Source organism: Colossoma macropomum, unplaced genomic scaffold (genome assembly GCF_904425465.1).
Source record: "Colossoma macropomum unplaced genomic scaffold, Colossoma_macropomum, whole genome shotgun sequence".
NCBI classification, from domain to species: Eukaryota; Metazoa; Chordata; class Actinopteri; order Characiformes; family Serrasalmidae; genus Colossoma; species Colossoma macropomum.
In genome coordinates this window covers 6,198,921-6,487,278 of record NW_023494803.1, presented here as the reverse complement: position 1 = coordinate 6,487,278, position 288,358 = coordinate 6,198,921, and the positions used below count along the sequence as shown (strand labels likewise).

Below are 288,358 nucleotides of genomic sequence, written 5' to 3'. Positions count from 1 at the left end.
TCTAAAACCGTAAACTATATCTCCTTTTGTACAGACTTCTTTGCTGAATAAAGAGCAAAAGCGTTTTTAGCACAGAATTAGCAAACACACAACATGTGGTTAACTACCATCCACATGAACAGGATGAGGACATTAAGGATATTCCACTGATTTACTAAACACTCTGTAATTTAAGTACCAGTGCTGAACTCCCCACAATATCTCTGAAAATAACTGAAAAAGAACGAGAACTTCTTCTTCAGGAAATTCAGATGCAAATTCCTGTTAAGTGCCTCATTAGCAAGGATGTTTCAAGCACAAGATGTTAAATGAATTCACATATTAAGAAGATTTTTTAATTTATTTCATGTTACAGTGGGCTGTCTTCTAAGTGCTGTATAGGTTTCATTAATTTTCAAAGTTATTTATTTTAGGCATGGTTGTTTGACACTGCACCTATGTTTAATATGTATTTACATTCACATACAATCATATGCAAAAGTTTGGGTGCCCTGGTCGAATTCCACATTTTTGTTGATTTTGTGAAAATAGCTTAACTACTATATGCTCTACAGAGAACACACTTCTGCACACTTTAGTGTTTATTTGCTGAATTTAACATGAAATAATCAAATATAACGTGGTCTAAAAGCAAGGCGCTTTTATATTGTATGTTTTATTTATTGCCCAATGTGTTATGCTCAGCTAATAAGTAGAAACTGTGTGCTAAAAATTGTAGAGGATCTGTTAACTCATTTTCCCTTAGAAAACACATGCAACATGTGACATGCATACGACTGTATTTGTAAATGTAATATCAGTGGGACCCCCTTTTGTGGATCTTCAGTTAAATTAACTCAAAATTACAAACGACTTTTTTTACAGTGCACACACATGCACCGCACACACATGCTCAAATACACCCACTCACACACAAAGACCATCTTCCTGCAACGCATACAACAGTTCTTGTCTGCAAAAAGGAACAAGTGCAACCAAAGCGAGCCACCACCACAGCACAGCGCCAAGTCTAAGCCTACCGCACTGACGCTCAGCATAGCAGCCTGGCCACGTTTAGGCCCAAAGTGTGGAAACGAGAAATGACTTTTTTTTAAACATTTCAGAAGCACTGTACTTAAGTTAAAAGCCTTCACAAACTTTGTTTAAGACGGTACAGTCATGTCAATACAGTGCAGTTTTTTCTTATTTACAGGCTCTTATGTAACACCTGATTCAGTTCATCTAGACTGTTGATTTTTTTTTGTTGATTGTCTAAGTGAAAATATCCAACACACTTCTGCACATTGTAATTCACAGTTACTGTTCTTGCCAAATTAAACACATTGGAGGGAAAAACCATAAAACCTAAAATGAGGCTTGTGCAAATAATATGGCACATTTTCAATTTGATGCTATATATTTTTACCAATATGTTAAACTAAGCTAATAAATGCAAATTGTGCACTACAAATTGCTGAAAAATGCCATACAGTCTTAAAAAGTCTTCAAGCATTCTTTAGTACTAGAAATGTTTTTGTATAGAACGATGTCATGCCCAACCCTTAAATGGCCAAGACCCACCAGCGGGCCTTTAGTTTCATCACACACTTTTATAATCTAAGAATAGCTCAACCAGTTTGCACTGAAGTCCCTGTGGTTACTGAATAATAAGCTTAGTATGTAATAAGCCTGAGATTTTTAAGGGGTTAAATTGTTCTCTGCATGGTGAAATGGTTCTTCAGATTGATGGAGAAGGTGCTGTATATGGTTCTATATTTAAACTTGGTTCTCTATAACAAAGGGTTTGTTTATTAATACAAGCTTGGCACCATAACAACAGAAGAATGCTTTTTAGTGATATTTTGAACCATTTTCAAAAAGGTTCTATATGGATCCATATACAATGCATTCCCTACCCATCTGGAGAACCATGCAAAGGATAATTTAAGCATTAAATGGTTCAAAATAGAGCTCAAAGCTGTGTATAGAACCATTCCCTTCACTAAAAACCATCTTTTTAAGACTGTATTTAAGTTGCCTGTAGAGGACGTGTTGACTTATTTTCACTTAGAAAATCAACAAAATATGTAATTTGATGAGGGGCATTCAAACCTTTACATATGATTGTATTTAATGCATGCCTTCAGTGTATGGTGGTAGAATGAGGGAAGACTGAGGGAGAGGACTCTGAGAACTTGGGCTGGAGTTCTGGAGTTTGAAGGCTGGACCCCCACTTTTTAACTGCCATAGTATTCATAGAGGATTGAGGAATGGAGGAAATGAGGTGGCGGTGGGAACTGTGAAAAATTTGTCACAGGAAACATGAGGTAGGGATGGGAATTCACAGGGTGTTAGACTGAAAGGGGGAGGGGTTTCAGACACGGTCCTCCCCCTGTTTTCAATTCCATAACTCTATATTTTATGATGTTACTGGATTCCTGTAGCCGCTGCTGTAAAATCTGCCCTCCTTTTTGAGGGACGTCTTGCAGTTTTTTTCACTAGAAATTCAAATGTAAACATACAAGTATGTTGGAAGTCAATAACCGGATCTGAGTCATATGAATCTGGCATGCTTCGGAAAGGATTGCTTCATATAAATGCTCTTTAAAATCCATTTTAAATCCTTGGCAAGGCAGCACAATAGATGTCTTAATCAAAGCTAATGCTCCTCCATGCAAGAAACTTTAGGGAAAAAACATTCTGGGTGGTTTGATATCGAAAACTTTCTAGTCAGAAAGCAGTTGTGAGGGAGGCCATGCCTGAAGATCCTCCCAATTTCCCACCCAATAAATTTCTCATCAAGGTTTCACAACCCACTACCACCACCACCACATCGCCTCCCTGTTCCTCAGTTCATTCATAGCATTATGTTTGAAGGAATTTTCATGAAATATGCTTCAAACCAGAAAAGAACCAGTAGTGCCACAATAATACTATCAAAGACTGTCAGTACAATGAATTTTATGTATGTTTCACACACTGCGGTGCACTAAATCCAATTAAACAGGCCTCTTTGTAGTGAATCACACAGTGTGCTCAGAAATGCACATTGTGGCTTATTGTGATGTAAATTAACATGATATAATAAAATATTGTCATATTACTCAACTCAAAGTCCAACCTTTTAGCTTAAAACAAACGTTCTCAAGTTCACAGAGTTCTCTGGCCTCCTCATATACTGAGGAGGTCTCACATAATCTCTTAGTTCTGTGACCATATTTCGAAGGCATGGTCCAAACTAGCAAAAAGACCCTTTCTAAACCCTTTCAAATGGCCTGCCGACAGCCCTACGTCAGCCCTAGAGAAGGACAAGAATGTGGGGGTGAGTCATGGCCCCCCTCACAAGGAGAACTGTGAAATACCCTGGTAAAACCTCGGGGGAATCTCTATAGCCGTGGGCTTCTCGAGGCCTCCCTCACTGATAGTGGAAAGACTGGTACCCCAGTGATGGAAAAAGTGTGACGTAAATGTACGCTCAATCAAACAAAGGCACAGAGCTCCTCGCTGAATCTGAGAGCACTTATCACTTTGAACTCTTTTCAGCAACGAAGGTGATCACTGCGGTGATGGAACAAGTGACACACTTCTATTCTTCTTTTCACTTTTTAAGTGGCTTTTTATTGGTAGTTTTCACAATGGAAACGCAAGCACAAAAAGTGCTTGGCCCCCTATATTGTATTAGCCAAATACAGTCAAATGGAATGGAAACAAAGAATGAATGAAGAGAAGTTTCTGCAGCACATAGATGTTAACTACACTTTTAAGGTCAGTTTTGAAGAAGGAGAGGGCCTCTAAATATGAAAGTATGACAAAGTTGCAAAGACAAAAATGTATTTACCAATATATCATTTTTACTAGTTTAGGAGAATTAAATGCCTTACCAGAAGAGATGTAGATGCCAACTACGAGGGTAGGTCCAAGTTCTAGAGTTATTAGTTAAAAGTCTGTCATCTTAGGCCCTATTCAACATTTGTTTTACCTTAGGAGGCGTTATAACCTGAGTTACCTCAGCCACAGGTAGCTTTCAGCCTTCAGCTAGCTTATTTTCATTCATGAATGGGGGGGGGGAAATCCAACATTCATAACAAGTAAAATAACAGAACCAACAGTATCAACAGTTCACAACTGTGGTACATACTAGAATAAGTGTATTAATAACATTAACGGGACATGAGGAGGAGAAAAATCCACAGACGCAAGAACTGCTCAGGGGTTTTCCGCTGAGCGCTGTATCACGGTAGTGTTGAACTATGCATTTCGGCAGCTGTGCCTACACCTAAACCCAACCCTGCTGTTAACCTCAGTAACCGAAGGAAATCATTTGGTTCTTTGTTTCACGACCAGCACAATGGCAGAATTTTCGTTTTCTATCATTGTTGGGAAAGTTGTTTTTTTTTTGCTTTTTTTTGTCCAAACAATAAGATTAATTCAAGAACACACACCCACATGTCTGGCATCATGGGTGTTTAAACGGTACACTCTTAAAAAAACCTTTAAATGTTCTTTATTGAAGGCAGTGGCTCTGTTTAGAACCATGACTTCTATATATAACCACTTAATGGTGAAATGGCTCTTCAGATTGATGGACAATGAGTTGTGTTTGGTTCTGGCATCAAAAAGGTTTCCCTATTGTTACACACTTGATTTCATAACAGTAGCAGAACCCACTTTGGTGCTGTATAGAACCATTTTCAAAAAGGTTCTCCAACAATCTGAAGAACTAGATTGCCAAGCAAAGAACCAATTAAGTAGCAAATGGTTCTATGTCGGGCTCATGGTTCTAAATAGAATGACTTTTATTTTTTATTTAACCTTTATTTAACCAGGAAGTTAAAGATTAAAATCCCTTTTTCGAGGGAGATCTGGCCAAGATAGCACACAGTTTACAGTTACAGGAAACTGAGCATATCAACATAACAATCCTTTACTAAAGAACCCTTAAAGAACCGACTTTTTTAGGAGTTAAACTATGCATAGGACATCAAGTATGAAAAGCATAGCAGTTGCAGAATCAGCGACAGCACACACACATGCAGTGTCAGCATGTTAATGAAAGTGATGTGGTTTTATGTTCCAGCTGGTTCTTTAAGAACCTCTCCAGAAACGACGCCATGAGGCACCTGTTGGCTCCAGGAAACTTGCAAGGCTCCTACCTGATCCGAGAGAGTGAGACCACACCAGGTAAGAGGGACACAAACACACCACTGAGATCATACTGTCTACTTTCTGAGCCACAATTCCAATCAGGAATCAGGTAAGACACAAATGGGTCATATAGGCTTTAGAGACTGGTACCATTCATGTGAATGTTCACTAAAGCCGTGTTGAGCACTCAACACGCCATCGCAACAAATGACACATTGATCTAAGGCGTAGTTCTGCTGTTCCACAGGTAGTTTCTCTCTGTCCGTGCGCGATTTGGACCACACGCAGGGTGACGTCATCAAGCACTACAGAATCCGCAACCTGGACGCCGGCGGCTTCTACATCACCGGCAAAATCTCCTTCAGCTCACTGTCCGAGCTGGTCAGACATTACTCCCGTACGTGGCAAGCAGCACCAAACACTCAAAGCACTGACACAAAAGCAGACTGAAGCAATCTAGACTGAAGTAGCAGGTATACTGTGACTGAGCCGAGCTCAAGATTCAGTCCTGGGCTTTTTTATATATCCCTTCTAAGAGGAAAGGGGAATTCCACCGAATTTTCAAAATTTCAGCATAATTCTGTCATTGAAATGTAAAAAAAAAATAATTTAGAGTAGTTTGGTGTGAAATGCTTCATTGTAGAGTAACTTACTGACTTCTTTACAGTGGTGGTGATAGGAACCAATATACCTAATATACCTAATATATATCTAATGTAGTATTATAGCAAATACAGCTATTTTAGTCTCTATCCAAAATTATGATTACACAGGCTACAAAATGTTTTCCTTGGAGATCTCTCCCTGCATGTACATCGCCACAATGAACATGTTTAAAATATATATGTTTTAGGACAAAACCTTTTCTCAATATGACTGTACAACAATGTCTTAGACATCATGCAACATATTCATAACCATTTCATGTAATAGCTTTCAGTGAGAAAGATTTTGGAGGCAGAAGATGTCTGGTTCCTATCACCACCACTCTGAGTGCAGTATAATAATGTTTTAATGGATAAATTATTTTTAAAATGGTAAAACCTTGAATAAAATCGTTGTAGGATTATTATTATTATTATTATTATTATTATTATTATGCCTTTTGTTTACATGTCTGTTTGTCTGTTCAAATCTTAGAAAAACTAACATTGTGATGTATATAATGTATCATGAAAATGTCTATGTGATACAATATTTTTGCCATATCATCCATCTCTACTCTAGAATGGTGCATTTCACATTAATACCAGTCTGAATGAGTTTGTTTACATCTTAGCAGTTTAACAATGCAGAAATGTTTCAAAAAATGATGGAATTAATTAATTATTTTCTTTTTTGTGCCAAAATTTCACATACAGTGGTAGTATTGGTCAAATACATCACTTTCATATATATATCATTGTGCGCTTTTCAGTGGGTTCACATGAATCATAATGGATATGCATACGCAAACTACACCTCTGCATTGAGCTACAGTCATAAAAGAAGCGAAACTTCTGTCAGTTTCCCGTCAGCTGAACCTTAAACCTGTTCATATGCTGAAAATGTCCTGGATGTGTGATGCCTCCTTTGCCACCAAAACTCTTTTTTCCATAACTCTGTTTTCTCTTATCTCTGTTTCCTCCCCCTCTCTCTCTCTCCCACTCTGAAGGAGATGCTGATGGCCTGTGCACGCGGCTGATAAAGCCGTGTCAGACGCGAATGCCGCAGAAGCCGTGGTGGCAAGATGAGTGGGAGGTGCCACGAGAGTCTCTGAAGCTGGAGAGGAGGTTGGGCCAGGGCCAGTTCGGAGAGGTGTGGATGGGTGAGTACAGTTCGCTTCGAAATGTGTTGCACCACTAAACTTGGATGATAATGCAAATTCATACAAACGACTATCATATGCAGAACTATCGCAATAAACAATAACAATTATGGACTACCTTGTCCCTGATGGCAGTATAATTACTAGCTGGGCTCGCTTCTAATAATACTCAATCATTTATATTATATTCTGCAAGGACACTGTTATATTCTACCAATTTTTTCCAAATTTCTGCATAATTCAACTGGTGAGATGCTAATGAAGTCAATCAGAGGAGTCTGATGTGAAATGGTGCATCGTCGAGAAACTTATCAACTTCAATAATATTTACCATTGTAATGGTATAATAATAGGAACCAGGGGTAAACAAGACAGGAACCAGAAGTCTGAAGAGTTTAACGCCTCTAAAAGCTCAAACACAGGAAGTTATTACATGAAATGCTTTTTAATACCCTGAACATTTATTTAGATCATTTAAATTAATGGCAGAGAGGTACTTGAAGGGTTTGGTGCTACAAAATAGACCACTTATTTTTTTAGATTTATGGATATTTTGCCATCATCAGCATTACATATGTAAACTCAGAAGACGTGTAGGTTCACTGGTGGTTTTGGATAGTAAATTATATGGCTATATTTGTTTTGTAGACATTGTGACCCCTGGTTCCCATCACCACCACTGTAAAGAAATCAGTAGCTTTCTCTACAATAAAGGATTTACATCAAACCACTCTGAATGACTTCACAGCTCAACCACTGAATTATGCAGAAATTTAGAAAAATTCCCCTTTGAGTAATAGATTCACTCCTATGGACAACAATGGGCAAAAGCACTGATGAAACTCATGCTTTAGGAAGGATGCTGCAGTGGTATGTCTGGTTAGGGTGGCACTGGCCTCCTCAGAAATTTGATTGGCCAGTATGAGCGCCCCCCACTGAAGCCGGGAGCTGATTGGTTGCTAGTTTGTCAATCCTGGATAGGGTTGAGTATCGTTCCTTGTTTTTGTTTTATGAAAGTGATTACTCATTTTGATTCTTTGTATGCATTCAATCCCAAACTGCATGACTTTTAACTACCAGAAGCGGCGCCACATGGCCTACAAAGCAGAAAGTTCCTGCAGTGCTGTGTTTTTGCTCAATAAAGTGCTCTGCGGGTGTTTTGTGCGTCTTTCTACTGGCATGATGCTCAAGACGAGATTCCTGTCACAAAAAAAAATGTTATATTTTTGTCCTTAAGTGCTATAAAGTCATTTTGTGCTCTATAACATCAACTCTTTAGTCACAAAGTCATATTATCAACTGGTCAGGCCTAACCGTCGTGGAAACCCAGCAGCACAAATGCACAACCTGCTCCTTCGTTCAAGCCTGGGCCGCATTCAGCCCAAACCTGATGACTGAATAGTCATGTATACAATAGAACAGATGTCCAATTCAAAACGAAATTTTTTCACCTAATCTGGCCCCTGGCAGACAGCCTGTCTATGTGTTCATATGAAGAACGCTGCCTCAATTGTGCATTCGTCCAAACGCCTCCGCTGCATTTGTCTGGTAGTGAATTGACTGTATGGATGTCAGCTGCGGAAGCCGGAACTGAATGAATCAGCCACAGTGGTGGAGAAACATGTCTTAGCCTGAACTTCCTCTTTTACCACAAAGCCACAGTCAACACTCGCCACACCTGGGAAGTCAGGAGGGTACTTCTGAAAAGAGGGATTTCACAGAAAGCCAGATACCTTAATCTCAAAAGTCAAAGATTATCCCTTATTCTGTGAATGTGTCTTATCTAGCAATTCAGCAGTTCATCCTTGACCTTTGGCTCACGTTGGCTGGATAAGCAGCAGATTTACTAAGGCTGCATTCAGACTGCAGGTAAAAATGGCCCAGATTTGATTCATCCAGATCCGATTTTGTTGTTTGTCGACATTATCTCTATCTGACATCAGGCTGAAGAGCACTGGTCCACCATCCTTTCACACTATGTCAAACTTTAATGAGTGCGAAATAAAATTGGAGGATAAATAGCAACAAAACTGGACAAAGTTCAGAGAAAAAGAGTCAAATCTTTAAGTTTCGGTGCTTGTTTTACTTGATAAAGCTGACCAAGCAGAGAAAGGAAGGTCAGTTTCTTTCGTTCACTTGTCGTGAAGAAGAATGCTAGTAAAAAGTGCACAACTCAGTGGCAAAACACCAATATAAACTGGAACTTGTCCTGTGTGAAGCTCTGGTAACTTCTTAATTTCTCTTAACTTTATGTCCTTGTTAATTTGATTTCTGTAGTTAGGAAGCTCAGTGTTTATTTGTTTCTGAAACATGTAACCATAGTAACATGAGTTTGGATGTTGCAAGGGTCCCGCCCACTAAAATTATGATGAAGATTGAGTTGGATTGACATAAAAGTCACATAAATTCCAATATGACGCTGCACATTGGCTACATATTGGATTTCAGTACCAAGTCAAGTCAAAGTTCTTTTATGTAGCGCTTTTTACAACAGGTGTTGTCATAAAGCAGCTTTACAGAAAAATCCGGGTCTGAGCCCCCATGAGTGTTGCCAGTGGCGACAGTGGCAAGGAAAACTCCCTAAGAGGAAGACGAAGAAACCTTGGGAGGAACCAAGACTCCAAAGGGGAACCCATCCTCCTCTGGTTGACACCGGATAGCAAACAAACCAAAGTGGTCCAAATTGAAGTTGAAAACAGCAAATTAACTGTTTTTGCTGTTCACACTGTCACACAAAATGGATAGAAAGCTTGGGCCTCCTTTACCTGCAGTGTGAATGAGAGGTGTTCGGTCTACCCACACTTTGCGCTGGTGTGGGTGGCTGAGTTAGTGAGTTATCTTCTAAGAACCTCCATGCAAATGAACGCAGCCGCAAATGTGCAGCAACAGAGCAACATGTTTGGCACATTTTCTGCCAAGCAGGAGAAAAAAGTCTTCTTATCTGTCTGTTTCAGGTTCAAACACTAACTCTTTAGACCAAAATGATGACAAGTTGGAAAGTGTGGTTCTGTGTAGCACCAAAAAGGGTTCTGCTATTGTTACAACGTCAAGGTTGTAACGAAAGGAGACCCCTTTTTGGCGCTATACAGAACCATTTTCAAAAAGGTTCTATATAGAACAATATACAGCACATTCCCCATCAATCTGAAGAACAATTTCACCACACAAAGAACCATTTAAGCATGAAATGGGTCTATATAGGTCTCATGGCTTTAAATAGAACCAATGCCTTTTATTTATTTAATCAGGAAGTCCCTTGAGATTAAAATCTCTTTTTCAAGGGAGATCTGACCAAAACGGCACACAGTTTCCAGTTACAAGAATTCTAAAATCAAGCGTAACAAAACAGACGTGGGACAATTTAAATAGAGCAACAGATACACAGTACAAAACACATAATTCAAGGAATAGCAATCACACTCTATACGGTTTTTATCAAAGCTTTAAACTCCCTCGTGGAGTTTAGTTATTAAGATGTGGTATTTTCTGAAAGTTATTTCATGACTAAGATGCAAAATAGGAGAAAGATCTAATCTTGGGCCTTTTTAGATGCATTAGAATCATAGCAGCTGTTACATAATAAAAAAATTGCACAGATAAGAAAGAAGTTCACCCAGCAAGGCTTCACAAATGAAAATACACCAGTGCTGCTGTCTCCATAAGCATAATAAAGGCCAAGAAACCAGATCATAAAGTATACAGTGATGTTTACGGGACAATGACTTGGATATGAAACGTGAGACTATAAGCAGTGAAGTACGGAGGAGTCGGCATGCATGTAAATAATATCCCCATAGTCTAAAAAACTTAAAAACATAGCTTATGCAAGTGTTTTCCGAGCTGCTAAATACAGGCAGGTCCTATTACAATAATAAAACCTTAGCCTGACCTTCAGTTTCTTCACTAGGTTCTTATTATACACTCTAAAAGAGAGCCTATCATCCATCCAGAAGCCTAAGCACTTGTAGGACGACACTCTTTCAATTTTGTCCCTCCTAAGGTATGAATTCCAGCAGAATCTGACAATGAGCTCTGGAAAAGATCATGAATTTGGCTTTCTTGGTGTTAGGAGACTATCCTTTAGATCATACAATGAGGCCTGTCGCTATTGAAAGGCAATCTGTAGCTCGTCAGTATGCTGGCTCAGAGAAGAGGTCACTGAGTAGACTGATGTATCATCTGTTGTATCTCTTTACACGTCCTTTTCAATGCTGTTTATAAAAATGGAAAATTACACAGGGGCTAACATTGAGCCTTGGGGGACTCCCTTGGAAATACTTGATTCACATCTATCTGTATACACACGCTGGGTTCTAACTGCTAGGTAATTCCAAAACCATTCCACAGCTTTATCACCTAAATTGATATCACTGAATCTACCTAACAGTAGATCACTGATAGTGATGTAGTCCCCTGTTGCGATTCCACAGCAGAATTTTTCGGTAAAAATAAAACAATGTTCATTTTCAGTAAAATAAAGCTCTGCTGGTTGTTCTAACACAGTTTCAACAATAAATCTTCTTAGACACTGGAGTTAATTTAGCCTATATCTGCTAATTCGCTAACCTTTAACCCTGAATGCAATGCAGACAACAGTATCTCCTAGCTAGTAGCTAACGAAAAGGCAATAACAAAGATTTAAGATGAACATTGATAATTTGGAGACAAATTGACTTATTTGAATTTATAAGCTCTCAGCTGGTTTTCTGATATGTTTAATCTGCAACGAGAAACTGTCAAACACTACAAAGTCACAAAACTGAAGTCAACTTCTCATTCGACAGTTTCTTATTCGAATTTTCCCATTCCACCTTAAATGGTGCAGCAGTTACATTCTGACACCTCAGGCACCATTTAAGGTGGAACAGGGAAATTCTAACAAGAAGCTGGCGCATGGGAAGCTGACTTCAGCCTCATAAAAAATCTAATGTTGAGAAACATTTAACAAGAAACTATTCCACTTTTGCGTAACAGTTTCCTGCCAGAGATGCGAGAAAAGCAGCTATAGCTCAGCTAAGGCTTAAAGCAGAGCAAAGTAAGTCTGCGTTTTTATTTATATTGTATTTTTTAGCCTATACTAGCACATTAGCACATACTGAGACATATTTACAGCCAAGACATAAAATGTTGTGACTAGCAAGGTGGTTGAATTTTTGTTGAAAGAACAAAATGGCTCTTTTTCACTCAATTGGGTTGCCGACCTCTGCTATAGTTGATGAAGCAATGAAATGGTTCTTTTTAAAGCATGTGCTTAGTTGATCACAGCCACTTTTTAACGGCAAAATTTAGTCTGCGATGGTGCAAGACATTAGTAAACCTGCTCCTAAGTGAAGTCTAGAATAATCAAATACACATAACCTTTGGTGTAAATGCAGCTATGCTACAAGACTGCACTCGCTAAATGTAACTGATTCAGCAACTTCCGGCTGTGGTCTTTATGAAAATGATTTAGGTTTAGATTAGAGCAGTGTAGTCTACATTCATCTCTGCAATCACCAAACAGTTTAACCGAAGCATACATGTGCTAACCTAAGCTAAAAGATAACTTACTTTGAATCAAGATTTGGTCTCACGTACTGAGACTTTACTCCTAGATCTTCGTTCAGTATGATCTTTGTTGATGTTTATGGCATTTATGGATTGTCAGAGGGGTGTAACATGACCCTGACCATGGTCAGTAGTAGATGGGTCATTTTGTTCTTTTATTAGCCCTCTCGTGTTATGCAGTGCTAGACAGGAAGCTTCAGTGTTGTGATAATGTCTATACAGATTCTATCACTAACCTACATAAGCATTTCTGTGTGGATGGGACTTTTCTCCTATTGTCTCTGACCAGTCCCATGGACAGCACAGACAATAGAGCAGGGAAATTAGCCTCATGTGGCGTCTGAGCTAAATATAGCTGGACATGTCATTTTAAACGCCGCAAATCATAGAAAGCCTAATTTTGTATTGTTTTTTCTTGTAGTTAGAGTTTCAAAACATTGTTAAAGCCCATACATGGAAACTAAACCTGTCTGTTTTGAATACATTGCATTAGTGATGTCATAAAACCCACAACATTTGCATGATCATTCCACCTCCATCAGTTTAGCCCCGCCCATTCACCCCAAAGTTATAAGGAGTGTTTCAGCCTGGACTACTATTTGAATGAGGCACAATACAGAGCAGCCAATCAGAACAGAGCTCGTTTACATATATCAGTCTTAAAGGCATGGTAACAAAAACAGCCTGTTTGATTCTAAAGGTGGAAACTGTATTAGGAATGTTGTTGGTGCACCAGTATGAAAAGTGAGCCTGAGGGGAACAAATACAGTTCAGGTAAAATGTAGTTTGTAGACCCTTCAATGGCTAGCAGGCTAGTGTTAACCACATCCTTGTTATGGCTGCTGCAGCAACTGATTTGGCATTTTTCAATACTTTGGCACATGAAGGCACCCTCATCATAGCAAAGCTAGCATTCCTTCCACTTTCAATGAGCATTGGTCCTCAGGCAGCCGAACAGACCTATTATGTTAACTTAGTGTTTATACTAACATGTTCACTGATCTATGGATAGATAACACTCTGGTAAATAGTGAAAAATAACAAAACTCAATACACTACAATATGCATTACAGATCCACTATAAACAGGAGTTTCTGAAACTTTTCAGAAACTTTTGTTTTTGTTATTTAATATGCACTAACTAGCAACTTCATTAAGTATACTTACTTGTATTTACACTCATTGTAAATTTTATCAGCTATACCGACCATATAGGAGCACTTTGTAGATCTACAATTACAGACTGTAGTCCATCTGTTTCTCTGTACACTTTGTTAGCCCACTTCTACTTTGTTCTTCAATGGTCAGGAGCCCCTACAGGACCACCACAGAGCAAGTATTACACTGTAAACACTTACTGTCCTCTTTATTAAACACTCCTACCTTGTTGATCCACCTTGTAGATGTAAAGTCAGAGACAGTAGCTCATCTGTTGCTGCACAGTTTGTGCTGGTCAACTTTTAGTCCTTCATGAGTGGTCACAGGATGCCGTTGGCTGGATATTTTTGGTTGGTGGACCATTCTCAGTCCAGCAGTGATGCTGAGGTGTTTAAAGACTCTGGCAGCACCGCTGTGTCTGATCCACTCAGACCAGTGCAACACACACTAACACACGACCACCATGTCAGTGTCACTGCAGTGCTGAGAATGATCCACCACCCAAATAATACCTGCTCTGTGGTGGTCCTGTGGGGGGTCCTGGCCATTGAAGAAGGTGAAAGGGTGGGCTACGGTCTGTAATGCATTGATGACTTTAGGAACTTTAGGAAGCTTCTTCACCTCTTCCATGACTGCAACTTGTTGCGTGAAATCTTCCCAACCAATGGCAGCATCTGTTATAATAACACCAGAGGCAGCCAAGTGGACTTGTGGTATAATCTAAAAGACATTACACGAATATTTTTTCTCAACACTCTCTTGAGACGAATCAATTGCTCCATAAGAGAATGGCCGAACATGTAAAGATCAAGGGTCAGTTCTTCTGATGACAACTACAAACATATCACATACATGGAACAACCACTGCGGAATGGGAAGGGGTCCAGGCCATGGCCTATCGCCACTTACGCTGCTGTGAGATCTTTCCTCAGCAGTATGGCAGCACTGCACTGTTGTGATGTTAGCAAGTTTCATGACATCATTTATGTGAATGAACCACAGAGGCTAAAATACCACAACTCCACTTTGAACTACAAGTCCAGTCACTTCAACCTACCCCTCCTAGAGTACACATTAACCTCACTGACCGATGACCTTCTTAGCGGCAGACTGAATGTAGTCATATTAGGCCCAGTAGAGTCAACAACAGTCACCATAAAAGACAATGAATATTGCATAAAATGACAAGGCCTCTTTCATTGTCATATAAAAGGAAGCTTTGCCTTCTGTTCAATAGTATAATTTTTAAAAGATGCTGTATTATGATTTTTGGAAAGAAAAGTTTATAAAAATGTTCTATATCTAACAGGGGTGTAAATCTTTGACTTCACAACTATTTGCTGCAATTACAATTATTCTCCAAAAACACAAAAGTGCTTAAAATTGTTTACACAGTAGTGGAAACTAAAGGCTTGACAAAGCCAGTTAATAACACTTCAAAATCAGCTGCAGAGCTCTGCTGATTGTAACTGGGTTTATACACCGATCAGGCATAACATTATGACCACCTTCTTGTTTCTACACTCATTGTCCATTTTATCAGCTCCACTTACTATATAGGTGCACTTTGTAGTTCTACAGTTACAGACTGTAGTCCATCTGTTTCTCTGCATACTTTGTTAGCCCCCTTTTACCCTGTTCTTCAGTGGTCAGGACCCCCATGGACCCTCACAGAGCAGGTACTATTTGGGTGGCGGATCACTCTCAGCACTGCAGTAACACTGACGTGGTGGTGGTGTGTTAGTGTGTGTTGTGCTGGTATGAGTGGATCAGACACAGCAGTGCTGCTGGAGTTTTTAAACACCTCAGTGTCACTGCTGGACTGAGAATAGTCCACCAACCAAAAATATCCAGCCAACAGCGTCCTGTGGGCAGCGTCCTGTGACTACAGTCTGTAACTGTAGAACTACAAAGTGCACCTATATAGTAAGTGGAGCTGATAAAATGGACAGTGAGTGTAGAAACAAGGAGGTGGTCATAACGTTATGCCTGATCGGTGTATAGTAATTCCAGGTAGTTGTTATGGTGTTGCTACAAGCTTGCTATGGTATTCCATTTGCTTGGTGGATGTTAGGCAGTTGCTAAAGTGTTGCTAGGCTGTTATTATAGTATCCTTAGTGGCTGTTAAGGTGTTTCAAGGCCATTGCTAGGCCAGGTTGCTGCTAAGGTGTTGCAAGGCCACTGCTGTGCTGTCCCAGGTGGTTGCTGAGACGTTGCTAGTCCATTGCTATGAGATCCCAGGTGGTTGCTAAGTTGTTGCCAGGCCATTGCTGTGTTATTCCAGGTAGTTGCTAAAGTGTTGCTAGGCCACTGCTGTGCTGTCCCAGGTGGTTGCTGAGGTGTTGCTAGGCCATTGCTATGGTATCCCAGATGGTTGTGAAGGTGTTTCTAGGCGTCTGCTAATGGTATTCCACGTTGTTGTTAGGGTGTTGCAAGGCCGTTGCTATGCTTTGCCAAGTGATTGCTGACGTGTCACTAGGCTGTTTCTGCGGTATCCCAGGTGGTTGCTAGGATATTGCTAGGCAGTTGCTATGCTATGCCAAGTGATTGCTGACATGTCATTAGGCCTTTGCTTTGGTATTACAAGTGGTTGCTAAGGTGTTGCTAGGCGGTTGTATGGCGCTGTCATAAGAGGAGTGTCCAAAAACATTTGGCTACAGAGTGTCTACTGACTATGAATAAGAGAGTAGCGGTAGCAGTAAAAGCGTTTTAGATTTGAATGACTGATAGAATGATTTGTGAAGATGTTGAGCATTTCCCCAAAGGAAAAAAAATATGTTTCAACCAAGAACAGTATGTTTGCGTTTTATCTACATTTAAAAACATTCCCAGAATTTTTTTTTTTCCAAAAAACGTGTGTGAATCCTTCATTGAATTTTTCTATAATCAATCATAATCGGTTCAGACATTTAGCAATGTGTTTTTACACCTCTAATATGGGATAAACAGTCCCATGAAGTCTCACTGACATTTATCTCTGTTAAACTGCATCTGGGCTCTGGAATAATACCCACTCCCTGTCTTCTTTCCGTGCAGGCATGTACAATAATAACCGGAGGGTGGCCATTAAGAGCCTGAAGCCAGGCACCATGTCCATCGGGGCCTTCCTGGCTGAAGCCAACCTGATGAAGACTCTCCAGCACCCGCGCCTTGTCCGCCTGTTTGCTGTGGTGACACAGGAGCCCATCTACATCATCACTGAGTACATGGAGAAAGGTGAGAGATTAAAAGAGACACATTAAATGAGAATGAGGTTTAAGTGCTCCATATACTGTTAACAGTGTTAGTGTACGAGTAAAAGACTAGCAGTGAACTAGTCGAGGACAGTGCCTGCTTTTAATTTTGACAGGATAGGGCCATTTGACTGACACACAAGATGACCAATCACAGACCGTTTAGTGCACATGTATCAGGCTACAGTCCTCGCAGGCCAAAAACTGCAGATTTCAGCACCCTTCATGAACCGAATTCAGAGTGTTAGATGAGACACTGATCTCCGCAGCACTTTGGCCTGGAAGATCCCCAGTTTGACATGCCTAGTTTAGTGTGAAAACAAAGTGTGGTGTACCAGCCATCAAGGATACTCCATTTACTTGCTACTAATGGCTTGAAACTAAATTCTTAATTCAATTAAGTAACTTATCTTAGTCTAAACTGTATCTCACATTGAAAGGCTAATGGCAGAGATGAAAATTTCTTACTACTAGCATTTAGCTTGGCTGACAATCATTTGTTTCCTTCCATACTGGTTAAACCTATACATAGAAAAGCAGATAGTCGTGAGAGGCGAGATCCTGAAAGCTGTCGTGATTTTAGTTTTGGACAAATATTGTATTTAGCTTTTAGCGTCAAGCTTGTATTTTTCAGTCCTTTCTGTTTCAGTGTGCAGTGTATATCAGACAGTGTGTGCAAATGTGAGCAGAGTGTCTGAGGCTGAAACTTAGTAAAACACAGCAAAAACTCTTCTGTAGTGCATTTCACGCCTCAAAACTCATCAGCCGCTAGCCACTAGCAGCAAATGGTAAAGGTAAAAGTGCAGACTCGTGAAAGCAAGCTGAACTGTTACTGAGAGTTTCGGTATATTTCATGCTATACTGTATTTACATATATATTATTTCAAATAAAAACATTTTGGATGCTTAAGTAAAACTTTTTTGTAGATTAATAATGGTGTATTTTTCTGAATGTCCCTTCATTTTTACCAAGACCCATTTGTAACATCTGAAGTAAATCTAAACTGTTTTTATTGGATGAAATAGTAAAAACAGAAATGAATGATATACAGACAGATGTCAATACTGCTTTCCAGGCCTAACGAGATAAAGGCGAGTGTATGTAAAACCCACAACGGGCAGCAAAAACGATGCTGAATGTTGTTTAACATGCAAAAGTCGTTTGTCTCGTGCGTCTCTCGCACTCAAACTGTAATCTCAGATGCTGCTGGTATTTAATAAAGATTAGAAGCCTTTCACACTATGAGTTTTAACTGGCAAGCTGCGGGGCCTTGTAGGCAGAGACCGCGGCATTGCCTGAAGCTGCTGGCTGAGCGAGGAGCATCATAGGCAGTGCACACGGAAAGCCATCTAGTTTTTAATTCTAGGCTAAAGACTAACAGCTAAGCCCAAGAGACTGGCTTTTCTTTCCACTCTCTTTTCCCTAGTTTCCTCATTAACTCATTTCAGTCTTGTGTCTGCTCCTCTGACAAAAAAACTGGACTAAGTGACCTCAGGCTGCAGATCACTACACAAGACACAAGCAGTGAGGGAATCAGCGTGGTACTGTTTGTATGTCGTATTATCTGCATTTGCCTGTGTACTGGTTTAACAGTAGTGACCATACTAATAGCTTAGTCAACCGGTATACAAGATGAACCAGTATATCACCCACTTCTAACCTGAACTGACATGTGATCAGTGGCCGGTCCCAACCCCATATGTAATGTAAAGGGGGGGCAGAAAGGCAACTTCACTATAAAAGATTTGATAAACTCAATACAGTTATACATTCATTGCTCATATTCATTGTGTTTGAATAATTGTGTATGAATGTGCCCACATGTGTGCATATTTTCATTCCCTGATCTCTGAAAATACCCTGATAGAATGAGCGAGAATCCAAATATACTTACTGGCTAAAAGCTAAATGTGGGTTTAGCTGCTGGTTATCTAAAGCTGCTGTGGCTGACAGAGCAGTCCCTTATGCCATGTCAGTGACTCATTTAGAAACACTTAGAAATGCATGTGCAGCACTATCATACAACACACACACACACGCACACACACACACACGCGCACACACACACACACACACATACGCTCATGCGAAAGTGCACATGCACATAGACACAAACACATGCACAGATTCTTTGTGACATTTATTCAGTTTATCTTATCGATTTTCAAATACATATTAATAACATTTTTTGCCACCAGAATAAATTATAAAAGCCTCTGTTCTCCTCTGTTCTGTACATAACTAGTACTAGTATATACCACTATCTACTACCACAGTTACTACATCACTGTAGGGCAGGGCTGCCCAAAGCGCGGGCCGCGGGCCAATGCTGGACCACAAGCACGTCTGATTTGGCGTGTCAGAAAGTTACCTACCTCCCCCACCACACACACACACACGCTCAGCCAATAACATAACGTGTGTTTTTATATTTTCTGATGACTTTCACTTCTTTATGATTTTAACTTCTTATGTTTCATCTTTTTATTTTTCTTTCAAAAGAAAATTATCAACAAACACGAAAGAAACAACATTACTTACCACTGTCCTCTGAAGCTGATATCAACAAGTATCAAATAAACAAACGTTACTCGCTGCCGCCCTCTAAAGGTATTATTAACATCAAATAAACAAACGTTACTCACTGCCACTGTTTAAATGTGTTATTAACGTCAAATAAACAAACGTTACTCACTGCCACTGTTTAAATGTGTTATTAACGTCAAATAAACAAATGTTACTTGCTGCTGCCCTCTAGAGGTGTTATTAACGTCAAATAAACAAACGTTACTCACTGCCACTGTTTAAATGTGTTATTAACGTCAAATAAACAAACGTTACTCGCTGCCGCCCTCTAAAGGTGTTATTAACATCAAATAAACAAACGTTACTCACTGCCACTGTTTAAATGTGTTATTAATGTCAAATAAACAAACGTTACTCGCTGCCGCCCTCTAAAGGTATTATTAACATCAAATAAACAAATGTTATTCGCTGCCGCCCTCTAAAGGTGTTATTAACGTCAAATAAACAAACGTTACTTGCTGCCGCCCTCTAAAGGTGTTATTAACGTCTAATAAACAAATGTTACTCACTGCCACTGTTTAAATGTGTTATTAACGTCAAATAAACAAACGTTACTCACTGCCACTGTTTAAATGTGTTATTAACATCAAATAAACAAACATTACTTGCTGCCACCACATAAAGCTGTTATTAACATCAAATAAATAACTGTTACTTAACATCAAATAAACAAACGTTACTCGCTGCCTTTCTCTAAAGGTGTTATTAACAAACATCACTCACCGCCACCCTTTAAAGGTGCTATAGCACCAGACATAATAAGTTAATAAGAAGCATAACACGTCTCAATAAATTCATTTTCTGCTTTTCTTTATGTACCTGTATTTGCCTCAACCCAAATGTACCCAATTCACGTTCAGTTTGTTGTCGCCTACCATGACTGTAAAATTTAACAACTGTGGGAAACAACAGCAGCCAGCTAAAAAAATTATGATCAGCTAAAATACTTGCGATCAGGCAATTATATAATAATTATGACAGGCCAGTGCCTACTGTTCATCTATCACTGTCAGGGCCGTTTTCAGACTCTTCTATACAGTTTCACTATCACAGCTTTTCTCAAGCTTTGCACTAAAATTGGAGGGGCATTGCCTATTAATGTTAGTTTTGGGTGGGCACATGACCCGATGCACAACCCCCGCACCACATCCAAGCCCCCCCCCACCCAGTAGGCGCCTTTGCACACACAGATTTATATACATGATAGCTTCTAAAGGAAAGGACATCAGACAACAATAAGCTATTTAGTATTATCTTAATCACTAGGTCATGTCTAGACTGGACATATTTAGACTGAAGAGTGGGAAATTTCCACTAGGGAGGCCAATATCAGGTAGTCCAGATCAAACTTGTCTGACACTTAACAGAGAGGGTGATGGTGCACATCTGTTTACGCTTCATTTCCTCTGTGTGTGTGTGTGTGTGTGTCTTCTACTCAACCTCTACATACACACAGGCGTGCTCCCCACCACTACCTTCCTTTTGAAAACGAAAACACTTCATACGCACGAGCCCTTTGATTCTGTTGTTCAGGTCTGGACGTGGCTCACTCTGCTTTTTTGGCCTAAAGAAAAAAAAACATCAAAGCCAAAATGACCTGAAATGGATCAGTCTTTTCTGAAAATAGTTACACTACGACCACAACATGACATAAGACCCTTTTCCTTAGAGAACTTTAACTCTCATTGAGGTATATGACCTCCCTCTGGCTCTCTTTATCTCTCTTCTCTCATTTTGTGGGCGGGTAACTGGGGGCATCCTCATGTGATAATCATCTGTTATGCACTAAAGACCTTTAGACTGTTCTTTGTTGGCTGAAAAATGAATGAACAGTTTTCCCCTTATTCCAGATGTGGTTGATCACCCAGGATAAGTTTGGTCAAGGTGAAGTTGGTTGCTTTAGTTATGCACAGCTAAGAGGCTAATGTAGCGAAGAAGTAATGGAAGCTTATATACCATCAATTAACACTGTGCAAACTCAATGCTTATAGTATATGTAGCATATTGTAGGGTCAGTGCAGCAGAAGATGTGGACAGCATTGTGAGTACAGGCAAACGCTCTTTTATTCTGAACAGGCACTTTAACAATAGAAGCAAAAATGCCAAGCCCAGCGCTACCCCAACATGAAGCCAGGGAGGGGGTAATGTCACACACGGAGGGTGGACAACTTAACAACCCTAATGGAACACATTAACACACACAACAACAACTACTACGATGAAGGTTATTCTTCTGGAGCGTGGCACCTCCCTGAGCTCCCTATGGCCCTAATATCATCACTGTCAAGAAAAAAAGTATCTCCATTTATGATTTTCATTTTTCTACATCATCTGAGCACACCAGCTGCTATTTACATTTTGTGAAAATCTCACCAGCAGAAATGCTCCAAAATTGCTTGGAATAAATTCTCTTTACTTTAGCTTACATTGAAAGTTAACCTTTTCAACTCCTTGAGACCACCGGTGGTTCCAAAACGCACTTCGTCATATTCTTCATAACTTTCATATTTCATCAGCTACATTCAAAAGGTGGGGGTCGTATGAGAGCTGTAACTGTCTTATCTCCAGTCAAATAGATGGATGATGTAATTTTAAACCCTTATAATAAAAGAAGCTGAACTCACAATTTTTTTTCTACTAAAAGTCGACCCATTTTTCCACAAATCTGGGCTATAAACTATAAACAGATGGCGTCTCTTCAGTGATCTGCTCTGTAAAAATGATTTTTATTAAATGATACAAAGTGCATCTAAGATTTTTGGCTTTCAGCAGTTATTTGTAAGCATATAGCAATGTGTGTATGATCATAAAACACATTTACTGTTAATTTGAGGGGAACTTTCATAAAATAAAATAAAAATGTACATATATTTCATGCAGTTACTGAATAATTAGCCTTACGATTTGGGCATGTAAATGCAGATGGAAAAAACAAAATATACCCAGGGGAATAAGATTAAGTACGTTTTTGACTTCTCCAGTGAAGCTGCCACTTTGGAGATACTTGTTTTTCTGTGGAAAGCGATGATATGTGGTTTCAGATACTGCGTGACAGACTTTAAGATGGCTCCCACTAATGTCTTTAGCTATGCAGCATCCTTTAATCCGGTTGATTTTTTGCCAAACCGTTCCTTAAGACCTGTTCATGCTGGGGCTTTATAACTGTGCTAAAGGTTCATGACCCTTCTGACTCTGTCACGTTATAAAAATGTGGTTATAGAACACGTCCAGAACAGGTCATTTTGACCATGCTTAAAGCCCACAGTACTAAAAGATTAATTATGACTTTAATGTCCTGTTATCATTTTTGTAACAAGACTCTGCTTCATTAACTCATTTTAGGTGAAAATACTCCAGTGTCTCTCTTGGTAAACCAGTCTTTTAATAGAGTCATTAATTAGTGACGCTGATGTCTATTAAAATTATCATAAGCACAAAACACTGAAGGCAAACAGTTTCCATCAGGTAGAACTGAGTGGCTCTGAAATAACTTTTTACAAACAAGCAAAGTTTCAGTTTAAGATTTATTTGCAGCTTAGTTACAAGTTTAAGTTTAATAAAAACTTTAAACTCAGATTCACAAATGAGTTTTCCTTTACTAAACTGCATCTGTAGGTCTCTGTTCATAAACATAAACTAGCCAAAACAAATTTACTATAAAATGAAATAGTGTTTGTATAAATTCAGAATAAAGACACGTCAGTCACAACTGCATATGTGTACATATTTCTATATTGTGGTCTATTTACACAAAGTTAGGTTAGTTCATCATTTATGTTGAATAGACACTCCCAAAATTTTACGCTGCTGCACTGATGTTGAACCGTGTGCTGCACTGGGTCGGTATGACCAACAGGTCAAAACAAGCTCAAAACAAAGTGCGCTGTGCCCTGATTGGTGTTTTTGCTTTATGCTTCTTTCGTTTTGACACGTTATGTTTTTATACACACAGAAACCAAAAGGAACAACAGATTTCTCATAATGTAGTGGAGTAAAAAGTGAGATATTTGATTTGAAATGTAGTGGAGTGAAAGTAAAAAGTTGCCCAAAATGGAAATACTTCAGGAAAGTACAGATACACAAAAAACTACTGAAGTACAGTAACGAATTACATTTACTTAGTTACTGTCGACCACTGCTAGCCAGCTAGCATAGTTGCTACACAAATGACTGATTAACAACCACACTGGACTGTTTACTCTTGTACTGTGCAATGATCACAGCCTGTTATGAGCTATTTTTCTTACTTTCTTACTTCACTCACATGATACAACTTGTGAACATCCCTGAGTTTCGCTGCTCTGATTTCTGTTTTTTTAAGTGATTTTTGGACAAATGGCTACTCCTCTATTTCAACAGAACTATGGGATTGTAGTCTTAACTTTATTAAAACCTTAACCCACTAAATATGCCTCATTTTGAACTCCCAGCACAGTTATTAAAACCAGTTTTTGAACAGTTGCTTAAACATATCGCTGCTGCCGGAACAAAACCTTGTATCTCCATTTTTGCCGCTTTTCAGTTTTTACATAATTTGAAAATGCCTGTTGCTCTTTACACTGTATGTAAATTTCATGACAAATGGACCAAAAGAAATGGCCCAGAAAAAAGTCTGGTTCCACTGACTTACATTAAAAGTAGAGTATGTTTTTTCCTTCTCCTGTAAAGTTATCATTTTGGAGATACGAGGTTTTGTTCCAACAACAGCGATATGTTGGTTATATTGAACAGCCCATTGTTAGCACTGACTAAAAGTGGTGCATTTAGGTGACTGCATTTGAAAACTTGTCACCACTCATCAGAGGGCTGTCATCAAAGCTAAACTGACAAAAACCCTTGGATGAGTGACAAATTCAATGTTACAGTCTTGTCACATTAATCCTTTAAGTGGCCACCAGCAGGCCCCAAGGTTTATCACACACTTCTATAACCTAAGAATAGCTCAGCCAGTTTGCTTTGAAGTCCCTGTAGTTACTGATTAATAAGGCTTAGGTTTGTAGCATGGATAGTAGTATGTAGGCTTCATAGTAGTATGGATTTCCAGGGGTTAACTTACTTCTTCTAGACAACTCAGTGATTTCGTTCACTGGAAACCTTCACAGCCTCAATCTTAAAACCTATTTGGGCTGGATTAGGTCTGGTAATGTAATCTGTGTGTGAATCGACTGGCTGATTTGTATGCGATAAAAGATCTGTGTAATTTCCCCAAATTACCTCAAAACGCCTGCGTTCTCAGTAAAAAGGCAACTGTGGCACCAAAAAACACCCCAAAACACGACTGGAGGAGGAACACATCTCATTTCAGTGTAAGGCAACACACATTTTCATGAACTCGAGGATTAAGGGGCCCTTATTTTACATTGTTCTTGCATGTTATCGGCTTTTTGTACCAAAGGCAGTCAAAATTATTTTTTACACAATCGTTTTCCAACCTCTCTTTACCCTTAGAACTAAACAGGCCGTTTTTGATACCGCACCTCACTGACATATGTAAATAACTTCTATTCTGATTGGGAGCCCTATATTATGCCACATTCAAAAAGCTGTCTGGGCTGAAACACTCCTTATAACTTCAGCATGAATGGGCTGGGCTAAACTGCTATAGGCTGAATAGGCAGGTATATATAAATGAGTTGTTGTCCATGGCGTCACAGAAACAGTAAATTCAAAGCGAGCTGTTTTCCCAACTTAGTTTATATATATGGGCTGTACCAAGTGTGGAGTGATCAGTACTTTTTGAAACTTTAACAGTGTTCATATTTCATCAAAATGGATATGGGCTCTGTGTTTTTCCAGGATATGGGCCCCTTTAATTGCACTTTGACTGAAAAAAAAGAGAGAGAGAGATATTCAGTCAGGAAGGCTCCTGCTTCTCTTTGTTTGACCTTTAACACGTAACACTGTCCTCCACCTAGCCATCACTGATTAGATAACTGAGAGAGGAGAGGGCATTTTTCTTTGTTATTCACGATTCAGCTCCTGTGTTTAAGCAACCACCATGAGGACGACTCATAAATGGTCACCATGGATGCAGGTGTGTTTCCAAAACTCATAATAGTAACTTTCCTCCACCAGAACAATGCCTCGAAATCCCTCCAGTCGAAGCTGACAACAACAAAAGCTCCTTCAGAGCAGTGCCGTGACGGGTGTTAGCACGGAGTGGCCGTAAAGGGGCCGGCTTTGTGCTGGCCTCTTAAGAGGAGCTTGTGCGGCACTGGCTCGCTGCCACACATCTCATGATCTTGTTGTACAGCCACCACGTGTTTGAAAGCACAATCAGCTGTGCTGTTATTAGTCTCTGCCCTTTGCCAATCCCCCCTGTCCCTCTTTATATCTAGACCCATGGACCCAATTTTTGGTGGGGCCCTGTCTGGAACTGTTTTTTTGTTTTGGTTTTTTTTTGCCAGCATATTAATCACTGGGTTGATTTTATGTAAATGTATTTCTCGCCATCCCCCTCTCCATACTTCCCTCACACAACTTGAAGCTCTGTGTGTGTCTATGGATTTTAATTATATTATTGTCTAATTCAGTTAGCTTACTCTTGTAAATAGTTCTTAAAACATGCCTCTTGAATTAAATATTTCTAATGTAGCTTAAAGTAAAGTAACATTATTCAGAATTTATTCATTGCCTACTAAAAAAAACATTTAAGCTGTGATAAACTGTACTAATTGATAAATAAAAACATAAAAAAACAGGTTATTAGGTAAAATCGTCTCATCCATTTCATCCAGAAAGGACTGTGGCATTCCCTGTTGGCATAAAGACAATAACAGTTTCCAAACTCACTGTGTCGGATGCAGAGATGTAACGAGAAAGAACACCACCTCAAAAAGCCAACCATCGAGTATTCCAGGCTAAAGCGTACTGCCACAGCAAGCATGAAATATGTTTATGCACAGGTTCTATGTTACCTTTCATGACTTTTGATGATGATCATGCCTGGATCATCCTATGGGTTTTATAGGCAGGTGCCCAGGGGGGCCCTGCAAACAGCTGATAAAATCTAAACAGCTGTTTTGTCTTGTGGTGGGAGCTTTACTAGCGGCACAGCAAAAACTGAACAGGTTTCAACCTTTGTCATTGTGTTATGGCCAATCATAATCTGGACTCTCTCAACATCTTTCTGAAATGTCCACTTCTTTTCCTCCTCCAATCACTGCTTAGTAACCGTTCAACTATCCGGCATTGTGGGTAAGCTTTCAGGTTTTTAGCAGTCAGCTAACATTCCTTTAAATGAACTTTAAATTTGAAGTTCCATGTGTTTAATAGACGGGTCTGGGGGATCCGTAGAAGCAAGATCAGAAACCATTTAGAGCAAGATAGAGGACGACCATTTTCTACGCCAAATATAAAACGTCAGCCACCCGAATTAAAGAAAAAGCTTGCATCATCCTTGTTGGTAGTGATCTGTAAACTGTTTACCCCCACATATAAAGTCATCAGAGGTTAGATATAACATTAAATGAAGAAATTAGATATTTTTCACATGCCTTGGCATAGGATGCCTGACGGTTTGGACATGTAAGTTTTTTTAAGTTTTTTTGCTGCATTAGTTGAACGTTTTATTAAACTGTGTTCTTGTTAATTTGTGCATAGTCTAGTCTTGACTGGAAAAAAAATACACTCTTAGCAGTGACATGGCCAACACCACAGTTAGTATGTGGTGTGGTGGTGCAGCCTACACCTCATGTAACATGCTGTGATATCATAAAAAATCCCCAACCAAGCATAAAAGGGCATCAGGTTGGGTCCCATCAAACATTTGCACCCAGGGCCTTTAATTTGGTGATCAAGGCCTGATGACTATGTGCAGAAGAAGACAGTTTGTAGACCTCCACTGCTTACAACAACAACACAACTCTGACCTTTTTTGTGTTTTTTCTGACTTCAAACTACATTCACAGGGAAATTTGGCTTGCTGCTAAAAATGTTAAGCTAAAATGTTGGCTGGGGTAATGGCAGATGGCAGATAGTGGATCCAAGCAGTGATGGGAAGAGAAAATGAAGCAGACATTCAGAAGTTATGTGGCGAGGGTCGGGATTTTCAGTGTGACATAAGGTAGAAATTAGTTAATTTTTCCACAGTGCTGCTAAAGTTGCCACTGAAAGTCAAGATAGCCATTTCAGTTTTGTCAGGATTACTCAAGAGGGCCCCCTAGTGGCACAGGTCCCCGGGCATGCTCCCAGAAAATCCCTGCGATCATCCAGGCCTGTTCATATCAGCTCAGACAAATTAGAAACAGAGACACTCGCTAAACTTAACCCTGCAACCTTGACTCCCATATCCTTACGTCCAGACTGGCGCGGCAGTTCCCTTGAGCGCTAGTTCCTGACAGCGCGATGCGTCCTCAAGGAAGTGCAGAGGCACAACAAAGGCCTGTGGGCATTGGCTCTTTTTTCCAACACAAAAAATGTCCCCCTGTGCACAAGGCCATACATCACAGCCACTAATCTTCACTGACCCAGCGGATTTCCTGAGAATGTTTTGTTCTTGTCTTTAGAATCTATTCTAAGACCTTATATGAGGTCAGACAACACCTCTGTGAAGCACACAGTCATTCACCAACCTGCTGTCTCCCTTGGCTTGGACTCAATATAGCAAAGCACCAAGCCCAATCATGACTCGGTGACTATCAGTTTACTGTTACTTCAAGAAGACATTAAAATAGCCTAGCAGAAACAATGTAATTCACTTGACTTGCCACACTTTTTACATGTTGATGAAGCGATTCCTTGCACCATCTTCAAAAACAGTCACCCTGGAGTCACCCTGACTACCACAAGACCATTAAATGACCTGAATGGCTGGAGTTTCACAGTTGGTGTTTAACCTAGTGAACAAAGAGCGCCCTTATATGCCCAAAATATGCCCTGTTTAAAAATAGACAGCCTCTCAGTGATGTTGTGAATGGACTTCCCAAACTTATTATAAACATTTGTTTCATTGGTGACCTATAAGGAGTGCCCACGGCCAACAAAAACCTGTTTTCAAGATGCATTTTTCTTTCCCCCCTGTAGCTCATAATCACATATACCTCTAATAATGCTACTAATAACATTAACGATAATGACAGTATCACTAGTACCACTACTAGCACTGCTACTACTACAAACGAGTGTGCATGACCTTTTTGACCTTTATGGCCTGGCCAGAATAGCACATCTCAATGGCACACAATGCAAAAAAGAATGATTCTAAGCTGGGGAGACTCCAATTATCCCTGGTTCGCCCTGTTATTGCAAGAAGCCATAACAAATAGCCTTGATTAAACAGTTTATCGTGGATCTGCTGGTACCCTAAAAGTATGACCTAACTTACTAACATAACTGTAACATACTGAAGAAGCAGCTCCCAAATGGTCATCACACCAAGTTCCTAAATAGGTTTTGGTTGTATTTACAAGCCAAACCATTCTTAGCACTGTCCAGAAGTAGTAAGTCAAGACAACTGCATTTCGGTGTTTTTAATGGGATGTCACTGAGTTTACTGTTTATGCTTCAATTTCAGGCAGTCTGGTGGATTTTCTGAAGACTCCGGAAGGATCGAATTTGCAAATCAACACCCTGATCGATATGGCTTCTCAGGCAAGTCCACTTTTCCACTGAAAACTAGTCAGGCCAGCAGGTCACTTAAGGCCATAGGGGTCTTAAAGGGGAACCTCACCAATTTTTCTACATTTTTGCATAATTAAATAGTTAATGTGTCAACAAATGCATTCAGAGTGGTTTGGTGTAAAATGCTTAGTTCTAGAGAAACTTACTGAGTCAGAATTATTCAAAGTGGTGGTGATAGGAACCAGACGTCTGAAGAGATTAATGCCTCTAAAAGCTCCCTCACAGAAGGTTCTAACATGAAATGGTTATGAATACACCACCTGATGCCTGAGACACTGATTCATGGTAGTTTTGCGATAAAGGTTTTGGTCTAAAACCTATTTTAATATATTTTTTTTAATCAATTAATGCTGGAAAGATACAAGAAGGGTGCTGTAAGACAAAACAGGCACAAAAGAAAACTTATTTTCTCAGACTGACCACTATTTTACCATCATCAGCATCACATATAAAAACTCAGAAGATACGTGTGGGTTCACTGGTGGTTTTGGATAGTAAATAAAATGGATATATTCGCATTGTAGATATTGGGACCCCTGGTTCCTATCACCACCACTGTAAAGACATCTGAGTTGGGAAGTTTTTCTTTAAGTGAACCATTTAACACCAAACCACTCTCAGTGACTTGAGCTCAACCACTGAATTATGCAGAAATTTAGAAAAATGACTGCAGGCTTTTATGCTTATAAAATTACAGTGTTTCTTTAATAAGGGCAGACTTTTGCGTTACCATAGCAAAGTGTATCTTAACCAAATGTGCCACAGTTGCATTTTCTGATTTATGACGGTCAGCCCAGTTTCAGTTTCAACCAGCTACCCCCCATGAAAACCTTGTCTGCTCCACATTTTGAACCAGCCGTCTCACACACAGTCTGCTCTCTCTCCTAACTAAGATTTCCCCACAATAGCATGTTAAGCAGCTCTGCTCTTAGCGTCCCTAATCTTACACTAACAACAGCAAGTTCTGCACTCAAAAGTTTGGACCGCCTCACTGAATGTGCTTCTCATCTGAAGGCTTATGCTTAAAATCCCTGAAATGAGTTAAGATAAACATAAATAGTGAAGTTGAGCCTATGTATGAATTAATTAAAAAAAAAGTATATATATGTACACACACACATATATATATATATATATATATATATATATATATATATATATATATATATATATATATATATATATATGAACACATTTCTTTCTTCAACATGGTAAAAAGCTTACATCTGTGCACTACCGAATATGGTCTCCTAATGTCATCACTAATGCCTGTTGGTCACACTCATCGCCACCTGAGAACATCAAATTTAACCAGTAGACATTACAATTTCACCAAAAATCTGATGAAATGTCTCCAGTGTAGTTCTCAAAAGTGCAAAGTATCAATTAAAATAAAAAAGATTATTTTATCACAGTGCACAATATTTTATTACTGGAAAAAAAGACTATTTTCAAGGAAAATGATTATATTATAAAAATGCTTATTCTCTTTAGGTGAGGGGTGGGGTTGGGGTAACTTTCTGATGGGGCACATGAGAGGTCCTCGTGGGCCAATTTTGCCCCAAGGGCCACATTTAGACAGCCCTGATTTAGTATTTAGTAACAGGTTCTAGACTTTAGACTCCTAAATGAGTACATGGTATCAGTGCTTCACTTCAGGGCCACATAAATCTACCAAAAAATAATCAGAGGGTTAAAAAAGGACAATGGTTAAAAACAGAGACAAAATAAGTAGTTAAATAGCTACAAATCGATTAAACAAGACTAAACATCATAACGCTAACACAGAATTAGCTAAATAAAAGCCTGCAAAACATAAAATGATCTTAAATTTTTAAAATTAAAATATTTAAAAAATGTTTAAAAAATATTGAAAATATTGAAAATTTATGATATATCTACTGTTTCTTATACTGACATTATTGGAAGCTTATTCTAAGATTATTTAACTTATTTCTCGACATTTTACTTGTTTTAAGTGATGTTAGTCACATGATCTCACTATACTGGCAGATAATTTGGCTTGTTTTTTTAGCATATTTTAATTTTATATATATATATATATATATATATATATATATATATATATATATATATATACAATGTTAAGCAAAATTATCTGCAAATATAGTGAAAACAAGTAAAACAATGTCTTGAAATAAGCATTAGCACTGTAGTCATTCCATCATTATAAGGCACAGTATATCATCTAAACCTTTCGAAACAGAAAGGTCTGTACAGGACTTTGCTCACTCGCTAATAAAATCTGGTGTGCAGGGTGCTGCTAAGTGGCACAAGTATTTATGACCACATTGGTGCATCGCTCAGACACATATAAAATTAGGGGTGCATTGGGCTGCTGAGCAGTGCAAGCATTTAACACTGCAGTGTAGCATTGCTCCTGTGGTTGGTGTAGTGAGTAACACCTCTGCCTTCAACACTGTAGACTGGGGTTCAATCCTGGCCTGAGCAAACACCCTACACTATAAGAGTCCTTGGGCAAGACTCCTAAAACTACCTTCGCCTACTCGTGTGAAATGATCAAATTGTAATGGTGCTCTGGATAAGAACGTCTGCCAAATGCTGTAAGTGTAAGCAGTTGCACAATGCATCATGCCTTTGGTGCGTCAGATTTTGGGGATGCGAAGCATTGAAAATTTAAGCAGAGCTGAACTTTAAGTAAATGAATCCAGCAAATTGCTATGCGTTTACCCAATCAATAACTGAAGCCTAATGTATGAAACATTCATTTCACTGGTTTACCTTTGAAAATTTCAAACTGTAGGAGAACAACCAGTTGGATGAAACGACAAGTGAACATTCTTGGAAATATTAGTTTAATGATGCATACTATGTTGATTGAATGATTATTTTAAAAAAGAGCTAGATTTTGCAGCCAAATGAAGAGGTAGGATGCGTTCACGTTCGTTGACACACCAGAGCAATGTGAATGCACCATAAGCATTTGTTCTATTAGCCAACGGGCACCTTTTAGCTGACATAACAGATTTAGGAGCTAGTGTTCTCCTCCAAGCGCGTTGAACTGTCCAATCACGTTGCGTTAGCGGCAGTTTGAAAAGATGTGGGGGCTCTTCACACATCTCTGAGGAGCAATGTGCTAGCCTTCACCCTCCCAGCTTGGTAGCATCACGCCCAGCTAGCGGGAGGATCTATCCACAAGTAAATTGGGGCGATGTGCAGATGTTCCACTTGCTGCATTGTTCAGGTATCTATGGTGGATCTCAGGTCATGAATTCTGGTTTCAGGTTGGTTTAGGGTAAACGAGGGAGAGAGGTGCCTTCAGGAATTTGAAAGCATTGTACGCTTTAAGGATTAAACAGGTGAGCTTTACTAAAACGCCTTGCAGATACCGGCCTTCAGACTGAGCATTCATGTGTGTTTAAGCAGTGGGTGAAATTACAAACTCTCCTACATGCGCACACACCTTGCGGCACCCTGCCTCTACACTCCATGCACACACATTTCTCTCTGTTCCTGTACTCTGACTTCACACCTACATGTTAGATTTTTGCTCGTCAGCTTCAATTCCTCCTTCGCACATACCAAGAAGGTGTAGCATTTCCTTGAACAAGACAAAATCACATACATACACGCCAACACACCCCAGAAAGTCTGCTACCTGCTGCCAGATATGCATATCTCTCGTGTTTTGTCCTTTATCACTTACCTACTATGCAATTATAAACACAAAGTGTTGACAAGTGTATGCACATACACACCTACTGTAAGGGCCTGGCCTTTGTTATATGCTCATACCAACCCTTTCAAACTTACCTGTACCTCTGAAGTCATGCCATCATTCTGTAGTCAACATCATGCCCATATTAGGAACTAATATCTCTGTGAGAAACATGAATGACGTTTTCGAAAACCACGCACTGTGGTGAACAAAAATGCCGTACGTTTTGCCGTGCGGACGTTTTCTTCTCCGAGCACTGCCATATCCTCCAAATTATCAGGTGTTCAAGAAGCCACAATATAATGATCGCTACATGCGAGCTAGCGCTGATGTGCACTGAATTGACTGGCAACTTCAACAAAATACCCACACAAACCAGCAAAATACATCATATGTGTTAATTAAGCTGGCTGCTTTTGGAGGAGCTCATGTTGATATATAACAGGTGTTTAACATTTAATACTAGACTTACTTCCATGAAATCACATTTCAGTTCACAGGAATGCTAGTTTCCTTCTGTATTTATGCATCACTATTCATATTTTTCAAAAATGCCATTCATTATTCTCAGAGAAACCTGCTTAGACACGGATTTTCCTTATATGGGCAAAATGGCAACCACAAAATTACGCAGAATAACAGAATGGAAACTTCTGTTGGAGACAGTTCATTGGTGTTCCTAGTGCATCATTTAAGTATTCCTTCTGATGCATCATAAATTCATCATAAAATGGAAAAAAATTATATGTTGAATGATGTACATTCGCTTAACTCCCTCGGCAGTCAGCTGATTTCACTTAGATAGCGATGTTGTACAGATTACGGTGAAGAATGAGGTGGGAAGTGCCGCAGTGAACCCACACAAATGAGTGCAGGCTGTACTGAACCTGAACTCGGAAAACATAACAGCAGGCCTTAGGGCTGCAAGGCCTTCTGTGGCCAGATCATTTTAATCAGCAAACATTTTGATGCCTTTAATGCGTTTTAATGTTGCTTAAGGATGCTTGAATCACCAAAAATCAAATCATTGAATCAAGTCATTATTAATTTGCCAAACTATGTCTGGATCAACAAAGAATCGAATAGATTCACATTTAGCTCAAATAGTCACCCCCTTACTGCCTATAATCATCACCTGATAGGCCCAGGCAACAATGACCTGATCCAGGATGCCAAGAAAGCAGGGCTGTGCTTTGCACTCCTTAAAACAAGAAATGATTTTGCACATCCTGTTCTCTCAGACAGGAAAAGCTAAATCTTTTAAAAGGGCCTTGTAAGCTAGGTCTTGAAAGCTACTGACCTGAGCATGGCCGAAATTCCAAACAAGCCTCAGGTCAGTCGGTGGACTAGAGGTAGAGCATGAAACTGAAATGGAGGGTAATAAAAGCAGAAGAGTCGAGGAGCAGGCTGCAGGTGGTAGAGCAGGAAATTAACCATCAGGGAGAAAGAGAGAGAGAATGAAAAGCCTGTGTTAACTGGGTGGAGGCGAATGGTACATGTTAAAGGTCAGACGAGGGGAAGCAGGAGCCTCCCTAACTCAGGAACTCTGTCCATCTCCCTTTGTCACACACACCTCTCAATCCACATAATTTCATAGCAGCGAGTGAGGAGTCCGGTTTCAGTGCATTACTGCTCCGATAAAGCAATAAGTCAGCACAGTGCGCTCAGATTAAAGCTCACAAAAGAAATGTGAATGTGTTAATTTTAGAAGTACAGGATGACTCATATGATAAGGTGGAATTCTATCCGTTTTTCAAATAGAATGGGTTTAATTAAATCAGAGTGATGTAAATAGAGTCACTCAGAGTGGTTTGATGTGAAGAGGTTCATTGTGGAGACACTTACTGATTCAGATTTCTCTACAGTGGTGGTGATGGGAACCAGGGGTCAGCATGTATACAACACAAATATAACCATTTTATTTACCATCCAAAATGACTGGTGAACCTGCACAATTTTGATGATGGTGAACTGAAAGAAAAAAACCTTTTGCCTTAGTAAGACCTGCATGAACCTCTCCACCATGCACATATTTAAAAAAGGTATGGTTTAGGCCCCAAGCATCTGAAAACTATCATATCTCAGGCATCAGGCAGCATATTTATAACCATTTCATTTGATAAATAAAAGAAATGTTAGATGTGTACAGATGATTCTATAATGACTGAGAAATAAAATGAATATCCATAATGATTTCACAGGTGGTGATGAGTTGACAAAAAGTATTGTCAATTATAATCACCATATACCATCAAGCATTTAATAACTTCCCAAAATGCACGCAATACTGAATAGAACATAAAATACTGTTTTTTAGCCTATTTAACCTGTATATCGCTGTTGTCGGAAGAAAACCTAGTATTTCCATTTTTGTCGTTTTCCAGTTTTTGACATAATTTGAAAATGCCTGTTGTCCTTTACATTTTGTGTAAATTTCATGAAAAAACGGCCCAAATGACTTGGAAAAAAGTCTGGTTCCATTGATTTTCATTGTAAATAAAGTAGGTTTTTTCCTTCTCCTGTAAAGTTACCATTTTGGAGATACGAGGTTTTCTTCCGACCACAGTGAAATATGGGTTATCATTAACTGTAACTAATAGTTATAACTGTATACACTGTTAGAAATAAAGGTACTGTACATGTACATTTTTTGTTCATCAAGGTACAAACAATGTAAATGTGCCCTCAAAGGTACAACAGTGGTTTTAAGGTCTGATTATGAACCTTAAATAAGTTTTTCCAGGTGAAAAGTTCGTATTTGGACCATTTCATAACCGAATGTTTTAAAACAGAACAATAAAATAAAAGCCTGGAGACGAGACGGGGTGTGTGGAGTCAGTACAACTTAGAAAATATAATTTCAATGGATTATGGTACAGTTATGTTCTCTGACTAAAGGTACAGAGATGAACCCTTGAGGGTACCACCCCAGTGACAAGAGGGGCACTGCTCCAGTGACAGTTTAGTACCTTATTTTTTCTGAGAGTGCATTGTTAAAATGATTCCAAACTATTGAACACTATTGTATGCATTCCTAAGCACTGTGCTTTATAACTGAAGAAGTGCTGCCCTCTCCAGGTGGCAGAAGGAATGGCCTACATTGAGCAAAAGAACTACATCCACCGGGACCTGAGGGCGGCTAACATTCTGGTGTCTGAGGAACTCATCTGCAAGATCGCTGACTTCGGCCTGGCCCGCCTCATCGAGAACAATGAATACACAGCCAGGGAAGGTAAGAGGACACGGCAAAATGCTCTTACGAATGATAAAAGTGACTCATGCACTATTAGAATTATAATACATCCGCCATTCATGTACTACAATCAATGGCATCGATGTACTACTACATCTACACTGGCCACTTTATCAGACAACCCTAATTTTACCGCCCCACCCCACAATTAGTGTTAACAATCTTGTAGCCTTTCATCAACAGTCACTTTCTAACCCTAGAGCTGCTCTTGGCTGGATATTCTCAGGAGTGGTCCACCACCCAAATAATATCTGGTCAACAGCAGTCCTGTGGTCAGAAAATCACCAGTGGTGAATGGGGTAGAGGGAGGCTGATACACTGTGCAGCAACACATGGGATACAGTCTGCAATTGTACACTTGTATAGTGGAGCTCAGTGAGTTACAGTACAAGTTAGTGTACTCAAAATGTACAAGGGGTATGCTGAGGAGCTTAACAGCTACGTCTACATGTGCAGGGGAGCATATAGATAATCTTGTATCTCCAAAAATAAAAATTAAAAAGACACAAGGTTTTGTACAGTGACAATATGTTATATAAAATAAACATACACCGATCAGGTATAACATTATCAGCTCCACTTACTATATAGGTGCACTTTGTAGTTCTACAATTACAGACTGTAGTCCATCTGTTTCTCTGCATACTTTGTTAGCCCCCTTTTACCCTGTTCTTCAGTGGTCAGGACCCCCATGGACCCTCACAAAGCAGGCACTATTTGGGTGCGGTTATTGAATACTATACTATACTGAATGTACTATACTGAATGTGCGGTTTGTGTGTTGTTACCCCAAAGGTGCCAAGTTTCCCATCAAATGGACGGCTCCTGAGGCCATAAACTACGGCACCTTCTCCATCAAATCAGACGTGTGGTCATTCGGAATCCTGCTGACTGAGATTGTGACTTACGGGAGAATCCCTTACCCAGGTACACACCATCAGTGCTGTTCATCAACTCAAATATGAATCCGTTGTTTCTGCTGTCAGTAAAGTGGAATAAGCCAATAAACCAATCAGCTGTTGAAGAATCTTAAACACTGGACTGTGCTGTGGCTCTCCAGTGTCCAAAAGTCTGTGAAAACATCCAGGAGGGGTCGCATTACTTTTTTTTTTTACCACATTGTATTTTTTCAAACAAGATCACGTCTTTATTCTCGAATATAAGTAAAACAAGACTAGACAAGCCTAGTTTTGGTGGACTGCTCTTCGCTGCATGGCATACGTGCCACACTGCAGGATACACCTTTACATTAGGGCTGCTCAGTTATGGCAAAAATCATAATCACAATTATTTTGGTCCATCTATGAAGGCAAATTCGTAATTGGAAAATGGCTAAATAATAGTGCCAAAATAGCCCAAACTCAAACATATAGTAGACCCAAGACTTTTTCAGTGAATGTGTTTTAAGCTTCCTTTCATTATTTGAATGTTAGCCCTACAGTATGTAGGTGGCACTGTCGCTTCATTTACTTTTGTGTATACTGGCACCTTCTGTTTGTCTCGTTTGCTCAACAATTTTGACAAGAGGTGCCAGTCAGGGACAGATCGGTCAGCAAGATAGGCTGGCCTATCATTTAATTTCCAAATGTGTCCACCTCAATCCATACCCCCTGAGCCAGTCAGGTGTTGGTCATTAAATGCATGTATAACAACACATTAGCCATTATATACTAAACATAGTCAGTATAAAGTTACACAGGGTAATTATAAAGTCTACATACAAACATCTTGAAGTACTTGCAGTGAAAGATGACCATTTTGTGCGACTATTCCTTTTCTTGGCCTCTCTAAGGAATGAGCAATCCAGAAGTGATCCAGAATTTAGAGAACGGATACCGAATGCCCCGCCCAGACAACTGCCCAGAGGACCTCTACGCCATCATGACCAAGTGCTGGACTGAAAACCCAGAGAACCGGCCCACCTTCGAGTACCTGCGCAGCGTGCTGGAGGACTTCTCCACTGCCACAGAGCGGCAGTACCAGGAGCAGCCCTGCTGAGGCCCCTCCACGGCCTTCCACTTCTAGGAACTCTTAGGACACCAGAGGATGCTGAAAGAAACAATGCTATCAATTTTTCCCTTCCTGAAATTCACTTCAATGGGACCATGTGTGCAGTGTATAAACTGGAGAGTGACGGAATGTTCTATAGAACTTGGCAGTGACAGTACGTCTGTGGGTGGGCGATATGGCGAAATGTTGTGATAAATCATGCCACAGTATGCTTTCATTAACAAGTCTCTTCCAACTTGTTAAACCTTAGAAAAACGAAATATCGAGATACTCAGGTATCGCAATATTCCATTTTGCCATATCGTCCCACCCACTAAGTATGTCAAAATTCACAATTACTTTTTAAGATATAAAATAGTTGCTATAATTCTGCACAACCATTATTAGATCCAACTTTTCAAGTAGCTTATACATGCTGAATGAACGCTTTTGTAAATGACATTCAAAGATGCATGTTTGCATTTGAAGTCTGGTTCATGTTTGCCGTGACTGTGCTATGAAACTTCCATCATGGATTTCTTGAGAAGCTTCTTCATAACTGTGTAGCTAAACTGTATGTTATAAAAAGCCTGGAAATCTGTAACGATGTGTGTATGGAACTTTGGGTATTTCCCTTTTCTTTAAAGCATTTTCTAGTCGTTTCTTCCGCAGTATGATTTTTCTAAGCTGTATTAAATTGCCTGACGTGTTAAAGTTTAAACTACAAATTTTCTGTTTGGTTTAGTTCTGTGTGTTTGTGCTGTTTCCATCTTGACCATTGCCAACTGGACCAATCTAAAGACTTGCCTCATTTTCTTAGCTCTCCAGTGACTGTTTAGCAACTGTTGCTAGCTACTATTCCATGTTGCATTATGGGAGCAGTATATCATGAACATAGCTCTTTCTGAATACTTGAATATTTGGAAAAATAAGAAAATGCGATGTGAATCATTTTGAAAAACAAGTCAATAAATGACTAAATACACCATAGTGATCATTAAAGCCAAGACCTCGGATTTAGATGTGGTAAATAAGGCACATCTCATGGGACGTCATAATCGGCTAATAATACAGCTATTAATAATACAGCTGTTGACAGCTAAATGACAGTTTTCATTATACTATTTTATATTAATTTAGCTGTCAACAGTTTCATTTTTATATTTTCTCAGAAGTCACAATCAAGCTTTTACTTTAAAATATAACTTCACTATGCAGTTCAAATCAGGATGAATGTGCGGTTTCAGCTTTTTATGTTCAGATCAGGAGCTTCATCGCTCACTGTATTTGTGCACGTTCCAAAAAACACATGACAAAGCTGGCGATCTATTAAATCATGTAGTCTTTATTAGATAATACAGCAAAATACAGGAAAACAAAATGTTTAACAATCTTCATGTTAACAAAATATTTATGATAATAAAAAATTATTAATAACTTTCTTTGGTCTACACATCAAACCTGTCAGAAGCAGGGTGCCTTACAATGTACTTTTTTGAATAAAACTGATTTGAACAGACAAACAACAAGAAGTAGTAACATAATGTAAGTGTAAAACAAATGTCCAATAAAAATTAAAATTAGTAAGAGATCACAGACAAATTAGGCAGAAAATAATCTCTTCATACCAAGAGAACATCAAGTTAAAACTACTGTAACTTTTTCTCCAATCTGTCTTTCCCCAAATATAGTGAAATATCTGTATCACTAAGATTCCCGTTCCACAGTGCTGATGCTCAGTGTCGTGCGCCAGTGAGTATGTTTACACATACAAATCAATCTGATAACTGGAAAATCACTAGGTTTACAAGAACATAAGAATGCTAATAATGGGAAAACTCACAGCCTGCATTAAAGGCGCAGTATGGAATTTTAATCCAATACACTTTGTCAAATTCGGCCAATGTCTCCTCGCGCTCCACTGGCTCTCTGTTCTGCGTGAGCACTGGAAAAAAATCTGGTGTTCATATACAGCCCTGGCTCTGTAAATGGAAAATAATCCGAGTGTCTCGGTCCGAGCCACACACCACAATTCCAGCCAGGGGGGAAGGGGAGGGTCTACGTGCTGAACTCTATGCATCGTGAAAAAGAGAAGATGGCCGAGAAACAGCCAAAGAGGAGAAGATCTGAAGTACAAAGATTGAGAAAGGAGTTTCTTGGATCAGGCAAGGGTGTTTCAGCAGTGGAAAGACCTCAGACAGTGGATGCATTTTCCAGTTCCACCTTAAATTCCATGTAACTGCTGCACCAATTAAGGTTGAACAGGAAAAAAAAAAAATCGAAAAAGAAGTTGAGGCACCTGAATATAGCCTAAGTGCTGCACCATTTAAGGTGGAATGGGAAAATTAGAACAAGAAACTAAGGCACCAGAATGTAAATGGTGCAAGACATAAGGTAGAATGGGAAAATTAGAAGAAGAAGCTGAGGCACCAGAACGTAAATAGTGCAGGAGTTAAGGTGGAATGGGAAAGTTCGAACAAGAAGCTGACTTCAGCTTCACTGAGAGTTTAAAGGCATGAAAAGGGACGAGGAGGCTGCTCTGTTTCTGCTTGACAGGTGGGTAACATTAACTCATTTTTGCTGTTTCACAGAACCAACAGGTCATTGCTGTTTTATCCTGTTTGTGATAGTAGTTTGTGATTAGCCTCGCAGCAGCAATTGTAGTGACAGTTTGCTAACCCACAACCAAGCTAACATTAGTTACATTACTTGCTGTGTGGTTGTTTGCTCTAACGTTATATCATGGTATTTGTCCATACGTTTGCCACAAAGGTCTAAAATAAACACGTTTGCCAGCCAAGTGTGTGCGTGTGAAATGGAGCTTCTGAAGAAGCACTGAAGGGAGGGGTGTATTTGTTTTGCTGTTGAGCTCAATATCAATAATCATTTTCCAGAATCGTACACTGTGCCTTTAATCACTAAATAATACGATTCCAGCATGCACCTTTTGAAACATGAAAAAATGTAAATTATCTGCCACTGCTGAATATGCTGAATAACTCAATTACTGGGTGAAAATAAAGGTGTCCTTATTGGATTTCATAAGGGTTTTAACCTGATCATGCTGTTTTCATGACCACTTTTGAATAACTGCTGAAATAGGATATGACTGTAATATTGTTGTGCATGTAAACATACCCAGTAACACTGTTACTGAATACCACTTTTATTAGTAAAAGCTGAAGCTTTTGGCTTCTGTATCCTTTTCAGTTTACACTCATTCATTGAATTTATTAGAGACTTCTACCCTGTAGCTCCAATACACAGGTGTACAATATAGATCTACTAGTTATAATGCAGGTGGTGGTCTATTCTCAGCACAGCAGTGACACTAACATGGCAGTGTGTGAGATGCTGGTACAAATGTATCAGACACAGCAGTGTCGCTGAGATGTCACTGCTAGGAGGAGAGTGATGTAGCAATAGTAATAGCTAACATTTAAAAAAAACAACAAAATAATACTATATAAAAAAAATTAATCAGTTGTCCAATCACTTGTCCATTTTAACAACTTTAAAGTAATGCTTTTGAACAACATTCGTAACCTTTTAAGACATGAAAATTTCCATAATGAGCTGTTCTCCTGCTGTGCGGTGCTAATGGAGCAAGATATCAACCTTTGTTTGTGTAATTCTATAGTTTCATTTCTTTCCACAGAACATTACATTCAGTCTTACATGTTTTGTTGTTTGAAAATATGTTAGCACATCCTTTACAGGGACTTTTTATTTTTCTACAAATTTTGGTACATAACTATTTGTGAGCTAAACATATTGGAAACAAATAAAATGTGCCATAACTTTTGCACAGGCCACTTTTTTTGGTAGGAGTTTGTTTTTTTGTAGAGCATGTGAACTTATTTTCAATTCAATCAACAAAATGTATCAACCAGGGGTTTTTCAAATTTTTGCACAAGACTATATAATATACATACCATTTTTTTCGGAGTAAATTTAAAACTCTCCTCTCCAATTTGCTGTTTTATTTTCCACGCATCCATTTTTCACAAGCTTGGGTGTCATGGAATACAGTGCTAAATTCTGTCAACAACATGAGCGGAAGACTCCATGCCAGATTTAAACCATTTTAAGGTAATAAATGTAGAGAGGAAAAATAAAATAAAGCGAAAAACTACAGCAGGGGGGGAAGCTGGGTAGTGGAATTGGGCTGTGAGAACCTTAACGTGAACGGTGAACCCGACCAGACCCCACAGTGAACAGCTGCGACCCATCAGGTTCAGAAACACATTTCCAGCTCCACCAAGAGCTGCTATGTAGTCAGAAACTGACCATTATTGAAGGGCTGGAAGACAAACTGTGCATCAGCAGATGAGCTACAGCCTCTAACTGTACACCAGCAAGGTGGAGCTACAAGCTAGAAGTTGCTAATCAAGAGGATGGTGAGCATGAATATACAAGTGGTCTGAGCCATTCTTATGATCAAGGATAATTTACTAATTATATATAATCTATTTATATATCGGGGACAACAGACATTAAATCAACCCATGTTGGCTGACTAGTCTAACACTGACTGGCTGCTAAGTGACTTACTCTTGGGAAAGTTTTCATGTTTTCAAATACACTATGGTATTTTTTAAAGTTTTTCTGAATTATCCTAGGCATAGTTACAGCTGCTAAGCTATGAAGGACATCTTGGAGAACCAATGTGCTACAGTGCCACCCTGAGGCAGACCAGTGCTGCATCACTAGTTATTTAAAAATATTAAAGACAGAAGCTCACTGTTTCAAGAGTGAAGCAGGTTAAACAATGACTTTTCCCTGAATTTGTATTTGAATGTCTATTTTTCCCTAACGGACAACATAACATCATAAGTTTATTTTCAGGGACCCCTAGAATTTTGATTTTGAACATTCAGGGGGTCCAGGGTGTTAATTAGGGACCTCCCCAGAATCCCCTGTATTTTGCACCTTGCTCACAGCCAATCACTGGTCTCCTCAGGGGATGTTGCTGCATGTAGAAGATCATGTTGCTCCGATGGCTCCCCCTCTTCTGGTCCATCGATGTGCGACACTGTTATGGGCGACGTTGGTACAGGCTCTGGTGTACGAAAGCGCACCTAAGATTATCAAATTCATGTTACAAAGGGCAAAGAACAGATTTAAAAACAAACACCACACATTTACAGCCACTGTAATAACAGCTTAAGGCTTCCAGAACATACAAGAGATCCTCATGTTGGTGAAAAATATGAACACAATTAAAAAATAGGATATACTGGGCCACATAGTATTTTCCCTGTTTAAATTGCAAGATTTACTCCATTATGGGGTCATTATTTTGGGAACTTTGTTAACCAAAGTAGTTCTATGTGTGGGCCCTATTACTGGGAGATCGCAAGCTCGGTACCCACTGATGCTACAGCCATCAGTGGTCCATAAGCCCATAAAAGCACAATTAGCCTTGCTCTCTGTGTGGGTAAGATGGCCCTTCCTTTCCTAATCACTAGGTAGCCAATGAGAGTGGCTGTCCACTGATGTATCAGAATTAGCAGTTTGTGTTCTCCTCCAGGCGTGTTGCTGTCCAATGATGCTGCATTCTGTTGGTGTTTTGTACTTTGTGCATAGTTTATTAGCTCCAGTGTTAATGAATTTCAGGGACTTGAACTTAAACTGTGCTTTCTAGTTCTTATGATTTTCTTATCAACAGCATTTTGGTGGCAAAAATTGTTCTGTGTATACAATTTTATTATTATGCAGAGACGCAAAGACATAACGACTAAAGACGGAAGTGATGTTTTACCCTGGAAGCGTTAACAGCTCTCTTTCTCCAGGGGCATCGCAGCCTCAGGAAGGCTGTGCAGGCCACAAAACAACGTCCAGAAAACACCACCTCCACCAAAGACATCACGATCAACAGCACCCACAGGATCAAAGTAGTCCCCTACAGGAAGAGATGAGAGGCAGCCCAGTCAGAGTGTATGATTTAAAAAAACAGAAAATAGTTAATGCATAAACACAAGCACCATGCTAACGAGCAGAAGCAGATTTTGTCTATTATCTTATTATTTTTATTAACTTTCTTTGTTTGACCTTTTGCACCATGTGTAGCAGTGCAGGCTGAAGCCCAGCTGCAGCATACTGTTTATGATAAGGCAGAATCAACAAGCAGCAAACTAACAAAAGCAACAGCAAAGTTCCCCTCAAGAGTCTCCACTGTAACAAGAATCTATGAGCTGTGCTGTGTGAACAAGAATTACACACACATACACACACACACACACACACACACACACACATATATATATATATATATATATATATGGAAATTGTGATTTTCATATTTGGGTTCATGTGAACCTAATGTGTCATATTTAAGTTTATAATAACATTATTTTAATGTCAAAAACAATGTTAATTGATTACTGTAAGTAATATATACATCCCTCACACAGCTATAACAAAACACACTGCTTTTTATATAAAGGAAGAAAAAAAATACTTTTTTTAAAGTCAAATTTGAGCAGATAGTGTAGGTAATGGTGATTAACCACATTATTTCGGCTAGTTAATCACAATTATTTATTTTATTTATTATAGCCAAGAAGCAATATAATCACAATATGCTACTTGGTACCTAACGTTCAGCCCTAGAGAGTATTAATGGAATACATTTACACAGAGTTATGCTGTATGTTGAAGTACTGCTTAATTGAATTCAAGTGCTAGAGTGATAATTAGTTCCAACTTCTTTTAAATGTTGTAAATGTGACTTTTTCCCCCCAAAGTGATGCTCAGTTCTAGCTATTAGTGATTAATGAGCCATACTGAAATTATGCTTGATAGTCTATTGATAGTCCAAGCTACACGTATGTAGGTCATATTCTCTCGTTACATTAAAACAAAGCATACCAGGAAAACCTCAAAACATAGGTGGCAATTTTTCATGAAAACAAAGACTGAACACATTGACAGTGTCACTGCAGGGAGAGCAGGCCTTCACTCACGTAGATGCGTGTGGGGTCAAACGGGCACTCGTTGGTGACGCGGTAGGTATTGTAGGCGCTGATGTTGCCTGGCAGGTTGCACTGTGTCAGCAGACTCATCCCACTGTTACTGATGGCTGTTACCATGGAGACAGTGACACTCACAGCAGAGGCGGAGCCAAAGAAGAATGCCAGGATGCTCATCACCAGTAACGACCACTTCTGAAGGGGGGGGGGACAACAAATGATGTGAGGAGATACATGAACAGCGTAACAGCACAGTCATCAACAATGACAACAACTTTATTACGTGGCATTTGGAGACTGACTCATGTCCCATCTTATCATTAAAGCAGCATCTTTAAACTGGAGAATCTAACTCTAAAAACTACTTCAGTATCTCTGTAGTATGTGAATAAGCATGTTTACCACAGATGTAGTGACGATTAAATTTTTAATTTTGGCCAGAGTGCCCATTTAAATCCAGTGTTTTGTGAAACATACCAATACTAGTACCAGTAAAAAAAGTGGATGCACTTGATTGTATGTTTTAAGATATTTTGATCTTAAGGTTTTAGCTTAAATGCTTAAAATAGAAATTTACAACAATTTTTAATGCACCCCCTTATTTATTTATTAATTTATTTACGAATGAACTTTAGGGAATTTTAGTGTTTGAAACTCAACTTTTATATTATGCTAATTATTACATATGCCAAGGTAAAAGCTAATTAGTGGGATGTCTGTCCTCGTTAATGTGTTTTTCTCTCTTTTCTGAAATACAATCAGTTCATATAGCATGTAAACACTGATAACAGTCATATATGAAAGCTAAACTGCAAAAATATCCTGTTTTAAATTCTTTGTTTTTGGTGTGTCACAAAAAGCAACACATTTACATCTCTGCCTATTCAGTCTACACCAGTTTAGCCCCTCTCATTCACACTGAACTATAAAGAGTGTTTCAGGCTGGCTGCTTTTTGAATGAGGTACAATACAGGGCAGCCAATCAGAACAGAGGTCACTATTCTTAAAGGCACAGTCTGTTTATTTCTAAGGGATAAAGAGAGGCTGGACGATAGTTAAGCAAAAAATGAATTATTTTTGTTAAAAAAAAATAATAATAATAAACAAATGCTGTAAGTGGACCTTGTGGAAAAAAATCTCCAAGAAAAATGTAGGATATTGATCCTAGAATAAATGGCTCTCCCAGTCAGAGGTCATGAGTATGAATAGCTTTCTCATGTCAAGTCAATGCAAGCCCAGGCACAATGCTGAATAATGCTGTGCACACACAAACATATCTACCAATGTGGCAAAATGAAAGACAGGAGAGACTTGTGATTAGAACAAACTGTACTCCTTTCTACAAAGAGAGAAAGAGACAGAGAGACAGAGATAGAGAGGGAGAGAGACTGAGAAAGTGACTATAAGTGACTATGAAGGGAACCCTTTTAAGTGACAGTACAAATGGTTTATGTGTACACTATGTGCCTCTGTGTGTTCCACTCACCAAGGGCTGGTTTTTCATGTTTTTAGAAAGTACAATGGCTGATATTCCACCAATAATTGCCTGCAGGTCCAAGCATGATGACCAAGAGCGAGGGAGATCACATGAGGAAATAAAACAAAGATTTGATGATTAGGAATATAATTTGATACATGAACAAACCTGTATGATATAGCATACGTTTACTACGGAAGGGTCCCCAGCCCTGAGAATTTCACACACTCTTCTAATCTGACTCATATAAACCAGCTAGTCAAGCTCCTTAGGATCCTTACTAGGTGAGTAAGATTAGGGTTGGTGCTAAACTCTGCAGATGGAGTAGTTGGGCTGATCTCTCTTAGAACAAACTCTGAACTCTTACTGACTATGGATTTTCATGGTCAACAAAAAAGCCTTATTTTAGTCGCTAAATAGTGCATTATTAAAAATACATTTTGGGTTACTAAATATCTATTTGTTAGTTACTTCAGATAATCAAATGTACAAATTAGTCAGAATGCACTTCCCTAGTCAAAGATTTTGCATTGGAGTCAAAAATTTTGCATTTAGGCATATGTAAATGCCTAAACACCCCCCATCAACTGACAATTTGTTGATTTTCTAGGTGATAAAAACATAAAACATTGACTACAAGGGACAAATTTACACCATTTCTATTTGCTGAGTTTTAAGCTGTACTATGTACGATTTTAAGATGCAGGCAACATGCAGAAGAACATTTTTTAATATTGGTTGTGCTCTGGATCCCTTACCTGAGAGGATGAATTTCTGTGAGTGAGTTGAAAGAGAATCCAAAGAGATTTCAGTCAAATTTTGAATTTTTCACCTCTTCTGACGATGTGAGTGAATTATCTACTATTGTCATCATATCTTTATGAGTATAATGTTGATTTGGATTTAAGACCTAAATATGAAGCCTTTTGAGCCTGTCTGTGTGAGGCTAATATTTAAAGATGTACCACATGGCCTGAAAAACTCCAGCAGAACCTAACCAAACACCTCTGATATTTCGATTATTAATTTCAGGCTTTATAGGGTGACTCGCAGCAATTTTGCTCTCTCCTGTGCCGAAAATGCCACTCTTATGAATTTTAACACTTACATAGTGCTGATTTAATATACTGCTAACTACATTACCTTTATAGCTCCAATGCAAAATCTTTGACTAGGGAAGTGCATTCTGACTAATTTCTACATTTGATTATCTGAAGACACTAACAAATAGATATTTAGTAACCCAAAATTTCTTTTCAATGTATTTTAAATGTTCAATTCTGAGGTCAATGCTCAATTCAATTTTTGATATTTTACGCTTTAATATGTCTTGACTCTACTAAAGCTTCGGTGACATAAACTTCCGTTACTTGTTATCTACATTTGCCTTGAAGCTCCAGTGCAAAATGAAAGATGTAAACTTCAGACACCAAACATGTCTTGGCTGATTGACTACATTTGGGGTAAGGGGGGAACTGTGTAAATCTGATTTTTCACTGAATTTTCCCTGTAAATGGAGCTTAGCTGAAAGCACACAGTTCTACGGGTACAATCGCCGGAGTGTGACTGGCCATAATGACATTTGTTACTATAGAGAGAGAGGATATTGGTCCATACCGTCAGTCCTGCCACTAGAGCGATGATGTTGGAGATGGCGTACTCTATAGTGGCAAACTGCGAGCTCACTTTCACATCTCTTAGCACAGCCCCTTGCATGAGTGCCCCCAGCAAGAAGTTCAAATGTCCTGCCAGCACCAGGCCCAAGCCCATCTTCATAAGGATCTTCTCATCCTTGAGACTTCTACAACACAGCCCTAAAGACAAAAAGGAAAATCATCTTACTGAGGCTGTCAGACCACTCTGAGTCGAGCACAGGGACCATTTAAGGTTTGAAAGCACCTGGGGTTCTTATTAAACACACACTAATGCAGGAGAAACAGATGCACTGATAAGTAATGACAAAGTCATCATTTATCATCAAATTTCATCCAGTGCAACACTGAGTAACAGCCCATCCTGCTAAAGTTCAGTAGTAGTTCCACAGACACAAACAGGACATGAAGCATTACAGCAGCAGATAAAGCTCAGACCTCCGAGCATTAAAACAAACTAAGAGCAACCATGAACTCTGATGTGAAAGAAAGTTTTGCCTATACATTTTCACAAAAACAACACTATTTAAACAAGGCAGCTTTTCTACTGTGTGAAAATTTAATGATGAATGAACTATGAGAAACTTACATTAGCTCTTCAAATTAAATTACATTAAAAGCTAAGAAAGTAGCTTTCTTGGAGATTAATGTTTTTTGGACAACTGATATTTCACATACCTTTTGTTTTAATTCTTGAAAATATCAATTTTTTTTTATCTTTTTTTTTTTTTAAACATAACTATTTTATTTACTATTCAAAACAACCAGCAAACTTACGTGTCTTCTGAGATTTTATATGTAATGTTAATAAAAAGTGAAACAGTGGTAAATAAACTATTTGTGTACTATTTTGCCTGTATGCACCTCTCTATCACGAAAGAATTTTAAAATTATGTAAAACTACTGTAAAACTATGTCTCAGGCATCAGGCAATGTATTGATCACCATGTAAAAAACCTTCTGTGAGGGAGGTTTCTGGTGCACTAAACGCTTTGGACGTCTGGTTCCTATCACCACCACTGTGGCCAATTCTGATTCAATAAGTTTCTCCAGAAAAGAATAATTTCACAAATGCATCAAACAACTATGAATAAATGAAAACTTTGTAAAGAACATTTAATAGACAAAACCCGACAATACGAGTATTCCTCTGAGAATCGGATCATTAAGCTCAACACCCTGAGGTGCTGCAGCAGGTAAAGGCAAGAGCACAATCAAGCACATAATTGCAGTGTCAACAAGGTAAAGATTATCCATGTGAACCCAAACAGCGGCTAAAATCTCTCACAGCGGGGACAGGAAAGAAAAGGGAAGAAAAACTAATATGGAAATCAGTGACTAGTCATTTCGGCTTTGCATGAAATATGTTGCTGTGCCACAAACAAATGAGTTTAATGTTTTACAACTGGTGTATGATATGATAAATGGAGCATACAATACAGTCTTCAATACAGTTTGTCCAAATCTACATATTTACTCCTTAAGGAGGTAACAAGTGTCAATGCAACCAAACCCAGATGTTATGTGCACAAAAATGAACACGTTTCTTAATTGATTTATGAAATATAACCAGAATTATGTCAGGGGCTAAATGTCCTACCTAGCATATTTGCAAAATTTAATAATATAGCCATGCAACAGGGAAATAGGCAACACAGAGGAGCCCTTAAAAACATAATACAAACTTCAGATTGGTCCAAAACAAACAGTCCAGATTTTTGTGTGTGGAGTTTGAATGTCTACATAATCTGAATCTTTTTTTTGCAAATGTTTGCCAAACCACATAGAAGAAACAACAACTCTGATTGTTGTAATCAAAGACGTTCAAGGGGGATTCCACCAATTTTTCAAAACTTTATGCATAATTTATTCATTGAGATGCAAAGAAAGAGTGGATTAATGTAAAATGATTAATTGCAGAGAAACAACTCTTTACAGTGGTGGTGACAGGAACAATGGGCCTCATTCACAAACCGTTCTTAAGAAGGAATTTCTTCTTATAACACACTTATGCAGTTTTCACAAAGGTTCTGACATTCACCAGTCTTTTCTTATTTGGGATTTGTTCTTAGGTAAGAACAGAATCTACACACTTAAGAGCACGAAGGTGCAAACAGTTCTGTGCTTTAACAACACATCGTGAATCTGACGTAGAGTTGTTCCTAGGATCTTTCTCAAGAACAAATTTAAGAAAAAAATTAGGAAGACATTGGTGAATGAAGCCCAATGTCTACAATACAAATATATGCATTTCATTTACTATTCAAAACGTACACGTGTCTTCTGAGTTTTTATATGCAATGCTGATGCTAGAACATTGTAAAATCTGGAACAAGTCTTCTTTGTGGATTATTTTCCCTTACAGCACCCTGCATGTACCTTTCTCCCATAAACGGATTTTAGAAAGCATATATTAAGCCAAAACCTTCTCAAAAAGATTATTAAAACACTTTCAGAAATCTGTATTCATCACCATTTCATGTGAGGGAGCCTTGAGAGGTATTAAACTCTTCAGACGTCTGGTTCCGATCACCACCACTGTAAACAGTTCCGACTCTGAACAGAGCATTTCACATCAAACCACTCCGAATGACTTTTGTTTACATTTTAACCTTTTTATTTTGCAGACTTTTTTAAAAAAATTGGTAGGATTCCCCTTTAAGGGAATAGCCTTACAGTGCTGACTGGGTGAGTTGGATGAGAACAGTGACTCTGTGTTATGAGGACGAGAAAAGCTGACAATCAGGTTCCAAGAGCCGTGACATCAAAACAGAGCAAGGAATGCTGGGATAGAGCGGTTGGAAAATGGAGCCATGAAGGGAAAAAACACCCAAGGACAAACGGAAACGGCGAACAAATAAAGGCCAGATTATCCTAATCATATGTATTTATCCATAAATGCCGCCTCAAACTGGGAACTCTTTTTGTGGAGTTTAATTAAATGCCCCAAAGACTGATAATCATATTTGTTTTAAGGGCATATGTTTTTGTTGTCCCATTCACGAAACGGGGACAAATGTGACAGACAAAAGCAGAGAAATAAAAAAAAACTACCCACAGGCAACACAAAGAGTCCTTTTTGGCTAATTTGGCTTGAAACACTCTCACTGAGTTTTTGACATTCGAGATAACTAAAATAAGCAATCCAATCTGTTAGACTGCTCTTCAAAAGCAACCAGCCAAAGCAGACTAAACTTTTTCCATTCAAAACCAACACCTGATAAATAAATAGTAGGATGAAGTGTCTGAGGTGCCCTCAAGTGATTTAAGGTCATTCAATATCTTTCCAAATCTGCCCATACAGAAATCTGACATATGGCAATATAAGGATTTCAAATACATGACATATATTAACACATTTACAGTGTCTTCTGTAAAGGCGTTGGTTCCATTTAGATCCATGACTTCTTTATGGAACCATTTCACGCTTAAATGGTTCTCTGCATGGTGAAATAGTTCTTCAGATTGATGGAGAATGTGTTGTATATGATTCTGTACAGTACCAAAAAGGGTTCAGCTATTTTTGCCAAGCTTATACCAATAGAAGAACCCTATCTGGTGGTACACAGAACCATTTTCAAAAAGGTTACATAAACATAGACCCATATAAAACACATTCTCAATCAATATGAAGAACCATTTCACCATGAAATGGTTCAATATAGAGCTCGTGGTTCTAAGCAGAGCCCTTTTTAAGAGTGTGGCTAACTACTATCACCATCTCACTGAAGTAACTGTGCTTTTACCTGAGGCTGGTTTGGGCTACTCTCCCCACCTCTGAACACCAACAAGGCTACTCCTCGTCTCAGTCGATATTTAGGTAGATTAGAGCCAGCCACTGTACTGAACAATCGTCTCATATTTTCTATATTTTCTCGACCGAGTTTAAGACTCAAGTCGCGCTTATTAAGCATTAGCCTACCACGCCTAAGCTGCCTGTTAGCACCGTTTCCACCTCCTGTATTTTTAACATGAAAAACTCGTTTCAGTACAAGTGAACTCACCCATTTTCACCACCTCCAAACGTTTACTCGAGTCACTTCTCAAGTCATTTTTAATCCTGGGAAGTCGGTCTAGGCTGTATTCGCGCTGTTGTGCCGCATAAAGCTCTACATTCCTCTTCCTTTCCGCCTACCTGAGTCTAGGGAGGATTGGAGGGCGCATCAGGTTGCAGCCACGCCTCCCGCCACTCATACCTGCACGCGCTTCCAGCCAGTTGTATGCATTACTATGGCCCAGTCCCATTTCTTCTTTTTACCCCTACCCCTTGTTTTCGAGTGTCACCCTAACCCCTTTGAACTGAGTTACAAGGGGTAGTGGTTGAAATCACGCCCTACGAAATGGGACCCTCAAATAAAAAAAAATAAATAAAACATTGCTTCATTAACAGCTACTTGCGCTGCTCTGCAGGCGACCCAGCCCGTCTCTAGTGACAGCAGAGGAGGGTAAAGTTCAGCTCCTCACCGCTGGGCTGTAGTTACATTTAGGGAAGCATGTGCTTTCAAAGGGGTGCAATTATTTACTATCACCCACCACTAATTCTTTGGTGATATGAAGCTGAAGTCAGATATTCGCCAGCTTCTTGTTCGAATTTTCCTGTTCCACCTTAAATGGTGCAGCAGTTACATTCTGGTGCTTCAGGCGTCAACAATGCTAGACTATTTAAGGTGGAATGGGAAGTTAGCTAGATAGCTACCGAAACAGCGGAACATGATGCTTGTCATGAAGAAAACTCCAATAATACATTGAAACGACATTAAACTAAGATAATACGATAGTTATTGTAATTTTTTAACGGAGAAAATTCTCACATTTGTGAGTTTCTTTGGTCGCTCGCGCAGCCATCTTGTTTTCTTGTCATCTTTTTTTCTGATAACACTCTGTTTGGAGTGTGCCTCTGAAAAATCTCCGTTTGGAGGGCCATGTAACCCTAACACTTCGCCCTACCCCTCCATCTCAACAAAAATCGGGACACCCTACCCCTAGACATGAACACGCAAAACAGAGGGCTAAGGGCTAAGTGGTAGGGGCGAGGGGTGAAATGGGACTGGGCCTAAATAGGACAGATGCTAACGTTATGACAGAACAACAGTTCTTAAACCTTTATTGCACTCAAGGGCAACAAATGCATTTTCCTCACTTTACCGTAACATTTAGCATATTTAAAAATAGCAATAGGGTTAACAATAAAGGGGGGAGTTTGAGTAGGTCAATAAAAAGCAAGTACTTGACCATACTATATCTTAGCGGGCGCATTTAGACCTCTTTTTAACATTCAGTATCAATTAATTTGTTATTAGACTTTTTAGAAAAAAAAAAATATTTGTTGCCTAGAAGCAACACTGTGCGACAGTGGAATGGATGTAGCCAGTCACACGCCAGGTCTCACCACTCCTACACACATTTTAAGGATAATTTTATTCAAGAAAAGCACCTTAGTTTTGTTAAACCTTTTTTTACCTCAGTAACGGTAGCTAACTTAGCTAGCTGTCTGGCTTACTAGCTAACTTGATTCATTCGATTACGTGTTTACGTTTCAGCTGTGCACTTATGGTCGGCTGCTAGGTAACAGGCACGACAGTTGATTGTCGACTTCAATCGAGTAGTTTGAGATTTCCTAACTTAAAAGTGGGAAAAAATACATACATAAGTTACATACATAATCTAAACCGCTTATCCTCCTGGGTCACAGTGGGGTGCTGGAGCCTATCCCAGCTGTCATTGGGCGGAAGGCAGGATACACCCTGGACAGGTCGCCAGTCCATCGCAGGGCAGGCAGACAGACAAACAGACAGACATACACATTCACACACACACACACACACAATTCAGCATGTCCAATAGGCCTGACTGCATGTTTTTGGACTGTGGGAGGAAACCAGAGTACCGGAGGAAACCCACGCAGACACGGGGAGAACAGGCAAACTCCACACAGAAATTACCCTGGTCGCATGGCCGGGAATCAAACCCATGCCCTTCTTGCTGTGAGGCGACAGCGCTACCCACTGCGCCACTGCGCCACCGTGCCGCCCTGGGAAAAAATACGAAAAACTAAATTATGTTTGGGAACTATTTAGCTTTACAACACCCTGCATATAACACTCAGCCATTCGTGGAACAAATTAAATGTATTAAAATTCATTTTAAGTCAAAATGGTATAATAAAACAATATGTCAGACGTCAGAGGGCATATAGATGCATTAAGCTCTTCAGACGTCTGGTTCCTATCGCCACCACTTCGAACAATTCTGTCTCTGTAAATTTCTTTAGAATGGAGTATTTCACACCAAACCACTCTGATTAACTTTGTTTACTTCTTAGCCAAGTCTGTAGAATTTTTTCCTTCAAGATAAGACAAGATGCTGTAAGATAAGATTTCTAAATTAAGACAAGATTTTCTTCTGTGATACAAAATTGTAAAACCAACTTATCTTGATCTGTCAGATCTTAAGACAAAAAGATAGGATGTTTCTGTAATGTGGCCCCTGGTTATCAGTTGATCCTCAAGAGTGTTAGGATTAAGGTTAGGCCCAGGATTAGAGTTAAGATGAAGGTGACTGCATCATTCTGGCCAGCTAATTAATTAGCCTTATGTGAAGTAATTCAGTGTGTTGAAGGAATGACAGAAATGACTGGGTTCTTCAGGCACGTGTAAACTAGGCCCGAACTCATATAAGCACAGAAATGCAGTGCAGGTGGGCTGAAGCCATTTTACTTCTACTAATTGAGTTAATGTGAACGGCTGCATGTCTGATCACATGATCATGCCTAGATGCTAATCATGTGACCACACTCTTATTTAAATAGGCAAAAAGCAAACTGTGCAGCACTTTGGTGGTACTTTTTGCTTTGAGTCAGATGAAGTTATCTTTCTAAAGATGGGAACGGCAGCATTTTGTGTGTCTTTCATATTAACTGCCTTAGCCTCGTCTGTCCACTCTGCATTGAATGATGTAGATGGACGCTCTGGCTTTTATTCGAATGCAGTTGTTCAGAATGTTTGGCCAGGCTTTACTATGCTCACTGGTGGCCATGGTGGGTTTTATGACAATAGCCAGTCTCCTAGCTTAAATGAGCTTGAATCTAGTTTTCCATTGCCTTTACCAGTCTGGGACTTCATGAACACAGGACCTAGCTTTGCTATCAAGGTCATGAACTGTAAGTATCTAAGCTAGCTTTTGTTAGCCTGAAACAAAACATGACTAATCTAAGTTAACTAGTATCTAGTACCTCATTCTGTATCTTTCTACCCTTAACTTTTGCTAGCATCTTGGAATGGTCTTGCTAAGGCTAATGTCTACCAAAGAGGAGAGCCAATTTACCTGAAAGTAACTTCAAGTGTACCTGGTCAAGAGCTTTATATTCATTCCTGCTATGTTGCCCCATCTCCAAACCCTGCTGATAAATCCAGATATGCCCTCATCTTGAACAAAGGGTGGGTAAAGCTCAATTATATGTACATTTTTATCTCTGATTGGCCTATTTAACTTGGTTGGTTTGTGTATCTGGCAGATGTGTGTCCTCCAAACAGTCTGTGTTAAAGTTCATCTCCAGACAGAGTGATGCAGTTAACTTAATTTTGGACACTTCCAATTTGAAGTTCTCAAAGGTGAGTTCTGTTGGGTTTTCTTAGTATTGTACAAATGGGGTGGTCAGCGAAGCTCTTGCCTTCAAAAGTTTTCCTAAAGCCTTAATCTGAGGTACCTGCCTCTAATGATCAAGTGCACCTGAAGACTTGTGTCCCAGTTATATACTGCACTAATATATTTGAAGAGCCAACAGCTGTTAGCTTTAACAACTATGTTTACATTACCTCAGTGTGAATTGGGTATAGGATCCTCCTTTTGGGTCAATTTATTGTTCAAATTGGTTCATGTTCCAGTGTGGCCTATAAAGCAAGATCACTTTAATACAAAACATCCATGCAGTGCTTTGTTGAACATACCAAACATACCTTACATTAGGATAGGTACATCATATCTTACAGCTGGGGTTCCTGGTCATGGGTTCTATACATTGTGCTGTTTCTCATCTAGCATACTTGCTTCATCTTATAAACGAAGCTCATGTACTGGGTTAGGTGTTGGAGTAGGATGGAAAAACCCATTAGCAAGGACTTCCCAGGACTGGGATTGGAAACCACTGGTTTAGTGTACAATTGGAAACCAGCATTTGACTGGTTTTCTTGTAATGTAGGAAACCAAACATCAGGAGGGTAACAAGAGATTTGCTGAGTTTTTGTGAGGTGACCACATGAGCGTATTTTTCAAAGCGGTTCAGATTTGTTACCATTCAGACTATTGGTAAGACCTGTGCACATGCAGTCCACATTTAAGTCTAACATCTGACATGGTGCTCAAATCTTTAGGTGATGCATGGTCATCTTTAGCAGGCTAAACATTCTCAACAGGGTGCTGTTAGCACTTGAATGCCTTTGGGGGTTTCATACGTGGAGCTCTATCAGGGAGTGTCCTCATTAATGATTACTTGTACCTTTTTTTTTTTTTAGGTTTATGTGCACTGTAGTGTGGTCCTCTCCAGTTTTGGGCTGACTTCAGACACCAAGTCTTGCAACTACATTAAGAGCAAATCCAGGTAAATGGTCACTTGAAATGAGTTTGTCCTCTGATGTTATAAAAAAAAAGGTGCCTTTACCTCACTTTCTTAAATATGGTACTGTGTTCCTAACCAACACATTCTGAGGGCTCCCAAGTGGTGCAACAATCTGTTGGCCCTATCTGGAGGTCGTGAATTTGATCCTTGGTGACGATGCAGCTGTCCATTGTTGGGAGTCCAAAAGGGAACAATTACCCTTGCTCTCTGGATGGGTAGGCTGGCCTCATCACTCGGTGTGAAGTTAGCCAGCATAGGGGTCTGTTGGCTGGTGTAACAGAACTGGCGGTTGGCACTTTACTCCTTGTGTTTAGCTGTTCAGTGATGTTATATTAGTGGCAGTTGAAAGATGCAGTGAGTGGCTCCACAGGTCTTGGAGGAAGCATACTAGCTATCACTCCTAGCGCTGGTAGTATTGTGATTGGGGGAGTCCTACCTAGTGGGTGGAATTGAATGACTGTTTTGGGGGTGGGGAAGAATCAAATGTTCTGTTGCTTTAGCTGCCTTAAGTCATGGCATGTAATCTGCACATTTGCCTTTCAGATGGATTGATCTGGGTGGCCAGACAGATGTATGTGACTGCTGTGCCACAAAATGCAGAGGAACTCCTTACTATGAGGGTCTGTTCAATGGTCAGTAGCAGTTAGTGGTCCACCTTTCTTCTAGAGATCTTCCTACAAAGTTTAGTTCCAACTGTAACTCTTAGCACCTGCCTCAACTAATTGTTTTAGGGGGCCTTTACATGCTGTATGACATGTTGGATTTGAGGCTAAACCTGAACAAAAGGTAGATCTCTAGAAGGGGGACTGGTGACCAAACCTGTGTATCCATGGTCACTTTAAATTAAAATGACTTCTTGCTTTTTCAGAGTTTAAAGCAATGGTAAGCACTGGTCCATTGACCATCAAGGAACAGGAACATGAGAAGCAGCTGTCTGTGTCAAACAGTACCTCAATCACTGCCCCCCAGATTGCAGCCTCAGCCACTTCTGCTAGAAAAGACTGGATCATGTCTGGAGCATCACCTTTTACTGGAAAAGGATGGATTGTATCTGGAGCTTCTGTGTCTGGCAGCTCTGTGCTCAAACACCCTCCCTTGAAGACCCAACCTCTAACTGGGGATTTGATCATAAGTCTAGAACTAGGTACTCCATCTTGGCTTCCAGGGCTTGTAGATGTTCAACCAAACCCAGTACTGGAGATGGGAATTGGTTATCCTAAGCAGAAGGGTAGAGCCAAAATTACTATGCTCAGTCAAAGCAGTGCTCCAGCTGAATCTTTCTGGGGGAAACCAGAAGCTGACTTTGAAGCAACGATGCAGAAAGAAGACCCATCAAAGATTTTTCCAGAGCTTGAATCTAGACATCAGGAACTTGCAAGTGTGGATAATGGTTATGTGGCTGATGCCCCAAGTTTGACAAATGGACACTTTGGAGACATACCTGAGCCAGTTTTGGGAGACTTCCATCAATCTAGTGAGGAACTGAGGGGTGATGTATTTACAAACTTCAGAGAGCCCCAGATGGAGAACATCCCTGAAATGGAGATCAATTCTCTACATGAAGTACCAAAAAGCAAGGTTTCTGAAGAGGTCCAAGACAAGGATGAAGTTCTGGTCCTCACACAGACGGAAATGTTCTTTAAGAAGGTTAAAGGAGATGTAGAAGGCAAGCCAGAATCTGTAAAGCGGTCCAAGCTGACCCTCACCCAGGCTTCAGATGGATCTAGTTTGCTCAGCTTTGAGGAACAGGAGAGGTCACCCACTGCAGGTGAAGAGGCAGTCAGGAAAGCCATGTTAGAGCTGAAACAGAACATGGTGGAAGAAAAGCTTGAAAGGTCAAAGAAACAAGATACAGAGAAGGAACTGGTGTCATCCCTGTTGGATATGTTGAGGTGAGGGAATTGTACTGCAAAGTACCCCTTCATATTTATTTCTTGTCCCAAATACTGTGGCATTTAGTTTATCCAACAACTTTCCAGGTATTCAGTGCTCTGCATAACCTTATTCACATGGTCATTTTGCTTATTTGAGGCCTGCTGTGTGAATGCTGGCCTACAAGAATACCACTGTGTTTTGTTCTCTCTCATGCCTAATTTCTGACATTGACCCTTCTTTCTCTTTAACTGCAGGGGATTGATTAAGATGCCATGACCTGTCCATGAACAAGAACTTCTCTACATCTTTAACCTAATGTGTGCAAATAAAGATGAAGTAAACTGAACATGAATTGATGTCTGAGCATGGTTTGTTTTGTATGATCACATTGAGGCAGTTTAAGGTTTTCCAATGGCTCCTTTTGGCTCATGGAGTGAATTCTGTGTCTTGGGGCTGGATATGTTTAGGGAGACAATCTGATCTTTTAGATATAGCCTCATCCTTGATCTTCACTAAGAAAAGCAAAGCTTAAATGTGGGTTTTCTGCTCAGTGGCTACCTGTGCTAGGCCTAGTGTTTCTTCTCAATCCCTCATCATTCCCATACCATCTTAAACATGGTGACAGGCTAGTAGTCATCTATAGATACTAGTTCATATAAGGTTGTAGTACATGACTAGATATAAATGTACAGGTTTTGTAGTGTGTTCAAATATTTATCAGTAAAACTTGTCTATATTTGACAGTACTATATCTAATGCTCAATGCATAATTTCCTATGTACAATGTTAGACTGCCCTTCATTGTCAATGGTCAACTTAGTGGGGGGGGGTGGCCAAGACATTTAACAAAAAATTACACAAGCTTCAACAAACTAAATGTATCAAATAACAGTACTGTGTCCACCTTTTGGCTTCATGGGCAGCCCTATCCACAGTGCCCAGGGAGCAGTTGGGGGTTAGGTGCCTTGCTCAAGGGCACTTCAGTCACATACTCTCAGCTCAGGGGATTGAACCAGTGACCTTCCAGTCACAAGGCTGGTTCTCTAAGTCTTAACTCGAGTTCAAAAATGCTCAAATATTAGTATTAAAATGTTTTATGCTGTTCTGTGTTGGGAAATGAATGCATTTCTATGTATAAAAGTGGTTAAGCATTTACAAACTATGATTTTGCTCAAGTGCTTTAATCCATTACAAGTACATTAATTCATTTATTTTGGGCTCGCTCGGGAGTGCCCTCTAACAGTAAACAAACCTGGAAGACATCCTACTCAACACACCTGGACCTGCTCCCTTTGTAGATATGAAGGGCTCATTCTAAGCTAATGGAAGCACAGTGATCAATAGTTATAGGTCATTATACACCAATGAAAACATGGTTTTGTATACTATATTTCATTTCTGCTAATAGATTCCCTTAAATCTTACACACCACACCTTCAGAATGGTTCTATATAGCACCAAAAAAGAGAGTTCTACTGTGGTTACAAATCATAGAACCCTTTTTGCTAAGAGTGCATATTGCCTTATACCCAGTTTTCATAGGGGCAAACTTTTCATTGGGTGAAAATCGGCAAGCGGTTTTTGCCTAAAATGACACCAGCGATTCAAGTTGCAACTACTAGTAAAAACTCAAATTTGAGAGCTCTGTAAAGCAGTTTCGACTAGTAAAAATAATTCCAGGTATCTGCTATGCAACTTTTACTAGTCATAATATAAAGTATACATATCTATAAAGCTACTTTGACTAGTCATATTGCCAGAATGAGATATCCATAATGTCATTTTGATTAGTCACGTCATCATTGATTTACATAGAATTTCATTCTGTCTTATCAAGGAGTGATGTCATAATGGAGATCTGTAATATTTTTTGTTAAAAAAAGATAAAAAGATATCTTTTGATACCTGTTCTTACAATTTGACTAGTAAAATAGTACGGAGCCCTGCTGGTGACATCCTGTATAAATAAAAATAGTACAAAATTAAATTACAGATATCTATAATTCTCATTCTTACTAGTCAGAATTGTATTTTGACTAGTTGGAATTGTGTTTTCTTTAATGACTATCGGTGGTGTCATTTTAGGATAAAACGGCTTGCCCTAGCACTAAATGCTGAACTAAATAAATGTGCAGTGCAGAGGAATTCTAGACCAGTGGTGTATTTTTCTGGGAACGTCCTGCTCGTATCTGCCCCCAGGGGGCGCAGTAGGAACCGCAGAGAAGCAGCTGTGAGTGTGCGCAGCTCCCTCTCCCTTTTACAGCACATGGATCAGACGTTTTCCTTTTTTTCCCCCTGTGCAGCGTATGTGTGTGCGCGAGACCCTGCTGGCTGCACTTATAAAGCTCCCATGCGTTTCCCACGCGCTCTCTTTCCCCGGCCACCCAACCGTGAGTGTGAAACTCACTCTTCTTTAGTATCTTAAAAAAAAAGAAAAAAAATTATAAAAACTACAAAATCCAGAAAACATCAATAAAAAAAATAAGCACCTCGCGGAAAAAAGGAAAACAACTTTTTTTTCAAAAACATTTTTTTCCAAACTTTTTTCCAAAGGAAAAAGAAAACAAACCAAAAGCAGGCCTCGGTGTTTGGCGACGAATTTTAATTTTTAATATTTTTAACTAAAAAACAAAAAAAGAAGCACCCAGTCCTCTTTAGCTGAAAGGCTGAATCTTTCTCCGCGTGCCGTTTTTCTTTTTCGCTCGTGCTCATTTATCGGGTTTCTCCGGAGGGAAACTTTTCCACCAGCGCCCCTCGCCGTGTACAGCTAAAGAGGGGAGCCGAGCTAAAGCTCCGCCGGCGCACTCTCTGTCTCTCTCTCTCTCTCTCTCTCTCTCTCGCTCACTCACTCATTCTCGCACAGCCGGGTCCTCTCGCTCCTCCGCCGCTCCGCTTTTCCACCGGACACCGAGGATTAGGAGCCATGAACGCGGCCACTGCGGGGAGCTACCCCATGGCCTCGCTGTATGTGGGCGACCTGCACCCGGACATCACGGAGGCCATGCTGTACGAGAAGTTCAGCCCGGCCGGCCCCGTGCTCTCCATCCGCGTGTGCAGGGACATGATCACGCGCCGCTCGCTCGGCTACGCCTACGTCAACTTCCAGCAGCCGGCGGACGGTATGTAAGCACGCGGGGACCGAGGCTGAAGTCGGCTTCCCATTCGCCAGCATCTTGTTCCAGTTTTCCCGTTCCACCTTAAATGAAGCAGAAGCAGCAGCAGCGGCATTGTTTCTGGAGTGTAGCTGCTGCACCATTTAAGGTGGACCTGGAAAATTGGAACAAGAAGCTGGCGAATTGCTCCGGGGAGCGTATGTATGGTTTGGTGGTTGGGAGCACATGTGTGTGGAGTGTCAGCTGGTTGTGGGTTGAGGAGGGGGGGTTGCTGCGGGCTGGTGTGTGTGCGCGCGCGTGTGCGTGCGTGCTGCTGGACATTTCAGTAGCCAACTGTAGTAGAGCACGTGCGAGTAACAGCATGCATGCATGTATTTATGCCTGTATTGACGTCTAACTAAATATATATGTATGTGTGTGTGTGTGTGTGTGTGTGTGTATAGTAAAGTATCAATATTTTAGTTAATTACAATATATATGTGTATACATTGGACTTAAGATAGTATTATTATTAATATTATTATTTCCAAAAACTTTAATACAGGTGATATCAATGTTATGTTATGATTAATATTTCTTATATAAAGTGATGTACATTATGGGGAAAAAATATAGATGTCATATATATGCATACGGTTATAAATGGAATAAAGTCCTTTTTCTATAAATTGGACAAAATATTTGTTATTGTAATACACAATATTATTTTATATACTATATATATGCTGTATAATATTGTTTGGTTCAATTAGTACTGTACAGTTATTATTGCTTTTTGTAATTATTATGTGCAAAAAAATGTGTAATAACAGCAACAGTAATAATTCTTAGTATTTATTTATTTGTTTTAAATATTTATTTTCTGAAACGAGGCTTTGTAAGTAAGTTATGGGCTCATTAATAGGACAAGCTGACAGCCAGTCCCCCAGGGGGCAATCTGACAGCCTACACATGCTCTGTTTACAAAGCTTTCATACCAAAACAAGTCACCCCCCTGTATGGTGTGGTTAACATGGCTGCAAATATGTGTCAATAGAATAAATTAGGAACTAATGTAATTTACATTTGTAAAGTTTAAACTTAAGTGAAATATGAGGGCCTCAGCTTGGGCAGTTGTTCTGTTAGCACCTCCTTTATGATGGCGTTCTTGACAAGGTTCACACTGCTGAGAGAAACGAGAAGACAGTGCAACAGTCACTCGCGTTTTAACTGATGGCTGTGTTCTCCCCAAAGATTCACTATAGCAGCATTGAGAATACGAATTTAGCCCCTAACCTTGACAAATCTTCAGCACAGTGATAAAGAATTAGATGGGAATTTGAACATGTGGTATTTGACCCACATAGACAAGGTGTCCTAGTTCTACCATATAACCAGAGTATCGGGGCATGTTGGAGTGGATGTTGGGGCTCACTGACACTGTGGCTACTCAGGGTTTAGTATTTAAAACAGATATATGTGCAGAAGCTGCAGTCGAAGGCCATCACGACGGCCCATATTTGGCAACCTGACGTGACCCATTTGCGCTATTTAAAGAGTCATCAAGGGAGAATGCTATCGTCAAATTAATATTTTTCTGCCTTTGCGACATGAAGAGAAGGCGCAAGAAATGAGTTCCGTAATGAATGACGTCTGAATCTGGTGCAGGTTCATTGCAGAGCTGAGAGGATGAAGGTGGCAGTTTGCATGATGGAAAAAGGTGCGACTCGCAGCTTGAAACGTGCCTTACCATGTCTCTCGGGTTAAGAGACACAACCCTTCTCTGAAAGCATCTCTGCTGAAAAAAAATCATAGAAACGGTTGGTTTCTGGTGGTGCCCTGTAGTCACTAAAGGTATTCAGTGTTTTCCTGATGGGTTACTTTCACAATGTAAAGGATTTTAATGGTTTAACAGGTGCTCTTGTGATTTTTAAATGAAGTGCTTGCAAAAATAAAGATTTTAATAAGGAACAGGGAGAAAAATCAAACTGGTAGTCAGCTACTTGTTATAATGCACTTACTATGCACTGGTTGTTGTGTACATGTCTTTTTATGATCTAGAAGTAATGAAAATACCCTTTATTATCACGCAGGAAAGCATGATAGAATGTATAATCAATTTTGTAGCCCACCCCAAGGTCTGTTTACCTCCAGATAACACATTTTCATATCTTAAGATTTTCTGACCTTTGTGTTATGTCACAAAACATGATTCTATGCAAATACTTGAGTTTGTAGGTTTGAAATCTGTCGACAAAGCCAGCCGTTCAAGTCGCACCATCTTTCAGTACAAACTCAAATCCAGTTGGTGCAAATGTTTCGTTACTTGGTTCTGCATAACAACTCCAGCACCAGTAAGATCTGCTGTCTGCTAATGACAGCCGGTCCATGACACACAAAATGGTCATGACCCAGTTTCTTGCAGCATCATGAAGGCTCAAAGCTAGGTCATAGTCATTGACACAGCAGTACATCAAGCAAATAATTAGAATGTAAATATGTATTTATGCTCTGAAGATAAGAAAATGGATTTTATCGTGTTGTATTTTGTTTTTAACCCTTTTTCACAGCAGCCAAAAATGCAATTTCCACCTGTTTTGGAAGTAAATGGATGTATTTCTATGGTAAAAAGTGTGTATGATTTACAAAACTGGAAACAAACTAGATTTTCATCTTCGTGTGTGAGCCATTATTTATATTTTGTGGTTAAATGTTACTTTTATCATGGCTATTGTACATGATTGATATGAAGAAAGCTGCACTTGTCTGTTTTATCTCAGCATGGTCAGTACGAGCTCTCACCCCTCCCCCTTCACCCATCATTGCTCGCTAGCAGCTCAACACAGTCACAACATTTCACAAATAAAGAGACAACAGTGTCTCAGTTCATTTGATAATAGAGTTATGGGGAAGGTGTTTTCGATGATTACATTAACATAGAATGTGTGGCAGTTTCCATTCTGCTAGTGGTCTGGCCACTAGGGGTCCTGCAGTAAGATGTTAGGTGCCCTTCTCATAGTTAATATGAATCTTAAAAAAGTCTTAAAATCCAGTTTATATAATTGTGTATAGAGCTAGCTGACCCAAGGTCAGCCTTCCCTGTGAAGGGCTCATGGTTGTCCTTTGTCTAAAACCTATTATATCTTCTATTATTTTTTCAGTTAGTGATTTATTACAGCCTAAGACTAAAAATAGGGATCGGCAATATGATAATATAATAATTAATTCAATAAATATCATAATTAGTCTTGTTTAACTAGATTTAATGCAGCTCAGTGTGTGAAAGATTGAACACAAATTTGGATACTCATAAGTATTGATAGTATTCATAAAATGTGGAACTTCTTTAGGAAAACAAAATGTCATGATGCATATTTTGTATAGTGAAAGTTTCTTTAGGTGATGTTTTTTCCATATCACCCACCACCTTAATTTGAAGAATTACAGTAACGTCCTCAAATGTATGTCATTTTAATGCCTGTACGCCCTCTAACAATGAAGGCCCATTGGTTTGTAATGGGAGTTGAGTGAACGAGAAAAGACAAGAATTTAGAACCTCATGCTCTCGTGTCATGTGGCACAGTGCATTTAGCCTTTAGCCCTTAGCCTAGCCACATGTAAAATTCCCCAAACCTTTTCCACAATCTTGGAAACACACATCCAGTGTTGCGCTGTAGGCTCCATAACACCACCCGGCCGCTTGCTCCAGTCCCTTCGATTCACGAGTGTCCTATTCAGAGTGCAGGGGTCAAAAGGTCAGAGCTGAACTCCACGGCCCTGGCTGAAAATGTGGAATGTCAGCTTGTTTTTAATTCACGCGTGAGACGGGTTAGCGGCACGGCTGTGTGCGAGAGTTGACTGGGTTTTGGCTGAGGTAAGAGACGTGTAGAGTGACCTTAGAATGTGACATTAACAAACACAGACGTTAACTGAGTTAACGTAAAGCTCTTTTTTGAGCTTCCCTCAATCTTTAAGGGAGGGTGACGCTGGACAGTTAAATTGTAGGTCTTCAAAGACGCGCCCACTCTCTTTCCTTCTGTCTCTCTGAAGATAAAGCTACGTCTCCGTGCCCTTCCCCCCTCCACGAAAAGGCCAGAAACTGTTGGCATTCCTGCTAAGTTTGAAGGCGTCGTCCTTAGCGCTAACCAGCTGTGTGCGTACGCAGTTGTCAGAGCCTCAAAACACATTTTTGTCCGAGGCGTCTGAGCTCCATCAATGGGCAGGGATCTCTCGGCTGGCCCTGGCTGCCAGCGCATAGCTCACAGGACCCCACCGGGCTAAATATAGACCTGCTCAGCTCTCTGGCTGCCTGTCCGCTAACTGAGCTAGTGCAGGACTCGAATAAAACAAATGAAAGCAAGGCGACCAGCTGGACACAATCACTGTCTGGCTGTGACATTATTATTGAAGTCTTTTAGGGCCATAATGTTTTTGTTTTTCCTCAGAAAAGTTCAAATCTGTTTGTACTTTAGCCTCTGGATTGGACTAGTGGATTAGCAATGGAAGCTAGGCCTTTCTTTGGCTATTTCAGGAGTTGAATTCAGTCCAGAAGCCAAAATCTGATTGGATAACTTTAAAAAGATGTCAGATTCTTGTGGACTGTGCTGAAAATAGGGCAAGTTCAGGATATATTTTTGAAAAGCACATATTTTTGAGTTAGCGCAAAGCTAGTAATGCAGTTTGGGGTTGGTTAAGCACAAATGCTAGTTGTTGTTGGTTTTGTAGAAAGCTGAAGATGCTTTGCTCTAGACTAAAGCCAGTGAGGGCAGATGGGAATGTTCCAGTTTGCCCCCCCCACTTCTCTCTCTCTCTCTCGCTCTCTCTTTTTCTCTCTCTCTCTCTCTTTTTCTCTCTCTCTCCCTCTCTCGCTGATCCCTCTTCGCCCCTGAGCTCCATGTTAAACACAATCACACTGCAAACTGCTGATGCCAGCAGAGCCAAGGCTGCTCCGTGTTGTTTATCAGACATTTCAAACTGTGTATGTGTGTGTGTGTGTATGTAGTAGTGGAGTGACTGGAACAAAAGTGACGCTGGCACGTGTGGTCAAATAGACATGAGAGTGTACACCACAGACCACAGAGAGCGAGCTGCTGACCATATCATGTGCAGGGCCTTTTGATTAGACTGGAGAGGCAGCTAAAAAAGCTCTTGGTAAACTAAATAAATCCTCTCTATATGTGATGTGGTCATAAATCTGCCACTGTGTGAAGAGCTCATCACTCTAAAAAGCAGCATAGTGTGTGTGTGTGTGTGTGTGTGTGTGTGGTGGGGGGTGTCAGTGTTGAGAAAGCTCATAGTAGAGAGCAGAATGAGGTGTGTGCAGTATGATTCAGTCGCACAATGGAGTAGAAAACCATGTTAGCATGCTGTGCTAAACTCAATAGAGTTTGGTTTGGATCTGAGTTTGGATCTGTTCCAGCGCTACAGCAGTTCAAACTTTTATAAGGTGAATTCAGATACAATTATGGTTGTAGCAAGGATACTGTATACTTATGCTAAGACCACAACAAGTAGTAGTTCAACAAAAAATGAAATTAATACAGTTTTGTAGTGTTGCACCGATGCTAATACCATATCGCCGCCGATACTGACACTTAAATGCAGTATCGGTATTGCTGATATGGATGCCGATATTTGTGACCGATACCACAAAGAAGTTTCTGACACATGCATGTGTGCCAGTAGACAGAATGTAACAACTTGTCGGCATTGTGGGCTAATAAACAGCAGTAAAAATGCTCATGGCAATATCTGTTATGCCAGTATTTCATAGAAAGGCAGCAGTAGTGGGTGATGTACAAGTTGGTGTTCTTCCTAAGCCATTGGTTTCACCGATTTGTCACAAATATACAACATACAAACAGTGTAAAACACCCAAACGGGAACCCCTTGCCTCAGCATCTGAGTCAGGCAGCTTTCAGTAATCTCTCATCTCTCACTGTGTGGTCAGTCACAGTCTGAGTTAATGTTAGTAAAGATTTTTATTGTGGGTGTGAACATTAAGGAGACATATGGAAGGAACCACTGGTCTGTTGAGGTAATGAAAGCCTATACCTTTGGTTTAGCCTTTAGCATAGCAGCCCACTAGTGAGTGTGAGTCCACTTGCGCTGCTTGTGGTGCATCGGTCAGCTGCATCACACAGCGGCGAGGTCTTATGGCCTTTTGCTTAAACAAAGCCGAAAACTAGGCGGATCAACCGCTGCTATTGACAGCGTGAACGATTGTCGTATTTTCTAAACTCCAGCACAGTGGGATGTTCGGAGATGTAGCGTGAGTGAACAGGACGCACATTTGAGAAATTCAGACATGAAGAGCATTCAGCATTGTTTTTGCCGAGCCAGAGAAGCTGCTGTGTGCCTACATGTATAGACCACAAGCTTATCTATGTATTGTTCAGTTCTGTTCTTAACTGTTTTGCACAATCAAATACATACATACATCTTCTAAACCACTTATCCTTCTGGGTCACGGTGGGGTGCTGGAGCCTATCCCAGCTGTCATTGGGCGGAAGGCAGGATACACCCTAGACAGGTCGCCAGTCCATCGCAGGGCAGACAGAAAGACAGACATATACAATCACACACACATTCACACCTAGGGGCAATTCAGCATGTCCTATTGGCCTGACTGCATGTCTTTGGACCGTGGGAGGAAACCGGAGAACCCGGAGGAAACCCACGCAGACACAGGGAGAACATGCACACTCCACACAGAAACGACCCTGGTCGCCCGGCCGGGAATCGAACCCAGGCCCTTCTTGCTGTGAGGCGACAGCGCTACCCACTGCGCCACCGTGCCGCCCTACAATCAAATATTTTATGTTTATTTCATTTGTTAAATATGGTTCTTATTACTAATTATATGATAATAAACACTAAATACAAATTTATACATTCCAAGTAAATGCCATTCTTTTAAGCTTGATGTTTAATCAGTGACACAGAACACTCTTCTACCAAAATAAAATATTTAAAAAGTGGGACCGTATAAATATCAGGATAAGTTAGTTTGTATCGGTATCGGTACTTGGTATCGGCCGATGCTCAAGGACCAGGTATTGGTATTGAAATGGAAAAAGTGGTATCGGTGCATCTTCACACTTTCGCCATACCTCAAATGTAGTTGGTCAGTCACAGCATGTTTACTGTCTGAAGTTTGTTTCTTTAGTTTTGCACTGGAGCCACAAGGCTAACACAGCTAACAAGTAATGGATATTTATAGCTACCTATTAGCATCATGCCACCTGCATGCCTAAAATGTCACTCTTGCCTCAAACTGTGTTGAGTTGTTATGTAATCTCAAATAGATTTGCTCAAGTGGAAGCAAGTGTGAAAGCACAGTCTTATTTGAGTATGTTTTGGCTTGCAGCGGAGAGAGCTCTGGACACCATGAACTTCGATGTGGTGAAGGGGAAGCCGATCAGGATCATGTGGTCACAGAGAGACCCCTCACTCCGGAAATCAGGAGTCGGAAACGTCTTCATCAAGAACCTGGACAAGTCCATCGACAACAAGGCCCTGTACGACACCTTCTCAGCATTCGGAAACATCCTGTCCTGCAAGGTAAGGGGCCAGCAGCGGATAAGCAGTGAAAAAGTCGCCCGCATTAAACTCTTTGTGTTTGTTTGAGGCACATTAGACAAGCGATTTATAATAACTGTTCACGTCATGTATCAGGAGGGGGTCAGGCGCTCAAGAACTTCTCTACTACAGGTTTGATGCCCTCAGCATGCCGGCACTATCTGTAACAACAATTTTTAAAATGAAAAAACACAACAGTGTCAAAGTGCAAAGTATAACTAAAACAATGGAGTCCATAGTCTTAGATGGAAAACTGCTCTGTGTTGTTGAGTATGTTGGATTTTGTGGCACATACTGCAGCTTATATACTTTAATAATTTTAGTAAGTTTATGAACTGCTTTTTTTTTTGGTGGCTTTTGTTTCGAGTTTTGGCCTGATATGTCCTGAATTTCATTTTCGGCCAAGTATTTTGAATTTGCATCACTAGGTACTGTATCAGGGTGGTTCATACATTTTTTGAGCAGGTAGCACTGGTGCTAGGAAAGAGGGGAGATCTGAATAGAAAAATGTTTTGGGCTGACTGATGTTTTTTCATTTTCCAACACATAGCTGGCTTTACACACGACATTTCAGCCCCAAACTAAACATTTTGCATGACTGTTTGACGTGCACACACCATGAAGCGAGAACCGTTCAAGTACACAACTGACTACAATTACCATGAGCACTAGGACATGAAAATACATTTTAATGTATATATTTACACTACACATAAAGTTCTTTGGCTCGCTGCAATTGAGATCTGTTTAGAATTTGATTAGATTAATTTTTCCTAGTGTAACAGTATTGTCTGTATAGTATTACTGACCTCGGGAAGGCTGCTGGACACTGAACTGACCACTCTCCTCTCTGCAGGTGGTGTGTGATGAGAATGGATCGAAAGGCTACGCATTCGTCCACTTTGAGACACAGGACGCTGCTGACCGGGCCATCGAGAAGATGAATGGCATGCTTCTGAACGACCGCAAGGTGTGAGTGTCCAGACAGGGTGATAAAGGGAGGGGAGCGGGATTTAACACCCACCTATGTGTACAACTCTTTAAAAGCGAGAAAAAAGAGGGTTTGCAAGCATTTTGCATCATCACAAACCCTATTTTGCTGTTAAAAGTGATGGAGCAATGGCCGGTTAGCAGTCATTCATTCAGAACAGGCTTTGCCTAAATAATAATTTAACCGTTTTCTTTTCCAGAAGCTCATATTGGAATTTTTTTAGCTGTGCAATTTCTCCATTATAAAAGCTACTCTTTACTTAGTTTTTTGTACACGCTGTGGCTTCTGTAGCAGTAACGTCACAGGCTTTGTTAGTTTTGGACTTAATATTAAGCATATAGACATTATATTTCATTATTTTTCTCTGGAACAGCAAAATATGTACACTGTACATATTTGTCCTCTGTCCTCAAGTGGGCAATACCCAGCTTCAAAAATCTGTGTCAAAGGAATAGTTTGGTAAAGAAAAAAACATTCACACACTTATGTCTACATTTTGTTTAGATCTAGTATTCTACAGCACAGCATTGTATCCCTGCACCTCAACAGATTGACAGAATTTACACTTTTGTATTATTTTCATGTTTTCGTTCAGTGTTTTCACATGACAGTACCCAGCATGCATTTCACAAATACATTCTGATGCCATTGGGAATCCTGTGGATGCAGACTGCTAGCCTAGTCACTGATCTAGAGGCTAATGAATACAGTTGCGGTGTTAGCTAGAATTAGAGATATAGGACAAACCTCAATAGATTGTCGAACAGACTAATTTGTTTACTTTTCATAGGAATAATTCAGCTGATCCCAAAGCTCTTGTAGCCCTTCCACCTTCAAGCTACATCATCAGCAGGGGCTTTTCTTTAAACCAGAAAATCTTGCTTTAGAAACTACTGCGGTACTGCTGCAAGAGGCGAGTAGCCATGTTTACAACAGATGTAGCAAAAGTTAATTTTTTTTTATTTTGCCAGAGTGTCTATCATGGTGGGAAAGATAAAGAGGCATGTGCAAGTCTTAGTTTTTATTAAAATCCTTGACACAAAGATATCCACCAAATCTGACAAAACAAAGACTGAATACTACTGAACTGATACTGAAACATGAAGAAAACAAAAAAAATCATCAAAACAGGGCCTGAGAGAACAAAACACCCAGCAAACACAAAGCACACAAGCAGGGGTATAAATACTCATAGAACAGACCATAAACACCTGGGACTAATGAGAGGGTGAGGCTACAGACAACAGACAGGTGAGACAGATAACAAGAAGGCAGAATCAGGGAGGAGACAGTGACTGAAACAACAAAAAAAAACACATGGAACATGAAAACAAAGGCTGACACAGAGAAAGACAAAGACAGGATGTTACAGTGTTCCTTTAAATAATCACAAATAAACTTGATCATGTACTGTATGACTGTTTTTTCTGTTAGAAATGGACAAAAGTACTTCACAAAACAGCACTAATCGCTACCAAGAGTCCTGAATTTTATCTGTACTTCATTTTTTGTACTTTTTTTGTCCAGTTTCATTACTCTTTAGCTGCATTAGCCTCGTAGCTCCAAATTAATGAAGGAAACTCCTTGACTGATGGGAATTTTGTGTAAATAAATCACCAAACTTCCTTGAAAAATAGTCTTTGTAATGAATCAGAAACTAGACACTCTCTGAGTCTTGGACGTCAGCAGTGCGTCAATCATGTCTTCAGTTCAGCCAGGCTGAGGAGTTTGATATTGCCAACAGCTTGATACAATCTAGATATAATAATATAATGTAAGACATATTGAGATGCTTATGTAAACTATGAGATTTCATAGCAGCTTTATTTTCCCCAATGCACACATTTGCACAGTACGTTTCAGCGATGTATCTGCAAGTCCTGCAGGTTTGTTTGTCCAGGTCTGTTTGTGTGTGTGCGTGTGCGTGTAACCATGCTTGTGTGTTGTAGTGATGGCGAATATGCACCAATGCAAAGCAAGAAAGCTCAGCATGGGAGTGTCCTGCACTGCCAGGTACAGTTTAATCTCAGGAAGCTGATGTAATTAGTCTTCTCTCCTCTTCAGCCTCTCACATCCTCCAGTTTCCTTTCTCAGCTCACAGCCATCTCTACAGACTCTCAATGGTGCATTCAAGTAAAACCACAAACACATTCACCATGCAGTACACGCGTTATCAACACCCGTCGGCCACTTTATTAGAAACCCCTGCCTTGTAGCTCCACCATGCTGGTGTACAGTTAGAGACTGTTGCATTGATGCATTATTTGTTAGCCATCCTCTCTCCTTTCAGTTTCTGACCACAGAGCTGCTCTTGACTGGATTTTGGGGTTGTAGCCTGTCCGTTGCACAATTTGCCATCCAGCTCACGGAATCTGGTCAAAAATGAGTTCATTTATTATATTAATTTTTGATGTCACATTTTATGGGGCTCTCAAACTGCCAAGGGCCTTGTCCATATGTTTCCAGATATTTTTAAAAATGATTTCTAAAATTTGCAAACAATACAGACTGCACAGCAAAGCTGAAGCAGAGAATTTCTAACAAAATGAAGGTAGTGTGTTACAAACACAGCACTGCTGACTTGCAGGCTTGCAGCCCGTAATTCAGTATTTCACACAGATTCAAAGTCTGATTTCTGCCAGAAAATAAAAGCTCAAAGGCCGTTTAATGCTGAACTCGGCGAAAAAAGAAGGGCACGAAAATGTGAAATATTTGTATCTGATTTTTTTTCACATCAGAACTATACAAACTGGATTTTTCTTTTAATTTTGCCAAATTTTTTGCTCCACAAAAAAAAATCTATATGACTAGAATATCTACCAAAAGGTTGTTGGCTTCTCACAAAATGGGCAAACTGTGACATTGTGCAGAATGCTTTCCATTTTGGAAATGGAGAGCGGAGAATTCGTCCACCTTATTTCATGAGTTAAAACTTAATGATATCTTTAATTTGCAACTCGGATCTCCATACTTTGGTTTGAGCTGAGCAGAATGTCTTCAAGAACAAGTAAGCTCTCCTTTACTCCTGACAGAACGGACGAGTGGTGACACTGAGTTGCTGTCCATTTTGGAAAAGTGAAAATAGCATGAAGAGCTTTGTCAGTTTATTCAGAAGCTTAAACATTGAGTGCTTCCACATAGGCTATAATTTGGATGTTTGTAGCCGGGTTTCAGCTCCATTTGAGCTGCTTTTTGAGATTCTGATCTTTTCAGCACATGTGAAAATATACTGTGGTGTAGTGTAGGTAACCTCTGTTTTTTGTTGCAAAGGGTTCAATTAACAATAAGTCCTTTTCCCACCACATGAGGACAACATTATGTCCACTGGAAAATGATCATGTGCTGCTCTAGCCCTCCGACAAAGGGCTACAGTCTGTAATTGTACACATACAGTGGCTCTATAAGGTAGATGGAGCTTATAAAATGGCCAGTGAGTGGAGGTACAAAGTAGATGTTTCTGATTGATGGCGATTTGTCAGTTAACAGCCAGGATCAACTGAAAATCAGTGACTCTGTGAACGTTACTTGAATGCACTCCATCTCCTGTGTCTGTTAGTGTGTTGAATGTTGTATGTCTGGTAGTCGTAGTTTAATCTCCCACCCGTGACCTGGAAGTGACCATTCTCAACATCTCTTTGCCACTTTTTTTCCCTCACGCTACCTGGTGACTCCTAATACAGTCTCGTCATGTTCACAACTCTACCAAAAAGGAAGTCCTCGCTCTTCAGGGTTTATCCAATGCTAGAGCCGCTGGGAAGCAGAGATTCTCTGTTAGGCCAGTCAGATTTCCACATGAGCCGCTTTCACACGAGCCTTGTCTCTACTTTGTCCCCAGGTTTGTGGGGAGGTTCAAGTCCAGGAAGGAAAGAGAGGCAGAGCTGGGTGCCAAAGCCAAAGAATTCACCAACGTCTATATCAAGAACTTTGGGGAGGATATGGACGATGACAGGCTGAAAGATATCTTCGATAAATATGGTAAAAACATACAGTTTTCCCTTTTACCCCAAATGTAGTGTTATGCCAAGACAGTGTCTTAAGTTTGCTTCTTTAGTTTTGCACTGGAGCTACGATGTGGCTAGGAAGTAATGGAAGCTTATGTACTCCAATTAGCATCATGCAAACTGCATGTCTAAATCATTTTGCCTCATCTCATATCAGGTTGTTAAGTTAGGTAGTCAGTCGGCTAAGATGTGTGTGATGTTTGGCTTGTGGTTTCTGACACTGTATGATAGACCATTATCTATAAAAATAGAAAAAAGTACATTTCATAGCGAAAAACTATATTAAATGCCTTCATAATTCAATCATTGATGCAAATTAAGTCCTTCAAAGAGGTTTGATGTGGGGCTCCCGAGTGGCGCAACCGTCTAAGCGTTGGCCCCATCATCAGGAGATCGCGAGTTCGATCCCTGGTGATGCTACAGCCATCCGTAGCCGGGAGTCCTAGAGAGCACATTTGGCCTCGCTCTCTCTGGGTGGGTAGGATGGCCCCACCTTCTCCCCTGTCACTCAACACGATGCTAGTCAGTGCAGGCATCTGTTAGCTGACGTAACAGATCTGGTGGTTGGCGCTTTCCTCCGAGCGCGTTCAGCTGTGAGTGCAGTTCGAAAAGATGCAGCTGCTGGCTTCACAGGTCTCGGAGGAAGCCTGTGTTAGCCTTCGCCCCCCTGGCATTGATAGTATCGTGTGATTGGGGGAGTCCTAACTAGTGGGTGGAATTGGAGACGACTAAATTGGGGAGAAAATTGGGTAGTTTGATGCAAAATGGTTCATTGTAGAGAAACAAAAACCGATTTCTTCGCAGTGGGGGTCATAGGGGTACAACGATTATTCGACTTAGTTGACTAAAATCTCCGACTAAATTAGTTGGCACCTAATTCAAATAGTTGATTAGTTGGTGATGTCATCATGCAAGTTTTTCACACTTACTAGGAATGTTTTGACAGTACCGCTTACTGGAGAGTTTACAAAAGCTTGATGGCAGCCTCAAAAACAAAATCCTCAAAAAGTGAGGAAGTATTTCACGCTAAACTCTGAAAAAGAGGCTGTCAGTTGTGTTATTTGTAAAGCCGACCACAGCTGGCTATGGGAGCACATCCTCCATGTTGAAGCATTTGAAGAGGAAACATGTCGGCTCACTGAATGAAGAAGGTTCATCTCAGTAAGACAGTTGTGCTAGCTATCTAGTTAGCTAATGTTAATGTTAAAATTTTAATTTAGATTGATTATTTAATTGACTTAAAGGAACACTGATTTAGTTTTGTTATATTCTATTGCTTCTACTTTGCACATCCTTGGTTTTAAACTTTGATAGTAAAAAAATTGTTTTATTTATCTTTAGTTTTTGCAGGAAATTTCATAAAAACAGTGAATTTTTGAATAAGTTATTTATCTTTATTGTCTTCATTGTCAATGCGTAAAACAACCTCAAGCTAAATATCCAAGCTGCATAGCTACAGAAGAGTTCTTTGGTAATTGAGCAATTAATAATCCGAATAATCGATTATTCGTTTCAATTAGCTATAGATTATTCGACTATGAAATTAGTCGTTTGTTGCAGCCCTAGTCTGTGATGCAAAAAAGCCATTTTATTTACTGTGTAAAGCCACTGAAGCATGTGCCTTCTGAGGTTTTATGTGTAATGTTGATAATAGTGCAATAGTGGTTCATCTGAAAAATGTTTTCTTAGCATTTTCACCTTATAACAGCCGAAGTGTACATTTCCACCATTGACAGATTAAAAAAAAAAAACTTTTAGACCAAAACCTAATGTCTCAGACATGTGGCAGCATATTCCTATCCTTTTTATGCAATAACATCCTATGAGGGAGCTTTTAGAGACATTAAACTCTTCACTTCTGGTTCCTATCACCACACCACTATGAACGATTCTAAGTTGGTTAATATTTGCTTAATAATTGTTTTAAATAATCTTCTCTACACAGTAGTAGTGTGAGGCTGTTATTGTAATTCATTGTTCTCTTTATACATTCTGGGCATTTCATATATGAGGGGGCTATAAATAAAGTCTCTCTTCTGTCCTGAAAAGTTGTTGTTTTGGATCTAAGTGTGTTTCCACATGACAGCGTCAGTACATTTAAATATGCATGACTTTGCTATCAGTGCTGGTTCATTCACTGTAAATGAACCTTTAATCAGTGCCCTGCGGATAAAATGCTGTGGCTGAATGGAATCCTTATTCTCACCTGCAGGGAAAACTCTGAGCGTGAAGGTGATGACGGATCCCACAGGAAAATCACGAGGCTTCGGCTTTGTCAGCTATGAGAAACACGAGGATGCTAACAAGGTGAAACACTGTCAGGGGAAACCCTGTGGAAAAAAGGCAGAAAGGATCGTCTGATTTACAGTATCAGAGAGGAAAGCTGGACTGCCTGTACTTGTCGGGTGCTGAGATGTGATGTTTTATCAGACAGATTTGTTATGTAAAAAATTTAATTGCAATAGCTGTTTACATTCTTTGCCTGTCTGTTAGCTGTGAAAACCTGTAAAATACCTGTGAAAACCTTGCCTACCGGGGTGAAGAATAAATGAAAGGAATGGTGGATGGATTGTTTGAAGTGTGGATGGATGAATTGATTGTAGCAAGGATGAATTATTGTATTGAATAATGGATGGATGGATGGATGGATGGATGAATGGAAGGACGAAATGTTGGGAAGATTGTGGAGTAGATTGAAGCAAGGATGAATAATTGTATTGAATGATGGCTGGATGAATGAGTTGATGGATGGATGGATGGATGGATGGATGGATGGATTGATTGAAGAAAGGATGGGAAGATCGTGGAGTAGACTGAAGGAAGGTTGAATGAGTGAATTGAAGGATTGATGGATGAAGAGTGGACTGATGGATGCAGTGGTTGATTGAAGGATTGTTGTTTGAACAGATATATGGATGGATGGATTGTTTGAAGGGTGGATGGAGGAGTGGATTGAAGGACGGTTGAATGAGTGGATTGAAGGAAGGATGGGTGAATTGGTTGAAACAAGGATGAATTAGTGTATCGAATGATGGATGGATGCATGGAGGAATGAATTGAAGGATCGATGGGAAGATTGGTGGATGACGAGTGAACTGATGGATGCAGTGGTTGATTGAACAGATCAACCGCTGATTGTTGTTTGAACAGATATATGGATGGATGGATTGTTTGAAGGGTGGATGGATGAGTTGGAGGATAGAAGAGTGTATTGAAGGAAGGTTGAATGAGTGGATTGAAGGATTGGTGGATGAAGAGTGGACTGATGGATGGAGTGGTTGATTGAAGGATGGTTGTTTAAACAGATATAAGGATGGATTGAAATATGGATGGATGGATTGCCGGACAGATAAGCTGAGGGAAAGATGAATAGATCGACCGAAGGAAGGATGGGTGTTTGAACAAGTGGATGGGTGGATGAGCAGGATTGCAGAAAGGATGGGATGGATGGATGGAACGGATAGACAGACGGAACAAAAGAGGGATGAATAAATTGATGGATGTTGAACGATTAGGTGGATTAGAGTCATTAGATTCATTCTTCATAGATTTAAAATGGATGGATGCATTGATGAAGGAAGGGTACAGAAGAAAGGATGAATGGTTGGTTGGATGGATTGAGTGAAGAATTGATGGATATATAGATCAGTAGCTGGACTGAAGAATACATGGATGATATATTGAAATATGGAGGGATATATGGATAATAAATGTTGTGTCCTCTCAGGCAGTGGAGGAGATGAACGGCACTGAGCTGAACGGTAAAACAGTGTTCGTCGGTCGCGCTCAGAAGAAGATGGAGAGACAAGCTGAGCTGAAGAGGAAGTTTGAGCAGCTGAAGCAGGAAAGAATCAGCAGATATCAGGTAACTGAGGGGGACCTGCGTGTGGTTTATGTTCATCTGTTACTAATGTTTATTTCTATACTTGGCTGAGTTTGAACAGGTTGAATGGGTTTGTGTCCATTTGCTAATCAGACATATGCCTTTTGAGACAAATATATGCGCATGAGCTCTGTTCTGATTGGCTGCCCTGTATTGTGTGTTATTTCAAAGGCAGTCTGGGCTGAAACACTCGTTATAACTTCAGGGTGAATTGGCGGAGATAAACTGCTTCAACGATCAGGCATAACATTATGTTTCTACGCTCATTGTCCATTTTATCAGCTCCACTTACTATATAGGTGCACTTTGTAGTTCTACAGTTACAGACTGTAGTCCATCTGTTTCTCTGCATACTTTGTTAGCCCCCTTTTACCCTGTTCTTCAGTGGTCAGGACCCCCATGGACCCTCACAGAGCAGGTACTATTTGGGTGGTGGATCATTCTCAGCACTGCAGTAACACTGACGTGGTGGTGGTGTGTTAGTGTGTTGTGCTGGTGCGAGTGAATCAGACACAGCATTGCTGCTGGAGTTTTTAAACACTGTGTCCACTCACTGTCCACTCTATTAGACACTCCTACCTTTGCCCACAGGACGCTGTTGGCTGGATATTTTTGGTTGGTGGACTATTCTCAGTCCAAGGAGTATTCTCAGTACAAGGAGGTGGTCATAATGTTATGTCTGATTGGTGTATACGTTAATATGTTTTCATCACGTCACGAAAACACTGAATTCGGGCTGTATTTTCAGCGGATTTCCTTAGATGTAAAATCTATTTACACAAATAGATTTCAATGACCTAAACACTTTGTGCTAAATAAAAACCTAAGACGGCATAAAAGGTGATCTGTACCTGTTTGCTTGGTTGATTTAGTGATTTCTCTTTGTGTTTTAAGGGCTCATATTATGGGAAAACATCTCTCAATTTTTGACATAAGACTTCTGTGTAGTTTGCACACGTTAAGTTTCAAAACATACCGTTCACTTTCCAGTTCATACAGTCCATCTGTGGAAATTAAGCTGTAAATACAGCCCAAATTCAGTGTTTTTTGTGATGTTATGAAAACCAACATATTAACATAGAGTACATCCACCTATTCAGCCTACAGCAGTTTAGCCCTGCCCATTCACACTGAAGTTATAAGGAGCGTTTCAGCCTACACTGCTTTTAAAATAAGGCACAATACAAGGCAGCCAATCAGAACATATGTGCATATATTTGTCCTAAAGGCACAGTAACAGAGAGAGCCTGTTTAATTCTGATGAATGAAGAAAGGCTGGGAAATCATCATCATCATCATCATCGTTAACCGCTTAGTCCAGATAGGGTCGCGGTGGCTGGGAAATGGTTAAAAATAAATTATGATGGTTTTTATAATGAAAAACACAAACTTTATCAGCAGATCTCAAGGTGGGAATAAAATACAAGAAAAAAGGAGGATATGGACCCTTTAATAAACAACCAGTTGATCAGAAGCTTAACGCTGTACTAATTTGTCATCTTTTTGTTTGAAATATTTACACACACAGCGCTGTTTAGATTTGGCCATCTACACTATCTCTTTTTAAAAATTACAAAACAGTTTTCTTTTTTTCATTTATCTCATGATCTCATGCCTTGTTCAAATATGCAATGAATAATAAATTCTGATACCTGCATATTAGAATAACCACACCCATCTCTAGTGTCCATGAATTTGTATATGGATCCTACACTTCATGCAGTGCTGAGTTTGTGGATGTGTTTTTGCAGGGCGTGAATTTGTACATTAAGAATCTGGATGACACCATTGACGATGAGAAACTGCGTAAGGAATTCTCTCCGTTTGGCTCCATCACCAGCGCTAAGGTCAGTACGAGGTCAAGCGTTAACTGCAGAGTTTTTTTTTTTAACTGAGAGTCTGAAAATTGCGTAACGCTCAGTAAACAACAGCTGTTATTCCTTCATCAGCGCTGTTAAAGTGTGTTGGGATTTGGTCCCTGTACACACTGCAAAACCCGATTAATTAAATCATCAAGATTCTTCCTAAAGTTGTTTTCTCTCTGGGATTTCTAACAGGATGTTCCTTAGGCAATAAAACTAAACAGAGCTCTCTTCTTTCTTGTCTTATTATCTCTGTAGCTTCTATAGCACTGTTTGGTAGGGAGTACATTTACATGGGGTCCTGGGGTAATTTCCTCATAGTGGATTATCTTAAATTGTAGATTTTGTGTGGAATGCTTCTTTAAACTCTACACCTAATACTGATGTTGACAAAAACTTGAAAATTGGGCCCCTAGCGCGTTTATCCATGTCAAACACTTCCCGAATTGTGAAACGAAGGATGCAGTAGTGAGGTCCTGTGAGTTAATTAATGTGATAATTAAATTGCAGCTGAAGGTATAAATCATGACTTTACTTTCACAATATTATCAGTGTTTTAGCTTTCTATAACCATATAACCATGCGTGACACAAACATACGTGTTCGTAAAAAGTACAACCCACTAAAACTCACTCGTCCTGTGGTAAATTTGTTGCCATCCAGACGTAAGGAGACATCTAATTCAGACCTCTTACTGATAAACTAATCCGATCCCAGTAATGCCTTAGTCTCTCTACTCTTTTAGACTCACTAAAGGCCCAATCACACTAGCATTTGCCAGCGAAATTTAATGTGTAAATTAAATTTATTTCAGTTGAATTTACCACAATGAATGATTTTGCATCTCAAACTTCTGGGATGAATACATTTTTTTGTGCAAAATTTCACACTGAGTTCAACTTCGATAAACTTTGACACACAAATTTGCATCTTTAGCCGATAGCACTACTGGCTGTGTTGACCTCTAAAGAGGCAGCTCTTCGTATAGCAGCACTGAACCTCCAAAATGAAGGAAATGCTAATTTTAGCAGTGTTTAAACACAAACCTTTACACCAGAGGTCACTAATAGGTGGACCGCGGTCCGAATCCGGACCCAGACGCTGTCCTCTGCGGACCTGGACCTACAACCGCTAAACCGTGGAGAATTATTTAATTTCGACGGTGTGGTCCTGTTTTAATCGGCGTAGCTTTTCTAGCTTTTACAGTACCGCTTTAACGGCCCGGGAGAGTCACTGACCAATCGCATGCGTTGTAAATTGCATGTGACGCTACTCAGCCAATCAGATCTGTGCATTACAATGAACACCGATACTCGAGTGAGTGATGCACACACGGGGGGGGGACGAGGCGAGAAACAGCAGTCGGAGAAGAAAGTGAGTCAGAGGGAAGTTATTTCACATGACGTGATCTAAAAAGAGAAAACTGTAGCTTTTTGATTTGGCATTCAGTTGTTGACTACATAAGATGTTGATGTACCTTTTAGGCTACTTCAGTAAACAGTATATGGCACTGAATCATGATGCAAGTTAGACATTGATGTTCCGGACCTTTGCTTGAGGATATTTTCTCTAACTGGACCTTACTGAATTTTAATTAAAGACCCCTGCTTTACACATTTCTTCCCCACTGGCTTTAAATAAACATTGAAAGAGAGACTGCATGACATACATTCAGTTAGGAGACTCTATTTTTATCTCTACTTTTGTGGTTTTACTGTTGGTGGTACAAAAGTGTTGTTAACTTGCGATGTTAACTCCTTGGCTAAACACAGCTGCACACAAGTCACCCCCACTGCCACTAACCACACCAGTTATCTACACTTTTCTGCTGCAGATCAGTGTGCTGGATTATACTCTTGGGAATATAGAATTTTGTTCATATCACCAATCTTGCGGTTTAGCAGACACAAAAACGCAAATATTTCATGTCACTGTGGTTTGAGACCGTTTTATCCACGGTTTTCCAGAAGGCTTAGCAAAACTCTAATGTAGAACATCAAAGTGTAAATGTAATATGAGTAAGCATAACATGATTTAGAGTACAATTAATCTGATGTGAACTGTAGGGTAAAGTTAAAGTTTATATCATAAATTCGTGTAGCCACTGTCTCCCAGGACAGAACAAGTACAGATTTGAACCTGTTAATACAGAATGTTGAATGTAAATGTAACTAATAGTTCAATTCATTATGTAATTACAGTTAGACAGTGTCGCAAAAGAACAAAAATAACTGATTTGTAGGGTTTAATTTTCCCTACAGGGAAAAAAACAGTCACCAAATCCCATTTGTTCAATGCTGACTAGCTTTCATTCATTATCCAAAACATCAGTATTTTAGGTAATTACAGTTTCTACCTTTACAGTAAAGTCACGTATAGTCAAATAAAGTCTCACACATTTGCACAAGTGATCAACGTTTTTGTTTGTGAACCTGTTTTTACGCATGATTAATTTTTTCACACGTAAATAAGCATCTTTTCACATGATAATATTTTTAACATGAAGTGTACAAAAACCACATGAAATTCATGTGACTTGTTGTAAGGGTAAACTATTAATACATTTTAAAGATGTGTTCACGCAAAGCAAAATCCCACTTAAACATCACTTTAACTTACCAAATCATGTTAAATTGTAGATTTTGTTTGGATTGCTTATTTAAACTAACACTGATGGTCCATTAGTGGCACGTGTTCTGTCAAACTGCCGAAAAACAAAAAGCTAACACTGACTGTTTTTATTTTTTTCTATTCTAAAATAATTATTTGTGCCATTAAACCATGTTGACATTTTTGTTTTAGTTAGAAAAAGTATTAATAAAATCAGTTCAGCCATTCATTTGATACAATGACTGCCTAGAGCAGGGGTCAGCTCTTTTCCTGCCCTTTTGTGGCTCCACAGCAGAGTTAGATTTTTAGGTAAAAATATTAAAATAAAGCTCTGCTGATCGTTCAACACAGTTTTAACACTAAATGGTCTTAAACGCTGGAAGTAATGTAGAACTGCTAATTCACCTTTTAACCCTGAAGGTTGGTGTGCAGACTGCTGGTCACCAAAGCAACGCAGACAACAATCTCGCCTAGCTAGTATCTAATGAAACAGCAAAGAGAAAGATTTAAGACGGACATCGATAATTTGGGAACTAATGGACTTATTTGCATTCATAATCACTCCAGCTGGTTTCCTGTTATGTTTAATCTGCAACGAGTAACTGTCAAACACTAAAGAATCACAAAGCTGTAGTCAGCTTCTCTTTCAAATTGAAAGGAAAAAATGTCTTTTCTTAACGTTTGGGTTGGCCACCCCTGGCCTAGAGGAATGTAGCTTGATTGATCTTGCAAATACTGATATTATATTTTGTGAATTAAGGCCATTGTGTTTTCTGTAGGTGATGCTTGAGGAAGGCCGCTCCAAGGGTTTCGGCTTCGTGTGCTTCTCCTCCCCGGAGGAGGCCACCAAGGCCGTGACGGAGATGAATGGGCGCATCGTGGGCTCCAAGCCACTCTACGTGGCCCTGGCCCAGCGCAAAGAGGAGCGAAAAGCCCACCTCACCAACCAGTATATGCAGCGCATCGCCGGCATGAGAGCCATGCCCGCCAATGCCATCATCAACCAGTTCCAGCCCACCAGCGGCTACTTCATGCCCGCTGTGCCGCAGGTGAGTGGACAGTGCTAGAGAGTTTCACTTTTCCAGAGTCTTCCTAAAGGAATAGTTCTGCAAAAAATCATACAGCTTTCCTCTTATCAAAATGCCTCTGATTACACAAGACACATTCAGTGCTTCTTTAGTTTCACGCTGGAGCTGTGAGGCTACTGCATGCCTAAAAAAGATCACACACTTGCCTCAAACTGTTAAATAATCTCAAATTGACTGTGGTTTCTGACACTGTATGACATACTGCTCTCTGTAAAAATTGATCAAATTTGAGGAATGTTTGTCATGCATGATAATTTAGGCCTGCATTTTGCACATTGCTAACTGGTGTAGTATAAGCTTCCATTAGTTATTTAACATTGCTTTGCAAAACTAAAGAAGCAAACATGTCTTGGCTAATCGACTATTTTTGGGCTAAGGAGAAAACGGCAAGCTTGATTTTTCGCCAAACTATCCCTGTAACAAATGTGATACAAGAGGATCTAAACCAGAAGTCTTCAAATCCAGACCTATAATCCAGTTTCTGGAATCTGATTTTTTGTTAACTGAACTGTTAATGTAATGTTTGATGAACTTGTGTCATATCTAACAGACAAGGTCTGAATTTGAGGACCACTGGTCTAGACAGTTTTAGTTTGCCATATTGCCATGACAATCCAGTAAACTAAGGCCCAATCCCATTTCACCCCTTGCCCCTGCCACTTATCCCGTACCTTTCCGTTTAGCACGCTTATGCATTGGGGTAGGGTGTCCCAATTTTTGTTGAGATAGAGGGGCGAAGTGTTAGGGCTACATGGCCCTCCAAACAGAGGTTTTTCAGAGACACACTCCGAACAGTGTGTTATGAGAAAAAAAGAAAAACTGCAAGATGGCTGAACAAGAGACCAAAGACACCCACAGATGTGAGAATTTTCTCTGTAAAAAAATATGATACCCACTGTATTATCTTAGTTTAATGTCGTTTAAGGTCCTTTTCTTCATAACAAGCATAGAAAAGTTTGCTGATGCAGTTAGCTAGCTAAATTTAAGGTGGAACGGGAAAATTCGAACAAGAAGCTGGCAAATATCTGACTTCAGCTTCATATCACCGAAGAATCCGGGGTAGTTGATAATAAATAATTGCCCCCCCTCCCTTTGAGAGCATATGATTCCCTAAATGTAACTAGAGCCCAGCAGTGAGGAGCTGAACTTTACCCTCCTCTGCTATCACTGCAGACTGGCAGGGTCGCCTACAGAGCAGCGCTAGTAGCTGTTAATGAAGTAATGTTCTTGTTTATTTGAGGGTCCCATTTCATAGGGGAAGATTTCAACCACTAACTCTTGTAACTCAGCAAGGAGACACTCGAAAACAAGGGGTAGGGGTAAAAATAAGAAAAGGGACTGGGCCTAATTTACATTGTTAGTGAAAGTTTGTAAAATGAACACATTTAACCTTAAAAAACGTTCTCAGCTTTGTCTGAAAGCAAAGAGTTATAATAGTAAGACAAAATACAAACACATTTTACCATACGGTCACATTAGGTGGCAACAAGTCGACTGACTTTGTCTCTCATTGGTGTGTTCAGGACCACTCTTATCACATGTATGCATGTACACTGTTGAACTGTTGATAAGACAATGGAAAAATATATATGAAGGGTTTTGTTGCAGAACTCAGTATTGACAAGTTTTTGTTTTATGTTGGAAGTAATAGGAATGAATTGCCGGTAGGAACAAAACATTGAAGAGGCTGGGGGGGGGTCAGAGGAATTTGTTTGAGCCAGTGATTTTTATTGTCACCACATCATAGTTTGTTTGCATAAAGTTGAGAAATTTTCAACTCAACTTGCCACTTGTTTCACTGCCATTGTGTTGCTCTCTGCTTATTTCTGAATAATGGCTACAAATCGCAATGAAATGAGTGGTCACCTGTTTCTATATCGCCTGCTTATTTGGACAAACAGCTGGAATCAAAGGCAGTTTTACTATAGGTAAAGAAACCATGCAGTGTTTTGTTTTTTAACTGAAACTGAGAAAAAGTCATTCTTCTCTTTTTCTTGTAAGGGTGTAACAATTTCAATACAATATTAAAAAAGCTGAATTTGAAAGTGTGTTGAAATGGAAGCTGTACCAGCGATACGCCCCTTGCACTCTTCTCTCTTTTACCTACTTTCATGGAAACCATCAGTGATCAAAACTGAGCACATGGGTGTATCCTATGAGGATAAAGAGGGCAGGGAAGGGCGGGGTTGATGATATGCACGCACCCACACTTCATTTTTTTATGTTATGCATTATGATTTTCAGGGTTTATTTTGTTAGAGGACTGGCAAAGCAAGGATTGATCTATTTCAGAATTTTTATCTGAGCCATATATACATTGTTGTAAATTAGTGTATACATAGTTATACATTTTATATAATGCAGTGTTTCATAAAGTATTGATAATCGTACCTTGACCTCAGAATTGAAACTCATATTGGTTTAAAATGTGCCTTATCGCTCTTCTCTTGTGAGTTTCTCTGGTTGCTCTTGCTCACTCAGTGTTTTTAGTAGTAAAGAGTGAGAGCTGGTCATCTGTATTCTGACCACAAAAAGTACTTTAACCGTACTTTATCATATGCTGTGTGTCCCACAATCCTGCAGGCCCAGAACAGAACCACGTATTACGCCCCCAACCAGCTGGCCCAAATGAGACCGAACCCCCGCTGGCAGCAGCAGGGGGGTAGAGGTCAGGGAGGTTTCCAGGGCATGCCCAACTCACTGCGCCAGCCTGGCCCGCGCGCCAACATCCGTCACATCGGACCCAGCGGCACGGCACAAGGACCCCGCGGAATACCAACAGGTGCCCAGAGAGTGGGTGAGCAAAGCCCACTGACTGGAACTTGCCAAAATGTTAAGATATTAAGACAAACATGTTTGAAAACTAACATAATCTACATGTTGGCCAGTTTACTCTTCCAGATGAAGACAAAGTGGCCCTGCACTTTTATTTGACCAATAAGAGCAACAGAATGTATATTTAGAATTATTAGTTTGCGAAGAGTTTTACGCTGGTTAAGAAGCTAATGCTGTTAGCACTAAAGCTAGCAGACACAGAATATTTTATTCCCACAAAAAAACTGGTTTAAGCTGTGCAGAAATACATGTTCAGAAACCAACAATATTAACATGTAGGCCAATTTAAAGCAAACAGACAAAACATGGCAGATGAATCCTGTTTCAGTGGATACATTGGATCCAGTCAGTATGGAAGTAGCTAAATTTATGCCACAATTTACAATAAATACAAACGTAAAAGACAAAATATTGGTCATAACAGAAAAAATATGTCGTGTTTGAGTGTGTAATGCCATGTACTCATGTATGTAATGGCAGTAGTTGTTTTTCCTGTGTTAAAAAGCAGGAAGAGCTGCCATGAGTAGCATTAACTCCGCTGAGGGGATTGTCTGTGTTTGCTAAGACTTGGAGCTGAAGCTAATGACAATTTAGTGAATCATTTACTCTTCCAGATGAAGACAAAGTTGCCCAGCACTTTTATACGAGTAATAAGAGCAGCAGAATGTAGAGTATTTTTTAAAATTGAGTTTGCAAAGGGTTCTGTGCTAGTTAAGAAGCTAATGCTGTTAGCATGTATGCTAGCAGACACTGAATGAGTGTTTCTTTGCCCACATTTGACAGAAAAACAGTTAAAGCTTTGTTTGAATCCACACATGGTTGTGTAAATGTAGACGTTTGTGTTGGTGTCTGTGCAGAATAGCGTGATATATAGATAAGTCTGTCATCACAGCGGCCGTTTTGGCCAGATTGGATAAAGCCTTGAGCACATGTTGAATGTACATTGAGGAATCACTACAACTGGCTTGAGTGAGATGTTAATTATTAAAACCTTTCAGCTAAAAATGCTGCCCTACTAAATCATACAGGACATAATTTAATACATTGTACAGTACAATAATGTTCTCCCTGTCCTTCAAGTGAAATTTAAGTGGTAATTCAAACTGTATGCCTGATTCATCACACATTCAAACTGTGTCAGGTTAAGTAATCTCAAACAGATTTATGTGATTTCAGTACGTTTATTGAAGGGCAGCATTTGTAAAGCTACGTAACACCTACATAACCCCTACATATCCCATAACAACTGACACAAACCTGCATAAACTTTTATAACGGCTTATTTCTACAAGTGTCAGTTGTCTTAAAGGCTTCTTTTGTCCATTTTTATTTAAATTCACCTTGGGTGTAAATATTCTTGTTGAAATAAGCCTTGAAAAATGTCTGTCAGTTGTCATGAAAGGCTGTCATGTGTTTCACAGCCTTATGAACACTGTATGACTTTCTGCTATCTGTTCTGCATGTAGGGAGTTTATTGAGTCATTGGTTAAACGTAGGTGCTTTAATGGCATTTCTTACACTCTTTCTCCTTTCTGCTCAACAGCTGGTACCGGCCAGCCAATGGGCCCCCGTCCCACCCTGGGCGTGACCACGCCCCGTGCCATGCCTCCATACAAATATGCCACCACAGTGAGAAACACCCAGCCTCAAGTAGTGCAGCCCATTGCCTTACAGCAGGTAGGTTCCTCTGAGCATATTACCCATCGCTGTTACAGTGCAGATAAAAAATAAACAGCCATTCTGTTTACAAATGGCTGCTGTTGAGCAAATAATTCCCATTATAAGATTCCATTTGAAAAGGCACATATAGGAAATTTTCCTTGGTTTTTTTTTTTTAAGACTTTGGACAATGTAAACGCTCGTACAGTTCGGCCTTCATACATGAAAACAGCTGCAAAAACAGTCTGTTTTGAATTCATCATGGTTGTGATGTCAGAACCACGTGTAAATTAGCATATTGCTGCTGTCCAAAAAACATCGACATCATTTGAGCACAGCAGCTATCGTTTACGTCAAAATTTTATGATTAATTGACCAATAGAAATGATCCAAAAGTACTTTAACTTACATTAATAGTAAAAAAAAATGTTTTGAGCTTTTGACTTCAGCAGCACTGCTGTGTAAAGTTACCATTTAGACGGCAGTGGTATGATTTTTCCATTCAGCCTACAGCAGTTCTGCTCCGCCCATTCCCGTTGAAGTGATATGGAGTGTTGTTCCTGCAGACAGTTATTGGAGAAGATATGGAGGAAACACTGTGATGTTTCTGGCTGTCAGAAAGCAAATGGATCATCACAGCCTTTCAGTGAAAAATTTATTTTTCTAAGCTGCTGTGTGTGTTTTCTTCAGGCTCAGCCTGCAGTCCATGTGCAGGGTCAGGAGCCACTGACTGCCTCCATGCTGGCCGCGGCCCCTCCACAAGAGCAGAAGCAGATGCTGGGTGAGTTTTAAAGGCTTTTTAGTCAAACCCAGATACAAAAAATTGTCATTTTTTTCTACTTTCACTTTTGTAAATGACCACCCATTCGTTCTGCAGCAGTTTAGCCCCGCCCGACCTTGTAATGCAGTAAAGCAATGCAGAGTGTTGTTCATGCAAGCAGGCTGGAGCAGCAGGCAGATGCACAGATAGACCCCAGGAGGGGCTTTTGCCATTAGACTATAAAGTGCCCTCTTGGTCAGTTTGCATAATAGTTGTCTTCAAATGGCCATTCTTCAGGATCTGTTTATACGAGACAAGGCTTAGCCTCAGCCTGGGAATAGAGCTAGTGGGTCAGCTTGAGTTTCATGAGCTTCATCACTATCTGGTGCAGAACTGATCAACACAACCTGCTAATCCAAGTTTTTGTTACTGTAAAAAAACAAGGGTTATGTAAATCTTTTAAACAGAGCTATAACTAAGTGGTTCATAGTATTTAGATAACATAGTGGGTACTGTTACATCCTGTATGCTGGAGATTGGGGTTCAAATCCCAGATAAAGCTAATGTTTTTGGCTGTATTTCTCTGAAACATAACTCATTTTCTCTTAATAAGAGTGTCTGCAGTGAGCTCTGCATTTATATACGTTTAATTTCTTAACAAGCCAGTTTTAGAACACACTTCTATAACCTAAGAATGGCTCCATTAGTTTGCATTGAAGTCCCTGTAGTTACTGAATAATAAGTCTATGTATGAAATAAACCTGGAATGTTAAGGAGGTTAATTCATGTTCACATGACCCTTTTTTCCCTTGAGCCCCCGAAAACATATGTGCATGACCCTGCATAGAAGAGTTATTGGAGTGAAAGATGTGGAAATTATTTAATGTTGTGCTGTTCTTTGCTGTCAGGAAACAAATATATCACATCAGCCTTCCAATAATACTTGTCCATCCATCAGTTTTACAAGAAAAAGCAGCCCTCTAACATCTCACCTTGACTCATTTCTCTACTTCGCTCCCTTTTCCTCACTCCATTTTTTCTCGCTCTCGTCCTTTCCTTCCCTCTCTCTCACAGGTGAGCGTCTCTTCCCGTTGATCCAGGCCATGCACCCCAGCCTTGCGGGAAAGATCACAGGAATGTTGCTGGAGATTGATAACTCAGAGCTGCTGCACATGCTGGAATCCCACGAATCTTTGCGCTCCAAGGTCAGACTCAGACAGGTTCACTTTCACTCACTCTGTTTCTGTCACTAATGCTGAGATAAGAACAAGTCACAGCACTGGCTCTGATGTTGAGAAGGCCATAAGCCACCTGACATTTTAAGACTTTTAGAGGCAAAAAGAAACTAAAATCAATTTTATATGGATGTAAAGAAAATTGTGTCACATTAAAGAGGTATTGTTGAATAACTTTTGGCATATTTTTTATAAAGTAATTTTTTGGAGAAAATTTCATGATGTATGGACTGATAGAAATGATCCCAAATCACTTGGAATAAAATCTTTTTAGATTAAAGCAAGTTAAGAAGTTTTTGCCTTCTGTAAAGTTAGGGATTTTTTTTCAGACAGCGACTTGTGGTCAGTAACCCATCTCGTTCTGTGTTTTTCTAGGTGGAGGAGGCTGTGGCTGTGCTTCAGGCTCACCAGGCTAAGAAAGACGCCACGCAGAAAGTAGGCGTGAGCACTCCCACTGCTGCTACATCCTGACATGTAAAGCCCACTGTCCACATGGTAATGGAGAACAGTTTTTAATTGATTAACAATAACAGATGTACTAGACCAGCATGAGCTCAGGAGACCCATAAGGTATGCAGTACTGTGCAAAAGCTTATAACATTATTTCTGAGCTGATACTCTACGAATGGTTGATGGTTAAATGGTTCTCTGCATGGTGAAATGGGTTTTTAAACAGGAAGTGTTCTGCTATTTCTCTCCTCACGGAAATCCATGCAATGGCGGAGGATAAGCGGAACCAAACCAGCTCACAGCTGAGCAATAACTCCACTGAAAACAAGAAATTCCTGTTTCTGTATTTGTTTATTTGTATTTATTCTAATATTAGATAGATATTAAATGTTAGATATCAGAAGCACAAATGCACATAATGCCCCGACAGATGCTTTTAAACAAGTTGCTGGGGCTAGAACTTTTGCACAGTACTGTATATAATCGGACAAATTATGTTTAAGTGTAGACATTGTTACAATACTGTATTACTTTCTCCAGTGTTTCTACTTATGCCTTTAATAAATATGGCTCATTTCTTTCCTTTCTGTTTTTCTGCAGGCTGCAGCGAAGGCTTGAGAAGAAAACGTTACACTGGCTGGTGCATTTCACAAGCGAATATTAAAAAAATAAAACATTTAAAAAAAAGAGTAAAAATGAAAGAAAATCATACTTGAACATTTAAAATAATTTGTTGCAGGGCTTCTATTTTTAACTCTGTAATAATTTTTAAATAAATATGGATAGCCTATTTAAAATTTATTTAAAAAGAGGATAATTTCTTTTAAGGGGAAAACGCTCCAGAATGTGGCCAGGACTGACCGACCCTTTTTTTCTATGAGGCCATCAGGCTTGGATCATTTTCTTCATTTGAGAGTTGTGTGTTTGCTGGTTTGATTGGTCCTCTTCCATCTTCTGAACCCTGAGTGGTGTGGCCTTCTGAATAAAGGGATGAATATTTCAACTTTGTGGTTGTGTTGCTGTTTCTCATCGTCACTGACTCTTTCTGAATTTTTGGATGATTTGAAAGACAAAATGTAGCTGTAAGAATCATGTTGAAGTGTGGACAATATACTAAACCTTGGGGTGGACAATATGGCAAAAAAATAACATCGCAATACTTCAAGACACACAATATGTATCGCCATAGTTTTTCCTGAGGTTTCATGAGTTGAAACAGACTAAAAAAAAGAACTGAACGGTTTTTCTTTAAAACAGAAAATACCACCAAAAACTCATGTACAATTATTTTTATTTAACATTTCACTGTACTGCACTAAATCCAGCTAAACTGAACTCAGTATGCTTACTTTGTAATGCAGCATGCAGTTGCTCAGTGTTCAGGTACTCATTATCCACAGTATGCTCAGAAAAGTGGATCCTGATGTATTTCATGGAAATTACCATGATTATGGCAAATATCAGATTATTTCTCGCCTCTAGATACATTTAAAGTAGTTATCATAGCATTATTCCTTCATATGCTATTTAAACAATATTTCATGTCTTTAATGATGATTATAATACACTTATTTCTTTCTTCTGTTTCAACACTTTTCCTCTGTAGTTTGTGTCTCTACACACTTTTCTAGTGACCATTTAGGTTAAAAAAGGATTGGCTTAATGTAAAGCTGATGTAATGTTTAGTTTTTACCCCCAGAGTTCGGTTTCCTGCTTTTTTTGAAGCTGTAGTTCTAAAGTGGGACATTTTAACGCAGTTAGCGCAAAGCAGACGTCACCAAAAACTGCAATACCCATGAAGCATTGCGAGAGGTGCTCGCTTTTATGTAGCAACACAAAAGCGAGAGGAGCAAGAATTTAAAGAGTTTTCCATTTTCAGCGTTTATATCCAAGACAGACGTTTCTTTCTCCCTTTTTGCTTTTCTTTCTTTCTTTCTTTCCAACTTTCCAACTTTCCAAGAAGGGAACGGAAAGTTATTAGAGCTCAGCCTTAACTAGTTGATGTAAACCGAGTGATTAAATCGGTCTGTGTTCTACATTTAGAACTGGTGTTTACTCTCTCGACACATGGTTTTAAAAAAGTGAATTTTCTATTTGTATTCACGACCGACTCGCATTCAGCTGAAAAGCAGCTGCCTTAGAGTCCCCCCACACTCTGTTTTCTGTGCACTCCGCGTCAGCAGGGGGCGGAAGGGCTTTAACAGGGGGACTTTTATTTTACAAACAGCCGCCGGAGACTGACGACTACAGGCCAGAGGTTAAAAACAGAAATGGCAGCCGCCAAACGTGTGCTGTATGTCGGTAAGTTCAGTTACTGAACTCAGAAAGACCTCATGAATTAATTAATTTACCGATATTTTATCATTTCACTGTAATTCAGAAAGAATTTGCATTGGTTTTTGATGGAGTCTCACTTGGACGTTTAATGCTGAACTGGGGTTCCTCCACCTCAGTCAACAGCATGTAGAAAACAATGATGTGAGGAGGAAATCAGTGGACAGCGCATTTATTCTCATTTCTCAGGTGGCCTCGCAGAAGAGGTGGACGAGAAGGTTCTGCATGCAGCGTTCATCCCCTTTGGTGACATTACAGACATTCAGATCCCTCTGGATTATGAAACGGGTAAGAATCAGGCTGTGGAGCCAGCACAGTCTTCAGCTATCGCAGTTTGAAGTGAACATAACATTTATTTAAAAAGAGGATAATTTGTTTTAAGGGGAAAACGCCCCAGAATGTGACCTCGACTGACCGATCCTTTTTTCTATGAGGCCATCATAGAAAAAGCTTGGATCATTTTCTTCATTTGAGAGTTGTGTGTTTGCTGGTTTGATTGGTCCTCTTCCATCTTCTGAGCCCTGAGTGGTGTGGCCTTCTGAATAAAGGGATGAATATTTCAGCTTTGTGGTTGTGTTGCTGTTTCTGATCATCACTGACTGTTTCTGAATTTTTGAATGATTTGAAAGACAAAATGTAGCTGTAAGAATCATGTTGAAGTGTAGACAATATACTAAACAATATGGCAAAAAAAATAACACTGCAATACTTCAAGACACACAATATGTATCGCCATAGTTGAAATGTGATGTGAGCGCTATATTTTCTCTGTTCCTTCAGAGAAGCACCGTGGCTTTGCATTCATTGAGTTTGAGCTGGCAGAGGTGAGTGATTTTTATTTTTTTTTTAAACGTGTTACTGACCTGTACATACACCAATCAGTCATGACATTAAGACCTCCTCTTTATTTCTACACTCATTGTCCATTTTATCAGCTCCACAGTGTTTGTAAACACTGTGTCCACTCTCTGTCCACTCTATTAGACACTCCTACCTTGTCAGTCCACCTTGTAGATGTAAAGTCAGAGACGATAGCTCATCTGCTGCTGCACAGTTTGTGTTGTTCATCGTCTAGTCCTTCGTCAGTGGTCACAGGACGTTGTTGGCTGGATATTTTTGGTTGGTGGACTATTCTCAGTCCAGCAGTGACACTGAGGTGTTTAAAAACTCCAGCAGCACTGCTGTGTCTGATCCACTCAGACCAGCGCAACACACACTAACACACCACCACCACATCAGTGTTACTGCAGTGCTGAGAATGATCCACCACCCAAATAGTACCTGGTCTGTGGTGGTCCTGTGGGGGTGCTGACCAACAAGTACACAGAGAAACAGATGGACTACAGTCTGTAACTGTAGAACTACAAAGTGCTCCTATATAGTAAGTGGAGCTGATAAAATGGACAACGAGTGTAGAAACAAGGAGGTGCTTTTAATGTTATGGCTGATTGGTGTTTCTTAATACATGTGTGTGATCGTACAGTTGAATGCAACTGCTTTAAAAATTATGGTAATGCCGCCATCTAGTGTTGAGCTTCTGTACAGCTTCTGTAACTTTGAAATGTATTGAACTGTCTGTGGTAAATATTATGGGTTTACTCCAATTGTAAATCTAATGACTTATTTTGTTCTTTTACAACTACTTTGCCTTCAGGATGCTGCAGCTGCCATTGATAACATGGTAAGCAACATATTGAGACTGTGATGTGTTTCAAGTTACAGTTTAGTTTACAGTTAATCATAACAGCTCTATAAGATTATAGAGACTTACAGAGGCTTATCAGACTCCAGATATTGAATGCTGGTCTACCACACCCGGTCCAGTTTAGTCAGATATACTACTATTCAGAAGTTTTAAATGCTTGGAATCAAGTTTTAAGTCATAAAAAAACAATTTGGTTGCAGCAAAGCATATAAAATGATTCTCAAAGGTTTCAAATAATTAGTAGAAAGCTGTAAATAAAAATGAAGAAATGTTAGACATGTCCAGAATTCATCATGTGTCACAAGTGGAATTCAAATCTCTGAATCTCAAAATTTTTATGTATTAAAATGGATAATTGCAGTATATTATGTTTGTCATTCGATAACATCTTTTTCACAGAAATGTTATAATATGTAATAGAAATAACAATTGGTTAATGTTTTGTAATACTGAAGTCAACAAAAGTTGTATTATTATTGCACAAAGTAAAAAAAAAAAATGAAATAAATTGCATTGAATTAATTTTTTAACATTTAACAAAATTGATTCTAATTAATGTGATTCCAGATTTTAAACACTATTGTAATTCTAAAGCTTTTTAAAGTAAATTTAGCATAGAAGTACTTACATTTGAGAACATAGATTATGGTTTTTCTTTATATACACTTATAAAATTTTTGTATCATTTTACATAAAATGGTAAAGTTTTTTTAGATTTATTTTTATTCAATATTTCAATAATTTTGTGAATAAGCTTTTAATAATAAATAATTAATAAATAATATTCTGTTGTAATCTGTTTATATAGGTTTTTTTTGTCAAAATATTTTGAGGTTTGACTCCACTTTTGGAATATGATGAATTTTGGATGTTAATTTCATCATAACTTCATTCTCAATGTTCTACGCCTTTGTCAGTCATTTTAGAGCATTGTTTGACTCCGTTCACAATTCTGGACACATCTGACAATCCTAACTGTATTTACTTATAGTTTGAAATTTGAATTTTTCACAAGATTTCATACATTTGCAAACAGGTTGTTTTTATATTATTGGAAACACTGACTTCAACATTTTAAACAGCGATTCTCAGCTATTTCATTGTCGCAATATTTTGCAATATTGATATCTCAAAAGGTTGCAGTATGCACAATCACCCTTTAATAAATCACAAAAAATTGCATTATTGGATGTGAGCATTCTCAATAATGTTAGAACATCGGTTTCTGTGGATGTTGTGGTGCATCGAGAAATTTGACCAGTGCAGACCAAAGTAACAGCAGCCTTGTTCATTCTTGGTATTTTGAATGTATTGCTAAGAACAATGTGATCTCAACATGATAGTTTGTTCCTGTAATGCACGTCTACTGTTTACTGATGTTTGTGAAAACCAGAGTCACCTAAAATAGGACACCTGTATCACCATTATTCACACTGCCACTTATCCAGGCCATGAGTGAATGTTTTTGGCCCTGTGTGTTACAGAATGAGTCAGAGCTATTCGGCAGAACCATCAGAGTGAACATTGCCAAACCCATGAGGATAAAAGAAGGCTCTTCTCGACCTGGTCAGTGCGCTTTGTGGACCTAATCCTAAATGAAGCTCTGTAGACTTCCCCTAGATTCTCACTGATGTCATAGACATCTTGAATAGCTTTAAGAAGAGATATTCAGCCCAGTCTCTGAGGCTCTGTAGCTAGTCCATGGTTTTTTTTTGTTTTTTTTTTTTTACCTGTTTTAGCTGGTCAGTGCTCCTAAAAGAGGCTGTGAATTCATGATGGACTAGGTTGCGGTTCTGAGGACTGTGTTGAATTTTCCAGTTTTAAACATCCTGCGAGCTTTGCTTTTATTTTGTCTCTCTTTTTATTATGCTTAGCTGTGGAATGTAGCATTGCTTGAGCTGCATTTACATTTGAATATTCATTACCATTCAAAACTTTGGAATCATGACAATTTTTATTTTATATACTTAAAGTATATAAAATAATAGTATATAGTGACTTATACAATAGATTTATCTATAACACATACAACACTTTATAAACTTCACATCAAAAGATTTTATTAGATGTTTTATTAAGTATTTCAATTATGTTGGCAAGAAGGTGAAATAATACACCGTAATCATGACTATAATGTTATTTATAATCTATTTTTTTTTTTTTTTAAGCAAGTTCAGTGCTTTTTAGATTCGATCACTGCTTTCAACATACAAGTCATTCTGGATATTAGTTTATTATGAGTTTCATTCTTGATATTCTTCAGTTTTCTCAGTCATTTTTGAATCATCTACTTCATTTATTCAGCTTTGTACTAATTATTTGAAACCTGTCGCACTGGATCCTCAGAACCTTTTTATGCATGTATTTGTAAACTACGTTATTGAAAACTTGATTATAAACTTTTGAACTGAAGCATAAGTATGACTTGTCTTGCTCAGTGTGGTCTGATGATGACTGGCTGAAGAAGTTCTCAGGGAAGACCACAGAAGAGGCAGAGGAGGCGGAGTCAGCAGGACAAGAGACCAATTCAGCAACTCAGGAGGTACAAGGCCCTGTTGACGTCCTCAAATACGTAAAACAGAAGCAAACTGTATGAACCATAATTGCTCATTGTATATTTATAATGCATCTGCACCGTCTTACCATTTGTTCTATGTGTGTTCAGGGTGAGCCGCCGGCTAAGAAGGGCAGGGCAAACCCTCAGGTCTACATGGACATCAAAATCGGCAACAAACCCGCAGGCAGACTGCGCTTCCTCCTCCGAGCAGACGTGGTGCCTATGACTGCAGGTCAGAGCAAACACTCATCGCAGGAGCTCAGCGAGTCCTGCTCCTGCTTCACCTGCGCTTACAGATGTTGATGATTATGGAAAACAAACCTTTTTTTGGTATTAATAACGCACATTAGAGATATTCAGTACAATGACTGTCATTCAGTCCCTCAGTCTGGTATTAGCAGCAAGAGTTTGACAATTGCTGCTTCAAGGTGGTGATTTGTGCCTTTTAGTCAGTAGATAGGAAGGACAAAAAGTCTAGCCATTCACTTTTAATTCAACAGACATCGCATGCACTATTTGTAAATACATCTTTTTGAAATGTTTCATATTTTGTAAGAATTATGAAACATATGAGAATTATACTCTCATGCACACTCAAAGTGCTCATGTACTGAACTCTCGCTGGGGTGGTACCCACATGTCGCTGGAATGGTGACCTCAAGGGTGCATTTTTCGAACCTTTATCTTAACGTAATCTGTTAGATTAATGTTTTTTTAAGTTAAATTGACTCCATACACTTTATTCTAACTCCACCTTTCTATTTTGAAAAACAGTTATGAGAAGGGGTAAATACATACCTTTTTTTCTGGGAAAGTGAATGTAGTTGGGTCTTGAAGGGGAATTCCACCCACTTTTCAAAATTTCTATTGCATAGTTTAGTCTTCGAGTTGTAAACGAAGTCATTCAGAGCGGTCTCTTATGAAATGATTTGTAGAGAAACTTACCAGCTTGGAATTTTCTTTACAGTGGTGGTGATGGGAACCAGGTGTCACAATGTCTACAGTGTGAATATAGTTATTTAATATCTAAAACCAGCAGAGAACCTACAGAAGTTTTTATTCGTGATGGATGGATTTTAAAAATGACATTTTAGGCCAAAAATGAACATAAAACAAAGTCCCAGGCATCAGGCAGTGCATTTACAATGATTTCATGTAAGAACTTTCTTTGAGGGAGCTTTTTAGACTTCTGATTCCCATCACCACAACCATCCTGTCTGGGTAGGTTTCTCTAAAATGGAGCATTTCACATCAAACCACTCCATGACTTTGCTTACATTTTAATTATTGAATTGTACAGAAATTTTGAAAAAGCGATGGAATTTCCCTTTTAAGGCCTGTTTTATACTTTTAAGGGTACATTTACATTGTTTCTACTTTGAGAGGCTAAAATGTGTCTGTACCTGTATGTAAATGTATTTTTTTTTCTTACAGTGAATGTAATAATTATTGATAATATTTGTTATTGTGGAAAACTATTTTGTGATTATGGTTTTTGGACAAGTCCCACCCTTTCAGCACCTGCAAAGCTTGATACAGTTTCCTCAAATTACTGTAGATGAATAGCTGGATTAAACACTACGCAAGGCAGTTATAGCAAGATAAGTTATAATTTTAAACACTTGTTTACAAAAGGAAACCACAGCAAGACCCCTGGTGAACTCTTGAACACAGCATCCAAAACAACTGTTTCATACAGAATTTCTCGAATGTTCATGCAGGTATCCGGGAGTAAAGGTTTTGGTTCTTATACGTTCTGAACAGTGTCTGTTTTCACTCTTTAATGACAGAGAACTTCCGTTGCTTGTGCACACATGAGAAGGGCTTTGGGTTTAAAGGCAGCAGCTTCCACAGAATCATCCCCCAGTTCATGTGTCAGGGGGGAGACTTCACCAACCACAACGGCACCGGCGGCAAATCCATCTACGGCCGCAAGTTTGATGATGAGAACTTTGTCCTCAAACACACCGGGCCAGGTGAGTTTCTGACTTAGGACAGCCTGCCCTGTGATCTTTTAAGTGACAGTTCAGTGAAACATCAAATATATACACTTTCTTCTCTACCCCAAATGTAATCGATTAGTGTACGAACTTCAACCATGTCAATGAGATGAAAATAGTGAGAATATGATTTTTCACTGAACTATAGATGGTATTCTGGTGCTCCACAGCCATATTATCAAGGAAAAGTCAATTTTATGTGGAGATGTTAATCCGTACCAAATTGCTAAATTATCTTTGAGTACCAATTATGCGTCATTGCCCGCGATAACATATCTAGTCATCCATAATTACCTTGTAAATACTGCATAAGCTTACATATGGTAGTAGATAGAAGTATACAAACCACTAGAATCATTTATTCCATCTGTGAAAGGCTCAGCAGTATTCTGTCATTCCATCAACTACATCATCAAACGTAGAGGTGGACGATATGGCAAAATTGTAATATTGCGATACTTCAAGAATTGTTCACATTACATGATATGTCATGGTATTTAATTTTTCAGACATCTGATCAGTTGGAACAGAGAAAAAATGACCAGCAGTCCTACATTTTTAAAAATACTGTCAAAAACTGAACACAGTTATTTTTAATCGATATTTGGCCTGCTGTGTTGCCAGTTAACCGGGACTAATTTTGCTCTTTTTATGATAACCTGCATTTGGTTAGTGTTCAACAAGTACGGACGACATGCACAATATGTTCAGAAAGCGTATTGTGTTGTGACGTTATGTCATTACTGTGATTCATTATGTCATATTGCCCAACCCTCATCAAACATTATCATGATTGCGAGTGAGCCCTGCTAACGTTCTGGTGTTAATTGCATTTATAGCTAAAGAAAACTAGATATAGATTTCATAAGTCTCTCGTCGCTCAATGTCAGTTGTCAGTAGTGAACAATTCTCAACACAGAGACAAAACTACAGAATTCATCTTTCACCTGTCTACCTGTGACAAAACGATAAGAGCGGGAGAGCAGACTTTGGTGTGGGACATCCTGAAAGTTTTTTTCTGTTTTTCTCGATATTGAAGATTTTTATTTTGCTCTGCTCTTCAGTCTCTTTCTCCTCATGATGCCAGACAGCCGAGATGATATCAAACCTTACACCGTTTTGTTTTTTGTTGCTGTTGTTGCTACAGCCATGAACCAAGCAATATGCACTGTATGGCCAGAAGTATGTGGACTGGTGCTGATGCTTGACATTGCACAGTGATCTTAGGCTTGTGAGCAGCTGCTCAGCCATGGAAACAGATTTCATGAAGCTCCAGAAACACCTGTGCTGATGTTGCCTCCAGAGGTGGTTTGAAACTCTGTAGTCACTGATGTGACAGTGGAAAGGTGATTTTTGCACACAACTAGCTTCAGCACTCAGCAGCCCTGCTCGGTGAGTTTGCATTGTCTGCCACTTCGAGGCTGAGTTATTGTTGCTCCTAGAACTGAGTCAGATCTAACATGGTAGACATTTCACAAACTGACTTGTGGCAAAGGTGGCACCCAATAATAGTGCCACATTTAAAGTCACTGAGCTCTGTGGAGGTTGCATGGCTGTGTGCTTGATTTTATACAGCTATTAGCAGTGAGTGTAGCTAAAACATCTGAAGTCAATAATTGCAAGGGGTGTCCACATACTTTTGGCCATATTGTGTATTATTGCTATATTTTAGAAGTCAGTATACTTCATTACATCTGCTAGCGTGTCATGTAATCAGCACTTTGACCAGTGGTACATCAACAATGTAGCTGCAGTGACAAGTGTGGCAACAGTTAAATACTAAATCTGTTCTTTTAAACTATTATTCTATAAATGCCTGTTAATGTGAGACGCAAAAAGCTATAAAACACAAATATGATGTCTTTAATGTGTGTTTTTTTTTGTTTGTTTTTTGTTTTTTTTTATGACTGTGCCTGCCACCATATGTATGATGACCCTCTCTGTATTTCTATTGTTTGTTTTGCAGGTCAGCTGTCGATGGCTAACTCTGGGACGAACACTAATGGCTCACAGTTCTTCATCACCTGTGATAAAACTGACTGGCTGGACGGCAAGCATGTGGTGTTTGGAGAATTGATGGAGGGCATGGACGTGTTGCGGGCAATGGAGGTGTGTCTGTGCCCAGTGCCTCAAAATTTTAATAAATTAGCTAGAGTTGTCACTAACTATTGTAATAGTATTTGAGTAATCTGTTGATGATTATTCAAGTAATCGGTTAGGGTGAAATGAAAATTGTGTTTAACTGAATGATAACATACTATGTAGAGAAATTTGAAAGATTCCAAAATATTTTACTATAAAAGATAAAAAATAAAGCCTTTAAAAATACTCACTGTAAAAATGCTGTAGCACATAATGAATGCATAGAAACGTGTCCATCAGGCTTTCTTACTGAGACCAGTAGAGAAATCTCTGATGTACTATCAGGGTTTCTACAGGTGTCAGCAAGTTCAGTTTAATGTTTTTAAGTAAATTTTAATGCCTGTTGTTTGAGAACTCTAGCTGACTGGCAGCTCAGTACCTTTGGTACCTTTGGGCGAAAAGGGTTGTATTATGTACTTCTAATAGTAGTTTAGAGTGCCCAATTCGTTATCTTCACTTGCGCTGTTGTATTTAGTTCAGCATAAATGCTGTAGCAGGCTGGGAACTCTCGAACAGAGGGATGTCAGTCCGTTATACTCAGTAGAATATTGGGCCACATCAAAGCCAGTTCTACGTCTGATCTGCGAATTTAGGCCGCGTTTTGTCTTAAACTTTGCTGGATGTTTAATGTAACACACTTTTAGTATCATTCAAACATTTCAAATATTGTACACTATTTAGGACAGCTGAACAGAGTGAAGTAGGGTTTGGACCATTTGTGGTCATTCAGATTGATTCATAGTGCTCAGTCCTGTGCTTGAATTAACTTAAGATCTGTGTTTTCTCTGCAGGCTCAGGGAACTAAAGATGGCAAACCCAAACAGAAAGTCATTATATCTGACTGCGGGGAGTATGTGTGAGTGGTAAACTCACTAACCACGCCTGGATGTATGTTTGGCTCATCTGTTTTGTAGAGACACTTCTTTTGTAATGCTGATCTGTAAATATCAAATAAACCTTTTATAAAGAACATTGGCTTTTTCAGTAGTGGTGTGGTGTAGCTGGTAAGTGGCCAAGAGGCTAATGGGAAGATACAGGACTAGTCTGCACAATAAATCATATATTTATTAGTACAGTGATATGAGTAGATACCACTGCCCGACTGGCAGAGACCAGTGTAGAGATCTTTGGGAAATAAGGATCCATTACCAGTTACGGATTTAAAGACTCCTGGCGATTTTGTTGTTGTCCAGTCCTTCACTATGTGGATTAAGATGTACCCCTAATTCACTCCTATTGTATTTATTATTGAATCCATCCAATCCTTTCTTTTTTTTTTTTATAAAGAACAAATGTTAGTGAACTGAACGGCTCACCTTGGAGAGCAGCAGTTTTTTAATACATCAAGATATTGCAAATTTTCTCATCCTGATTATTACCTTAATATTTTTTACATTTTTTGAGCATAATGCAGGGGCAGTTTGTCTCAAATTATGGTAAATGTGGAGTACAGATGCTAATAATAGGCAGTAAGTGCCATCATCACTACTGGCCCCCACTACTAGCTGGCAAGCCAACTTAAGTAGCGTACAGCATTGGAATTAAAAGCTGTTGCTGGTGTGCTCTTCATATGCAACATGCACCATGTGACTGTCAGCTGCCATTTGGCAGCTACCGCTGACTGACCATAGCTGCCACTCCTGACTTGCCAATGGCTGACTGACAGCTGCCACTGCAGACTGGTCTGCCAAATCAAATCATAATCAAATCACGTTTATTGTCACATCACATTTACACAGGTGCGAACGTGAGTGAAAATCTTAGGTGGGTACCCCTTTGTAGTAGTTCAATATAAGGAAAAAACAAAAGCTAAACTTTATATATATATACATAATCGCTGTTGTCAGAAGAAAACCCTGTATCTCCAAAGTGGGAACTTTACAGGAGAAGGAAAAAACATACTTTACATTAATGTAACTTTTCTCCAAGTCATTTTGGGCTGTTTCTTTTGGTTGATTAATTATGAAATTTAGACACAATGTAAAGAGCAACAGGCATTTTCAAAATATGTCAAAAACTGAAAGACGACAGCAGCTATACATACATACATACAAAAACACACGCACACACATATATATATATACACACCGATCAGACATAACATTATGACCAACTGTCCTACTATTCTCAGTCCAGCAGTGACACTGAGGTGTTTAAAAACTCCAGCAGCACTGCTGTGTCTGATCCACTCAGACCAGCGCAACACACACTAACACACCACCACCACATCAGTGTTACTGCAGTTTTATTTCAGGAAAGCTGCCTCTGCGTTCTGTTCAGAGAATTTAAAGTATACAGGTATGAACAGGAACTGGCAGCCACTTAGTTGTAGTGAGTGGAAGTACAAAGTAGGGAAGTATAATAAAGTTAATTATGTTAAATATTGTGTGAAATTAATTACAGTATAATAACTACCTGCTAGTGTATAGATAAACAATACTTTACAAAACCTTGGTGATCATATATTTTGCCTATTCTTTAAATTACAGTTGTCCATAAACACTTTATTATCTCACCTTTAATAAATTTGATTACCATGGCAACTAATGATGAAGTACATTGTTACCAGTGAGTGTTCTGGAACTCCGTGTTGACGTGCCTGAAGGACACTAGTGCTGCCAAAATGAACAGGCAGTAATCTTCGGAAAGTTAATACCTTTTACCATAAAACCTTTTGGCTGTGAGGATTCCTGAAGTGATGTACATGCTGAGGAATGTGGTCCCGTTCCGGAGGTTTTCTTCGGTGGAAGAGGAGGCAGGACAATGGGAGCTGCACAGGTCTCCAGTCCCAAAGCCTCCACCGGACGGGGGATGGGGATGGGTCATAGTGTTTTCGTCCTTCATCTACAACGTACTAGTTCTGGGCTTCCACAACTCATTTGGCGTCTACCTGATCAGTCTGATGGAAACTTTTAAAGAGAGCAGCTCCAAAACAGGCAAGTCTGCTGTTCCTGAACAAAGTAAGAAATATTTAAGTAAACAAAACCAAGATCCTGCATTGATCTACAAGAATCAGTCAACCAGATATTTGTCTGATAGACTTTACAGCAATAGTTTGTTGGGACACTCAAATTTCCCCCTTACCCCAAATATAGTCTTTTGTAGTCAAACATATCGTCTACATTAGATGTCAGAATGTAATTTTTTTAATTCTACAGTGAAGCTATGAAGATGGTGTAGCTAACAATTAATGGATGCCTATGTACACCAATTAGAATCTACAAACCGCACACCTGAAGCATTACAAGGGGACAAAAGCACCAGCAAAACTCAGCCTTAAATGAATCTGCTACTGTGGTTTAGTTATGCAGTGTTTCATGTTTATATTTTTATAGGCTGAATCTCAAACGGTGTCTGCTTGCTGTAATAGTTCACCGCAATGCACGAGATATTGGCTTCTGCAACCAAACAGTGCATTAAATATTTAAGGCTGTGTTCAGCCTGGTAAACTGTATCAGACTATATCAGACTGTATCAGACTGGTACCTGCCATTGGTAGCTGCCACTGCTGACTGGAAGCTGCCACTAGCAGGTGCCACCACTGACTTGTAGCTGGCACTGGCAGCTGCCACTGCTGACTGGAAGATGCTCTTGGCAGAATGACAGGCCCCTGCTGGCCAGCATGGCTGCCTTTCAGCTTTCAACAGTACATTAAATATTCAAGGCTGTGTTCAAAATACCCCCTTTTATAAAAATCGTGCACTATATATTATGTCAGCCATGAAGTGTTGTTTAAATTCTTACTAGTAAATCTTTTGGCCATTCTATAGTAGTTCTCTAGCAGGTGCACAATATAGTAAATTCTATTTAGTTAGTTAATGAGTTAATAACTAAATGACTGGCAACTATTAGCTGCCACTGCTGACTGGAAGCTGCCGCTGCTGACTGAAAAAGTGCCACTGCTGATTGGAAGCTGCCACTTGTAACTGCCACTGCTGACTAAAATCTGCCACTGGCAGCTGCCGCTGCTGAGAGGAAGCTGCTCTTGGCTACTGGCATCTGCCACCAATGCCGACTTTCAGCTGCCAGTGGCCGATGGTGAATGAAACAGTGCATCAAAATCCCCTCTTTTATAAAAATAGTGCACTATATAGTGTGCCAGCCATAAATCCAATGATGCTCACCAAAAAAATGTCTTGGTCATTCCATGGTAGTTCTCTAGCAGGTTCACTATATAGTAAATTATATGTAAAGAATAGTTAATGAGTTGATGAGTGAATGACTGGTAACTGTTTGCTGCCAATGCTGACTGGAAGCTGAATAGCAGCCCCCTGCCACCCACCACTGCAGACTTTCAGCTGCCACTGGCTGACTGGTGGAGTAAACAGTGCATTAAATGTCCAAGGTTGTGTTCAAAATCCCCCCTTTATAAAAAATAGTCCACTATATAGTGTGTCAGCCATGAAGTGTTGTTTAAATTCTTGCTAATAAAACTCTTGGTCATTCTATAGTAGTTCTCTAGCAGGTGCACAATATAGTCAATTCTATTTAGGGAACAGTTAATGAGTTAATAAGTGAACGACTGGCAACTATTAGCTGCCACTGCTGACTGAAAAAGTGCCACTGCTGATTGGAAGCTGCCACTGGTCGACTGATGCATTAAATGGTGACTGTGTTCAAAATCTCGCCCTTTTATGAAATAAAGGACTATATAGTGTGTCAGCCATGTAGTGTTTGGTCTTTCCATGTTAGTTCTCCAGCTCACTATGTATTAAATGTTGTGTAGTGAATAGGGAATGAGTTAACGAGTAAACCACAGACACATCCATTTGAGATTCGGCCGTGGGCAGCATGTCCCCTAGTTTACATTTGATTGCAATAACCTTTTATAGTCATAATAACAATTTCCAATGCATCTACATTTATGATTTATAGGGTGTGCTAGACTGGGAAATTCAGCCATAGGTACAGGGTCACACACTGCAAGTCTATTTGAGATTACCAACAACTTCAGTGTGGTGATTTAGATGTTGGTGAGGCTTCCATCAACTGTTGGTTACACTAGCTTCTCAACTCAGAACTAAAGAAGCAAATTTCAGACACCAAACATCAACTATATTTGGGGCAAGAGTAAAAGCTGCATAATATGATTTTTCATCCTTTTAATTTGCCAACTTCTTATTCAAAATTTTTGTTCCACCTTAAATGGCACAGCAGTTATAACGCTGAACATTTAATAGTCAACTGAAAATTCTGCAATTGCTGCACCATTTAAGGTGGAACAGAATATTCAAATGAAAAGCTAACTTCAGCCTCACCCAGCTAGCTAAATGAGAGCTCGCCATCATGGTCTCTGTGGTTGTGGTTTGCAGCTTGGGTGGGTTCCATCAGCTACGGCTTCATCATAATCTTCGGCCCAGTCTCAGGGAAGCTGACGGTGCGTTACGGAGCCAGAGAGATTTCCATCGCGGGCTCCATCATCATCCTCATCTCCATCGTCTGCTCTTCCCTCGCTCCGTCACTAGGGGTGCTCTTCTTCACACACGGCTTCCTGACAGGACTTGGCTCCAGCTTCGCTTTCACTCCGGGTTAGTATACAAGAACAAATTCACACTGAAAAAGCCCAGTTAAACCCACCTTTCAAGCCCACCATTCCCCCTAACAGCCCTGTTTCTGTTCTGGGACTTAATAGGGGGCTTCATCCAAACTGTCAGAATTGTGTTTGTTTTTATATTAATATTTTTTATTATTGTATTTTTAAATATTATATAAGTGTTCATTTCAAAATGCGGTATATCCATTTGTAACAATTTTGGATATAATGAGTTTTTGAAAAGAATAACAGCTGAACTATAAGAGCTCATGTTTTCCATAATAAAGGTAGCATAAAGGTAGTTAAAGGTAGATGTCTGTATATATATATATATATATATATATATAAAAACAATATTCAACAAAACAATTCAACAGTAATATGAATGAAATTGTACTCATCTTGCTTTCAGTCATAGTGTAACATTCAGTTTCTCCGTGTGTACATCAGGTATGATCATGGTGAGTCAGTATTTCACCACTAAGCGTTCTCTGGCCACTGGAATAGTGATGTCCGGCGGTGCTGCAGGCGCTCTGCTGCAGACCCGCCTCCATCAGTACCTTATCGACACGCTGGGCTGGAGACAGAGCCTGAGAGTTTTCTCCTCCTTAATGCTCCTCTGCGTCATCCTCGGCTACACCTACCTTTCTCTCAACCCCAAAGGTCAATCACACACTCACCAGCTGACCCTAAAGACCTGTGTTGAGCTGCTAGTGAGCAATGAGAGGTGAATGGAGGGGGGGGGGTGAGAACCCCCCCGCTGTAAAAAAAATCGAAAATTTTCGAAAATGTCTGTTGGCCTTTATATTGTGTGTAAATTTCATGATGAATGGACCAAAAGAAACAGCCCAAAATTACTTTGATAAAATTCTGGTTCCATTGACTTACATTAAAAGTAAAGTAGGTTTCTTTCCTTCTCCTGTAAAGTTCCCATTTTGGAGATACAAGGTTTTCTTCCGACTGCAGCGATATGAAATTTCAATAAATGTATTCATGAAATGTTCACAGTTTTGATGCTTTGCAGTGGTTTGACCTTCAATGTGTGTTTTTTAACAGGACACAGCAGCAGTGTTGTAGATAACCTGAAGAACTCTCCTCTAAAGAAGTTTGTGATAGACCTCGGCCTGTGGAAGGATTCCGTCTTCCTCCTCTGGGTGCTCGCTAACGGACTCTGCAAATTTGGCTTCTTTATTCCATACGTCCACCTGGTGGGTAATAATTAAAGCAGAGCTTTTTGTTTGGCTGTCTTGATTACCTGATTAAAATCTAAAAGATCATGAATGAAAATGTTGATGAATTGAGAATGATCAGTTGGGAGTTTGCAGTTCTATTTTTTTTTTTTTATTTTCAATTAGGGTGAATTAATTCTCAAATAAACTGATGATAACAACCCTAACTGAGTGTTCACAATGAGTTATTTACCACCTGATAACCGTACATAAGTATTGTTGCTGTGTTGAAGGTGAAGCATGCTGTGCAGCTGGGCATTCCCCGGGTCAGTGCTACCAACATCATGCTAGTGCTGGGCGTAAGCAGCATGGTCAGCCGCATCATCTTCGGCCGAATCTGCGACTCGGACAGGATCAACCGCCTCTACTTCAATCAGGCTTCCGTGTTCTTCGTGGGTGAGCCTCGTCACTTGGCAGCTGCTTATTTTCAGCTGTAGTTTAGTAAAATATTGATTTACACATTTTCCCCATGACCTCAAATAAACACGATCAGCCAAGACATGTTTGTTGTTTGAAGTTTGCTTCTACAAGGCTAATGTAGCTAATGGAATGGAAGCTTATGCCCCACCAGTTGGCACTGTGCAGCTGCATGGCTACATCATGTAGCTTTAAACTCAAACAGGCTTCTATTATTTTATTTATTTATTTATTAATTTAGCATTTTGTTCATTTTTATACTCCACACAGTTTGCGATGCATGTGTGATAATTCAGGTATGCGGTGCGCACAATGCTAACTGGTGAGTGACATTAGCCTTGTAGCAAATTACATTGAGGTAAGGGAGAGAAAATGTTGTAGTAAATGATCCTTTATGGAGAGAAATGAGCTTAACTTTGATGCAACCGAACACCACTGTGCACTATTTAAAGCTGCACTAAGTAAGTAAAAATTGAAAGAAGTAGCATTACTGAGTCAGGAGCAGGAATTTAAAAGTTTAAAATTTTTAAAGTCAGATTAGATTTTGTGGGAGTTCGTTGGACCACATTACACATCTTGACGTATTAGTATGTACGTAACACACAGGCTCAAAAAGAAGGTCTGGCTCGATGTTTAGGCCTTAAATGCAAAATCTTAATACTGACGAAGACATGATGACTATAGTAGTAATTCACTCACGTCCTCAGAAGACACGTCCTTCTCCAAGTTTTGGCTGAGTTCTCTTTGAATTCTCTCTGAACTCGCTCACAATCATCAGATTCATCTCCTCGGGGAAGTGGTCCGAGGCACAACCCATTACAAAATGTACACATTTCCACCAGAGAGGTCTCCAAATCCACATGCATTTGTATTGACAGAGATTTTGAATAAAAGCTCCCTTAATCAGTTATAGATTAGATATTGTAATCAATAACCAAATAGGTAGTATTGCCTAACAGAGAATACTAATTCTCTTAGTCTGTCTGCATAGGAGATTCTAGACACTGGAAAGCCCCTGGGTTCACAGAGAAGCCTGTGTGTACCTACTGACCCAGTGAAGAGAGGGGCAAGTTGACCTTGAAAGGTAGAGCAGGCTGGTAAAAACCGGTTGAAACCATTTTTTCGGAGTGAGCTCATCATGCGATGGCCAAATTGATGGATTAAGAGATGCACCTATTCGAGAATGAGCTATTATCAAAATTTGAGAAGTAAGGTGGGGGGATATCAAACTACCCCAGATAAATGGTATATAAGCTGTTGTCTGGAACACTGTTTGTGCAGTTGGGGTCTCTCGAGACCCTGGGCCACCTGATGCTGAAATAAAGAAGAAGCCTTTTTCCGTCTTCCACAAATTCAGCGTCTGAAGACTCTTTCCTTTTTGACATCTTTTGAGAACTTTGAACGGTTATTAGTGAAAGTGTTTAGCTGGTATTAAAAGATTTCTTTTTCATTCATGATATCATGTTGGAGGCCTGGGGTTGAAGGGGACAGGCTTTGGTCCCAACAGTATCTTAAATATTTAATCAGACCATAATAATAACGCAGCACTGTATGTTTGTGTTAGATGAATTTGCTGCAGTCTAAATTTTATGATGTTTTTCTCTCTGTTTCTTTCTCTCCAGGTCTGTTGTACCTCTTCATTCCTCTGATCTGGTCATACGGTGCCCTGATGGCATTTGGCCTATTCCTTGGAATCGCAGATGCAGGGAACTACATTTTGCTCCCTGTGTTGACATTTGACCTCATGGGGGCCGAACGCATGCCTGTGGCCTGGGGTTTTATGCTGACCGTGAACGCCGTCAGCTGCCTGGGACCACCGTTCGCTGGTAAAGTCTCTCTTATTCCTGTTTATTGGAACTTTGTTCATAAAGGTTATGAAAGCAGCAAAGTTATTAGATAAATACTATTTGCTGGTAAAATCTTAGTCACAGTTTTTATCACCTGTCCAGTCTAACATTTAGGTGTTGATCACCTTTTTCTTAAATAACCGTTGCAGATACAGTCTAAGCATGAATGACCAGTCTACTTACAGAACTCACAAATGTGCTAGAACTGCATGATCCAATCACAGTCGTAACCCTCTTAGGTCTCCTATACTGTTTAACGTCTAAGGGTTTATAACCGTGACCCAACAAACAGAACAGAGAAAAAAAATGCTGCAGTTGTGTTGCTCTGTGATGGTGAGACGTGTCTTACCGTCTGTGCTCCTCTAGGTTGGATGAATGACATCACTGGCAGTTATAACCTGGGCTTCGTGGTGGCGGGAGCCTTGAATGTGGTGGCCTGCTTCGTCTTGGCCTTCATCCCGCTGGCCAGGCGCTTGGCCAGACAGACCCGCAGGAGCATCATCAACGTCACCATTGACAACAACACCCATGAGCTCACAGAGTGGACGAGCGGCCTGCCCTTCACTCAGGTATCGCTTATAGTGGATTCACTACTTTCTTAAAATGCTATGCATAATTACACTGTTAAGAAGTAAAGTCATTCAGAGTGGTTTGATGTGAAATGTTTCGTTTTAAAGAATCGTTCACTGTGGTGATGATAGGAACCAGACGTCTGACGTATTTAATGCATCTGAAAGTAACCTCACAGATAGCTGTTACATTACTATGTAATTACTATGTAATAAAATGGCTGATTTGTGAGACATAGAAAAACTAAGAACACACTTTGTTTTGGATAATAAATGGCTATATTTGTGTTGTAGACATGGTGACCCCTGGTTCCCATCACCACCACTGCAGAGAAAATGAAATCCGCAAGTTTCTCTAGAATGAACCATTTCGAATCAAACCACTCTGAATGACTTCATACACATCTCAGTGCATACAAGCCAGCCTAAGACTGAAGAGTAAATTATGAAGTAATTTTTATTTTGATCTGTGGTATCCCCCTTTAATGTAACCCAAGGCCATGTATGAATACTGGGAAGCCCTAAGGATCCCAACTTGGAATCAACCAATAATTGATTCATTTCGATCAGGAAGTGTTTAATAAATGCTTAGAGACAATAAAACAATAACTATATAGAAGAAATATTAAATATAAACAAACATACAATACGTAAAGTTTATTAATTCTACATACTTGTGGGGCCCTTGGTGCCTTGAGGATGCTAAGCGACTGTTTATACAGTTTATAGCATGAAATGGCTCTAATGTAAGCTATTATAATGGAAGATAACAGCTTATTGTCTGATGTAATTTGCATACCAGTTTAATCATGAGCAAGACCACCTGAAGAGCGAGTTAATGAACAACACTTTGGTAGTACAGAAAAAACATGCAGGCCTGCAGGTCCAGTTTTAGGCATATATATTAAGATTTAGGTAGTTTACACAATGCTAATTGGTGGGGCATAAGCTTCCATTGCTTGTTAGCTACATTAGCCTTGTAGCTCCAGTGCAAAACTAAAGAAGCAAATTTCAGACACCAAACATATCTTGTCTGATCACCTACATTTGGGATGAGGGGAAAACTGTAAATGTGTGTTTTCCGGTAGGAGGAGCCTCCACTGTCGAGATACGCGAGATATTTCTCTGCGACTACATTCCGCAGTCCTGAGCTGCAAGAGGTGGTGCCGTCACAGACGTCAGTGCTGGAATAGGAGATTCAGCTGTAGCAGGAAAGACGTCATCAGGGTGAAGTCATCTTTCTTCAGCCCATGCAATGCATTAAACAAGGTTACTGCCCTTGATATTACCTTCAGATGTAGTTTTTCATTGTATCCCATGCATCGTAGAGCCTGACTGCACTGTATAACTTGCACTTTACAGCACTTGATATAATGAAGTCCTGGTCAAATTTCTTATTCCTGAGTAACTCAGTGTGCTGCTGTATTAAGCATTGTCCAGCAGGTGGCGTGCTGAGCTTGAATTTGAGAAGAGTACTAAAGAAAACAGAATGCGTATTCACAGGCCTTCGTACTTAAAAGGCTCATCCTGATGCTCGATATGATAGAGTGGACTTTCATGTAAGATGTTACAATACATAGTATCATATCACAATATATGCAATATGAACAATGTGTAGAAATCAGGTAATATGTACCTACATTCAACGTTGTTACAGAAAAACCTGGTAAGATTTTCAGATTTTTCTATACATTTTTTTTTTGACATGCTTCTCATCCAGAGAATCCATTTTAAACACAGTATTCTATCCCAAAAATGCTCAGGTTGGTTATAAGCAGCATTTTTTTGTTGTTTCTGCATAATTTAATCTTGAAAATTTAAGTATCTCTGAGAGGTTTGGTGTGAACTGCACCATTCTGGAGAAGGTTATCGAGCCAGAGTTGTTCACAGTGGTTTTGATAGGAACCAGACGTCTGAAGAGTTTGACATCTAAAAGCTCCCTCACAGAAAGCTGTTACATAAAATGGTGCAAATACATCACCTAATACTTGCTACAGTGTTTGACGATAGTTTTGAGAAGGTTTTGGCCTGAAATGTATTTTTCAAAATGTACATGCACAGAGGTGTGGCCACAGGTCGCCAGTGCCACACTAGAATGAAGCATGGTCACCCTTCTGGCCACCCCAGTTAGTGAAACAGTCAGCCATCATCAATAAAACCTCAATTATGCTTTACGGTGAAAATTTGCCACCATTGTACCAATCAGGTATCAGAGTGTGATGATGCTGCATTTAATATCTTGCTGTGATTGGCTAATTTCCTGAGCAAACAGGCAGGTGAATGTGTACAGCAGTGCTGCTCATCATCTATCACAGCCACACTATGAAGTAGGCTATGCGATAGTAAGACAAATGAACAATAGAAACTAGGCAGCTATAATCATTTATCATCATGCTAACTGTCTTTTACAGTTTAATACATGCTTGTGTTGTAGTTTACCTTAGACAGTCCTGTCTGACTAGTTTTATAGTCATGTAAAATGTAGCGAGGGCTGCCTGTATGAGTAACATCTGTGGCCTGTCTATATAAGAGGTGTCAAACTCAACCATGAAAAGGCATATTAAAAATCTCAATAAATCTGGGAGCCAGCTGTGTTTTTATACCATTTTTACTAAATATTTGCGGTGACCCCAACAGGCCTTTGTTTCTTCAAAATATGCAGAAACTGCAACAGCAAAAGAAGCACTCAATACTTGAACTATTCAAAAATAATTTTAAATTAATTTTATATGCAACCCCATTTCCAAAAAGTTGGGACGCTGTGCAAAATGTAAATTAAAAACAAAATTCAATGATTTGCAAATCATTAAACCCTATATTTCACTGAAAATAGTACAAAGACAACAAATCAAAAGATGAAACTGAGAAATTGTATTGTTCTTCTTATGCAACAACATGCTCCAAAAAAGTTGGGACGGGGGCCTGTTTACCACTGTGTTTCATCACCTCTCCTTTTAACAACACTCTGTAAGCGTTTGGGAACTGAGGAGACACTGCTGTAGTTTTGAAAGTGAAATGTTTTCCCATTTTTGCTTAACATATGATTTCAGCTGCTCAACAGTTCGGGGGCTCATTTGTCGTATTTTTTTATTTCATAAAGCGCCAAATGTTTTCGATGGGTGACAGGTCTGGACTGCAGGCAGGCCAGTTTAGCACCCGGACTCTTTTAATATGGAGCAATGCTGTTGTAGAATGTGGTTTGGCATTGTCTTGCTGAAATAATCAAGGCCTTCACTGAAAAAGACGTTGTCTGGATGGCAGCACATGTTGCCAAAACATGTCTGTATCGTTCAGCATTAATGGTTTTTACATTGCATTTTGTCTTTATTTACATTTTTCACAGCGTCTCAACTTTTTTGGAAATAGGGTTGTAAAACTATAGGCTTTATTAGCTACAGATAACTGTTAAACTTCTGTAAATGTACTCAGGAGGTATTTTTTTAAATTGTCTATTTGCTTGAACTACACACCAGGCATCTTTTCTTTTTGTGTAACCGCTGGCCCATAGATTATTGTTGGAGAAAGGGAGTTAGACTGCACATTATGTTGCAGTGCATGCTGGGGACTGTAGTGCAGCTCAGGGTGAAACGGGCTGATAATAATAGAAAATTAAAATCATTTTGCGGGCCAAATAGGGTTGTGCCACGGGCCTGACTTGACCCACGGGCCTTGAGTTTGACACATGGGGTCTATATGAAATGTTTAACGCTGTGCACTGAATAACGTGATTTCATTTAATCTTATCTGTTGAAATACATAGTTCCCTTATGAATGACTAGAATAAATATCAACAGTTTTATCTTCTTTACATTTGGCAATACTTGTTTTATTGTATGTTGTATACAGAGACAAAAACAATGCATCACTTTTTATGTCATTGTAATGCATTTTTTTTCTTAGCTGTGTGCCACCCCGTTCTAAAAGTTATAGCTATGCCCCGTACATACGGGGTAGGGCAAAATAGTCCCCTAAGAAAACTTAGTTCCGATTTGCCACAACTTTACCATTATCAACATTACGTATAAAAAGTCAGAAGACAGGCACAGGTCCACCTGCTGTTTTAGATATGACATAAAACAGCTATATTTGAGAGGCCTTCACAATTCTGTATTGACTAATTTGTAGTTTATTTTTATTTAATACAATCCTTAGACTTGTAATATGTAAAATTCTGCAGGTAGTGCAGTACTAATCTTATTCCATTGGTAAGAAACCTATTTTGAGAGAAATAAATGTCACTCTAAGCCTCCTGGAAGTTCTAGATAGGTCACTGATTGAATACGAGACATAGTCTAACTAGGTTGTCAGTTGTTAAAAGCAGAAAATGGCAGTGGCAGCTCTATGTTAATATGTCTTTTATAAGCTTTAAATGTTCTAAAATATTTGCATTGCTGTCAGCTTAGTGCAAACATACTCTTAGAATCCCATCGAGGTTCTAGCAGAAATGAGCATTACTGTAGTACTGTACTGTTTTTCCTTGTTTTTTGACCGAGTTTGGATATTTATGACCTGAGCCGACGGCCTAGCAGTAAGTCACGGTTCTCCACTGCTATATTTGTGTTGTACACATCGCACCCCTGGCTCATATCAGCGCCACTGTAAAGAGAGTCAATGCATTTCACATCAAACCACTCAAAAACGGTTTACCTCAGAATTATTATTTAGAAATTTTGAAAAATCAGCTTTAAAGCCTGTGTGTCACAATCCCACAGCTGGTGTTCTGGACCCCACTGCCAATACGACTGCCCACACATGAATTATCAGCATTTGAGCAATGTCCACACACTCACTGAAGCATCCAAGACAGAACATCAATACAACAGTGTTCAAATGACCAGCAAACCAAAAAAAGAAATGTTTATTTTGAGCACTGACACATACGTTTGTTAGACTGTTAAACTGAAATGGGCAGTTAGAAAGCTCTGAGCCACAAACCTGCTAAACCCATCAAGCCATTCACTTCAGCAGTGCATCAACATCACATCTGAGCGATACAATGAAGCCAGCCAGCCAACAGCATACCACACTAAACCAGCCTATTCACATCCAAACGGTCAATGTAATCAACATTTGTCCTCTGAGTAGTGACACAATGCCTCGCCAGAAGCATCCAGTCACGTCAAGCACAAATCCAAGCCAATCCAAGTTTTTGAGTCCAAGTCCATTTTGTTGACATAAGAAAAATACATTTGTAATTAAAAAAAAGATTCCAAGTTGCACAACAGGACATATTGGAGGTTTGACATTTGTACTGTGCTTTAAGAAACCATTCAGACTTTGTGCCTTGATAAAGAGCAATCATGATTATTCTGACGATGTTTTCAGTCATAAGGAAAAAGACAGATTTGCTTTTTTCCCCTACAGCTCTACCATAAATGATGCCAGTTGTAGAGAACAGGGTGAGAGTTATAGAGCTTTACCTCATATTGTATTGATCACATCATTTGAATAACAATGCAATGTTATTAACAGATGTAGCCTAAATCAAACTTGCTTATTAAATGAAGGTAATCACTAGGGATGTAACAATACATCGTATCAAACTGTACTGCAGCATAATGTATTGTATTAAATTGTACTGCATCATGACTAGCATGTTATCTTGCTTCTAGAACATTATACATCACGGCTTTTGTTCCAAATATTTAAATAATTTTATAATGTTAAATGAACTGAAAATGCAAACATGTTAATGCAAGGCACATTTTCAGCCACGCCTTACCATATCGGAACAAACGAATCGTTACACCCCTAGTAACTAACCTACATACGACGCAGACTTGGTTCCAGTTTACAGAACGCAGCAGCAGATTGGGACTGAGATTACTTTGCTCATTTATTTGCATGACAGCCGCACACTCACTCCATTCTTCATCTCCCAACGACCCCCAGCATCTTATTGCAAGTTGAGGTTGTACAAATCCAGTAATATTGCAAATACTAGATCCAGTAAAAGCCAGTCATTAGGTAAGGAGACTGCCAAAGTCCAATCGTTCATCACTGCATGAGAACCATTTAACAGGTACCAACACTTTAGTAAATTCGGCCTAAGCCTGGAGTGTTGGGAAACAACTCCTTTTCACAACTGCCAATCTTCATATGAGTCACGATTTTGCCCTTATAGTGGAATCTCAACTCAGCAAAGTTATGAGAAAGTGCTTCAGACAGATTGAAATGTCCACCACCCACCCGGATCTGCCTCAAAGCGGCCTAGACCCACACAATCAGCCTTCTTGTCTTTGGCAATGCTTCAATTATGTTATTATTTGTTCACTACAAGAAATTAATCCCTCCGTGTTGTGCCTGTTTTTCTCCTCATCTGCCCTTCTCCTACTCCTGACCATCTCATCCCGATGGGCATTTGTGCAGCAGGCTATGCTATACGATGAGACGTTTTTGCAATTGAATTTGTGATTAAACTGGATGGCTCAACAGGTCACTGTTTATCCAGCCCTTGTTAGTAGCTAATTCAAAAGTTCTGAAATACCTACATACATTCTAAGTTTCCCCGAGAGTGATGTCTGTATTCTTACTGCATGCTGCCAAAGTCGGAGAACAGTTAAGTGCTTTGTGCTCTTTAACAGCCTACAGACGTTTTGCTCTAGTTAGTCTAACTCCTAACGTTGCCTTGTTCAATGGCTTTGTTTCAAGTGTTTCAAAGGCTTTCGCTCACAGGTCCAGGTTTTTTAAATACTTTAGTTTTCTGCCTTAGTTATTGTGCTATATTTATTAATCATTAAATTATTTCTAGTAGCATTCTGACAAGCTTAATTATGTTTAGTCTACTTTATATTTTACTTGCATAGGATCTGTGGCTAAGCAAAGGGGCAATTATAGCTTTTTCATTGTGCTCTTGGTGGCCATCATATGACACTGGGTATTCTTTGCTGCCAAAAAACTTCAGTTCACCCATCCAAGTACAAAAAAGTGCACAAAACAAATGGAAAAATGCATTGAGTTTGAATACATGTAACGTCGCTATCCCACAATGCTGAAACAGAAGGGCTTGTCCGTTTAAGGCGATCCTATGGACGCGTCCATCCACCATGCAAAGAGAAACATTCCTATTTTGAGCAGTTTAACTGGGCAACTTCACAAGAAATAAAGCTTTTTGTTGTAATCATTCATCATGCTTCTTCACAGTTTCCTGTCTGCTGTTTTCCTTGGTGAGTCACATGAATGAGAAAATATCACACATTTCGGTCACCCCTGTTTGGCAAGCTCAGAACGAAAGGGAACAGAACTCCTTTGGCCTCCATGGGAGCTTTCAGTGGTTCCTCTGCAAATCGGGCACCGTCTTCCTCCACAATGAACTGGAGAGTCTGGGTCTTGTTGACGCAGTAGATGCAGTTGCCAACAACAGCACACCTAAAAGGCAGCGGGCTCCCTTGCTGGTGGGAGGCGCAGTCGTGCCACATCTTGACGATGGTGTTGTATTTGAACACGTTGACGCCTTGCTCGCGGTTGACGTCAAACCTGTAAATGAAGCTTTTCAGCGCCACCATATCTGTAGACTTCTTCCGGCTGTTGTTGTACGGACACTCCTGCCACTCGTCCCTCTTGGGGTCGTATTTCAGGAGACGGTAGAACAGAGAACCTCCTGAGACATACAGCTCTCCGTTGCAAGTGGTTGCCTCATGGGCAACCGCAAAAGCTCCTTTGGGCAGAGGAGCGACGGTGGTCCAACGGTCCATGCGAGGGTCGTACTTCTCCACCGTGAAGAGACATTCCCCACCAATGGCATAGAGGTGTCCGTCCATGGAGACCAGTTTGAGTTGGGACCGCGCTTGGTTCATGGGCCGTATCTCACTCCAACGGTCCGTAACGGGGTTGTAGCAGAAGACCTTGTCCGAAGCCTTCCCTTTCTCCCCGTACCCTCGAATCCCACCTGCCACGAACAGGTAGTTGTACATGCAGCAGATGCCACAGCCCTTGGTGTTGATATCCTCAGGCATGATGGTCAAAGTGCGCCAGTCCTTTGTGCTCTCGTTGTAGTAGTAGATCATGTGGTTGTCCTCAAAAGAAGCGGTGGACAGCGGGCTCTGGGGCCGGCTGTTATTCCTGCTCGGGGGCCTGCTGCCCACGCGGTCAAAAACGTCATTGATCTCTGCCACCATCAGGCAGCTGCGTCCTTCCATGCGATTCCTAAGGACAAGGTCCCTCTCAGAGCCAGTGAGACGGCCATAAACCGCGGGATCTCGCAGGACCTGCAGGAAATTGTCGCTCATGAAACGGTACGCCGTCTCCTTCAGTCCGCTTAACCGCTGCTTTTTGGAGATGGTAAGGATTTCGTAACAGTTCTCCGTTGTGAGCTGCACGGACACGGTGTCAATGGCGGCCTGGACCGCACAGGGGATCTGCAAGATTTTCGCCCCTGTGATGACATCCACAACATTGTCCTTGTTTACATTCATTTTGGAGGAATAAACATAATCTATCAAAACTGATAGCGTCTTATAGCTCATCCCTTTCACCTTCAAAATGTCCCGAGAAAGTCTGGCCTTGAAATAATCACTTTTTTCAGCTAGCACAGACTTGTGTGCTTGGATCTTCTGTCCACCCACTTCAATGACTAAATCGGGCTCCTCTCTGACTGAGAGGGCATTTCTGAGCCCGTTTCCACTATGTGTTACGTCTTGTGCTGGTTCCAGTGGAGACTGTCCAAAGGTTGGCCTATATTGGGTTGCACCAGCTCCCTGTGATGAAGTAAACAAGTGACCCAGTGCTTGTTCCAAAGACCTCGAGTCCGGTGACATAGCGGGGACATGCGAAGGAGCCAGACTACAGGGCACTTCAGCTCTAGCCCCATTCGCCTCTTCCTTTACTCCGTTCTTACTGAAGGTGTCACTCTGCTTAACACTAAGGTCCAATGCTTCTGCCTTAGAGCCACCCAGTGACTGAATGTGATCCTGAAACCCACTGTCACTGGAGCCACCATCTTGCAGGTAGTCTCCCGCCCCTGTGCTCTGCTGTCCCAAACTGCCAGTTTCCGTTAGACTCCCAGATTCCACTGTATCCCAGGATGTCTGCTGGCACAGAGCCTGATGCTCAGAACCAACAGTTTTTCCTGTCCTTGGAATGACGTCATCGTTTCCTTCAGTAATGATGGATTGCTCCGAGGCATCGTGGCTGGCGGCGTGAAATATGACGTCTGCCTTCACGGTGAAGGTGTTTCTATCTCGCAGCGAGCTGTTCATCCTTCCTCAGTCACGGGCTGCCCTCTGAGAGCACAGCGTATTAAACAAAAAAGGAAAACGAACAATCTAATTTGTCAGAGTTTAGCAAAGCTCATCCTTCGCTGACACTCGCTCAGACAAAACTCCCAGTGGGTTTCAAAGCTGATTGATGTCTGTTAATTATCTGAGTCCAGCAGAAAGTCATTCATAGCCAGCCCCGCTTGATGTATCCTAATCGGACCGCCTCAGCATAGCAGTCTGGATCTTTTGATTGCTTTCCAGCCCCATCAGATGGCTTCATTTCTGGCTTGACAAGAAAGTCCTTTGTTTTTCCCTTGCATCACTTTTGCTCCCACTGCCTCTGTGTTCATCCTCTAAGCGCAGAGTGTCTTCCTCTAGGCCTGTATCAAAGAGAAAACAATTATTTTTAGTCTTTCATGTTAAATATCTCAGCTCTATGGGATATAATTATTAAATTAAATTAAAATATCGATCTAAAGTTTCAGCATATCTGACTGTATGTTTTTCATTCAGATCTAAACTGTTTTATTGGTTAAATTAGTTTCTAAGACAAACAGAAATAGTTTGGAAATGTATTTATTTCCAAAACATTTTAAATGATGCTCCCCACAAGTACTTTTCAGCAGCCAACAAGGTTTCAGCAAATGTGTATCTTCTTCAAGCTTACTGGGAGAGTCTGCAAAGCAAGGCTGAAAAGGCTCAAAAGATGGGGCTACTTTGAGGAATTAAAAGGTTTTGCTTTAACAAAATTTTGGGTTTTGTTTTTGTTTAACAAAATTTTTATGGAACTGAATAATTCCATATATCATCGCTATCCAAAGAAAAACATGTATCTCCATCATAGTAACTTTACAATGTACTTCAGTGGATAGAGAATTTATTCCAAGTCATTTTGGGTTCTATTGGTCCAATCATCATAACACTTTTACACATTTTAAACAACAGCTACTGTGTTAAAATGATGCAGAAAAGGTGATAAAATTGGACAGCGACAATGTGCAATTTCAGCTTTAAAATCATTGTTATTCTAAAATATATATAAACAGAATACGTAAGAGCAGAGGTGGGTAATCCAGGTCCAGAAAGTAAAAACCCTCCTCAGGATTTTGTTCCAGCAGCCTGAACACCACTGCTGCTGATCTGAACAAACAAGAGAGGACAAGCAGTTGGAACAAAATCCTGGAGAGGATTTTTTACTTTTTGGACCTTGATTACCCACCTCAACATTAGAGAAACCTTTTCTTAGCGCGTGTCCAAACTTTTGACTGTTGCACTTGACTATGCAAAAAGGGTCTGAGAGGGGGCGCTGTTTCTCACGAAAAGTCTTTAAATCCCAATATTTTTTGAATTATTTATTACATCAGTAGGGGCAGGAGATGATGACCCCATTTCCCCAATATTAATTGTGATTTTCGTACAACTGAGACGTTCTAATGCTAAAAAAAGAACTAGAATCAATCGAAATGTGTGCGAAATTGAAAACGAGGAGCAAAAACATGAAAAAAGAGAATGAGAGAAAATTCCCTCAGACAAATTCCCTTCGACACTTTTCCCTTAAAGTGGAATGTTTCTCACGAAACGTTGTATCGACCTCCTACATCTCACTGAATAACACGAATCCAGCCTGAAGCCATTACTGTCACTACTCGCCAGCTTCTCGTTCCAATGTATCTGCTGCACCATTTAAGGTGGAACGGGAAAATTCGAAGCAGAAGCTGGCGAAAAAGAACCGGATTTCAGGGATATTATCTTTCTACAGCAGGAATACCGTCTAAAAAACGGAGATACTTACGTGTTGACGTGAATTTCCCTCACGAATCGTCTTCTCTGAGGACATTAACGTTCCCGTTAACACAAAGCCCTCTTATGTAAGGCAGACACAGCCTTTCCCTCAAGACAGTCCACACTGCAGGTGATTTTTCAGCGCGAGTGCTTCAAATCCTCCTCACAGAAAATGAGCTCGTCCTCCAGCAACGTCTCAGAAATAGAAATTCAATGGCGGTTTCATACGCCAGAGCCTCTTTTCCCTCCGTGTGGTCCTCAGCAAGCAACAGCATCTGTTTTCAGTCACCGAAGCGTTTGAAATAAGAGATTATCTGACTGCAGCCAGCACAGAGGCTAGTCCACGGAGCGTTTTGGGTCTTTTTCTGGCCAAAAGAGAGGAGACATCATCTTTTAATCTTCAAATTTAACCACGCTAGGTCGCCGGGCTGCGATGCAGGAGCTGATAGTATTTTAGTTCTGCTCTAAACCAGGGGAGTTATGGATGAAGCCACACCCCCTTTTGTGTTAACCCTACACTAAAGCTACTGTAGGCTATGGAAGAGGCATTCCTTCACACAGCTTGGTCTGGGTGGCTGAGGGTGTGCTGGGAAAATGAATGTCTCCAGGGCACTTCATCTCTAAAATCAGGTCTCAGTGAGGAGTGAAGCAGTAGCAATCTTATCTGCATTACATTAGAGTGTCCCCATTCAGCAAACCCCAGACAAGGGTGAGTAAGGATATTCAGCCAAGAGAAAAGGCCATGGTTCTCTTATCAAGATATCTCATAACCTGTACATTTAAAGTGTAATTCCAATGATTTCTCAAAAAAAAAAAAAAAATGAAATGATTGAGATGTAAATATATAGTCATTCAGAGTGGTTTGGTGTGAAATGCTCAATTCTGGAGAAACTTAAAGAGCCAGAATTGTTCACAGCTGTGGTGACAGGATTACGAATCCAAAGTATTGTGGCATCAGCGCACGCCTAGTATCCCACTTCTGACACCAATGTAATGTTGGAGGTTTGCAGAAGAAGTGCAGGCAGCTCGGAGTTCAAACCCATGACACAGCTTTAATAAGATATACAGTACATTTTCAGGCTACGTCACAGCTCTTACTCTTAGCTTGCTCTCGCTCTCTCTAACTCTGCTACAACAAGCACCACCTTGGCAGACCCTAGGCCCTCCAAAATAAAACTCTAATAAATGCTAGGAACAATAACCCAACACTACGATGAGGAAAACCTCTTAGAACTGAATAAAACTAAGCGTGCGGTATTTAAATGTGTCTAAAAGTAAAACAGCCCCTAAAGAAAACTACTATGACTACTATTTTAGCATTGTCAACATTATACATAAAAAAAAAATCACACAATAGTCATTTCGCATTAGAAATAAAATGGATATATTTTAATTGTTTATGTTGCAACCCCGGTTTCTGTCATCACCTCTGTAAAGAAATCAGCATCAGTACTGTTTCACATCAAAACAGCCTGAATGGCCCGTTTACATCCCAACCACTGAATTATGCAGACATTTCTGCCTTTAATTTCCCTTTAACCTTTAATGCTCCAGGTTATTTTTCTGCCTGAATTTGCATGCCCAAATATAAAGAAACAGGGCAGTCATGACGTTCCCAAGGGTGAGGGGATTATTAGTTCTAGAAATGGACAAATCTTTTGACACAGGAATATTGTACAGGACAGCTGCTCTTCCCTCCTTGGTCTCTTGTGCATTCCCGGGGCAAGCACCGTGTTAAAGCAGACAAAATGCCAGGGCTGAGGCGGTCTCTGTGCTTGACAACACATGCGTTGACAGCTCTGTCACCGAGGGGGCCCTGTTAATACAGACATCAGCTGTTCAGACATCAACATTCAACAAGGGTATTTCTGTGCTAGCAAAAAAAAAGAGCTGGTAGTGTTGTGTATTGACCTTGGATTGAATTGTCAGACATATCAGTTGCTCCGCTTGAGCCCAGGAGACTGGAAATTGCGTTAGCTGGTACTAAAGTGCTGCCCTACATTTTCTGCAAAGTGTATCTCACAAAACAAAAGTGAATTTATCAACAGTATAACATTTTATTATCGTATTAAAAGGTGTTCTTCAGGGGTCCATACTTGGTCCTATTTTATTCATGCTATAAATGAGTAGTACTGTACACTGAAGTCATATGTAAGGCATTGTACTTAGTCCAATGATGTGTCTAACCAAAGCTATATGCTAGCAAACTGCCCACCATTGGCAAAAAAGAGCACTTCAAGTATCAAGCGATGTACTTTTAAGACATTTTCCTTGCTTCCATTAAGTTGTAATGCCTGTAAAACACCTGTTTTATCCAAATCACAGATGAGAAATGTAGAACATTCCCTTGATAAGACATAATGTGTCTTATTGACACATCATGGTACAAATCTTATCATAGTAGCACAAAATCATGCTCTTTTCAAATAGACATAAGTCTACAGAGAAAAAGAAGAGCCTGGTGGGAGAGTTCCACATGCTGTAATCATCCAGGCAGCTCCTTACTTCCATTACTTCATGCGCTCCAGGCAACAGCTTGTTCAAACGCGTTATGGGATATTTCAAAATGTGTCATAATATACGGAAAAGGCAAACTTGCTCCAGAGAGTTACGAAAATGACAACGGGATCCCCCAATTGATATAAATATGGGTTTCATTTACTATGAGTGGAATCTTTGCCAGCAAATGGAAGACACTATGACGATGCACACAACTTTGAGAAGCATATACAATAATATTGTCAAAAATTGTGATATTAGGCCTTTTAAGTAGTGATGCATCAATAACATTTTTTCCAGATGAACTATGAGTATGATTAATGTTTTTTAGTACTTGCCAATACCAATACCATAATTAGTAACCTACTTATAATTTAGTAGTTGTTTGTATAAATGAGTGCAATGCATCCTAAAGAGTTAAATCATTTAAATCTAGCTGATTTTAAATGAAGTGCATTAACTAATTATGCTACATTAGTTACCTTGGATTGAATAACGTTGCAGTGGAGAACAGTGGGTTTTGTTACACATCTGAAAAGCACTTCTGTACAGCTGCAAAATAAGTTTCATAGTTTTGATCCCCTGCCCAATTTATATAGTATGTGAAGCGCAGCCCCTACACACAGCTCAGTCTACAGACGTTTATCAATAAAGCTATTTCATTCAAAACAATAAACTGCACATCCGAGTACTGAGTAAAAAACATTGAGAATTTGTGCTATAGCAGCTATGCTACTTGTTCCACACTGTTCAACGAAACTGAAAGCAGATGGTGATAGACAGGGTAGGACAATATGGCCTCTCTACATCCTCTTTTATAAATACAATTTTTAAAGTCATTAAAGAGATCTATTTATTAAAGTTTTTACTTTGCAGTTCTTTTCAGTCACTGCATTAGGCTCAGAGTGTACGCTAACCTTATGGCACGTGGTATCGGATGTTGGTATTGGTGCATTTTTTTTTTACAAACTTGAGTACAAATAAATGAGCATGGTATCAGGCCAATACCCAAAGCAGTATAAGTATTGATGCACCCCTACTTTTAACATTTCATTACTTTTTTGTTAAATCAAACTGAAAGACAATTCTTTTAATGTAGAAAAATAAAAGGCAAACATTGTAATAGTGGCATACTTCAGTTTTTCAGTTTAATAGAACTTCTCATCCCTCTTTTCATCCATGTTTAAGGCCTTAGAGTCACAGAAAGCACCTTCCAGCTAAATCCAAAGGTATTCACTTTTCTTTTTTGACAATTAATTTATGTGCTTGATGCCACATTAAACAACAAATAAGTGTGCAAATAAGAAACAAATTAAAAACAAATGGGTTACATTTTTTGGTAAGAAAAGCATGATTATCACTTGACAGATACACAAGAAAAAGGCTGGAAAAACCTATGTAGACAGTTGTTAAAAGACATGATAGCATACATACTGAATGGCACCATTATCAAGCTTTCTTAATCATATTAAATATTCATACATGACGAAATTAATTTAGGAATATGAAACATCCCACTAGTGTCTAATAGGATTGATATACGTCCACTTTGATTTAGGAGCTATGGGAAATCTGGCCAGCCAGAAATGCCACCAAAGTCTCTCCTTTACAAAATATTAGCTAGATTGTTTTTATTTTTTGGCTTTATAATTTCAGCTAAAACATTAGCTGATGTCTTGGCCTTGGAATAACTGGTGACTCCAATCAACTTGAAACTTTGGACAAAGAAAAATGTGGGAAGACAACAGATGTACTCTCAGTCCCTGGACATTCTGGGAGACCTTTTGTGATATACTGATGAAAATAAAAATTGAAAACTGAATTAAGTGGAGTTAGGAATTACATATCGCCAAAATGTAAGCACGCAGCAGCTAAAGATGCATAGGAATATTTTGCATTAGCAGTGTTACTTCAGTCTAGACACTTCAAAAAACAGTTAGCAGAGTCGTATTGCAGTATTTCCTCCATCCAACTTCCAACTGCCATCAACGATATTTCAAGTAACACAAGGGTCCAAAACCATGCAGAAGTGGTTATACTGACGTCACGTCCGCAGCATTCGAGAAAGAGCTTCGACTGAGACTGTGTAGTCCCTCCTCGTATCTCTGTTTCCCTTTCATTCAGCATTAATCCATTTTTACACCACGATGAATCTGTCGCTCGGAAGAGGAGGAGAATGCTTCGGAAAAGCACAGGGAGGGACACTGCACATCAACCCTGTGCCATGTAATGCCACCAACACCCTGGAGAAAAAAAGAAAGAAACAAAACAAAACAAAACAAAAAAAACATGAGATACAAGAGGAGACATTATTGTGTATTTGTGTACAGGAGCCTTGTTTTTAGCTTATCTGTGTCTTTTTCAATAAAAAATATATCTGTGGTTGGTAACTAAAGACCAGCTCCTTTAAATATTGAATGGCTCAATCATTTACACAGTTTTTATTACATGGAAAAATCTATATACACCAAACTATATTGATGGAAAAAGCTGACGATAGCACGTTTTTTTCCCCCCAAATATCGAACAAATGTGCCATGGAAAACAGCTTCAGAAACCTAAATTCTTATAGGTTTAAAAACCTTTCTTTACAAAAAAGCTGATTAAAATCAATCCTAAATAGCTCTAAATTCCAGCTGCGAACAATTACTGCTAAGCCTTCAGTCCTAGGCCTTAAAAATCAAAGTTTGGTGAAAAACGAGGAACTTCTGCCAGCACCTCTATGGGATTCTAGTGTTATGTTAGTGCTAAGCTAATGTTGATTCACATGAACTTTTTTTTAGTCGTTCTGATTTGAAGTTTGCAAAAGACATTTTATGTTAGAAACTTGTAACAGACATTTATATATATTTTACCTTGTATGTAGCAGTTTCACAGTGATTCTTTCTGTGAAGAGTTCTGACGTAGGGCTGCTGCTGTTCTCCATTTCTAAAACCTGGCTGAAACCTGTTTAGACTATCGTTTGTATTCACAGGGAGTGTCTTATCTGGAACTTCCAGAAAGCCTAGAGGGACGTTTTTCTCATGAAAAAATGTGATTAGTTAATTCTACTGTCAGCTAAATCTGCTGGCAGTTAGTCGGGCATGACGAGCTCCTGAAGGCCTAACAAATGGGACAGGTTGGCTGTATCTACCCAGCAGTACCGTTTGGGCTTGAGCGTCAAGGTCTCAGGTACAGGTGGGACTCAGGCTTCAGCACCCTGTTTCCTCTCACTCACCTTTCTGTACTATATCTGTCTCCATCTCCACGTTCATACGTTGAGGATGGGGATCTGCCATACCATGATGGTGGACACGCTCTCCTCATGCCGTGCATGCTTGGTCTTTCTGTTGACCCGGCGGTGACCCAGCCCACCGGAAACCACCAGGAGTGAGCTCACGTCCATTCGCTGTGCTCGTTTGGCCTTCTGGGAGTGTGCGGGGTCATTCAGAAGGTCATAAATGGCCCCGTCCTCTGGTCCGTGCTCCAGAGAGCTGTGGGACGGTGCCAGTGAGCCGCAGGAGGAGGAGAGTGAGTCCTGGAGGACTGGAGCAGGGACCAGGGCCAGAGCCAGAACCAGGTCCAGGGGAGCTTCTGCTGCTGTCGCACAGCCACACGCCTCTGTCACTGGACGCGGCTGGAGCAGAGCCTGGCCTTTCCTCCTCTAGAGGACCACACTGGCTGGAGAAGCTGGCAGAGACTGGAGCTGCAGCAGCCGACGGCAGGTTACACACCGGCATGGCTGCGGTGAGGAACTTCACAGGGCCGTGATGAGCGTGGAAGGACACCATGCCTCGCCCTGTGGGGGTGGCAGCGTGGAGAGTGAAAATGCAGTGTGGACCGTTAGAAGTCCAGTGCTATTGCTGTTATTTGTTATATATTTGCTGTATAATTACATAATCACATTTACATCCTGTATGAACAGCTTCTGACTTTTTTCCCTGTTTATTTTGATTTCAAAAACATGGAAAGAAATCATAAAGTATCTCTCCTTCTACACAAACACAAATGTGGTATTGACAAAGTTTGGAATCTGCAATTTTGACAAAATTTATTTGCTTGTTTCAATGAGCAGCGAGTCAGAAATAATTAAAGGGAAACTCCGGCCAAGAATGAGAATGAGATCTTCCACTTTAAAGTCTAGGAAAACCTACACTGATGATGTATTTTAAAGGTGAGAGGAACTATAAGCACTCTGGGGTGGATATTTGAAGGTGGGCTGCTTAAATTTTTTTTTTTCCCACTAGCTGGCAAATGCAGAAAGAAGCCAGATAGCTAATGGTATTCCTAGTAAGCTATTAGCCTATATATCAGTGGCTGTGCGAGCAGTCAGGATTTCTTTACCACCTGATACTGGGGGGTTTCCAATGATTGTATGACATATTTCCCTAATGCATGCTGGGTATTATAATGAGAGAAAACAGATGGACAAAAACACAGCGAATTCTGTCGAACTGATGAGACTGAAGGACGCATATTAAAAGCTAGTTTTAGGCTGGAATAGACCTTTAATACCATATTACACACAAGCCCTCATTGTCACCAATTTCTGAGAGTTAAATGTGAGCCAGTCTGCTCTGGGATGCTTTATGCTATAATTACAGAAGCAAACAGTGCCTTCTGCTTTATAATTATACTTGATGTGTGTTCAGCACAATAAACACACCCCTCGGTTGAGGACTTGCACACTGGTTTATGTTTAGACTGTCGTTTAACTGAAATGTTGATTTATAGTGCAGCAGTGGCCTCTAGTCAGTAACTACATTTATCTTTAAACTTCTCCCAAAAACATTGAGAGTTCTAGGGCCACACATTAATCCCCAAAGAGTTAATTACACCCATATAACATGACAGAACTTGGTTCGGACTCTGAAAGCAAGTATATTTGTCTCCTGAGAAACACTATTTACCTCATTAATCTAGATAAACGATCAGGCATCGTTTCAAAGAAAAGAGTGCACATGCACTGCGTTTAATGCTGTACAGTCATCTTGACTCAGACAATAGTGGTTTATCTAAATCTGGGGTGTGCTTGATTTCTGTGTCTGTCCCGGACTGCAGTATCCGGAGGCCCCCAGGTCCTAATTAAAGTCTGATTCATGTGCTGGGAGTGTGAAATTACCCGGTTTCAGCAGAAATCGCTGGGGAGTAGCTAAAGGCCTTCAGCCATCAAACCTATCTAACAGTCTTTAGTACAATTAAGATACAATATCTCTTTGAGAGTGCAAAATAAGCATGCTGGTCTGGGCCGGGCTCTGCTGAATAATTACAGGATCTGCAAATTAACCCCTTCTGCGCTGAAGGTCAAGCACTCCACAAGATGGAAAGCTGTTCAGTAACAATGGATACAAAGCAGCTTTGAAGCAAATTAAAGCATGGTTTATTTCCTATAACCTGCTAATGATAAAGAACTGTGTTCTCCAAAAGGCGAATAGATCAGGGCAAAATCACACAGCCAATTAGGACTGGGCTGAAAATCCTTTGGAGAGTAGGGTTAATCTCAATAATCCTATTTAAAGGAAAGACTCAGTTTGTTCCTGAGGTCTAAACTCACCTGTGACCTTGGGAATCCCCTGTAGTCTGGGCACGGACAGAGCCACTGTCACTCCGAGATTTGTCCCCACTAGTAGCAAACCATGACACACCAGCAGGCTGCTCACAGAGACCCTCTGGTGACCTGGACGAGGAAATAAACAATGAGTTCAAACACTTGTGTTGATAAAGTAAAATGTCTTTGATAAGCACTTGATTACAGCAACACTTCAGTGAAAAATCTAACTTGCATAAGCTTCTCTTTAAACAAAACGCAGTCTATCAGCTGAGACACGTTCGTGTCCAAAGTTTTGTTCTTTTATTTTGCTTTGTGTAAAATGCACATCTCTTACAATCATCACACACCTGTCTCTAGCCTAAAACTAGCATTTAATATAATATTTCATTGTGTTGTGTAGCATTTTGTAGCCCTTCAGCCTCATCAGTTTGAGAAAATTCATGATTCCCATCACTTGGTTTGGACTCTGAAAGCATTTATGCATTACCCACCATGCATAATGCAAATTCGCCATGCATTATGCAAGCATGTCATATAACCATTGGGAACTGCCACATGGCAATAAAGAAATCCTTACTGCTAGAATGGCCTCTGATCTATAGGCTAATAAATATGGAGCAGTAACATTAACTGTCTGGCTTCCTTCTGCTTTAGCCAGCAAATGGAGGAAAGTATATATAATATTTCAAACAGCCCACCCTCAAGCACCTTAAGTGCTTGTAGCTTCAATATACATCATCTAAAAGGGTGTGGGGGGGGGGTCCTCATCTTAAAATGCAAAAATCTCACTCAGTGCTGTAAGAAGAGAGTAGGCATGTTTACAACAGATGTAGCAATGGTTACATTTTTCATTTCATCATAAATGCCCCTTCATGTAATCTCACATAGACTTGCCTGTGTTTCTGACATTGTATGACATTGTTATCTATACATCTCATAGCAAAAACAGTTGAGGCAGACACCTTGATACCTTTTACTTATTCTTTTGTCTTTTAAAATGATAAATAAATAACAATGATGCAGTTTGCATTCATGTGGTATAAGCTTCCATTATTTGTTAGCTACATTAGCCTAGCGTGAGAAACCTCACACACCAAACATGCTTTGACTGATGAGCTACATTTTGGGTAAAGGAAAACTGTGTAAAATAGATTTTCTTGCCGCATTATCTCATTAAGCCCTTTTAGGGATGATTTTCCAAACCTATAAAGTGTAGTACTGGACTCCAGATGATTTTCAGCCAGATGGGGACTTTCATAGCAGGCCAACACTATGCTCAATGTGTGTCCAGACAAGCAAGCCTGAGACATTACTTCTTTATTTTGGAATGCATGTGACATTTGTGAATAGGCGTCAGTGTTGGCTATAGGGTATGAAGTGTTAGCTGTGTAAAATAGCAATGGCCACTCAAAGCAGGCCGTGTAGGAGGAAGCTGGCTCTAGAGCATGTGTGGGTAAGTTACTATGGCAATGGGCGGTTGGTTTCCAGGGAAACCGTACACGATTTGCTGTGCGGAGAGAAAGAGAGGACTCGTCGTTCTCGTCTTCAATGGAAAAAAAGGAAGAGCGCTGCAAGTGCTTTACCCTTTAGGGTTACGCAAACCGCTCCAAACTCTGAATCCGAATGCATTGAGAGGAGTGGATTGAGCCATGTTTTATAAGTTGTTGGCAAGTACTTGCAAAACTACAATACCTGCAATCTATTAAGAAACACTGCACTTGTTTAGATGGAGCAACGTCAGCACAGCTTACAAAACCTTCCGACCTGTGGTCAGCATTAGCATCTCTGAAAATCACAGTGAAAACTATTCTAAACTCAATAGAGATAATTTGACCAAAAGTGACCTGCAGACCCAGGAGTCATGCTTTGCTCTGAGAGTCCACAGCCCCCTCAACGCTTCCTTAACCACAAGTCAGTCACCAAACGACCAGTTTGTTGTGCAAGACAGAGGCGGTTAACGGCATGAATCAGAGGACAAGCGGTTCCACTGTGCTCACTCGCTCATTAGGAGAAAGTTGGATCATATTTTACAGCATCACACATCGTTAGTTTGACCATGGGAACTCTGCTCAAGCAAAGAAAACCAAACAGACAAAGTGAACGTGTTCGCAGACAAGGCATTCTTTATGGACACACAACTTAGCGGCTGTTATGTATTTCCAGTTACACAAGTTTAACAGTGTTACATCTAAATTAAGGACCTTTCAACAAGTGTTCAACTGACCATTCACATGTGACACGGAGACGCTGCATTTAAACACTTAAAGCCACAAGTCAGTCCCTCACTGTCATAACTTACATACTAGTTTCATGGTAGTGAGTACTTAGATACTAAGTAATAAATCTTGCAGCTATTTTTCAACATTCCTGCATAATTCAATCAGCGAGATAGCAGATTTGAAATGGTTCACTGTAGAGAAACGTAGCGACTAGATTTCTTTACAGTGGTGGTGACAGGAACCAGGGGTCACAATGTGTACTATGCAAATATAGCCATTTTTTTTAGCTGTATCAACATGTCCAGTGAACCTGCGTGTAATAATAAACAGCGTATGTAATGTTAATAATGGTAAAATACTGAAAAAATTAGGCCAAAACTTTATCTCAGACCTATCATAAAAATAACAGCATCTGGCAGTGTTTTCGAAACCATTTTGTGTAATAACATTATGTGACGGAGCTTTTAGAGGCATTCAACTCCTTCAGATGTCTGGTTCCTATTAGCACCACACAAGTGTTCAACAGGCATCTGAACAATTCTCACTTAAGTTTCATTAGATTTCGCATCAAACCACATGAATGACCAATGAAAGACTGACTATGCACAAACTTTGAAACATTTGTTCAGGTATTTCATAAAATTTGTGTATACCTGAAGAAGAAATCGTTGGGTTCTAGGGATTAAAGCACCAAAAGAAAGATACGTCATGTAAAGATGCTAGAAAGCCCTTTCATACATTACCCATGAATCGCTATGGCTTGCGCTTATGTTCCACAACAGCAATGGCAGTTATCAATGATTACAATGGCTGAACTTCAACATTAAATGATTCATAAGTGATCATAATCCTATTCTAAGCAAGCTGGATAGCATCACTGAAACAGATCTTGAAGAACTGCTGTATAACACACAATTATTATACACACTGACCAAGAGAGCACTTGTATAGGAAAAGGCACAGGTTCAAGCCCCTCTTGGGGTCTTTCTGTGCATGTGCCTGATCTTCTGCATGGAAAAAAAGAACATCAGGGAAAGGAGAACTGGGTCACCTGGAGAGAATGATGTTCATGTGCCTCTTTGGAAAATACAGCCTCATACAATGACAAGGAAGCCAATTTAGACCACACATGGTGTTTATTTCAACCTTCGTGAGTTATAAACCAAGAAAGAAACAAAAGTGGTCCATGGAGAGGTGGCATTAACCCCCCATTTATACACAAAGGATCAAACGAGTTCAGATATATTTGGATCCCTCAAAGCAGCTTTTGCACTTCCTGAACTCCCTAGCAATTTCAAACTAAGTCTAAGATCCTCAGAACATCAAAAGCCTGAAACAATAATGGAATTGTGCAAATGTGTGTAGTATGAAAAGGTTTTACTGGATCCAAATACAACCCGATATTCATGGGTTGTATTTTCCAGACAGAGGTGTCTAACATCACTGCCCTCCTCTGCATGCTGCTCTGTATCCACAGCAGTGGCCAAAGACATAAAAAGTCGTGACATCCTCAGCAGGCAGGAATAGATTCAGCTGCAATGCGCATCAGCCTTTTGGGTTGTCACAGTAATATGCAGTCTGGTCTTCTGGACGAAAGGACACAGTGCATAAATAACCAGTGGTAGGCAATGTTCTTGCTTTCTTGTATGTTGTCCCTCAAAATAAAGGTCTGCACAAGGTGGGTTCCCCTGCGGATCCCACGTGACCTGCGAAAATAATTTGCGGGTGGGATTAATTTTGAGAAGCCACGGTCATAGCGGGTAAACAGCCAACAAGTTGCGGGCTTGCGTGGGAGGGTATTGTGGTTTGCTGGGTGGGGCAGACTTGGACAATTCTTGGCCGTTTGGGGAAGCAGACAGGCGGGCAGCAAATAAGCTGCAAGTGAGCCGCAGAGAAAAAAAACGGTTAGTAATTTTCACATGATGAAGCTATATACACTGATCAGACATGACATTATGACCACCTCCTTGTTTCTTTGTCCATTTTATCAGCTCCACTTACTATATAGGTGCACTTTGTTGTTCTACAGTTACAGACTGTAGTTCATCTGTTTCTCTGCATACTTTGTTAGCCCCCTTTTACCCTGTTCTTCAATGGTCAGGACCCTCACTGACCACCACAGAGCAGGTACTGTTTGGGTGGTGGATCACTCTCAGCACTGCAGTAACACTAACGTGGTGGTGGTGTGTTAGTGTGTGTTGCGCTGGTCTGAGTGGATCAGACACAGCAGTGCTGCTGGAGTTTTTAAACACCTCAGTGTCACTGCTGGACTGAGAATAGTCCACCGACCAAAAATATCCAGCCAACAGCATCCTGTGGGCAGCGTCCTGTGACCACTGATGAAGGACTAGAGGATGACCAACACAAACTGTGCAGCAGCAGATGAGCTATCGTCTCTGACTTTACATCTGACAAGGTAGGAGTGTCTAATAGAGTGGACACAGTGTTTAAAAACTCCAGCAGCACTGCTGTGTCTGATCCACTCATACCAGCACAACACACACTAACACACCACCAACACGTCAGTGTTATATAGCAAAAGCAAAGTCAGGCTGCTTGGCTGTGCTGATGTCACACAATGTGACGCTGACTGTGCGATTTCTTACGGTTTTTTTCGGCCTAAACATCCACAAATTATTTCTTTCCAGTTTCTAACATTCAAACATTTCTTTTCGTGGTTGAGTTTGTGGAGGTGCGATGGGTCTGGAGGTTGGGCCGCCGTGTTGGCGGGGGTGGGTGTGAGCATGCTCTATGGCTGTGGTGTGGATTCCAGAGGCTAAACATGGGCAGGTGCGGACAATAACCATGGCCCAAAGTAGGCAGGTCTGGGTGGGCATGACTTGTGGTTGAAGCAAGCAGGTGCGGGCAGGTACGGCAAAAGGTTTTGCAGATGGGAGCGAGCAGGAACAAAAGATTTTGTGGACGTAGACAGATGTGATATGCAGTTAAAGCTTTCATAACCCCATGTTGCAAGTTTAGACCATGCCTTCAGCATATGCTTGTAGTATGAGAAGAGATTATAACTGCAGGAGGGGAGAGAACTCTGAAGACTTGGCCTGAAGTTCTGGACAGCTTCTGCTTTTGGCAAGAAGACAAGGCACCCCCCAAAAGAACTCTGAGCTTTCCCGAGGTCATGAATTGTGTCCAGGTGTATGAGTGGTACTCCTGAGAAGACCTGTACATGAGCTAGAAGTGGCCCAGACATCCCTGAGCTGTAGAAGATACTGCCTGATCATTTCATCACGGAAAACCAAAGGCAGAGATGTTAAATATATAGGGTAGATAGGAAGCAGAAGGAGTTTCAGGCATCTCCTCCCCATCGTTAGTTATTATCTGGAAATGGAAGCAGAATCTGGAACTCTTGAATCAGAAATTCAAGCTAAAATCCATTTTTTTTCTACCTGCTAAATATTCTTTGTACACAATGTACTACGACTACATGCAAAGCATTAGCATTACTGGGACACCAGACTTCTCTCAGCATGAAACGTGTGAAGAGCAGCTTAGCTCGGTCAGTGTGGTCCCATAATCCCCTACTAGATGAGTGACATCACAGTTGATCTCTTTGCCACCCCCACCCTATAGACGTCTACACAAACATTCTCTGACAAATCCTCTAGTATATAGAAGTTTTTCGAGGTCTTAAGTGCCTCATCAGTCAAGGTCCATTGACAAAACCAACATATGAAGAGAACAGCCACTGAAGCAAAATTACCAAAGGCCTATTCCTCGGAACACGGCTGGAGAAACAGCTCTGGATATTGCTGACTAAGCAAATGACCTCCAGAACCACACAAAGGATCTCTGTATACTCTCCCATTTCTCTCTCTCCTCAGTAATATTTGGACTTCCCAAGGCACGGCCCAAACCAAAGCAAACCCCAACCAACATCAACATGCCCAGAGTCTTTCTCCAACCCAACAATAAAAGCTTTGATCTCAACACGCTCAGGGCCAAAGCACTGGGTGATGTTCTTGGGAGTAGCGAAATAAAAACAGAGCTACATTCTCTGTTTTTTAAAAAAAAGTCATGAAGGAGATCACATTGGCCGACCTAGGAAATATCTGGGAGTGGAACTCTGAGCTGTCAGGTTAACGTAGTGTGCATTTACAATGACTCCAAATAGTTGAAGGAAGAACACTTCATCCAATTATGCTAACAGTGAGTGCGTATACATGCACTCAATAATCCGATCGTAATCGGATTTCTGCAGTTTTACGATCATTCAAACAGTCATGTAAACACCACACTCCAATCTAGAAATCCGATTAAGAAATCTGATAAAGAGAGCTGGATTTTAGCTCAGTAATCAGTTTTCTCAGTCTGCGCATGCGCGTGATCAGACGGTGGATGTAGCGAGATGGCAGCAAAACACTGTTGGAGCGGCGCTGAAACCAAACACAAAATAAAGGATTTGAATATTCTTCATCTTCTAGGTGATGCAAGTTCATATTTTCAGGTAAAGTGGCACAATATTTTTAAAAAGCTGTGGTACGAAGTTTGAGTTTCACATTATGTTTACGTCACATCTGACTCATGTAAACCCCAGAGTTTCCCATTATCTGATTACACAAGTGCATGTGAACGTGTTGATCGGATTACTGACAAAATCTGATCTTCTGCAGTTATTGGATTATTGAGTGCATGTAAACGCACTCATTGTTAATGGCAAATGAAGGCTACTGCGGGGCCACTTAGCGGTACACAAATACAACCATATTAATGGAGTCTGACCAAATTTATGCTACTTACAGTGAAACACAACACTTGTACATTCATAAACGTGTCAGTTAGGGGAGGGCTAGTTGAGGAAATTCTATGAAAGGCTGGAGAGGATAATGGAGGTGCTAACAGGGAGAGAAATAATACGACCTTCCTTCACTTCTCTCAGGCTAACGAAGGTCCAACAGTGAGGCCCACTATCAAAATGGCCCATGATGCATTTAGGAAAGATACATAAATTTGGCCCAATATTCAGAAAGTAAACAGAAATCGAAATTTATGTTTTGAATGTTGTGTGACTCCACAAAGGAAAACTAAATGGGCCAACCCCCGACTAATTCTGCACACCGTAAGCAAACTTTCTTGAATGGCGACTACAAAGAACAAACAGAGAGCAAATCAAGCATATAATAGAAAAATATGCCAATTTTATGGTGTATTAGGAAGACTATAATATCTTTCATTATATAGCACTGTTCAAGCATACTGCAAATCCTTTAAACCCAACAGCTAAGCTACATGAAAAGGCAACATTCAATTTTTCATGACATACATACTTAAAAATGAATCTTCAAGGGTTCTTTAGTAAAGAAAATGGTTCTATATACAACCATGAACACTCAAAGAACCCTTTGCATGATTAAAGTGTTCTTTACATTGTGAAAGTTTGTTCAGATTGACGGAGAATGTGCTGTAGATGGTTCCATATAGAACCTTTTTGAAAAGGGTATATAGAATAGCACCCATAAGGGTTCTTCAATTGTTACGATGTCAGGCTTGTTACAATAGAAGAACCCTTTTTGGTGCTATATATCAATTTGATTCTCCATCAATCCGAAGAAACTTTCACGATGCAAAGAACCTTTTAATCATGCATCTTAATCTCTGAGTGTCCGTGGTTCTATATAGGTCAATTCAGTCTCCACCTCCTTCTTACCGTTCTATACAGAACCATTTTCTTTACTAAAGAACCCTTGCAGAACCATCATATTTAAGTGCGTACATTGTTGGGATTTCATTTTATTCTCTATATTCTTTTCAGAAACTCATTAAATGCTATATTGTTACAGATGGATATACAACATTTTAAAATGAACCCCTCTCATCTGCTATCCATTAAAAAAACAAAGCAAAAAAAGCTCTGGACATCCCTGTTTGCAGTTTCTTTTTAGTTCGCAAACGACTATTAGCTTTGAAACTTTGAAAATGTGTTCAATAATTGCATAAAAATATACAGAAACTCACTGAAGCAAAAGTACATCCATCCCTAATTATTCTAGTAATCACAGATATATGAAAGGGGAAGAAGTGGGTCGAGATTCAACTGTTTGGACTGGAATTTGGCCAAAAAGAGTTAAGTATAGGGAAGGAAGTGAGGAAGAGAGCAGCGGTAAGGCTATGATTAGGTGTCATCTGCAGGCCGCTATCTGTTTGTGGCATTACTGTGCACATGGCTAAGTATTTGGGTCACAGGAGACAAAGCCGTCTGAGACCATCCCATCTAATGTGTCACACAAATACACACAAGCCTGAGTCACCCAGAGTGTTGTCTGTACACTGGACACAGGCTAAGCTTGGCAAACCTTAAATACAAAAAAACATCACACATTTAATCAGTTATTTTTCTGTGGAATGGTGTCTTCCTCATCTCAGCAGGGGGAAATTAAATTACATGATCATTGACATGTTTATCGAAGCAGCATCCATGTGGGGAAAAGATTCAAAAAGTATCTGAACAAAAAATAAACAAGTAAATTTAATGACCAGTGGTAGGCCGCGAAATATGTGAAATATTCTGACGTGATTTTTTTTTCAGTGGGTCCTGAGGGGTCTGGGACCCCTAATTAACCTCTTGGACCTGCTAAACGTCTCAATCTAAATTTTGGGGTCCCAGAAAATAACATATTATAAAGTTATGCTGCTTGTTCGGGAAAAACAGACGCTCATACATGAATTCAGGGAGAGGTCATTGTTTAGCTGCTTTAAAAAACTGCTCTGATCTCCATAACGTTCGAGCTGATTTTGGAGCTACAGCTCCACTAAACTAGGGGTCGGCAACGGCTCTTTTACTGCCCTGTTGTGGCTCCACAGCGGAATTAGATTTGTAGATAAAAATAAAATAATCCTCCTTTGCAGTAAAATAAAGCTCTGCTGATCGTTCAACACAGTTTAACAATAAATGGTCTTAAACGCTGGAGTTAATGTAGCTATACTCGCTAATTCACTCTTTAACCCTGAAGATTGGCGCGCAGACTGCTGGTCACCATAGCAACGAAGACAACAGTGTCACTTAGCTAGTAGCTAACGAAAAGACAAAGTGACAAACTTAAGACGAACATCCAGAATTTGGAGATGATGGACTTATTTTTGTTTATAATCAAGCCAGCTGGTTTCCTGATGCATTTAATCTGCAAGAAGAAACGGTCAAACACTAAAAAGTCGTAAAGCTGAGGTCAGATTCTCATTCACCCAGCTTCTTGTTTGAATTGTCCTGTTCTACCTTAAATGGTACAGCAGTTACATTCTGGCGCCTCAGGCACCATTTAAGGTGGAACAGAAAAATTCAAACAAGAAGCTGGTGAATGAGAAGCGACTTCAGCCTCGTAAAAAGTCAAAGGTTGAGAGACATTTTACAAGAAACTATTCCACTTTTACTGGTGGATATGAGAGAAATGTGGCTATAGCTGAGCTAACGCTTAAAGAGGAGCAAAATAAGTCTGTGTTTTTGTTTATAATTTTTAGCCCATACTAGCACATTAGCACATACTGAGACATATTTACACACAGTAAAACGCACATAAAATGTTGTGGCTCCCAAACAAACAGGCAGAGTGTCCTTAACAAATAAGATCTACTTTGCACCTCACAGAACAAGCAAAGGTATTATCGTTGTCCGAATAAATCGCAAAGGCTTTTAGCTCTTAGCATTACAACCAATGTACTGTCAGGCTACTGGTTTTGAGGCCCTAGGCCTAAGGAAAGCCTTTTCAGAGCTCAGTGGAGGACGATGTCTTTGTAACCCGTCAGTGAGGTAAACCAAAACGTCTAAAAGCCCTTTAGCCTTCTGGGACAGTGCATCAATACTGCAAGGGTCATAAAAAGAGCAATTAGGGGCTTAAAAAAGGGACATAAATGATAAGCTTAAAGCCACTCACACAGACATTAGGTCTTTTTAATGGACGCCAATGGCGCTGCCCGAGATCGTTTCTGCAAGCACTGGATGAGGCCAGGAGAACTCTTTTGGCCGCTCAGGGTTGAGCATGGAAAAAGCAGGTCCTGTTGGGCTTATGTTTGTATTTCTCCTCCAGGACTAGAAAAAAAGCAAGTAAAATCTGGAAGTATTCTGCAATAAATGACATCACCTCACGTCCGAACCCCCTGCTGAGTGTTTCTGACCGCAAAAACGACAGGCCGAGTTCGGCTTGACCTCAATCATTCTCTATTTGTTCTCCCTCGTGTTATACACTATTCTTTCCCTCTCTCATTCTGCATCTCCCACTCCCTTTCTCTCCTCCCTCTCCCCCACTCTGTCTTTCTATGAAAAAACACTTCTGCTCTTGGCTCTCAGCTCCCCTGCAGAGGAACCCCTGCAAGAAGAGAAACTGTATGCGGCCACAAACTCCCTGATGTGGGTCCCCCACGGACCCCTAGCTGCCAAATACAGTTTCGTAAAAACAAGGCTCATGTGAGTCACACAAACAACCAGAACTGTCCAAGTCCTAGAGGATCAGATCCACTGCATTCCACAAGATGGAAATGATAGGACAACCATGATTGCATCTATCTTCTGAGCTTAAAAACCTCTTAAAACCTGGAGAGCACGCATGGGGGACCACATTTCAGATCCTCAATCTCTAAACAACATAACTGACAGATTAGTTTGATAGTAGTTATTAAGGCTGCAACAATATATCGTTGCAATATTAATACTGCAGAGGGCTGCAATATGCAAATAAGCCTCTAACCAAGCGATGAGGGGCCCAATGTTTTAAACCTTTTGTTCCAGTTTCGGACGCAAATCAGACGCATTCTTCTCGTGTGTTATTTTTGAAACTGGTCCACGAGCCTAAATGCACAGTTTATGGCCCACGTGAATAGAAAAATGCCAAATACGCTTCACTGGTTGCCTTTTCTGCTGGATTTACTAACATTTGGCTGGTTTTGTGTACATTTTTCTCCACCTTGTAAAACCAGACGTAAATTTGTGTTAGGGTCTCGGAGAGATTGAGAGACCTCCTTTAACAATGGCAGCAGACTCAGTGGTTAGACTGAGGCACAAGCATCGAATGCATGCTGAAAGAATGTTCGCCATCAGAATAACACTTTTAAACTCTCCTGAGACGATACAGCACAAAATATGCTGTGATGCAGCAACAATATACGTGTTATAAAGTAAGACCCCTGCAGAATGTTTTGGTGAGAACTTCACCTATCTACACTGTTATCTCTTCATCACTGAACTAGTGGGGGTAACGAAGTGGCCAGTGCCATCCTAGTTTGACATATGGCCACCCTTCTGGCCACCCCTGCTATGTAAAATGAATCAGCTGTCATCCATAAAGCAGTCACCAGAGAAATGTTCTCTTACCGATTCCATGTGAATGTTTATACTTTACTGTGAAAACCCGACATCAGGGGCATTCAGGATAGTGCTGCACACAAATATCAGCTTGTTGTTGCTCTGATAAGCTACTTTACTGAGCAATGAGCGTTTTTACTTAAGTGCTTTAATTTGCTGAGGCAATGCTACTAGAGGACCAGCTAACACTGGACTTCTACATTAGTGAAACACAACTAAAGGCACCTAAATACATTTCTTTATCAATATTGTATTTTTGATTTGTTGTGGATCCAATAACACTATATTCAGCAGTAGAAATGATGCAAGAAACAAATCTAGCAATTTTTTTCATTACACCTTAATAAAAACAGGAATAAAATTAGTTTCTGATGTTTAAGAAATGTAATTAACAACTTAGTATTAAATACCTAAATACACTTCTAATGTAGGCCTAATATAAGCACAAAAGAATTTTATTTACTGTTTCTTTTCATTTTTCTTCCCAAATAGTTCACACCCCCCACTAAAATGACCTGGTCTAACCTGGCCACCCCACTGTAAACATTCTGAACTTTCATTTTCTCTTATGTCTTCAGCTTGTTGACAGCTTTTTTTTTGTCTTCTTTAAACCTTATGCTTCATGAGCGAGCAGTTCTACACACAGTTTGCGAGATGAGCTGAAGTCTTAACAAACACAACAATAGTTTTAGATGCATTGACAGTGCAAACTGAGGTCGCATTAAGGGACGTTTTGAACAGCACCTGTACCCGCACCTGTTTTATTGTGCGCTGTGGCATCCTGACCAATTACAGATGTTCACTGGATGTTTCAATTAATCAAGGTGATCAACATGATCCAACAAGCGTAAATTACTTTTGTAAAAGTCACACAAGTGATTAATTAGTAGAAACAGCATTGATCCGATACCAGGTATCAGGACTGGGCCGATATTAGCACAAAATGCTTGTTCTACTGAGATACTGAGAAAAAAAAATGTCTCCGATCCAGTCTATTCTGAAACAGCACACACTCACACACTGTGTACTGTAAGAAAAGTGCTTCAATTGAAATGAGCTCATTGTAAAGCTTAGTAATTGTTAAAGAAAAACATACTGGATCAGGAGAGATAAGTTTTCAATATCGTTATCAGAAAAGAAAAAAGCCATCTCTATTCACCAACATATCACAAGGAAGTATGAAATACAGTGGGGTCCAAAAGTCTGAGACCATATCTGAGATTTTTCCATTTAAACCTGGAAATAAACAAATGAAAGTTTTACTATTTTAAAAAAATTAAAACAAAGTTGGGACACGTAAAATGAAAATGAAATATTCTACACTACTTCTAAGTTACTATTCAAATTTAAACAAATTAGTGACAATGACAGTGTTATGCTCATCTTTAGACAATTCCCAGATGAATCTGATCTACTTATTAGAAGCTACTGCACTTTCTTGTGGTGCCCATCCCAGCTCGAGTGCACACCGTCCTTAAAGTAGTGGTGTCAAAGTTAAGATGATAAATTATTAACGCTGCTAATTTTTAAATGCCTTTAACACATTTTCTCAGATTGACTATTCAAACCATCTGTAGTTCCAGCCTGAAGCCCAGCTGCTTATGCATTGATATGACTTTGCGACTGTAGTCCTCTCATTCAAACACAGCTTTTAAATGGCAAATTTTATTGATGGCTCTCTTGATAAGCTATTTCCAGCTGCTCTGAACTTGTTTATCACAGAGGTATGTTGAGTCTGAAGTATCATTTACAAGCAAAACACAGTGCTAAAGGCCGTAGTATGAGTAAAACCTGTAACATTAGCAGCAGAAGATGCCTTCGTCATATTATACTGGACAGGGCTTGTGGGAGAACAAGCAGTAAGATGTAACAGTAAATGGGTTACAAACTGTACAATATGGTATTTTTTCCCACATAACACAGCCCTGGATGAATAACTTAAGTCAGTACTGAACAATTAGTCTTGATATTAATAACTAAATTAAGTTTAAGTGGTTAAAACAAGAGCCAAATCGCTTATTTACAAACCTGTCTCACACTATCCACTAATGGTCGATCTATTTGTTTAAAAAATAACTTCAAGTAGTCATCAGGTTAAATATCACCCGGCCATTATACCAGTCTTTGTGACGTAACTCTAGAAATCCCAAAAGAGTTTCTCAGCGTCTGAGGCATGCAGGAACAAGGCCCAGCGGGCAACACACATACCTTACTGTGTTTAATGAACAGTATTTGAGCCTGCCCTGACAAATCACTGCTTTAGAAAAGACGTGGTGAGATCCACCACTTTAAATAAACTGGCGGTAAATGCTCTTTTTCTGTTAGTGGTTGAAACAATGCAAACAGAGAAGACCAAGTATAAATACTTCATGTAAACCGAAGGCTCTCTCTGTGGTCTCGCAGAACCCCCAGTCACCCTCAGACAGGAAGTCTTTACTGAGGCCAGTGATGCCCCACACACCGCATGCATGGCAGTGGAAGGAGGGGCCTGTCAGCGATGTGGGAGTCCCAGACTTTAGCTGACCCCAACTGACATCCTGTTTTCTTTTCTTTTTTAACTTGACCTTCTTAAACACTCCCCACCCAAACTCAATATAGCTGATAGGCATTTTCATATTCCATAGTGAGAAATCTGTGCAGACAGAGCATTTAAAAGAATAGTTTGGCAAAAAATTCAAATGATTGTTCAAAAATTCTGCATAGTTCAAATGCAAATACAAATGGTTCACTGTTAGAAATAAAGGTACATTTTTTTTTATCATCAAGGTACAAACAATGGAAATGTGCCCTCAAAGGTACAACAGTGGTTGCAAGGTCCAATTCTGCACCTTAAATAAGTTTTTTCCAGGTGAAAAGTTCCTTTTCATAACCGAATGTTTTAAAACAGAGCAATAAAATAAAAGCCTGGAGACGAGACGGGGTGTGTGGAGTCAGTACAACTTAAAGCCATAATTTCAATCAATTATGGTACAATTATGTTCCCTGACTAAAGGTGCTGAGATGTACCCTTGAGGGTACCACCCCAGTGACAAGAATGGTCCTGCCCCAGTGACAGTTTAGTACCTTTATTTCTTAGAATGTAGAGAAATTTCCCATGTTCACAATGTCACACACAAGTCCCAAAGACCAGTGAACCTACACGTCTTCTAACTTTTATATGTAATGTAGATAATTCTAAAATAATGGCAAAACTGAAAAACTAAGTTTCCTTTGGGGACAAATTTGTGTTGCAACATCCTCCATGCTAAACGCTTTTTAAAACTATTGTAAAACAATGTCTCAGTCATGAATAAACATATTTATAATCATTTCATAGAATGGTTTTCTGTGAAGCAGATTTTGGAGGCATTAAATGCTTTGGATGCTCCCCCCATCACCACTGTGAACAATTCTGTTGTGACTATACAGACACAAGGTCAGAGGTTGAGAAATGAATGCCAGAAATGAAGGTCCAGCAGCAATGTTTCTAGGCGAAAACTGAAGTGATTTTAGCTTAAAACTCTGGTGTAACTCTGACACTAAAATATAGCGGCATTTGCAGTGGAACTATTTTGTTCATTGAGTTAGACAGCTGTGTAAATACAAGGGCTTTTGACATTTTTGTTTAAAAAATTGTTGCTTGCCATACCAAGGTCAAGCAGCCAGTATGTTCAAAATTGACCACTTCTGTTGAGACCCCATATCTATTATAAATCAAGCCCATTCGGAAAAACTTTGCCCATCATTTGTATTCTACTGGTTCTTGGTGCTTGGACCCCGATGATTGGCACTTAAGATGTTAACAGATGAGACTGTTCACAGAAATGTTCCGCAACAAATTCAGATGAAAACTAATTGGAAGTTGTCTTAGTTGCTAAGCAGTATAAAAAATTTATAATAAATAAATACTAATAATAACGTAGACCTAATATAAGCACAGAAGAATTTTATTAAAATGCTGTTTCTTTTCATTTTTTCCAAACTAGTTTGCAACCCCCACTAAAAATACTTGGTCTAACCTGGCCACCCCATTATAAACCTTCTGAATTTTCATTTTCTCTTTCGTTTTCAGCTTGTTGACAGAAGTGATTAAAAGTCTGGTGTAACTTTGATCACCACAATATAGGAGCAATTGCAGTGAAATTCAAGTTGATGAAACAGTTTAACAGCTATGAGTTTAACAGCTATACAAATACAAAAGTTTTTTGAATGGACCACTTTTTTGAGACCCCATATCTATTATAAATCGAGCCCATTCTAAAAACTTTGCCCATCATTTGTATTCTACTGGCTCATTATGATTGGACCCCGATGATTGCCACTTGGGATATAACAGGCAAGACTGTTCACAGAAATAAACTACATCAATTTCAGATTCAAACTAATTGGAATTTGTCTTAGTTGCTAAGAACGACAATCTACAGGTACACCTTTTATGCCCATCGTTCCAAAGCTGCTGATGAAAGAAATTCGAGAACGTAAAAATTAAACCAACAATGGCTGTCTTTCCTTGAAGACTGAAGGGGCCAGTTACACTAGTACCAGATACTCCTTGTGCAAATGAACCTAAAGAGCATGAAGTGCTCAGAAAAGCTTTAGATAAAGACAGTATGGTGAAGACAGTGCGGCTGGTCTGCGCCAACTGAGTGCTGCCTTAATTATACACTGCGCTGTCATAAACACTTTATCAGCGCACTGTTCTCTCACACAATGTTCCTATCTTCATACAGCCCACGCAAATGAGGAAGAATAAAGATGATCACAGAGGTGCAGACGATGATGAAGATGATGAAGTGCTCTAATTGACACATGCTCACTGCTGCTTTCTCCCCAATCAGTCGTCGCAGCCAGTTTAATCCTCAGACTGATGGCATTAATGAGAGCAGATGAGATTTATGCAGCCAGACAGATATGCAGAGGCAGAGCGAGAGAGAGAGAGAGAGAGAGCGAGAGAGAGAGAGAGAGATAGAGAGAGAGGGGTTCTTGTTTATCACAGAAATCAGTCATGGCGCGCCAAACACAACAGGCTGATTTGCTCTCAGCCAAGATAACTCTAATGGCAGATTTAGGAATGATCTTAACGTCTCTGTCACCTCTTAGCATCACTATTCAAACTCTATTACAGTCACCGAATATGACTGCTGTGTCTGAGCAAACAGCATTTTTCAGCAAACACTTAAAGCAACTGAAGTGAGAGAAGAAAAGCAAAACAAACGCAGAAGGAACAGAGCCAAAGTAAGAGATTTTGCTTTTGTTTTTGTTTTTTGGCCGTTGTCCTGGCCTGCACTGTAGGCGCTGTCATGGCTCAGTGTGAGCTGGGGGTGGTCTTCAGTGTGTCTGACAGTACAGGGCAGGTCGACTCAGCCGTCACACACACAAACGTCCCCTGCAGTCGGCTCAGCGCTAAAACACACACACACACACACCGCACAATCCCACTGTCAGTCACTCTCCGCCATCACTGAGGATATCCAAACACAGCTGCAGAGCTACGCCACCCAACAAACACAGAGCCACTACTTTATGCTGTTTCCACAGTACTTGAAACACTGAATAAGGAAGTTTTCACATTCAGTTCTTTTTTAAATGAACTGAACTCAGTTCTGTTAAAAGTGAAGTTTTAATACGAAAACTACAAGTGTTAGATTTTAAAACAACAGTTTTATAAGTTTAGTGCTATTTACTGACATTTGTTTTTCTGGACCTTTGTAAGCAAGAAATTTGATGTAATTGGACCTCCCCTCATTTTAGTTGAACACCCCTGACCTAAGGTCACCTTATTTCTCACGAAATTGGTCCTGTCCACTGTAAATCAAAATGTGATTGGTTGCGTCCACTGCCAGTTCCTGATGTAAGGCCTTCAGTTCAGCTCCTGAAGTTCTAAACAATGGGAGAGCTCACTCGGCTATATCTACCTAGATACCACAGGGAACAATTTGTCACTGAACAATTTTCCATCCAGTGGTTTATGAATTTAGCCATTTTAACGGTGTTAATACAATAAGGTTCGGGGCTGGTTAACCCCTTAATCTCAAGCTTATTACATATTATTACATAGTAATTACAAGAACTTCAATGCAAACTAAGCTATTCTTACATTACATAAATTTGTAATAAACCTTTGGGGCCGCTGGTGGGCCCTGGGGTTAAAAAATATCTGAGGCTATATTCCCACAAGCCCAGGTCAGGGGGCACCCCTGGAAAACTTCTCAAATGAAAACATCTCAAATGTGACAATCATGACAGTCAATATGCTACAAACTACTGCTAAGTGTGTTATGGTCAGCATTTCTCACTGCCCTCCAGCTCGGATAGGTCCTCATCCTCCTCAAGTAGCTTTTTCATTCTAGTCTTTTCAGTGCCGCCTTGGTTTTTTGCTGCTCTTGCCAAGACTGTCCATCCTTACATGATTCACGTATGAAAATTACTACGTCTCTAATGCAAAGAAAAAAAAAACTGTAGATCTGCCTTTTGTGTCAGCCTGTATAAGATTCACACTGTCATACTGAATTTGATTCGCTAATCTGTGGGGGCTATTTAAGGGGGAATGGGAAATGAGAATGCAAAGCCAACTTCAGCTTCATCAAATCTCTGTAAGACTCAGTTACAATCAGTGAACCGGGGCTGCACTACTTAAGGATGCAACGTTTATAGTTTGTCTGAGCGTTCTTGCTACCAGCCCATCGGGAACTCTCCCAAATCTCCCGATTACCCATCTGCCAATGCTATGCAGTGCTGTAGTTTGCTTACTGGGCCTACTTTCCTACCTGGCGGATACAAGACCACGTCAGTCATGTAAGAGGTGACAATGCGCTGCTCATATGTTAACTATGAAGCTGCTCCTGCATTCATTTGCATGGAAGTTCTTAGTAGATAAACTGCTAAATAAGCCGCCCCCATTAGCGCAAAGTGTTGGCAGACTTTCTGTAATTAGCACCTCTTTTAGTAAACCTAGCCCAAAATCTTGACGGTGGTCAAAAGTCCTTTTGGTCTAAACTCAAACTGAAGCCCATAATAAGCCCATAAAACACTGTACGTGAGTAAGCTTTCATTAACCAACTCCATTATTATTATATACAGGCTCAGACTCACACTGCTGTGTTGAGAAGTCTGCTGGCGCTAGTTCAGTCTGACTCACTGCATGATGGGAAGGGAAGCTTTCAGTGGAATTCAAACAGGCTTGGATTTGGGGAATAGATTATGCAAACACAGATTACAGATTACTGTTCCAGCCCAAAACCCCAGTTCTGCTCTGATCTCGACTGCTTCATCGAACGAGCTGTAAACGCTATTTTGCCATCCGCTGTTATTTTTGGATTTCTGTAGGAATCTTAGCTCTTCTGCAATCATGCCTTTCTAAACACGTACTGAAGGAGTAGTGCGCTGAATTGACTTGATCCAAATGTGCACATCCTTTCTGCATGAATAAAATACAGTATATAAAACAATTATTGCTAAAAGTAAGACACACTTGTGCTGATGTAATATATTTTATACATCTGTAAACAAAGTACACAGCTGAATCATGTAAATCCAATGCACTGCTCTGTACAGGGATGAGAGCAGAAAAAAGGAAGTGAAGAGCAGAACTAGCACTCATTCATCAGACAACATGCACACCAACAACGCTGTAGTCATAGTGATTAGAAAACACCAGGATAATACAGGGTAAAGCCCAATCCTGTGATGTAATACACACATGGTCATGTGGAGACACATGAATGACCCCGTTGATGACAACAAATCCCCTGGGCGGCATCCAAACATCATCAAAATATCACACAGAGGTTTCTTTACGACTCTTGCTCCAAACTAGAGGCTAGTGTCTGCTTGCAGAAAACATCACGGCCTTAGGTTTTCCTTTTGGCCCCTTGGATTAAACTTCATTTCTTCAGTTTTTGAAGTTTTTTTCACAGCTTTAAATTCATACAATCATTTAGTTGAAGGGGAATCCTTCAAAATTTCTACATAATTCTGTGGTTATCAAAGTCATCCAGAGTGGTCTGATGTGAAATGGTTCACTGTAAACGTACAGACTCAGATGTCTTAACAGTGGAGGTGATAGGAACCAGAGGTCACCATGTCTACAACACAAATTATGCCATATTATTTACTATCCAAACCACCAGTTAACCTACACATCCTCTGAATTTTTATATGTAATGTTGAAGATGGTAAAATAGTGGTCAATCTGAAAAAGAACGTTTCCTTTGGGGACTATTTTGCCTTACAGCACTCTTTATATATCCCTCCATCATGAGTACATTAAAATAATTTGATTAAAATACGTTTTAGGCCAAAACATCACCAGAAAACTACCGTTAAACTATGCGTTAGACATCATGCAGCGTATTCATAGTTATTACATTTCATGTAATAACTTTCATTTCATGTAATAACTTTCTTTAGACATCTGGTTTCTGTATCCACCACTATGAACAATTCTGACTGGGTTTCTCTAGAACTAAGTATTTTACACCAAACCACTATGAATGATTTTGAAAAAAATCTGTAGAATTCCCCTCCAAGTAAAATGATTAATGGATTAATTTAAAGCTGTGAAAAAACTTCAGCAGCTGTCAAAAACTGAAGAAATGAAACTTAATCTATGGGTCTAAAAGATCACAGAGAAAAAAGTAAAAAACTATGATGACCTAATTTGATTACATGCTAAGCATTTAACTGTACAGAAATTTTGAAATTTGTTCCCCTTTTAGATAAATACATAACCCTTGTGTGGTGTTGATGTGTTTGTTACTCAGTGGTCTGGTGGACCCACCACATTATTGCTTTTTAAATCAATACAGCCATAACAATTTATGTAAATATACCAGATGTTTAAAATATCACAAGGGGCCAGCGTAGGGTTCTCCTTTAGCAGCTGTAGCCAGTCAGCAGCCTGTCCATGTTGTCCACCCTCACACACATATATACAAACACATACACACACACACACACACACACACTAACAGCAGGCCATGTAGGAGGAGAACAGAGTGAAGGACACAGCACCTCCACACTTTTATTCCCCACAGGTTCACTCAACACCACATGTGTAATATAAATGTGTGGGGGGTGAACAGAGTGAAGGCACTGAAAATGGGTTATTTTATATGTTCTTCACAGAAAATGAGCAAAGACCAAGAATTCTGAGGCTGAAATAATGATAAATAGCATCATTTTTTCTTTTGGTGAACACTGAAAATGGGTCCTACAGACCCCAACACCACACAAAGGTTAAAATACTTTATGCCGGCAGCCACTGTCGTGCAACACTGCTATTAAAAAAGAGACACAGCAAACAAAACTACGTTTTCCTTACTTGTTCACATATAGAGTGGGGTCCAAAACTCTGAGACCACTAGTCAAACTGCCTCTATTTTGCATTCTTTTCTATTCTAATGTAATGCAAAGTTTTCACTACAAACTGCCAATTTCATTAAAACCAGCACTTCATTTTGTAAAAAGTAGCAACCTTTGCCGACTGTTAACCTGTTAGCATCTACTCTTTGCTGTTAATACCATGATGTCTCAATACTGTCTGTGCATTTATTTTGATAACATGATCTAACAAAGCTGAAAATATGCACATATTATATATTTTTGTTTGCGTCACAAAAACTTCTACAAGCAAAACAGTACATGAATAGGAAAATACTACTCACTTCAGTGTTACTCATTACTGTTCTAAATGTGCTGACGCGCTTCCTCTGAAAGTGTATCCAATAAAAGCCAACTTCTTTTACACAGTGATAGAAAACACGGTAGCACAACGAAAACTCTAACGTATCACCTACAAGCCGCTAGTTATCAGAGGGTTAATGAACTGTGTAAGAATGGATGTCTAACACCCCTTTACCGTGATAAAACTCATGTGTGTCTTGCTGGAATAGATTTTTCAGAGAGCTTTGGACAGTGTTGAGCAGTGTTTGGATCCGGGAAGCGTCAGTGGTCTATCATTTCAAGACTGTGGTGTCTCAGTCAGGAGAAAATTAGAGGTTTTTTTGGGGCTCTGTTTGTCCACATGAAAGCCTTGAAGATGATTGCATAACTCAACCAATAAGAAAGCACATACAACAAAGAGACAAAGCCTATGAGGTCACCTGACGCAGGACAAAGCCCTTTATTATAGGTTACACGGAGGGCCTTTGTTTATGAGAAATGCCTGAGTAGAGAAGGCTGTGCTCTATTGAAAATGCTCTTCACAAGCCACACTGTTTGCGATGTGGATTAAACTGTTGACAGGTTTAATGGTGTCTATTTACATGTTTCCTGAGAACGTATATTTACCTGAGTGTAATGTTGACAGTTTTACAGGTTTGTTGAGCTTTATATTTGTCTGAGAGAATGATCTTCCATAGTGTACGCCTATAAAAATGTCAATTAAGCTGTGTGTCTACTGGTTGGTGTGTATTATACAGGTGTAAAGAAGTGTGTTCACCTGCGAAGGTGTGCCTGAAAGGTACACCGGTGTGTAGAGGCAGGGAAGGTTAAAGGTATCTATCAGATAAGCTGTTATTTATGGGTATATAGATATTCAAAGTTATTGGAAAGATGAATCAAACAGACGATGACCCTACAAACCACCTGTAGGAGTACAGGCTGAGGCCCAGTCGCAGCACAATGTATTTTGCTTTGGCAGAATCTGTGACTGTAACTTTCTCATTCAAATGCAGCATTTGAATGACTTTTAAAGCAATACCTTCAGCATCTTCAGCAGCCTATGCTGGATAGTACTTGAGGGAGACCTAAGGATCAACAAGCAGCAAACTAACAAAAACAACAGCCAAGTAGAGCTCCAGATCCAAGATCTTTCAATGTAATAAGAATCTACGTGCTGTACAAATGCTGCATATATGATATATACAGTAATTGGCTGGAACATGCAGCCACTGTTGCTCTCACTGAACGTTGGCGATGAAAACTGGAAACTATATTCACTCTATGGAAATCATACAATTTTCATTGCGAAGTTCATGTGAACCCCATGATCACATGATGAAAATGTTACTGAATTTCTGAAATAAATACGTTCTGATGAAGCTTATTTTGTCCACTCATAGCTATAACAAAATATACTACTTCTTCAACGGAGAATCTCTTTCTTTTGGGTCAAATTTGAGCAAAAAAAACAGATGTGACTAATTATGACTAAATACACACAAACAAAAAAATCACAATGATTAATCTTAAACCTATGACAGCCCTAGTATTTATTCAATCTGTCATGGATAGATGTTCAGAGTAGTCAATAAATGTATATACATTATATATATATATATATGTCTTTAGAAGTTTGTGCATTTACCTAATGCTGCTTCAAATAAATTCTTGAGATGTTTTATGCAAGTGGCCTCTGGAGTTTAGAGGGGGGTATTTCAGAGAGCAGGGTTTTTCAGTTAACTGGATAACTTGAGTCAAAAGTGAGGGCTATCCAACATAAAGTTTTGCCTCTTCTCTTATTTGACAGGCTTGACATCTGGCTTAATTTAACTGGCTTATTGAGAAATCCTGCTTTGTGGAATAACCCTGATGTGTGTATTTACCCAAACCAATACTGTTTCAAGTGTACAGTGTTTAAGACCTGTTAACTGGTGTGCGCTACATGTATTTTGAGGTGTATTTACCTGATAAGATGTTGTTGACGGGCGTGGCGATGTTGATGTCCTGCAGGTGCTCCAGGGTTTCAGTATGGAAGAGCCGGAGGGTGGAACCGGAGCTGAAGGCGATCCAGATGCCCACACCAGCCACCACCATCTGAGACACCACCATACCCTCTTCATGATGAGCCTCCAACTGGTGCTGCACAACACAGGAAGAACATACTATGAACACTCATTGGAAACTTTACTAGAAACACATAACTTGTAGCTCCACTTTGCTTGTGTACAGTAAAGAGCCTGCAGCTCACAACCACCTGAAAGACCTGGTAGACCACCAAAACTGTCCAAATCAGACAAACATCTCAACTCGTCATTGAGAGAGAGGAGAAAATCAAGCTGCTTCAGATCTGAAAACATCCACAGATGTTTCTGTCCATCCTTCCACTGTGAGAAGACTAGAAAATAGACAAATCAAACAAAGAAGCTGCTGGTGTTCTCAGAACAATGGACTGACCACCCCAGAGTCCAGACCTCAACATCACCATATGCGTTTGGGATTATCTGGATCGTGAGAAGCAGAAAATGCTAAACCAACTTCTAAGACTGAATTTGGAGATGTGGAAAAAATTGGTCCCACTTTATATTATGTATCTCTAATAACTGTGTAGTTACATGTGAACAACAAATGCAACAACAATGTAACTATTAATGACTTAGTCACTGTTACATATGGTCTACAGAAGTACATCTTATGTAATTACACATGTGTATCAACTTCAGTTTTGCCTCAAGTAATTACACAAGTGTAATAACATAAATGTAATTACATTTGTAATCAGGCTGGACCAGCAGTTTTTTTCAGAAGTTTTTTTTTCCAGCAGTAAAAGGAAGTATGTAATAACTTACATTAAGACATTACTTACACTGTATCTGCCAGCTTTCCTAACATTTAGCTAGCGTTTATGTTGCTAGTGCTGTGACACTGTAACCAATTTCCACTTTAAACCATTCTGTAATGTGACAGTACAGCAGACGTCCCCTTATCGAAAACTGTCATGACATCAATTAAATATGTTGCATTAACCCCTAAAGCAATGTCTATATTACCAATCCATTATTACATAGTACCTACATAATAACTACACAGGAACTGTCCACTTATTTTAAAGTGTAACTTTAACACTACACTACACAAACGTTCCTGTGTAGAAGATACACTTGTGTAATTAGATGAGGCAAAACTGAAGTTGACACACATGTGTAATTAAATACGCTGTACTTCTGTAATCCATCCGTAACACTGCCTAAATCATCAGTAGTTACGGTGTTGTTGCATATGTTATTCAAGTGTAACTACATAGTAATTAGCGACACAATATAAAGTGGGCCCAAACAATATCCCTGCAGGGAAAGGAAGGTCTCTGACTTTTGCACAGTACTAAAGGTGTTAAAACCTCTACATCAAACACATTTATCTAAGCACACACTATACCGTATCACATTTTCCATGTTCACTCCACCCTTTTGCCCAGATTCCTTTGTTTACCCAGCCAAACACTTACACACCTGCTTCAATTCATCAACCAGCATTCACCAGCAGACTCCCGATTAGCTCAGCCAAGGGCTTCAATGTTTGGTTAAACTGTAACTCTTGAGAAATAGTTTAAGGGAAATCACATCTTTTTTCTAAAGCAGGCTGGTTTTCTGCTTGGCTGCGGAGCTGGAACAGACCAGGTCTGTGTGTCTGATCTTGTCAGCAGCTGAATGAGGTAACCCAAAGAGCTCGGACAGAATAAAGCAAGGCTACAGACAAAGTCCAATTAGTCAGAGACAGAGACTCAAATGGACACAGGAGAGAGCGAATTAGAGAGACAGTATCATTGGAACGCTGTCTCTAACAGTTAAAGTTAACATTTTCAGGCTGTTGGGAAATGAATAAAGCATTTAACAGCCCCAATTCCGCAGGCAGGCTTTAAGCCAGTGTAAGCCAGCGCTCATCGCTTTTCCACAGCCACTTCTAGGCTGCAGTGAGTCTTGCGCAGGGAAAAAGTACGGCACTTGCTTGATTCATTTCCACATGAATAAAACATATTTTAAGGTTTAATCTTTCAGTATACTTACTTTCTGCAACAATTGTGCTGATGTAATATGTTTTATTCATGTGGAAATTACAGTACTGTGCAAAAAATCAGAGACCCTTTATTTATTTAATTTTCAGTCAAAAGGAGACACTTTAAATGTAACTACTGGGTTTAAACTAAGTCGAATAGCTAATGATAGAAATGTAAAAAAAACTGTGGTCTGAAGCTTGAAGAAAAAACTTACGTTTTGTTTTGCTTTAGGGAGCAAGGAGCAGACAGAGAGAAGCATCTCCAGCTCTAATAAATGGAAAAAAAAATGAAATCAAAGTTTCTGGGTCTTTAAAGAACCTTAAAAAACTTCACAGAAGTGGCAAACTTGAAAGGACATGCCTTCGTAGACAGTGTCCTTAGAAGGATGCAGCCCCTGAATTGGGACACAGCCACAGTTTCTCAAAGAAATCTGCAGGGATATTTTTTCCACACCTCCAAAGTTCAGTCTTATAAGTTGGTTTTGCAGTTTCTCATGATCCAAGAAATCCAAAACACATTCGGTGATGTTGAGGTCTGGACTCTGGGGTGGTCAGTCCATTGTTCAGCAGCTTCTTTGTTTGATTTCTTCTTTTTTGCCGATTTTCTTTTCTCAGTGAGAGCTTCTTGACAGCTGCACATCCTTTCAGACCCATAGTGTTGGGGAAGGCTCTGACTGCAGAGCTGCAGATTCACACCTGCAGTTTCACTCCAGTGGAACGTACGCGCAGCAGGGCAGCCGATTGCACCATGTAAACAAAACCGAGCGTCCCATTCATATTTCAACCAGCGTTCGTTCTCATGTATAACGTCTCCGATGTAAACAGTGACTGTGCTGGTTGTACGTGTCGCCATGCATATTACTATTCAGGAAGGGAGACCGTCGCCAAAATACAAATCAACCATTGAACCATAAATCAAAACACATTACAAAACCATCAGAAAAAAAACATTTAACAGTTTCTGTGTTTTTATAGCAGGGATACATTCAACAACCAAAGTTTGTTTTAGCTTAAAGCTTAATATTATGCTCAGTTTAAGCCTGCTTGAGCTACATAACCCATTATGTCTACATAACCCATTAGCTTACACAGGCCACATAAGCTGTAGTTTGTGTAATATTTACCCTGTGAATCTCTTCGTATGTTCACACCAAAGTTTGTTTTAGCCTAAAGTTTTAACAGAACATTAGCACAACGTAAATTCATCACAAATTTACTGGAAACCCACATAAAAGACTGAAATGTTGATTAGACTTCCCATTCATTATGCAATCCCCTCGGAAATATCTCCCGAAAAATGAATAACTTGTAATTTCTGGCTGTTAAAGGGTGGTCTCTGACTTTTGCACAGTACTGTATGTGCACACTGAACATCAAGTAAACTCAATGCATTAGTTATTTCAGTGTGCATCTGCGCTGGGCATATTCTGTGCTAACAGCTCATGCACAACTCCTGGCCTTCACCAAGCCAAAACAGGTCTGGAGGTGTGGATACGATTAATGGGGCAATCATGATTACTTTCCACTGACTCATCACAGAATAAACAGCCAACACGCTGCTCTGCACGGTATTACAGATCACTGCGGGGAGCAGCTCTGTCTCAGTGGGTTGTGTAGAAATGTGCGGAGTGCAGTGACGAGGCTGAAGGCTGTAAGTGAGCATGCATAACTGTCTGACTTCAGCATCCACTGTCCCTGAAAGGACTCTACTGCGAGAGGAGCAGGTGCAGATGGGACAGTAAGGAGCTTAGTGACCAGAGCAGGATTGAGTGTGTGTCTCTGTGTGTGTGTGTGTGACAGAGAGAGAGAGAGAGAGAGAGAGAGAGAGAGAGAGAGAGAGAGAAGAATTTACTATTCTGACACCTATGCTGGTGTCTTAAAAAGAGAGAGAGAGAGAGAGAGAGAGAGAGAGAGAGAATGAGAGAAGACTGAGAGGGGAAGAAAGAAAGAGGGAGCGAGAGTGAGAGCGAGAGACAGTGAGAGAGAGAGAGCGAGTGAGAGAGAGAGTGAAAGAGAAAGAGCAAAAGAGAGAGGGCGAGATATAAATATAAATAAAATAAAAAGTGAGAGAGTGTACAAGGGAGAAGAGGGGGAGAAAGAGAGATTGGGGAGGAAGAAAAAGTGAGAGAGAGAAAATGCAAAAGATGGAGAGACAAGAGAGAGAGAAGGAAAGAGAACGAAAGACAGAGGGGGGAGGGAAAATGAGAGGAAGAGAGAGACAGACAGAGAGGACAGAAAACAGAGCGAGAGGAGAGAGAGGAGAGAAACAAAGAAAGAGAGAGAGGAGAGAGAGACAAGATAAACAGATAGAAAGAGAAGAAGAGAGGAAAGGAGAGAGGGGAGAGAAAGAGAGAGAGAGAAGAGAGGTAGAGAGAGGAGAGAGAGAGAGGAGACAGAGAGACAGAGGAGAGAGACAAGAGAAACAAACAGAAAAAAGAGAAGGAGAGAGGACAGGAGAGAGAGCAAGAGCGAGAGAGAAGAGAGAGAAACAAAGAGGGAGGAGAGAGAGAGACAGAAGAGAGGAGGACTGGGGAAAGGAGAGAGAAAGAGAGAGAGAGAGAGAAGAGAGAAGGAAAAACAGAGAGAGGAGAGAGACAAGAGAAACAAACAGAGAAAGAGAAGGAGAGGAAAGGAGAAAAGAGAGAAATTCAGAGACAGAAAGAGAGGTGAGAGAAATAGAGGCAATAGATAGATAGATAGATAGACAGATAGACAGATAGATAGATAGATAGATAGATAGATAGATAGAAAAAGAGAGAGAGAGAGCGTCTGCAGGCGTCTAAGGGTTAAACACAGCAAACACATCCCTTTTAGATACACACTCGACAACTCTGTTCAAACGTAACTGGCACACAGTGAAATAAAACACTGCAGCACTGAGCTGAATCTCGTTCACGGATGAGAGCTGAGTTTTTCAAAATGTTCCCGTTTCTTCAGTAAACGTATCCGGACGCAGAGGGAAGCGCTCTGGGGAGTATTTAGCTGTGTGAATGCTGGAGCTGCCTGGCTGCTCAGGAGCTGCGTGGGACAGCGGAGCAGGAGAAGTGTGAACTCACGCTGCACACACACCCACCTCTCTCCTGCTGTCTAAAATAACCTCCACACAGCGGCCTGCCGTGAGGAGGAGGAGAGCAAACGCGCTGCTCAAATTCCAGCCCTATTAAACCGGGACAGTATAAAACCACCAGCACCAAACCAAAGTGTTAAGCATCTTTCTGCAAACCAGCTGAAACAGATTAAAACGTGTGCAAATGTCTTGCTAGGGCTGCTGCTGGCTTAAAGCTGTAGCTCAGCAAAAAGCTCATTTACACAATTCCCCCTTAGTCGATTAGACAAGACATGTTTGGTGTGTTTGCTTTTTCAGTTCTGCGCTGGAGCTAAAAAGGCTGGAATAGCTAACAAGGAATGGATGCTTAAAGAGACGTGGTGGGTAAGGGGGGTTAGAGGCGCTGCAGCATCTCCAGACTGCAGGACTGTTTAACTCCATCTACTAAAAAATAATAATTCGAGCCTTTACTTCACTTTAAGGTGGTTTGAATTTTTATTTATACATTTTTATGGGTGGGAAGTAACAAAGTATATGTACTTTGGGTAACACTTTTCTGTAGGCTGCTGTTCATAAGGCTACATGACACCTACATTGCAACAAGGTTGTCATGACAACTGATATAACCCTGCATAACTGTTTATGAACACTTATTACAACAGACGTCATCCGCTATAAATTTACCAGTTTTCATCGGTCAGTTAGAGTAGCCTTTATGACAGATGATGCCTGTGGGAATAAGCATTTATAAAACAGCTACACAGGGTTATGTCAGTTGTCATAACAACCTTATGTAGGTGTCACGTAGCCTCATGAACAGCACCCTGCAGTAGTGTTACCGTACTTTGTTACTAGGGTGAGTAACCTCATTAAAAATTGTAGTTGGTAGTGTAAATGAGTGTAATGTACCTCAGCAGTAATATCATTATGATTAAATGACATTAATTACATTGGCCGATACCAGTATCCCTATTTGTTACTGTACTTCAGTAAATTTTTAGACCTATCTGTACTTTACATGGGTATTTCTATCACTTAATACATTTTCCTATTACTCATTACATTTCAAAAGAAATTTGAATTGTTCCTATTACGTTTTCTCATTTATTTATTTATCTTTTTTGCAGATCGGGAATCAAGTCAAAAGTCAAAAACTTCAGTGGAAAAGCTGCGCTCGTCATATGTCTTTCCACGGAAGGCCGGGCTGAACCGTAGAGCAGTGTTACTCTTATTTGCGAATTTTAAAAACACTCAGCTCAAAAATCAATATTGATTCACTGGCATATGTACCATCCTCGACATTGCCATCAGTTAAGTTTGCTAAAAGACCTCGATAAATAAACACGCAGGCCTCACCACCGTAGCTCGGTGAGTAGCTTATTATAATATAGAAATACCATGTTGTGTCACTTATGTGTTGTGTCACTGTGCCACATATTGCTGGTTGTGCTATTCAAGGCGCTCGCTAACAATGCTAATGTTCATATGGGCTGATTAGGAGGAATTAAAGCTGGTGGACTTTTTCTCCTCCAAAAGTAGCGTAGTAAGTGCTAGTTTCTTTAGTCTTTCCATTTAGAGTGATGTGGTGTTGAAGTTCTCCTCCACAGCACCGGCTATAAAGAACCACTCTGCTCCTTCTCTGCTTTGCAAAATTTGGTAGCTTTAGAACCAAAAGAAAGAAATAGTTGCAAGCCACTGCTAGACAGTTCTAGACAGTGCAAATACATCAAGAAAAAATTCCCACTCCCACGGCCTTAATTACAAGAACTATTTGACCTGGCTGGTTCAAAGAACAATTCTTGGTGATCAAAACTGATATTAAAATGAGTCTTTTATATGATTTTGCAGATCTAATGTAAAGCATTATTTACACTTAATGTCATGGTTGCAGCCCTGTGATGGACTGGCGACCTGTCCAGGGTGTTTCCTGCCTTCCGCCCTGCTGGGTCAGGCTCCAGCTCCCCCCGCGACCCAGAAGGATAAGCGGCTTAGATAATGTGTATATGTGTGTGTGTGTGTGTGTGTGTCATGGCTGTATACATCTAATCAACAATTTTTGAACCCTGTGTCTAACAAATAAACTTAATACTAAATACCTCTATTTTTATTTGAAGTACATCTTGAAGCCAGTACTTTTATACTTTTACTTGAGTAAAAAATGTAAACCATACTTCCACTTTTACAGGAGTATTTTTTTTTACCCAGAGTGTTTGTACTTCTGCCACCTCGGTACATTTTCATGCAGTAGTCATGTACAATTCAAATAAACACTGCATTTTCATTACAGTGAGTCAAACTGCTTCCCTGACCAACTGCTACATGCTTTAAGCGCATGTTGCTGTAAAAGTACGTGCAGAATAGTGGGGCGTAATATTATTTTTTAACTAAATAAAAACCAATTAATGTAACAATTTCTCATGTTTTGAATTTATGTTTTTTCCCTCAGTTATTATATCTCCCTCTCCGTGTACGTCCAAGTGTCTTTGCATGTAGCTTAACTTTGGCTTAAGGCCAGGGTTAGCTTCATTAGCCTCATAGCTCCAGTATTAAACTAAAAAAGCAAACTCCAGACACCAAACATGTCTTGGCTGACTAACTGTAAGTGAGGTAAGAGAAAAATGTTGTCAGTTTTATTTTTCACCAAACTATTGCTTTAACATTCGGAAGTCATAAGTTCCCTCAGAGACCTACGCTGTAGTAGCTGTGCTACTCTTATTCATAACCCTGTGGTTTCAGTACTGAAAGCTGGCCGGTTCCTCTGCTATGTTTCTAACTGGAGCGTGAACAAGCAGGTGGTGGGTGTCCATTTACCTCCACAGTGTGCGTGCGGGTGTTGATGATGAAGACCTGCCCTCCAGACGATGCCCACACATGCTCCCCAACGGCCAGCAGAGCCTTCACCGGCAGCACCCCGAGCTTCAGCAGCCGCACACTGGACGAGTCCCATAGGCCGTCTACAGGGGGAGAGGAGGAGAAAAAACCCTTTGTTTTGCTTGGAAACATTTAAGTACCAAAGGTAAAAGCAAAAACATGCAGGGTGGTGTTTGATTCTATCTCACACCGACCTGTACTTAAAGGACTAAGGGACAGAAAACTGTTTAAGTGGGAGAGCATCAGGAGTTTGTGTGGCATTATACTTCAATTACAGTTTACGACAAGAACTGCTCCTTTGGAACAACAGTTCCCTTCATGGAAAAAATAAAATGCATCTAATCTTAAATGGCCCATTTCCTACATTTGTCTTGTATACTTTTCATCCGCTTATAACATTTGTGTGGTTTTATGCATCAAAAACAGTCCAAATGAATGTGTACATGACTCTCTCTTTACCCTTTAGGACGGGTTTTGTTATTGTGCCTTTAAGACTCATATGTAAATGATCTCAGTTCTGATTGGCTGCCCTGTATTGCACCAATCCAGGCTGAAACACAGCTTATAGCTTCACTATGAGTGGGCAGGGCTAAACTGCCACAGGACAAAGAATTTAACAATGCCCTGGCCCTCCAGGACGAGCTCGCCAGCCTAGATAGACAGAGGCTACACTTGACCAAGCTACAAAAAACTTTCTTAAGTTACAGAGCCTTACAGGATCTCTGTATACATTGGATAAATTCATGAAAAAATGTAATTTATGTAAATATAAAGACATTGAGGCCACGGTGGCGTCAATCAAACCATACCACCACCTATCAAGACTGAATAAGACGCTATAAAATAATTCATTAGCATTTATTAGCTTAGATAATTCGATAGGCACTAAGCAGTTATTAAAAATGAACAACATAAAAAACAAAAAGGGGAAGAGGAGGCGACTGCTGACGGAAACGCAACCATAGAGAGTGCAGCAACATTAGTCATGTCCCCCATCCATCAACCCACTGAATTCACCCACTCCGTGTGTGTAGGCATGGTAAAAGCACTGTCCACAAAAGCTTCGCCGCGCCGCCTACATTATTACAGAAATGTGAATGATAATGATGAGAATCACCTGTAGCCAAAGTCAGATAAGAGTTAAGAGTGTGGGGGTGGCAGGGATTAGGGGGAATGAACAATACATCCTGCAGAAAGTGAATGACTTCATTCTATTCTATTATGTAGGGAGAGAGAAGGTGCTATTGAGTGTGTTCTTCAACACACACAGGCTGCTATTGTGGAGAGAGCAGCACACTGAACACAACTAAACTCAAACACGAAACTGCCTCCACCTCCCAGAGAGGAGAAACACTGGAGGGGTGTGTGTGTGCGTGTATAATGGCTTGCTGTGTGTAGTCCAGTCTCTTAGAGGGGGTACGCTGGAGGAGGCAAATTAAATTATAGGAATTGTTGTCTGAACAAAACCTGGAATCTCCAAAATAATAACTTTACAGGAGAAGGAAAAAAACCTTTTACTTTTAATGTAAGGCAATGGAACCAGACTTTTTTCCAAGTAACTTTTGGCCATTTCTTTTGGTCCATTTCACGAGGCATTTTCAAATTACGTCAAAAACTGACAAAAATGGAGATACAAGGTTTTGTACTGACAGCAGCTATATATATATATATATGTGTGTGTGTGGTGTGTGTGTGTGTGTGTATAAAGTTCCTGTGGAAGCAACATCAGTACATTGTTGGTTGCTTCCTAAAATAGGTTTCCGTGGCTCAGCATCTGCACACAAGCCCATGATCACTATGTGCTATGCCAAGTGACGGCTGGAGTGGTGTAAACCACGCTGCCACTGGACTCTGGATCAGTAGAAACCAGTTTTCAGGTGTTAGGAATCATTCTTCATCATCTAGCAGCCTCGTGCCATATCTGGATTTGGCAGATGCCAGGAGAACACTACCTACTGGAATACCCAGTGCCAACAGTGTCCCGTTTTATATAAATTTTGATTGATTTTCAAGTATTATATCTGTTTGTTGGGCATTTGAGTGTTGAATCTCACATGATACAGTCGATTACTGCGCCACATTTCAATAATCTGATTGATCGCCGCTCCGCTACTTTCCATAAACTTCATTCAGCACAAGAGAGCAGGGTGTGCCCCAGTGGTTTAATGTTACATGTATCACATGACAGCATGTTATGACATGTTGATGTAAGTTAGCCAAAAATTTGAAATGAAAAAGCAAATAATTTGACATGGCATTGCTGCGTGTGTTAAGTATGCAGCTTTAAACATCTTCCTGTGTCCCTGCAATATGCATTTCAGCAACATAAAGATGCTTCTATCCATCCACTCATCTTCATTCCTCACTGGCCTCAGGTACCTTCAACCCGATCTTCATTCAGTGTGTGCACTCCGGCCTCGCTGCTTACATAACACGAGCTCCCACACATACACAAACTCAAACTCCAGAATAGCAGTTGCTGATGGATTTCCTCTCTCCCTCTGCTTCAGACAATCCAAACAAGTTCTGCAGAGAATTAAAAAGTTTGGTCTGATGACTCAACACAGTCAGGGAAAAAAGGCCTGAGCAGCCACACAGCCGGCCAGTACGTCATCACTCTGCAGGATTTCCCAGGCACACTCTCAGCACATTAAAAACGGATTAAAAAGCCCATTTGCTGCATTTCCAGTAACTTAACAGTGCTGTAAAGTAGGTGCTTTTTCAGGACGTCGGGACACGAGCACACCGGCCTGCGGTCCGGACACAAACTCTCTCCTAATCCTCCTAATAACTCCAGCAAATCTGGACACTTAAGCCTGAGCTCAACTTTTATTAGCCCACTTCCACTTCACCAAGTCACAAGCTTTTTGGCAAACAGCCAGTGCCAATAAACCCTAGATGGCATTGTGTTAAAACCCATTCGCTTGACCCTATTAAGGAGAAAAACACCTAATAATTGTACCATCAGGCTCTATAATCCAGTCGCCAGCGAGAGAAACGGAATATTTCGGAGCGTTCCAGTACGGGAAGAATTATGGAAAGAGTGAGCGAGAGGGGAAAGGAAAACATTCTGTCACTGTCAGATGTCCTCCAGGACTGCGAGACCTGAAACCCCCTCGAAAAAAGGACGTTTGAGGCCGTTCTGGGATCTGTTTTTGTAACTTAGGTCACCAGAAACAGCGGAGCAACCAGATCCAACTCACATTCTTTAGATCATTACAGGCAGTCAGTCATCCAGGAGTGGATGAGTGCTGTTTAGAGTGCATCAATATGAGGCAGTGCTGCAACCAATAATCCAATTACTCACAATGTAAACTCATCCAAAGACAAGGTTTGTATTTGAAACATGAAAATGTAATAACCAAGGGATCCTTCAGGGCCTTCCAGGCCCTCCTGGTCAGTGACATTACAGTTTACTAAAAATAAGTGTGCATGCTTTCAGTGTTTTCATGTACTTATTAGAGATACACTAAACAAAATTATACTTCAGTATATTTGGCTTATACTGACAATTATAAAATGGATAGTCCTAAAATCTGATTGGCTAAGCTGTGTATAAAGCCTTTGTAAAATCCATGATATGCGTACACCTCTGACCAGCTCACAACAACTTGTACTTAATCTTTTGATCAAGATGTACTTATGAAAAGTATAATTAAGTGTTCTTGCCTTATACTTAAAGTTTAAGGGTACTTGGCTTGTAGATTCGTGTGGAAAAGCTTTTACGTACACACAGAAACAGCTAAAACTGGCTGGTGTTATTGACGATTCTTCCAAAGTGTCAGTTTGTTGTGTTTCGTTTTGAACTGGAATACTGATTTATGTTCTCATGTTTTGGTATCAAATAAAATAGTTGTTCGAAAATTTAGATTTAAAAAGAAGACAAATATGTTCTTAATCTTGGGTATATCTAGTGAATTTTTACACATTACTTAACTTAATAGAACTCTAGTAGTACACTTTAAAGTGCAAAAACCATATAAGTAGTAAGCTATAAGTATTAAGTTCAATTTACTTGTAGTTTAAAAACTATTAAATTCGTTGTTTACTGAGAGTCTATTTAAAAGTGTACATTCATAAACTAGAAAATGTGATATAATTTTTGTAGCGGTGGAGAAGTGGAGCTACCATGACCACGTCCCCACACATACACGTGAAAGCCACTCCTCTCCCTGATCAGGGACAGCTGAGGCCAACCAGAGGAGGAGCAGAACTTAAAAATATACTTTTATAAACTAAAAAGTGGGTCAATTTAGTCCCAAGAAGTACTGAAATAATACATTTACAACATACTCTGAGAACAGTGATATTAGTATACTTACTACATAAAGTATACTTGGGAAATATACTTGTACTTTACTTAGGTTTACCTAATAAAACAAACTTTAGGTATACTTTTTTGTACGGGTTGCTACTCACAGCGTCAGCTGCATCAGGACTAGCAGTGAGTTTCTGTCCAGAGAGAACAGTTTATCGTTGTTGATCAAAAGCCCTTGCTGCTGTACCAAAAACTAGCCTGGGGATTTAGCAGAAATAAAAGTGTCTGGATTCGTGACAGATTCAGTCTGCCTTTGTCTTTACCATCTTTCTACTCCTCGCACTCGCTCCCCCTGTCCCTGCTCTTCTCTTCAGCTGAAAAAATAGGTCACAGGGACCAGATTAGGAAGTCCTCAGAGAGAGCTGCAGTGATTGCCTCATAGCAATATGAGAGAGAGAGAGAGAGAGAGAGAGAGAGAGGGAGGGAGAGAGAGAGGGAGGGAGAGAGATGGAAGATGAAAGAAAAAGTCATGAAGAAAAGTGAAAACAACAAAAAAAGTGAAAAGAGAATGAGAAAAATGGAGAGAAGGAAGATGAAGGAAGATACCGAGCTCTTCTTTTGGACTATATGAGGACTAAATTGCTATTTGGACAGATGAGCAATGTCATTTTATGGACATCTGTAACGTTTATGACCGATTTGCATGGGATTAGAAACATCGCTATAACTGACAATTTACATTATTATCATCAAACAAAAGAAAATCCATGTGCAACACGTTCAGCTACGAAAAAATGTCCAAACATTTAATATAAATGTGATTTTTTTTTATCCTAACAATGTGCGCAATGACACATTTCCACCAGGGGGGTCTCCAAATCCCCCAATCTTACATGGTGTAGCTTTAAGAACAACAGAAAACTTATGAAAACTCCTTTTCCACATGATATGATGCAACATTTACTGACACACTGATTTGCACTATTCCTACAGTTTGCTCTAAGGTAAAAATGGGAGAGTGTGGTCTGTAAAAATGACTAAAACCGCTAAAAAACATCGGCAATAATCATAATACACCACGTGTAAAACTAAAAGTACTTAAAACTTCCCAGTTTCTTAACAGTATTTATTGTCCCAGCAGTTCTTCATCCATTCATAAATCACTATCTGATGAAGACAAAACAAATGGACTGAATGCTTTTCATGCTTTATAGTTTTATGCTTTTGTGTTTATGCATTATATTTTTGAAACGTATACTCTATGTTCTCATGTGATCTTTTTGGTAACACTTTATTTGGAGTACTCCCTTGTAAACTCTTAACAGATTATCAGTAACACATCAACAACATATCAGCGCAGTAGCAGTAATAAAACATCTGAATACATTTTAGTTAATATCTTGAAGATGATCTGTTGAAACATTACTTACATTAAGTAGATGTGTTGTTAATATGTTACTTCTATTATGCAAAACCTAACCTTACCAACCTTACTCAAAACCCAACCCTAACCCTGGCCCTAATCCTAACCTTAACCTAATCCTAACCCTCATATCGCTATTGTCGGAAGAAAACCTCGTATCTTAAAATGATAACTTCATAAGAGAAGGAAAAAACCTACTTTACTTTCAGTGCAAGTCAATGGAACCAGACTTTATTCCGAGTCATTCTGGGCCGTTTCTTTTGGTCCATTCATCATGAAATTCTGATACAATGTAAAGGGCAACAGAAATTTTCAAATTATGTAAAAAACTGAAAAATGCCAAAAATGGAGATGAGGTTTTCTTCCCCCAGCAGCAATATGTTTTTGACGTTACCGAGAGTCTGTTGAGTGTTTGTTTCATCTAAAAGGGCCACTCAAAATAGTGTCACCATCTTTTTTTTCTTGAGGCATTGAATGCCTGTGGTTTCTTCTTTGTATGGAAACACTGAGGAAAATCCCTCACAACTAAGTAGCAATGGCAATAAACAGTGATTGACTGATTGAGAGAGGTTGGAAGTGAAAAGCCTGATTCAAATCTGAGGAAAACAGAGCAGCTCACTGAAGCTCGCTGCTGAAGGTTCTGAGCCTTACCTGCCGTTCTGGAGTAGACTGCGAGTGAGCCACTGACCAAACCGGCATACAGACACGGACTCTTGTACGCCAGACATGTGACTGTGGCCTTGTCCGGAGAGAAGAAGTGCTGCAGACGCACTTTCTTTGAGCGCTGACTGCTCTTATAGACGGAGATACTGTAAAACAGAGACAGAACACAGGCCATCAGATGCTAACATATCACAACACCACGTATAAAATTCTTACCAACACTGATAGCAGAGTATCTAACAGACAGCAAACACATGAGATGACATACTACATTTTCCTTTCCAAAGACTTGAGCATCTGATACTGACCTGATATTTATCTTCATTAAAAACTTCTCAAACAATCAGTGTTTTACCCTAATGGAAGAAATAAGTCTACAACATGACAAACAAAACTGCACTTTATTATTATTATTTTTATTATTATTATTATTATTATTACCCGGTGAACCTAACATCTCACTAAAAACTTTATCTCCGTCTCTTTTAACTTATTAAAATCTTCTTCCGGAGTAGATATGGCATTCCACAATGGATCATGTGGAACGGGAGCTTTCAATGTGCTGTTATGTTTCCTATCACTGTATAAAAGAAGCTCAGTGCTGCCTTTATTGTTGGATGCACTGTGATAGTCTCCATTTGAACGCACTAGAACATTCAGAGCACAATTTTTTACAGTTTTATAATAACTAGGATAATCAGAATTATAATAAAAGATGACCAATGTGTGAAGCATATTCTTAATTATGCGTTACGTCACATTCTTAACATATCAAATAAACACAACGGCAGCAGCGGAAAATCACTTTATTAACAGAGAAGACAAGACTCAACTGCAGAAATAGCTGCTTTTGCATGGATCTTTATGGATCAAACCCTGCTCCTGGAGATCGACCTTCTTGCAGAATCAAGCTCCAGCGCTAACTGTCCTCACCTGAGCCATCTAACTATTGCTCTCAGAAGTCCTTGATTCGCTGTATAAGGTGTGTTCGATTTGGGTTTGAGGTGAAATGCGTTTGGGATTAGTCCGACTGTGAGAAGCAGAAAATTAAACTTCTCAGACTGAACTTTAAAACTGTGGAAAAATACCTGCAGATTTCTTCAAAAACTGAAAGCAAATGTCAATAAAATGGAAGCTTTAATAAAAGCAAAGCATGGACACACTAAATACTGAAAAAATGTACTGAGTTGTTGAAGCTTTTAACTAATTCACTTTAAATATTACAGTTAAATACTTTTCTCTTAGCCTTTCTAGAACAATGAATATCTTGAACATCTTGGCTGTTTTGACTGGAAATTAAAGAACTGAAGAGTCTCTTTCTTTTGCACAGTACTGTAGCTGCTGAACCAAGGTGAACTCGCGAGGAAAGCATAGATAATACAAGTCTGAGCGATTTTTATTTTATAAGAGAATCCTTGAGAAACATAATGACTGCCAAACTCGCCACCAACCTTAACTGTTCCTAACCTTTCATACAGGTCGGGTCGTGAATTCTCAGTCTGCAGCACTGAAATCAAGCTGGCTGGATAGAGATCACTGGAGTTAAAGTCTTACCTCCCCTCCTCCATCCCCACACACACCGTGGGTGTGTCAACAGTCCTGGGCTGGGCGTTTTGTTCAGGGTTTCCCTCACCGTCCTCCAGGGGCCCATCCAGGGGCACGTAGGTCATACAGAGGATGCGCGACTCCACATTGAAACACTCAGTCACCTTCGGGCTGGAGTTCTGCATGGCCACTATGGCAATCTGGCCCATTTGATTGGTGCAGCTGGCCACCTGACCACAAAAAAAACACAATCTCATGAAATATAGACACTTCTAACCTGTGCCACATAAACTTTGGATGTTTTATTACAACTATTGGGCTCTGTTGTACAACCCCAGTTCTAAAACAGTTGGGACGCTGTGCAGAATGTAAATAAAAATATAATGCAACGATATGCAAATCATGTAAACCATATTTTTAAAAGAAAATAAAGGACACTTTTCCACTTCCCCTCAGTCCATTTAAAATGAGCTCGGGCCCAGAGAAGGCGGCAGTGTTTCTGGATCCTGTTTATATTTGGTTTCTTCTTTGTGTTTTAGAGTTTTAACTTGCATTTGTGGATGCAGTGATGAACTGTTTTCGTAGACGATTGTTTTCAGAAGTGTTTCTGAGCCCATGCAGTGATTTCCACTACAGAATCATGTCTGTTTTTAATGCAGTGCTGCCTGAGGGTCCAAAGATCATGGACAGCAAATTCTGGTTTTTGGGCCTTGTCCCTTGCATACAGAGATTTCTCCAGATTCTCTGAATCTTTTAATGTTATTATGTACCATAGATGATGAAATGTCTTTGCTGTTTTACAGTGAAAAACATTATTCTTGAATTGTTGCACTATTTGTTCATGCAGTCTTTCACAGAGTGGTGAACTCCTCCTCATCTTTACTTCTGAAAGACTCTCTGAGATGCTTTTCTATACCCAATCATGTTACTGACCTGCTGCCAATCAACCACCAGGTGTTTTTTTTAGCATTACACAACTTTACCAGCCTTTTGTTTTCCCCCATGTTTTTGGAACATGTTGTTGGCATCAAATTCAAAATGGGCAAATATTTTTCAAAAACCAATCAAATTTCTCAGTTTCAACATTTGATATGTTGTCTTTGTACTATTTTCAAAGAAAAATATGGTGTAAATGATGCAGGTTATTGCATTTTGTTTTGTTTTTTTTTAATTTTGCACAGCGTCCCAACTTTTTTTGAAACGGGGTTGTACATTAAATGGCCTAAAATATCAGCAATTTGGTAAACCATTATTTGGAAGGACTGTACATGCTTTGCAGATGCTTACTTTATTCTTAACATACACTCAACTAAATATCTATTAAAATGAACCTTATCTTTATCCTCCCTAGACTCAACCTTAACCCTAACCCTAGCCCTATCCCAGGTTATACTCCCAATCCTAACCTAAATGCTATTGAAAATCAATTAAATTTTGCCACAGAAGGACAGATCCAAAAACGTTTTGCCTGGTTGCAAACGCTTTTTTTAAAAAGTGACTCACAATTTACTACACAGACACAAAGGCCCTTTAGCACCCATTATAAGATCAAAGGGGCGGTAAATACAGACTTCATGATCATGTGCACTATTTAATGCCTGTGAAATCTTTGAATAAGATACAAAATAATCTTTGTATTTTTACTTAGAAATAAATGACATTTTCTTACTATCTCTAAGTAATTAGACTTTCTCAAAGAGCAATAAGTCACTGAGTGCGTTTACATGCAATTAATAATCAGATAACTGCCGAAAATCAGATTTTGTCGGTAATCCGATCAACACATTTACATGCACCTGAGGAATCAGATAATGGGAAACTCCAGGTCTACTTGAGTCAGACAGTAATCAGATTTTTGCTTTGCAACCAGTCAATAAACTCACAGAAGAAGACATAACTTAATGCAGAACTAAATATTAAATATCACACCACTTTACCTGAAAATATGAACATACATCATCTAGAATATGAAGAATATTGAAATCCTTCATTTTGCATACAATGTAGTTGGTTTTAGTGTCGCTCCAAAAGTGTTTTGCTGCCATTTCCTGGCAATACTGTCTGCTTATTTCCGTTACCGCGGTCAGTTTCCGCACATGCGAAGACTGAGAAATACGAAAGAAATCAGAGTAAGAGTTTACATGCACTGAGAAATCTGATTACTGAGCTGAAAACAGGGGTTTATATTGCACTGGTCATATGTTAACCTGTGTTCATTCGCAAAAAGTTCTTAGATAACTTGCTAAGTTGGCCGCCTCCACCAGTACAAACTGTAGACCTTTGGTAGTGCCTCTTTCAGTAAATCTGAACCATAGTTAATTTAATTTTACCATCTGTAGATTATCTACAGGGCCCTATCCAAATAAAAGGGGCCTGCTATTTGCCCTGGTGGCTACTCCAGAGAAGTTCTAGTCTTCAGGTTATGTTGTTTTTCCTTATGTTTTTGGGTACAACTGAGCAAGACAGTGTAGATAACAGTGTCTGCTAAATGAATACATGCAAACAGGAAGCCTTTTGCTAGCATGACAGTCACTCTTGCACAGATAACAGCCCAGGACAGCAATTATCATCAATTTAAATCCACTTTAGAAGCTTTCTTGGGTTGCACAACCTCCATAAGCATTATGAAAGATGAAGTGTCTGTGCTTGTACAGAAAGTGTGAGTTACAGGTCAGTGTAATATACTGAGAATCCTCCAAGCGAATCGCTCTAAAAGCTGTGAACTGTAGCGGAGAAAGGTGTGTTTTATGACTGCCTTTAAAGTAAATACAGCATAAGAGCTTCTAATGGAGTCACACTTCAGATCAGACACTCACACGGAGATTCAGGCTGTCCAAAAGAGGGGTGTTAAATTATATATACAGATGGCAGCCAAGGAATAGGCTGTCTTAGGTGAGGTGTGACTATGAAACCCAGGCAAAAGACATACATAAATACTCCCTAGTTATTAGCAGATAACTGCTGAGGTTAAGTATAAAACACTTAACATGTTAAGATGTCTTCATTTTAGCAAGTAATCTAGGATGAACAGTCTCATTACTCTAAGCAACAGACATTATCTTGTACTCATTATGATTAAACACTTCAATCGCCCACCAAAAGTGTGTAGGCTGCTTATTTCCAAGCGGCTCTTGAAAGAAAATGGGTTTTAGAAGATTATGGGTTTGTCGCCAATGGATTAAACCCTGTCTTGGACAAAACTGTAACGACAGTAGTGTTTTGACCATTACAAATCCTCTTTAGTCTCAGCTTTGGCTCAGTCTGGGAGTGGGAAACCGACCCTATATATATATATATATATATATATATATATATATATATATATATATATATATATAAGATGTTGAATAAAATAGATGGTATATTTACGGACAAAAAAAGAACAAATAACACCAATAAGCTGCTGGTGCTCTCAGAACATTGGAACTGGCCACTCCAGAGTCCACATCACTGAATGTGTTTGGGATCATTTGGATTGTAAGAAACAGAAAATGCAACCACTTTCTGAGACTGAACTTTGGAAATGTGGAAAAATATCCATGCAGATCTCTTTGAAAAATGGAAAAAGCAAGTCTGCTGAAAAGAACAGAAGCTGTAATAAAGGTAAAAGGTGGATAAACTAAATACTCAAAATGTTGATATTTAGTTATTGAGTCTTCTGTGTAATTTTCTGTTAAATCAGACTTTTCCCTTCCAGTGAAAAAGGAATAACTTCACAGCCTTTTGACTCAAAGTGAAAAGTCTCTCACTGTTGCACAGAACTGTATATATTACAGTGTTCCCTTTTTATGGCCCTACAGTTGCCTTGCCTCAAGTTATTAATGAAAAGATGCTTAAAATATCAATAAAGACCAAACTGTGCTTCACAAAACCTCCTAAACTGCTATACATTCTGATCTCCTGTCTTGCTGTATTGCTGTCTTGGCACTGGGAGTGCTTTCAGTAAAACAGCCCTGAATGTACGGACACGCCCACTCTTTCTCTTACCCAGACACATCCGTGACCTACTGCTGGCATGTCTGCTGTGCTTTCACTGTTAACATGGGGCTCTGGGTTATGGACGGCGCACTCCACCTAAGACACACAAACACAAACACACATTCATCTCTTCATCCAGTTTCTCAACCAAATCCAGCATATTTTTAAACTGGCAAGCAAACTGTTTTGTATACCAACAAAAATAATGATGTGCAAGTATGATTTTGCTACAGCAGTAAGTTTTAGAGCAGAGGTCTCAAAACAGTCTTGGAGGTCTTAGCAAAGACGTTTAGCAGTTTTATCTTAACACATTTGACTCAACTCATCAGATAATTACCAAAGCTTCATGAGCTGAATGTCCTGTGGAAAAATCTCCAGCAGCTTGTGTTCCATACTAATTTTAGAGCAAAGAAAGATCCGGCACTGTCTGTACATATCTACTGTTTATACAGTCTACTGATAGTTACTTACTATAATACCATTATCCAATATTGTCAACATGACTAAAAGGGGACCTTCGTGCTTTTCTGGTTTCCTCCCTTTCCTTTAGTGCAGTGGTGTCAAACTCAACCACTAAAAGAGCCATGTTAAAAAATCTCTGCAAATCAGTGGGCCAACTGTGTTTTTATTTCATTTTTACTTAACATTTTGCCATGACCCCAACTGGCCATTGTTTATTCAAAATATGCAAAACTACAACAGCAAAATAGGCACTGAAAACCAATTCAAAAATAATTCTAAGTAAAAATAAATAGTTTTAGGTATTTTTTAAACTGCCTATTTGCTTGAATTAGACACCAGGCATCTAAACCTTTGTGTAAACTGCTGGCCCATAGATTGTTGCTGGGGGAAGGGGGTCAGAACACTCATGTTGCAGTGCGTGCTGGGAACTACAGTACAGCTCTGGATGAATCAGGCTAATAATAATAATAATAGAGAATTAAAATCATTTTGCGGGTCGAATTGGACTGTGTTTGTGTTTGACTTTCAGAATCTGATATGGCAGAACCAATACTTTTAAAAAAAAAGCCACACCGGCATTTACAGCTGCTTAGGATAGATGGGTCTGTCTGCAGACTACAAGACAGGGACATGTAGGGGCGGGAAAACTATGGCAGTCGACCAATCAGAACAGAGTGGTCGGGCTGACCAATCAGCGCACACTGGACTCATCGGGACGTGGGGCTTAAAGACATACAGTATGAAAAAAAAACACAAATGATACTATTACCTACTAAAGATTATGGCTGGATATCGCTCAAAATGTTTCAGCACTGAAACCAACACAGGTACCTTCACTTTTATATGATCCTTTTTTTTTTAAAAGCTTCTTTTGACTAACAGACTGAAGGTGGGCGTGGCCTAAATTTGAAATGGGCATACAGTGCTGGTCTGGGTATATTGAAATGCAACAGATAACAGGCTAGTCAAGAAGTGCTGACATTAATAACATGCAAACAGGCTGTAATTCGGAAAACAACCAATCTAGATTTTGAACCAGACAGATGTTAAAGAACTGACTATAATACTTATGTATTATGAATTTGGTACTGAATGACTTTTTTCTTTAAATACTTGGATAGTATTGAAATATTCATTCGGTACCACAGAAGTGTTGAATTTAGATACTCAGCTCTACAGACAACATCAGTTGTAGTAACACAAATGCTAAGATTTCACTGTACCTTATGATTATTACTGATTGATATTGTTGGTTTAATATATGAGGCATTTGACAGGTGCAGTTAGTCTTACCTTAAACTCCTGCAGTCTGGACATGACCACAGGCAGGTGCTTCAGCAGGAGAGGATGCTTCTGTTTCTTTATCTGATTACTATCATCTTCAGCAAAGAACCAGCCCTGCAAGTTGTCCTCCTCTGTAACACATACAAGCAGACAGACCACATGAATTTCCACATCATTGTAAACCCTCTTTTCTCATATTAAGTCTTGTGCTCAGTCAATGAACCAGTTAAATGGGGACGCAGCACTGCTACACTAATGAAAACCTCAGAACCTAATGGGCACATTAAGGAATGTACACATTAAGGCCTGACTGCCCTGTTAAAGGGAAATCATACTGAATCATGCTGAAATATTTCTATTGATTGTCAGTCGCTGATACACAGAGAGAAAAGCATAGCAAAAACAGTTTCCTGGGTTTCATTCTTTCAATTTATTAAGATGCATTTTCCAGAGAGTCTAAAAATTGCTTCCATTTGCCTTTTTTGCCTCAAAGCCAGGAAGCAGGAGTGCTCTGTCTTCCAAAAAATGTAATGGTTGCAAAAGCTCTTTTTCTTACAATCAGTACGTCGAGTATAATATGTTTTCATTGAAAGGCATCAGAGTAGAGTATCTGGACAGTTCTGAACCAGCCTGAGTTCCCCACAGATAAATAAGACCAATGTTCGCAGCACAGCCAGCAGAACACTGAAAGTCTGGCACAATCGCCTGAGCTTAGTTTTTAAAAAGTCTTCTGAGCAGACTTTGGCTTCTGGACTGGATTAGGTCCTGAAATCACCCTATTTCGGGGCCCTGTTTGAGGACTGAATCCAATCCAAAGTACATCTCAAATCCAATATGAAGTTCTGCAAAAATGTCTGGATGCTAGAAGGTAGTGAGATTGCGCAGTCCAGGGCTCAGCCTGGCACAATCAGCAGGACCCAGCTTTTCAAAAAAATCACGGGATTAGATTTTTGCCTCTGGATTGGATTGAGTCAGGAAATCTGCCCCAGTGAGGATCGAATCCATTCCAAACTAAATCAGAAATTGAACGAGATCTGCAAAAAATTTGTGGATACTAGACGGCGGTGAAATAGCAGAGTAAACGAAGAGTAAACCACTTTGGATTGAAATTTTATAAATGAAAATTAAGTGCTTTCCCTCTTAGAGGATACTGTTGAGCTCTGGGGCACTATCATGGTTTCCCGTCCTGGCTCCACCTTCATCCCGGCTACTTATTAGAGATCCCACCCATGTATGTTTGTTATCCCTACTTCCAGGTGTTTTTAGTCTTGTCTGTTTCTCTCTACAGTCCTCATGTTTCTCAGTGCCAATGTGTTTGTCACCTCTGTGTCTAGTCTTGTTCTCACACTATGTTTGCTTTAATATACATCCTTCTTCTATGCCTTTCCATTTGTGACATAGATGACAGGGAGGCAGAGCTAGGGTGACGAGACAAACTAGACATGGACCCTATGTGGGAAAATTATGAAAGGCACAAGTCCTTTTCCAATAGATAGCAGGCAGAGGGAACTCTTAGTGCCTCTGACATGAAAGGTCAAAAATCTTGAAATGGCAAAACGAAAATTATCCGAACTAGAAATTTTGCGTTAATTAGATAAATACAGCCAGGCTTTCTCAACTATTAGGCCTTCAGGAGCTGGACAGTAGGCCTTACGGGTTCAACTAGCTACCAACAAGTCTTTTGTGACTTTTACTGAAGGAGTCACTGTAAAACTGTTTATGTATATGTTGATGTCTGTAATGCTGCGTACACATGAAAAACCTGTCATTACACACCTCAGAGCAAGACGCGGCCGATGGCTGCATGACGCTACGCAGTTGTTGCCATGGTGACCATGGTGCCAGTGAAAATGGAAGGCTATTAGAGGAGAGCTTTATCAGTGTACTATGTTTTATTTAAGGTGGAAAAAGGCAAGAGGCTGCTCTGTACTCTTTCATTTCTATAGTACAACACTGAGTTTGTCTGGAATTCAATGAGGAGATGCTTGCCGTCCATGTCTTCCAGAAAATCAACATCTGGTTAATTCCACTGCTGTGGTTGACGGCAATGGTTGGAATAATTGAACTCTTGATGTAGCGCTCTGCTTACTGCTGCGGTCTGCAGAATGTTGTCGCTTACAGTGGCAGAATTTTCCACTACAGCTCTATTGAAAACAATGGAATATCTGGTTTGCTGTCGTCTGCCTACCACAAACATGTGAACGCAGCATTACAACCTTCACATAAAATATGGGGAATGTCTTTTAGAAGCTTCAAATGTCCATGTTTAAGTTAGAGCTGCCATAAACTGCACATGTGCACTGCTGGCCGCTTGGTACTAACACAACATTACAAATCCCTTAGGGCAAATCAGCATTGTCACAGTGGTCTGGTCTTCAGGTAATCTGAAAAACATGGGCTTTGCATAAAGCAAACAGGTTTCTGCATTACACACTGCTCTGTAATGTCATATTCTCGCTTCAGAATGACACTTGACACTGGATACCTACATGATATTTTCACAGCAGAATAAGTGATGCCCTGTACTCTTATTTCTTTGTTTTTCTTTTCAGTTTTGATTTTCAGTCTGAACTGAAGGCCTGGTTCTAATAGTCATGGTTCACTACTGATAGCAGGAGGTGTGTGACACTTTCAACGAAAATACAACTAGCCACCATTACATCATTGCTGAACACTGACAGCACAGCATAGAATAAAAACGTTTTTTATTGTCTTTAGAGCTCATAGCACTGGTCAACAGTATTGAGGGGGATTTGAGAAGCACAGCTGTGTGGAATTCTCATAAAGGAATTGGAGGAAGAGGAATGGGATCTGGACCCTGCACAGACAAAGACAGGAAACTGCAGAGAGGAGCACAGGACACGTACCCAGAGCCAGCTTGGCCATCTGCAGGTTGCTGATCCACGCCTGTTTGATGGAAGGGCTGAACGTGTTGAAAACTGCAGTGAAGAACGTGGGTCTGCCTGACCTACAGAGAGAGACAAACATGGGTCAGGAATGAAACCAATCTGATCATTTATCATTAGTTTGGGTGGAACATTTGAAATGTGCTAGCTAGCACACAGGGACCATCCTCTGAGCCAAACCACTTGCTTAGTCTGATTTTCTTAGAAGGCCCATATCATGGAATTTACCTTGCTTTGTTTAAGTTAAAGAGTTCAATGTACTTTGTAAACAGTTTTGTAAACACGATCATGAAAGTTTTAACTGATGACTGTCATGTAAATAATTACGGTTAATGATTTGTCTTTTCTAGTTCACTGGGCCTCTTTCACCAATATCTTCTAAGAAAAAGTCTACGTCAGATTCATGACGTGCTTTTGAAGCACAGAATTGCTCACATCTTTGTGCTCTTGAGTGTGTGTGGATTCTGTTCTTACCTAAGAACAAATCCCAAATAACAAAACACTGAAAAATGTCAGAATCTTCGCCAAAACTGTGAGTTTTAAGAAGAAATTTCTTCTTAAGAAATGTTGGTGAATGAGGCCCATTATGTGCAACTATTAAAATACATGCCTAAAGTGGCCATACTGGCCGATTAACCATCGTACTCGCTAGCTTTGTTCAGTAGCTAACACTGGTCTTACTATCAAATCAATACTGTGTGTCTAAGTCACACATGTAGAGTTGAGCAAAGCTGCATGTTCTTTACAAACATGAATATAAAAGCAACAAAAAAAACACTTGTTCCGTTAGGATATATGTTTAAACCAAAAAAAAGAAGAAATACATAGCCAACAAATCAAGAAACATTAATGAGCACTGCTCTATGAGTGAGAACTTTTTTGTTTTCATAATACCTGTGATGTCTCAATAAATCTGCTTAATACTTTTGAATTTGTAAAGACACCTGAAGACACTCCACCCTGCAGCGTCTGCCAAGGTAAATATTAATTATGGATGTTGACTGGTTTGCAAACATGACTTTACGTGTCATATTGATTACTCTGGCTTTGGAAGTGACATTCAGCCATTCATTTTAAATGATTCATGAAAGAAGTCAGGAACACTTTCTCAGCCTAGATGACTAAAGACATAGTTAAGGTATGCTTACTTCTCATTGAATTCCTTTACAGCCAGGAGAAATATCCTTCAGCAAAATCCATTACAGTATATATTCTCTGTCTGAGAAAATTAGGACTAAAACATGGTCTAAGATTAGCCAGCTCCACTAAAACCTAAAATGTGACTTTAACTATAATTTTCAGTATATGACTACAACTAAAACTAAATTTCAAATTCCTGTCAAAATTAACAACGACTGTGAGCAGTTTTGGCTCTAACTTTCTCTAGAATGGAGTATTTCACATCAGTCTGAATGTGTTTACATGTTGACAGTTTAATTATGCAGAATTTGGAAAAATTGGTGCAACCACTAAGGGATAAGGAGGAGAGACTGAAAGACTGTTGGGGTATTTTTGTACATAATGTTTGAGTGGTTTTATAAGTGAACTTCAGTGGGGGAAAAAATACAGGAAAAATGTAGAATATGGGCCTTTAATATCCGGCAAGACTGGCTCAAGGCAGCAAGGAAGAAACCAGCAGCTACTCAGACAGCTGGAGAATCACACAGCCTGACTTTTCCTGTTTATCAGTGACACAGAAGGAAATGATGCAATACCTCAGAGGTCTGGCCAAGGCCTGTGACATCAGCTGTGCAGGGTCGCCAATATGCCACACTTACTAAGAGGCTGATATACTCTGATTTGTCCAACAGTGGAAATGGAGATGCACTCGATGTGCGATTTAAACAGGTTTTGGATGTTTTATAAGGATCTTTTGTTTTTTTCCACTAAAGACATGTAAGTCGAGGAATGGAATCCAGAACCCAAAGAGAGTGAATTGGAGAAGCCTGCAGTTCAGTCATGACATCGAGACGACTGAGCGAGAATGTGTGCGATTTATTTTGGCCAGAGGGATCAGTGAGGGGTGAGAGCACCACAGCTGCGAGGCTGAAGAAGATCCTGAATAATCCAGACCCTCAAATCAGAGAACGCCACCAAAACCCTCACAAAATAAACAGTGTGGGAGAAAGTGTGGGTGTCTATGCATGGAGCGAGTGTGTCTATGTGTTAGAGTGAGAGCTGCGACTCCTATGCAAATTGATCCAAAAAAGGGGGGGCATTGGAACGTCTCTAAGCACTGATGAGGGGAATAAGATGTTGAATTTGAAGTCAGTGAGTCACCTTACCACAGATGCACTGGGGTACTGGCCTCAGAATGATCAAATGGTGCAGGGAATTCAACACAAATACAAACGTGTATCACAACCACACAACATGATTTTTTAAAGATACTAATAATTTGTGCAGTTTTGTGTTTTCATGCTATGAAAAGTAATGCCACCAACTTTTTCGTCATTAAACATGCAATCCGGTGGCAATTCCTTGACTGATACATGACATTATTTGAATTTTCAGTGTACATGGGGGCGTGGCCTATGTACATCTTTAAGATGTTTACAGAGTCATTCAGAGTGTTTTGGTATGAAATGTTCCATTCTAGAGAAACTTAGGCTATGTTCACATTACAAGCCTCATTGCTCAAATCCGATCTCTCTGACATGATGGTTCACACTAGTTTAGGTAAGTGATTCAAATCCGATTAGTCATTAATGTGAACAAACGACGTCCTGAAATGAACCGCATGTGCATGTCCTACTCAGTAACGTCACGTGAATGAATCACGTGCATCATCAGCAAACAAACTAATGAGCAGAACGAGCTTCGCTGTGAAGATAATTAACTCTGATCAGCTCTCAGCTCTGCTTGACGCTGATGCCATGGTAACGCTGAATGATGGCGCATGCGCAGCGGAAAAAAAGCACATGAATTCCAATCTGAGCGTCACATTAAGGTCTCATTGCCACAAATCGGATACGTATCCGATCTAGAACCACGTATGAAAGTGACTCAGGTCGGATTTGAAAAGATCAGATTTGCGTGTCCGCACAGTTTTGAAAACATCAGATCTGAGTCATATTAGGGCAAAAAATCAGATTTGTGCCACTTCAACCTGGTAACGTGAACAGAGCCTTAGCAGAATGTTCACAGTGGTGGTGATAGGAACCAGACGTCTGAAGAGTTTAATGCCTATAAAAGCTCCCTCACAGAAAGTTATTGCATGAAATGATTATGCTGATATATGGCAAAACAGAACCCAAAGATGATTTTTTTAACAGATATTAACATCAGCGATAAAACACGCACAGTAGGCTCACTGGTGGTTCTGGATACACAGCAAAAATGGAATCTTGGCAAGTGAAATTATCGTTAACATCTGAATTATCTAGTTGACATATATGATTTTAGTAAGTCAGATTATCTCACTATATTGGATAATTTTGCTTGTTCTAAGAAATGTGCTTGAAATAAGTAAAATTATCTGCCAATATCATAATAATTGGGATCATTTTACTTACCTAAACCACAAGGTAAGTAAAAAATGTCTAGGAATAAGTTAAAGAATCCTATAGTAAGCTTAAAATAATGTAAAAATGAGAAATATTAGATATATCAACTAGATTTCAGAACATTTGCCTTGCCAAGACACCATTTCTTGAGGTGTAGTGAGTAAAACGGCTATATTTATATTCCTATCACTACCACTGTAAAGAAATCCGAGTCAATGCAATGAAGCATCTCACATCAAACCGCTCTGAATGACTCTGTTTACATCACAATGACTGAATGATGCAGAAATCTTGAAAAATCAGAGGAGGTCCCCAAGCTAGCGAGATGTTTAGGATAAACAAAAATCACAGTTAAATTAAATGTCGTTTTTGACTTGTGAGCTGTCAGACGTGTTGCCTATGGAACCTTTTGGTGTTAAGGCAGTGTGTAAATTGAATAGCCACTCCTGTCCAAATAGTATTCAATTCTGTGTGTGGTCATAAGGTTACTGAGTGGTCATACATACTTGTCCTGTTTCCCCGGTAACTGTAGCTGGATACGGCAGCGGTCTGCAGCCCTGATCTCCTCTTCTTTCTTAAGGATGAGACGCTGAAGGCCTGAGACCCAGTCCTGTGCTACTGCCCCATTCACATTCTACACAGACACACAGTGAGAAAGAGAGGAACATGAACACAACCTTGAAATCAGCGACGCACAAAATATTGTTCCTTAAACATCATCACAACATTGGAATACTTACTATAGAAGTGGGCAGCATGCAAATGAGCCCCTAACCAAACTAGTGAATGTTTTACTGTGAGCTGTGAACATCCTGACCAATCACAGATGTGCTTTAGGTGTTAGGACGAATCAATACATGTCAATATATCATAATATCTGTCAATAAAGTGTGTAACGATACACAAAATCTTTAATTTGGTTCAATACAGTTTTCAATACAGCAAAAATTGGGAGTTTCAAGGATTTTATTGACCACTGCGTCTCCAGATTATGGCTGAAATATCCGGTTAGGGAACGGAAGTGTCGTTTCTTACTGGTTTTAGTGAAGTCAAACAATGTGTGCTTACTTTTTACGTTATTGGGCCTCATTCACCAACCACTCTTAGGAAGAAATTTCTTCTTAAAACCCACTTACACAGTTTTCATTAAGACATTCAGTGTTTTCTTATTCGGGATTTGTTTTTAGGTAAGAACAGAATCTACACACAAGAGCACAAAGGTGTGAACAATTCTGCAGTTTAACAACACGTCATGAATCTGACGTCGACTTTTTCCTAGGACCTTTCTTAAGAACAAATTTAAGAAGATATTGGAGAATGAGGCCCATTGCTTTCTCCCATTTAACGTCTCAGAGGTGTTTCTGGGACAATGTGCAGTTTGTGGAGCCCACTAAACTCAAGTAAAAATGAAAGTAGGGCAGAGCTTTAGCAGACATGTGAATGTAGCTTCACAATGACTCAATAAAAAAGCCCAGTGGTCAACACTGAAATCTCTGCCCACAAAATGCAACAAGATGATGATTTGCCGCTTTTTCTTCTCTTTATAACCGGCTATTTTCTGCCCACTAGATCAGGCTGAGCAGGTCAACAGAAAGCTAAACAACTAACAGGCTAACAGACCAGTCATAGAAAACAGGCTTCAAGTTCAAGCCTTTAAAGATGGACACTTTAAGGCTGAGACATTAAAAATGTTACCTGTATGCTTGTTAAAGTGTCTGTATTTAAACTAGAGCTGACCTCAAAAATTCAATATAGCGCTGAGCTAGTCCCACTAGGTTGACGAGGAGCCTTATCGAAAAACAGATTTCTGCATTAGACATTGCTGTTTAATACCACTGCTTTACAGTTCTCTGCCTGCACCTGACTGATAGCATAGACTACAAATAGGATCCTCTGACTAAAGTGTTTCTCTCACACAGGTTCAGGGTTCTGCTGAAAGATCAATTACAAACTTTGGCACAGAAGCATTCGAGCGTCCCAACAATCAATTTCATTTTCTCCCACATTTCTTTCATGTTAGGATATTGTAAGCAATTTAATGTACTGTCTGGTAAGCTTGGCTGCAAGTTCCATCCATAAGTCACTCAGAGCATCATGGGGTGCAGGAATGTGGTGGATAGTATCCCAGTCTAATGTTCTAGCTAAGCTAACCAACCACCAACAAGCTAATATGGTAGCCACAATACAACGATACAATATGATAGAATACAATACGATACAATACAATGCAATATGATACAATATGTGTGTTGTTATATATCTAGTAGCAATATAACTGATATATGTTGAACATATGAGAACATTGAACGGCAGCATACATTTTGTCCTCAAAACGTACTCTTTCCACTGCTAGCGTTATAGTTAGCTCCAACTGGAATTGCCCATCTGAGCACACTTTTGACTCCTATTTTGCGATTTTTGTCACAAAAAGGTAAAATCCGTGACTTTCTCCCAGCAACTCCTTTTAACAGTGGTGTAATCACGAGCCACACAGTTACAGACATGAATCAACAACGTCATTTTAAGCAGTACTTTCTATAAGAACATTATGGTGCATATCTGACCTGATAGTTGCCTTTAAGGCTGCCGATCATGGTGGAGATTTGATTGACCAGGCCCAGGTCATGGATGAGGTTCTGCAGGTCCTGATACAGCTGGCCTGGACCCACATACAACTTATCTGCATTAAAAAAAAAGATACAGGTTTGATTAAAGGCACACTCCGATTTTAGAATGAGAAGACAGTTTGCTCATATGAACAGCTCATATGAATTAATGCACTGTGATTACAAAACGACAAATTTTGACTTGTTTTTAACAACATAGAAAAAGAAGATGCAGTCTTGACTAAAGCTATACAGTGTGATTTTATGGGAGGTCAATGTCTGCAGTAAAGATGCCATCTATTTTTGGTCCTCCATTCCTGTGCACTCCTTTCTATTTGTTTCACAAACGTTATGCACATTTACGAAATTTGGGCAGAAACAAATGTGAATTAAGTTTCCATCCATTACAGTCATGCAAAGAAACTTTAGATGATGTAGGCAACCATGTTTAGGGGCAGAATTGAAACAAGCAAGAGGGAGAGATTTAACTCTGTTTTTGCTTTAAGCAGAATGATCTTTATGGCCATGCAGCATCTTTTTATAGTGCTGTTTGCAGCTCAGAGACGCCAGGCAGGACAAGCAATGGCCCACCTAATGAGGGCTGTATCCCCATCCCACCCCAACAATGTCCGCCTTGCATCTGGAAATGCAAAGGCAACAACACAATCCTGAGAGCAAATAGTGCAGAGCCATTTTTCAAACAAGTTTTGGATCAGGTACTTCAGTTTATTTGAAAAACCCTTTTCCATCTCCTTTTTTGCCTTTCGACTTTAGCAAAACTTTTCCACTTCAATCTAGTATAAAACTTTGGCCGTTTTTTCCAATTTCAGGCTTTCCATCTTTTTTTCCTTGTACATTTTCAAAAAGTTGCAAAAAATTGGTGGATCGCCAGATTTGCCGCCCTTTGCCGTCCTTTGTATCCCCAGCATTGCGTCCCCTGGTTTGCTGTCCTTTCACTCCTTTCACAAGCTAATGTTATTGTCTATTCTATGATATTGTCTGTTCAAAGTGATTTATTTACACTTACAAGAGCTTCAACATCATAATCACTACAACTGGATCTGAGTATTCCACCTCATTAACATGCTGCATGAAAGCCTGTAAAAATGTGCTTAGACAGAAAAATAAATCCTGTCAATCTGAAAAGAGACTGGACTGCAGTGAATGGTGGTCAATCCACATTTACAGTGGGTTACAGTACATTAGAATACTTACACTACGCTACGCAGTAAGACTACATTTCATACACTGACACGTCTGCTTTGGTCATTGATTACTGTGAACTTTCATTTTGCAAAGCTGCAGATTTGGCCAGGTGTCTATTCCAAGACAAAGGACTGCATTATATGGGTTTCTCTTCTTCCAAATGAGAGAGAAGTAAGAGAATGAGAGAATAAGACTGCTGGAGGCAGCTGGCTGTTGGCTGGTGCGTCGTCTTTTTTCTCTCTGACTGAACTGCAGTAAATTGTCTCACACTGTGTTCTTAAGGGAACACTGGACAGTTTATCTCCTTAAATGGACAGACAGACACACACACACACACACTTGTACACTTAAGGTCAAAAGTTTGTAAGCAATACACACTTGCATAAATAAATATGCAAATTGTATTGTTTCCAAGCAAGTGCAGAGCAATTTTTTGTTAACAGAGAATGACAGGGATTGACCGAACCTCTGCAGCTCTGGTCATTCTCCTGCAAGAAGTAATTCTGGTGTAAAGGTTTTTGTCTCAGACTTATGGCGTCATATCCAATTCAAAATTTGCAAGCGAGCAAAAACGCTCTCACATGAGGAAAACTAGTCTTGCGCGTGAGGAAAACCCCTCGTTCACGCGAAGAGAACTACTAGTGCAAGGATACCACACTCATGTGCACGAAGGCAACTACTCGCATGAGGAAAACCACCCTAGATAGAATGTAAATAGAATTCAGTAATTACGGGCAGCGTTTCGGCTAATGTCATTGTACTGGCGGACCATGAAGGTCATCTTCTAGTCTGAAAGTCCTGTTCCCGGTTTTTTATATGCAGCAAAAGCTCTGACAACCAATGACAGCCAGCCAATCACAACACTGTTACAGGAATCAACAGTAATCAATCATATGTCGGGACCCGCCCACAGCAGTCAAAAATGAATGAAACTCTTGCGCGAGCAGAAGCTTAATAGCAAGCAGAAAGAACAGTCGAGTGTCAGGCAAATTTTCCTCACACATGCAACTCTGCAACTCTGCAACTCCCGCAGTAGTTGTCTAGTTGCTCGCTTGTGTATTTTGAATCGGATTTGACGCCTCACAGACTCAAATGCTTGTTTATCAATAGGGGTCAGCTCAAAAACTGGTGGATTCGTATGATAATTCCATTCATTTCTTAATTCTGACATGTTGTATCTACTATAGATTTAACTATCGGAGTAAATTAGAAGGTAGTTATTGCTGCATTACAGTCACTCCCACTCAGGTTTTTGGGTTTTAGGAACATGACTGAGAAGGCCGAGATAGTGCAGCTGCCAAATGCTCCAGCTGCAGTTAACTAAAAGAAATGAAAAGATATTTCTCTGTTACGTATTTTAAATTGGGAAACTAAAATGTTGGCAGATCATCCACTGAAGAGAGAGACTAGTATAGAATGCTGAACAGCACTGTCTATCGCTGCACTGGTTCGCTCTAGTGTTAGTGTTAACTCATTAGCTTATCTAAAGCAGCCTCCACTACTCAAGACTTTTCCAAATGTACACACTTAAGACAGATGGTTCTTCGGGTTTCTTTACTAAAGAAAATGGCTCTGTATTGAACCATGAATGCTCAAAGAACCCTTTGCATGCTTAAATAGTTCTTTGCATCGAGAAAGTGTTCTTCAGATGGATGGAGACTGTGCTGTAGATGGTTCTATACAGAACCTTCTTGAAAGGGGTTCTCTATAGTACCAAAAAGGGCTTTCACTATTGTTACAAGCCAAAGAACCCTTTTTTGCGGCGATATAGAACCTTTTTTTGCATTCTCCATCAATCTGAAGAATCATTTCACGATACAAAGAACCTTCTTTTTAAAGAGTGTACACTCTTAAAAAGATGGTTCTTCAAGGGTTCTTTAGTAAAGAAAATGGTTCTATATAGGGGCGAGGGGTGAAATGGGATTGGGCCTTACACTTACCATTACCACTCCATGTCATCCTCTAACTAACATCTAACTTCAATTATGCACAAGAATCAGCATGGTGACCAGCATGGTGACCAGCATGGTGACCAGCATGTGTGCTGTTAACTGGCTGTTAAAACAGAACAAACAGTGTTAATGTGGCGTTCACTTTTGCATGGCTGCTCTGCAGAAGGCTTTAAAGCTGCCCAGGCAGCACTTCCCTGGCTACTGAATCAATGCCTCTCCATTTCACTAAGACAGCACCAATAACAGTTACACAGAGCAGCGCAGTCCACCCATGGCACACACTGTCAGCCCTCTTCAACACTGACTCTGATTATCAGAGCTGCTGTCTGTGTGAGAGTCAAGGACCGATGAATTGAACTCTTATCATATATACACGGTTCATTCTGTCTCCTCTGTGGGAGCAAATGAAGGGTGTAATGTGCTGGAATGTTTGAAATCACTTATGTTCATACTTTTTGTTATTTTAGATATAATTATACTAACTACGTAAATGTTAATATTATAAATCAGACACCAAAGACATGGTAAGATGTTATATTCAAAAGAAGTTATTAAAGGATTAAGAATACTGTAGTTAGATCAATAACATGATGGCCCAAACTTTTTTGGTAAATAATTTAATAAATACCTGACATACAGTCATGCGCTAAAGTTTGAACACCTCTGGTCAAATTCCATGTTTTGTTGATTTTCCAGATAAACATAAGTCAACACATGCTCTATAGAGAAAAAGCATAAATATGGCATTTTTTCTGAAAACTGTGGTGCACAATTTCTATTTATATGCTTAGTTTAACACACTGAAAACAAAAAATACATACGAACGTGCCATAACTTTTACACAGGTCGCATTTTATGTTTAATTTTTTTCCCAATTTGTTAAATTCAGCAGTAAACAGTAGAGGATGTGTACTTATTGTCACAAAACAATTTTTTACTATTGTTTTACCGGGGTACCCAAACTTTTGCACAAGACTGTGTGTTCAACACCTTCTTTATGTGAACATATTTTCAGTGCATGATAATAAACTTTTTTTCAGGCATTTATTCCTCCCAAAGGCTAAAGATGTCACATGGTGCGACCAAATGCACAGTAAGTAAACTGTTAATAAGGGGAATTTAGTCGTACACATTTCTGAAAAATAGTTTGGCCCAATCTGATGTTTGACACCTTTAAAATCATAACATGTTGCAAAAACAGAGTCTAAAAGCATTCAAGAAATATTTTGTCTGAATTCTGATATCCTCAAATGTCAGGTGGCTGCAGCGTCTTATTTTCAGAGTAGTAATATTAATGATTCTGTTTAGAATTAAAATGATACAATTAAGCTATGAAACAAATAACACACTGAATAGATTAACATTTTTAAAAGAAATATTTGTAATTGTCTATTTTAAAAGCCATATTTGTCATCCGCCCATATAGATTTTTCCAAAGATCATTTTATTTTATATATACATAAAAGAACTGTCTCAAAATCTGACCACTTTTGAATTATGATGCATTCATTCTTTTTATTGCTATACATACTATTTATTTTTGTTTTTTTGTTTTTTTTGCGCAGGCCGAGTATAGCAGATTTTTTTTGCTATTTATCTGCAACCAGATTGTTTTTATACGACTGAAAATACTTATTTTGAACTTCTGCGAGTGTACACTAATGTGTGTTTCTGAGCGGATGACACAAAGAGGTTTTTGTGTGTGTGTGTGTGTGTGTGAGTGAATGTGCATTTATTCCCTTGTGTGTGTTTACATATAAATATACAACTGTATGTGTATGTGTATGTGTGAGTGGGGTCATTTATTAGGACATTAGAAAGGACAGTGAAAAGCACTAACTTACCCAAACAAAACAATGTCCAGAGTCAAGCAGCCATACACAAATAGCTAAAGCTCCCATTCATTAAACATGAGATGCTCTCGCTCTCTCTCTCACTCACACACACACACACACACACACACACACACACACACACACACAAAATACCACCCACAGTCAGCTACACTGATGCCACCCTGTTCTGGATGTGAATCAGGCACTGAGTAGTGAGTGCTTAAGTCAAGGGTCTAATTACAGCCCCCCCGCCCCTTTCTCCACTGGCTATATTTCACAACACCATTCAGCTGCGCCGGGCCTCTTCGTGTCTTAAGGTAGCAAAATTCCTAAAACAAGAAGAGAAAGGCTCCTAACTGGCTACAAAAAGCATCTGCAAGCTGTGATATCTTCCCAAGTAGGTGTTATTAAGTACTCACTTCATAGTGTCCAAGGCTACTAAATACCAATTTATTTTTTTCTATTTTTTGAGTTTTTTCTATTTTTTGAGTTCAATCAAACTGTGCATCAAAACATCAAACGTGCATAAAAAGGTGGTTTACTACCTTACACAGAATCAATAAAAATATGTACAACCCCATTTCCAAAAAAAGTTGGGACGCTGTGCAGAATGTAAATCAAAATAGAATGCAATGATATGCAAATCATGTACACCATATTTTTAAAGGAAAATACTCAAAAGACAACATATCAAACGTTCAAACTGAGAAATTTTATTGTCTTTTTGAAAAATATGTGCCCATTTTGAATTTGATGCCAACACCCTCCAAAAAAGTTGGGACGGGGGCAAGTTTACCACTGTGTTTCATCACCTCTTCTATTAACAACACTGTAAGCGTTTGGGAACTGAGGAGACACTGCTGTAGTTTTGAAAGTGAAATGTTTTCCATTCTTGTTGATACAGGATTTCAGCTGCTCAACAGTTCGGGGGCTCATTTGTCGTAATTTTCATTTCATAATGCGCCAAATATTTTCAGTGGTGACAGGACTGGACTGCAGGCAGGCCAGTTTAGCGCCCGGACCTTTTTAATATGTAGCTATGCTGTTGTAATACGTGCAGAATGTGGTTTGACATTGTCTTGCTGAAATATAAAAGGTCTTCCCTGAAAAAGACGTCATCTGGATGGCAGCATATGTTGCCAAAACATGTATATATCGTTCAGCATTAATGGTGCCTTCACAGATGTGCACGTCATCCATCCTATGTGTACTAATGCCCCCCTATACCATCATGAATACTGGGTTTTTTTACTGTGCACTGATAACAAGCTGAGTGGTCTTTAGCCTGGAGGACACAGTGTCCATGATTTCCAAAAATAATTTCAAATGTCGGACCACAGGACACTTTTCCACTTTCCCAAAGTCCATTTTAAATGAGCTTGGGGCCAGCTCCAGAAGGCAGCGGCGTTTCTGGATCCTGTTTATATTTGGTTTCTTCTTTGTGTTTTAGAGTTTTAACTTGCAATTGTGGATGTAGCGACGAACTGTTTTCACAGACCGTGGTTTTCAGAAGTGTTTCTGAGCCCATGCAATGATTTCCACTACGGAATCATGTCTGCTTTCAATGCAGTGCTGCCTGAGGGCCCAAAGATCATGGCCAGCATATACTGCTCTTTGGTCTTGTCCCTTGCATACAGAGATTCTCTGAATCTTTTAATGTTATTTTGTACCGTAGATGATGAAAAGCAAAAGTTCTTTGCTATTTTACATTGAGAAATGTTATTCTTGAGTTGCTGCATCATTTGATCGTGCAGTCTTTCACAGAGTAGAAGACTCAGCCTCTCCACGATGCTCTTTTTATACCCAATCGTGTTGCTGACCTGTTGCCAATCAACCACCAGGTGTTTTTTTTAGCATTATGCAACTTTACTAGCCTTTTGTTGCCCCCGTCCCAACTTTTTTGGAATGTGCTGTTGGCATCAAATTCAAAATGTGCCATTGTCCAATATAACTCCAAACGTTGAACACTTTTCAAAGCAAACAGACTGTGTGGTTGGAAAAAACTGTTTCAGCAACTTTTCAGAATTTAAAAGGAGCTTAAAGTGAAGGAACTTCTTTGGTTACAACCCAGGATTCATGTAAAGCTTAGACTAAATCCCAGTCACTGACAGTAGGTAAAAAGCCATGGCAGCCTTTAGCAGAGTGAGATGGCACAGACACAGAGGAGCGTACTGTGTCCTGTCTATTTACCAGACACTGAAGTGGATTTGAATCTGAATCAGCCTCCTCTGGCATTAAGCTTTAGCTTTATAAACACTGCAGGGTGAGTCACAGGCAGGCAAAGACACATGAGCAGAGATCAAAGCGAGGACTCAGTTTAGGAATGTTTATGAATAAGTATATGAATAATGATGTATATGAATTAGATGACTTTTATTCCCGTCCCTGTACGTTCACTCACTGGCCACTTTGAGCTCTACCTACCCTACAGCTCCCCTATACAGGTGTACAATTACAGCCTGTAGCCAATCAGCTGCTGCGCAACTTATCTGCTGCCCTCTCTTCTACACTCTTAGCAATAAGCGTTCTACATTGTACCATAAACACACTCAAAGAACCATTTGCATGATTAAAGGGTTCTTTGCATCATAAAAGGGTTCTTCAGATTGATAGAGAATGGCTTTTATGGTACTATACAGAACCCTTTTTGCTAAGAGCGCACTCATCATTGGTCAGTTTGACCACAGGAACGCACCTGACCAAATATTATTTGGGTGGTGGAAAATTCTCTGTGGCACTGCTAGGTTAAGAGTCGTCCACCACTAAGATATCCAGCCAAGAGGGACTCTGTGGTCAGAAACTGACCGTTGATGAAGAGCTAGATGGATAACTCAAACTGCTTTAACAGGTGAGCTAACTGTACACCAGCAAACTGGATCTAAACGATAAGGGTTTCTAATAAAAAGGTGGAAGAGCATTGAACTAAGTATACAGACATGCTATAATTTTTTATTTTCATTAAGACTAAAGTTGATACAGGACTGAACCTAATCTTCTCTGGCTACAGCAAGAAGATTACATGAGATTAAAGTTAAAAAAGGAAACCACTGGTCTTCTTCAGGTTAAATAAGAGCAGCAGCATTTGGCCCCTTTGTAAAAGGTCCTGTAACTTTCTCACTGACATCACTCGCTCTCTCCACAGCGTCATTCTCCGGGCCTAACGAGGTAGGATGGCAGAAAAGAAAGAGGGAGACGGAGGGCCAGGAGGAGGAATTTGGCAGTGGGAAAACTCCTGGATCTCCTTCTCCACTCGCAGCTCCAGGCTGCGCAAACCCCACGATTCACAAAGCCCCTGTGTTCCGTAACCATGGCAACGGCCCGGGCCTCCTTTGAGCCCAGTCGTGGAGATTCGTCTTTTTTTCTCCTCTTCTTCTGCTTAGCTGGTCTGCAGGACAGTTTTCTCAGTGTCAGTGTTCGGATATAAATAGGTGATGTGTAACGTTTCTCAGAGCAGTGGTTGTATTAAGGCAACATTAATAATTTACTTTTGAGAAAGAGAGTAGCGCTTAGCCGGGGTAGGGTTTAGGTGAAAGAAATCGAGCGATATTATTAGCATTGGCAGAAATCCGTCCAATAAAGTACCAGAAATGTCTATTTAAATCTGGCTTTCTAGGGTTGCATGTTGTGAGTTGCCTGGCAATATAATTTCTGTGCAACTTGACAGCTACACCAAGCAAAAACAATCAAAGTTGCATACAAAACATTTAACTGCACTACTGTCAGCCAAATTAGCAGTTCAAAGTTTTGATACATAGTTTTACTCGCCCTGTAAAGTCATATGTGAGGTGAAATTTACAGATTTGCAGCATGTTTATCGTCTTTCTTTTCAGCTTTCATTGCAGTTCTTTTCTACTTATTTGTACTTTTAATATCTAACTCCTTTTCAGCGTTCCAATAAACCGTCTTCTGTTTTATTTTCTAAAAAATTAACCAAAGGATGTAAAACATAACATAATTGTTTTAAGCTGACCATAACCGTTTTCCCACTGTTAGCTTTCACAACCGGATTTTTACATCATGACAAACAGAATGGGAATCAGCCCCATTTTCACCTATTCGACTGAGGCAAACGTAAATTATAGAAAGCAGAAAACGCATTTATAGAGACTTGACAAGGGTCTTATGAAAACGAGAAGGCTGCTGCTATAATGCCTTTAGAGGGCAGCGGTGAGTAATGTTTGTTTTTTGAGCTCCAGCTGTGTCTATCCTCAGTTGGAGGCTGCTCAGTATCGACTATTATTAAGCAAGATGGTTAATGAGCTTGAACTGTAACAGTTGCATATAATGAACATAAACAAAACAATTATTTATATGGCAATTAATCGACAGCTAAAATACTGGGAGGGAAATACTGTTTTATACACCATTAAAAAGAATTACAGTCAAATGCGAATAAGAACTGAGAATCATATGTTACAACTGGCAATCAAAATCAGTCACTGAAACACTGTTTAACCAAACTTTTTGGAGTCTGTTTAATTTTGACCATATACAATGATAATTGAGGTATTTGGCACAAAACAGCTCTGCAGTACATCACAGAGTAAAGCCAAGGCCTGTTTGCACTGTAGAGTGACACCACAGCATATGCTGAAACCACAAATGTGCCAAGGCTTGGATTTCTAAGGAAGAAGGCTTACATTCTGAGATTCAGCATCAGCTTAACAGCATCCTCACACCACAGGAATGGGGGGGAGAGGAAAAGGCATGACTAAACAACATGATAAATAAAAACTGCATTATGCAACTCAAAAACACATCAGGCGCAAACTAGAGCAGTACCAAATAAATCCTGTGGGTTGAAAAAGATGATGTGGGTTAAAAAATATGTGGGTTAGATGCAACACAACACAATAAGCAAACCAAAAACAGTACGCGTATGCAGTGTCATCAAACGCGTCAGGGCCGGTGTACAATCATCATGCAGAATGGTGGCAAAGGTGGCGCTTCACAGGTCTCAAAGGAAGCCTGTGCTAGCCTTTGCCCTCCGAGGGCTGGTGGTATCATGTGATTGAGGGAGTCCTGACTAGTGGGTGGAATTGGACACGTTTAAATTGGGGAGAAAAAAAAATGGGACTATACTTGTCAATACACCATATCACACACTGCCTACACATTTAGTTTTGTGATTATATATATTTCTGACGTAGGTGTTTACAGTGACTGGTGAACTGTCCAGGGTGCATCCTGCCTTCCACCCAATGACTGCTGGGATAGGCTCCAGCTCCCCCCGCGACCCAGAAGGAAGAGCGGCTTAGAAAACGTGTGTGTTTACAGTCAGAGTAAAGAGTTCATGTATGACTGAATGCTTTACAGCTCATAATAGGTCAAAGAATATTTGCAGATATTTTTGTAGAAATGTATAAGAACAGTGTTAACAGTTCCTTAAAAACGTGTACGTTGTGGAATCTATCAACACTAAACACTGTTTGGAGGGTCAGATTTATCAAAATATATTTGCATTTGTTTATAAAGCCTTGTGCAGAATGATAGAGGAGGTTGATTGCTTACGTCTGCAATCTACCAATATCCAGCAGGAGGAGCTCTCACTAGTTTTACGCGTTGATGAAATGGCAAAGGTGAAACAGCATGCTTTAGTTTTACTTCTTTTATTATTCCCAAAACCACCTCAAACGAACATCTCTAAGCTTCAAAAGAAAAAAAAAGTTTTTCTGTGATTAATGCCTACCCTGAGTTCACGCTAGAAGATGTCGCTGCTCCTTCGGCACAAACAAGCTTGCCTCTGCTACAGCGATCGGATCTGTGCTGCACTTTAAATATGAACACAGGTTATCCAAACCTATTTCAAAATAGATTATTTTGCACAAAGTTGAGCTAGAAAGCAAAATTAGCCTGCCAATTACATCCTAATGCCTATGTCAAGGGTCGGCTCTTTTACTGCCCTGTTGTGGCTCCACAGCAGAATTTGATTTTTTGGTAAAAATCAAATACAATTCTGCTGATCGTTTTAACACAGTTTTAATAATAAACTGTCTTAAATGCCGGAGTTAAACTGCTAATTCACAATTTAAGCCTGAAGATTGGCGCGCTGACTGCTGGTCTTCATAGCAATGACAACAATCTCGCCTAGCTAGTAGCTAACAAAAAGGCAAAAAGAAAGATTTAAGTACAACATTGATTATTTGGAGACTAATTAATTTATTTGCATTTCTCATTACTCCAAATGGTTTCCTGATATGTTTAATCTGTGACAAGAAACTGTCAAACACTGAAAAGTCACAATGCTGAAGTCAGCTTCTCGTTTGCCGGCTTTTCATTCAAATTTTCTCGTTCCACCTTAAATGGTTCAGCAGTTACATTCTGGCACCTCAGGCACCATTTAAGGTGAAACAGGAAGATTCATACAAGAAGCTGGCAAAGGAGAAGCGACTTCAGCCTCGTAAAAAGTTGAGAGGCATTTACAAGAAGCTTTTCTACTTTTGTGGAAAAGCTTCCTGCTGGAGATGTGAGAAAAGCGGCTATATCTGAGCTAAAGCTTAAAGCAGAGCAAAGTAATTCTGCGTTTCAGTTTATATTTTCAGCCTATACTAGATCATCAGCACATACTGAGACATATTTACAGCCAAGATGGCAAAATGGACATAAATTTTGTGGCTCCAAAAGTGGTTTGATTTTTGTTGAAAGGACAAAATGGCTCTTCTTAACATTTGGGTTGCCGACCCCTGGTCTATGTCTCGTCCAAGTCCAGTGGCACATGAGTTTGGGAAACACTGAATCAACTACAGATTTCTGTTTCCCAATCGCAGATCAACTTTTATAAATGTTTTTTTCAGTGGAGAATCCCACCCTGACTAACACTAAGCTCATCTGCACAGCAAAAACTGAGCCTACATCGCTTTCCTAATTGAACCTGCAGCAGAGCATTTCGTAATGGAGGATCTCATTAAACTGGAGAATTGTTTTAGACTGCAGCTGCCCTGGCTCCAGTGTGTGAGTAATCCATGGTGAAGTGTGGAGTGAGGACACAGCCTTCGCCTACACTTCAGTACTACTCTACAATACTGCCTCTCTCTTTCTACTCTCCAAACTTTTCCTTTCAGCCTTTAAACACTTACTCAGTTCCCTCTCTTTCTCTCTCTTGGCTAGCAATTTCTGTCTGGGAAGGACTGGTTAATGGATAGGCTGAAAAGCTACATTACACTGTTATGACTATTCATTTTTAAAAAATAAATAATCGATTCAAATGTACACTCTCGATGATTCACCTTGGTTAACAGGGTCTGTTCAAGAGCAGGATCTCACAAACTCATGTGTGCTTGTAGTTACCAATGTCAAGTAGAACCAAATGTTTGCTGTTACACATACAACAGTTAGTTCCGGCCACGCAAGCTGATTGGTTGAGAAGCGTTCTAACCGCGCTGTTATTTCGCCATAACATCATGGTTTTTTCACAAACACTGTATCACTCCAACAAACAGAAAATGGATACTTTTAAGATCACATTTGACCGACAGCTGATTTGGTCAGACTCTGAAGATGAGACAACACTAAATTCCCAAACTGTCATCACCACTGAACAGCTTTTCAGTCGGCAGCTTTGACAGAAGAACAGCTAAACAACCTGGAATCAGTCAGAAATGAACCCAACACCATTCGCCAAACTAAATGGGCTGTAAGATGTTTTACAGACTGGCTGGAAACAAAACAACATTAATATTAATCTGGCAAAAAAGACAAAACTGAGGTTCTATTGCTTAATTGAGTCTATACGAACGAAAAGTATAACGTTTCTTTTAACTAGATAGACAGCTAACAGGCTACTCCATTCAGAGTCAGGCTTTACTGATGGATTCATGCAAACTTCACTAGCCCTCTTTCACCCTGTTCTTTCACCCTGTTCTTCAATGGTCAGGACCCTCACTGACCACCACAGAGCAACTATTATTTGGGTGCTGGATCATTCTCAGCACTGCAGTGACACTGACGTGGTGGTGGTGTGTTAGTGTGTGTTGCGCTGGTACAAGTGGATCAGACACAGCAGTGCTGCTGGAGTTTGTAAACACCTCAGTGTTACTGCTGGACTGAGAATAGTCCACAAAACAAAAATAACCAGCTAAGTGTCCTGTGACCACTGATGAAGCACTAGAGGATGACCAACACAAACTGTGCAGCAACAGATGAGCTACTGTCTCTGACTTTACATCAACAAGGTGGACCAAAAAGCTAGGTGTGTCTAATAGAGTGGACAGTGAGTGGACACAGTGTTTAAAAACTACAGTAGCACTGCTGTGTCTGATCCACTTGTACCCGCTCTGTGGTGGTCCTGTTGGGAGTATCATACCATATCTATAAAACAGTATGTTATTTTTCAGGTAAACACATATTTACTGTCTGGCTATATAAAAAAATGACCCAATTAACCATGAAACTAATCCCTAGATTACATGATTAATATTAAAATTAATATAACTGAAAAAAACATTTTAATTTACAAACTAAGGCTATGTTTGCAATGTCTCTTCTTCTCTCATTCCCCATCTTCCATGAAGGGGTAAAATCTTTAAACCTACACCCAGCCAGCTCAGAGAGAGCAGATGAGAGAGCACCATCTACTCCTTTAACTCCCACTCCTCCATCCTCCCTTTCCCGAGGGACTAAAATAGCAGAGCCTTTCCAACCATAATTCCTCCAAAAAGGCCTGAACCGGCACATGGTTACAGATACTCTGACCTTAAAAGTTAAGATGAAAGTCAGAGAAGGATTACTTTAAGTGTGGAGAAAGAATTAGGACTGGGTCATAAATCGAACTTTTATTTAAGCTGTCAGACACGTAAGTGATTCTGAGTGCATTTCAATGAGGTAGATGATTCAAAAACTCCTTTTACTTATTTATTTATTTATTTTTTTTACCCAGGACTGTCCTCTAACTGTCAGTGAGAGTCAAATACATCAGCAAGCAGAGGAAATACTCTGCACTTTTAATGGTGTACTGAAGTAAAGCTCCTGGAAAATAATGAATGGAATACCAATAAACCTGCACAGATCTGCATGGATCTATACTGTGAGTTTAAGGACTGTGTTGCCAGCACATTTGATACGTAATCAACACTGTGCAGTTGTTACAGCAGAGCTGTGACTACGTGGGCAGTACAGAAGCGCTTTGAACGAGCAGATGGTAGAGCTCTAGGTCTACTGGAGTAACACATCTCACAGTGACTCACTGAACCACAGGCCGTTTCCCAGGGCTTCTGTGCAGAGTGTGCACACTGGCATCACCCAAATGTGCCTCTGCAACATCAACTGGTAGATACTGATCTACTAATTGGAAGATCAGCACTAGCCCGTGGATCAGCACTAGTCTGTACAATAGCACTAACTGGTAGAACCACACTAGCCAGTAGTTCACCAGTAACTGGCAGTTCAGCATCGCAGAATAGCACTAATTGGTAAAACAGTACTAGCCAGTAGATCAGCGCTAACTGGTAGATCAGCACTAGTTGGTAGAATAGTACTAATTGGTAAAACAGTACTAGCCAGTAGATCAGCACTAACCGGTAGTTCAGCACTAGTTGGTAGAATAGTACTAATTGGTAAACAGTACTAGCCAGTAGATCACACTAACTGGTAGATCAGCACTAGTTGGTAGAATAGCACTACTTGGTAAAACAGTACTAGCCAGTAGATCACACTAACTGGTAGATCAGCACTAGTTGGTAGAACAGTACTAGCCAGTAGATCAGTGCTAACTCGTAGTTCAGCACTAGTCAATAGAATAGTACTAATTGGTAGAACAGTAATAGCCCGTAAATCAGCACCAACTGGTAGTACAGCACTAGCCAGTAGATCAGCATTAGCCTGTAGAATAGCACTAATTGGTAAAACAGTACTAGCCAGTAGATCAGCGCTAACTGGTAGTTCAGAACTAGTTGGTTGAATAGCACTGATTGGTAGAACAGTACTAGCCAGTAGATCAGCACTAACTGGTAGTTCAGCACTGGTCTTTAGAATAGCACTAATTGGTAAAATAGTACTAACCAGTAGATAAGGGCTAACTGGTAGTTCAGCACTAGCTGGTAGATTTGCGCTGGTCTGTAGAATAGCACTAATGGGTAGAACAGTATTAGCCAGTAGATCAGCGCTAACTGGTAGTTCAGCGCTGGTCTATAGAATAATGTTAACTGGTAGAAGAGCACTGGCCGGTAGTGCAGTGCTAATTTGCAGCACTAGCTGGTAAACCTAGACTAGCCAGTCGAGCAGTACTGGTTCACAGAGCAGCTCTGCATTGATATGGGGCATAAAACTGCCTGATGGAATCTTTGTAGGTTAGTGGGTCAGAAGAAGAGAGCGCCTGGAGGATAGAACAGATCTCATTTCCTGCTGGAGAGTCAGTGATCACTATGAACACTCTGAAATGTGAATTCATACTGGGGAGTCAGGAATACGGAGAAACTCAAGTCAAATACACACTTCTACTTGCAAACTCTGGCAAAAGTAACCCAAATCCTTCTGACTTAGCCTTGCATCTTGTTTGAATTAAACACATCAGCCTACAATATCAGTGGGGAATAAATAATAGTGGTGGTATTGACAACAAAAAAAAAATAGGGCTGAAAATATGTTTTCTTCAATGAATCCTCTTTCAGAAGAGTGTTTTCTCGTTGCTGCATTTTCCACAGTAAATACAAGGCCATACTGTGGATGACCAGGAACCACAGCTATGAATTTATTTTGGACCTTCCTAAAATAAGATCTTGCAGACATGCAGTATCAAACACCAACACACTACAGATCCTACTAGGAGATACGTATAACAGACTTCACTAAAATACAGCATCAGAGTGGAGACCAGTCCAACAATCCCACTGAAATATACATATAAAAAGACCCCACTGCATACACAACCCCACAAAGCAGCATTCTCATTAAAATTAAACAGTGGTAATACAAAAAGGAAATAAAAATTAACCTCAACTTTTTAAATGACTTTTAATTAATCTCAGGTCCTACCACCCACCAATGTGTCTAATATATGCTCACGAGCACTTTATTGGAAACACTACTAATACTAGGTAGGGCCTCTAAACAGTCTTAATTCTTCATGGCATGGATCCACAAGATGTTGGAAGCATTCCTTTGAGATTCTAGTCCATGTTGACATGACTGCATCATGCAATTCCTGAAGATTATTCAGGCGCACTTTAATGCTGTGAATCTCCCGTTCTACTACATCCCAAAGGTGTTCCACTGGATTCAGATCTGGTGACTGGACATTCCGCTGAAGAACACTGAACTCTCTGAATTGTCACGTTCCATTCATAGAACCAGTTTGAGACAGCTTGTTGTGTGACGTGGCGCGTTATCATGCGGTAAGTCGCCATTAGAAGGCAAATCGTGGCCATGAAGGGACGCACATGGTCAGCAACAACACTCAAATAGGCCATGGCATTTTAGCAATGATGGATTGGTATAAATGGGCCCAAAGTGTGCCATGAAAACATTCCACACTCCATTACACCACCTCCACCAGCCTGGACGTCTGACACGAGGCAGGTTGGGTCCAGGGATTCATGCTGTTGGCACTACATTCTGACTCTACCATCTGTGAGAAATCGAGATTGATCAGGTCATGCTACGTCTTTCCAGACTTCAACTGTCCAGTTTTGCAGAGCCTGTGCCCACTGCAGCCCCAGCTTTCTGTTTTTGGCTGATGGAAGTGGAACCTGATGTGGTCTTCTGCTGTTGTAGCCCATCCACCTCAAGGTTCGACGTGATGCGCGTTCTGAGACGCTTTTCTGCTCGCCATAATTGTCCAAATTGGTCATCTGAGTTACTGTAGCCTTTCTGTCAACTGGAATCAGTCTGACCATTCTCTGTTGACCTCTCTCATCAACTAGGCATTTCTGTCTGTAGACGTGCTGCTCACTGGATGCTTTTTCTTTATTAAACCATTCTGAGTAAACTCTAGAGATGCTTGTGCGTGACAATCCAAGGAGTTCAGCAGTTCAAAACTCTCCTTTTTTCATTGTGAAGTTTGATACGAACATGACCTGAAGCTGCTGGCCTGTATTTGCATGATTTTATGCACTGCACTGCTTCCACACAATTGGCTGATTAGATAATTGCATGAATGAGTCGGTGCACAGGTGTTTCTCATAAAGTGCTCGCTGAGTGTAGGTCTAATTTAACTATTCCGTGTCATTTAACTCATGACTTAATTCAGCACTGAGACCTGCTCTATATCAGTATTGTATGTATTTATATATAAAGCCCAGCACACTAACGAAGCACAACTACTGCCTGAAAAAGCTATAATTTAACATGCAGAAGAAAAAAAAAGCAGTGCTGTCACTAAATATTGCTCTCTTGCAGCAGATGCCTTAGGGAGGCCTCTATGAGGCAGTGTGGAAAGTAGGAAACCCACAAGACCACAGCAAGGAAACCCCAATCATGAGCCTACGTTTACCCGCTTTTTTCTCTCTATTTTCTTTCTCTGCGTCTCTCTCTGTGGTGACTAAGTAACCTCTGTCCTGCTCTCATACTCCACTTCAGTGAGGTGGATCAGAAACCTTTGCTCTGTGATGATACCATAAGTAGCACATGTGTCCAAAGATCTGTGGATGACCAGCTGACCAGGTGCTTTGAGGACAACCTTCTTGTGGAATGGAAAGCAGGGGCCAAACCAGGTTGAGAAGCAAACACATTAATTATGCTAAATTTAAGTTAACAATACAGCTTACGCATAGAATTTCAGCTGCATGTTGTCCTGTTTTGGGCTGCATAAGGTTACTTTTTTTTATATAAACACACTGATACAAATACTAATATCTTGACTTTGATTCCTGATCTACTATCTGATACCAACAGAGACAGACAGCAGTATCAATACCTTGACTCTGACTGCTATTCTTGAACTTTTTCCAATACCAACAGTAATAATGATCCCTTGACTTCAATACTGAATCATGAACTACAAGTTTTCCGATGCCAACATAGATACCTTGACTTTGATTCCGATTCCTGTATGGTACTTTTTCAGGTACGGACACCAAAACTGATACTTTGACCGATCCCTAAACTATATTTGTTTCTGATACTGATACCAGTATCGACACCTCGACTTTGATACTGATTCCTGAACTTTTGTGATGCTGTTAGCAATATTGATATCTTGACTTCAACACTGATTCCTAAACTACATGTTTTTCCGATACCAACACGGATATCTTGACTTTGATTTCCATTCCTGAACTATCCTTTTTCAGACAGGATACCAATATCGATAGCTTGACTTTGATTTCAATTTCTGAACTGTACTTTTTCTGATACAAATAACAAAATCAATACCTTGACTTTGTTAATGACTCATGTATGGAATTTTTTCAGATACCAAACTCAATTTAATACTGATTTCTGAACTATACCTCTTCCAATACCAATACAGATACCAAACTGATACCAATACCGACATGAATGTTGGAACTTTGACTTCAATATCGATTCCTGAATGGTTTTTATGATGCTGATACCAACATCAATATCTTTAATATTGATTCCCATCTGGACTTTTTCAGATACCTTGGCTTCGGTTCCGATTTCTGTACGGTACTTTTTCAGATATCACTACTAATATCAATGCCATAACTTTGATTTTCATTCCTGAACTATACTTTTTCCTGATACGGATGCCAATATTGATACCTTCACTTTGATGCTGATTCATTAACTTTTTCCCGATACTGACAGCAATACCGATACTTTCACTTCAGTACCTATTCCTGCAACACACCATTCTGACGCTGATACTAAAATCGATTCATTGACATTGATTCAGATTCCTGAGCTATACTATTTCTGATTCCTTGACTCTGATTTTGATTCTTGAAGGGTACTTTGTCGATACCTTCTTTTAAATCACAAACTGAAAGTGGGTTTGGTCTAAATGAAGAAACGAGTGTGGAATGTTAATAACAACCAATCACCAGTCAAAATTTTGGAACAAGTTTGCTTGTTGGGTCATAAATGCTGAAAAAACTGGAATACATTTGGGCAGTTTAGTACTGATTGACGTAGTATTTTGTCAGAACCTAGCAGTACTGCAGTAATTCAGCTGATACCAAAAAAGTACTGAAGAGCCCGAGTCCTGTCTCTCTCCAATATGTAAACATCGAATCCTTCTTAGAGCACAAAAACTTCGTCTAAGTCTCTGAAAGCCATTGCTAAGACTGTTTTCCAACACTGCATTTCAGTGTGAATGTTCAACCACAGCCTACAGCACAACGTGAATTTCTTCCTGAGGCACATTCGGTGATTTACCTATGGAACAGGAAATGAAAGCCAGAGAAACAAATGAACGAAACGCAGAACAGATGTACACACATGCTGATGTTTGGCAGTCATCCCCATGAGCACAGTCCATATATATAGTCCAACAGCCATGTACAATACCTGTTTCAATGTGAAACACTACACTTCAAATCAACCTTTATTTCGACTCTCAAGTACCTTCAGGGTGACCCTCATTTACAGTGTAGCTGAGCACGTTAAATAGGAATTGAAAAAGTTGAAATGAAATGTTATCGATAAAAACAAATCAAGACTAACAAGACTACGTGATCAAAGAACATTTCTAGATAAAACAAATAAAGGCTTAAATAAGAAATGGGAGATAAAACAGCAATAAAATATGCAATGAAAACAAAGGAAAAAGTAAATAAAAGCAATAAGAAGTAAGAAAAACTATAATATCTTTACAAATAAAACTATTTATAAAATTGTTTCCTGTAATGTAATCCACTGTAGCAGTAACACTGTAACTAAAAGCAGATTTTCCCAGGATCCTGATAGGTGATCCAGTCACAAGAGCGAGTTTGATAAATACTGTTACTTACAGGCTGCATATGTCTGCTGTAGTCTACAGCTGTCCATTAATATTTTCAAGCAAGACAAAAGTAACGAGCCCTTTTAAATTTCAGTAGTTGTAACTGCATTATTTAATTTGAAATGGTAATTAATAATTAGATACATAACGTATTTAATCACGTAAAATTCAATGTATTTCTTTTTAAATTAGATTTTTTTGTCTATTACTGTAAAACATTTTCACCTGTATATAAAGCACTTTGAGCTGCCACCGGTATGAAAAGTGCTCTATAAATATTATTTAATAATATATTAAATGTATTATTATATTATTATTACAACCATTATTATTAGTTTTATTACTCATTACTGCCAAAAGTAGTGGAATTACAAAGTAATGCGTTATTTCCAGCGCTGCATATAAGATCATAACATTCACCACATTTTTTCCCCAAAGAAGAGCAAACAGTGAGAACATTCAGACTTTAGTTAGAACCCTAAAACAATTTTGCCAAAAAATTGTACCAGATTTACCTCCTGTTCCAGTATTTGCATTTTGGGTTTGGTTATGAGGTGATATAATTTTATACATCCATCCTTCTAGAATCCCATAAAATGGTGGCAAAGAAGAAGCTGAGCAGCATGGTGAGTCCAGACTCCAACAAACAAGCCTCTGTTGTTGTGGAGAAGCCCCTGCTGTTCAACTTACACAGTCCTTTGTTTGATGAACTTACATTCCCTTCTCATCCAGTAGGTGTTGAATGTTTTTTTTCTTAACTTTGTGCTGGGTACAAACATCGTGTTGAGGATTGTTTGAGGCTTATGCTAAAGATAAGGTTTATGTTAGCAGGCCATATTTTCAGTTTTTCAGCTGTAAATTCATTTAAAAATACCTCTGTTTGCAGAAGGACTTTTTGGTGCTTATTTGTGAACTGCTGGTGACACGAGAGGCATGTAAGAGGACAAACCTGAGAAGATTCAATAAAAGGGGTGTGATGGACATTCTACCATGGGATTCACTCGTTATCACCCAGCTTCCACTCTTCTCTGTCTCTCCAAAAAGGACTGGTTTGACTGTTTTTTTTATAACACTTTGGGACTCTTGAGTGAGGCCTCAGGCCCACATGGACTCAAATCTATTTTTTTTCTCTCTTTCTGTATTTGTGTGAGTTGGCTGTGTTGTGGAACTGGGGTTGTGGGTTAAATGGATGTTAATGTTTGTGTAAATGTGGGGTTATTTGATTTACATCGCCTAATCATCATTTCATCATTTCAATAACACCAGAAAAAGGTACACCAACATTTGCTTGTTCATTCAGAGTACAGTCCTAACATTCTCGTTCCCTGCATTTTATATAGACTCGGTAGGAAAAGGGTCCTGCTGGGTGTTATAAAATGACAACACTGACTTAATGCAAACATGTCCTGGGTTAAGGTTACTTACAATCTAGATGTCACATCATGAGTAAACGTATATGAAGTGCAGCACCAAAGCAGGAGTGACCATTTTTGCAGTGTTTACTGTTGATTTGAAAAGAAACTATGAGCTTATAGTGTAGAAAATCCTCACATTTGAGGATATTTACCTCTATATTATGTGACCCAATATAGAAATAAAAGCCCTTTTATATACAATCCATTCATTTCAAAGCTAATGTGTGTTTCCTCCATAAAATGAGCCAAGATGATCCAAAAAAAGGCGACATGATTCTGCTTAAATGTGTTTATGAATTTCTTTACAGTAATTTCTGCAAATAAACAGTAAGTGTGTATTAAAGTGTGCAGAACTGTGTTCTCTAGAAGATGTGAACTAAATAAAAAAAATAAAATAATAAATCATATGACCAGAGATGCCTAAACTTTTGACTGTGTGTATCTGTACTGTTAGTGATTGCGTGACAGACTCAGACTCACTTGGCTTGGCGTTAATGACGACCTTTTCTCCAGAGTGAGGGGCAGGGAATCGAGCAGAGTCCCCCATCTCCTCTGAGGAGCCGAACTCCACCAGCTCCACCAGGCTGAGAGGAACGCTCCACTTCAACAGGAACCGCTGACCCGAAGGAACAGCCGCACTGACAACACCACCTACACCTTCCTGAGGAGAGCTAAGAGACGGGATGTGGAGATGAAGGGAAGGGAAGAGACAGGTCAGCGTGGGGTGTGAGACAGGGGAAGAGCCAGTGCGAGGGACAGAGAGAACAGACAGAGAAAGAAGAAGAGAAAGATAAGATTAAGTAAACTTTACTGATCCACACAGGAAAGTTCAATTTTTTGTAGTACAGAGTTTAGTACATTCTGAAAAATAAACAGTGCCAAAAAGGGTTCTTTGTGCAATGCCTTAAAACCTTTTAACCCACGGTTCGTCAAGCATTTGTGTAAATAAGATGTACGAGAAAAACTAAAACGAAAAACCTTTGAAAAAATTCATGAAAGGTTCTAGGAAGATCCCTTATATTGGTATCAAATAAAGGTTCTTTATAGCTTTAGTAGGTTCTTCACACTCAAATCTCTTTTTCTGACATGTTCTTTTAGGGAACCAAAAGTGGTTCTTCTATAGCCTTGCTAAAAGAACCACAAGCTACCACTAAGTAACCACTAAGTTACCTTTCTAGATGCAAAGCAGATCATAGGCTCTTTCTTTTTTTGCTTTTCCTTCATTATTTCTCTCAGTTTCTTTCAACGTTTGTCTCATTCTTTCATTTATTCTTTCTCTCATTCTATCAAACATTCTTTCACTCTCTCTTTTATTCTTTCTCTTTCTTTTTCGCTTTCATTTTTTCTCTTTCATTAAACCTTTCTCTTTCATTCTCTCTCGTATTCTTTCTCTCTTCTTTTTCATTCCCTGTTTCTTTTTCATACTCTCATTCTCTCTCTTTCATTCATTATTTGTTTCATTCTTTCTTTCTCTCTTATCTTTTTCTTTCATTTATTCTTTCTCTCATTCTATCAGTCATTCTCTCATGCTGTCTTTCTTGCTTGCATTCTTTCATTCTTCTTCACCTTTCTGGCATTCGTTTTCTCTTCATTCTTTCTGCTTTCATTTCTTTCAATCATTCTCTCCTTCTTTCACTCTTTCTCTTCTATTCTTTCCTTTTTATTCTTTCTCATTCTTTCTGTATTTTGTTTATTCTCTCTCTCCTTCCTTTTCTTTCTTCCTTTATTGTGTCTCTTTTTCTTTCACTCACTCTCTCACTTTTAGCAGGATGACTCACCACAGGGGGAGCTATTAGCACTCAAAAAACTTTTACTACTGCACAGCCTCGGCACATCGCATCAGTGGCACTGTGCGTTCTTCTTTAATGGCACGTACAGTCTGTACAGTATAAAGGTTCAATTGTAAATATGATTAAGCACTGATAGTCCGAACACTGTCTGTATCACAGCGGCATTTCTGCAAAACGTTGTAATGTTCAGCTGTATGTTTCAGCATTTTTAAAGCTGAACTGAAGTGTAGCATAAAGGGTCCTTACTTATAAGTAAACGGCACAAACAGCTGACACAAAGTTATTCTGAGATAAAATCCACAGACTGTAACTGTGGATGATTTTACAGTGAGTCAGTTATGCAGCTGGTACCACACTCCAAATGCACAACAGACCCTGTGCCTCTGATGAAGTTCACTGACACTAGAAGTCAAAGACAGGATCAATATCTGTGCTGTGCTACTGCAGCGAAATCAAACCGATGTCTGCTCTGACCGCACAGAGGAAAGACTGATTAAAGCTACAGTTGGGAACTGAAGAAACAGCTGTTCTAGGGTTAGATTTGAGTGTCCCAGCAGGCTGGACACTGCGCATATTACATGCACATGTACAGGCTACCAAAATGTTGCTATCGTGACACCTCTTTTTCTGATAAGACTTTAAGTGACATGGCATAGTGGGCCTGTGCACGTGGAGCGAGGACAGCTGAAGCAGAGACAGCTATAGGTCTGTGCTTGGGTCTGCTTGTATGCTTACCGCAGGTTGGGCGTGGCACACATGAGCACATCGTTGAGGAGGAACAGTCGTCGCTCTTTAGTCTTGATGATCTCACCACGGTCGTTATACACTGTCTCCACCACGTCATCTGAGCGGATTAGATACCTGGTGCCGCTGCTCAGGAGCTGCGATATGAAGGAGAGAGAGAGCAGAGCACGCCACTTTAAAGGGTGACAGTTTAAAAAAAAAAAGCTTTTGTCTCTGGCTAGGCACGTCATCACATCTTGCTTTGCTCTTTACCGATCTGGACCAATCTGGCATTTTAAACTCATAAATAAAATAAAAACAGTTCTGTCTCTAAATAACACCAATCAAATAAACTGCTACACTGATAGCCAGGGTCAGCTGGCCACTTAGCTCAATAATTAATGTATAATTAACTGACAATATCTTGGTACAGGTGCAGCAGTAGCATCCAAATACAACGTGTAAACTGCACACCTGCGTATGTGAAGTTAAAAACATTCTCTTTAAATTCTAAAATAAACGTGCTAACATGATGAATTATTAACGGCACTTTTTTTTCTACTGTAGTGTTTAAAGTCTGAAGTGTGTCTTCATTTAATAACAAACAGACCAATAAAAAGGTCCAAAACTGCTTGAAAAGTAAACTTGTTGCATTAACTTCCATTACAAGTTAATAATGTTTTCTTTCTTTTCCTAAAAAGTCACCATTTTTAAGATAAAAGCGATAATATGGTACATGGACTACTGTACCGAATTAGTTCGAACTGCGGTCCCACAGTAAAAAAAAAAAACAACTACGTATTCATATCTTAGGTATTTACAAAACTGACATCATGATATATTTGAATGAAATTTTAATAAGCTAAATATGTACAAAATCATCATTTGTAAGGTGTTTTCTACTGAGAGGTTGCGGTCTTAATACGTAAATTTCTTATTTTTTTGTATTTTGCTTTCAAGGTTTTCTTTCTCTTAAGAGATCTTTTAGCTTTCTTTTAAAATGAAGTTGAAAATTTTAGATCTTTTGAGTTTCATGAAATTTAAAACATGCTGCCCAACATTTTCATGTCATTACTGAAACAGACTACTGAAACTCCATAGGCGGGGTCTTATTTTAGCCACAGCCCTGCATTTTAGAGCAGGAAGTGACTGCATCCCTGTCCCTCATGACCACATGGCGAGCGAGGGGATCCCATCGTTCGGAAGTAAATGTGTCCCAAACTTGGTAAATCAGCGTGGAACATTAAGAACCATCAGTACTGAAACACATAGATTTCCTGCAATTAAGTGATGTTTTTGTGTTTTAATGAAAATTATGATGTTCACAATTGTTCAAAGCTGCTAGTCATGTACTGAGTTCTGCTCAAAATGAGCTAAACCTGTCAAACGGTCACGCCTGAAACACTTAGTAAAGCTTCGGTAGTGTTATGATTATTTTGACAGCGACAAAATGGAATGTATAATTATTTCCTTTAATAAAATAAACATAATTAAAAGAACCGAGTCACTCAAAGAAAAAGGATTTTAGTCTAAAGTCTGGTTCATTTGAACTCTAACTTTGAAACAGTTTGGTAAATGATTCACATCTGATATGCATGATATACTCATTGGCTGGAACATGCAGTCGCTGTTGCTCTCACTGGATGTCGGTGATGAAAACGGGAAACTGCACTGAAACTCCATCACTGTGGAATGCAGTTTCATGTTGAGGTTCATGTGAAGCCTTTGTTTAAATCACTGATACTGAATTATTGAAAGTACTAAAGACATTCAGATAAAGCTTGTTTTGTCCACTCCTCTAGCTCTAACAAAATGCACTGCTTTTTAAATGGAACAAATCTTCTTTAGGGTCAAATATGACAAACACACACACACACACACACACACACACACACACACAGGTGAGGGTGCTGATTTCAGGCCAGAGGCAGTGTAACGTAACATAGCAGCACAGCTGTTTTGGCCATGAGAGACGCACGAGCTGATGAATGTCTGAATACCAGACGCCCCTGGAGAGAAATTCACTCAAATATGTGCAGCATCCCAGCAGCCAATGCACACAGCCCTGCTAAATACACCACAGCACCTACAGATTAGTACAGCAGGAGCAGAGTGCAGGATACATGGGGACTTCTAAATCCTGCATGCTGGCTTTATTTGAAGCTGAATCCTTGTTAATTAGAGAAATTAATTAGAGCAGGAAAAGGTTGAGAACAGCCAGACTCTTTATAGGCATTCTGTGCTGCTGGGATTACGCTTCGCCAAATGACAAATCTGGACATCAGCAAGGCACGCGCACACACACACACACACACACACACACAGGAGCCAATGAACAAAGGCCAGAAAGTCTTGGTTTCCAGGAATACTTTACCTAGGACTGATGATGTGGCAAACAATAAATGAAGGCTAGCAGAAAACAGCCTGATCTTACTGCATCTCAGTGCTAAATGGACCTTTACCAGCTTCAGTATGAGCAAAGTTTCCTCTTGCTGATGTAATTTGATGTAATCCTCTCACGGCTTCTCCTACCACTGCTATACTGATGATACCCAAATAATCTTTTTCTTTCCCACCTTTTGACACCCACGTTCCAGTCACATCTCGGCATGTCTGGCTACCATATATCCTTATTGGATGGTAGTCTCACGGGGGCAGATGTGACCTTGTAACAAGAAAACATGTCTGGGTACAACTTGCTAAACTTTTAGTGTTGGAATGAGGCAAAACAAGAGTAAACCTGCCACTAATTCCTCTAAACCCTGCTCTTTTACCATCCAGAACACTATAATGGGAGACGTGCATTCCCACTAACTTTGATATTTGAGTATCTGTAAGAAAACGAATACCCAGTTAACCCCAGGGAAAAAAAAACAGAAAGGGGAGAAAAGTGGTCTCCAGCAAAATTTGGCATACAGCTGGCTGTAGGTGTACTTTTTAGATCATAGCACGGGTTCAAATTTGATTTTATTATTCAGTAATAGCTGAGAGAAATCTGCAGGTTTTTATCTTGCAAGAGTACAGGAAGCTGCCTTTCCAGATGAGCTAACGAGCTAACGTGCTAACCCAGGGGTCGGCAACATGTGGCTCCAGAGCCGCATGTAGCTCTTTTACTGTCCTGTTGTGGCTCCACAGCAAAAGTTAGATTTGTAGGTAAAAATAAAATAATCCTCCTTTACAGTAAAATAAAGCTCTGCTGATCGTTCAGCACAGTTTTAACAATAAATGGTCTTAAACGCTGGAGTTAATGTAGAACTGCTAATTCACCCTTTAACCCTGAAGATTGGTGTGCAGACTGCTGGTCACCATAGCAACACAGACAACAATCTCGCCTAGCTAGTAGCTAACGAAACGGCAAAGAGAAAGATTTAAACATCGATAATTTGGAGACGAGTGGACTTACTTGCGTTTGTAATCACTCCAGCTGGTTTTCTGATACGTTCTGGTACGAAACTGTCAAACAGTAAAAAGTGGCGAAGTTGAAGTCAGCTTCTCATTCGCCAGCTTCTTGTTCGAATTTTACATTCTGGCACCTCAGGCACCATTTAAGGTGGAACGGGAAAATTTGAACAAGAAGCTGGCGAAGTAGATGCTGACTTCAGCCTCATAAAAATCAAACGTTGAGAGACTTTTTACAAGAAAGCTTTTCTACTTTTGGACAAGTTTCCTGCCAGAGATGTGAGAAAAGCAGCTATAGCTGAGCTAAAGCTTAAAGCAGAGCAAAGTAAGTCTGCATTTTCATGTATGTTAAATGCGTTAGCCTGTACTAACCCATTAGCACATACTGAGACACATTTACAGCCAAGATGGTAAAATGGGCATAAAATGTTATGACTACCAAGGTTGTTCGATCTTTGCTGAAAGGACAAAATGGCTCTTCTTAACATTTGGGTTGCCGACCCCTGCGTTACCCGGTCCGACATTGGATGCTGGTAGAAACTCGTCATCTTCTACACAAGGTCTTTTCCCCTCATTGGACAATGTGCCAACATGTTACTCTGTCAGAGAAATATATATTTATTGTTACCACCCAAAATCTCTCATGGTTGTCCCCCAGATCATGTCCAGCCCTGTGAAACTACCTGGATGGCAGCCCACCACCTGAAACTGAATCCCAGCAAGACGAAGCTGCTATACATCCCTGGAACTGCAGGTCCTCTCCCTGATTTTTGACATCTCACTGAGGACTCATAGATTTTTCTGTCTGAAGTTGCACAAAGCTTTGGATTCTCGATGACCTCCCAGGTGGTGGAACAAACTGCCACTGTCCCTTGCTGTCTTCAAGCGCTGACTGAAGGCCCACCTCTTTGAGAAGCTTTCAAACAAACACTAATGTAGCACTTTGAAATGTCTTGTACTGCACTTCTGTAATGTCCAAATTCCTGTATGGTGCATCTTTCTATCTGGGTATCAGCACTGATTTGTTTCTAGCTGTGTCTTAGCTCAAGGGTATTTTGAACTCTGGATATGAGCTAGAGGTGGGCGATATGGCAAAAATATAATACTGCGATACTTCAAGAAATTTTCAAATGTCAGAATTATTTTTCCAGACATGTGATCAGTTGGAACAGAGAAAAAAACAGAACCAGCAGTACATTTTACAAAATACTATCAAAAACTGTGAACATGATTTTATGCAATATTTAGCACACTGTGTTGCACTAAATCCACTTAAATGAGACTAATTTTGCTCTCTTTATAATGAAACATGCATTTGATCAGTGTTCTACAAGTACTGATGATACTCACAACATGTTCTGGAAAAGCTTATTGTATTGTGACATAATTTATCATGATAATGATATACATAGTCATATTGTCCAGCCCTAATAACAGTGTCTGCTAAATACTATAAATGCTACTTATTTCCTTACAACAAAGTAATACAATGCTCCAAAGGGTACAGCTGTCAGTCATTCATGAGGCAAGCCCAAAATTAGAGATGACTACGATCAAATACCAGGTATCAGTATCAGGCTCATATCAGCAGAAAATGCTGGATCAGGTATCAGAGGGAAATAGCAACAAATTTAGCCTGAAATAGTCCATGTTAGGCCACTTTTAGATGATGCTTCACTTAAAAATGGCTCATTTTGAAGCATAATAGTATTAAAAGAAAAGAAATATCAGTATTGGTAATGGCTGATACTGAAGGTTTCAATATAGGTGCTGGTATCAGAAAAGTAAATATGTTATTGTGCCATTTCTACTTAAAACCAATCAGATTCCACTGCACACAAACCCAAAACCAAAACCACTGCAAACCTCACTACAGCTGGAATGGACATACTCCCATGTGGAGGCAAACTGAACCTCAATGATATTAAACAATGACCGCAAAGCCGGTTTCAGGAGAGCTTTCCATGACCCCGGATTCCCCCCGTACCTTGTTGAGGTAGCGTTCGTTCATGGCCTTAGCGATGTGCCTGATCTCGCAGCGCTGGTCGGCTTCTCTCTTCTTCTCGTTGAGTTTCTCAGCCAGAGTCTCCAGCTCAGTCAGAGCCATCTGCAGAGGCAGTCGGTCAGCATGGCCCACCGGAGTGTTCCTCAGCATGTCCTGCACATGGAGCAAGAGGCCACACACCACTGATGAGGTTTATATACAATATATAAACTTGTGATGGTGAAACAGTCAGACCTCATTAGAAAACTAACTGAATGAAACTATATCTGAATGTAAAGCCTGATGGTGGAAAGTAAGGAATGTGCTCCCCCTGCTGGATGTTATCAGCCAGCACAAGAGGGGAGTAAAATTTCAGCAGTTTATACACTTGGGATGTAATAAGGAAACCAAGCCAGAGGATGGATTCTCAAAGAAATTATGACCGACATAACCCACAAGGACCATCAGACCTTCCCAGCCTTGGTAAGAACTGGCTGTTCCAGCTTCTCTAAACATTTCAGGTGCCGTTTTTTCACTTATCTGTGGGTGTGACAGTAGTGAAATTTAGGATCACCTCAGAGCAGCCCTAGCTGGATGAAACCAGGACAGAATGTTGTGAAGAGAACACTCACACTTACTGTAAACCACACTGAAAATCAACTGAAATGCCATCAAAAGATTAATATTTAAATTTAGCCTAGAGTAATGCTGACTTTGCTTAATAACAGTAAAAAAAAAGGATGAAGATTTTAATTAAATATCGCTTTTTTAAAAAGCACAGGTAACAATGTCCTTTACAGAAGAAAGTAATTACAATAACAGTTCATAATGAACTGTTATAATACAACATAAATGATAATATGAAATAATGAAAAATTATCCATTGCACTTGTCTGATCATTCTGATTTAACTGTACTGAAGTTCTTGCCATCTTTTCCCATTTAGTTACGCATTTATATGCCTAAATAATCAGGCATTAACAATTTGCACACATATAAAACTAAAAGAATAATGTAAAATAAATGTCTGCACTGTTTACACTGAGCCAAGGGCAATGATGTACCATGTGGGCTTCTTCACTCTCCTCCAATTGGCTGCGTGTACACTGAAACACTGTCTATCACTGGTATACACACTGGTATACACATGCATTTTTTTTGCATACAGAAATGGTTCTTTAGACTGATAGAGAATGTGTTGTTTATGGTTCTATGCTTGAAAATGGTTCTATATTGTACCAAAATGCTTCAAAATGCTATAAACCATATACATTACATTCTCCATTAATCTGAAAGATCATTTCACCATGCAAAGAACCATTTTTTTCCCCAATTTTCTTCCCAATGCAGTCGTATAGTTAGGACTCTCCCAGTCATGCAATACCACCAGTGCTAGGAGGGTGAAGGCAAACACAGGCTTCCTCCGAGACCTGTGAAGCGCCACTACATCTGTTCGAACTGCTGCTAACACAACGTCATTGGACAGCTGAACACACTTGGAGGAGAACACTAATCGCCAGTTCTGTTACGCCAGCTAAAAGATGCCTGCGCTGACTAGTATCGTGCTGAGTGATTAGGGGGAGATGAAGGGCCATCCTACCCACTCAGAGAGCGAGGCCAATTGTGCTATCTTGGACTCCTGGCCACAGACAGCTGTAGCATCACCAGGGATCGATCGAACTTGCGATCTCCTGATGATAGCGCCAACGCTTAGACAGTTGTGCCACTCGAAAGCCCCTGCAAAGAACCATTAAAACATGAAATGGTTCTATATATAACTCATGGTTCTAAAGAACCATTTCCTCTACTAAAAAACCCTTGAAGAACCCTCTTTTCTAGCTGCATATAGCAAAACAGCTGACACAGCCACATTTAAAAAGTCCATATCATGGAAAAAATAATTTTCCTTCCTTTTAAATGAAACTGTTTGAGGTAGAAGGTAAATATTGCTAAAGTTTCAAAATGTACCATTTACTTAACAGTCCAAACACTCCATACTGGAAAATTAAACCTCCACAGCCAGCTTGGAATTCATATTTTGATGCCACATAAGCTGGTTAATTTACATATATTTGCATATCCAGCCCATTGCATTTTAGCTCCACCCATTCACACTGAAGTTATACAGAGTGTTTCAGCCTGGACTGCTTTCTGAGACCCAATAGAGGGTATCCAATGAGAACGGAGCTCATTAACATATCAGTCTTAAACACATGTAACAAGCCTTTTTGATGAGAGAGAGAGAGAGAGAGAGAGAGAGAGAGAGAGAGAGAGAAAAAGAACAATAAACGGTATAAACAGGTTGAAAAATGGTCATGTATCAATGAATTATGACTGTTTTGGTACATAAAACATTACAAATGTCACAAACAGACATCAGGAAAATGAATAAAACACAAAAAAGTTATAATGCAGTCTTTGAAGAATTACACCATGACTACCGATCCTTCTTATAGAATGAGGCATGTGGAAGGTCATTAGTTGGTCACAGAGCAGTCTTAGGCTAAGAGGGTCAGGAGAACTAGCTCTGAGAATCTGGCCCCAGGTTTGTAATGCAGAGCTGAGGTTGGTGTGGGTGTCTGTATGTAATACCTGCAGGAGCAGAATGAACTGGGGGAACCTCTGTATAGGTTTCATCATAAGGCCGTAGAGTGTGACTCGATCTCGGCTGCACTCCTGACGTTGCTGGGAGACAAAGTCAGAAGGTATCGTTATGACCTGCCATCTTTATTCAAGACAGTAACCATAGCTGTGTTACAATTCAGGGGCTGCGTCCTTCGGAGGCTGCTTTGAAGGCTGACTGCGTCACAGCGGCGCGACTAGGCTGTCCCATTTCAAAGGCTCATATGCAGCCGAGAAATGTGTCCTCCTTTTCCATGGCAAAGAAGTATACAAAGGGTGGATCCTTTGCCAGCCAACATATCCTGAGGTTCACTGTGTGCCAGGGAGGATTTGAGAACATCAGCAGAGGAGCAAATGGTGGCTGAGGACACACTTTAAATGTGAGTATTGGGTTTAAACTGAGTCGAATAGCTAATGATACCAAGGCGAAAAAAAGCCAATGTCGTCTGAAGCAAAACTTAGCAAAACGCTAATGTTTTGTTTTGTTTTGTTTTAGAGAGCAAGCAGCTGAGAAAGAGAAGCATCTCCAGCTCTAATTAATGAAAAAATAAAAAACTAAAATCTAACTTTCTGGCTCTGTCTTTAAAGAATTTTAAAAGAACTTCACAGGAGCAGCGTTTCGTGATGCAGCGGTAAGGGCAGGAACAGCGGTGCTGTGACGCAAACAGGAAATCCGTCTCACTTCAGTTCAGCCTTCGTAGACCGCGTCCTTTGAAGGATGCAGCCCCTAAATTGGGACACAGCCCCTGTCAGTACCATGCTGCAGCAAGAGTTATGACAGGAGTGGACAATATGGCAAAAATATAATAGCACTTGACATTTTCATGATCATAATGATATTTTGGTGTGAAATGTTTGATAATTTGGAACAGACACAATCCACTGAGCATGTTTAACTAAATGCTTCCAAAAATTATGATTACAATCTTTTTATCCTTTTACATTTCAAATAGGGACAATTTTTCTCTCTTGGAATCCTGGCGTCATCACGATTAACAATGAGGTGAGATCTTAGATCAATAGTAGGTCTGAAAGATCATTCTTTTATAATTATTTTTAGATTAGATTTTTTTTTATATTGGAATTAATTGCATTGTTCATGCATCAAGCCGTTCCTCATGACAGCCTTGGCGCTTAACTTCTAGAAAATAAGTGCAATTTAAATCACAGCGTTGCTCAGAATAATCACAATTTCATATTTTCCCCAAATCATTCGGCCCTAAAATATACATCACTTAAGAGCTGCTTCTAAATCTCCTTTTAATAAAACACAACAAATGTTGTGGGCGTGGTGACAATACCCACAGTTTGCTGAGAAAAGCTTCTGTGATGTCATTTATTGAAAGGACCCTATCATGTTATCATATTGGCTACCCCTATTATATGACATTAAGATGCACAGAGAGACTTACCATTAATGTGCCATGAACAGAATAAGCACTGGTGTTCACTGCATTACAAAACAAGGTAAAACAGAACTCTGGTTCAGATCAGGGCTTCATCCAACATATCTTCCATTAAGGCGCTATTCAAAGATTATCAACTTTTTGGACAGTTTTTTAGGAAACTGAACCATGTGACTGCCTGTCAAGGAACCAAGCGCAGTCATAACGGCTAAGAAGTTACACTGGTTTATCCACAACAATCCACACAGCTTTATTTAAAAGCCATTTATGCATAGTTGTGTGTACCTAAGCACAGTTAATACTCTTATAGTGATTTATAAGCACATGTATGTTTCTCTGACCTTGAGGAAGTCCAAGAAGCAGGGTTTAGAAGCACAGGCCTTTCTCACCACCTCCATAGCCGTACTGAAGTTATTCACATACTCGCTGTACGCGTCTAGCACCATGGACTTGGAGAACTGAGGAAGGAGGAATGAGATAAAGAAATATTAAGAAAAGTTACAATAAAGCTAAAAAGCTGTACGGTGTAAATTCAGGAAGGATAGAATTAACTTAACAAGAAACCCAAAGATTCCAAAATACTCAACTGAGGGAAAAAAAAACTACTAAGAAAGCTTTTAAGCAAACTGTGGTTTTCCAAAAAAAAGCAAAAGGGTTAGTGAGAGAATGTAGCATTTTTAAAAGGCACTTAATGACTCTGTGCACATAGTTTGGTAAAAAACAATTACATGGAATGAGACTGAATTGGATCCACATTTAGCAGCCTAAAGGACTATTTACACATAAAAAAACACATTCACAACCACATACAAGTTAACGCTGTCTTTCACAGCCACATAAAATCTTCATTCAAAGCCAGCCAACTTTTCTGCACTAAAGATGCATTAAAAAACAATCTACCAATCAGATTCAGGGTTGAAGTCATGAAACACACATAAAATGAGCATCATAATAGTGGCAGAACAGCTCGTCTTGCTTGTGTCAGAGCACAAAAGTTTATACAACTAGCAATTATGAAAACGCAGAGGTTAAACAAAAGACATGGTGGTCAGTAACAAAGTCTGGGAATGACTAAGTACTTCAGCGACTCTTTAAAGCTGTTTTTTGTATATCTTGGTGTTTTCTAGCCTGTTCATTTACAGCCTTTTTTAATACATTTGGACGTAGTTGCAGTGCTTAAAACAAAAATGATAAATTAATCCTCTATTGCACGATTCTGCCTCAGGGCAACAAACTCATTTTCCTCACTTTCCAATAACATTATACATATTTAAAGACAACAATAGGGTTAACAATAAAGGGAAATGTTTGAGTAAGTCAATAAAAAAGCATGTGCTTGGTCATAATATCTCTTAGTGGGAGCATTTAGACCTCTTTTTAAAACACTGAGTGTCAATTTTTTTGTTGCGAGATGTTGCAGAAATATGTTTGTTGTCTAGAAGCAACATTGTGCGACAGTGGAATGGATTCAGCCAGCCACAAGCCAGATCTAAACTTTCATGGAACACAACTCTATTTCATTTCTTCCCATTGTTGCTTCAAGACAACATACTCTGAAAGAACCCCTGCACACATTATTATTTTTTTAATGTTCTTGAATTTAATAACCAGGTCTGAAAAAATAAATCAAGGACGATTTTATGCAAGAAAAGATTAACTGATTTTTTTTTAAATTGCTCTCATAATGCGTGCAGTAGAGGGTTAACTGTTGCTACTGCTTGAGAACTCCACTTCCCTTCCTCTTTGTGCATTCTCCAAATTCTAGAAAAGACTTCCAGTATTTTATAAATTGCATCTGTTTTTCATGATGTGATCAGGCTTTAAGTGTGGTGCTCAACAGGTTTTTCAGTTTTAAAAAGCAGTGCATAATGTACCTGTCACTGAATCACAACTCTGAACTGCCTTTGAGTCCCTTTTACAAGTAATCCTGAAGCATGGGTGATAGAAATCCATCTCTGCTGGCTGCAGAAGAGTTCATATTGAGCAACATTCTTTGAACTAAAAGGCACTATTGTTGTGAACCATAGGAGATGAGGAGTGAATAATGGAAGATGCTCTCCAAAGCAGGTAATAATGACATTACTGTGAATTCCGGCAATTCTAATGCGCTACGATCATTCAGAGCTCTCCAGAGAGCTCTGAATATACAAACTAAGCGCTGCACAGCTGGATATGGACAGATGTTTGAATGTGTGCGTGTTTCACTTTTCCCATGAAAATCGAGCCCCTTTTCTATGCAGAACTGACCGAGGCCACAAACACGTCTCCAATGGTTTGCAGGTTGTCCCAGTCGGCCACTCGGCTGGCCAGCGCGATCTGGAACAGGGCGTGACACTGCAGGATCTCCCGCACGCGATAAAACACCATCTTGCATTTTCTCTCACTCAGCATCCGCGGCTCGATCTCCAGCAGAGGCTTCTCATACTGCTGCAACAGAAAACAGAGACAGAAGACTTAAAGAGATGGTTTAGCCAAACGTCAAAATTTATACAGCTTTCCACTTATCCTAAATTTCAGAGATGTGGTTGGTGTCCTAAATCTGGTTTGAGAGTTTATCACCAATAAGTGATGGAAGCTTATAGCCACCTGTTAGCATTGTGCAAACTGCATGCCTAAGTCATCATCCAGTGGCCTCAAACTGTGTCAAACTGTTATGTAATCTCAAATAGACTTGCTTGTGGTTTCTGACACTGTACAACACACTGTTCTCTTCAGTAATTCAGTTTGTTAAATTCTGATTCCAGTCAAAACAGCCAGAAGTTATTTATTTTTCAGCATGAGGCAGAGGCCACTAATAGGTGGACCGCTGTCCGAGTCCGGACCCAGACGCTGTCCTATGCGGACCTGAACCTATAACCGATAAACTATTATTTCATTTCGACTGGGTGGTCCTATTTTAACCGGCGTAGCTTCTAGCCTTTATGGTACCACTTTAGCGGCCCGGGAGACTCACAGACCAATCGCATGCGTTGTAATATATCACACATGACGCTACTCAGCCAATCAGACCTGTGCATTACGATGAGCACTGAGACTCGAGCGAGTGAGCACACACAGAGGAGGGAAGAGGTGAGAAACAGCAGTCAGAGAAGAAAGTGAGTCAGACGGAAGTTATTTCACATGACGTGCTCTAAAAAGAGAAAACTGACTATAAATGTGTTGAAATATGACTGAAGTGTACTTTATTTGACTTGACATTCAGTTTGTCGACTACATAAGACGTTGATATAACTACTAGACTACTTACAGTATATAGTATACTGCACTGAATCAGATGCAAGTTGGACATTATGATGTTCTGGACCTTTGCTTGACGATATTTTCTCTAATTGGAGCTTACTGAATTTTAATTAAAGACCCCTGGCATGAGGGGGAAAAAGCAGAAAGCCTCCAAGACCTCCAAGAAGTATAAAATCAGCATTTAGTGATGAGCATCAACCATCAGTAAAGCATGGTGGAGGATTTGTGAGGTTTAGTGCAAATTAAGGGATGTATAAGGGATATATATGATTTATTTTTTAAAAAAAGGCATCAGAAGCATCGATTAGTCCAAAAAAAAACACATTATGTAACACCCTCTGGAAAATGTCTGACTGGGAAGAAATGAAGTCAACAGCAAGATGATGACCCCAAGCACAGCTCAGAAGATCGAGACATACTTGTACTTATCAAACAGATCTAAACAACGGGCTGACCATCCCAGAGCCCACACCTCAACATCACTGAATGTGACTGGGAATGCATGGATTGTGAGAAGCAGAAAATGCAACCAGCTTCTAAGACTGAACTTTGGAGGTGTGAAAAAACATGCCTGCAGATTTCTTTAAAAAACTGAACGCTTCTTAAAGTCTCCTGAAAAGAAACTAAAAGTGTGGACACTCTGAATACTGTGTAAACTGAGTAATTTTCTATTTAATATATGACTGCTGTGAGAACAAAACCTTGTATCTCCGAAATGGTAACTTTACAGAAGAATGAAAAAACATACTTTACTTTTAATGAAAGTCAATGGAACCAGACTTTTTTTCCAAGCAATTCTGGGTCGTTTCTTTTGATCCATTGATCATGAAATTCACACATAATGTAAACAAATTATGTCAAAAACTCAAAAATTAAGATGAGGTTTTGCTCCGACAGCAGTGAATGTTTTCTTTTTTCCAAACACTGAAAACTGACTAACTTGTAAATGAAATAAATGAGGGTGAGCTCTGACTACTGTACAGTCACACTTAAAAAAGATGGTTTTTTTAATAGTTCTTTAGTAAAGTTAATGGTTCTATAGAGAACAAAGGACACTTAAAGAACCCTCTGCATGATTAAACAGTCCTTTGCATCAAGAAAATGTTCTTCAGATTGACTGAGAATGTGCTGTAGACTGTTCTATATAGAACCTTTTTGAAAAAGGAATGGAAAAGTTTGTAACGTCCAACATGGCGGAGCAGAAACTGGTCTGCAGAGGAGACAAAGTTTATGATCTGATCTTTAAAAGACGTCAGTGGGACGGACGTCCAGCTTACTTTAATAAGTACATGTGAAGTACGTTTTCCCTGGTCTGACATCATTTTAAAGGAATTAAAAACACAAGCACTGCTGCTCGTCTCAGTCTGACTGGACTCACGCGATGTTTGTTGTCATGGTAACGTCTACACTAAGTGGTTCTCTACGCATGCATGCAATTTTGGATCGAATTACTTGTAGTGTGCATGAAAACTGAGATTTTCCATCAGATTGTTGAGTAAAATGAGCATTTAAACACCTCAGTCTTCATCTGTAATCAGAATGCATTCAATCAGATTGACAAAAATTGGATTGACAGGAAAGTAACACCATGAAGACACGAAGATACCTCTAGTATTCGCCTCAGCGCCTCCAAGTAATTCTTCTCGCTCTCTAATATTGATTCCAGGATACATCTTCTGACCACCTGTTGGTGTGGAAATACAAAGAGAACTCAGATTCTGTTCATCTAAATGGTTAAACAAAAGCCTGGGAGCAAAACTGAGAGACTGCTGTGTGTACATGTGTGTCTGCTTGTGCAATCGTCCTGTCAGGCATCAATCTGCTCATTTAGCATACATGCACAGTACGTGCTCTGCGTATACCTGTTGTTGAGAGAGGCCCTCGGGGGCGGGGCCTAGCACTGGCTCTACATTAAAACACTCCACCTCAATGAAGAGCTCGGACTCTTCTTCCTCAAAGCAGGACGTCTTCCTCTCTAACACAGCAGAACACAGACATGAGTTTAAAGTGGGAAAAATGTATGCAGTGCAGTTTAGTTTAGCATTGTGAGTGTTTTCTTTCCTGATGTAACTTAAGGGTCTTTCTAACAGTTTCAAATGGGAGGTGAGACTCACTCGAAAATACAATAAAACTGTGATGGTGACTAAAAACAATATCTCTAAGTTATTAAACTCTCTGAATCTAGATTTCGTGACTCCGTATATGAATAAGAGGGCTACAATCACATATCTAACTACAGCTATATAGGACACATAGGCAGCTGAACTTCAGCCTGATTAATAATACATTGCTGCCACCTATTGGATGCATTTTGAACTGCAGTGACAAGCTTACTTAAAATTATGGTTAACTATGAAATGTAACGATTATTTTTTTAAAAGGTGAGTTTGAGAACAAGAATTCAAAGCAGAGGTGGACATTATGACGGTGGATATCGTCCATACTTAAAGAGTAATGACCAGCTGCCTGCTTCATTGCAAAGAGAACACAGTTAGTCCTATTTATTTGGACTTATTGCAGTACATTATGTGAAACCTAAAATCACTGAGCTTTTAATATGTCTGTGCGTGATACGTATTGTGTATTGTGAAAATGTCTTTAAAAACCATGTTAAAATATATTTGTCACATCGCCTACCCCTTATTCAAAGCCTGTAAAATCTCGTTTGTGCCAGCCCTAGCTGCTAGGTAGGGTAGTATTTCTGTATAAAGGACTGTTTCAAGAAAAGACTGCACCAGAATGTCATTTAGCAATTCCAATCACTTAAAGTACATGTTTACACCTATGGAGGAAGGCCTTGTGGCAGCTCCCAGATGCCAAGGAATAAAGCAATCTCGGTAACACTTTCTATGAATGTCACGTTTGTAAGCATCTATAAACACATTCATAACATGATATAATGCATTCATAAGGCATCATAAACATGGCTATAAATACTTATAAAAAGGCACAGTATAGCCATGCTTATTATGCATTATGAATTGTTAACATAATGCATTATAAGTAATATTCATAACAAATTATAAGAGCTCACAAGCTGTATTTGTCTGCTGCAAGTAAAGAGAAGTGTACTGTACTAAAGCCTCCTCCAGTGTTAAGAGTGAGGCTTCAAGTTGAAGTATTTACTGAAGGATTTACTGAAACACTAAAACATTCACAATAAAGCACATTACAGGCTTCAAATGTCAGAGTTTAAACTAGTGCTGCATCAGTGTTTTACCCAATGTGGGAAAGTCAATGTACACCACCGTTAGCTTGGCACTAACGTAACACTGCATATCCAATAGAATGCTAGCAGAAATTAGCATCACTTGATGTTAGAACCAGTGAGGGTAACAAATTAAAATGACAGCACTCTACTATCTCGCCTCTCCCTCTCCAGGCCTTCACTCCACAGTAACTTTACGCTCAGTGTGACGTCAGAGCGGGTTCAGGGGAGGGGCTGATGAGTACTTGGTTTGCTGTGGTGTAGTGTAACATTTAAAGTGACAGTGCTAGGTAAGAAAAGCACAGGGCTAGATGTCCACGGGTGTAAATCAACTTTGTATCTGTCTTTACTTCACACTCTCCAAGCTGGGACTGACTTCTTTGGCACTGACAGTATAACATGTCATTAATACTACTTATAATGCATTATATTAACAATTCATTATGTATAATAAACATGGCTATAAAGTGTAATTCAGTGTAATTCATTTTTATAAATATTTATAACCATGTTTATAATGCCTTATGAATGCATATTATAAATGTGTTTATAGATGCTCACAAATGTGACATTCATAGAAACTGTTACAATCTCATGTTAAAATTGATTGGAAATTGAATCAGATTGAGGGACCCAAGCATACTCAAGCATTAAATAAAATATCTGTATCTGAATCCCATGCTAACAAACCTGACTCTAAAATCCAAACGTCTTTTGTTCGGATTGTCAAGTCAGGTGTTTGAGCACTGGACTGGAACTAAACAGCAGAAGTGAAGACGTCTATGTGAGGGGCTGAAAACAGTAAACAGGAAAAAGAGTATAAAGATGAGGCAAACACTGTGCAGTGCCCCTACCATGGCAGAAAGACTTGGTCCGAATGAAAGACTTTCCCTTCTTCACCGCAGCTTTAGTTTTCTCCAGGCCATCTTTGGTCCCATGCTTAGCTGCCTTCACCAGCTTTTGCATCTGTTCCATAACGACAAACACTCATTAGTCCTGCAGTCTGGCAACAGTGCACAGATAGGACACCGCAAAGCCATCTTGGGAACCATTAGTCTTGTTACTATGTTTAAATCCCAACTGTGGACCACAGCACTTCTTTTTGCTTCGAATAAAGATTCCTTGTTCAATTGAATCAGATGTATGTAGCTTGCTAATGTTTTCGCTAAAATGGCAAGTCTCAATTCGGTTCAGCAAAGAAGAGAATGAGCAAGGATGAGATAAGAAAGAGAGACTATTTCACATTACACTGCGCAGCTGTGGCCCACACTGAAGAACTTTGGTGTAGATCAGAGTTTCCAAACTCCAATCCTACAGGCCCACCTGTTTCCCTGCAACATTATTAACTTATGACCCTGACCAATACCTGAGTCAGGGTCATTTTCATGAAACTGCCTTAAACCATGTCCATAAATGTATGAGAATCATAATTGTTATGCAGATACACAATGTTTATTTCAGTTAGTAGATCAATTCGAGCTCTAAAAGGTGCAGTAAAATGTGACGTTTCAATTCAATGTGATATTTTATCTCGATTCTCATTACTACATTTGGACCCCTTTGTTTCTCATTGTCCTTTTTTTGCTGTTATTAAACTGAAGATTTTTATTGCTTTTACCCATTGAATCTCTTAATGATGTCTTTGTAAACTCTAAAGAGGTAAATCCAAACAACAAATGTTATATCACACAAGTGAAGTGGACACGTTTCTACACTTACTGTCCATTTTATCGGCTCCACTTACTATATAGGTGCACTTTGTAGTTCTACAATTACAGACTGTAGTCCATCTGTTTCTCTGCATACTTTGTTACCCTGTTCGTCAATGGTCAGGGCCCCACAGAGCAGGTACTATTTGGGTGTTGGATGATTCTCAGCACTGCAGTGACACTGGCGTGGTGGTGGTGTGTTAGTGTGTGTTGCGCTGGTACAAGTGGATCAGACACAGCAGTGCTGCTGGAGTTCTAAACACTGTGTCCACTCACTGTCCACTCTATTAGACACTCTTACCTTGTCAGTCCACCCTGTAGGTGTAAAGTCAGAGACGATAGCTCATCTGCTGCTGCACAGTTTGTGTTGGTCATCCTCTAGTCCTTCATCAGTGGTCACAGAATCCTGGATATTTTTGTTTGGTGGACTATTCTCAGTCCAGCAGTGACACTGAGGTATTTAAAAACTCCAGCAGCACTGCTGTGTCTGATCCACAGACTAACACACCACCACCACGTCAGTGTTACTGCAGTGCTGAGAATGATCCACCACCCAAATAGTACCTGCTCTGTGGGGGCCCCGTGAGGGTCCTGACCATCGAAGAACAGGGTGAAAGGGGGCTAACAAAGTATGCAGAGAAACAGATGGACTACAGGAGTTCTAGCTTCTTAAAATTCTAGCTCAATGAAGTGTGTCAGAGCAGGAGCTGTGCAGGCGGACGTCAGGACTGAAGTTGAGAAACCCTGCTTTTAAAAAAACAAAAAAAAACAGTGATTGTATAAAAAAATACATTTATATTAATGTATAAAACAGATCTCCTCCACCAGCTGATATGAGAACAGACACAGGGGAAAATGACCAGAGTGGAAAAAAGCATATTAAACCAAAGAAAGAGCGACTGCAACAGCAGCTCAACCTGCCAAGACCCCTCCGAGACACCGATACAGTACATCTCTAGGAAAGATACGTATTATTGTGTAGGACTATAATCATTATCTAAGCCTGGAGACTCAACATAAATGAAACTAGCTCCTTGGCTAAGGGCAGCAGGTTAACATTTGAAAATTCAAAAAGTTTTGCATATACCCAAAACTGGGAACCATATATACCACATAAGACCCATGTTCTTCCATATTAGTTAACCCCTAAACTGCTGGAGCAGTCAGCAAGAGTTATGGTTTACAACATGAACTTAGAGTAACCGGCAACATTTAAATGACATGCAAAGCGACATGAATGACGAGGACCAACAAAGACTACACCCACTATACCAAACACAGGCACGCAGACACAGACAGACCCTACCCTTGCATGCTTACACTCCTACTGCTACGAGCTTTGAGGCATGGATGGTACAGGCCAAGGATGAAGGTATTAGATGCCATGTTAAAGTGGGCTGAACACAAGAGGGCAACCCACCACCATCAGAGGGTAAAAAGAAAGAGTTTGGTGAAAAATCACATTTTCACAACGTCCCCATTACCTGAAATGTAGTCGATCAGCCAAGACATGTTTGGTGTTTGAAGTCTGCTTCTTTAGTTTTGAGCTGGAGCTGCGAAGCTAATGTAGCTAACGAGTAACTGAAGCTTACAGATCTGCTTGGTTTCAGACACTGTAAGTGGAAAAGCAATAATACATAGCTAAAGACAGTGGTAGCAGGAATCGTGAAGCCATAATTTTGTGTATTTTTATTAATAATAGTATGTAATACAGCGTCAGTTAAGGCGCTAATATTTGAGGTCAGTGTGTGTTGATCAGTAGTGGACAGTGAAGCACCTTTTGAGTATCTGTCCGCTCTTAATCGTTCTTCAAAGGTTCTTTCGTAAAAAATGTTTCTATACGGAACCATGAACACTCAAAGAACCTTTTGCATGGTTAAAGCGTTCTTTGCATTGTGAAAGTGTTCCTCAGATTGATGGAAAATGTGCATGAATGTGCTACAGATGATTCTATATAGAACCTTTTTGAAAATGGTTCTAAATAGCACCCAAAAACGTTCTTTTACTGTTTTAAGCTCGACAGTGTAACAACAGAAGAATGCTTTTGGGTGCTATATAAAACCATTTCCAAAAAGGTTCAATACAGAATCATCTACAGCACTTTCTTCATCAATCTAAAGCACAATTTCATGATGCAAAGAACCCTTTAACCATGCAAAAGGTTCTTTGAGTGTTCATGGTTCTACATAGAACCATTTTCTTTGCTAAAGAACCATTAAAAGGCCATGTTTGTTTAAAGAGTACCTTATTACTTGTTTAAATTTTTGTTTTTGAGATTTAAGTAAAATTTTCTTTCTCTTTTGCATGAATGGGTCATAACTTGTTACTCTAAAGTGAGACACAACTTGTTTTTTATTAATTTCTGAACAAAAATGATTCACTCAAATTAAAGTAAACCACTGATAATGTACCTTTCACTAAACCCCTCCTATTAATGTTGATTGTCAAACTGTAGCTAGACCCAGGCACCTCTGACAAGTTTACACAATTTAACGCTACGCCATAACGTTGCATGTTGGACACCCAGCAATAAGAGTTTTCCTAAACCAAAGACACAAACAGTCTTATCACTCAGAATTAGTAGGATAGGCTGCTCTAAAGCCAGACATACACTGTGCGATTCTGGAAATCCTGTTCTTTGGTGACAGCACACACTGCATGTTTGAACAGACCATCATGTACAGCAAAAACGTCTGATTTATATCCTCACGCTATATGAAAACTGTCTGAGACTGCCCTGTATATTGACCATCTCCAATAAAGCTGTTTCACTGAAAACAACTCACCAAGCAAAAATATTGAGAAACTGAGCTACAGCAGTTTCGGTGTTTTGTACCACACTATGCACTGAAAATAAAACCAGGAGGGACATGGTAGGGCAATACAGACTATCTATGGCCTATTTTGTAGAGAATTTTAAAAAATATGTACTAACTTTTATACCTTGCAATACCATTTAGCCACACAGAGTACAGCTGGTATATATGAACCTTATAACATACAAAGTCAACTTTTCATCTGCATTTTGTTCCTCGTGCTCACCTGTGCAGAGTGGTTGTGTTTATGTGGTTTATGTTTGACTACCAGAGACTGTTTAAACTGCAACACAAGCTACCAAAATTTCGGACATGTAAGAAATCCACGCGAACCGTTCGACTGCTCAAACAGAGCATGTCTGGGCAATTAACTGCCCTCACTCCTCATACTACATATCAAACGATGACTGACAAAGCTAAAATTCAGCCTGGCCCTGAAGTTTAGTTGGTGATGACCAAATTGGACTAAAATCACAGTGTACGCCTGGCTTGAGGTGCCTGCAATAAGATGTGGATTCTACCCTTTTTAACTGTTATGTGTGCATTTAGTCTCTATTAAGAAGTGGCCCAATCCCATTTTCCCCACTTAGCCTTACCCCTCTGTTTTGCATGTTCATGTCTAGGGGTAGGGTGTCTCGCTTTTTGTTGAGATAGAGGGGTAAGGCGAAGTGTTAGGGCTACACGGCCCTCCAAACAGAGTGTTATGACAAAAAAAGGAAAAAGTGGCAAGATGGCTGCACAAGAGACCAAAAAGTACAATAAACATTATAATAACCACTGTATTATCTTAGTTTAATGTCGTTTCAATGTATATTGAATGTCCTTTTTTTCATAACAATCGTAAAAAAAAAAATTGCTAATAGTATGCTGATGTCTCACTAGCTAGCTAGCTAAATTTCCTATTCCACCTTAAATTCCACCATTTAAGGTGGAATGGGAAAATTCTAACAAGAAGCTGGCGAATAGATGACTTCAGCTTCACATCACTGAAGAATTAGGGGTGGGCGATAATAAATCATTTGAAGGCGTATGATTCCCTAAATGTAACTAAAGTCCAGCAGTTAGGAGCTGAACTTTTCATTAATCCCATTTAGATTACAACCACTACCGCTTGTAACTCAGTTCCAAGGGGCAAAGTGACACTCAAGGGGCAGGGGTAAGAATGAGAAAAGGGATTGGGCCTATGTTGAGTTTTAAATGCCATGCTTGACAGCTTGTCAAGGGGTAACAACAGCAACCAGGGGATGAGTTTAGCAAGTGGTCAGTTGTGCAAAGCAAACTTCAGACACCAAACATGCCTTAACTGCTCACCTGGGTTAAGGGGACAATTGCATAAACTTAAACTTTTCCCCAAACTATCGCTTTAAACAGGGAAAGGAAGACCTGGACGAACAGACAGACGGTTTAGGCTGGTGGGATGATATAGTCTCTATGGTCTTTACCTTCTGTTCATGTTTGTGTCTGAGCTGCTGGAGTTCTACTGTCCCCACTGCATTTGCCATTAGATCTCTCACCTTTTTCTCATAGTGCTCTTTCAAACGCGTCAGATCTTGAGACAGCTGCACAGAGGCAGAGCGGGAGTTACCTCACACGTACTCCAGAGCGCTGACACACGCACACACATTCACTTCCTGAGGTAGTCATCCTCATTCGCACTCACTGACTGTCACTGACTCATCCACATCCATTCACTGTCCGTCTCTCTCTCACATAATACTGACACATGTGCAAACACATACAGACACATACAGACACAAATCCCTGAGGGTGAACAGAAAGCAAAGCAGTGTTTCTGAACTGTAACTCCGGCACTTCCCAGACTCAACATCCCTAAACCTGTGAAAATAAACCGGTTCTGAATCTCTACACCAGCTCAATATTATTCTACACCCTCACTGGTGCTGCTAATACAGGCAGCTTTACAGGATGTTACGCTCTGAATGACTGAGAACTACATTTTGTTTTCATAATTTGGCATAGAAACAAATACCACAAAGATGAAAACAAAGGAGGGATGACTCACATTCCCAAGCTGAGGGAAAATTAAATAAAATATTTTACAGATCTTCCGAGTATGAAGGAATGGGGGCTGAAGGCTGCTGCAAGTATGAGGCAAAAAAATTACACTTCACTCTTAAAAATGATAGATCTTCATGGTTCTTCATAGAACCATGAATACTCAAATAGCCCTTTGCATGATTGAAGAGTTCTTTGCATCACTAAATGTTCTTCAGATTGATGGAGAATGTGTTGTAGATGGTTCTGTAAAGCACCTTTTCAAAAAGGGCTCTAAATTGCACCAAAAATAGTTCTTCTATCATTATGATGTACAATACAAGGACCCTTTTTGGTGCTATATAGAAGCCTTTTCAAAAAGGTGCTACATAGAACCACATTCTCCATCAATCTGAAGAACACTTTCACAGTGTAAAGCACACTTTAATCACTCTAATGTGCACTTAAATCATGCACAATGTCGAAAGCTATGCTCATTTTCACAAGGGAAGGTGCTCTACAGTGTTCGAAAGCCTGACAACATATTTATCTCACCCAACATATAGATTACAAAACAAATATACTTATATACAAATATACTTAAGTGCATCCTGAAGCTGCTTTTTCTGACATTTAAACTGCCCAACTTGGCTGGCAAGCAGAACAGAGCGAAACTATTTTGCGATTAATGACACCATCATCAATCGGCTGTGTACAGGATGTACAAGAAAACAATTTAATATTGTTTCTTGTCATGTAGCCAGTCCCAGCGCATGCAGTTGTGAGTTTTGTACGTTAGGAAGAGTAAAATACACACGTGTGTTTTCTTGCTTGGCGGGCGTCCGCGGACAAAGGCGCTCGGGAGTCCGTTCTCTGCATGACCGTTCTCACCATCACTGCCCTCCTCATAGCTCTCAAACTCACTGGAGCTCCAGCCGTTATCCAGGGAACTACTGCCGCCCTCCTCCCCCAGCTCCACGTCATCGTAGATCATTTCATCTGGGTCTGACAAACAAACATATACAGTCAGTCATATTTGGCAACTTCTTTTCAGTTAGAAAATCAACAAAACATGCAATTTGATTAGGGACGCCCAAACTTTTGCATATGACCAGAAGCCCTGGATGAACAGAGAGGTTCGCCTTCTGCTGAAAGCAAGAGATGCTGCCTTCAGGTCTGGAGATCAGGAGGCTTACAGCTCAGCCAGAGCCAACCTCAGAAGAGGCATCTCAAAGGCTAAACACTGTTACAAACAGCGGATTGACAAACAGCACTTCAACTCCTCCGACCCCCGGCGTATGTGTCCAGTCAATTACTCACTTTAAACCCAGTACTGTGCCCCCTACCAACTGTGCCTCACTACCCCGATGAGCTCAACCACTTCAATGTTCACTTCGACAGGGGAAATAAGGTGGTCTTCTCCAAAACAGATTCACCACCTAATGAGCAGCCACTCACCGTCTTCACCACGGATGTCTGTCACACTCTGAGCAAGGTGAATGCACGAAAGGCAGCTGGCCCTGATGGAGTACCTAGTCGTGTGCTAAAAGCCTGTGCTAAGCTGCTGGCTGGGGTCTTTACAGACATTTTCTATCTGTCGCTGGCCCAGGCAGTTGTCTCGACTAGCTTCAACACTGCCACCATTGTGCCAGTGCCAAAGCATTCGACTGCTTCAGCTCTGAATGACTTCTGCCCTGTCGCACTCACCTCCAAGTGCTTTGAAAGACTAGTTCTTTCTCATTTTAAGTCCTGTCTCCCTGTTACGCTGGACCCACACTAATATGCCTACTGCTGCAACAGGTCAACAGCGGATGCCATTTCCATGGCGCTTCACACTGTACTGACCCACTTGGACTGTCAAAACTCACATACCAGAATGCTGTTCATTGACTTCAGTTCAGCATTTAACATTGAAACCCCTCCAAGCTGATCTTAAAGCTTAGCCAGCTTGGTATCAGCACATCTCTGTGCAACTGGATTCTGGACTTCCTGACTGTTAAACTCTTCTCCTGCCCCATCACCCTGAACACCAGCGTGCCACAAGGCTGTGTGCTCAGCCCTCTTCCGTTCACCCATGACCGTGCAGCACCTGGCGGCATGGTGTGAGGACAACAATCTGGCGCTCAACACCCAGAAAACTAAGGAGATCATAGTGGACTACAGGAGGGGTAGGAGCCAGGCGCACTCCCCATCTACATCAGACGATCTCATCTGGTCTCTAAACTCCTCCATCATGTAACAGCGTCTTTGCTTCCTACAGAGCCTCAAGAAAGCTCACCTGTGTCCCGGGATACTGGTGAACTTTTACCACTGTACCACTGAAAGCATATTCACCAACTGCATCTCAGTGTGGTATGGCAATTGCTCCACATCTGACCGCAAAGCGCTCCAGCAGGTGGTGAAAACTGCCCAACGCATCACAGGTGCCCAGATACCCTCCACTAAGAACATTTTCCATAAGCGCTGCCTGGGCAGGGCGAGGAACATCAGTAAGGATGTTTCTCATCCTAACCATGGACTTTTTACCCTTCTCCTATATGGCAGGTGTTACAGGTGCCTCCGCTCCCGCATCAGCAGGCTCCACAACTCCTCACTTTAACTGTATCTTTGCACTCACTGTACTGAACTGTACTTTATATCCTGGTATTATTGCACTATTCATATTTGCACAGTCTATATCTGCACTATTCATATTTGCACAGACAATTACTGTACAAGTTTTCTCTGCATACTTATTTTTTCCATATGCTGCTCTCACAGTACATACTACCTACATTCGTACACTCTGCACTCACTCTGTATGTATGTATATTATATTTACACTTGCATATCTATATTTTTATACCACTATATACCGTCCTTCTGCACTTCATATGTAAATAATACTGTATTTTGCACTTCTGGTCAGATGCTAACTGCATTTCATTGGCTCTGTACTGTACTCTGCACAATGACAAAGTTGAATCTCATCTAATAGAATCTAATGACCGCACACACAGGCATGGCAAATTTATGTATACAGTATATATCATAAACAATTGTAATCCAAAGTGCTTTAACATCAAGAGATAATAATACAAACATTAACAGAGATGTAATTAAATGAATTAAAAGATTAATGGTACAAATATTTACCAATCCATAATAAATGAAATGTACAATAATAAAGTAAAAGAGATCAAATATGGTGCAGAGCAGGTACTAAAAGTTCACACTTAAGCAAAACTTCTATTGTTATTATTGTTGTTGGGATCTTGCCATCTTGTTCCCAATGTTGTTGCTATTCACTTTCCCTTTTGAGAAAATGAAACTAAACCCTGAAGGATTACTAGAGTGGTATTATTAGAATATTTCCTGACTGCATAAGCATGAGAATAAGTCACAGCTAATGCTGAGTGGACAAATTTCACCACCCACAGGGTTTCGTCTGTAGTTTCAGAAATGCTTTTGCTTTGTAAATCAGTTCCATCTGAGCCTACTGTCCACTTCTGTTTGGTTTCATAGCTGTTTGCAGGCTGAGTTTAGATCCTCCATTAAAGAAACACTGTGACCAAAATAAAAAACTAACCATCACTATATCTGCTGTAAACAGGCCATCTCACGTCTTAAGCGGTGCTGCTCTACTCACTTAAAAATGATGGTTCTTTAAGGGTTCTTTAGTAAGGAAACTGGTTCTGTATAGAACAGTGAACACTCAAAGAACCATTTACTCAGGCATCATGAAATGGCTCTTCAGATTGATGGAGAATGTGCTGTAGTTGGTTCTACCTAGAACCTTTTTAAAAGTGTTCTATATAGCACAACAAAGAGTTCTTCTATTGCTACGATGTCAAACTTGTTACAATAGAAGGACCATTTTTGGTGCTATATAGATTCATTTTTAAAAAGGTTCAATGTACAACCATGTACAGCACATTCTCCATCAATCGGAAGAACCATTTCACCATGCAAATTCATTTTAAGTGTGTAGACTTTAGAGTGAGATTTTTCAGTTTAAAGACTACACACTGAAAAAAGATGGTTCTTCAAGGGTTCTTTAGCACAGAAACTGGTTCTATGCAGGACCATGAGCACTCCAAGAACCCTTTTCTTCAGATGGATGGAGAATGTGCTGTAGATGGTTCTACATAGAACATTTTTGAAAAAGGTTCTATAAAGCACCAAAACGGGTTCTTCTATGATTACAAGCTTGATATTACAACAACAGCAGAACCCTTTTTGGTGCTATATAGAATCCTTTTCAAAAAGGTTCTATATAGAGCCATCTACAGAACAATCTCCATCAATCCGAAGAGCCATTTCACCACGCAAAGAACCCTTTAATGACACAAAGGGTTCTTTGAGTGTTCATGGTTCTATATAGAACCATTTTCTTTACTAAAAAACCCTTAAAGTACCATGTTTCTTTTTTAAGAAAGTAGGAAATGATTATGTATCTTGGAAGTAGAAGGAACTTCTGAAAAACTACAGCTGTTTTGGGTGGATTTTGGGGGCCGTCTGAAATGTTTGTTTTTTCCATTGCTGGAAAACGCAACAGGAAATAGATACACACTTAAAACACTTAAAAAAGGTGGTTCTTAATGGGTTCTTTGTTAAGGAAAATGGTTCTATATGGAACCATGATTACTCAAATAACCCTTTGCATCATTAAATGTTTCTTTGCATCAAGAAATCATTCTTCAGACTGATGGAGAATGTTTTGTGTGTATGGTTCTATATAGAACCTTTGAAAAGGGGTATTCTATGGCTACAAGCTTGATATCATAACAACAGAAGAACGCTTTTTGGTGCTATATAGAACCCTACCTCAAAAAGGTTCCATACAGAACCATCTACAGCACAATCTACATCAATCTGAAAAACTGTTTCATGACCATCATGCATCCTTTATGCTTTATTACCTATTTTCTTTACTAAAGAACCTTTGAAGGACCATGTTTTTAAGAGTGTATTGAATGTTACCGCTAGGTATTTATTAGCCTATAGCTCAGTGGGTGGCTCGGTGGTTCCCAACCCAGCCCTCAGGGTGACCCCAGAATGGTCCACATTCTTGTTCCATCCCATGTGGGCCTGAGGACTGGGTTGGGACCATTAGGCTAGGCAAACAGTCAGAATAGGCTGCGCATAGTCAGCTGTACCATGTGTTTGTGTAATGCTATTATAGTGAGAGAACACTGATGGACAAAAATCTGAAAACTATATAAACTGTCAAACCAATGAGGCTATGGGATACAGCGCTGTGCTACAGAATACTACATAACATGACAAACAACATTAAATCCTAGTTAGTCAGAATGCCCCTTTAAAGAGCGTTAAAAGTAACTTTTGCGCAATGACATAACTCCTAATGCATTATGGTACGTAATTCTGGCAAATAAATTAGATTTGGACACTATGACTTTCCATTTGATTACTTACAGAGGCAGAATTTAAAAGGGCTAATATGCAAAGACAAGATGTGAAGAAAAGCAATGAAATGCAGAAGTGAGCTTCCCTACAGTCAGAGAGTCAGAGAGACAGAGAGAGCTGGAGTGAGAGACACTGACCTGTAGTGGATCCAGAATTCTCTTGAGGCACATCATCATAAATAACTTCATCTGGGTCTGAAATACAAACGCAAACAAACGTCCTAAAAGCTCTCGTCTCTATGTGTAAAAGATAAAGACAGCGGGTTTTTGTTTGTGCTGATCATGCGACAGTCTGACTTGAGCGGATGCTGCCGCTGTGAAGGAAAGCCCAGTCGGTGGAGCACTTCCTCTGCAGAAGGGGAAGGAAGCGGGTCTGGGAATTCACTTCAAGAAAAGGAAAATGAGAAAAGAGGGCTAAGAGTTTCTGTAAAACTTTCCTCAAACACAGCTCTCCCCAGCTGTCCTCAGACTCATCTGTAGCAGACATGAGAACTGATCTAACGACTATTTGTATCTGGTAATGAGCATTAGTAATTAGTGAGGACTTCCTGTAAAAAGCTGTAGCACTGTCCCATAAAGGCTCTACTAAGGGTGCCTTTCACGTCATTGGAACGTTGCATGAAATTTGAGATGTGAAGGATAATAAGATGGCGAGTGAAAACACTGATGTGAATGGTGTTTTTAATGAAATGCTGTCCTGCAAGCAAAAAAGTGCTCAAGTCACTGAAAAAGAAACACCCTGAATTTGACTTACACAATCTTAGACAGACACACAACTAAAGAAATATGGTACTGTATATTTTACTGTACATTTTATTGGCCTTTTCAAACAACGTGTAGCAGTAAGTTTCATCACTGATGACCTCAGTCTATAAACACAGGTAGGCTTGTCATGATCATGAAATTTAAGCTGACAATTAATTGCCATATAAATAATTGCCATTAATAATTTAATTGTCTTTTTTTGTTTATTATATGCAACTATTAAACACAAGCCTAAAATCTCCCTATACTTGACACTGATTGGCTGTCAATTTGGTGGGTAGCCTTTTCCGTTTGAATGGAGAAAAGTGAATGAATTCATTTCGCTGCCACTATATTATATACATCATAAACGTTTCAGCATGTTTATGCATTTTTAAGTTGAATTTTGACGTTTTCGCTGGACTAAATCACAATTAAATATTTCATCTTGTCCTCTCCTCATGTGCTACCGTGGCTTGTTGTTGAACTTCTCTCCCAGTTCTTTTTCTTCTTCTGTTGTATAATGGCTAATGATAGCCTGCTTCAACTTCCTGTAATTGGTCCGAAAGTCTGAGCCAATCAAACCGGTGTTTTCACACTGCAAATGTAGCGAATCATAGTTCAGTTTAATCCAGACTGAGATCGCCTCTTTCGGTCGGGCCAAACTTTGGTCCTTTGGTCCGGACTATGGTCCGAGGCACCTTTCACACCTGCTGTTTTGGTTCAGACCAAACTGAAAAGTCTGAAGGTCTAGACCAAACGAGGCGTGAGTGCACCCTAAATGTGTTACAGCACCAATCAGAAGAAATGTGTTTCCTGCTTTCTTTCATTTACATGTATTTGCGTCAACCCAGCTGATGAAAAGGCACCCATTTCACATTCTGTTTGTTGTGAAGCAAACACGACTGTCAGTTAGTTAACAAGTTGACAACAGTGGAGATTCTGTACTTGTGATTAGCTTAACCTTTTTAACTCCAAAACGCACTTCATCATGTTCTTTACTTCATAACTTTCATATTTCATAAGCTTCATTCAAAGGGTGGTGTCATATGAGAGCTGTAACAGTTTCTTTCCAGTCAAATAGATGGGTAATTTTAAAACTTTATAACAAAAGAAGCTGAACTCACAACTTTTTGTTCTACTGAAAGTCGACCCATTTTTCCACGAATCTGAACTATAAACTGGATCTCAGATGGCGTCTCTTCAGTGATCTGCTCTGTAAAAATTATTTTTATAAAAAAATACAAAGAGCATCTAAGATTTTTGGCTTTCAGCAGTAAATTGTAAGCATGTAGGATTAAGTTTATGATCATAAAACATATTTTCTGTTAATTCGAGGAAAACTTTGAGGGAAAAAAAACATGTATTTCAGGCAGTTACTGAACAATTTGCCTTAAGATTTGGGCATGTAAATTCAGATGGAAAAACCGAAATATACCCACGAGCACAAGAGGTTAAATAACTGCGTTCACCTGAAATAATTACGATAAGCTCAAATAATCACGATCAGGTGATTACATCAATATACTGACAGGCTGAACCCAAAGGTTGCCCTAGAAATATAAAATGTGGATTCCAACCAAGAAAATGGAACGACACACTGAATGATCACTAGAATGCCATTTTTAGAATATTCCCAGAATATTCCCAGAAGCATGGGAATAAGTCACAGGTAATGCTGACTGGACATATTACAGCACCCACAAGGTACAGAGCCACTCAAAAAAGTTTGGAACAAAACGCTGCTATTTTTACGCCGTCATTAAATCGAGCCTTACTCTCCATCCAGGCTGTGTTGGCAGGGTCCGAAACCCACTTAGTCAGAGCGTCTTCCTCCCTTATCACTGGATACTCTTCACTGAAGACACTGCAGCGAAACAAAAAGTACCCACATTACAGCTGTTCAGGGAAGCATCACATGAAGGAGAACCATAACACCTGATGAAGGAGAATTAATCAAATTTAACATGAAAACTTTCTGTAGATTCCATTTATTCAATTATTGTGTGTGTCAAAGAATGTTCAGTTAGTGAAAATACAGTTAGGGCGGGCTGTAACTCTAACTTTATTATAACTACTGACCAAAAGGAATAACAAACCACACTCACTTGTCTGTCAAAGTATTCCCCGCCCCCACCACGGTCACTGCAGGAGAGAAAAGTAGCATTATATATTAATATTATTATTATTATTATTATTATTACAGAAGTAGAATGAGCCAATGCGATTGACATCTAACAGTAAAAACTATTTCCACCACCCGGGGGCGACATTATACCTAAAGTAAGATAGGGTGGAGAAACATCTGGACCATCATCAGCAGGACGTTACAAAATTTAGAAAAAAAAACAACGTTCAGAGACGACTTGCTTGTTTAGCACATGAGTTCACATCTACTGTTAGCACTACTGTCTGCAAAATAATGCAGTTTTACTACAGAACATCATTTCCCTTCAACCAAAAGCTGCAACATGGACATGCATAACAAAGACTCAACTCCAGTCCAAAATAGCTGTCCACACTGTCAGGGTATATTCCAAACATTCCAGAGCGTAGTCTGAAGGTCAGTCAGAAACCACGCGGTGACATTTTGAGACAGAGGAACGTTCCAAACTGAACCTTCAGCACCAAACCATTAGCTTGATGAAGAGAAACAAACGCTTCCCAGACTCCGAAAAAGCCAAACAAGCTTGACTTTACATCGGTAATAAAAGGCATATTTGTTCATGATCATATCGTTTTACTGTTTAAACTGAATCATGTTGTACGCAATTACAGTTCTTTTTCTGGACCAGACTGCTGGGGTCATTTGCAGAAGGTGAGGGAAAAGCGACAGCAGAACAACCAAGTAAAAAATGGGAGAAATGGTCTGACCACACAGCAAGGAGGCCACTGTAACACTTTGGAGAAAACAGGAAACCCTCATCACAGCCAAAGCCTTAGCTCTGCTATATTTAGCCTCAGTTTCCTCGTGGCCAAACTTCAAAAAGAGAGGTCATGCAGCAGAAGAGAGGAAAAAGGAGAGACACAGAGTTTATGAGGGTGCAAGGACACTGACGATGATGGTTATCACCTATTTTCAAAGGGCTACAAAAGAAAAACAATGTTTTTTTTTTTTCCTTTACCGTCCTCATCCACAGAGAAGTGTCTGATGATGACCGGCGTGGTGTAGGCAGGCGTAATTATGGGCACGCTGGAGGGCGTAGCATAGCCGCAGGGCACAGGCACCGAGTACCCAGAGGGCACAACAGGGCTGCTGGGTAATTCCTGGGAATCCCCTTCATTCTCATTGGATGGAGAAGAGGAGAGAGGCAGGCCCTGCTGGGAGATCTGCTGGATGGGGGTGATATCGATCACTGAGTAAGGGTTGACTTTGGATTGGGCCACACTGGAGTTGCTGTTCCCTGCAGATGGGAATAAAATACAAACATCAGACCTGCTCGTCTTCTGAAAAACATGAATAAGGATTCCAAAAGGTTCTTTTAACGAGGACCAGCCACACTTTTTAAAACGATACGTTACAAAAGCAAAAGTTCACTAACAGTGTCCATCTAAAGTCTGGAGACATCTTACTTTCTTTAGAAATTTTCACAGTAATTTTTGTTCTTATACTGCACATTTTACAACAGTCAGTAAAGTGTCTTTCTTGCTATCAGAGACGGGAACTCGATAAGAGTCATTGACTCAGACTCGACTCGCATTCAGACTTGAATTCAAAACTTAAGACTTAAGTTCGAGGAAGAAAGAAACATCACAAAGAAAACTAATTAGGGCTTTAAACTTTAATCTGGCTTCATCTGCACTCATTTTTGCAGTGTTGTTCTTCTGCAGTTTGCAGTGGAGTCAGAGACTCAAATCAGAGACTCAAAAACTTGACTCAGACTTAAATCTCACAGACTCGAGACTCAACTCGAACTCACACTCCAGATACTCAAGACTCGTTTTGGACTCACAACCTGGAATCTCGAGATTCAACTCAGACTCACACCCTGTAATCTCGAGACCTGACTCGGAGCCCCAATGTAGAGACTCGAGACTCAACTCTGACTTGCATCTCAAAGATCTGGTTCGGATTCACAGCCCAAAGACTCTAGACTCACTTTGGGCTCAGACCCCAGAATTTTGTGACATGATTTGGAATCGCAACTCAGAGACCCGAGACTCGACTCAGACGTCAGTGACACGAGGGTCAACTGGCACTTGCTACTCAGAGACCTGACTCTCAACTTGGACCTCAGAGACTCAGGAGTTAACTCTGACTTGCACCTCAGAGACTTGAGAATTGACTCTGACTCGAACCTTAGAGACTCCAGCCTAGAGACTCAAGACTCAACTTGGACTCCAGAATTTTGTGACTCAAACTCATAACTGAGAGACATGAGGCTTGACTTGAACGCGCAACTCAGAGACTTGGGATTTGACTCATACTCGCCTTTGCATCCCAGAGACTCGAGACTCGGACTGGCGCCAGAGACTGAGCTCAAACTCACATGAAGCGACTTGTGAACATCTCTGCCTGGTATAATGGACAACTACCGTTAAAAGTATATAAAGAAAATAGAGAATCTATGCATGGCTGACTTGCACCCCAGAGACTCGACTCGGACCTCAGGGACTCAGGAGTCAACCTTGACTCAGACCTCAGAGACTTGACTCAGACTCGACTCCAGGTTTGACTCTGACTTGCAACCCGGAGACTCGAAACTCGACTCAGATTCGCACCTCAGAGACTCGAGACTTGGACTGGCACGTAGTTGACTTGAGACTTGACTCTCACTCGTACCTCAGGGTTTCAACTCAGATTTTCATACCAGAGACTTGAGAATTGGCTCAAAACTCACATGAAGCGACTTGTGAACGTTTTTACCTGGTATAACGGACAATTAGTGCCAAAAGTATCTGAAGAACTTCTTTTGCCTTAAACGTGGTCTACACATCTGAAAGGTTTGAGTGCTGATGAGTGCTGGGAAGTGGATGGATTCTTACAAATATTTACATGCATGCGAGAAAAAATACCAACATATCTGGTTAAAATTTAATAAGCTATTGCAAACCAATAAACAACTACGCTCATTTGGTTTAAACACTTCTACACAGATAGATGTCCCAAACTTTTGATGGCCAGTGTAGCTCTCAAGCAATTGCATAACTTCACTGGAAATCTTCCAGCAGTCAAAATCCTACCAGTTTCAGTGGCAGGTCGTGTGACATCCTCTGGAGGTGGAGGCAGATCACTATCCAGGCCCGCTGCAGCGAGTGAACCATTCAGATTCTGTTCCTCTTCAGGGGGTGCAGGTAAGTCACTCTGTGGGGCCACAGTATGGCACAATGGGGCATTAAGAGGGGCACAGTTCTCAGGTGGTGGGGGTAGATCAGCCTCTGCATTGTACGAGCCAAGATTAGTCCCATTCGCTGGACTGGCTGCACCCACTAAGGAGGGTGGACTAACAGGTGCAGATGAAGCTGCTGCTCCACAGTGGTCTGGAGCACCATAGTCCTGCACAGGAGGAGCCGGGAGAGGGCGATCGGCCTCAGGAGCTTCATCACAGCTGTCATCAAACTCAAACCGCTCACCCTCCTCTTCTTCATCTAGCACTAAAGAGAGGGAGGAATTGAGAGACACAAAGAACAAAGATGTGAAGACAGAAGGAGACTTGACTTTATCTATTGAAAGGTTGGAATCGTTGTATTTGTGCTGTTTTATAAAAAACAGAAGGTATTTCAGGTAGTTTTGATATTTGGATTTCAATCAAGTTATTAAAGAAGCCAATTATTCGGGAGCATTTCACGCTAAATTCAGTTGTGCTATTTGTAAAGCTGACCTCAGCTGGCTATGGGAGCACGACCTCTATGTTGGAGCATCTGAAGAGGAAACACGTCAGCTCACTGGATGAGGAAGATTCATCTCAGTAAGACAGCTGTGTTAGCTAGCTAGTTAGCTAATGTTAGTGTTTAAAGCTGTCCTACTTCATGTTATGAGCTGAGCTGTAACACCTATTTCAAAATGCACGTTCTCTGGAATCGGTAATGTGGTCCGTAGTGCTTCATAACCTAATAATCAATATTAATTAATCGATAGATTATTTGTCTATCAAATTAGTCATTTGTTGCAGCCCTAAAGCCTTATAAATATCATACCGTCTAATATGTTATCTATTTACAATAACTTCTGTTTCATGGTATCCGCCGGGATCTGACCACCACTTTTCAAATGTGATTCTTGATGTTCTGCAGCTTTCTCAGTTATTTTAGAATCATCTACAGCTTCGTTTATCTCTCTGGACACAAAAGGTTCTTAGATTTCTGCTTATTATTCGAAAACTGTGAACCGTCCACTCCAATTCTCTAATTATGCTTCACTCTTGTTTCAGATCTACAAAAATCCACAGGTGTTTCTGTCCATGCTTCCACTGTGAGAAGACGACTCAGCACTATGGGTCTGAAAGGATGTGTAGCTGTTCAAGAAGCCCTCACTGAGAAACAATGGACTGTCCACTACAGAATCCACACCTCAACAACATTCAATGTGGATTACTTGGGATCTTAAAAAGCAGAAAATGTAACAAACTTCTCAGACTGAACTTTGGAGATGTGGAAAATTCCCCTGCAGATTTCTTTGAAAAACTGGAAGCAAGCCTCCCAAAGAGATTGGAAGCTGTAATAAAGGTAAAGAGTGGACACTAAATACTAAAAATACTGAAAATGTGATGTATTTAGCTGTCAAAGCTACTGTGTAATTTTCTGTGACATATGTTTTCTGCTTTTTTTTTACACTGAAAAATTAATAACTGGTGTTTGATGGCCATTTTGACTGGAAATTAAGTCATGATGGCCTCTGACCTTTGTTTTTAGACCACATTTGAGTCAAAGCATGCAGTAAATTTATATCTAACTCTGGCTTCTTTCTGCTCTTGGACAGCGACACACCACAGATGAACAACAGCTCAAGTGAAATGCGCTTATGCTGCAAGTGCAGGAAAGAATGTGTGTGTATCCAGGAGTTCCTTATTCTTAGAAACACTTGGAGTGAAGCTGAGGTTAAGCCAGCCTGCCACCCCCACCACTCCTGGCCAGCAGCTATTTTTGAAACCACTTATCTACAGCGGTGATTCGGCTGTGTGGACCACCCTTCTTGAGGTACATAAAAAAACTGACATGGGTACGTCTGTAATTTGAAGGGTGGATCCAAGTTTCTGAATGTTGTTCATAAGCCGGGAGACACATCTGTATCACACATACAGAGCATCGCTATTAATGCAGATATTCAGGGGTACAGAGCAAATAGGAAACATCACAATACCATCTCATGCCTGATACTCAGTCTAAGTGGTTCAAGATAAGGCTCCTTCTCCAAAGGCTCAGAACCATTCAGATGAGATAAGGGAGCAGATAAAGTGAAGCTTGTGGCCAGTCGCAGGAAATGGTGCTCTTAAAAAATGTCACATTTAAAAGTCTAGTGATAATGCAGGGTTAGTTCCGATGAAAGTTGTACTGTTGCAGCAAAACATTTCTGTCATACTGCACAGTTGTACATGGTCCTTAATGTAATGTACTGTCCATCCAGGGACCACCCTTTTATGTATTTAATATCCAGTCAAAACAACCATTAAGAACAAGTTAAAATTTCTAGCATTAGTGAAAAAACAAAACACATAACACTAAAATAAATACTAACACATATAAATACAGTAAAAAGTGGTTAAAATGGGCTAGTTTGAGGAACAAAGTTTCAGATTTCTCCTCAACCCCCTCAGTCATCACAAGGATTTATTAAATTCCATCAAAAGTGCATCTGATCCAACATAATAAAAGACTGATCAGCCAAAGCAGGTATTGGATAATAACTATAAATAACACTGGGCTGATGAGGAGAGGTCTGGAAATGGTTGAACACACTGACATACATAAAATCACAAATTACTGTAACTTAATGGTTCAATTTTTTTTTTCTGAGACAATAAATAGTCACTGCCCAGATAAACAGATTTTAAATCCAGTTTTCCCAGATGTCTAAAAGTTTTGCACAAACCTGTAAATTTACACAGTAAATTACACAGTAGCCTCAACTACTTCAGTCCACTCTTCACCTTTACTACAGCATCCGTTCTTTTCAGGAGACTCACTTTCAGTTTCTCAAAGAAACCTGCAGGGATGTTTTTCCACACCTTTAAAGTTCAGTCTTAGAAGCTGGTTACATCAACATTTTTACAATCCAATCAATTACAAATTTAGACTCATCAGTTCATAAAATTGTCCTCCACATCTCTGATCTTTTTCTCATTGAGGCCTTCTTGACAGCTACACGTCCTTTCAGACCCATAGTGCTGAGTTGTCTTCTCACAGTGGAAGGATGGACAGAAACACCTGTGGATGTTTTCAGATCTGAAGCAGCTTGATTTCCTCCTCTCTTTCAAAGACGGAGTGGAAAAGTTTTTGATGGTCTACCAGAGCTTGAATTTCTTTAACTCCAGTTTTGGAAACGCTTATTTTTTCAATTAATTTACTTTGACTTTCTTTTTTTCTTTCCTTATTCAAGTGGATTACCTTACATCTACACTGCATTCTATTCCACAGGGTCCCTAAGCAGTTATGTTCCCTACGCGCTTGAGTACGGGATGTCAGTTGAGGCAACCGCAGCTGAAAAAACCTTCATTCGGAACGTCCTACAGTGTCATAATCAAACATGTATTCTCAAAAGATATGCAATGACTGATGAATAAACTTTCCAGCAGTGATAAACTGTTGTTCACTACTCCCTGTGCAGTTTGAAGTTCGCTTCCAACGGAGCTTTTTCACTCCTTGTGGTTTGGAATCACCCTTAAAATGTCTGAATACCCTTAGCAGGAAACGAAGAAGGCAACTGGAACACACTTCTAATCTCCTCAGAATTATGTACTTATATATAAATTTACATATACTTAGTCTAAATATATTTAGTCATTTTAGATGCACAAGAAAGGAATTTGAAGGCTGCTATGGGTGAATGTTAGTGTCTCTTGGAAAGGGGAATGTAAAGTCAGTGGAACCTTAGTTTGAGAGGACACATAGCTGGAAGGCTGGAATTTAACTGGGGGGGATTTTTAATCACTTAGAAGGTATTTCTTTCCAAAAGAAATGGCCCGATATCACAATCCTGCTGAGGAAATATTAAACAATATTTCTACCTGTGACAACGTTTCTCTAATAGTGGGCACTAGCCAACAGCCAAATAATGATAAACAACAAGAAATCATGAGGGTGTTCTTTGGAGAGGAACATATCCAGTGGCAAAAGGAAACAGAATTGGGTTGGCAGGAAACTGAGTTGTAACAGGAACAGGGACGAGTTTCCCCCAAAGCTCTGCTGCTAAAGGGGAATCCCAAACTACAGCCAGAGACAAACTGGAAACAGAGAGATGAGGAGTCTGATTAGTCATGGGTCTTTGATCATTTATATCAGCTGGAGGGAGTATATATATTTGTTTGTAATACTTCTCTTCATCTGCATTTAAAAAATAACCTAGTTATTTTGCTGAAGCCCAGACCAGAGTTTGGGTTTTTGTGATGCATCTTTTTCATTTGGTTCTGTTGGTTTCATATTGCAATGGCTGAAGTGTACAAATTACACGTGAACGTTCTTTGAATGATCAGGAATATTCGCTCATGAAATTTCACATTTGCCTCCATTACTGGCAAAAAAACCCTATTTTTAATTTTAACTTATATTTTTAATTTTTTTATAACTTGTGTTGATAAATGTTGATCGCTTATGTTGGTAAAACGTATAACCGTATCCATCAAGGTGTAGGAAAACGGTGATGCTCAATGATGCTCTACGACTTTACGACTGATTGATTTAAATATGTGTCAGTTTAAATCAAACCAATCAGGTCGACGGTTAAGTGACTATAAGGCCCAATCCCATTTCACTCCTCGACCCACTACTTAGCCCTTACCCCTCCGTTTTGTGCACTCACAAAGGGGTAGGGTGTCCCGATTCTTGTTGAGATAGAGGGGTAGGGTGAAGTGTTTGGACTACACGACCCTCCAAACGGAGGATTTTCAGAGGCACAATCCAAACAGAGTGTTATCTGAAAAAAGAAAAAACAGCAAGATGCCTGCACAAGAGACCAAAGAAACCCTCAAATGTGAGATTTTTTTTTCTGTTAAAAATTACGATAACCACTGTATAATCTTTAATGTTGTTTAACGTATTATGGTCTTTTTCTTCATGACAAATTTAACATGCTACCTACCAAGACATCAACACACTACTAGTGATTTTTTATGCTTGTTATAAAGAAAAGGATCATAATACATCAAAACAGCATTAAGCTAAGATAATACAGTGGTTGCCCTGCGATGGACTGGCGACCCGTCCAGGGTGTATCCTGCCTTCCGCCCAATGACACCTGGGATAGGCTCCAGCACCCCACCGCGACCCAGAAGGATAAGCGGTTTAGATGATGGATGGATGGAATACAGTGGTTATCGTAACGTTTTAACGTTTTAACGTTTTAAGAAAATACTCACATTTGTGGGTTTCTTTGGTCACTTGCCAGTTTTTCTTTTTTTCTTGTAACTCTCCGTTTGGAGTCTCTGAAAAACCTCTGTTTGGAGGACCATGTAGCCCCAGCACTTCGCCCTACCCCTCTATCTCTGCAAAAATCGGGACACCCTACCCCTAGATGTGAACGTGCAAAATGGAGGGGTAAGGGCACGGGGTGAAATGGGTTTGGGCCTTACACTGCTACTAAGGAGAACCTGGTACATGTCCATATTGGGTGTCCTAATAGTTATTGTGCTGTTCTTCCAAGGCTCTTCCTGCTGCAATACGGTAATCGGACTATTTTTGAATGGAGCTTTAAGGAGGAAGCAGTAGCTTCTTGCCGAACATGTTGAACACAGAGGTCACAGAAATGGTACTTTGCTTGTTGTTCTTCACTACTGCCATGCTGGGCCACACTGTCGGTGCCTGCATGAGCACGCAGATACAGCAGCTGGAACATACTACTGTTCTTCTGCTGAAAGGCTGAGTGACGGCCTGACGGAACAGACGAGAGAGCAGCAGGAAAGGGAGGGAGGAAGAAAGAGAGGGAACAGGCAGCATGAGAGTGAGAGAGACCCTCTTGGCCAGCGGTTAGATTTCCTCAGCCCAATGAATCATGCCACAGAAATGTAAGTAATACATGAGAGACGTAAGGCTCTTCTCTTGACATGCTCGCTAGCCACTACACTTCAGAAACCAAGCTGACGGGTCGGTTTATTTCCCTGCTGCAAACTAAAGTAACTTCAACAAACAGTGGACAACGCTACGGATTGTAATATGATACGACCTCGAAGTCATAAACAATGCAGTCAAGGTTCATTTGAATGGAAATGGCTCAAATCTGTCAACTATGTTCAGGAAATGATGTGTCCTATGGTGGAAACAGCTATCTGTTAAAGTCAACAAATCCGTCAGGTTGAGCTGGCGCAGGCTTTCTTACTGAAATACCAGAGATTCTTTCACCAGCGCCCACCATAAAAACACACCGTCCCCAGCCAGGGATTCCTCCTGTAACGGCTCTGTGTTATTATCTCACAAAACATGGTTTAATTCCTCTCTGTTTTAAATTTCCTTTGTGTGTGTGTGTGTGTGTGTGTGTGTGTGTGTGTAGGGGGTGTCTTTAATTGAGCTTCCGAGAAGAAGTTATTGAATTCTTCCACATATCTTAACTGATTTATTTTGCCTGTAGATGATATACTGTGCGGTCAAGCCTGCCATGTTTGTTTTTGTGACAGCGGTGGAAACTGCCGTCATTCCGTTACACTTTGTAATCGCCCTCTCTGCGCTCATAAACGTGTCAAAGTGTGCATAAACAAACAAAAACAATCTGCACGTCCAATTAGCCCACGGAGAATAAAGCGGCTACAGAAAGCACTGAACATCCGACAGGGCCTGGAGTTATTTATACAGTCGAATGCCGAAGCCTGAACACCCCCGATCACGTTACAGATTAAGTTTGGTTTATTTCCTAAGAGAAAATAAGTGCATATCAACTTCAGGGAACTTAAATATGGCATTTTTTCTGCAGATTTTAGTGCATACCTTCTGTTTATTTGCTGAGTTTAGCATAAAAAATGTGCCATACCTTTTGCACAGGTCTTATTTTTAGCCAAATATGTTACTCTCAGCAAAAGAACAGTAATTGTACATTGAAATGTGTAAAAGTGTGTTCTCTGCAGATGTGTAAGTCCCCCCCCCAACAAAACATCACTGGCTGGGGCGCCCTAACTTTTGCATACAGCTGTAAATTATATGGGAGGTAGCCCAGCTACAAGGGGAAAAGTGCATTTATCTGAAGGTGTCTGAAAAGTTCAACTGCAGTGCTTATGAAGCGTTAAATCAATGATAATAATGTGTTTATGATTTTTGACCAAACTTAAATTCAACGGCCAAAAATAAGTGTGCAATACATTTGTGAATTCAGTGTAGATGCGCAATTTTGAAAAGTCAATAAACTGGGACAAAATTCCTGATAAATGTTTACATTTTCATCATTTTAAACTATGAGCATTGTACAATTATACATTCAATTATATCTTAAAACACCTTACAGCAACTAAACAATAAACTAAAAATAAAAGTAAATTCTATTTTTTCTTCTTGTTCACTCGTGGTTCATAGGGCAACTCACTGCTGCATGTGTAAATGGAATAAAGGAAGGAATGAACTATCAGATCACGGATCAGAACGCAGAACGCACATAAATACAAAATGGAACCAAAAAAAGATCAGTTCTGCTTATCGATTTCATGACTGGCATTGATCATTAGCCTTCAATTAGTACTAATAAGTACAATACAATTCTGAGTCGTGGCATCTCATAGTGCATTCAATTATCTCTTCAAGCATCCTAATTTAATAGAAATGCTGTAAAGTCAGGAATGTACACCCTTAACTACCTATGGGGTTTGAGCAAGGCACTTAAGCCCAAGAGGACTGTGTGTAATTTGTCTGTGTCACGCCGATGTAAAAGTTAAGACCACAGCTGCAGGACACAAAGTAAAATAAACCACTACCAGAAAAGAGGTACTGCTTACCATCTAAAGCCAAAAAGCCAAGCTCTCAACAGAAGCTAAGGCATTCTGAGGCTTAGCCTTTGCTCTGATGGTTTCCTGTGCTGATTATTTACTGATTACAGAGCACAGTGCAGTTTTAGGACTGTCCAGGAGCCTGAGGACATTAACAGAGGTCAGGGGGCAGATATGCAGGTTAGGGTTAGGCTGAGGCTGAGGCCTGAGGCTGCTCTCAGAGCCTTTGTAAAGATTACAGTGTTAAAGGTAAGTTTCTGCCTCAGGCTGATAAACTGGATGGTGTGATTATATTTCATTCACCGCAGCAGCTTTTTACTGAGAATGACAGCGGAAAAGGAAAAAATGAGTCAGGGAAAGAGAGTGGACGGGGAAGGCAAGGAAAAAGGGGGCGGAGGGAGAGGAAGAGAGGCTAAAAGACTAAATAAATAGTTATCAGTCTTCCATCTTTGGTAATGAAGAGAGAAGAGATAAGGCACGCAAGACTTTTCACATACACGCACACAGAGAATTAAGCCAAGGTCTGAGTCTGAATATTCATTACAGGAAATTTCCAGTGGTCATATGGATCAGGGCTGCACTGTGATTATACACCGATCAGGCATAACATTATGACCTCCTTGTTTCTACGATCACTGTCCATTTTATCAGCTCCACTTACTATATAGGTGCACTTTGTAGTTCTACAGTTACAGACTGTAGTCCATCTGTTTCTCTGCATACTTTGTTAGCCCCCTTTTACCCTGTTTTTCCATGGTCAGGACCTCCATGGACCCTCACAGAGTAGGTACTATTTGGGTGGTGGATCATTCTCAGCACTGCAGTAACACTGACGTGGTGGTGGTGTGTTAGTCTGTGTTGTGCTGGTACGAGTAGATCAGACACAGCAGTGCTGCTGGAGTTTTTAAACACTGTGTCCACCCACTGTCCACTCTATTAGACACTTCTACCTTGTCAGTCAACTTTGTAGATGTAAAGTCAGAGACGATAGCTCATCTGCTGCTGCACAGTTTGTGTTGGTCATCCTCTAGTCCTTCATCAGTGGTCACAGGACGCTGCCCACAGGAAACTGTTGGTTGGATATTTTGGGTTGGTGGACTATTCTCAGTCCAGCAGTGACACTGAGGGGTTTAAAGACTCCAGCAGCACTGCTGTGTCTGATCCACTCAGGCCAGCGCAACACACACTAACACACCACCACCACGTCAGTGTTACTGCAGTGCTGAGTTTTATTCCTGATCCCACCTGACAGCTGTACTATGATTATTATTTGATTTTAATGATTTGTTTGGTTGATCAACTGAACAGAAGCCACTGGCTCTTAGCAGTGAGTGAAGTGCATTAGCACTGTTTCATTAAGGATGGGAAGGGGTGGGCATTCCTGCCTCATCACACAATGTAGAATCTGTTCTCTTCTCCTCCATACTGCTCCATCACGTTGGCCGCTATAGCTCACCCTCTGACCCCCCAGTATCGCCATGGTAACAAGCCCCACTGTATCTCTTTTATTACTGCTCGATTTCTGTGTGACCTCGGTGTCTGTTTCTCTTCATGTGTGTCTTCGGTCTTCTACCGCAAACGGTCTTCATGCCTCTTTTCTACTGTCTTTCTCGCTCACTCAGCTTTTTCTGCTTTGGTACAAGCTCTCTCTCTCTCTATGCCTCTGTATTCTGGCTGCAGTGCTGCATTTCTTATCCTCCTCTGCACTCTCTCGTTCTTTTGCACAGCAGCCCACACACTCCTCGGTGGAATGTGTTTACGCTCTTTTCTTCTTCTCATCATCCTTCTTTCTTTCCTTTCTCTCTCTGTTTCCTAACTTTTTCTATAGGTTTATGCAGCTCATGACGCCTGGTCGATATCTTAATAATCCTGATAATGCGCATTACAGAGCTGCCATGCCATATTTTCTCTTCATCCCAAATGTAGTTGATCCGTTTTGCACTAAAGCTACAAGGCTAATGTAGCTTACAAGTAATGATGCATCAAAACAAACAGTTCTTGACCAAAACCAAAATTCAGGACATACTCAGCTGAAAATTGATGCTTAAAAGACTATAATCGGCATGGAAGGAAAGAAACCTGAGAGAATTAGAGGACTAATGTCATTTTAAACAGGTTGCTAAATAACATTAAACATTAGAAGTTGGACAGTTATAAAAACATAATCTTTCATGGTTTCCCAAATTCAGCTAAAGCTGAATTACACAGCGCTTCCACTATTACAATGAAAGTGGCTATGGAAGTTCCACTAAGCAGTCCAAGGTTTCTCCAGCAGGGGGTGCTACTAGTATCCATGTCGCTTTACTGTTTATCATTTAGAGAAGCCTCTCATGCTTATTGCTTTAATAGACTTGTTTGTAGGGCTGGACAATATGAAAATATATATTGTTATTGTGACAAATTATGTCACAATACAAAACAATACGGTTTTCTGAACATATCATGGATATTGTAGACACTGACCAACTGCACCTTTCATCATAAACAGAGTAAAATTAGTCCTGTTTAACTGGATTTAGTGCAACACAGTGGGTGGAATATTAAATAAAAATCGTGTTGACAGCTTTTGATTGTATTTGTTTTTTATGTAGGCCTACTGGTTCTTTTTTTTCTGATAAGATGCCTGAAAAAGTAAATACTGTGACATATCATGTATTGTGAAAATGTATTGAAGTGTCGCAATATTCAATTTTTGCCATATCGCCCACCTCTACCTGCTCATGTGATTGGGTATGATACACTGAGGCTGTTTACATCTTGCATCAATGTGTTTTTGGTGATCGGATCATGTGCGGATTTCACCTGACCACATAAAAAGCAAGGTGTAAACACCCCTGCACTGTTATCAGATTACGGTCTACATTCGGAAGTGATCAGAGATGGATCTTGATCACACTCAACATAAATAAATAAGTTTTCTACATACTCATCAGTGGTGGACAAAGTACACAAACCCAGAACAGTACACTGAAAATAGAGATACCCTTGATTCTGAACCTTCTCTATTCAGAGGTTTACTTGAGTTTAAGTACAAAAGGACTTGTTTTTAATTGTACTTAATTGTCAAAGGTAGAAATATTGTAAACTATTCCAACAATCCAACATTTCTCCTTCTCTTCACTTTAAGAAACGGGTACAATTCTAGCTTTGAAACTCTACGGATATTGAGTATCTGATACAAACATACCCCACATAACATTACAGCATTTCATTCTAGTCCCACTTGCTACGATTGGACATTCAGTATTTAGAGGAGGGATTTAATGAAGGTTGTGCTATGACTGTTTTGATTTATTTGTGACCGTGCCCAAAACTCTTTTGTATATTGTGGAAAATCTTTTTTTAACTTCATGGTGACTTGCAAAGTAGCGGATCAAAAAGTAGGATATTTTACTGTGAAATATCGTTGAGTGAACATAGAAGACAATTTTGCGTGAACAAAAAAGAAAATTTTATAAAAGTACAGATGCTTGAAAGAACTACTTAAGTACAGTAGTGATGTATATGTACTTTATTACCTGACCTGAAAACAACCAAGCTCAGAAAACAATAACCTGTAGGGGAGTCTGGATGCATCATTTCTAGCCGAAGATTTTTGTGACTGTAACATGGGAATTCTTGTTTATTCCCAGAGTAAAATACAGGGGTAACTGCTGTAAAATTACATCGTTTTTTGAGACTATGTAACAACTATGCAAATACAAGTCATGTCCAAAAATTGTACAGTATTTTAGATATTTTGACTTTTTAAAATTAAAAATATGTTGCTTTCCATACGAATATAAAGTGGTCAGTGTGCGACCCCACATCTGTTACGGCTCCATAATGGTATATGGCGCTTGGGCCCCGATGATTGCCACTTGCAATGTAACTTGTAGACAGTCGTTAAACTCTCAGAGCTTTGAGCACATCTAGCATGTCTTGTCCGATCGACTACACTTGGATTAGGGGAAAAATTGTGGAAATGAAATCTTTGGTCAAACTGTTGCTTTAATAGCAGAAAAGTGCTTCTTACTGTCAGGAGGAGGTGGAGGGAAGTCCTCCTGTTCCATGCTGGAAGCTTTTCTATCAGATTAGGCTCAGGGTCAACAGAGGTCTTCAGGTGGAGGACCGTTCAGAGACATGTACACACCTGCAGGAGGGAGATGGAGAGGGAAGTGAGCATAAGCAAGAAACACTCACACATTACAATGCAACAACAAAGAAATCGATCATCCTCTCCAGAGAAGTGCTCACTTCAACACAGCACACTCCTTTCTGAGGATTTTGCAGCTGTGCTGAAGGAACTTTGCGCTCGTGTTAGTGACAGGGGGCCAGACTCTGCCTCTCAGGTCGAGGCTACTATTGTACTAGAGGAGCCTCGATAGTATTGCAGCCAAAGCTCCTACCTGGAATGTTTGGAAAAATGACTCCATAGACATCCAGTCAAAACATCACACTCATTTTGTAACTGCTCAAAACAGTGTTCAGGTAGTACACTGAGCTCTTTACAACCATTCTGTTATTGTTTTTTTTCCCCCACAGGGAATGATTGTTTTAAAAGGGAATTCCACCAGTCTGTTCACAGCGGTGGTGACAGGAATCAGACGTCTGATGAGTTTAATGTTTAATGCCAAAGTTTTACGATAGTTTTTAGGCCAAAAACGTATATATTTGTACATTTGTTCATGGTGGAGAGGTACACGCAGACTGTTCTGAGACAAAAACAACATGTGAAGGTCCTAGTTACCTTGGTCAGTAAACAATGTGGTTAAATTTGTGTTAGGGTCAGGCATCATGTTTCTATCACCACCACTGTAAAGAATTCCCTACGACACATTATTCCATATAAACCACTCTGAAGGATTTTACATCATAATGATCGAATATGCAGAAATTTAGAAATTTTATCTTTAAAATGTTCCATATCAATGTATATCACTGATGTCAGAACAAAACCTAGTCTCTTCAAAATGGTAACTTTATAGGAGAAGGAAAAAACATTCTTCTTTTTATGTAAGTCAGTAGAACCAGACTCACCCCACCCCACCCCGAGTCATTTTGGGCCGTTTCTTTTGGTTCACTCCTCATGAAATTTACACACAATGTAAAACAGACATTTTCAAATTATGCTAAAAACTGAAAAATGACACAAATGGAGATACAAGGTTTTGTTCTGACAGCAGTGACATGTTTATTTCTGTTATAATCAAACTAACAGTACTAGTAGATCCTACTGATCATCACTTCATGATGCATGTGAGCTTGAGGCTGTAGCAGAGCCAGAAGCGCTGACAAAACACATGAGTAACCTTGGATGTAGTGCTGCATAATAGCAGTCATGAGGTGCCAGTAGCAGACCCCTATCAGAGATGAGTGCAGTTGAGTGCAATTATTGTGTTGAATTATATAAATATTAATTTGAATTTACAACCCCATTTCCAGAAAAGTTGGGACGGTGTGAAAAATGTAAATAAGAACAAAATGCAATGATGTGCAAATCATTTAAACCCTATATTTCACTGAAAACAGTACAAAGACAACATCAAACTGAGAAATTGTTGTTTTTTGAAAAATATTTGCCCATTTTGAATTTTACAGTCAATGACAATGACAGTCCACACCTGTCACCCATTAAAAACATTTGGCACATTATGAAATGAAAAATACGACAAAGGAGACCCTGAACTGTTGAGCAGCTGAAATCCTATATCAAATAAGAATGGAAAACATTTCACTTTCAAAACTACAGCAGAGTCTCCTCAGTTCCCAAACGCTTACAGAGTGTTGTTAAAAGAAGAGGTGATGAAACACAGTGGTAAACAGGCTCCCGTGCCAACTTTTCTGGAACGTGTTGTTGGCATCAAATTCAAAATGGGCATATATTGGGCATAAAAAACAATAAAATTTCTCAGTTTCAGCATTTGATATGTTGTCTTTGAAGTATTTTCCTTTAAAAATATGGTTTACATGATTTGCATATCATTGTATCCTATTTTAATTTACATTAAGTAAATTACAAGTTGAGTAAACTACATTTACAATGATATGTGAAGTTGCAACTGACAAAGCATCCCATTAGTTTAGTATAAAATTCAAATTAACATAAATGTTATTTAATATTCAGCTGAAGCTGAGGGTTTCCGATGGAAACCTTATGCATATAAATGGTCCATTATGACATTTTCTAGCCATGGAAAAGCTCGTAAAAGAGGAACAGTGGAGAGGGGTTATGGTTAATGAAGCCTGGTCTTTCTTGGACTCCGTGACTTGCTGACGCTTCTCATGAAATCACCTTCCCTTCAGCTCTATCTCTGCACTGATCTCACTCCCCTCACATCACCAACTCCCACCGAGCAAATCATCAACTGGCCAGTTTAATCCTGAGCGCTCATGCGTGCACTTGTTTTCCAATTAAACGCAGATTGATGCATCCTACTAAATTCAAGTCAGTCATTCTATGTTGACTATAATGTGGCGGCCACTCTACACACACTCAATGAGCACTTTATTAGGAACACCTCCTTGTTTCTACACTCATTGTCCATTTTATCAGCTCTACTGACCATAGAGTTGCACTTTGTAGCTCTACAGTTAGTCCACCTGTTTCTCTGCATACTTTGTTAACCCCCTTTTACCCTGTTCTTCAATGGTCAGGACCCCCACAGGACCACCATAGAGCGGTGGGTCATTCTCAGCACTACAGTGACACTGACGTGGTGGTGGTGTGTTGGTACGAGTGGATCAGACACAGCAGTGCTGCTGGGGTTTTTAAACACTGTGTCCACTCACTGTCCACTCTGTTAGAGACTGTTACCTTGTTGGTCCACCTTGTAGATGTAAAGTCAGAGACGATAGCTCATCTGCTGCTGCACTGTTTGTGCTGGTCATCCTCTAGTCCTTCATCAGTGGTCACAGGACGCTGCCCACAGGACGCCGTTGGCTGGATATTTTTGGTTGGTGGACTATTCTCAGTCCAGCAGTGACACTGAGGTGTTTAAAAACTCCAGCAGCACTGCTGTGTCTTTTTTTCCCCCATAGCGTTCAAAAATGCTGGCTGCCCTTCACAGTGGTGTTACAGGTTCATGATGAATGGACCAATAACAATGCTCCAAAATGTTCCATAATGTTCCATTCAAAGTTAAGAACATTTTGCTTCACTTGCAGATTTAGCATTTTGGAGATACAAGGTTTTTTGTTACAACAGGAACTATGTATGGCCCAAGTACCATAATGATATATACAGCTTAAATATTACAATAAAAATCAGTTTTTCTAAATATATCATGGATCATCAGCACTTAAAACCCCACTAGACGTTTCATCACGAAGAGAGTACAATTAGTCCTGGTTACTGGATATGCTGCAGTGCAGTATGTAACACGCTGAATAAAAACACTGTATGGTACACATATTGTAAAAATATCATGCTCTATCTCGCTGAAAACCTCATATCTCTAAAATTATAACTTCAGAGGAGAAGGAAAAAACACACTTTGACTTACATTAAAAGTAATGGAACCAGACTTTTTTCCAAGTCATTTGGGGCCATTTCTTTTGTTCTATTCATCATAAAATGTACACACAAACAGGCCTTTTCAAATTATGTCAAATACTGAAAAACTACAAAAATGGAGTAATATTGGGCACTTCTTTTTTTTGTCTGTTTCAACTTATTGAACCTCAGATAAACTAAATATTGTGAAAATGTCTTCAAGTACTGCAATGTTATACACTCTCAGAAATAAAGGCAGTAAACTGTCACTGGGGCAGTACCCCTCCTGTCACTGGGGTGGGACCCTCAAGGGGTTATCTCAGTACCTTTAGTCAGGGAACATAAGTGAACCATAATCCACTGAAATGATATTTTCTGAGTTGTACTGACTCCACACACCCCGTCTCGTCTCCAGGCTTTTTATTTTACTGTTCTGTTTTAAAACATTGGGTTATGAAAAGGTACAAATACGAACTTTTTACCTGGAAAAACTTACTTAAGGTTCACAGTCAGACCTTAAAACCACTGTTGTACCTTTGAGGGAACCTTTACATTGTTTGTACCTTGAACGAAAAATGTACCAGCACAGAACCTTTATTATTTCCAACAGTGTACATTTTCCATATCGCCCACCCCCATTTGTTACTATCAGGTTAAGTCTATTACTATTGTTTGCCCTTTTTTTTTTAAACCGATTACTCAAGTAAGCATCAAACATCCAGAAGATTATTTGATTACTAACAAAATCTATAGGCATGACACTTCATCACACTCATGCTGAAAAATCTCCTTGTTTTGTGGGTTTTATGAAAAATTAATGAAAATGCACTGTAACTACCCTCAACTTGGTAGGCTAGATTATATGAATGCCAAGGCTCAGACATCAGTAGGTCAGAGGAACAGTGATGTCATTCTGTGGAATAGACGGAATAGAGGGCTAATTGTAGAGGCCGTCTGACACATGTTCACTGGGTCAGTAGGAGGAGAGACAAAGTCTCGGCTTCAGCTCTTTCTCCCACACGAGTCAATAAGATCCTAGTACACGTAGCGCATACATGTCACACACTGGTACAGCACACAACGCTAAAGTCAATGACAACAGGGCTGCTTCGTATGGACATAAAACACAATATTCGATAAAGCTGTTGGATTTTTATTGACTGTATGGGAAATTATTAATAAAGAAGTTTTCCTCTGGCTGGATGTGCTGCATGTAAACAGAAATACAACTATAAGAAAATAGCAAAAAATAAAGATAAAAACAAATAAAAACAAAAGCACCTTTCACTGATGGGCAAAATAAAAATAATGAAATACTAACAGTTACTTACATCTGAACCACAAGCACACTGTTGTGCACTGTAAGGCAAAATAAGGACACACAGTGTTACTGATGTGGAGCACTGTTCTTTTTATTCATCGAAAGCTATTTGGCTGATGACAGCGCCCACTAGTGGAGAACTCTGCACAGCTTTTTTCTTTCTCAGCCAGGCAACAAACATATGAATACAGTACAGTTCAATACAGGCCTACAACAATGAATAAATATACATTTAATTCCTTAAAGAAAGTTCCTTATGATGATGCAGATTTGTTGTGACCATGTAGCCATTACTGGTTTATACATTTTACCATATTCATTGACAAAAAAGCAGCCCTAAAAAACAATAAAACAACAATAAAATTAAACATCAGTACTTCTAGAACACCGAACTACATGAAAAGACAGATTTAGACGAACTGATAGTTTGCAAAATAATGATCGACACACTTCTCAGTGAATCACAGTTGTGTCTAAATGCTACTTCAAGCTAAGGAAAAGCTGACAAAACTACAACAAACCTGCAGTGAGAAAGGCAGTAGCATGTCAGATCAGATAGCTAACTTGTTAGCCTTTCTTAACTTGGATGTTGACAGCTAGCTGGAAAATCTCCACCTTATTAGACATTAAAGCAGAAAGTTTTCATGTCAATTGACAAACAATTTTCCTGCTTGGTTAATGAAAACATGGTTTGCAGAATCCTTTTTTGCTCACTTCAGCATGTCTGTCTCCAGTGAGCATCTTGAACAGCTGGTTTATTTTTAAATGAAAACCTTTTGACTGACCTTTTTAGACTGTTAGTACGAGTGTTACGGATGCTACCAGGACAATAACTAAAGGAGGTAGGATGTTCTTACAATTTTACACATGGTCCTCCTGTTATCTTCAAATTTACTACTAATCTTTACTAATCGTTTATCCTTGGGGTCGATTTGACCTCAGCAGTTTACACCTCCGGGAAATAAAGTCCGGGTAGGAATTCTGTTTTCTCCTCCCTCAAGTGGTGTGAACTATCAGTGGTTCTTGCACTACTACAGCTCTGGTTATGTATTTACATTAACATTTACATTATGTTAGGTTAGAGCGCTAAAGCACAGAGAGGTTTTTTGAAGATTATAAAATTGCGTCATAGGGACCTCAGTATTGTTCAAAACAAATATGTGTAAAATGTTGATATTTCTTATGTTTTATGCAGCTAAAACAAACTGACCACGAACACTGATGCGTACAAAATGTGCACAGGACATTGAAAACATATCATATTAATTATATGTTTACTCAGTTGTCCCCAATAAATTGGGCAAACTGATTAAATATGAAACAAAAAGGGTCAATCAATGATTTAGAGACGTTAAACATTAAATGGGGTCAAAATAACCCCAAAGACAATAGGACACCTCAGTGACACTGCTGGACTGAGAATAGTCCACCGACCCAAAATATCCAGCCAACAGTGTCCTGTGACCACTGATGAAGGACTAGAGGATGACCAGCGCAAACAGTGCAGCAGCAGATGAGCTATCGTCTCTATCGACTCTAAATCTACAAGGTGGACTGACAAGGTAGGAGTGTCTAATAGAGTGGACAGTGAGTGGACACAGTGCTTAAAAACTCCAGCAGCACTGCTGTGTCTGATCCACTCGTACCAGCACAACACATACTAACACACGACCACTACGTCAGTGTTACTGCAGTGCTGAGAATGATCCACCACCCAAATAGTACCTGCTCTGTGAGGGTCCATGGGGGTCCTGACCATTGAAGAACAGGGTGAAAGGGGGCTAACAAAGTATGTAGAGAAACAGATGGACTACAGTCTGTAACTGTAGAACTACAAAGTGCACCTATATAGTAAGTGGAGCTGATAAAATGGACAATGAGTGTAGAAACAAGGAGGTGGTCATAATGTTATGCCTGATCGGTGTCGAACTACATAGACAACTAAATTCCGCCATACAAACTGTGTATCACAAAAACATCTTCAAATATTGTGATATTTGGGCATATCATCCCCCCTCAAATCACACGCAGAGCGTAACTGTAACATAGCAAAAAATGTCAGAAACTGTAATTGCGTAAAATAACACAGACACGAGAGAGAGAGAGAGAGAGAGAGAGAGAGAGAGAGAGAGAGAGAGAGAGAGACACGCTATAAACACGCTAACTGCTTGTTTAGTCTACAGACTCTTTGAAGCCTTTCTGCCCTGCTGTGGTAGGTTGAGAGACGAGCAACTGCTCCAAAACCATGCGAGGAGGAGGAGGAAGGGACAGGAAAGCCAAGGTGAAGGCCTAAATTTGGGTCAGAAAAGCAGAAAATAAAAACGTGCAATGACTTCATGCATTTAACTGCTAGCATTTAGAGGCGAATGTGCTTATTAGTGAGGAAGAGCCATTTTCTAAGATGCATCACGTATGAGCACATACTGTCAATACATACTGATTCGCTGTTTCACGAAACTTTTACAAAGTTGAGACACTCGCAATTGTTGTGGCTGTTGCCAACTGAGTTGCAGGATGCTCTACATTGAGTAAAGTGCAATTAAGTTTCATGTAGGTGTCAAGCATCTAAAGTTGCATGCAAGTTTCACCATGTCAGTCTAGCCTAAGCCTGGTTTTGCACAGTGAAACTTCCATGCATGTTGTCAGTTGCATGCAACATAATTACAAATGTACAAATGCTTTGTTTTCATGCAACTAAAGCTGCCTGAAACTTTCACAGTGTAAAGTCAGCCTAAAACTACAGTCTTTAACAATATATGCAGTTGTTCAGTGTTCTAGAAGTCCTGAAGACACCATAATATACGTATGAAAACACAATGTGATATATTACATCATGATAACAGTAACAAACTGACATACTGCCCACACTCAGCGCACGTAATAAAGGGGCCTCACTATCTGGTTTACAACATCAAACCTGACAATTATACACTGACGTAACGTTCATTGAGACATAAGTGACTTGCTCGCTGAGGAGCTAGCCTGGACACAAATCTGCGCTGAGTAAGCTGAGTCATTCTACAGAAACGTCCATTTTTGTGTCCCTAGCGTTTACAGATATATTGCACTTAAAAACATGTTAGTGTTACAATTTCTTTATATTTTCAAACAAAACAAAAAGTTATTTTAACAATTACACCTTCATCAGCCATCAATTTAGCAATATTGGTTTTTAAACCAATTACCTAGAATTCCAGGCACCACAGAAGTGCTTGTCCGTACAGTCATGTGTAAAGGTAAGGCCATATTTTGAGGTAAAAAAAACAAATTTTTCTGCCATTTTAACTGCAATAATCTATACATGACTATGAAATATATGAATCAAATGACATTAAGAAAACAAATGCCAAATAAATATTAAAAAATATATAATGAAAGTTGTGGTCCCTAGGAGTCGTGTCACTGGTGTTACTGCGTGACATAAAAATCTCTTACTTTGAAATAAAAATCACACTGATGACATCACTTGACTTCTTTTTACCTATTTTCTGAAGATCTATGAAGGAAAGCACATGGTGAGTCCACTGTGTCTTTCAGTTATCAGAGATTTTCTCATTTAGCTCATGATTTCATATGAAGCTCTTAGCTGAAGTCACTGGTGTGACCGACTTTATTCTGAGGTAAATGTAAAAAAAATACAATACAAATGGATTTATTTACATATTTTAGTGGATATTCCATGATTGATAACATGTGGTTTGTAAAACGCATTTTTCATTAAAAATGTCTCTGGTGTTTCCTTTCTTATGTGGAACACCAATGAAGATTGGTATCACCAGTGACTCCTATGGATAGACAGAAAAGTGGACATTTCTGTAGAATGACCCAGCTCTTCTTGCTTTTTCTCCAGTGATGTCCTGCTTCTCAGTATAGTTCAGGAACCTCAAATGGCTGTACTGTAAACCAAACAAACAAGTGAGCAAATTCAACAAGTGAGGTAAAGGTCATCTTTACCTGTCCTGCTGGCTACCAATCACAGGCACTGAAGGAAAAAAGAAGTACTTATTCTTGTTCATCATCCTGCATAAGCCACTGTTAGCGTGACCACCAAATCACACACTTGTGTCCAAGCACTGGCTTTAACCAGAGCTCTCCGTCCAGTTTAGGTCACATATAATTTAGCATTGCATCTCTGTGCTACGTCACATCAAACACGGCTGAATATCTTCATCAAAATCTGTAATCTCTGTTTTGTCTTCTTTTAAACCTTAAACTCTAGCTGGATTACATGTCCTCGGTGTGCTTCCTCTGAAAGAACCGGGCTGAAAGCATCTGATAAGTGAATGAGGTGTAAGAGGCTTTGCTCCCCAGCGCAGCTCCACTACAGGCAAGATCACCTCCAGTCTGAGAGCATTCCTTCAGGATCAGCAGAGTCAACAAAGACAGGGAGGAGGACAACGATGATGACACGTGCTCGAAAAGGAAACGTGCTGATGACAGAGCTGGTGTAGCATGTCATAACAAGTCGCTGGAGCGCAACAGGGCACTCGAGAAGGAAACACTCATTTACGGATTCGCACTAATGCAGAGAATTTGTTTCAGGCTGAACAAAATACCACGCGCACAAGTAAACAGCACTTTCTGTGAGTTTCTAAAGAGATACTGCCTCTTCAAAAAAAGGCTCTCAAACGGAGAAAAGATGAGAATTAACATTCCTTCGACTTCTAAGACAAAGAGAGAGACAGAGAATCGTCTCTGCTAGAATCTCTGGCAGTAGCTGTCTTTAGGAACGTTTTAAGAGCCAAAGGAAACATCTCTCTCAGGCCTCGTTCGCATGTATCCCATCCAAATTTTTTTATTAAAAGTTTTTTTCTCTGCGTTTTCACCTCCCGTCTGCCCGAAAGCGGCTTTTCGAAAACATTCTTCAGGGTGGAGATTTCTGAAAGCTCTGTTTTCAGTGTTTTCACGTGGACAAGCAAAAACGTTTTTATTTACTGTGCATGCAGAACGGTCTCTGAAACATGGCTGATGACGTCTTTGTGCTCCGCAGTTTGTGGGTGATTTGGGAGTTGATACCGTTTATAACTGAATTTAGCTTTACTTTTTCATTAAACCATAGCGTGAAGGTATCAGAATATAATGCACTCATTAGGTTACATAGGGTGTTAACTCAACTACAAATATAAAAAAAAATCATTACAAAAAATCAATAACCAAAGTCAGATGTGGAAAAAATCCTAATTATAACTAAAATGGAATGAAGCTGGGAAAACTCTGCTTTTCTGGCTCAACAGGACTGTGTGGATGTTTCAGAGACATGTATACAACATAAACAAAGGCTTTTTTAGCTTTTATTTTCTGGCAGAAATCAGAATTTGAATATCTGTGAAATCTAGAATAATTGCAATTAGCCTACTTTCTATAAATTGAACACTTGAACACGGAATGTAGTGTGACAGACAGCCAGCTGTTGTGCTGTCATGCTAACAGCACACAGATGTTTGGTTGCTTCCGACTGGTCTAACTCCCGTGTGCCAAACACAAGGCCAAGTCAGGCCTGTGACACAGCCCTATTCCGTCTGCGAAATTATTTTAATTTTCTATTCTTACCAGCCCGTTTCACCCTGAGATGCACTACAGTCCGCAGTATGCATTGCAACATAGTGTGTGTTCTGATCCGCTTCCCCCAACAACAATTCATGGGCCAGCAGTTACCAAAAAAGGAAAGATGCCGGGTGTCTAGTTAGTAGTTTAAAAAAAAACTACCTAAAACAATTTATTTTTGTTTAAAATTATTTCTGAATAAGTGGACGGCACAGCGGCGCAGTGGGTAGCGCTGTCGCCTCACAGCAAAAAGGGCCTTGGTTTGTTTTCCCCAGCTGGGCAACCAGAGTCCTTTCTGTGTGGAGTTTGTATGTTCTCCCCGTGTCTGCGTGGGTTTCCTCCGGGTGCTCCGGTTTCCTCCCACAGTCCAAAGACACGCAGTCAGATTAACTGGACATGCTAAATTGCCCCGAGGTCTGAGTGTGTGTGTGTGTGTGTGTGTGTGTGTGTGTGTCTGTCTGTCTGCCCTGCAATGGACTGGCGACCTGTCCAGGGTGTATCCTGCCTTCTGCCCAAATGACCGCTGGGATAGGCTTCAGCACCCCCTGTGACCCAGAAGGATAAGCGGTTTAGGAAATGTGTGTGTGTGTTTCTGAGTAAGTATTCAGTGCCTATTTTGTTTTGCCGGCCCGCGGATTTGCTGAGATTTTTTAATATGGCCCTTTTAGTGGTTGAGTTTGACACCCCTGGTCTACCTCATCTACAGGCAGTTCACAAGGTCCATGCTGTTAGGTTTGGTTAAACATCAGCCCAAATCTTAGCAGACAATATACATCAGACAGCCCATGTAACTGGGTGTTTGGATCACCAAAGCCTGACAGTACCAAGACAAAAACTGTTAACGCTGTGTTTACATTATGATGGTAGATGGACGATAATAAACTGGACATTATGCATTTTTTAATGGGAGCAGTGACAAAAGTTCTGCAACCGCCAGTGGCAAAGTTAGCGCAGCGCAGTGTTCAGCAGAACGTTGCATTGACAGTTCTGTTTCCCGAATTTTGCCGTCAGCCACAGCAAAACGTAACGTGAACCACTGTGACTACACCAATTCTGCTATAAGGCATGGAACATCATTTTTTTTCTACCGTCAACATAAACGTAAATTCAGGATAAAACCTGTCAGTTCACTCTTGTACAGCGACAGTATGAAGTGGCTGCGTCACTATTTCAGCAGATCCATTCCTGACTGTCTCTGCTGAACTTCTCTCTCCCTACTGTACAGACTGCAGCGTGACCTCAGAGCCAATCCCAGCACAGAGAGCGTGAATAGGATGACAAAGCCCTTTAGAAGGGACAGAGAGCTACTGCATACTAAAATCCCCTCCAACTCACTCGCTCTCACCATCTCTCTCTCCCCTCTGCATTCTTCTTCCTCTCCTGTTGACAAAGAGTTTTTTCTTTCTTCTCTTCCTATCCGTCTCTCTTTCTCCCCAGTTCTCACAGACAGTCAGAACTTTCTGTTTCTTCTGTAGTGTGCTTTTGTTCAGACTGTATTCCAGGCACTGCCCCCCCCACCCCTCTCTAATAGGCCCATGTCCTACAATATTTAATTAATTTTATTTTTTCCTTTTCACTTATGCCATTGTTTGGGTTTATATAATAAAAATCATAATTCATTTCTGCATTACCATTTTCTTAATAACACTTTAGCCCTTATAATTTATTAAGCTCAGTGAAATTACATGTTTTGTTGATTTTCTAAGTGAAACTAAATTAACACATCCCCTATAGGGAATAAACTTAAATATGGCTGCTAATTTTAGAGCTCAATTTCTATAAATGTATTAAGTTTAACATACTGAGGACAAAAATAAAATAAAAAAATGTACCAAAACATTTGCACAGGGCACATTTTATGTTTTTTTCCCCCAGTATGATAAATACTTGTGCATTAAAGTGTGCAGAAATGTGTTCTCTGTAGAAGATGTTAACTTATTTTCACTTAGAAAATTAACAAAACATGGAATCTGACCAGCAGCGCCCAAAAATGTGCATAAGACTATATGTAAATAACCTCAGATCTGATTGCCCTGCATTGTGCCACGTTCAAAAAGCCACCCTGGCTGGAACACTCTTTATAACTTCAATATGAATGGGCGGGGCTAAACTGCTGTAGGCTGAATTGGTGTATCTATGACATCACAAAAACATTGAGCCATTTTTGCAGCTTAGTTTCCATTTAAAGACAGCTTGAACTGGGGTGAACTGTTACAATCCTGTAACACATTAAAACACATTAAAAACTTAATACGAAAAAGCAAGTGAAGTTTTCCATGCTATGGACCCTTTAACACTCTCTCTCTCACTCTTTCTCTCTCTCTCTCTCTCTCTCACTCTCTCTCACAGTGAGCCGGGCGGTCCCTGTTTTATGACATGGGGTGGAGAACACTGTGCAGGCTAAACTGCTCTCAGTTTACTGTGCCCACATTCTCCACATCATCTTTCATTTCACACATACCTCAGGGAGAACTGAACTCAGAGAGAGAGCGAGAGAGAGAGAGAGAGAGTGAGTGAGTGAGAGAGAGGATAACTCTCTTGCTTGTTGAAGAAGAAACCACTGCAGCTACAACAACTGTCAGCAGTCACACCAAGCTGACCGGAGCACACTTGCACACACATGCATACATGCACTTTTCACCACTGACAGGAGACTTGTCACTGAATTATGACACGTAATAAAGAAAATTCTGCATTTGCCGTAAAATGATCAAATTGTAAGTCGCTCTGGATAAGAGCGTCCGCCAAATGCCGTAAATGTAAATGTAAATATGCACTGTGTTTTTTTTTTGCACCACAGATGATTGTCAGTAGACACCACTGTGTTGTGGAAATCATTGCATGGGCTCAGAAACACTTCTGAAAACCACTGACTGTGAACACAGTTCGTTGTTGTATCCACAAAAGCAAGTTAAAACTCTACCATGTAAAGAAGAAACCACACATCCAGAAACACTGCCGCCTTCCCTGGGCTCAAGCTCATTCAAGATGGACTGAGGCGAAATGGAAAAGTGTCCTGTTGTCTGACGAATCAAAATGTGAAATTCTTTATGGAAATTATGGAAGAGAGACCATCTGGCTGCACAGTTGAAAGGCCGGCATCCATGATGGTATAGGTGTGCATTAGTGTACATGGCGTGGTTGACCTGCAAATCTGTGAAGGTACCTATAATGATGAATGATATATACAGGTTTTAGAGCAGCATATGCTGCCATTCACATGACGTCTTTTTCAGGGAGGGCCTTGTTTATTTCAAGAAGGCAATGCTAAACTACTTTCTGCACATATTACAACAGCATGGCTTTGTAGTTAAAGGGGTCCGGGTGCTAAACTGGCCTGCCTGCAGTCCAGACCTGTCACTCATTGAAAACATTTGGAATGAAACCAAAAATATGACAAAGGAGACCCTGAACTGAGCAGCTGAAATCCTGTATCAAGCAGGAATGGTAAACATTTCACTTTGAAAATTACATTAATTGATCTCCTCAGTTCCCAAACACATACGGAGTGTTGTTAAAAGAAGAGGTGATGCAACACAGTAGTAAACAGGCCCCCATCCCAACTTTTTTGAAGCATGTTGTTCACATCAAATTCAAAATGGGCATATATTTCTCAGAAAGCAGTACAATTTCTCATCTCAATCTGATATGTTCACTATTTTCTATTAAATTTATGGTTTAAATGATTTGCACATCATTGCATTCTGTCCCAACTTTTTTCAGAAACAGGGTTGTATGAAAACCCAAAGCATTAATTGCAATAGTAATAGGGAAGAGGCTGTCCCAAACCCTAACCCTTAAATTTCAACTCAAAATAATATATAATACAGGGTCCCTAATGGCCACACGGTGAGCAGTTATGCCGCTTTTCCACTGCATAATACGGGCCGACTCGACTTGACTGTACTCGCTTTTGGTACCAGCTACTTCGTTTTCCACGGCAGATGTTGTGCCCCCTCAATGTAGCTGGTCATCGTAGCGATGCTGCATTAAACTACCGAGAGGAGGATGATGGCAAGAAGATAAAACTGCTGAAAAAACAGGAGAGTTTGGGAAACACTACAGAGTTCACATGACGAGACGATTCTGGTTGCTCGAAGGCGACGCAAGAGGGTACACTAACCTGGTAGCTAGCGTTAGCATATGTTTAGTGATTCTCTCTAACCAATCGGTAATCTGTAGTGTTTTTATGTCACCTTTTGGTATCGGCTCAGCTCACTTGGAACATCGATGGAGGTGGTATCAAAACAGTACCCAGCAGGAGATACCAGGTACCAGATGTGCCTAGTGGAAAACCAAAAAAAGCGAGCAGAGTCAAGCCGGTGCCATGCAGTGAAAAAGGCTTCTGACCCCAGTGTAAATGTGTCCCAAAGTCAAAAAAATAAATAAAGTGAAATCAGTGTGTCACATTAAGAATTGTCACTATCAAAATACATATTTCCTGAAATTAAGTAATCATTTTTTTAAGTTTGAAGAAAAAATACTATGTTTTTGTGTGTTCAAAGCTGTGTCTGCTAGAGTTCTGCTCAAAATTTGAGCTAAGCTAAAATTGTCACCACTGAAACAGAATGGTATGTTCAGTCACTTGTTTTAACAAAATAAACAGAATTAAGTTATAAGGTAAATCAATGCAAAAGGATTTGAGTCTAAAGTCCAAGGCAGCTAAAAGTCTGATGTGTTTTGAACTGTGAAATATATGTTTGAAACATCTTTTTTAAGCCAATTTGGTAGACTGAGCCATACATTGAGCGTGAAAGCTGAAAACTCATCAAAATAATGAAATGATGAGAATAAAACCATATAACTGACCTAAAACTGGTAACTGATTTCTTGGACTGAAATGTGGCCGTTAACATTAATATTATATATACAGCTGTTATATATAACGTTGCTATATATAATATATATAACAATATATTCTTATATATTATATATAGCTTGTGCTGTGTATATACTGTGTAACATATTATAATATATATATAATGATGTTAAATAATATCGTTTTTTATATATATATATATATATATATATATATATATATATATACAGCTCAAGCTAGGATCATGTTCATTCTATCTGTGGCAGTTATAACAGCAGCAGAAAACTTCACACATAAAAGTGCATGCTGGTTATACGACTCTCGACTGGACGAATGTGAAGTCTTTGCTCTCCAAGGTCTGGTCATGTCCAGGTGTTTATATTGTAAATCAATCTTATAAAAAAGATAAATCATATCTGCGTAAACGCACCACTGTAGTAGTGCACAAGGCTTATCTGGCGTCAGAAGTTTGCTTCTTTAGTTTTGCACCAGCAACTGAAGTTACTACTATATTAGCCTGGCTGGTTCAATGCCTTTAGGGTTAGTGAAAAATGTGACTTTTTGGTGAGCTATTCCTTTAACTGGTGCTTGCAGAGTATAATTTTACTATGTAACAGCATTGACCGGCGCAGCGCAATCAATGCCAGTCTGGGCCTGGCAGTAATAACTGTAATTATACGGGGTGTGGAAAAAACCTTTCGGTGGAAACATGTAGCCTCGAGGCACAGGTCACTCACCAAACCCGCTGCCACATCACAGAACGGTCAACACATTTTTTATGACTTTTTTCACTGTACCCCAGATATCGCCAATATATATAGTACAGTTCAGCATGACGAAGCCATTCAGATACGCTTGTTGCTATCATGCTGTAGGCTGAAGACAAAGATGGGTGCAACCACTGAACTAATCAATGGGCATGTAGCGTCTCGTGCCTTTACAAGTTTGGAATGAACACACTCCATAACCAGCCAAATCCAAGCTTGGATTACACAGTGCACATCCTAAGAGAAAATAAATAAGATAAAACACACCTTTTTTCAGCCCTAAATAGATCCGCCTATCCATGTCTAGAGCGTCCAACAATGATTCATAATGACATCCAGCAAAAGGCAACATCTTGTCTCCGAGACACAATATCTCAGACCTTCTCCAGCACGAAGAACCATGTTTTGTCTGATTCTTTTTAGCCTTTTCAGGCAGAAAAAGAAGACACATCGCTCTGCTGATGTGCCCTGTCCTCTTCTGGCTTTTAGGATAAACATTGGTTTTAATTAGGGACTGACTGGTGAGCTAGCTTTTTGATTACATCATGAAATTAATCATAAAAAAAATAGTAAAATATTAACAAAGTCTTTTTGTAGTGACATGATTTCAGAGTTCATTTGTACCTACCAGTTTACCAATATCACCCTATCAAATCCCACTTCTACCTTCCACTTACTGTGATTCAGTTTCCACAATGTCCAACACCAGCCCGTCTCCTTCCCGTTCCTCAGTCCTATGTTCGTCACACCACCATTGAAAAAACAGGGGGTTCCAGTCTTCTATCTCCAAGTAGAAGCCGCCCAGAAACTTCAACCAAAGTTCTCAGAGTTCTCTTCTCTCCCTCAGTCACAGTCTCCCCTCTTATCACCATCATATGTGGAGGCACGGCCTGAACTTGCAAAGCAACATTATCTTTTGGTCACAGATGAGATGATAGAAAAAAATCATACTGACTCATCCCTGGTGAGAACCACTGAGCTCATCACCATCCACCATACCCTCTTACTCCACAGCACATATTCCAAAGCTTTCACAGTGATTACGGAAATGTTAGCAAATGTAGAATGTAAAAAATGTTCAACACTCCAGCCCACAAACATTCATATCAGGAGAAAACAATCTCTCCTTAAAGGAGCCATAGAATGGAACACTATATTGACATTGGCAGAGTTGAACAAGGAGAGTTCGGTATGTGGAACCGACATACCGTCAACCTCAAACACTGAGTGTGTTTACATGCACCCAATAAACTGATCATAATCAGATTTCTGCTGTTATCTAAATATTCAAATGATAATGTAAACAGCATACTTCGATTTCTTAGAGTAAGGTCTAGAAATCTGATAAAGAGAGCTGGATTTGAGCTCAGTAATCAGATTTCTCAGTGCATGTAAACTCTTACTCTGATTTCTTCCAGGTTCCTCAGTCTGTGCATGTGTGAAAACAGACGGCGGTACCAGAAATAAGCGAGCAGCGTTGCCACGAGACACAGCAAAACATTTTTCTAACAACGCTGAAACCAACGACATGCTTGACAAAATGAAGGTTAAAATATTTTTCATGTTCTACGTGATTTGTGTGTATATTATCAGGTAAAGTGGCACGAAAAAAGCCACGTCATGAAGTTTGAGTTTTATATTATGTTTACGTCACGTCTTCTTCTCTCAGTTTATTGGCTTGTTGCAAAGCAGAAATCTAATTAACTGCCTGACTCAAGTAAACCTGGAGTTTCCCCATTATCTGATTACTCAAGTGCATGTAAATTCATTGATCAGATTACTAATGAAATCTGATTTTCTGCAGTTATCGGATTATCGAGTGCATGTAAACGCACTCAGTGTTGTCCTCCTTCAAATGCAAAATCTCGCACACGCAAAAGAGAGCGGTAAAACTGGACAACTCCAAAATTCTAAACTGTCCAAAATTCATACTGTTACTTCTTCATTTATTTTCGTCCCCAAAATTTACATACAACAGCCCACATTAGAGCCCAGCAGGTACTGTAAAGAATGAAACAATGACAATAAAGCAACAGCAATGAAAACTACAGACTGTGTGCAGAAATGTGTTCACTGGCTGTGAAGGGATGTCAGCACTTTTCATTCCCTTCACAAAGAACCAAACTGTCACCGGGCTCAGATGATGTTGGTCTTTAAACGAGGCTGAAGTTGGCTTTCTATTCTCCAGGTTCTTAATCAAACGTTCCGTTCCACCTTAAATGCTACAGCTTGTACAGGCACTAGAATGTAACTGCAGCACCTTTTAAGGAGGAATGGAAACGTCACAAAAGAAGCTGGCAAGCTGGAGACTTCAGCTCCCACATCTCTAACAGGATCCCAGACAACTTTAATTCAAAGTTGTTAGTTTGCTGGTCACATTTCACTCCACACAGTTTCCCAAACCTGGGATAATATTGAGCAGCTTCGCTCTGCATTTGACACTGAAGAGACAGAAGGGCAGTTTAAACTTTATTAGCATCACAACCCCAAGAGCAACCTGTCAGTAGCAGCCATGCTGTGTGATCTTAACCACTTTTTGACAGTTGAAGTCAGATCATCTTACATTAGAGGTCTCATAGTGAGATAACAACTTTTATCTCCTTTGTATTTCTGTCGAGATCGAGTAACTAGTAACCTACAGCAGCTAGTATAGGTAACATTAGCTACTAGTGAGCTCCAAGTAACTATCATAGCTAACTGCCTGTGTATTTCGACATGTTGCTTCTGTATGAGCCATCGCGGTGCCTCGCTGTAAACCAGCAAATCAGAGCAGAGCTCCTCAGATTATTAATAAGCTCACGTAAAAACAGCATGTTTTATTCGAGGGCCCAATCATAGGGATGTAAATTGGTGTGTAAAACTGCATCTGGGCATTTTTCACCCCAACAAAGTCACATCTATGTAGACATCAGAGAACAATCTAAAATGCTGAATAAATACTTCTATGGCACCTATGACAAATCAGTGACAGCAGCCAGCCGGCGCACCTATATGAGCACCGTACAAAAGCTGGTTCTGCTGTGAAGGTTTAGGTGCTGCTTTTATGTGTCCACTTGTCAAGAAGTAATGTGTTGATTCAGAAAACCAGTGGGATTCAAAACGCACGTGACAGCATTCAGAGAATTTTGCGTGTTCTTTATCCGCCTCTCAAGGGGTCTCAGAAACATCGGCTGTCAGGCCAGACTGACTTACGCTCTGGACATGGCAGCTTTAGCAATTAGCAGATAAGACCTCCAGAGGATTGGATAAGAGCGATGTGAGAAAACTGAGCAAAAACAACAGCTTCCCACACCGTGATGTGGAACTGTGTACACACCCGAGTTAAACCTAAAACATATGGAGGATGCATGGATGATTCTCCAACTCCAACATACAAGGGCACTCATAGCCAATATAAACCGATTTAAATACTGCCAGAATTGTGTAAAGCTGTCAAAAATAAAATAGCAAAAAAAAAGTATATATATTATTTATAAAGCTTTTCATTTTTGGTCCAAAATGTCAAAGTGCTTTACAAAATAATCCAAAAAAATAAAAAATAAATAAATTACAATAGCACACTCGCAAACAAGAGACAGCCTCAATACGTCTAGGCCTACGCTGCTTTTAATCTGGTTTTAAAAATACTTATGAATTTTGATTTTCTTATATTCTCTGAAACACTGTTTACAAGTTTAGGAGCTGTATAAGAAAATGACCTTCCACCAACTGTAGCTGTAAGTGATTCTAGGAGTTTGCAGGCCACAGGTCACTGATGACGGTATGCCTTGAGGGTTGAAGCAGTGCAGGCATTCAAGTTACTGCAAGCCACGCTGACAGCAGCATGACAGGGTGAATATGATTCAACTGATTCAATCTTTCCATCTCTCACTTTCATATTTCTACACGTACTAATTCACCACCTTTTATATCACTGCTCTGAAATTCAGTACTTAATGACTCCTGCTCTGCCACAGCCCTCACTGATTCAATTCACAAAGAGCTTCTGAACCAGCATGGCAGCAGTCAACTAAAGGCACATTTACACTGTCTGATTGTATCACAATAAAACTGTTGCAGATAAAAATTGCAAATTGTGGAAAAAAAAGATTGCTAGTTAATATAAAACTAAAAGAAGTAGTGTTACTGAGTCAGGAGAAAAACGAGTTAAAATATGATGTACGTGTGCTGCTTCGAGCTGACCTGTAAAGCCTGAAATAATCATTTGAGGTGTCAGGATGGATTTCGTGGGAGTTTTTCAAACCAGGCTCAGAAAGAAGGTCTGGAAATGTTTAGGTCTCAAATGCAAAATCAGCATTATACTGATGAAGATATGATGACAACAGTAGATAATTCACTTATATCCTTGGAAGAAACTTGCAACAGGTTTTGACTGAGTTCTGTTTGAATACGCTGTTAACCTTTTTAACTCAAAACGCACCTCGTCATGTTTTTTACTTCATAACTTTCATATTTCATAAGCTACATTCAAAAGGTGGGGGTCATATGAGAGCTGTAACTGTCTTCTTTTTAAACCCTTATAATAAAAGAAGCTGAACTCACTATTTTTTTTTCTACTGAAAGTCGACCCATTTTTCCACAAATCTGGGCTATAAACTATAAACAGATGGCGTCTCTTCAGTGATCTGCTCTGTAAAAATGATTTTTATAAAAAAATACAAAGAGCGTCTAAGATTTTTGGCTTTCAGCAGTAAAATGTAAGCATATAGCAATATGTGTGATCATAAAACACATTTACTGTTAATTTGAGGGGAACTTTTACAAAATAATAAATTTAAATAGAAATTTACAGTTATTTCATGCAGTTACTGAATAATTTGCCTTATGATTCAGGCATGTAAATTCAGAGGGAAAAAACAAAATATACCCAGGAGAATAAGGGGTTCACTCGCAATTATCAGTTTCATCCACTCATGGGAGGCTGCAGCACAACTGCAGATGCAAAATGCTGCTCTGCATGCAATTACACATTTCCACCAGAGAGGTCTCCGAATCTTCAAAATCTTACTTAGTGAAGCTTTAAAAAGTATTTAAAAATGTTCTTAGCACCAAATATAGCAAAATGAAAGATACAGTTTAAAGTGGAAAGGACTTATAAGCTCTGTAGTTCACTGTTTTCTGAAACTATGTTATTTACTTACTAGAGGCTTTTTTCCACGAGGGTGAGAGGATGGAGAGCGATCAGTTGACTGTAAGCTGTCTTGCATGTTTACTGCACATCACACTGCAGAGATGCTACAGATAAACTCCATGCCAGACTGTGCGACTTCACTTATGATGCACATCACATTGAACAATTTTTCTGGTGATAGATTACGATGTCAGAAAATGATGAAATTCTAGAGGCACTTTCTTTATTTGCTGAAAAACAGGACCATGCAAGCAAAAAAACAAAAAAGAAAACAAGGACCTACAATAGTGGCGATGCTTTGGCTGAATCAAAACACATTAAATGGCGAAGACAGAGAGGTTGAAGCTGTTCTTGGCTGGGAAAAAGGACAGCATGGAATGTTCATTCCCCAAAGTGAACTTTAGGTCAGTAGGCTAATTTTTCTGTCCACTAAGCAGTACCTAGCTGGGCTATTTCACTGCAGGCCACTCTTTATGTGAACTGAGGGCGGGGCCAGACTAATAGCACAAGCTAATATTCCTAAACTTGTAAGAAGTTTTTAACTTTAAATTTTCAGCTCACACACTCTTTAGATGGGTGTCACAGCACAAGATTTTGGGCCAAAGTCACAATAAACATTGAAAGACCACCGATTTTGACTGAGGATCAAAGAATTCTTTCTCCATTTGCGATTGTTGTCTGTGACAGTATTATCCTGATGATTACCGCACAGTGTAAACCTGCCTTTAGCCCTAATAATTAGGCCTGAACCAGATGTGTTGGAGCACTATACACTGCGGCTCTCCAGGACTTCAGGAACAAATCAAACCCCTGTAGAACAGTAGGCTCAGGGCTGTGATTTGTGGCAGAGGGGTGTCTATAAACTCAGAGTTAGCACCTTTACTTACAGAACAGATTACCCCGGGCGGGGGGGGACTTCAGGCTCAAAGGGCTCTGCTATTTGCTAAGCAAATCAGCACCAGCGGGAGCAAATCTGGCCTCTGCCTCACGCTGATGCAAAGTGAGTCGGACAAGCATGGCGCCAGACAATACACGAGCACATCAAACAGCTCTCCCTCTGTCTATCTCCCGCTCACGTATCTAAACCTGAGATCAGGAATGGCGAGCCCTCAGGCCGACGGATTCCTGAAAGCACGGCAGCTCCGGGAGAGAGGAAACCGGCGTGCCTGGAAAATAACGGTGAGATGGAGGAAGCGTAATTGAAACGAACATTCCTGGAACGCTCCACATCAGAGCATGACTGAGAGACTGCTTTTTCTGAGACCGAGGCAGAAAAGGTGCAGAGACGTATTACCAAGAGGGACAAACACCCACAACAGAGTTTGTCCTGGTGTTTGTCCTGGTCGTGGAGAGAATTCAGAGTAGCTGAGAGTGAGTTTTCCCTTGTAAACAAAGTAAAGGCTGCTGAATGAAGGACGTAAAAACCACAAACGTCAAGCATGGCATTGAAACTGAATTAATGTGCCACTGAAGGACACGCAACATGCACCTGCTGCAACATGCACCCTCATCAAGGCTGACAAAACTTTGACAAGGCTTTAGCGGTTCTTTAGGTAGACGATATTATTCTGCATTACGGAATACATAGACCTAAAAAATAAAAATGCATGTAAATAACACATTTCAAGCATTTTATGCTACAAAAAAATACAGCTAAGTCACAAAATAACTGTTATTGAGTTACAATATTCACTCAGGTGTGTAGACCATCGTCCAGCCCCTTGGTGCAGACGTGTATGACACGTTTTTTGTCCTATATAAGGGATATTTTTGCTCTGGATTTGAGTTCGAAATGACTACATATTAACGTTCATCAGCAAAGAAGAAGAACAGGGGAGAGAGAATACGATCAGACAGGCTACCATAAAAATACATAACCAACCCACAGGGTACTTATGGACGGACTGTTGTTAGGGGTCTAAGAACAGAAGTAAATAGTGAGTTGTACCTATTTGTATCCATTGAAACTAATCCTATGGTCAATGTACAGTAACTGTGTAGCTAAGCTGCTCCTTCACATTTTAAAACCAAAGCTTAAGTGAAATTTTAAAGTCAGCATCACAAACTTTCCTAAAGAAAACAACTTTAACTGCTAATCAGGATACAGAAAGAACAGGCCTTATTAAATGATTACGCACCATTCTATAAATTACAGAGTCAGAATTATTCACAACGGCGATGATATGAACAGCGTTTAATGCCTCTAAAAACTATATCACAAAAAAGCTTGTGTATGACATGGTTACAAATATGTTGTCTAACGCCCGAGGCATTGTTTTATGATAGTTTTAAGAAAGGTTTGGCCTAAACCATATATTTTTAAATGAAAAGTCAGATTTTACCCTTATCAACATTCCATATAGCTCAGAAGACAGGTGAAGGTTCGCTGATTGCTCTGGGTAATAAATAAAACGGCTATATTTGTGTTGTATAAATCATAACCCCTAATTCCCGTCAACCACTGTAAAGAAATCTGAATCAGGAAGCTTCTCTTCAAGTTCACATCAAAACACACAGTTTTACTTCGTTTAAATCTCAACTCAAAACTCAATCGCAACTTGAATTACACAGAAATTTTGAAAAATCAGTTGAATTCCCCTTTTAAAGAGTTTGAAATCCACCACAAAACCCATTGGGGTGCTCTTGTTGTGTTTTCAGATACTTTTTGAGGTGAGTGAAATATTACATCCAATTCCTCACCTCTAAAAAGTTCTGTTAGATGACTTTTCTGATGTTCCTACAACTCCAACTGAGGTTTATGCCGACCGTTCGAACTTTTTAAGAGAAGAAAACAACTCTAAAATTGTCAGTAGTTGAGAAAAAGGCAGTCGGCAGCAGCAGCTCATTAGGTAGAAGACTTTCCACACCACTGAATACACAGGCAAATAAAAATGCATGTCAATAGGACATTTTAAAGCATTTGATGGCTGAGAAAAAGACAGAATTAAAGTGTGTGAGTTATAAGAGGCCTGTCTGTGGCTGAGAAAGACAGAATTAGAGAGTCAAAGCGAGCCTGATCCCTACTAGCTTAGCAACTCCTACAAACTCCAAATTTAAACAGCACCAAAAGCCGACCGCTGTGTTTCCAGACTATTTTTGAGGTGAATTAAAGGGGAATTCCACAATTTTTTCAAAATTTCTGAATAATTCAGTCGTTGTGAGTCATTCAGAGTGCTTTGATGTAAAAGTTCATTGTAAAGAAACATGCAGACCCAGATTTCTTAACAGTGGTGCTGATAGAAACCAGGTGTCACCATGTCTACAACACAAATACACCCATTTTATTTACTATACAAAACCACCAGTGAACCTACACATCTTCTGAGTTTTTATATGTGATGTTGATGATGGTAAAATAGTCAGAAATCTGAAAAATTAAGGGAGGGAAAATTTTGGGAGGGACTATTTTGTCCCTCAACACCCTGTAAGTGACCCTCCGCCACGAATGGATTAAAATAAATGGACTAAAATACATTTTAAGCCAAAATTGCATCACAAAACAATGTATCAGACATCAGGCGGCATAAATCTAGCTATTTTGTGTAATAACTTTATGTGAGGGAATTTTTTTAAAGTTACTAAACTTCTCAGACGCCCGGTTCCTATCACCACCATTGTGAACAATTTTGTCTCAGTATCTTTCTCTTGAACTAATATTTCACACCAAACCACTCTGAATGACTTTGTTTACACCTTAGCCATTAAAGCATGTAGAATTTTTGAAAAATCGGTGGAGTTCCCCTTTAAACAACTACTTTAAACAGCCAGACTGCTAAAACTCCCTTAACTTCTCTGAAACACCACCAACAACTCAGACTGAAGCTTATACTAAAAATATCCTACAACTTTGTATGGAAAGAAAACAACAACTTTAAAACTGTCAACGGTCGAGAGAGTCAAAGGATCCAAACTGAGCCTCATCCTGACTAGCTTAGCAACTCCCTCCCTCCCTCTGAGGGAATTTCAAGAGCCACTTAAACCACTTAAAACGGACACTTTTAGGGTCAAGTTGATCATGTTTTCGGATTTTTGCCGTAAATTTTAGTTGTAAATGAAATATTAGTTACGAGGCTGAAGTTGTTTTCCTATTCGTCAGCTTCTTGTTCGAATTCTCCCGGTCCACCTTAAACGGCGCAGCAGTTACATTCTAGCGCCTGCAGCGTTACAACAGTAACCGCCGCACTATTTAAGGTGGACCGGGAAAATTCGAACAAGAAGCTGGCGAATAATAAGCTGACTTCAGCTTCGCCTCTCTCCATTTTTCTGAGGCTCCTGCTACAAACTCAGACTGAAGTTTCAGCTAAAAGACGTCCCCAAACACTGACACCCTCCCAGTGTACTCACCATGTTCCTGGGGTGACTGAGTGGTCAGTTGAAGCTGCTCACAGGGTCAGTTTGGTTAGCAGTCCGCTGAATCCCCTCTCTCTCTCTCTCTCCATTCCTCTGAGGACTGCAACTTTCTCTCCGCGTTCCCATGGCTGCAAAACGATCCGCGAGCGAGCCCGCCTCCCGCTGCGCGCCCATTGGTGGAGACACTCGAGCCGCGCCTCTGATTGGCTACAGTGCGGCTCAATCGCATTCCACACAAACACGCGTTCCAGGGCGGAGCACGTGACCGGTGAGGTGGCTGCGTGAACAGCTGGAGCACATCTGCGCGCACACGCGCACGCACACACAGTATCGGACCGTTCAGCCCGTCGTTAAGCGCGTGCATTATAATTATTGTACCGTAGATGAAGAACCCGATGACACTGCGCGCAGGGCAAATGCTCTTTACTAGAACAGGCACTTCAACAGCGAGTCTTCACAATGACCAGTAATGCCCAGCCCAGCTCTACCCCAACACATAACACGAGGAGGGTCGACAAGCAGGCACTCACAAAAACCCACCCTCCTCAGACACAATTCAACAAGCAACACAACTACACTACAAATAACCAACAACACCAAATGTCCCTTTTAAACAAAGCATATGGTGTACCCCAGGGCGGGGGGGGGATGGGGGCTTTGGGGCGTTGGTTAGGCGCAGCGCTTGGTACCCTTTCCTCCGGGTTATGACTTCTTTGCTGTCTGCCTTCGTGTTTGTTGATACACTTTTCGCTTTCTTCAAACTCAGAAGCCACATCCCACTTCTGACACCAGTGTAGCGTCGGCACAGAAGAACCAGACGACCAGGCAAAAGCTCATTACTGAAACAGACATCTCTACAGCAAGTCTTTACAAAGACTAGAAACACAGGGAGGGGTTAAACCATCAGGACATGACATACCAGAAGGGATTACAAGCACACGCTCACGAAACCTTGGACACAATTCTACAAGCAACACAACTATGCTACAAATAAGCACCACCACCAACAACAAGAACAACCCCAATCACCCCTGCTAAACTGGGAGTACAGCATGCCTTAAGAGCAACTTTGTATGGCCACACCCCCTAAGCTCCCCACAGCAGTGCATCCTGTGGTGGATGCCACATTATTATTATTTTAATAATTCTCAATTCTCAATTGTCTTTCACTTTTAATGATTATTCTTAAAAAATAATAGTATAAAGTATAAAGCATGACTAAAAATTATTTACTGTGCAAAAATCAGCAACAAGAGAAACTTTCCAAGGACCTCCAGAATCTTCATTTTGAGACATTCAGAGGGTCCCAGACACCCTGGACCCCCTGTGTTTTGCACCTTGAGCTCGCATCTGCAAAAGTGTGCAGGTATTCTAGTCATCCTGAGCCTTAGTGAGCTGCAATGCAGTACTCTATTGCCCTCTGGAGGTCAGTACCTGCAATTACACATTCAATAAAAAAAGTGTATGACATGTGTAAGCTTGCATAAATATTATCTTGAGGTTTAATTAGATTAATTAGATGCACATTAGAATTTTACACATAAATTGAGAAAATCTAAACAATGGCAAAAGTACCTAAACCAGTATTTCCCAACTCCAGCCCCGGAGTGAACAACCCTATTTGTTAGCGAGTGCACCCAAAATGATTTGCTATCGTATTGCTTTTGTTACAGTGATGTAATAATCTTAAACAAGCTTAAAATAATGAATGCAGCAGCATCATCCCGAGCCTCAGTGAGCTGCAGTGCAGTGCCATCTGGCGGCCAGAAGATGAAATTACACATTTAACAAAACCAGGCCTAAATTGCAGTGTTTGGCATTTAAACTGCAGCTCTTTTTCACTTTTTCTGCAATGTTTGCCACATATTATGAGCGTGAACGTGTTCCCTCTTCTTTAACATTACTGAATTTAGTGGGTGAAATTAGTGTGAATATACTGCTGGTGGTCAATGACTGGGCGAGGTGCTGCGGCCTTGAGAACCTGCCCAAACACTTGAAGTGCTAACAAAGGCAAAATAAACACAGGCAGGCACGGAGATCAGCGAGGGGGATCTAGAAGTGAATAACAATGAACTGAGGGGAAGTGAGTGTTTGTAAACCGCATGGGGGGCTCAGCTGATAACCACTACCCCCCCGGACTGTGTGATCTTTGTGATCATTGTGATCTTTAAAAGGCCCTTCATACCCAATAAATGGACAAAGAGGACGCCTGGGACTCATGTATGAGTTTATTACTTTGAGGTTTTATTACTTTTGTGCCAACACAAATACATGACAGCAGAATGAACCATACGGAATCCTGTAGTCTCAGTGCAGCAGTACTCTGTCGCCCTCTGGCGGCCAAAAGACGCAATGACACGTTATAGGATATGGTCACCAGCTCCTGCTGCGATTTGGGCTGTTATCAACAAACCAATGGAATATTCTTCTCAAAAAATGTCTTTGGTTAAAACTAGATGTCAATAACCACACTGAGTTGTTTGCAAACTGTGAAATAAACACACATCGGTCATAACATTAAAACCACCTCCTTATTTCTACACTCATTGTCCATTTTATTAGTCTGTAGTTCTACAGTTACAGACTGTAGTCCATCTGTTTCTCTGCGTACTTTGTTAGTCACATTTTAGCCCGTTCTTTAACGGTCAGGACTCCCACAGGACCACCAGAGAGCAGGAACTGGCCCAATCCCATTTCACCCTTGCCCCTACCACTTAGCCCTTACCCCTCCATCTTGGGGTAGGGTGTCCCGATTTTTGTTGAGATAGAGGGGAAGGGCGAAGTGTTAGGGCTACATGGCCCTCCAAACAGAGGTTTTTCAGAGACTCACTCCAAATGGAGTGTCATGAGAGAAAAAGAAAAACTGGCAAGACGGCTGAGCAAGAGACCAAAGACACCCACAGATGTGAGACTTTTCTCTGTTAAAAATGATGATAAACAGTTTATTATCTTAGTTTAATGTCGTTTCAATGTATTATGGTCCTTTTCTTCACAACAAGCATAAAAATGGCCAGTAGTATACTGATGTCTCGGTAGCTAGCTGGCTAAATTTCCCGTTCCACCTTAAATGGTGCAGCAGTTACATTCTGGCACCTCAGGCATCAGAACTGCTGCACAATTTAAGGTGAAATCGGAAAATTCAAACAAGAAGCTGGTGAATATCTGACTTCAGCTTCATATCAACTGAAAAATTAGGGGTGGGCGATAATAAATAATTGCCCCCCTCTTTGAAGGCATATGATTCCCTAAATGTAACTACAGCCCAGCAGTGAGGAGCTGAACTTTACCCTCCTCTGCTGTCACTGCAGACTGGCAGGGTCGCCTACAGAGCAGCGCAAGTAGCTGTTAATGAAGTAATGCTCTTTTTATTTGAGGGTCCCATTTCATAGGGAAGATTTCAACCACTACCCCTTGTAACTCCGTTCCAAGAGGCAAAGTGACACTCAAAAACGAGTAAAAATGAGAAATTTACCACTACAAGATGAGTTCGTAGGTTGAAAAACACACTGTGTGAGTGACACTTTGTGTCCATCACTTTCTCCCAATCATCTCATCCATGCACCGGCCTTCAGTCTGAAAGTGGCCTGGATTTGGCTGGAGAAGGAAAGCAAAGCCCTGAACAAACACTAAGCAGACAGGCTGAATACTATCAGAAAGGCTCCAGCGCGGTCTGAGCTTGACACGGCCGTATGAGTCACGGCCTTATCGTTACAGAAGGTCAGGAATTTCCTGCCCACCAAACACTGAACAAATGCTCATCTCTGAAACGGCACTGAAAAAAGACGCCTTTTGAATGGAGTCTGTGAAATGACCATCAAAGTATCACAGAATGGAGCAGTTTAGCAAAAAATCTAATAATCTAATAAATCTAGGTGGGGCCACTGCGGCCAGAGCCTCTAAACTCTTTACTGGGCCCCTTACATAGATACTGACTTCAAATAGTTTATAATACTGTTACATGCTTTTTTTTTGTACTGGAGCCCATAAAACCCTAGTTATACCACTGGTGTACGGCTGACGCAGCTAACAGGTAATGGAAACATACAGCACCTATTAGAACTGTTTTTAGCTATGCAATGTACTTTTGCCCATGTTTACAGATAACAGTATGGAATAGTCCATCTGTTTCTCTGCATACTTTGTTAGCCCCCTTTTACCCTGTTCTTCAGTGGTCAGGAACCCCACAGGACCACCACAGAGCAGGTACTATTTGGGTGGTGGATCATTCTGAGCACTGCAGTAACACTGACGTGGTGGTGGCATGTTAGTGTGTGTTGTGCTGGTCTGAGTGGATCAGACACAGCAGTGCTGCTGGAGTTTTTAAACACCTCAGTGTCACTGATGGACTGAGAACAGTCCACCAACCAAAAATATCCAGCAAACAGCGTCCTGTGACCACTGATGAAGGACCAGAGGATGGCCAACACAACATCAGAAACAGATGAGCTTCTGTCTCTGACTTTACATCTACAAGGTGGGCTGACAACGTAAGAGTGTCTAATGGAGTGGACAGTGAGTGGACACAGTGTTTAAAACTCCAGCAGCACTGCTGTGTCTGATCCACTCGTACCAGCACAACACACTAACACTGCAGTACTGAGAATGATCCAACACCCAAAGAATACCTGCTCTGTGGTGGTCTTGTGGGGGTCCTGACCACTGAAGAACAAGGTGAAAGGGGGCTAACAAAGTATGCAGAGAAACAGATGGACTACAGTCTGTAACTGTAGAACTACAAAGTGCTCCTATAAAGTCAGTGGAGCTGATAAAATGGACAGTAAGCGTAGAAACAAGGTAGACGTACTTAATGAAGTGGCTGGTCAGTGTATAAATAATAGTCATAAAGCAGATGCTCATTCAGTGTGTCCAGTGTACTGTACAAAGAGCACAGAACGCTTTTGAAAATCCCATTAAATACAGTTTATTACAGTCAGATAAAGTGTAACAGACTCTCAGATCATTAGTTATGTACTGAACATTTGTTAGCGGGCAAGAAAACCAACTCTTTCAAGCCCACTCACCAGCAAGGGAATGGAATATTTCAGAAACGAGTGGTACAAACAAAAAAGCTTGATGTCATATTGACCTATGGGGAAAAGAAAGCCCCCCTGCTGAAATGATCCCACTCACAACACAATTCTGAACTTGTTGGTTGAGATGAAACACAAGCAGCATGACACAGATTCCACCTGCACTCTCAGCGGAGACAGATTACACACACACTCAACACAGTCAAGTGTCCAGGCTGCACAGGACAGTTTAAAGAAACGGTTTGGTGAAAAATCTATTCATGCATTTATCTCACCGACCACAAAGGTAATCAGTGAGCCAAGACAGGTTTGGTGACTGTTACTGTTCAGCTATGCGTCCCTTTGAGTATATTTATGTGTGATGACCAGTGCTAACTGATAGAGTATACGTTTCCATTTATTATGAGCTGCATTAGCCTTGTAGCTCCAGTGCTAAACTGAGGAAGCAAACTACAGACACCAAACACGCCTTGGCTGATCTACCACATTTGAGACAAAGTGGGGGAACTTGTAAATTTGATTTTTCACCAAACTATTCTAATAAACTTCAAGTTATACAGATGCATGCAAAGGTTTGGACGCCCCCAATCAAATTACACATTTTGTAAGTGAAAATAAGTTAACCTAAATATCGTCGCTGTCCATAGGAAAACGAGTATCTCCAAAATAGTAACTTTACAGGGGAAGGCAAAATCGCTCTTATCGTTCAATGTAAGTCAATGTAAAGAGATTTGATTCCAAGTGATTTTAGAGCATTTCTATTGGTCCAGTCACCATGAAACGTTAACACAACGTGAAGGACAGCTGGTGTGTTGAAATGATGTAGAAAAATAAAAATTGACAAAAATGGAGATTCATGGTTTTCTATGCACAATTTCATTAAGCTTAACACACTGGAAAGTACTAAAGTGTGCCGTAACTTTTGCACAGGCCACATTTTATGTTATGTTTTTTCCTAATATTTTAAAATCACCATATAAACAGTAGTTCTATGTTAGAATGTGCACAAGTGTGTTCTCTGTAGAGGATGTTTTACCTTATTTATACTCAGAAAACAACCAAAATGTAAGTTTACCAGGGGCACCCAAACATTTGCATATGACTATAAGCGCAATACTTACCATAAATACCATAAATAAGGTTAAATATAACCTGAACAGTTCAGATACTGATAGAATAGCCAAAATAATAATTAATAAAACTACAGGTCTTAAATAACACTGAGGAGGAGGCTTTTTATGGATTTTGGTTTTATAACTGGAGTTTTGAGCACAGAGCAGGGCTGCACAATATACTGTTTGCTAACTGTTTGTAATTTTGGCTTATATAATAATATTGCAGGAGGCTACAACATGCAAATGAGCCTCTAACCAATCACAATGTTTGTAACGTGTGCTGTGAGAATGCTGACCAAGCACAGTTCCAGTATTCATACAATCCAACTAAACAAAACCACAGGCCCATCTTTAACTATTTTACAATACTGATTACTGAACATTTTTAATATACTGCAATATACAACAGTATTTATTCATATTGTGCAACCCCACTAAAGACCATTTCTATACAGTGTCATGACAAACGACAGACTTTCTCCCTCATAGCAACAAAAGAGACTCACTGTTAAAGTCAGCATGGGGCAGCAGGTAATTCAGTCTCCTCTACTACATTCCTCCACTTTACCATCTGAATTGGAAGCATGTGACACTTGAATTAAAACTTCCTCTTAGCACAGCGTGGTTCATATGATAAAAGTTCAAAAGTGAAAATGAGAAAGATGAGAGCAGATTTGCAAACGGTGCCACATTTAAAAGCATGAATTTGGAGTATAAAACTCATGATCTCTCTTAGATCACCAGACCACAGCTTATGCAACCTGCAGTAAGACAAGCAAAGTCATTTTCAACCCTGAATCACAGGAACAGATGAGAATTCACTTCTGTCCAAGAGGTCACACAGCTCTAATGAACAAGGGTCATATATTTTTGCACAGAGGCCTAGAAATAACCCTTTACATGCCTTTAAGTGAGCCCTAAAAATACAAACATCTCCATTTCATTAAAAAAAATCAGGGCTTGGTGATGGAAGCCAAACTTCAACATGTCCACTCGTACCACTATCCGGATGAAGTATCTCAGAAATTGTGATCTTTTTTGCATGTTACAAGAAAAGTTTGGCAAAAAAATCAAATAATTAACCCAAATGCAGTTGGTCAAATGGGAAATGCTGTCTGAAGTGTGCTCCTTTGGTTTTGCACTGGAACTATAAGGCTGATGCTAACAAGTAACAGAAACTTACAGCTGCCAGCTTAGCATCGTGCAAAACGTATGAATAAATTAACAAATCTGCCTCAAATTGACCTTCCCACCAAGGTCCACTTGTGACTTTTGTGTGGTTTTATGTACCAAAAACAGTCATAATTCCTTTGTACGTGACATTTTCCAACCTCTCTTTAACCTTTACAAGTTTTTGTTACTGTGCCTTTAAGGCTGATATACGTAAATGAGCCATGTTCGGATTGGCTGCCCTGAACCTCGTTCAAAAAGCAGACTGGGCTTAAACGCTCGTTATAGCTTCAGAGTGAGTGGGCGGGGCTAAACTGCTGTAGGATAAATAGGCAGATGTGTGTTTGTGACTGCGTGACCTCACGAAAACAATGAATTCAAAACAGGCTGTTTTTGCCAAGTAGCTTCCAATTATGGACTGTATGGACTGGGGAGTGAACGATACGCCCTGAAACTCTATCACAATGTTTATGTACTACAACAAACTCTTTTAAAGAAATAAAATCAGCTTTCCATGGTATAGACCCTTTATCTAATCACAAAAAGACTTACTTATGTTGTTTCTGACACTGTATGAGAGACTTATCTATAAAAAACAGACAAAAGATGAGAAAAAAATCCAGCCTCAACATGGCTACTACTGTTTATGCAGTAGGGATATAAATGATTGACCGATTAACCAACAAACAATTGTTTGACCAGCGCTATCGGCTAACACATTAATTTAATTTTAGCTCATTTCCAGTAAACAACAGTTCCTACTTGAATAGGCAGGTTAATCATTCAAGTTGAGGGACCCTTTTGAATTATATGCCTGAGGGCGCAATAGGCAATCAGTTCCAAGAGACAGGCCTACTAAAAAATGAAGTGCACAGCTAAAAATAGTGTCCTTCAGAGGCACTTTTCCAGAGGACGAAAGCACAACTACAACAATCCACTATACTGAAAGCAAACAGCCACAAGCAATAAGACAAACAAGTCCACGTTGTCTGAGGCTGAATGTGCTGCGTGGCGGTGTGAGGAAATCCACGAGTGTGCACAGTTAAACAGAAGGACAGGGTGGATGGTGAAGGCTTTCAAGAGCTACTGAGGTACATTAAGGCTGAGGTACAGTTAGTTTTAACTTGGGCTTGTAATAAGGAAAGTTTAAAATACAGAACTTTCAGCAGCTCTGATATTATCGCTGAATAGTAGCTCTTTATTATGCCTGGCCCCACCAACTACGTTCCACAGTCCACACAAGGAACACTTTTTAATATCTAAGTGCATTAATACAGAAGAAATAGAAATAAAAGACTAAATATTAGGTACTACCCACTGCTTAAAACGTGGCTCAATCAGATTTCAGAACTGGAACTTTCCACTTTTTACACCAGACATGTTGATGGGTCAGGTGGGTCATCAATCGCAGACGGTCGATTACTGGTCAAAAGCATTTTCCGAAATATGCATCCCCCACTATTGTTCATGTTTGACAAATGACTACATTTTATATAAATTAGATTTTGATGCCAAACTAATTCTTTAAAGCCAGTAGCCAAGAGTGGCTGAGAGTGACCATCGTTGGCGTGCGGAGGCAGGACCGGGCTGCCTGCAGGTCAACCTCCAGCCTCATTCTAAAGGAACTTTACCACCGCTGTGCTCACAACAGCTCAGTGCTATATACCCTTACATGGTGACTCTCTCAGTTTCTTTCAGAGGGAAATACAGTCGGCTTTCACATTGTAAAAGATACCCCATATATGTCAAGATGGTTCTTCAAGGGTTCTATATAGAACCATAAACACTCAAAGAACCCTTTGCCTAATTAAAGGGTTCTTTGCATCATGAGAGAGTTCTTCAGATTGATGGAGAATGTGCACGAATGTGCTGTTGATGGTTCTTTATAGACCCTTTTTGAAAAGCGTTCTTTACGGCACCAAAAAGGGTTCTATTCTTCTAATGTTACAAGTTTGACATCATAACAATCTAATAATCCTTTTAAGTGCTATATAGAACCGTGTTCAAAAAAGGTTCTATGTAGAACCATCCACAGCACATTCTCCATCAGTCTCAAGAACCCTTTCATGATGCAAATAACGCTTTAATCATGCAAAGGGTTCTGTGACTGATCATGAACCATTTTCTTTACTAAAGAACCCTTAAAGCATCATCTTATTTTTTAGGAGTGTAGCATAAGTCAAAGAACTGAGAACTTGAGAAGAAATGTTAATTTAAATGTGAAATTAAATAATAAACAGATGAGAAGAGTACCTGCCAACACTGAGCTGAGTGGTTTTGACATGGCAGCCTAGCAGGCAATCAATAAAATGAGCAGCTTGTTAAAGGAAAGATTTGGCCAAAAATCAAATCTACACAATTTCCCCCTCAACCCAAATGTAGTCGATCAGCCAAAATATGTTTGGTGTCTGAAGTTTGCATCTTTAGTTTCAATGTACCTACTACATGTCGTCCTGTTGTCTATGCTAATTAATGAGGTAGAAGCTTACATTGTTTGTTAGATAAATAGATAGAACTTTATTGATCCCGAAG

The 288,358-nt window shown here is 39.9% G+C and overlaps 9 protein-coding genes across 13 annotated transcripts in view; 5 read left to right on the top strand and 4 right to left on the bottom strand.

Moving 5' to 3' along the window:
- The window catches only part of lck (LCK proto-oncogene, Src family tyrosine kinase), a 55,446-nt gene extending 16,614 nt beyond the window's left edge, over positions 1-38,832 (top strand). Inside the window, exons 6-13 of the mRNA XM_036593715.1 lie at positions 5,057-5,160; positions 5,372-5,521; positions 6,779-6,931; positions 16,673-16,852; positions 28,971-29,047; positions 35,856-36,009; positions 36,826-36,957; positions 37,823-38,832. Of these exons, the coding sequence (XP_036449608.1) occupies positions 5,057-5,160; positions 5,372-5,521; positions 6,779-6,931; positions 16,673-16,852; positions 28,971-29,047; positions 35,856-36,009; positions 36,826-36,957; positions 37,823-38,028 (1,156 nt within the window). The 3' untranslated portion in view covers positions 38,029-38,832. The remainder of the gene's footprint in view (positions 1-5,056; positions 5,161-5,371; positions 5,522-6,778; positions 6,932-16,672; positions 16,853-28,970; positions 29,048-35,855; positions 36,010-36,825; positions 36,958-37,822) is intronic.
- A 524-nt stretch (positions 38,833-39,356) lies between these two features.
- tmem54a (transmembrane protein 54a) lies at positions 39,357-52,291 on the bottom strand. Its single transcript, XM_036593904.1, has 6 exons — positions 52,127-52,291; positions 48,088-48,284; positions 46,480-46,539; positions 44,988-45,188; positions 43,784-43,924; positions 39,357-43,100 (listed from the first exon to the last, which is right to left on the bottom strand). Exons 1-6 carry the CDS (start codon positions 52,128-52,130, stop codon positions 42,957-42,959), a joined length of 747 nt encoding a protein of 248 aa, XP_036449797.1. The 5' UTR covers positions 52,131-52,291; the 3' UTR covers positions 39,357-42,956.
- A 2,678-nt stretch (positions 52,292-54,969) lies between these two features.
- On the top strand, positions 54,970-58,957 carry zpcx (zona pellucida protein C). The gene is made up of 7 exons (XM_036593601.1): positions 54,970-55,281; positions 55,390-55,558; positions 55,636-55,732; positions 56,633-56,718; positions 57,280-57,368; positions 57,605-58,628; positions 58,866-58,957. Exons 1-7 carry the CDS (start codon positions 55,002-55,004, stop codon positions 58,885-58,887), a joined length of 1,767 nt encoding a protein of 588 aa, XP_036449494.1. The 5' UTR covers positions 54,970-55,001; the 3' UTR covers positions 58,888-58,957.
- A 1,998-nt stretch (positions 58,958-60,955) lies between these two features.
- Positions 60,956-91,661, top strand: pabpc4 (poly(A) binding protein, cytoplasmic 4 (inducible form)). 2 transcript variants are annotated; one of them, XM_036592842.1, is made up of 14 exons: positions 60,956-61,730; positions 69,073-69,266; positions 70,141-70,256; positions 74,111-74,250; positions 76,489-76,583; positions 78,004-78,141; positions 79,911-80,006; positions 83,411-83,680; positions 86,303-86,501; positions 88,098-88,231; positions 88,904-88,994; positions 90,048-90,178; positions 90,584-90,703; positions 91,259-91,661. In XM_036592842.1, exons 1-13 carry the CDS (start codon positions 61,535-61,537, stop codon positions 90,677-90,679), a joined length of 1,896 nt encoding a protein of 631 aa, XP_036448735.1. In that variant the 5' UTR covers positions 60,956-61,534; the 3' UTR covers positions 90,680-90,703; positions 91,259-91,661. The 2 variants fall into 2 exon arrangements, with proteins under 2 accessions (XP_036448735.1, XP_036448734.1); XM_036592841.1 differs by having other exon boundaries at positions 86,303-86,516.
- Positions 91,662-92,878: 1,217 nt separating this feature from the next.
- Positions 92,879-102,366, top strand: ppie (peptidylprolyl isomerase E (cyclophilin E)). Its single transcript, XM_036593316.1, has 10 exons — positions 92,879-92,959; positions 93,182-93,280; positions 93,773-93,816; positions 94,647-94,673; positions 96,182-96,263; positions 97,136-97,239; positions 97,363-97,486; positions 99,045-99,230; positions 101,221-101,363; positions 102,188-102,366. Exons 1-10 carry the CDS (start codon positions 92,929-92,931, stop codon positions 102,254-102,256), a joined length of 909 nt encoding a protein of 302 aa, XP_036449209.1. The 5' UTR covers positions 92,879-92,928; the 3' UTR covers positions 102,257-102,366.
- A 1,728-nt stretch (positions 102,367-104,094) lies between these two features.
- Positions 104,095-112,184, top strand: LOC118823841 (monocarboxylate transporter 10-like). Its single transcript, XM_036593683.1, has 8 exons — positions 104,095-104,356; positions 106,709-106,924; positions 107,380-107,592; positions 107,986-108,137; positions 108,392-108,554; positions 110,198-110,401; positions 110,789-110,991; positions 112,080-112,184. The coding sequence occupies exons 1-8, from the start codon at positions 104,095-104,097 to the stop codon at positions 112,182-112,184; spliced, it is 1,518 nt and encodes a 505-aa protein (XP_036449576.1).
- A 3,632-nt stretch (positions 112,185-115,816) lies between these two features.
- LOC118823606 (kelch repeat and BTB domain-containing protein 11) lies at positions 115,817-120,208 on the bottom strand. The gene has a single exon (XM_036593315.1). It carries the CDS (start codon positions 120,186-120,188, stop codon positions 118,182-118,184), a length of 2,007 nt encoding a protein of 668 aa, XP_036449208.1. The 5' UTR covers positions 120,189-120,208; the 3' UTR covers positions 115,817-118,181.
- Positions 120,209-125,592: 5,384 nt separating this feature from the next.
- Positions 125,593-278,624, bottom strand: arhgef10 (Rho guanine nucleotide exchange factor (GEF) 10). Of its 4 annotated transcripts, none has more exons than XR_005008541.1 (30): positions 278,506-278,624; positions 253,121-253,237; positions 241,235-241,645; positions 239,176-239,454; positions 238,159-238,195; positions 237,829-237,917; positions 235,445-235,501; positions 230,716-230,903; positions 229,346-229,462; positions 224,233-224,344; positions 222,033-222,145; positions 221,777-221,854; positions 219,178-219,357; positions 217,272-217,388; positions 215,495-215,587; positions 212,906-213,076; positions 207,532-207,677; positions 205,487-205,677; positions 183,718-183,833; positions 181,660-181,787; positions 177,609-177,709; positions 174,751-174,872; positions 173,005-173,091; positions 169,027-169,247; positions 167,461-167,618; positions 161,069-161,211; positions 153,126-153,300; positions 130,003-130,125; positions 127,687-128,247; positions 125,593-126,712 (listed from the first exon to the last, which is right to left on the bottom strand). XR_005008541.1 is itself a non-coding variant. In XM_036593312.1 (30 exons), exons 2-30 carry the CDS (start codon positions 253,155-253,157, stop codon positions 127,720-127,722), a joined length of 4,287 nt encoding a protein of 1,428 aa, XP_036449205.1. In that variant the 5' UTR covers positions 253,158-253,237; positions 278,506-278,624; the 3' UTR covers positions 127,692-127,719. The 4 variants fall into 4 exon arrangements, 1 of the variants encoding a protein (XP_036449205.1); XR_005008542.1 differs by having other exon boundaries at positions 219,178-219,354; XM_036593312.1 differs by lacking the exon at positions 125,593-126,712 and having other exon boundaries at positions 127,692-127,994; positions 128,026-128,247.
- Positions 278,625-287,976: 9,352 nt separating this feature from the next.
- cln8 (CLN8 transmembrane ER and ERGIC protein) overlaps positions 287,977-288,358 on the bottom strand; it is a 9,243-nt gene continuing 8,861 nt past the window's right edge. The window contains exon 4 of the mRNA XM_036593317.1: positions 287,977-288,358. This exon is cut by the window's right edge and continues 679 nt beyond it. The gene's annotated coding sequence lies outside the window, so the exon portion shown is untranslated.

Excerpts from the sequence above, each read along its gene's own strand:
- tmem54a (XM_036593904.1), bottom strand. Across the intron at positions 46,540-48,087 it reads CTCTAGTGGCAGGACTGACG|GCAATTATTGGTGGAATATC; the intron begins GTATGGACCAAT and ends TTGGACCTGCAG. Across the intron at positions 45,189-46,479 it reads ACATGAAAAACCAGCCCTTG|AAGTGGTCGTTACTGGTGAT; the intron begins GTGAGTGGAACA and ends CCCCCCCTTCAG.
- zpcx (XM_036593601.1), top strand. The coding sequence starts at position 55,002 with ATGGGAACGGCAGCATTTTGTGTGTCTTTCATATTAACTGCCTTAGCC. Across the intron at positions 56,719-57,279 it reads TACATTAAGAGCAAATCCAG|ATGGATTGATCTGGGTGGCC; the intron begins GTAAATGGTCAC and ends TTTGCCTTTCAG. Across the intron at positions 58,629-58,865 it reads TCCCTGTTGGATATGTTGAG|GGGATTGATTAAGATGCCAT; the intron begins GTGAGGGAATTG and ends CTTTAACTGCAG.
- pabpc4 (XM_036592841.1), top strand. The coding sequence starts at position 61,535 with ATGAACGCGGCCACTGCGGGGAGCTACCCCATGGCCTCGCTGTATGTG. Across the intron at positions 78,142-79,910 it reads AAAGAATCAGCAGATATCAG|GGCGTGAATTTGTACATTAA; the intron begins GTAACTGAGGGG and ends GTGTTTTTGCAG. Across the intron at positions 88,232-88,903 it reads AGCCCATTGCCTTACAGCAG|GCTCAGCCTGCAGTCCATGT; the intron begins GTAGGTTCCTCT and ends TGTTTTCTTCAG.
- ppie (XM_036593316.1), top strand. The coding sequence starts at position 92,929 with ATGGCAGCCGCCAAACGTGTGCTGTATGTCG. Across the intron at positions 92,960-93,181 it reads CAAACGTGTGCTGTATGTCG|GTGGCCTCGCAGAAGAGGTG; the intron begins GTAAGTTCAGTT and ends CTCATTTCTCAG. Across the intron at positions 96,264-97,135 it reads AGAAGGCTCTTCTCGACCTG|TGTGGTCTGATGATGACTGG; the intron begins GTCAGTGCGCTT and ends TGTCTTGCTCAG.
- LOC118823841 (XM_036593683.1), top strand. The coding sequence starts at position 104,095 with ATGTACATGCTGAGGAATGTGGTCCCGTTCCGGAGGTTTTCTTCGGTG. Across the intron at positions 108,138-108,391 it reads TTATTCCATACGTCCACCTG|GTGAAGCATGCTGTGCAGCT; the intron begins GTGGGTAATAAT and ends GCTGTGTTGAAG. Across the intron at positions 110,402-110,788 it reads CCTGGGACCACCGTTCGCTG|GTTGGATGAATGACATCACT; the intron begins GTAAAGTCTCTC and ends GTGCTCCTCTAG.
- LOC118823606 (XM_036593315.1), bottom strand. The coding sequence starts at position 120,188 with ATGAACAGCTCGCTGCGAGATAGAAACACCTTCACCGTGAAGGCAGAC.
- arhgef10 (XM_036593312.1), bottom strand. The coding sequence starts at position 253,157 with ATGGAACAGGAGGACTTCCCTCCACCTCCTCCTGACA. Across the intron at positions 224,345-229,345 it reads GACACAAACATGAACAGAAG|ATGCAAAAGCTGGTGAAGGC; the intron begins GTAAAGACCATA and ends GTTATGGAACAG. Across the intron at positions 207,678-212,905 it reads ACGAACGCTACCTCAACAAG|CTCCTGAGCAGCGGCACCAG; the intron begins GTACGGGGGGAA and ends TTCATATCGCAG.